At 44.0% G+C, this 288,358-nt stretch overlaps 3 protein-coding genes and 3 long non-coding RNA genes across 10 annotated transcripts; 4 read left to right on the top strand and 2 right to left on the bottom strand.

The window, feature by feature from the left end:
• The first annotated feature begins 25,639 nt into the window (after positions 1-25,639).
• LOC132250055 (uncharacterized) lies at positions 25,640-35,409 on the top strand. Its single transcript, XR_009461653.1, has 3 exons — positions 25,640-25,700; positions 26,577-26,667; positions 32,193-35,409. It is a non-coding gene; the product is annotated as an uncharacterized LOC132250055 (long non-coding RNA).
• A 40,602-nt stretch (positions 35,410-76,011) lies between these two features.
• Positions 76,012-132,640, top strand: PNPT1 (polyribonucleotide nucleotidyltransferase 1). The gene is made up of 28 exons (XM_006272488.4): positions 76,012-76,207; positions 78,491-78,551; positions 78,858-78,932; positions 79,187-79,292; positions 90,772-90,821; positions 92,719-92,782; positions 92,879-92,926; positions 94,788-94,901; positions 95,607-95,793; positions 97,646-97,697; positions 98,021-98,078; positions 99,530-99,626; positions 99,727-99,829; positions 103,566-103,636; positions 105,766-105,802; positions 108,229-108,295; positions 108,395-108,484; positions 109,684-109,737; positions 109,845-109,954; positions 111,117-111,188; positions 111,276-111,339; positions 117,143-117,226; positions 119,307-119,390; positions 121,556-121,662; positions 121,741-121,796; positions 123,578-123,656; positions 127,805-127,852; positions 130,033-132,640. The coding sequence occupies exons 1-28, from the start codon at positions 76,035-76,037 to the stop codon at positions 130,186-130,188; spliced, it is 2,367 nt and encodes a 788-aa protein (XP_006272550.2). The 5' UTR covers positions 76,012-76,034; the 3' UTR covers positions 130,189-132,640.
• On the bottom strand, positions 112,400-151,867 carry LOC109286462 (uncharacterized). Its single transcript, XR_002094500.2, has 3 exons — positions 151,778-151,867; positions 117,533-117,670; positions 112,400-115,088 (listed from the first exon to the last, which is right to left on the bottom strand). It is a non-coding gene; the product is annotated as an uncharacterized LOC109286462 (long non-coding RNA).
• On the top strand, positions 151,151-194,503 carry PPP4R3B (protein phosphatase 4 regulatory subunit 3B). Of its 3 annotated transcripts, none has more exons than XM_019500714.2 (16): positions 151,151-151,554; positions 152,833-152,888; positions 159,469-159,567; positions 166,216-166,839; positions 170,367-170,444; positions 171,882-171,998; positions 174,773-174,889; positions 175,603-175,752; positions 176,663-176,765; positions 179,381-179,422; positions 180,992-181,150; positions 183,234-183,403; positions 186,409-186,548; positions 187,217-187,401; positions 188,161-188,363; positions 191,764-194,503. In XM_019500714.2, exons 1-16 carry the CDS (start codon positions 151,413-151,415, stop codon positions 191,857-191,859), a joined length of 2,481 nt encoding a protein of 826 aa, XP_019356259.1. In that variant the 5' UTR covers positions 151,151-151,412; the 3' UTR covers positions 191,860-194,503. The 3 variants fall into 3 exon arrangements, with proteins under 3 accessions (XP_019356259.1, XP_006272547.1, XP_019356260.1); XM_006272485.4 differs by having other exon boundaries at positions 151,152-151,554; positions 175,603-175,734; XM_019500715.2 differs by lacking the exons at positions 151,151-151,554; positions 152,833-152,888 and adding an exon at positions 159,182-159,278.
• Positions 194,504-195,359: 856 nt separating this feature from the next.
• CFAP36 (cilia and flagella associated protein 36) lies at positions 195,360-248,892 on the bottom strand. Of its 3 annotated transcripts, XM_019500717.2 has the most exons (11): positions 246,289-246,365; positions 245,222-245,286; positions 245,002-245,106; positions 241,696-241,797; positions 233,371-233,485; positions 229,630-229,717; positions 226,410-226,461; positions 210,983-211,124; positions 204,345-204,514; positions 203,693-203,845; positions 195,360-195,515 (listed from the first exon to the last, which is right to left on the bottom strand). In XM_019500717.2, the coding sequence occupies exons 3-11, from the start codon at positions 245,053-245,055 to the stop codon at positions 195,426-195,428; spliced, it is 966 nt and encodes a 321-aa protein (XP_019356262.2). In that variant the 5' UTR covers positions 245,056-245,106; positions 245,222-245,286; positions 246,289-246,365; the 3' UTR covers positions 195,360-195,425. The 3 variants fall into 3 exon arrangements, with proteins under 3 accessions (XP_019356262.2, XP_006272548.2, XP_014450560.2); XM_006272486.4 differs by lacking the exons at positions 245,002-245,106; positions 246,289-246,365 and adding an exon at positions 248,724-248,889; XM_014595074.3 differs by lacking the exons at positions 203,693-203,845; positions 245,002-245,106; positions 246,289-246,365 and adding an exon at positions 248,724-248,892.
• A 309-nt stretch (positions 248,893-249,201) lies between these two features.
• Positions 249,202-277,553, top strand: LOC109286463 (uncharacterized). Its single transcript, XR_009457652.1, has 2 exons — positions 249,202-249,482; positions 277,150-277,553. It is a non-coding gene; the product is annotated as an uncharacterized LOC109286463 (long non-coding RNA).
• Positions 277,554-288,358: the final 10,805 nt, after the last annotated feature.

Below are 288,358 nucleotides of genomic sequence, written 5' to 3'. Positions count from 1 at the left end.
AAATTACCTCTAGGAAGGGTTCTTAAGTTCTTAGATGAGGAATAAGAAAATACTTTGTGGCAAATAAATTATTAGAAAACAAAGAAAGAGTGAGAGAAGACAAATATCATAACACAAACATTTAACTCTGCCAAATGCTGCTACAGCAAAAACCAATATGAATACAAAATGAAGCAAACACTGCTCCTGTTATCTTTCTACTGGTACCAGAATATTCTAACGTAGAACTAGTATTTATGCTTCAAAAGAAATCTGTTTATTTAGTATTAGTTGGCTCTGAGGTCGCTGAATGAATGTTATTAGAGAAGTTTGGAGTACAGGTTCTTAGCTTTACTTTGTCAAAGCAGAGTTTGAAGTAGTATTTTGGAAAAAAATATCTTTGACAACTGATTTATACAAATTTGTATTTCATTGCAACCTCCAGACTCCCAGATATTAGACTCAATGATCCAAATACAATAGTCCAAATATTTAGTCAGCCACAAGCTAGTTTCCATTTCTCTGTATTATTCCTAGATGCACATAAAAAAGTGTGTCAAAATGACGGGTGGGATAGAAATTGTAGCCATTATTAAGACAGACATAGTTCAAATCTGGATATGGAATGCAATTCCTTATTTTGTGTCCAATTGGTTGTGTCCAGTCAACTGGGGAGCCATCTGATGCTGCCACTGATGCCACTGTCCTAGGCTGAGTTCAGGCCATGCACAACCTGGCTGAAATGGCTCCAAGAGCTGCTCTAATTAAAGCACTACCACGTCTCATATATCAGTGTCCCTGTGCTTAAAAATGGTGGCAAGGGTGCTCGTTCAATGAGCTTTAGATCAAGTGCCCCCATACCATTTTAAGTGCAGGGACACTGATAAACAAGACACAGGAAACTGCTGGAGTGTGGCATCCACATGATGTTCTTAACCTACACCACAACTGCTGCTCCAGGGTCTTGCAGGGATTCTCACTCCCTCCCTGGAGCAGCAGGTCATTGTACTTAACCTCTCGATCTTTCTTTCAACCCACTCTCAGCCTCCTTGCAGCAGAGGACTTACTGGGGTCAGGACTCACCCCTAACTCTCTGGCTGACCCCTCTACTCCACCTCTGACCCAAACTACAGCCTCAGACATCCATGACCGTGCCTTGGCCTCTTCCCTACACATGGGGTTCCTACTACCCCTCCTCTAGGGCCTCTGTACCATGCCCCACACTGGAGTCTTCTCATCTTCATGATCAACTACTCACGGGGCTGGCCCTTGTGCTGCCCTTCAGGCCTACTCCCAGTCAGCCCTACTTTGTATGGGTCCACTCCCCATGCTACCCCCTCTGGGGTCTCTGGGAACTTGCATCCCTGCTGGGCTCAGGTGGCATCCTGCTTGCCTCCAAAGCACATCTGAAGATGGGGGCTGGGGTTAAGGTGCCCTTACCCGCCTTTCATTGGGGAGGTAACTGGTCTGGCATTTCCTGGGGGCTCCCATGCCACTAGGAGCCCCACCAGGCCACCCTTCCCCAGCGGGATAGTTTTAGGTCATAGCCTCCTGCTTCTACCTGCTAGATGTTCTGCTGCAGTTCAGCCAGGCCCATGTTTCTACCTGGGCTGGCAGCAGCAAACTGCAACTTTTATATCTCTTGTTCTCAAAATGGCTGCCACCATCAGGCACCTGGTAGCTGCCCGACTCTTCCCCCTTAAGATAAAACCATAGAGGACTACAGTGCTCAGCCATTGGGCTGATATGTGCTTCCCAGCCAATGCACCACTTTGACAGGGGCACACTCAGGGCCAGGTCTCATGCCGGCTCACCCACCTGTCTCTATGGGGCAGTCCACCCAGTCTCACCTGCCACGACTTTGCTGTTCCCATAAACTGGTGGTATAAGGGCAGCTTCCCCCATTAAAGTGGCAGGCACCCAAAGGTGCACTGCCACAATGGGTGGGCTCCTTTTCCTCATTACTCTCATCAGCATTGCCATCTTTGAACACCCAAAAAAAAATCTTGATTTCAAAGTTCAGATCATCTTGATCAATACTGTAAGTGTGGCACCTACACTTTCATCTGATGGGCTCTCAGAAGAGAGAACATCTGCAAGGGACTTGAAAATGAGTAGGTCACTCTCAGAAAAGCAGTTTTCTATTTCCTTAATAAATGTATCCAGATTCTGTACAATATTTCACTCCTATCATAGTCCTTGAGTTTCTCAAAACAGGACTTTTCCCCTCCTCCCAGTTTTGTGGGAATAACCAGTTCACAAGGCACACAAGGACTAGGATATCTCTTTTAATAGCACAGTCCATTAACGTGATTAAAGTTATGGCATGCAAAATCATCACCTCTAATTTCCTTTGCTATAGACACTGTGAATTTAGCCATTGCCATTACTATATGATATGTACAGTCTTTTGATTGAAGAAGTTTGGACGGGTGGTTTTTTGAATTAGCACTCTGCATGAAAAACGTGCCATACAGAAAGTTGAAGTCTGGCACATTTTAGAAGTGCGTAAGCTTCAGCTCCAACTTTTGAAACCCCATGTGCAATTTCATTCAAAGCTTGAACCATTTCATCAAAATTTTCCAAAATAGCTCTGATAGGTCTGACTTGACAGTAATAAAAGTGTCACTGAGTGATTTAGGACTAGTTGGCCTAAAAGTTTTCTGACATCATTTTTTCAAAGAAAGCATATCTCTAAACTTACTTCAATTAAAGTTTGTAGAACCTGGAGAATTCCAAAAGCATTTTGGACAATTGGAATGGAGGAAACTGTGTCCTCTATGCACAGATTTAATATATGAGCATAGCAGTGAACATGATAAGCTAAAGGATTTTCTCTAAGTATCCATGTGGCCGCACCTTTATAGGGTCCTATCATGCTGGTGGTTTCATCATAGCATTGACCTCTTAGAGTTGAAATATCAAGTCCCAAGGGTCATAATGTACTCTTGATCGTGTGGCAAGTGAAGCACTGTCCCTCTGCAGCATCTTGCAGAAGCCAATAAACCACTCTGATATTTCAAATAACTGGTTTATGTAACGCACTATGAGAACAACTTGTTTGTATTTTGACAGAGCCATTGTTTCATCTGCAATGATGGCAAACACTTGTGCTTCTTTGACTTCAGTTATGATTGAATCTAGCACTTGAAGCCATAATCTCAATTATTTCATTCTGATATGAGGTATGTAGGTAAGTGAAGTACTTAACTTGGTTAACTATAAATCATTGAATCAGTTTGTTGTCTGTACTATGCAGTTTCATCAATTCCCACAAAGTGCCTTGATTTGTAGAATCCATTTCTCATCATGTCCCCTCAAAGGTATACCCTGATGAGCACAAAATAAAGTACTATTACAAATTTCTAAATACGTTTGATTATCCTCCACTGTTTTTTTTTTCTATTTTGACTATGAAGTTGGGATGAAGCACTCCATTTTGTAGGGCTGAAAGCTTTCCTTCCATTTAGCACCAGCATCTAGATGGGATTTACACTTTGAATGTTTGTGAAATCTTTCATTTGCATTCTTCCACATTTTAATACCAATCATTCCAAATGTTGTTTCTCTATTTGGCCCATTGCCAAATGCTCAACAATAAAAGCAGAAAGCTTTGTCATCATGAACATTGTATTCAAGCCATGTATACTCATTATACCGCACTTGCCTGAATTTTCTGTTTTTGTTTCCCCAGGCCTGGGCTGGAAAATCAATTACTACTTCTTCAATAAGGGAACGATTACTACTTCTTCTAGGGAAACGATTGTTCACCAGAGTGCCCCAAGGGATGACAAGGTTGAATGGTTATAAACTCCAGCAAGACTGTTTCAGGCTGGACATAAGGAAAAATTTCTTTACTATCCGAGCCCCCAAAGTCTGGAATAGCCTGCCATCAGAGGTGGTTCAAGCACCCACATTGAACACCTTCAAGAGACATTTGGATGCTTATCTTGCTGGGATCCTAAGACCCCGGCTGACTTCCTTCCCCTTGAGCAGGGGGCTGGACTCGATGATCTTCCGAGGTCCCTTCCAGCCCTAATGTCTATGAAATCTATGAAATAAGGGCCTTCTTCAATATTTTCTAAAACTGCATCCAATCCAAAGCAAGGGTCTCTTTTATCGAAAGCTGCACTAACCTCTGTATGAGCATTTGAATTGAAATCCAAAGTATTGCTGTCACTCTTGTTGCTGTTGTTAACATAATTCTGAACTCCAGAACTGTCAGGTTGAGTTCCTGATGTACTTGGCATTGGCGATTTAGCTTTCTTCGTGTAGAAAAAGTCCAAATTTAAGAGACTTTTCACCTTTGTACAAAACTAATTATATGTATATCATTAAATTAATTCAATTTAAGTGTAGGCTATTCTTGATCCACTTTTCAGAAAAATAAGTAAAAACATTCACAAATAATGCACTGAAAAAGTGAAAGTCACACGAGAACAATTATTAAGGTGAAGGGTCAGAGACACCCATTAGTCATGTTATTAAGGTTTGAAAGTTTTTAAATAAACCAGTGGTTGTCACGGTTTTTTTAGTCAGGGACCCCTAAAAAAATGAGGAACGGAAACGAAGACTCCCTTTGGATCTCCCTCTTACAGTGGTGCTGGATCCCACCTAAGGCAGTGGTAGGGACAGGAGAAGATGCTGCTAGCCGGCTGCACTCTGCTGTTGGCACTCGGGTGGCCTCTGGCTGTGGAAGGAGCTGCAACAGGCTGCCTGCTGCTGCTTTCCTGCCTCTGCCCATGGGAGCAGCTGGAGCAGCAGCCCCACAGATGTATTTCACAGACCCCAAGAAATCTGGGAGGTATGTGACCCTGCACACCCCCTGATGCATTGCACATGCTAGGGGTGGGAGGGAGAAGGTTGGGAGCAGAGGGTGCAGCCACCCTTTAACCCGCACCGCCTATGCAAAATCTTGGATCCACTTCTGCCTGTCCCTAAGCTGTGATGAACTGAACAGCACAATCTAAATAAAGTCAATATCTAAAGAAAAGTATTTAGGAACATTTTAGGGGCAGGCAAGCATGTCTACTGAATCATCACATTGTATGTATGCATCTGCAGGAAAGATTAATTAGCACTTCTCTGATTTTCAGCTGCTCAAACTTGTTAGAGAAAATCAAACAAAACCATAAACTTCATCTGGGAACAAGAATCCAAATCAAAATTCCTTAAATTGTTCTTCTCCTCAACTTTACAATAGCTGAATTAGCGGCGGGGGGGGGGAGGGAGGGGGGGGGGTTTGCAAGTGCTTAGCTTTGCTTTTCCAATCCTCACACATTCTGATTTATTGAAAGAGATCAAAAAGAGAAACATAACTTGGATATCAATTCTGCCTTCTAGTAAATACAGAGGTATGGCCAAACATTAAAGTAGGAATGTAGGAATTAAAGAGGCAGAATTGTTTCCACTTACCCAGATGGGGTATTAGCATCCTATAATGAGTATCTCAGTGCAGTTAGGCTACTTCCTATAGACAACATTAATGTTCATTTGCTCAGTGCTTCACATTGTATTCCTATGTCTCCTTGTAAGCAGCATTTAAAACTGTCCTTGACTAGGATGGGTGTCGGGTGCTCTTACAGATCTTTTCAGCCCTGACAAATATGATTACATTGAAACTTATTTGGCCCTTGAAATCTGTTTTCTGGAGGAAAGCATAGGAAAATGTGTAGCAAAGCATGTGGGGAAAATGACCAATTTGAGAGTTAAGATTGCACTTCTGTGGAGATCAGATCCACTCAAGTTTTGCCTCAAATCTCATTAGAACATACTACTGCTCACCCAAAGTTTGTTCTCACCCACGATGTCATTTTCAATTATGCTAGATAATGGAGGAAATTTATCAAGATTTTGGGATGTGGCTAGATACATAATACTTGGTTTCTTTTTAGGGCACTGAGGAGTGTGGAATTTTTTGGTCAAGACAGGTAAGGAGAACAGTACTACCAAAACTTCTTTGATTGCCATCTTTTGAGATTAGTATGGAACTCCAGTCTAAGTTTCTCTGAAATGGACAAAAATAATCAAAAGTCTCTGACAGAGCTGATTGATTTTTTTTTTATTTATTTTTTTTTTTTTTGCAAAAGCTGTTTTTCAACTGACAACAGGATTTCTGACCAACTTACTACTTCCCATAAAAAAGTGTTTCCCTATCAACAGAAAATCTAGACTTCTCCTGAAAGTACAATTAAGACCCCAAACTAGAAATGGCTTTGTCTTTTGGCTGACAACCAGAATATTTCAATTCAGAAATGCTCCCTTAGTGCTTCTTGTAAGTTCTAGTTCAATTTCTCCATGAAACCCTTCTCTCCTATAGACTTGAGACACCAACCAATCCCATATCTCTCTTAATGCACTACTTCCCCTTACCGAAATGGAAGACTACAGTGTTAATGGGAGATTTGGTCTCCTCATCTAACATCTAGTGAGAGATAAAAACTTAACGTTCCAGCTATAAACACTCCTGAATGCTGATGAAGATGGGGTGACGTGAATTTCACAGCTGAACACATTTCTACAAAAAGGAAAATCAATAACCCGGGATTTAAAAAACCTTCTACCATTGTTCAAAATGCTCAAAATCCACACCTGTATTTTATAATTCAGACCCATCTCTGCCCCTGATAGTTAATGAGGCTATTTTTCTTTGTTAGGCTTAAGGGGGGAAAAAACTAGCAAAGGTAGATAGTGTAAACATGAAGCAACATGCTGAGCACTCATCAGGAGACAGACTACTTTATACTTAAGTATGAGGATCAAAATAGTAACCTGAAACCTTAATGGCATAGGAAGAATTGTGTCTTTGCTCTGGTATGCTAAAAGGGGAAGACTAAATTATACAATGAACATCATCAAGCAAGCAATAAATTTAATTGAATTCATTCTAGGCTATCAAATAGTAGCCTTTTTTTTTGCTATATTATACAAATGCCAGCATAAAAAGGTCCCATTTCTTCTTTCTTCATAAATGTACAAAAAATAAATGAGGTGCACAAGAATTATTCAGAAACAAATATTGAAAAAAGAGACAGCACAAATATTTAATAAAGATCAAAGAAAACAAAGCACGTCATGTTTTGAGGTACATATAGTATACTGGAGTCAGAGAAGATTAACTTGGTTACTGTTTAAGGCAATATGGATTTTTGTATTTTTATTATTTACCATATTTATTAAAATATAAGATGAGTCCCGTCCCCCCGTCCCTCCCCCCTCCCCAATCAGCATGGAGGGAAAAGCTCCTTGTCTTCCAATCTTACATAAGAAAAGCATTTTAAATACAATGTCTATTGTTAAACTGTTGCCTACACAGCATGTGCTCAGCAATGGATATCAACTATAAAGTTCATTAAAAGGCGGCCATTGCTGTTTGACTATAGAACACGAGGGCCGTAATGGGCAAAAATAATTATAAAGTTTTTTGGTTTTTTCTTGTTGTTGTTTTTTTTTACAAATTGTTAAAACCACACTTATCACCCTACACTTACAAAATCTCACATATTAAGCATCCTTGTTTTACCAAAGTTTCATATCGTAAAAATTACATATCCAAAAATTCACAACTACATGTATTAGCCCCTAAACAACATTCATCAACTTCCCACAGAACCCCTTACAAAACTCTTTTTCTTCATATAGAACCCCATGAAAAACTTACCTCAGTAACCACCTGAAACTCTCTGCCCCTCCCATCAGTCATCTCTGTTAGCTTAATGAAACAAGTTTGTCTAGTCCTTTTTTCTACACTTCTTCTCTGCCTCTTCTCTAATCTCTTCTTTATCCCAATCAATATAGTATTTAAGTTCAGACACTCTTTTAGTGAAAGCCAAACCCTTAAAAATGGAGGATTCTTATTTTCCATAAACTAGTTTTGAAAAATACTAATAAGGTCTTTAATAATGTTTCTTCCAATCCCTTTGGTATGAGTCCATATAGTACTAATCTCCCATGCTAACAACAGGTTTATTTTTGGTGACACTCAGAAAGTGATGGATCCTTTCCCACACTCTCTTAGCTTATGTACACTCCCAAAACATGTCTCCACTGTTTCTATTTCCCCACACCTCTTCCTTGGGCACCCAGATGAGCTCAGCAAACCGCATCTGTGTTGCATCTGCTTCACTGGCAAGCTATTTCTTATAACCATCCATGCTAAATCAGCATATTCCATTTTTATTTATCTGCTACCACTTCCCATACCTGCTGAACCTGTCCTTTTGTGAAGTTACCCACTGGCGTCATTCTGTTTCTCTCCCTTTCATCAAATTCTTATGATCCTTCAAGACCTTACCAACCAACTGACCGGAGGCGGCGGCGGCAGCAGCAACAGAGGAATCGTCAGCGGGGGCAGCAGCAGCTGATCCCCCGAAGGTAAGTGGGGCGGAGAGACCCGGCACAGCTGAGCCAGATCCGGAGGGGAAGCCCCCCGGGTCCCATATAGCTGAGCCGGTAGGGAGCCGCGCTCCTGAGCCGCGCGGCGCGAACAGAGCACGCAAACAGGGAGGGCTAGGAAGGGGACTGTCCCCCCAGGCCAGGGGGCACCCCCGGGGCTAACCCTTGGGGGAGCAGGCTCCTGCGGTCCCGAGTCCCGGGTCCCGAGCCGCGCGGCGCGAACAGAGCGCGCAAACAGGCGCGCTCTGTGGGAGCATGCCGGCGTTTGCACGGGCGTTCGCGCCGGAGGGCGGGCCAGGTGGGCCCGGAGTGGGACTCCTGTAGGGGTAGGGCGTAGACACCGCACAGGTCTACAAACAGCAGCTTGTAGAATGGTGTCTACGAGGCGTGCTGCTAGGGCCTCTGCCCAGGGGGACAAGGCTACCCGCGGCAGGTCTGAGGCCTCCACCCAGACCAAGCCCATGGGGGAGCCGGTGTCCCCCTACCCCCTGGCCTGTGGGGTATCCCCAGCAGGGCCGGGGGGGCAGAGATTGGGGGCCCCCACACCTGTCCGGCAGGTGCCCATCTTAGGGCTCTGGAGGCGCAGGTGAGGGAGCTCCGGGAGGAGGTTAGCAGGCTGAGGGGGATCAGGGAGGCGGAGGATGAAATTGATAGTTATTTCCTTTCTCTGCAGGCCCAGGCACCCAAGGAAGAAGCACCCCGGGGAATACCCTCCACAGCAGAGTGGCAGACAGTCACAGCCAGGACCGGAGCAGCATGCAGCGAACCGGTACCAGCTTCTCCAGTCCGACTGGTGAACAGGTACGAGGCCCTGGCGACCCTGCAGGAGATGGAAGGGGAGGAGGAAACCCTTGAGCAAGAAGAAACACCACGTTCTTCACACTCCAAACAGATCCAGAGATCCACGAGGACCCAGAGGAGGAGGCGACGAGTGCTCGTCATAGGAGACTCCATCCTGAGAGGTACGGAAGGACCCATCTGTCGCCAGGACCCCTCGGCACGAGAGGTATGCTGCCTCCCTGGAGCAAAGATTCGGGATGTGACAGAGGTAATCCAGGCCAGGATCAAGCCCACCGATTATTACCCCATGGTCCTAGTTCATGTGGGTACTAATGATGCGGCCAGGAGAACCACCGATCACCTGATGGCGGACTACTGTGCTCTGGGTGGCGTGCTGAAGGAGTTCGGTGCCCAGGTGGTTTTCTCTTCCATCCTACCAGTGACCGGACGAGGAAGACGGCAGGAGAACTGCATCAGAGAGACCAACTGGCGGCTTCGGCAGTGGTGTCTCGAGGCAGGCTTCAGCTTCCTGGACAATGACCCGCACATCATGACGAGGGACATGCTCAGCTGGGATGGGCTTCGCCTGTCCCCCAAAGGTAAGCGTGTGTTTTCTACTAGGTTGGCGGATCTCCTCCGGCGGGCGTTAAACTAGGCTCGTCGGGGGGAGGGGAGTACGAGGGCAGGGGAAGCTGTGGACCACCAAACCATGTGGCACCCACAAGGACAGCCCAGCCTGAAGAAGGAGAACATTGGGAACCTGAAAGCCATGGGGAGGCCAGCACTACAGAACAGGTAAGAAACAAGAAGGTAAGGAACAATGGGCCCCTTGGGACTCGGAGCGGGGGGGGCAGCAAAGGCACCAGTCGCAGGGCTTAAGTGCCTATATACTAATGCTAGGAGCATGGGGAACAAGCAGAATGAACTAGCGCTCCTGCTTGCACTAAACACCTATGACTTAGTGGGGCTAACAGAGACCTGGTGGGATTCATCCCATGACTGGGCGGTACATATTGAGGGCTATAGATTGTATAGAAAGGACAGGTCGGGGAAGAAAGGGGGGGGGTTGCACTTTATGTCAGTGAGCAGTATACATCAACCCTCATCAAGACAGAATCCGAGGTTGAGGAAGTAGAAGGATTGTGGGTTAGGCTACATGGGGGGCAAGGAGAAAGGGATTTGGTGGTAGGGGTCTGTTACAGACCCCCACACCAAGGGGAAGAAATAGATGCGGGGCTCCTGAGGCAACTCTCGGAGACCATAAAAGCTAAAGAGGCGGTAGTCATGGGGGACCTAAACTACCTGGACATCTGCTGGGAGACGCAGACAGCAAGGTCCCATCGCTCACGCAGGTTTCTAACCTGTGTACAGGACCTCCACCTGACACAGGAGGTGCATGGTCCCACTAGGGGGAATGCCATACTGGATCTGGTATTGGCAACGGGAGATGACATGATAGGGGACCTCCGGATCGGTAGCCATTTGGGAGACAGTGATCACCTTATAATAGAATTCAACATAAGACGGCAAGTGGGTAAGGTAACTAGTAGGGTGAAAGTGCTAGACTTTAGGAAAGCTGATCTCAATGCACTCTGGCGATTAGTCAAGGAAGCACTGCAGAGTAGGAGTTTTGATGGGATGGGAGCCCAAGAAGGGTGGCTGTGCCTAAAGGAAATGATCCTTCGGGCACAAAGCAAGACGATCCCCGAGCGAGGCAAAAGAGGGAAAGGGGCCAGGAGGCTTCCATGGCTGACCAGAGAAATCCAGGGCAGCCTAAGGGCCAAAAGGGGAGCACATAAAAAGTGGAAACAGGGAGAGATCACTAAAGATGAATATACCTCCTCTGCTCGTGCTTGTAGGGAGGCAGTTAGGCGGGCCAAAGCTACTATGGAGCTGAGGATGGCAACCCAAGTAAAGGACAACAAGAAATTGTTTTTTAGCTATATTGGGTGTAAAAGGAAGGCCCAGGGAGGAATAGGACCCCTGCTAAATGGGCAGAAACAATTGGTGACAGATAGGGGGGACAAGGCTGAACTCCTTAACGAGTTCCTTGCCTCAGTGTTCCTAAGTGAGGGGCACGACAAGTCTCTCACTGGGGTTGTAGAGAGGCAGTAGCAAGGCACCAGACTTCCATACGTAGACCCTGAGGTGGTGCAGAGTCACTTGGAAGAACTGGATGCCTTTAAGTCGGCAGGCCCGGATGGGCTCCATCCGAGGGTGCTGAAGGCACTGGCCGACATCATTGCAGAGCCACTGGCGGGAATATTCGAACGCTCGTGGTGCACGGGCCAAGTCCCGGAGGACTGGAAAAGGGCTAACGTGGTCCCCATTTTCAAAAAGGGGAGGAAGGAGGACCCGGGCAACTATAGACCGGTCAGTCTCACCTCCATCCTTGGTAAAGTCTTTGAAAAAATTATCAAGGCTCACATTTGTGAGAGCCCAGCAGGGCAAATTATGCTGAGGGGAAACCAGCATGGGTTTGTGGCGGGCAGATCGTGCCTGACCAACCTAGTCTCTTTCTATGACCAGGTTACGAAACGCCTGGACACAGGAGGAGGGGTGGATGTCGTATACTTAGACTTCAGGAAGGCCTTCGATACGGTATCCCACCCCATACTGGTGAACAAGCTAAGAGGCTGTGATGTGGATGACTGCACAGTCCGGTGGGTGGCGAATTGGCTAGAGGGTCGCACCCAAAGAGTCATGGTGGATGGGTCGGTCTCGACCTGGAAGGGTGTGGGCAGTGGGGTCCCGCAGGGTTCGGTCCTTGGACCAATACTCTTTAATGTCTTCATCAGCGACTTGGACGAGGGAGTGAAATGTACTCTGTCCAAGTTTGCAGATGACACAAAGCTATGGGGAGAAGTTGACACGCCGGAGGGCAGGGAACAGCTGCAAGCAGACCTGGATAGGTTGCACAAGTGGGCAGAAAACAACAGGATGCAGTTCAACAAGGAGAAATGCAAAGTGCTGCACCTAGGGAGGAAAAATGTCCAGCACACCTACAGCCTAGGGAATGACCTGCTGGGTGGCACAGAGGTGGAAAGGGATCTTGGAGTCCTAGTGGACTCCAAGATGAACATGAGCCGGCAGTGTGACGAAGCCATCAGAAAAGCCAATGGCACTTTATCGTGCATCAGCAGATGCATGACAAATAGGTCCAGGGAGGTGATACTTCCCCTCTATAGGGCGTTGGTCAGACCGCAGTTGGAGTACTGCGTGCAATTCTGGGCGCCACACTTCAAGAAGGATGTGGATAACCTGGAGAGGGTACAGAGAAGGGCAACTCGTATGGTCAAGGGCCTGCAGACCAAGCCCTACGAGGAGAGACTAGAGAAACTGGACCTTTTCAGCCTCCGCACGAGAAGGTTGAGAGGCGACCTTGTGGCTGCCTATAAGTTCATCACGGGGGCACAGAAGGGAATAGGTGAGGATTTATTCACCAAGGCGCCCCCGGGGGTTACAAGAAACAATGGCCACAAGCTAGCAGAGAGCAGATTTAGACTAGACATTAGGAAGAACTTCTTCACAGTTTGAGTGGCCAAGGTCTGGAACGGGCTCCCAAGGGAGGTGGTGCTCTCCCCGACCCTGGGGGTCTTCAAGAGGAGGTTAGACGAGTATCTAGCTGGGGTCATCTAGACCCAGCACTCTTTCCTGCTTATGCAGGGGGTCGGACTTGATGATCTATTGAGGTCCCTTCCGACCCTAACATCTATGAATCTATGAACCTCCAGCTCTACAGTCCCTATTTTATACCTCTGCAAGAAGCCTTCCATCCTGATGTAATGGATTAGTGGGTGCCACACCCATGGACACTTCAAAGAGGTCTGATATACTCCCCATTTCCTCAAAATTGCAGAGGCATGATATCAGGTGATGCGCACCACTCCCTGCCTAAGTCCGTTACCACGTTGCATACCACACTTACATATTTCTCACAGATGAACAATCCCAAGTCTGACAGCCTCCATCAGCCAATCTCTCTTGCTTCGTACAGTTCAGCTCTTGCCAACCTTATTCATTTGGCATTCCAGAAGAACACACATATTTTCCTCTGTACTTTTCCATTCTGTCACCATGTTGGGCAGAATACAATTCCCATATATAGAATAATCAGCAGTAGCACAGGCTTTGATGCTGCCACTTTCTTGGAAACAAACAATGCCCTTCTAGACCATAACCTAAGTATTTGCCATGGCCTTGCCATCACCTTTCCCCATGCTGTAATTACATTTCCCCTTGGTGTCCTTTGGGATCCTAGCCCTACAATTTCTCTCTCTCTTATAGATAGATAGATAGATAGATAGATAGATAGATAGATAGATAGATAGATAGATATCTTATATCTCCAAGGCTGGGTGTGGGCCCAGAGCCCCACCTGAACAGGAGTGTGCACGAAAATATTGTTTTTCAACACAATGCATGGAAGCTGCCATGGGCCACAGAACCAATCGGACAAGCGGCAAGGCTCCTGGGTGGAAAGGTGCCTGCCTTGGCATAGCATGCCAAGCCCCTTTGGGGTTCAGTATGGCATGCCAAAGCCCAGATTTAGGCTTGTGCTTCAGTCGGAGCACTTGGCGTGTCTCTGAGGAAGGGGAAGATGGTAGGGCTTTTTTAATTCTTTTTTAATTTTGGGGCAGTCGAGACAGTTGAGGCCTGAGCACAAAGAAGCCAGCAGGCGTGGAGGCTTTTGTTGTATCTCTGGCGCTATTCATTATACAGGCAGGGAAAAGGGGGACATTTGTGGCTGCCTCTGACGACTTCTTGCAGGGCACAGAGCCATCCATCAAGGGTTTGAATTTTTTTTTTTTTAAGTGTGCAGTGGTGTTAGGCAAACATCTGCAGGTGAGAGTGGTCCTGGTGTAGGCAGGGACTGTGAAAAGCTTGTACAGCTGTCCTAACTCTCTGGCTTAGGGATTTGCCTGCTAGGTACTAGAGCAGGAAGTTTATAAGTTTAGTCCTGAAAAAAAATACTTTTTTTCACTATGACACACGGAAGATACATTGGGCCCCGGAACCAATCGGGCTAGTGGCAAGGAGAGACCTGACGCAGCAGTATGGCAAATGGTCACCTCCAGACCCCGGGCTACTCGTGCTACCAGTGTCAGCTCCCCAGGTACAGCTGGGGAACAGGTACGAGGCCCTGGCAACTGTGAAGGAGGTGGTAGGCGAGGATGCCTCCAGAGGAACCGATGCCACTCCATGCACAGCCCAGACTGAGCAATGCTGGAACACCAAGAGGAAGAGATGCCGGGTCCTTGTCATCGGCGACTCCTTCCTGAGAGGAACGGAGGGGCCCATCTGTCATCTTGATCCCATGGCTTGTGAGGTTTGTTGCCTGCCTGGAGCTTGGATTTGGGACATCACAGAGATGATCCGACCCTCTGATCAATACATCATGGTCCTCATCCACGTAGGAACGAATGACGCAGCCGGGAGCAGCCCAGACTGCATCATAAGAGACTACAAGGCTCTGGGGGCCAAGCTCAAGCAGATGAGGGTGCAGGTGGTTTTCTCTTTTATTCTTCCAGTGGGCAGATGTGGACAGCACCATGAGACATGCATTGGTGAGGTCAACTAGTGGCTTCGGAGCTGGTGTTACGGGGCGGGCTGGGGGTTCTTGGACCATGACCCACATTTCCACACAGAGAACATGCTCGGGCGGGACGGGCTTCATCTCTCCCCGAAAGGTAAACGTGTTTTTTCTTCCAGGCTGGCTGATCTCATACAGTGAACTTTAAACTAGGTTCACCAGGGGATGAGGATGCAGAGGAACACAAGGACATTTCGCTGTCAAGCCAGGTGATGCACACAGGGAGTACCCAGGTAAGTGACAGGGGCCAGGGCAGGCTTAGGGAACAAGGGGACAGCATGTGCACCCACAGGAGGCCTCCAATGCCTCTACACAAATGCTTGGAGCATGGGGAATCAGCAGGAGGAACTTGCCCTCCTGCTAGCTAGCAAAAACCCAGATCTAGTGGAGCTCACGGAGACCTGGTGGGATTCTACCCACAACTGGGCAGTGGACAGTGAGGGCTACAGGCTGTACAGGCAAGACAGAACAGGGGAAAAAAAAAGGGGCAGGGGGAGTGTTGCACTCTATGTCAAAGAGCAATACACGTCCTCGACGACTAGGATGTGGTCAGAGGAGGGGCAAACCAAGGCGCTCTGGGTAAGAATGCAAGGGGGTTGTGGGGAAAGGGACTTGATAGTGAGCATCTACTACAGACCACCTCACCAGGGGGATGAGCTGGACCTGGATTCTCAGGTCAGCTCATGGAGGCTGTAAAGTCAAGGGATATGGTTGTCATGGGTGACCTAAACTACCCAGACATCTGCTGGGAGGAGCAGTCAGCCAGGCCAGACCACTCACACAGGTTCCTAGCCAGGATACAGGACCTCCACCTAACCCAGGAGGTGCATAGTCCCACCAGGGTAAATGCCTTGCTGGACTTGGTCCTTGCCACAGGTGATGACCTGGTGGGGGGTCTGCAGGTACTCAACCACCTCAGTGACAGTGATCATCAACTGGAATTTACTGTCTTGTGCAGGGTGATAAAAGCAAGCAGTAAGGCAAAAGTCCTTGACTTCAGGAGAGCCAACTTCAATGAGCTAAGAACATTAGTAAGAGAGGCATTGGGGTCTCGGAGCTTCAATGAGATGGAAGTCCAAGGCGGGTGGTTGTTCCTCAAGGAGACGATCCTCCCAGCTCAAAGAGAGTCGGTCCTGATGCGTACCAAGTGGGGCAGGTGTGCTAAAAAGCCCCCATGGCTCGGCAAAGGCATCCAGGAATGCCTGAGGGCAAAAAAGGAGGTGTACAAGCAGTGGAAGCAAGGGACTATCTACAAGGAGGATTACACCTCTGTTGCTCATGACTTCAGGGAGGCTGTTAGGAAGGCCAAGGCTGAGATGGAGTTAGGGCTAGCGACCAGAATTAGGGATAACAAAAAGTCCTTTTTCAAATACACAGGGAGTAAGAAGAAGGCACCGGGGAATGTAGGGCCAACAGGACAGGCTTGGCAATCTGGTGACTGCAGCAAATGAAAAAGCTGACCTCTTTAATTAATTCTTTGCCTCCGTATTTCTGAACAGGGACTGGGACATCTCCTCCACTAGGATTACAGACGGACCCAGGGGAGGCTCCACCATGCCTAGGGTCAGGGACGACCTAGTCAGGGAACTTTTGGAGGGGCTGGACGTGTTTAAATCACCAGGTCCAGATGCTCTTCACCCAAGGGTGCTGAGGAAATTGGCGGGGGTCATAGCGGGGCCCCTGGCATGGCTGTATGAGCACTCGTGGGACTCTGGCCAGGTACCAGAGGATTGGAAAAGGGCCAATGTGGTCCCCATTTACAAGAAAGGGAGGAAGGAGGACCCTGGCAATTATAGGCCAGTCAGTCTTACCTCGGTCCTTGGGAAGACCTTTGAGAAAATTATCAAGGAACACATCTGCAAGGTCCCAGCAGGGGAGGTATTGCTCAGGGGCAACCAACATGGGTTCATTGAGGGCAGATCCTGCCTGACTAACCTGGTTTCCTTCTATGATCAGGTCACAAAGTCCCTGGATAAGGGTGTTGAGGTGGATGTTATCTACCTGGACTTTAAGAGAGGGCCTTTGACACGGTTTCTCACCACATTTTCTCAAAAAAACTAGGTGACTACGGCATTGATGCCTACACAGTCAGATGGGTGGCAAATTGGCTAGATGGTAGCACCCAGATAGTGGTGGTGGAAGGGTCATTTTCGACCTGGAGGGATATGAGCAGTGGAGTCCCCCAGGGCTCTGTCCTCGGCCCTGTACTGTTCAACATTTTTATCAGTAATCTGGACATGGGTGTGGAAAGCACACTGTCCAAATTCGCTGAAGACACCAAGACGTGGGGCAAGGTGGGCATGCTGAAGGGGAGGGACAGAATCCAGCTAGATCTAGACAGGTTACAGAGGTGGGCAGATGAGAATAGGATGGAATTCAACACAGACAAATGCAGGGTGCTGCATCTAGGGAGAAGGAACCAGCAACACACCTATAAGCTGGGGAACACCCTTCTTGTCAACACAGAGGTAGAAAGGGATCTTGGAGTCATTGTTGACTACAGGCTGAACATGAGCCACCAATGTGAGGAAGCGGTCAGTAAGGCTAACCGCACCTTGTCATGCATTTACAGATGCATTACAAGCAGGTCCAGGGAGGTGATCCTTCCCCTCTATGTGGCATTGGTCAGGCTGCAGTTGGAGTACATCATCCAGTTCTGGGCACCACACTTCAAGAGGGATGTTGCTAGCATTGAGAGGGTCCAGAGGAGGGCCACTCACATGGTCAAGGGACAGCGGATCAGGCCCTATGAAGAGAGGCTAAAGGGCCTGAACCTATTCAGTCTTCACAAGAGAAGGCTGAGAGGGGATATGGTGGCCATTTACAAACTCACCCGGGGGTGGGCAGTGGAAATTGTGCGAGACTTTGTTCCCCCGGGCACTGCCAGGGGTTAGTAGGAATAACAGCCACAAATTGTTAGAAAGAAGGTTCAGGCTGGCCATCAGGAGGCATTACTTCATGATTAGGGCTGCCAGGCTCTGGAATGGGCTCCCAAGGGAGGTGGTGCTCTCTCCTCCCTTGGCGGTCTTCAAGAGGAGTCTGGATAGGTATTTGGCTGGGGTGTTATGACCCCGGCACTCGTTCCTGCATGGGGCAGGGGGTCAGACCTGATGATCTGTTCAGGTCCCTTCTGACCCTAAGCACTACGGTACTAAGGCTCCGGAGTGGAAAGGTGCAGGCTTCCATGTGGCAAGGCCCAGCTTCTCTGAGTCCCTCCAGTTTCCCTCTTCCATTAGGGTGCTTTTTAATCTATTTACTCTAATTCCCATCACTTCTCTATACTGTAATATATGCTTTAGCACCCTTTCCATCGAAAGTCTCTCTCTAAGAACTACATTTCTATCACCCATGTACAACATGTATTTTACCTCTTCCACTCCTGGTATCTTTACTCCACACATGACCTTGTATTTCTTATTCTTTGTGCTAGCAATTCTATGCCACACAAATTGTAGTTCTGAAAAGGGGCACCTTTTCTTCACTCCTGTATGGATTTTGAAAGCTCCACTTAGAAGCCCATTAATTTAGACTTCTCTCTCCACTTGTGTATACAATAGCCTTATCTAACATTCACATTTCTCTGGGAACCCCATTTTTCCTAGCACTTCAAATACATAATCATGATCTGATCTGCCATACACTTTTTCTAAAACTATGTTTGCTATAACTGTGTTTGTTTTGGATGCAAGACGATGTCTCTCTGATCACTCTGAACACTTCAGAGATCCTTCCAACTGCTACTGCATATACTTGATCTTCACGTATTATCTTCTGGAGGTTTTTCCTCATCCTCAAAGTGTCTTAGCCATTAACTTATAGTTCATATTAAGGAATGTAATCAATCTCCAGTTTTTCAGGAGTTCCTGCTTCCCATTATTGAAGAGTAAGATCACATCATGTCTTGTAAAATCTTTCCCCACCTCCCCTGTTTCCTTGAAAATGTTCACTATATCCCTCCCTACCAATGCCCAAGCCTTCTCATAACATTCCATAGGTAGTCCATCAGGTCCTGGTGATTGCCCTCTTTTACAAGTTTTTAAACACTCCTCCACTTCCTTTACACTCATCTTTTCTTCCATGTTTTTGCTTCCTCCTCTACTTTCTCTTCAATCTCTTCCGGCAAATCCATCTTCTTTCTGTCTATTGCCTTCTTGTGATACAGGTCTTCGTAAAATCTTCTTGTTGCCTCTACCCTCTCCTCCTGCTTTTCCACCTGTGTACCACCTCTTCTCACACTGCTTTTAATTCTCCTTTTGCCATCTTCACTCTACCTGAAAAGTATTGGGACCAATTCTTCATTTTTCTCCCACCCAGGGTGCTTGTGCTAAAAACTCTCTCTCTTGTCTTTCTTTTAAACCAGATTTCTATCTATTACCTTGTTTATTCTAGTTCCTCTCATACTTGTCTTCCCTCTGCAGCTTCCTTCAGCAGTTCCTGTATCTTTCTTTGCAGCTCTCTCATTTTTTTCCCCAGTTTTTCAGTCTTCCTTCCTGAAGAATCCTCCCATCCTCTTCGTTGCCATCATCCACCATTCTCTGGTTCTCTTAAAATATTTCTTCAGTGTTCTCCACCCCTCATACTGTCTCATGTATGCTTGACATATGTCCTCATCTTGCAACTGTTGCACATTTAACTTCCACAGTCCCCTTCCCCTTACTGGGCTCTTACAAAGACTCAGTTCTGCCTTCAGCATCCGGCGTCACTAAATGCTATAAGGAAGAAAGAAACCATATGTATCTCTATTTCCTTTGATACAAAGACAAAGTCAGTTCTTGATTGTTTCTTTCCACTGGGGTCAGTTCTAGTGAAAACTTCTCCCCTGCTGACACATCTCTTAGGGTACAGACAGAAGTGCAGCTCCCTGCTGTAACTGAGAACACTGCAGGAAGTGTTCTGAGTTACAATGATCCCTGGATCAAACAGAAGTTCACTGTTGGTTCCAGGGGGAGGGGAATCTAGCTGCTGGCTGCAAGCCTGCAGCAGGTTCCCCCTAGCAACAGCCCTGCCTCTCTCCCAGCCTCTCCCCATTTCAGAATAGGGGGAGGGGAGGGAAAGAGAGCAGAGGGAGCTCGTTTTAGGGGTTCTCCAGCCAGCTCTGGAGGGTGGGGTGGGTGAATTGGAGCCCTCCCCCAGCCACCCCCCGGGGAGGGGAGGGCTCCAATACAATGGCCCTGCCCTCCAGCAGGGGCTGAAAAAAAACCCAGACTGAACTTCCTCCACTCCCTCCCCCCCCCCCCCCCCGCCCTCACTATTCTGAAATCAGCTCAAAGCTGGCAGGCAGGCAGGCAGAAGTTACAGAAGACACTGTATTTTGAAGCACCTTCACCTGGCCCCTCATGTAATAAGAGGTTAGATTTCCACCCAATCAGCCGTTTTTTAAAGCTGTCTGCAGCTGTGCACTTGTGTTTGGTCACAGCTTTAAACCACTTTCTGTGGCCAGATTGGGATAAAATTGTCACTTCTGTCTGCATCATTCATGACTCTTTGTAAATTCTATTTGTTAATAATCTGGATGAACTGTTTAATGTTCCAAATCCTCCTTTCCCTGTTCTGTCACCTGCTTCTATTATGCAATTGAAGTCCCCAACTATTATCTGCAACCAACCAACCAACCATGTAAACTGCTAGCTTTCTAAGAAGAGTCTTCCTCCCCTCCTGGTCTGATGGTACATATACATTGACAACTTCTAGTTCTGCTCCTCCAACTGATAGCAACGTTCTCTGCAGCCTGCCACTAATGATGTCTTTCACCTGATATGCTGTCACCTCTGAATTCTTGAATAGTGCTGCCACTCCACCACTTTGTTCTCATTTATCCCTGACCACCAAGATGGTCCTCATCTCCACTTCTCAAAACATTTATAATCCCTCTGTGACTGGTTATGCCAGGTGGTGCCTTGAGGCTCTGGAGGCCTTCTCCCTGGTTGAACTCCACTCCAGCCCACATAATGGGGTCTGTAGAGCAGCCTGCTCATGGGGTACTTCCCTCAACTCTCCCACTATGCTTTGATCTTAAGTAAGAAGGAAGGTCCTAGGATGTTACAGGTAACCCTCATGGGCATGCTCATGTTGTGGATGTTCCTGAGGCTCCTCTTCTCCTTCACCCTATTCTTATGCCAACTGAGATCTGGATGGTATTTGTATTCTCTTGCCCTCAGGCCACAAAGGGCCAGTGCCTTAAATCCACTCCTGAGTTTTGGAGGTGCCAGGTTCTTAATTAATTCAGGATCTCTGAATTTGCCACTGCCCTTGCTTAATTTGTCTGTTCTCGAATCAGGTCTCAGTAATCAATTAATGTTCAGGTTCTTTTAAATTAAGGAAGTCCATAATTAATTCATGGTCATCACAAATCAAGTCCCAGTCCCAATCAATTCGTGGTCTTTCAAAATCAATACTTCAACTAATTCACTCCCACTCAAATCAAATTATTCGCTGTTAATCAATTCATGGTGTTAAGTTCATATCCTCCTTAAGGAGGCTGCAGCTCCCAACTCAATATTGACTACATTTTTAGAAAAAAATTAAAATAAAATGACAGTGTCTTTTGTCATGCCCAGGGCTCAGGCCACAGTGCCTGCCTCACTCACATGCTCCTCTCTCAGTGCCTGGGTGCTGGGGTCCACCAGAAGTCTCTCTCCACATGGCCCTGGGTCACCAGATGGCAGGAGACACCTCCAGGTTTCCAGGCTGGGGATCCAGCTTGGATACTTACCAGTTCCAGCATAGCAGGATCCGCTGCATCCACAGCATGCTGCCATCCTGTGCTGCATGGCCCCTCTCCCTTTCCTATCTGGCTCCAGGTACAGGTCTGTGACATCACTCCCTAAGTGCCGCATCAGCTGCAGGGAACAGGTGCTTTTAAATTGCAGCTGTGGAACCACTCCACATCTGTCGGCTCTGCACCTGCAAGTAAGGATTTTCCATTTCCTTTCCATCCATTTAGCTGAATTCCACCGGTGGCATGTTATACCTTCCACGGCCCTTCCATGCTAGGACCAATACATTTGGCTTGTCCTGCTGTCATACCCTCTCCAGTGGTATACCACATTCTTGTAGACAGATTGAACCAATGTTAAAACAAGTAAAAGCAGAAATCTGTTCCCATCTTTTCCTTGTTAAAACACTCCTGACATTAATTGAAGCTATAATCAGTGCAATTGTGCCCATATTAACTGAGTGCACCTGTCCCTTTAAGGATAGACGGTGCTGCTGTTCATTGTGGTTGACTCTGCCCTCCCCCTTCACGTGCCTGTTGCTCTTGCAAGCTGCCTGATCATTTTTACAGCTAGGAAGGCTTCCATTTTCCCACCTCCCCCCCACTTCCCACCCCCTGCTCTCCACTCTGAGCTGGAGCTGAGGGATGTTAATGTCAGGAAGGTGCTCTCTAGCTTTGACTCTATCTTGCCTCCCTCTTTATCAGGTTTCTTTTTCCTGTACTTTCTTTCTTTTCTGTGCCAGTCTCTGTTTCTTCCCCATATGGAGTCTCATCTACCATTTCTTTCTCAGTCTCTCCCTCCTCCTCTTCCTCACTGTCCCTTTCTAATTTTTGTGGTTCCTTGTGGGGGGGTCTGACTTTGGTGGGATCTGTTGCACTGCTTTGGTTCCCAACACTATATTACAAACCCCCAAACTGGCCCTATCTGGACCACTGACGGGAAGTGATACACCCCACCTGGGCTCCACTTGTTTGGTATTAACACTGCTCAAACCCTCCTCTACCCATAGAGCTCTTTGCACATATTTTTCCTGACACCTTTCTAGGTCTTCTGCCTTTAACATATCTGTATACATTGGGACAATAATCTATCTTTCTCTTGACTGCTGTCCTGCTACAAACTTTGACCCTTTTCATTCTTCCCTCCCCACCTCTTTCTCTGCATATTTCTCCCAAAAATTTTCATACTCTTCTTCATTTTAATAAGTCAGTTGCTATGTCTTTCAGTTGGAGGAAGCAGTCATGCTGGTGAGGTGTTATGTCTGCACCCCCAATATCTTGAACAGTACCTTCTCCACAAAATCATCTCTGTTCATCATTGATCACTTCTGAACCCCATCACCAGCCCTTGTCCATAGTCTCCACGTCAGACTGGCATCCATGGGGTCTCCTTTGCCACTCCCAGTGGGCCAACCTTTCATCGTGCTCTCGACGATCCTTTTCTAGCTGCTTCAGCTCTGTTTACCACTCTCCTCTGTTCCTGCCACTCCTCTGGCCTCATCTGTCTCACTGTCACCTTCTTTGCTGCTGCTTCTGCTGTTGTTCCTGACTTCACCTTTGCTGTTTTCTTTTTTTTCTGCTTTTCCACCTATATCCACTTCTCCTCTGTCTCCAGACATTCATTTCCAGTCTTCATTGCTCTTTCCATCTTCTAGTTATCAACCACCACTACCGTTGTTTTGGGCTTTGGGTTTCTCTCTTCCAATCCTGCCATTTCACTCTCCATCAATCTCTTTTTCTGTCCTTAAAACATTGATCACAATCTGTGTGGATTACTTAAATCTTTACAAAAGCCTGAGGTGCTACCCATTGCACTCAGTGCCAACTCTTTTTCACATCATGGTGAACTACTATATCAGATACATTTTTACTTCCTCAACTGAGCTGTTCCTTTTTTTCTCCATTGCCATTCATTTCTGTTTCTTTATCAGCCTTAAATGTCAGGCAAACATCACCAAACAGGCCCCCAAACAGTCCACCCAGAATCCCTCTATCACCCCCTCATTCAGTCTCTTACATATAATTAGTGTGGCCCCTCCCTCCATGAGGTGGAATAGGACCTGAGCTATGGGGTCACCATGGCTTGAAACATTGTTGACTCTTCTGGGGCCCAGGCTAATGAGCTACATGGTAAATCATGAGCTCTTGGCTTTGGACTAATAATATTTATAGTTTGTACCCTATGTAAGTAAGTACAAAAGTGCTGCTTAAAAGTGTGTTTATGGAGTACCTTTGCTAAAGCTTACATCAATTTAAAAAAAAGAAGAGAAAAGTGTCAATTCATCTGTCAATGTTTTCAAATTTGCCCCTCATTTCCATACGCTTATGGAGAGCAGGGTCTGATCACAGGTGACTTCCTGCGTATGGCGGGGGGGCTGGACTCGATCTCACAAGGTCCCTTCCAGCCCCTAATGTCCATGAAATCTATGAAATTAAGTAGTGGGGAGAGGGAAAAGAAGTTTTAGGGACAGAGGGTAAGGGAGCCATCTGACTTTCCCAGGTTTATTTTCCCTGCTGCAGCACGAAGTGGGGCAAAAATCAAGGCAAAACTCCAATAATTAGATGATATACCTGGAAAATTATAACAAATTTATACATTTTCCAAATATAGAATCTAATTATTGGGTGGTCATCTTATAGTCAGGGTCCTCTTATATTTAAGCAAATATAGTAAATCAGCAAGTTTCTCTGTCAAAGGGTTCCTGGCAGCCATTAACTGGTTAATTGCATCTTAAGTGTAATCACAATTTAAAGTATAACCTGGCCTCACATTCATGCAATAAATGGCACAATAAAAAGCAAAAACAGCCACAAAATTCTTACATACAAAAAGTATGTAATAATTTTGTGTCTGGTTTCCATCACACCTTAAAATGAATGTGTGGCTGGATGGACCACACTGGGGCTCTAATGGGCCCTAGTGTAGTCCCTGCTGGCCCATAACCAACTAATTGGCAGCAGGCAGAGACTGCACCAGGGCACAAATGGACAGTGCTGGTGCAGTCCTGATGCTGATGCTAGTCAATTGATTGCCAGCTAGCAGAGACCATACCATGACCCGTAGGCCTTGGCATAACTGACAGCATTATGAGGCCTTGATATAACCAATGGCACTAGCTGAGAACAGGGCAGCTTTGGGTTGACCTACTTAAATGACCTACCTAACAATGAGAAAACTGAAAGACAGAATGTGTGAAACAAAGTAACAGGGGGATAGCCACTGGGGGGATGTGGCATAACTATAGGTGGGAACCTGTGGCATAACCATACACAGCAGCTTGTCAAGAAGCTCAACACTTGGGAAGCTGGAAAAGCAAACAACACCCTGCTACTGTAATTGTGACCCCTGATGCCATAACAATACCTGGTCAGCTGAGTCATTGTGCATCACGTGGAAGACCTGCATAAGAATAGCTTTATAGACGATTTAGAGTTTTGGTGTTGCTTAAGTGTTCAATAAATTGGGATTTGAGACCAAAATAGTCTCACTGATCAGTTTATTCGATCCATGCTGCTCCTTAATCAAAATCAAGTACAACATAGCCCATTTGAGCCCTGGTACATTCCCAATTCAGCTGACAATCAGCTGATCATCAGCCAGCTCTGAAGCATTGAACTGGCCCAGTGGGTCCCCAGAACCAGACAACAATCAGTTAATTGTGGGCACCTTTGCTAATATAAAGGGAGTCTGGGATCTCTGGCTACCCCTGCACTGGCAAGTAGGGCACAATTGGGGTCAGATCCACAATCTCAAAAATGTGCATCCTGTCATGTATGTGACATGCATAATTGTTGGGCTTGTGAATCGGATCCCATCGTGCCATTAACTGAATATCTGTCAAAAACCAAAGCCATTCCATGTTTTATTGACCTGGATGCTCCTAGAAGTATAAGGTAATGGGGAAAAAACAAACAAAGGAAGGAATCCATTTTCTTAGTAGGAATGCCATTGACCACCTTAAATAAATGCCTAACCTTTATAATATTTATTTTTAACTGATTACACTTAATTTTTTGCCTCTGCATTAACTTGTAGACTTCAATTGTAAAACTACTTCAACAGTTTAGTTGGCAGTTACTGAAAGGGAAATCACCTGTTCCTTATCCCATTGACTAGCTGATTTTAATGAAATGCATTTGGGGGCCCAAATCAGCATTTCTTAAATATCCAAGTTTACAATTGCTTTTTGCTTGGAGCTGAGAGACTAAGGAACCTAAGAACAAATTGTTACAGAGAAGGTATCCTTTAAAGCTAAGTAAATATTCACCTTGGTCCCCTCGTTAAACAATTGAAAAAGTTAGGATTTTATTCTTATCAGAAAATGAAGTTGAAAACACTGAATAAAAATTTAGTTTGGGTGGAGGGATAACTTAGCATAAGGAGAAACTGCTAATTTGCATCCTTGAAAGAACTGTAAAAAGTCTATATGTAATACTGAAGAGATCAATTTTGCCTTTTCTAAGTTACACAAAAGGCTTCTTTTGCTAATTTGGCCTTCAGCTTACTTCACTGCCTTTACTTGACAAATGAAGTGATTCTAAAAAGTTCTATGTAATGTTGGTCAGCAAAGAAATGAAGAATCAAAACTACTATTATTGAATGTCAAATACAATTGATAATAATATCCCACCTGAATGCATCCACCTGCAAGGCACCAAGGCAATTAAAACATAATTTCTAAATTGGAAACTTGTTGGCATGCCTCCTGCGGTCATAACATTAGCAGTTAAGTAACTATCCAACTTGTAATAATCTGATGCTTGTAATATGTCCAAAAATTACAAGAACAGGATATTTTTTTTAATGCAAGTCTAGTAACTGTATATGCTTTGCCTTTCCTTTGTTACTTATGCTATAGTGCTATGACATGGTAGGAGCTTTAACAACTATAATAAAACAATCTTTGTAAAATTTCCAGCGTTTAGTTTTAACTGTCAACTTCTTAATGAAGTAAGCAATTCTACATCATAATCTTGACATCCATTAGCAATGCACTAAACAGCACAGCCACAATTTGGATCATTGCTTGTAAGAGATTTTGTAGTTCTTCTCGGTGAAATGGACTAAAGTATGTGTGCACAAAATATTTTCTTTCCATGCTCTTTTTGTAACAGAGCACCTCAGGTTCTCTGTTAATTTAAGGGAGAAGAGAGACCCAAGTGAGGGAAGACTGCAAGGGAGAAACTGCAGGAGAGCTGGCCCCAGGTAAGTAGGGACTTATGGGCATGTGTAGATGAAACAAGGGCCCTAAATTGAAGCAGTGGGTTTTTAAAAACACTGCTTCAATTTAGGGCCAATTAAACACCCCCCCCCCCCCCGTGTCATGCACACACCCAACTTACCTGCCTCTCTGGCAGTGGAGAGTAGAGAGTGAGCAGGCAGAGCAGTCCCTGGGATGTGGTGGGGGCTGGTGCTTCCCTCCACAGCAGCAGCAGGCCCCCCAGGTGGCACCTGCCGTCAGGCACCCAGCTCAAGTGGTCCCAGGGGGCACTGCAGTCACCGATGGAAGCACCGGGTGGGCAAGCTCCAGAAAGGGGCAGGACCTGGGAGAGAGAAGTCAAGAGCCAGGCAGTCAGTCTGGCCCTTGAGGCTGAAGAGGAAAGAGCTCTGCAGTGGGATGCCTGTTGCTGAGAGTGAGAGAGACTGTGAGCATGCTATGCCTGGAAACAGCAAGTGAAGGGGCTGAGGGCTAGCAGTGGGCTAAGACCCAAGGCCGGGTAGGAGTTTTTGGTACACAGCCAGAGACCTAAAGGTTTAGTTATATCCTAGAGCCTGTTCTGGGGTTGCATAGCCACCAGACTGTGTCATAGCCACCCCTGGAGCCCATCTTGCTACATGTTGTACTGAAGTGATGTTTTAAACAAAAAGGCCCACAAAACTAATTATGGGCCTAACTATGGTTAAGGGTCTACTCAATTCAGAATTTAGTGGAAAATGTGAAATCTCTGATTGTCTGCAAAAATCAATGTAAAATAAAAACTGAATTAAAAATATAATGCTGGCTCCCCTGTGGGAGCTAGTAGTCTTCACTGCCACTGTGGCCCAGCCTCGCAGCCCATTGAGGGGGGCCAGTGAGGCACTGCCAGGCAGCATGGCATGAAAGCAGCAGTCACCTCACCAAGGGCCACTCAATCTGGCTCCAGCTACACACGAGATGGTGGCCGCCCCCTTGTCCCTCCTTCCCCAACTGGAGCATAGGCCTTAATGGACTGTTTTTAAAGGTAAGCATAAGTTAGTATTTCTAAACTTTTTGTACAACTCTATATATAATTTACTTTGTGTATGAGCACATCCAGGAAATATTCACTAAATATTGCTATTTATACTAGGACCAAGTCATGAAAATTGTTTAGTTTCCCCACAATTTAAGTAGATCCCCAACTATGGCCCCAACCCAACAAAGTATTTTAAACACAAGCAAGAGCTTCAGTGGGATTACTCATCTGTTTAAAGTTACGCATTGGCTTAAGTGCTTTGCCAGATCAAAGCCTGTGTTTTAGGACCTTGAGCATAAGGCTTAGCCACACAATTAGGCTGCATTTGACAGCATCCCAGAAACTTAAATAGGACTGAGAAAAAGACCTCTTCCACAGCTGCTGCTGACAGTGTAAGTCTGCCTCAAATCTCAGATTCAGGCAGCTTCCTTACTCTGCAATAACTCATGTCTTATGCTGCTCGGAGCTCAGGAACAGAGAACTGTGATTTATTTCCACTGAATTAGAATAGCAAATAGTGTTTCAAAGTCATAGTCAATAATTATAAATCTCTTGTCAAACTCAACTGCAGTCACCAGGCCCTGCATATTGGGAATGTCATTACTGAATCTTCAGTTAATTTAGTCATGACAATTAAGCTACTCTAAAGGGCATATATGATGATAAGAGAGTTGTCTCATTCCAACATTTTAGCAGCTCTAACTTGTCTTTTTATTAAGGTAAAGGTGGTCTCCTACTATTATTTGCTGCTGCCTTTTCTTGCCTTTGAATTACAAGCCTCCATCTCTTCTCTCTGGCTATTATTAAACTATCCCTTTCAGTGACAGGGTCATTTTTATCCCAAGATCATAAACAGCTTTCTAAAGAACAATATGTTTTCCTGTGGAATGCATCAGATTTCCATGAATTTTCAAAAAATCCCCAGGTGAGAATCAACACCAAAGGGATTTTCAATCAATCACCAATGTTCCGGCAGATTATAAATTGGGGAGATTCTCAGGAAACATTGTCCAGGAAGCTCAGACCTATCAACCTGTCCCAAAAATAAATTATTTGTGCGCCGGGTGGGTATTTTGTATTATGAGAGGCCCTCTCTAACACTGAAGACTCTACAGGTTGTCCTAAACTAGCCTATCATCTCGAGGAGCTCCATAGCCCAAAAAGGCAGGAGACATGAAGTGATGCCTGAGGTGGTCTACAATACCAGAAGAATTTAAAATGTCTTCAGTGAGTAATTCCCTGAACCAGCTCAAGAGACTTCCTTGAAGTAGGAACATTGGCTCTCTGATATAATAAACTCCACTGATACTAGCTCATCTTGATGTTATAAATTGGCCACTGTAGACATGGTTAAAATTCTGCCCTAAAGCAGTGGAGCTGGAGCCAGCAACCAAATAGTCATTAGTTGGTACAAGCATTAAAAGGTTTTAAGAAATGAATCTAATTGAGTAGGGACACTGGGGAGGAGATTAAAATTGTAAAATGAGTAGGGTATTGTCACGATATAGATACAGCTGAGTATGTCTATCTTTGTAATTGAGAGTTGGGGGCAGAAGCACATGGTATTATACCCACTCTAGCTTGTGACTTTCAGGTTGCCAATTTGCTAGAGAAATTTTATGATGCAGATTCAAAATCAATCTGGGTTGATCATAGATTTCCTCAGAAAATGAGTTAAAAAGAGTGCAACTGGCCTGGGAGTGCTCTTACAGTATTTGAAAGGCTACATATAGCATATATCAGGGGTGTCAAACGCACAGCCCACAGGCTGGATGTGATCCATGGAGCTGCTCTATCCAGCCTGTTGAGCTACCAGCAGGTTACTAGAAGTTGGGAGTTGTAGCTAGGGGGAATTGCCTGCTGCAGATACGGTCCCACTCATCTTCCAGCCACTTCCCAGACACTGAAGTGGCCCTACCTCCTCAGGCAGCAGCCCCACCATCATTGTCTACTGTACACCCCAGGCCAGAGCTGGAACTGTTGTGGTGTACCCCATGCGCTGCCACTGTGAAACAAGACACAAGGTGACTGCAGCAGCTCTGGCTCCTGCATGGGGCACAAAGCAAGCAACTGGAGCTTGAGCTGCTGTCACTACTACCACTTCTGTGTGCACTAGGCAGGAGCTGGAGTTGCCACTGTGCCACATGCTCCAGGTATGAGCCAGAGCTCCCACTGCTGCCATTAGAGCTACCCAGGCTGGATCCAGCCCATGAGGAGCCCTGTAGTCATATCCAGCCCAGAGCAGGGGGCAAGTTTAACAGCTTTGGTATAAAGGATTAAAGATTTCTACAACAGCCTCTAGCAGCTCCCCACAAAAACTAACATGAAAAAAAAAATCACTGTTCTGGTTTTCTGTATCTAGGGAGAGCAGAAAGAACTGGGGAAAACAAATAAAGGGAATCCAAACATTGGGGAGAGGTGTGCGTGAGTCTGAAACTTTGTAATTATTACAACATTTGCATCTGTCATGGGCTTGCTGATATCTCAGAGAGTATATCTGGAGCCAAGGAATGTGAGATTTGTTCCTTTGATGGTGTTTTATTTCCTGGATGATGAAAACTCTGCAGGATCCCTGGGTCTTCCCAAGGCCAAAGAAATCCACAAAAAGTAAACAAAAATGAAAACAGGCTCCAACTCTCTTCTAACTAGCACTACTGCAAATCAACAGAGTACAAGAAAATGGAGAGAAAAAACAGACCTGCAAATGGCAAAATATTCATATTTATAGGAATGTCAAGGTGCTCACGGTATGTGCACAAGGCCTTTTAGGAAAAAATGAAATGAACAAATGAGGCTTCTTTTGGGTGCATGACATCAATTACTTTTTGTTATCAACAATATTTTTTCTTCATTACCTTAAGTTCTAACAGTTAACATATTTTATAAATTATTAACTGAACTAACACTGTCCTCCATCCTTGTACAATACTTTGAAATCAGATGGTTCCTATGTATTGCACAGTATAGCTTACCTGACCACACCTGTTCTTGGGGGTGATGCCTTCTATGAAGTGCTGAAAGAACTGCTGCATCCCTATGTACACCAGCTTTTCTAGTGATGAAGGAAGAAAAAGAAAACTCAGACTTGAATAAAAAAATTGCACTACCTCATGGTGTTCAGCATCAATAGGAGAAACAACATGAAGAAATGCTTTCCAGAGTAAAAGGAAACTATTTGTTTAACACAAATGATAAAACTGCTCAAAACAACTTGTCCTAGTAAACTTATTACTCCTGTCATTGTGCCAATGTTTTTCTGTTTGATTTGTATTCTGTGTACATTTCCCCCATATAAGATTCAGCTGCCTATCAAAAACTTTCTGTATTTTGGATTTAGGAGTTACAAGCACTAGTGACTAGTTCCTTTCTCCTATGTGTCACTTAAGACTGAATGCTAATGTATTGCTTACCTGGATTTCTTAGGACTTTGAAATATTCAGTAGCTTATATAGATGCATATATAATTTCACTGACAAGTGAAAGCAAGCAACCTCTGGGTAACTCACATTTGCAAGGGCATAAGTTGTTTAAGAAGCTTGTACAGTCCTAATTACTTAAACATTTTTATCATTTAACATGAAAATATTTCCTCATCTTGAAACTTGCATACCATTATGTATGTGCCTATAAAGTCCTATAGGTTTATTAGACATATAGCATAATAGTAACAACCTAGCAACAAATGAGCATACTCAGACTCTGACTTAAGAAGTGATACAATGTTTTTGCAAGCTTAGAAACTCCATAAATTCTTCATTTACTTACTTATCTAATTGCATATGAACAATTTTGGTCTAGCACAGGCCTGTTGAGATACCAGATCTTGTTTACAAGCATGTTCTGTCAAAGGCAAAGGTATAGTTGAACTATGTGCAATGCAAATACAGACTAGCTGATATAGTTATTTAACTATTCTGCCAAAAGCTAAGGTTGTGTACAGAAGTGCATGTTTTACAGCGCTGTAATTTACAGCACTTTTTATAGCACTATAAAATTACAGCACTCTTAAACATGACAGAAGTGAACAGTTTTGTGGGGTGTAGAGAGAGGAGCCTCCCTGAACTTTCTAGGCTAGGAGGCAGGGGGTGTTGCACAGCCTCCTGGGGCTTCACCACTGGTCAGAAATTTGACCAATATACAGAAGTTATTTAAAGCACTGTAGGCCACTAAAGTGCTGTAAAATACAGTGCTTCAAACTTAATACCTCATTTAACAAAGGTTAATTTAAAGCTCTGGACTAATTTTTTAAGTGCTATAAAGCCATGCACTTCTGTTAAGTCACGGCAATAAAGCATTTTAAATGGCAATAAAACAACTTCTGTACACACCCTAGATAACATAAAGAATAAAAGAGTTTTTGCCATAAATCTTCAGCAGTGACCCTCAAAAAGCCCAACTGTTTTGCATATGTATTATTGGTTACATTCATTTTTTTTTTTTTAAATAATGAATGAATATAGCCAACAAGAAAAATTATATATAGTTCATTAAAATATTTTAATTTTTCTCCTCCAGAGGTAAAACCCTTATTCCACTGTAGACAATAAGACCCACAGCACCACAACACATGGGTGCTCTGGGCTCCTGGCTCACCCAGCACTACAGACTGTGCCATGCCGCCCCACCGTGCACCACCCCCTGGAGCTGGGTCAGGCAGTGGAAGTCAGAGGATGGAAGAACCCCAAGATCCTGGCTACTGCTGCAGCAGGAGCAAGGGGTAGCAGTGGCTGAGTGGAAATCCAGGGAGGTACCAGTTGGACAGCCCCGATCTATATCATACATTTATGTACACTTCTGTTTACAATGATGTGATATGTACGCACAAAAAAGGGACCAGTGTGCACAAAGCAACAACAAAAATTCAGCATACATAATACTTCAAAATATAATATAATGTAAAATAAAAATATAAAAATAAAGAGCAGAGACGGAGAGCCAATGATTATGGGGGAAAAAAAGGAGATTATGTGTAGACTATCTCCATCTCCATGTCCCCTCCTTGTGTCAACCCAGATTGTAGAGTGCTGGGAAAGAATGTTCAATACCTCTAATATAGCACAAATTTCCCTTGAGCTACAGAAAGTATTTTAATTGCATCAGCCTTTGGGGGAAGATATTTAAAAGGGAAAAGTTCATCTGTCAAAATACTTGCAAGGTATTTATGTAGTAATTTGTATGCACTGTCATTTTACTTCCTTACTTACCTACCCAGCACCCTCATCAATAGGGTGAAAAAAAATCAACTGCTATTCAAGTTCTCATCCAAAATTTTCAGTAATCCATACACACTTATCTCAGGTTATAATTGAATTTTTTAAAGTCCACTAGTATAGTATAAACTACAACTTATTTAATGTATGAAAATTAATTACAACTCCTAGAAGTATGTCCTTGAAGCAAAAGTTAATTTCATTAAGACCCAGCAATCAGTAGCTCTGCTTTCTTTAACTAACTAAATGAAGTACCTAAGGAACTAGATAAAATGTACAGTGGAATCTCAATAAGGTTCATGGCAATAATCTTGGCACGTGACTGATTTCATGACCTATCACGTGATTTAAGAAAAATATTTCCTTTTACAAACCTTTCATTAACATGATAGGAATGAAATATTCATTTTCACTTGCTCTCAGAATATTTCAAGTAACCCCTACTTTTAAATAAAGACTAAATACATAAATAAAATAAATATAAAATAAATAAAAATGTAGAAGCTCATGTTATAGAGTCCAGCTCTAACAAACCAAACGATCGGTCATTATTTTCTAGCTGTATGTGTATAATCCTGACTGCAAAAGGCTTAAGCAAACCACCCAGCATCTGACACACCTTAGTGGCCAGACCTACCTGCCCACACTCCCCAGTATCCCTTTCTCTCCTAATTCTCACCTGCCACAACTTGATCTTTGGGTCTTTCTGGAGGTTGCCTCCAGAGGCCAGGGTAACCACATCTTAGATGCCACTCCATGTTGCACAACCCTCTGAACTTCTCTATCCCAAACCCTAGAGGGTGGATTTCCTCTTTAAGACAGCCACAGTTGTGCCTTAGGGGCAATAATCATGACTCCAGCTGCCCCCATAGAAATACCCTCACAGATGTCACAGATGTCAGTCAGTGTTTAGAGAGGGAGTGGGGATCCTTGGCCCTGGCTCTACCCTCAGCCCCTCAAGCCTCAAACCTTTGTTGAGGTTTCCACCCGACTTCAGCCCCTTTCCTCAAGCTAGGCCTCCCCCAGCCCAAGGTCTACTGCTCTAGCTCCTGTCTCCTGCTTTCAGCCCCGTCTCCTGCTCCTGCTTATTCAGGGTTCCTGTGTCATGCACTCTGGTCCAGCCCTCAGGGTCCCTGACCCCAAGCCAGGCTGTCCTCACTGTTTCCATCCTCAGCCCTCTGGTGCTTGGCCCCGAGCTGGGCTGCTTGCTCTTTCAGCCCTCTGGTCCCTGACCCAAGCTAGGCTGCTTGATACCAAGTTCTCTACCAGGCACCCCTCCATAGGGTCCACGCCTCCCCCATAGCCAAAATCCAGTCCTCCAGTACTAAACAAACATAAACATCAACAGAAAAGAAATATCCATACACTGCTTCCACAAAGCCCTTCCCTGCTCTGGGTCAATACCCTACCCCCAAATTATACTTCCCCATACTGGGCTCACTCCCTCTCCTGGGTAGCTTGACTGTCCATGGACTTGCACCCTAAAGTCAGCTTCCCTAAGGAAACTCCTCTCCCTGTAACATGCAGACTCTAACTGCATACTCCAGCTCAGGCCTGAGGCTTATATGCCTTGGAGCCCTGCTCCCTTTCTGTCATGTGGCTCATACAGCCATGCTCAGGAGTTTCCCCTGTTTAATGAAGGGCCAGCCTGTGCTCCTGCTACTACAGCTTGGCCTGCTGCCTTCCCTTAAGTAACAGGAGCCTTCTGGCTTCCTATTACAATGACCAAATAGATGTACAATAATCTAGGCCAGGAGGAAGCCCATTGAAAATGGCCCAATTTTTTTCCAGGAAAAAAAAAAGCTAAATTTCTCTTTCTTTGGTCTTTGGTGAAAGTTTCAGAGCAGCTTCCCCTTTCAACCTGAAATCAGTGAGGTAGAGCCAGGGTTTTTTCTTAGCATAAGGTATCCAGGTTGTAGTCATATTGGTCTAGAGGAAAAGGCAATCCTACTACGAGTCCTGATTGCCTTTTCTTAACATAATGCATTTGTGTATTATACCTACACACACCATGCCATGATCTCTTAAATAGTGTGACAAATTAGTGTCACAAACTGCACACAGAGAAGTCCTTCTTGCCCAAGCAGCAGCCAAAGCACTGAGCAACAGCTGTGTTGGGCCTCTGCCTGTCTCTTGAACACTCACTCATCTAAATGACTATCCCACAGGTCCCCCCTTCCTGCTCCTGCCTGGGAGATTTTCATCTGAGAAACCTAGCTCACAGACCTTCATGTGAAACAACCTGGGCCCCAAAGCTTAGCCTTAGCATCAACACTTCTTTTTCCAGTTATTTTGAAATATTAGAAAAAAATGAGAAAATAAACTCCCACGCAAAGGGAGCATCTACATGTGCCATTAGGGGGCATCAATAAACTTCAGAGTTTATTGCTTCACTGTTTATTGCTCCCAGGAAGCTTCCGGGAATGCATCTGTGCATGCACCTGGACCGCAGCACATTGAGCCGAGTTGCAGCAACCCGAGCTGGCAGGAGATCCAGGGACTACCCCCCCACCGCCAGCCTGAGGCTGCTCCAACCAGGCTCAATGTGCTATGAAGGGGCTGGCTGTGGCACGAGGGTGCTTCAGTGTGGGGCTAGCTGACAGTCAGCCCCAGCACTGAAGCACCCTTGAGCCCCAGCCAACCAGATCAGCGTCTACATATATGCTGCTGCACACGAAAAAAAAAAACTCAGTAAATAAAAGTACTACACTGCTGCGGAGTTTATTAGTTTCATGTGCCCTAACAGGGACACACCTGTCAACAATGAGCTGTTTACTGCACAGTTAAATAGTCAACTGAGCAGTAAACATCTCATGTAGATGCGCCCAAAGTGAAGTGCTTTAATATATAACATCTCCTTAAAGACAATCTGGGTGCTTGCATAGTGACTCCAAAGCACAAACCATTAACACCTTTAGCCATAATTCTGTATTACACTTAAACAGTATTATGTTGTACAAATACAGTTATTGAAAATATTCATATCATCAGTTTGGTATACACAAAGAAATGTACATATATCTCTAAGGTTTTAGAAAATAATATGATTATGGGGTATTTTAGAGGTAGTATGTTTACTATTAAAGTTCATCTCAGAATGCTGCTCAAAAACAGGCAAAAAGAAGACTATATATGTAATCTTAATTTATGGGTTTTTTTAATTCCTATCATTTGAGTTCTCTTGATGTAATTTTTGTGCAGTCATGTGTGCATGTGTCTATGTATATATAAATATCCTATACTATACAGTGTTGGAGTGATATTATAACCATGGTGGTCCAGGAAATATGCAAGAGGCAAGGATGTTTGTGGGTGATATGTTATATTGGACCAACTTCATGGCTGGTACAGGTTTAGACAAGTGTTTAAATGCAATGCATTACTCTTCAGGATTCTCTTTTCTTCTTCAGACCTGAAGAAAAATGCATTGCATTGAAAAGTTTGTCTAAGTCTATCTCAACCATGAAATTAGTCCAATAAAAGATATCCCCCCAAAAATCCTATGTTGTATATATATTTACCGTATGTTGAAATGACAGCTATGTGATAGTTTTTTGCAGCATGCATATTTGATATGGGTTTTGATAACTCGACTCTCCTACTTGAGAGTCCTAACCATTGCTAGGCTATTATATAAAGCAAGAGACCAGTTCCTCATTTTCTGGCCTTCTTATAAAGGAGTAACCATTACTTGTATTTCAGAAGAAATGGCTGAGACTACTTGAGCACCCTCTTATTTGGTGAGTGGTCTGTCACTAGAGGTATCTACCACTAGTAATGTTGACCAGTTGAGCAGTAAGAGGGGCCCACTATTTATTTATTTATTTGACCTCTGTTGTCTTTTGAAATAAAAAGACATCAATAACATTAAACATAAAGCATTCAATCAAGTCAATTACTGGTAGTTACTTTAAATTGTGTGAAATTATTCGTTTGAAACATTTCTATTGATGGATTAATTTTGAAATAACAATTCAACAAATTTATTTCAATCATAATTTTTACTTTGAAATGCCTTTCTTCATAATCACACCTTGAGCATGATGTAATGTAGATTAATTATATTTCTCTGGTACATTAGAATCACTTGTCATGACCTCATGCCTCACTACCCACCTGAGTCATGTCATTAATCATCATTACTGTATATGTCTGTCCTATCATATTGTTTAATTGCCATCTTTGTTGTTAATTCATCTCATGCACTGATTCCAAAACAAAGCCCTTCAAGAAGGGAACAAGTGACAGCACCCCTGAAAGCACTGGTAGTAAGGCTGCCACAACAGAGGGTATGTCTCCCATTACTGTATCCTTGAGTAAAGGAACAATTGCTCTGACTCTAAGTTTCCTTTTCTTAAAACAAAACATGTTCCAAATGGCTTCTAAATCAGGCAACTAACATTTTTGAACATGGGTAAAAACTGGTGTTTATCTAGAAGAGGGTTTCAGACTGGATATAAGGAAAAACTTCTTCACAGTTCATGTGACCAGACTCTGAAATAGACTCCCAGCTAGGGTGGTGCAGGCACCTGGGTTATTTGACCCCAGCAGTCTTCCCTGCCCAGAGCAGGGGGGCTGGACCTGATGATCTCATGAGGTCCCTTACAGTCCTAAATGTCTGTGAATATTTTTTCTCCCTTATATAAGAGAAATGAAGAAAATACGCAAACCATTTAACTTTATTCTTGTAATTAACTCCAGTGTTCATCAGAAATCTAAGGGAACCCTGAGAATAAAATCGTACTATCCTATTGATTACCACACCAGCTTAGATATATTAGGAAGGTATGCAGAGCACCACATCTAAGGCAATATCTGTACCAGCTTTTAACTTTTAAATGTATACAAACCTATTTCTCCCACTTCAGATTTTTATTTTTGCGCAAGATGTTTTGACTCTAATGAGTAGTGGGTTACATAGTTACTGGCCAACTACATTAAAGACCTCTGTCTTCACTTTAGGCCCTTCCATCATCTAGCTGGTTATTATGGGTGGCATTCTACTTCTGCTTGGTTACCTAATACCAGTGACAGATTTTTGGTGTTGACACACACAGGTAGCAATTTCATTTTCCATTAGCATGGACAAATGAATGGGCATGTGCACTACATACAAAGTCAGCTATACACTGGTTGGGCATGTGTACCTTGTGGATGCATACTGGCGTATAAAGCTTGAAAAGGTAGGCAGCCCAAAACCATTACTTGTGGATGTTAGATTGAGGAGGATGGGGCAACGTTCATCCTGTTGTAGGCCCAAAAGCAGAGTGGTTGAAATACTTAGCTAGATAAGCCAAAGTTATGGGTCCCCCTCACCCAGAGGCAGTTTGAAACTCTGACTTCCCAGCACTGTGCTCTAATTACAATCTCACAGGCAGGTCAGACATTATTCAGACTCTTTTCCAATTCTCCTTTGGAAGCCAGGCAGCTAAGAGAGGGAGATATGTGGGGCCAGGAGAAAGTGAACCATTTGGAGTGTGTTGCTCAGTAAAATGGATGCTGCACTGGAAAGGAACGGGGCTTGGCTTCTAACTTGGAGCCCTACTACCAGTGAAGCAGAAACTTTCCCACTGCCCTCCATCTTTTTCCAATGACTATTACATGTAAAAGGCAGTGGCTTAGCTTCAGAAGAAATGCTAGAGAAGAGATTAACCTGTGATGCAGGTTCAAAATCCCTCTGGGTTAGTTGGGGCTTAAAACCAGAGTATTCAGCTTCCCAGGTGAGTGCCCTTAACCACTCGGCTACTAAGGCTAAAACATAGGAGTATGGTTCTCCTTCACTTTGTTTCTGGGAGCTGTAGTCAGGTAGCTGAGTATATACATATCAACTTTTTGAGGGTTATACATCCAAAAAATAAAATTCCTATGTGGGGTAAGTGCCAAAAATGCCATTTAGACTACTAAAATAACCTGTCACTTACATGACCAAAGGGAAATTGAGTACTTTCCCAGGGAAGTCATTTGAACTCCCATCATTTTCACTTATTAGAGAAATGATGCATTGGATATGTATGTAACATCTGCAAGCCATGTGATCAAACTTCAATACCTAGTTTGGTCTCAAACTCATTTTTGGACTTTGGATAAATTAGTCCAAAGTTTGGTCTAGTTAGGCCAAACCTTCCAAATATTCACAAATTGTATAGCTGTAACAGGGCCCCTTCCCCATTACTAGAGGGGGGGGCGGTTAGGAGTGCCTGTGCTCCCCACCCCCCTTGTTCCCATGCTCCCTTGTGGGCTGCCAGTTCTTCCCTTCCCTTTGCAGTGTTCTTTTGCCGGTTTCTTTTGTTATCCATGACCCTTTCCCTCACCTTCTACTTTCCCCATAGTACTTGTTTTCCTTTCCTTACACTTTTTTTGTGCTGCTGGAGTTAACTAACAGGTGGAGGAGCCTGAAATAAGATGACCGCCAAGTTCAGGTTCAGGCAGACCCTGATGGCCTAAAGATGGAAGTAGAAGAGTCAGGTAACCCAAAGAACCCTATATAAGCCCAAGCCTCAGGCCTGACAGAGAGTTGGGCTATAAGGATGGGGCAGGGCACTGTTGGTGCCTGCCATTTTATGGCTGGGTCAGGCATCCAACAGGTGCCTGATGGCAGCAGTCATTTTGAGAACTTAGTGTATAAAGGCTGCAGTCTGCTGCTATGAGCCCAGGCAGAAACATTGCCAAGCTGAGCTGCAGCAGGAGCAACCAGGAGGTAAGGGCAAGAGCTTATGGGTATGGTAAGGAGGTTCTTGGTCCTGGGCATGATCTAAAACTGTACCCTGCCAGAGATGGTTGGCCTGGTGGGACTCCTGGTGGCATGGGAGACCCCAGGAAATGCCAAGCCAGTTATCACCCCAGTGAAAGGTGGGTTGGGGCACCTTAAGAACCCTAGCTCCCACAACCAGGTGGGTAACCCCATAGTAGGGCTGAGAACGCGGACCCATGTGAGAGAGTGGGCTAGATGCTCAGAAGCCTGACTTGAGGAATCCTTAACTGGGGTCAGTACCAGAAGGGTCAAAAGGGCCAGGGGCCCACCGCAAGGGATGCCCAGAGCCAAAGGCCTGACTGGCCTTGGAGGCGAGGCCAGGGCCTGTGTGGCCAAAGGTCCTGGGGGGTGGGGAGGCACACCTGAGAGGGGGAAGAGCACAGGGAGCTAGGCAGCCCAGAATGAGGGCAGAGTAGGCTGCCTGTTTGGAAGGATCTGGTTGGGGTCCAGGATGGAGGATTATAGGGCCCACTGTGGGGCTGGAGATGCTAAGAACTGTGATGCCATCTGTGAGGCATGGGCTGCGGTGTAGGGAAGGTTTCGAAGCCACAGATAACACCCCCTGGCATCAGGGCAGGGAATGGGCAGGTTCCCACATTATACCATCAGTTTATGGAAACAACAAAGTTGTGAGAGGTGAGACTGGGTGGACTGCCTCATAGAGACAGGTGGGCAGGCTGGCATGAGACCCGGCCCCAAGAGTTGCCCCCTGTCACAAAGGGCCACAGGAAGAAGATGCTTCTTATGGATGCGTTGGGAACTCAATATGTTCCAGAACCTTTTCTATTTTTGTTCATGGCTTGGAGAACACTGTCCCAAGGGAGGCAAACTGTGGGTGGGCCATTTCTATTTTGAGTTAAGTAGGCATCTGTAGTTTTGATGATTTTTTTGTTACCAATGGTCTGAGTTGTGGCTGTAGGGGAGGCAGAGACCACTGAGAGGGGTAGTTGGGAGGCACCCTGAATTTCAAACATGATTGAGAAGACAGAGGCTGGAGGATAGGTTCTGTGCCTGGAAGAGCAAAACCTGTCAGGGACTGATAGGTGGTGGCAGGACTCAGGATGGATGGGCCTTCGAGCCCGAGGGCATACCCTGCCAAGCCAAAAGCTTGTAGCCCTGAATAGTGGGTTCTGAGCTAGAGGATGCAGCTAAAATAAAAGTTGGATGAGGCCAGGAGGGCCCTGGCTCAGACAAGCTTCCAGCTCCCAAAGGTCTCCTCACCCACGGGCAGCCTTTCCTGTCAGTTTGTTCCATCAAACTGTGGCAGGAAAGAGTAAAAAGGGGAAAAGCCATAGGGGACTAAGGGAGCTAACAGGAAGGGCCCTGTAAAATTGGGTACTCTGTATCAACCCCTGTGGGCAGCATACAATGGATACATCCACTTTTGGGTGCCCCGCTTTATGAAACTTTAGTTAGCATCCATGGAAGTTTACAAGCCTTCTTCCCTTCTGAAAATCAGACCCTATTATCTCTTTATTACAATCTTCTATTGTGATTTCTTTTTAAAACTAAATTATAAGTTCTTACAGGCAAGGTCTGTTTCCTTCAAACTGTATATTTGTATGGTGCCCAGCACAAAGGAATTCTGACCATGATGGAGTACTTTAGGTGCTACAATATTATAAATTATCAGCAGCAGCAAATCAGGCTCTTCAAAATTGGTGCTATATCAAATGAGTAGATACATTTGAAAATACTGGCTATCCCTACCTGTACAACCTGTGAAGTGTGGTGATTTTTACACATAATCTCAAAATGCCAAGTCTGTCATTGTTTGAATCCGTTGCTATTGGTATTATGTATTTTTTAAAAATGTTACAATTCAGAATTTGTGATTATGGTCAAAATTAACTGAAAGAATACCTTCTCTAAGAGGGGACTTGAGTGGCTGTGGAAATAGCTGATTCTTAAGATATGGGCCTGTGCGGGCCGGGGGCGAGCCAGGCCCGTCTTTGCGCACGCGGGCTGTGGCCAGCAGCCCGGGCACGCGGGGTCAGAGGAGACCGTGTGGCGGCAAGGCACGCATGGGCTAGAATTAGTCACAGAGGCGTAATGGTTGATTGAAAGATTATTTACTTACACCCAAGATGGTTGCGGTGTAGGCTGGACAGTTTCCAGGTGCAGCTCCGCTTAAATCCTCGTTGGAGGACTACGACAAATTCGGTTCTTTGGCCCCGGAGTTGTTAAGGCTCCGCGGGTTCAGCAATTTCTTTCCCACAGAGTTGTCGAAGCTCCGTGGGTTTGGTTTGGCTCTCTGGCCCCGGAGTTGTTAAAGCTCTGTGGGTTCGAATCTTGAGTATATAGGAAAGGGATAGGTCTAGGATTGCACTCGGCGACAGGGAGAGGCCAGAGGCTATTTAGACCTCTGTTGCCTGCTTAAGAAATGCGTTGGGTCCGTGAGGATCCGCAGCGCTTAGAGATCTTCATGCTCTCTAAGTGATTTCTCTCCAACTTGGGCGGAAGCCACCCAAGCTCTTTATACAGTATATCAAGCCTTTCAAAATAGGACTAAAATTAATGTCTTATACCCATATTTAGGAATCTAAGTGGCTTCATTTTTGAGAATTCCAAGCACTCGGCAGCTCACAGTGAGATCAGTTAAGTACCTAAATATGGACTTAAGAACTTAACTTTAGGTTCCTATTTTTAAAACTTATGGCCTTTGTGATCCTTTTTTTTAATTCTAGCTGTATGCAAAAGAAAAAGGAGATAGTGATGTTGTTTTAATGGATATTTTATAAGTGATATAACTTTTTACTTGAAAAGACGAGCCTGTTAAGCACTCTTTTTGACTCCCACTAATTTTGGTACTTTCATTTAAATCAGGGCTGTCTAACTTCTGAGTGGCTAGGAGCCACAGGTGCCCCAGGTATACACCACATAGGCTGCATATTCCCAGGTTGTGTGCCAAACAGACTGCATGCTGCGCCCCTACCAAACTGTGTCTTGCTGTGGGCTCTCTCCTGTTATACCACATCAGAAGCAGCCCCCTAATGTACCGTGCCACTGTACCCATTCTACAGCCTCTCCCCGCTGCCATGCTGTGTGGGATACAATCTTTGCTCCACTGCACTTGTGCCTTTGTGCCATATGGGGTCAGCTAAGCCCTCTAGCTGTGGGCTCCTTCAGCCCTGCAGGCTACTTGGCCCTGCCCTGCCTCACCTCTATGAGCAGTAGTCAAAGCTGGACAGCAGCAAGAAATTGATAGGTGAGGGGATGTTTACCACCTGGACCAGGAGCCTGGGAGCCTTCGGTTAATCCCTAAGAGGTATCATGAAGCCTGTGGGACCCCAGTTGGACAGCCCTGATTTTAAGTCATGCATGAATATTTTGCTTGATGGTATCACATAGAAAACTGTTTCCTTACTAAAGGATTTAAATATTACCTCAAAATTTCTCTCAATAAATAAAATTATTTTTACTCACAATTAGTCCACTAGTATTCATAATTTTTACAGAAACTTCCAAAGAACTGTGTGGCAGAGATCTGTAAGCAGAAACTAGTGTTTTGTAGGCATTCCAGTGTGAAATAAAAATAAGCATGTAACTACACTAGATTAAATACTGCATTTAGTTAGCTAGCCAGTGCCATCTCATGGCAGAAAGTAGAATATTATATGTAAGGATAGAAGGTATATGCAATAAATCTGAATCAGGGGTTCCCAAATTTTGGTTCAAGTGCTGTCCTTCCTAACATATGGCAAAGGGTAAAATTTAGACAAAAACATATTATTTTTACAATGGGGACATGCATGAATTATTGTGGTATTGTACACTAAGAAGTGCTGCTAACAACTTGGCTTAGATTAGCATAGGAAGAAACTTTGAGCAATGAATCCTCAGGTAGTAAAAGAGTATTACACTAATACATGTGTAATTCTGCATCAATATTTTCTTCATATGAATCATTACAAGCCATATAACACGCTGTTATAGGTTTAATGACAATATATATATATATATAAAGCATGCACAAAACTAACACAGCACGCTACTGACCTGGAACACCATATAGGCTATTTCCATTAAGGTCCAAAGGTATAGCTGAGCCTCACATCATCATGCTGCATACATCATTCAGTTCATGCTATAGCTCAATTCTGTCCCACAGCAATTAAGATGATATACCAAAGCATGAAGAAGAGTGGCAAACTCTTCCATCAGTGACTTGGAAAGGACAAAGAAACTGTTGGAGCAAGAAGAAAAGTCAAATACAGCCTTCCACTAATCAAGGAAGTAGATCTTCCTCCAGCTCATTTCACTGGCCAATTCACACTAACATGGATCTGGCCCCCATGACTGTACAACATGTTCCCACATTTTGCTGCTGAGAGCACAAAGCCTTCAAGCCTGCTGCAACATTTTGAAACCAAATATCCCTACACGACAAATAAACATGAGGGCTTTTCCACCCTCAGAGAAAATTTGAAATCTTGATGGAAGACTGGAGGGGGCCCAAGACAGGATACTCTAAAACTGGCAATGTTAAAATGAATGGTTGTGAAGCATCTTTTCGGTATTTCTCTGAATTGCCCAGTAGTGAAAGTACAAACCATGGGAGGAAAATCTTATTCTGCCATGTCAAGCAGATGTGGTTGCAAAGTGCCTACCTAATGAAAATACTGCTTCATGCTACATTTATGGCATGGTACAAATATGCTGCTGTCAAGACCCCACAAAAGCAACTACATACCAATACAGCTTGATTCCTCCAATGTGCCTGGGGCTGTAGCAGTTTTAGGACATGTGAGGTCTCTTTTCTAAAGGCTTTATTTATGAAAACACTGCAAAGAATCTGTTTCTCGATATGTCCTTTGCACCATAATGGAAAAGAGCCAAAGAGCTGTTAGACCTCCCCAGCCAGGGATTCTGATGCATTCAGGGAACCAGACAGCACTATGGTACAAGGGAATATCTCAGGGATGAGTATCTGATTCTCTGTTTTTATTGTCGGTGCTGCCTCCAAGGAAATGCATGTTGCTATTTGGTTAATTATTTGAATCAGCAACACCACCATCACAGCACAGCCATAAACTCCCCCGGGCTTGTGATGGAGCCTGTCTGCCCAATTTCAGTCGTACCTAAATTGTGAACTCCTTGGGAATGGGTGTTCCCTATTGTGCCCTTTTCGGCATTTGGAATATTATTTGTATATACCAAATAATAAGCATGAGTTGTGAGGAGGCAACAATTTGTCCTTCTTAATAGATGTTTACTTTTGAATCAGTGTTTCCTTTGTTGTGTTTCAGAGCAGCGAAGTTGTGTAATGTGCGGTAAAAGGAGTCAAAGGGTACGTCATTTAGTTTCATGGGTAACACATTCTTGAAAAAAATTGTGCTAATGATGGTAAGAATACTTTCAGATAGCAGAACAGTATTTTTCCTCTAACCTCATTTTCAGAAGGGCTGAACTGCTGTAGCTGAAAAACTCAGCCTGACACAGACATCCTGCCACATGGAGTTTCAATATGGCAAAGTTCTTAGCAAATGAAAACAAACTCTTACAATGGAAACTCTTAAGCAAAACCCTTTTCAAGGGTGACACTGCCAGATCTATGTATAAAATCTGAGGGAGTGTTCAGCTATTGCAGAAAATGGAAGGTTGATTTATGTTTTCAATGGTCTTTAATTATCAGGACCTGCTTTATTCAAACAAATCTGAGAGATGAGAAAATAGAATTTGTGTAGAGGTCAGTGAAGTTAAGAGTACAAGCAAATATGTCACCTGTACTGTAATGTGTTTGCCTCACCTCTTTCATACATTTACATGGGCCTTTATACACTACACATACACATGCACACACTTCAGTGATTATAATTATCTAGTACTCGGTACATCTGGAAGTGCTGTTTTATCCTCAAAGCTCTGTACAAATGTTAATTAATGAATCCTCTTGGTGTCAACTAAAAGCTTCTTGGGGCTGATTTTTAAAGTACTGATCACCTAACAACTCCAGCAAGTATTAAGGGGAACTGCAGATTCAGAAAATCAAGCCCAAGATGTCTCAAGTTAAGTACCCAAATGCTGAGACACCCAAAATCAGTAATTTTGAAAATATTGGCTAAATTGACTTGGCTCAGAGTCCTGGCAAGGGTAAGATTCAGACTAAAGAGTTTCTGACTCCTGCTTCCATGATTAACCTACTAAACACAGCTATTGTTCTTCTTGTTAAAGTTTAATACAAACCAAGGAAGTAAAGTAAATAAAATGTTATATCTATCTGTATCATACATAGATACAGGCTAAATACGTAACCCTACCTTTTTCACAGGCACTGGGGAGAATGCGAACTGAGGCACTGGGTACACCTAACATTTGAAACATGCCAAACAGCAAGCATGTTAATATATTAAATATACACATATTATTTATGGACAAAATTTAGTCACATGTGGACAGTTAAGCAAACACAATTTTTTGCAGGATGGCCATATATATCTGCTCCATATGTATAGCCTTTGCTATATAAATGCATAGGTCATGATTAAATTTCATTATATTTTCCTTTATGTAACTTTATGGTGACATTTTCAGCATTCCCTATATTGATGATTGCAGTTTCCAAACTTTGCATGCCTAAAGATGTGCTTGTTTGCATTCCCATTAGAACATGTGCGAGCAGACTCGATTAATTGAGATTTATGTTCCACGTGCTAATTAGAACTCTCCAGCATCACCTCACCATCACATGTATTAAGTACTCACTTGTTTCAAAATGACCAAGGGAGTGCTTTATCTAAATCTCGTCAAAGAGCTTTAGATAAAGCATCTCACAGCCGTTTTGAAACACGTAGGGGGCTTAGTACATGTGATGGTGAGCCATTTTAATTGGAGCGCATGTCTGTAAACTGCTATGATTAAAATGACCCCACCCCTACTCCCAAGCACATATATGGGCAGCCAAAGATCATCCACGCTACAAAATCAATTGATTATCCCTATGAGAGTGGAAAAATAGCATTTGGGTTCAGATTTCTAACAAAATCCTTTTGATCAAATTCAGACCTGGTGTAATTCGTTGACTTGAGTTACTTGCTTACACAAGCCCAGAATTTGTTCCAATCTGATGAACAAGTATGCAACCTATGACATGGGTTATATAGGTGCTTTTAAAAGCCTGGAAAAAAAAGAAACTGAGTTTTTAAACAGTGTTATGATCTGAAATTCTCTGTGTAGGGAGAATGCCTATTTACTAGGCTGGATCTAATTAAACAGAAATGTAACAGATGAGATTGACCTGAACTCACTGATCCACTGTAAACCTCTGAGCAATTAAAGCAGTTCTCTGCTCAAGTAAATGTGAATTATTGACAATCAAACATTGCTTACTCAGAGGCAGATGCACATCTGTGCAGATTCAAAGTTTTTTCCCCTCTTGGGGCTCTCAGAACAGAGTTCACTGATCCTGTTTTACCCTCAGGCTGTGCATTCAGGCATTGTGGTATCACTAATCTAAGGGCAAAAACAGATTTGCAAGTCTCAAAGTGGAGGTGCGAGAAATATTGTTCTGTAGCTGAGCCAGCTGACTTTCTATCCTATTTTGACAGGCCATTGGAAAAATTTAGTATCAGCATTGTTACCATGTCCTCATTATGTCATTTTAGTCTGCTGTATTCTAGGGATGGGTGTTTCAATAGGGAAGCAAAGCAAATTGGATTAGCAGCTTAAACTAATTTTATCCATTCTAAACCCATACTGCCTTTCCAGACACTTATTCAAATTACCATATCCATCAGTCTTCTACAATGAGATTTCTCCCATGTTTTTCCACCTGTTTATAAAGCCCCCTTTAATTTTTTTATGTATGGAAAGAGCTTGGTGTCAAGAGATCCTGAGCATGGTCTTTGGCTGCACTGGAGCATTTAGGCATCACCCTGCCAGCGCGAAATGGTCTTAATCTAAAGATATCAAGCTTTGAGGATGGATCAGTTAAAGGGGTCTTCTGGTATCAGAACATAAAGCAGCTTTTTCATTGCTCCTTCTCCTGTGGTGAGTGGAGGACATGTAGCAGTCTTCCCAGCAATCCCAGTTACTGTATGGTATCATGAATCATTTCCTTAACATCTATCAATGTAAATTAGAAAGACCCTTAACTTTGAAGAATTAGATAAGATGTGAGCTTATAATTGCCCTGAGCTAAAAGTAAATCCTATCATTACCCTCAGAACAGGGAGTCATTGAGCTCCCAAACTTTAAGCAATATAATTTGGCAGCTAACTTAAGAATGACTGGAGCATATAACAATAGACCTGATTCTCTTTATATTTAGAGGCAGAAAGATTGCCCAGTTTTAGTGTTTCCATGTCTTCCCATAGGCTAAAGCTTAAAAAAAAAACAAACCCCAAAAAGATAAAGCACATTAGTATCCCTTGAACTGGATAACTTCAAGGATTATCAGACTTTACTAAAAAAAAAAATAAGAACTCCAAATAAGGTAACTTAAGTTATTGCAACAACTGATCTTAAATATTTTTGTTCCAGAGAATTTAAATGATTGGGAAAGCAACTTAATAAATATTTGCATATACCATTACAACAACCTCCTTGAGAAGACAGACTTTATCACAATGAATAATGAACAGGAAGAGACTCCATATTTTCCCATTATACTCTGATATGAAATCCCATGCAATCCAAAATTGTACAACATGTGCAAGATTATTATTTTAACTGAAAGCTATGTTTAAAATATATCAGATCATAAATGGAGCTAGGCAGCTTGAAAGTTTTAAAACTGCCCAGAGACCCAAGTGCTCACTATACTAAATCTTACAATAAAAGAAACCAACTGAACCAAGGATGTTAACATTTATTTGAAAGGGACCTATAAATGACATGGTTCCACCAAAATTTGATATAGAAAATGTACAGATTTTGATGTAATCTCAATGGCAGTAGGACACTGCTACCTATGATGAAGTTAATTGTATTGACTGTATGTCACTGAAGATGTGAGCAGTTTGGAGTGAGTCTAGCACAGAGCAGTGAACCTGGGAAGCAAGATTTATGAGGAAAGACTGAAAGAATTTACGTTATTTAATCTGAAAAGAAGACTGATCAAGAGGATATGATAAGTCTTCAAATACCTGAAGAGTGATTTGATGATAGAGATGGGCTTTTCTCTGTGACCATAGGGGACAGGATTAGGAGCAATGGCCTCAAATTGCAGCAACGAGAATTTAGGTTGGAGATTAGGAGGAACTTTCTGACTAAAAGGGTGGTCAAGCATTGGAATAGACTGTGACAGGATGCCTTCCAGGGGTGGTCATGAAGCCCCTGGAGTTCCTTCAGCCCTCGCTGTTTGTGGATATTCATCCCTTCAGTTGTCTGCCATGCCTTATTGCAATTATTTTTCTATAAAGGAGGCTGCCCTAGGGCTTCCCAATCTGCTCGCAATCTCTCATGATCACCGGATGTTTGTGGTTACTGCCGTAAGTGCTAATTGTGTGGCTCCACTCCATCCTTCCACTACACCCCATGCCTCTCAGGTGTAATCACTCACAGATGTTCCTTCCACTTAATCCCTCCTCTGGGCTCCTGGACCCTCTCTGGTCCTAAACACTCAGCCCATCAATAGGCTCTGGTACCACACTCTAAGTGGCATGAGTGTGGAACCAGAGGCCACACAGGCTACCTAGAGAAATTGTGGAATCTCCATCCTTGGAAGTTTTCAAGACCAGGTTAGATCAATACTTGGCTAGGATGGTTTGGTCAAGGATGATCCTGACTTGAGCAGGAGGCTGGACTATATGACCTTGTGAGGTCCTCAGCCCTACTTTCCTATGATCCTAAGAGGGTAAGGGATATAATTTCAAGGTAAGCAGAAGATATTTTATTTAAGATAATTCTTTACTTGGCCATGCATCTATATATGCACACATGAACGATGTGTGCCCCCGAAAGCTGGGGGGGCACAACGACCGCCCACAGGAGGTGACGGTGGCAGGGGCATGGCAGCGGGGAGTGGGGAGCTCCCACAGGTGGCTGCGGTGGTGCTGGCCGGGGGGCGAGTGCCGACCAGCAGTCAGTGACCACCTGCAGACACCGCTGGCAGCGTTGGCAGCAAGGAGCTGGCGGGGGGGGAGTGCCGAGCAGCAACTGCCCACAGGCGCTGCCAACAATGTCGCTGGCAGCCAATGTCAGGGGGTGCGCTGCCAATCTTAGGGGGTGTGCATGCACCCCCTGTACCCCTATGTGTTGCCAATGTATGCACAAAGATATACAAATGCAGACTGCTTACATGCCAGAAGCAGTGTCATGGATGGTTATCAACTATTCAGGAAGAACAGGCAGGGGAGAAGAGGAGGAGGAGTTACACTTTATGTAAAAGAGCTATATGATTGCTCAGAGCTCTAGTATGAAACTGGAGATAGGCTTGTTGAAAGTATTTGGCTTCAGGTCAGAAGGGAGAGTAACAACAGTGCTGTTGTGGTGGGGGTCTACTATAGACTACCAGACCAGGAGGAAGTGGTGAGTGAGGCTTTCTTCAAACAGCTAGTGAAGTTTCCTGATCATAGAATCATACTAAATTAGGGTAGGAAGAGACCTCAGAAGGTCATCTAGTCCAACCTCCTGCTCAAAGCAGGACCATCCCCAACTAGATCATTCCAGCCAGGGCTTTGTCAAGCCAGGCCTTAAAAACCTTTAAGGATGGAAATTCTACCACCTCTATAGGTAACTTGTTCCAGTGCTTCACCATCCTCCTAGTGAGAAAGTTTTCCTAATATCCAACTTAAACCTGCCTTGCTGCAACTTCGAAACATTGCTCCATGTTCTGTCACCACTGAGAATAGTCTAGCTCCATCCTCTTCAGAACGCCCTTCAGGTAGTTGAAGGCTGCTATCAAATCCCCCCTCATTGTTCTCTTCTGCAGACTAAATAAACCCAGTTCCTGCAGCCTTTCCTCAGAAGTCACATGCCCCCCCCAGACCATTTTCATTGCTATCCACAGGACTCTCTCCAATTTATCCACATCCTTTCTATAGTGGGGGACCCAAAACTGGACACAGTATTCCAGATGTGGCCTCACGAGTGCAAAATAGAGTGGAATAATTAATTCCCTCCATCTGCTGACAGTGCTCCTACTAATGCAGTCCAGTATACTGTTCACTTTCTTGGCAACAAGGGCACAGTGCTAACTCATATCCATCCCAGATGATTGGAAAAGGACAAATATAGTGCCCATCTTCAAGAAAGGGAAGAAGAAGGATCCAGGGAACTACAGACCAGCCAACCTCACATCAGTCCCTGGAAAAATCATGGAGCAGGTCCTCAAGGAATCCATATGTAAGCAGTTGGAGGAGAAGTGATTAGGAACACTCAGCATGGATTCACCAAGGGCATGCCATGCCTGTCCAACCTGATTGCCATCTGTGATGAGGTGACTGGCTCTGTGGATGCGGTGAGACCACTGGATGTGGTGTACCTTAATTTTAGGAAGGCTTTGATACAGTCTCCCACAACATGCTCACAGGCAAGCTAAGGAAGTATGGGTTGGATGAATGAACTGTAAAGTGGATAGAAAACTGGCTGGGTCATTGGGCTCAGAGGGTAGTAGACAATGGCATGATGTCTAGCTGGCAGCTAATATCAAGTGGAGTGCCCCAGGTGTAACCCGGGTGGTACTCAGATGAGGTACCCCCTCTCCAATTGAAGGGATTTAACAGGTGTTAGTGCTCTGTGGGATGTGTAGTCACTTATGGTGCACAGCTCTCCTCCTCATTCTAATAGAGTAGAGCCAAGGCACCAGTTGGGACTTAACCATATACCATTTAATAAGGCGGGGACAGGGTTGGGATATAACATATATGCTGGAGGCTATGGTAACTCTGGGTAGTAAAGGTACACTCCTCTGGGTACCCACAGGGAACCCAGGGAGCAAAGGGGACTCAGTAAGGGTTAGGCATACATATACATTTAACAAAGGAAATCCAATAACAAAGCTTGAGGCGCAGGGTTCACAAAATGTAAGGAGCAGAATGGCACAAAACTTTAGGCACACAGCCCAGGCAGTTAGGGGAGAAATGAGGCCAGGGGAACTCTCTCCCCAGTGGGGATACCCTCTTCCCTACAATGCACCCCTCTGGTGCCTGGGCCAGGGATCAAATGCCAGTCTCCTGTGTAGCAGGTGAGAGTTCTACCACTGAGCAACTAATGCCTGGACTGTTTCTTGCAGCCCCAGGGCTTCAGTCCCTCTGGGACTTTCCACATGCCACCTGTACACTGAGCTGCCTGGCCTCCTGAGCTGATTGGACCCCTGAGCCGCATGCCACTTGCACGCCAAGCCCAGCCTTCTACTGGGGTATCGGATCATCTGATCTGCATGCCAAAACTGGCCTCCCAATGGGGACTGGAACGTCCAATCCGTGTGCCACCTGCATGCCAAGCCTGGCCTCCCACCAGGTGATCAGAATGCCTGAGCTGCTGCCTGCAGCTCCTGGGGCTTCAGTCTGCCCTGGGACCCGCTGTGCACTGCCGAGTGATTATTCCCCTCTATTCAGCACTGGTGAAGCCACATCTGGAGTACTGTGTCCAGTTTTGGGCCACACACTACAGAAAGGATGTAGACAAATTGGAGAGTGCCTAGTGGGGGGCAACAAAAATGGTTCAGGGGCTGGGGCACATGACTGCTAAGGAGAGGCTGAGGAAACTGAGCTACAGAAAAGAAGACTGAGGGGAGATTTAATAGCATCCTTCAACTGTCTGAAGGTGGTTCCAAAGAGGATGGAGCTGGACTGTTCTCGGTGGTGGCAGAAGGCAGAACAAAGAGCAATGGTTTCAAGTTGCAGCAAGGGAAGTTTAGGTTAGAAATCAGGAAAAAACTTTCTCAATAGAAGGGAAATAAAACACTGGAACAGGTTACCTAGAGAGGTTGTGGAATCTCCATCCTTGGAGGTTTTTAAGACCTGGCTAGACAAAGTCTCAGCTGAGATGATATATTTGAGGATGGACCTGCTCTGAGCAGGGGATTGGACCTCCTGAGGTCCCTTCCAGTCCTAATTTTCTAAGAATATATATCTATGAGCATACACCCCTCAGGTTGCTCTGAAAAAGCACAGAAGGAAGAGCATGATGGAGTTCTGCCTTGAGACCTCATAAACATCTGGCAAAGCCTGTGTTGGCCAGACTGCTCCAGCAGATGGAATTAGGGTACACAATACACAGGGATCAACAGCCTGTGGCCAGTGTGCCATATCCAGCCCATGATCATGGGGACAAATGCCAGCTGTGGGAGCTCTCCCCATGCTGCTGTGGGGGGAAGGGCTGGTTGCTGGTGCTTTCCCTGTGCATCCAGGGAGACAAGTAGTGATGGCTGTTGGGTCCTAGTGCCCACCTATTTCCATTCCTGGTGGGTAATTTTGGCCTGCAGCCAGAAAGGTTGTTTACCCCTGCACTAATATAACATGGGTCCCCACAGTTTCTTAGACATAGATTTCATAGACATTAGGGCTGGAAGGGACCTCGGAAGATCATCGAGTCCAGCCCCCCGCCCAAAGGGCAGGACGTCAGCTGGGGTCATAGGATCCCAGCAAGATAAGCATCCAGTTTCATCTTGAAGATGTTCAATGAAAGCGCTTGAACAACCTCCGGTGGCAGGCTGTTCCAGACCTTGGGGGCTCGGACAGTAAAGAAATTCTTCCTTATGTCCAGCCTGAAACGATCTTGTAGTAGTTTGTGACCATTCGTCCTCGTCATCCCTTGGGGCGCTCTGGTGAACAAACGTTCGCCTAGATACTGGTGATCACCCCTGATAAACTTGTAGGTGGCCATCAGATCACCCCTGAGCCTGCGCTTTTCCAGGCTAAAGAGCCCCAGGGCTCTCAGCCTGTCATCGTAGGGTCTGCTTCCCTGACCCCAGATCATGCGCGTGGCTCTTCTCTGGACTCTCTCAAGCTTCTCCACATCCTTTTTGAATTGTGGAGCCCAAAACTGGACGCAGTACTCCAGCTGCGGCCTCACTAAGGCCGAGTACAGGGGGAGAATGACGTCCCGGGATTTGCTTGAGAAGCATCTATGGATGCAAGCCAGCGTTTTGGTCGCTTTACTAGCCGCAGCATTGCATTGCAGGCTCATGTTCATCTTGTGGTCAATGATGACCCCCAAGTCTCTTCCATAGTGCTAACCAACATAGCACTGCCGAGCCTATAAGGATGCTGCGGGTTTTTCTTCCCAAGGTGGAGAACCTTGCATTTATCGGCGTTGAACACCATCAGATTCTCATCCGCCCACTTGCTGAGCCTGTCCAGGTCAGCCTGGATCACCCGCCTGTCTTCTGGCGTGGATGCTTTGCCCCAAAGTTTGGTGTCATCGGCGAACTTGGCCAGTCCGCTTCTGACTCCAGTGTCCACATCGTTAATGAAGATGTTGAACAGTATGGGTCCAAGGACAGAGCCCTGGGGGACCCCACTGGTCACAGGACACCACGATGAGTGACTTCCATCAATTACTACCCTCTGGGTCCGACCCCGGAGCCAATTTTCCAGCCAGTGGATCGTGGGGGACCCAAGGCGACAATTGGCCAGTTTCTCCAAGAGACGATCATGGGACACCAGATCGAAGGCTTTTTTGAAGTCAAGATATATGACATCAATCTCATCTCCCTTGTCCAGGTGATAGGTCACCTGGTCGTAGAAGGAAATGAGATTGGTCAAGCAAGACCTACCCGCAACAAACCCGTGCTGGCTATCCCTTAAGATGTTGGCGTCGGCCAGTCCATTAAGGATGGCCTCCTTAATAAACTTTTCTAAGATCTTCCCCGAGATAGAAGTCAGGCTGATGGGCCTATAGTTAGCCGGATCCACTTTCCTCCCTTTCTTGAAGATAGGCACCACGTTGGCCTTCTTCCAGTCTTCGGGCACTATACCAGAGCACCAAGAGTTTTCAAAGATCCGCGCTAGAGGCTGGGCTATGATGCTCGCCAGCTCCTTGAGTACCCTGGGGTGAAGATTGTCAGGGCCGGCTGACTTGAAGGTATCTAGCTTCTCAAGATGTTCCTTCACAAAGTCAGCATTAATGGAGGGCAGGGGATCACCCTCACCCGGACTTCCCAGCCCAGTAGCGGGCATGGGTGTCCCATGGGGCTGATGAAAGACCGACGCAAAGTACCTATTTAATAGGTTGGCTTTTTCCTGGGCGTCAGTTGTCAGTTGCCCCATCTGGTTCAGCAGGGGTCCAACGTTGCCCCTGCTTTTCCTCCGGCTCCCCACGTATCTGAAAAAGGACTTTTTATTGTCCTTGATGCTCAAAGCTAGCTGGAGTTCAGTTGCAGCCTTGGCTTTCCTGGTCTGCTCCCTACAGGACCGGACCAGTGCAGAATAATCCTCCTTGGAGGTGACTCCCATCCTCCATCCTTTGTAGGCCTTTCTTTTTAGCCTCAGGAGGTCTGCTAGGTCCCTGGAGAGCCAGGGGGGCTGCTGTGCCCTCTTGCTGCCTTTCCTCCGAGATGGAATAGACTTAGTTTGTGCATTGAGGATCGCTCCCTTGAGGAGCAACCACTCTTCTTGAACTCCCCTCTCCCTGCGGTCACAGTCCCTTAGGGCCTCACTGACAAGCCTCCTGAGCTTGTCAAAGTCGGCTTTCCTGAAGTCAAGGACTTGCGTGTTGCTGACCGACTTGCCAGCTTTTCGGCAGATGGTGAAGGTGATCAGCTCGTGGTCGCTGTCACCCAGCTTCCCATCAATCATTAGGTCGCCGACTAGGTCCTCCCCAGTAGCCAGCACCAGGTCGAGCAGCGCTTTGCCTCTCGTTGGCCCATAGACTTCTTGAGTCAGGTAGAGGTCATCCACGCACAAGAGGAAGCTCTGCGACCGCTCAGATTTTGCTGAGCGATCCTCCCATGAGATGTCTGGGTAATTGAAGTCACCCATGACAACCATGGTCCTGGAGCAAGCTGCCTCAGCCAGTTCCTGGGCAAACTCCTGGTCTAGCTCAGGACTTTGGGTGGGAGGTCTGTAATAGACTCCCACCATTGTGTCCCCTGTGCCGTGTTCTCCATGGATTTTAACCCAGAGGGTCTCCAGCCGTCCACCCTGGTCGCCAATATCGGCTTGCAGGGACGCGTAGCTTTCCTTAACATAGAGAGCTACACCCCCGCCCCTTTTCTCTACACGATCCCTCCTGTACAGGGTATAGCCATCTATCCCCGTGGTCCAGTCATGGGTGGAGTCCCACCAGGTCTCCATGATCCCTATGACATCGTAATTGTTTGCACTGAGCAGGAGGATGAGCTCCTCCTGCTTATTCCCCAAGCTCCTGGCATTTGTGTACAGGCAGGCAAGCGCCCTCTGGGGGGCTCCTTCCTTGCCCACAGATTTTACCAGGGCTGGGGCTGGGGTGGGCTCCCTTGAGTGCCATGATCCGCTGGCTTTGCAAGATTTGCTCAGCGGGCCAGCAGTGGCGGTCATGCCCCCGTCCCCCAGTGGGCTTAGTTTAAAGCCCGGTGGAGCAGGTCAGCCAGTCTGGCTGAGAAGAGCCTCCTCCCTAGGGGAGAGAGGTGGAGACCATCTCTTCCCAGCAGCTCACTGCCTCTCTCGCCAAAGAGCGGGCTGTGGTCATGAAAGCCAAAGCCTTCCTGACGACACCAGCGCCGCAGTCTTTGGTTGACCACATAGATCCTCCTGTCCCTTCTCAGCCCATAGCCTGAGACTGGGAGGATCGACGAGAACACCACCTGTGCCCCCAGACCCTTAAGCCCCGCTCCCAAATCCCTGTAGCGCCTCATGACCTGGCTGGGAGTGCTCCGAGCCGTGTCATTGGTGCCCACATGAATAAGGAGCATGGGATAGCGGTCTGTGGGTTTGAGGAGCTTGGGGATCCTCTCCGCAATGTCCCGGATGCGGGCCCCTGGGAAGCAGCAGACTTGCCGGGCTAAGGGGTCAGGGTGGCAGATTGGCCCCTCCGTCCCCCTCAGGAGGGAGTCTCCCACAACAAACACCTTACGTTTTGTCTTGGGGAGAGCAGGGGCGGGAGTTGCAGTTGGGCCCATGTTGCCTGTGGGGGCCGGCAACTCAGCAGGCTCTGCTGGGGCAGCAAGAGGTGCGTACCTGTTGCTCAGTTCTGGCGGGGGAGGGGCCTTGGTGCGGCAGGCCTTAGGGCCCTTGACCACCTTGGTCCATGCCCCTGGCTGGACACAGCAGGAGGTCCCAGAGTCCTCCTCTGGCCTGGAGGGAGACTGTGATCTACCCTCTGCCTCCCGGGGGAGAAGGGCCTGGCAGTAGGAGTCTATCTCCTGCTCGCAGTCCCTGATGGCACGCAGTCTCTGGACTGTGGCCTGGAGCTCCTCCAGCTGGCGTGCCAGAGACCCCAAAAGGGAACAGACCCTGCAAGGGGAGGTCGCCATGCTCCCAGGCCCCAGAGCCTGAAAAAGGGACAGGCAGCCCCCGCAGCCGAGAGCCAGGTATACTTACTTGTATATATTTCAGCTGATCAATAAAACGATGTACAATGTGGTTTTCAGTATATCAAAGATTGCCTCATTTCCCATATATCACCATAACAGTCCAAATGTTCTTGACAGTCTCTGTACTTGAATATCTGGTAGCTGCAAACTGGCTTCCTTAATACCAAAATGTATTGATACCCTGGCTGTCCATTAACACCATTTTAACCCTCCAGGAGGTTGTAAAAGGTTAATTTGTTCACACCTTTGTCTAGGGTCAATCATGTTTACATTTTCTTGTTGAAAAGCTGCCAAGTGAAACACACATAGATAGCCAAACTTTATTTCATTAAAAAATGGTCAGGTGAAATGACAAAAAAATATATATTTTCTACATAGAAAGCACTATTCAAAGGAATGCTATTTTAAACTAATATAGTGTGGTGTAGGGTCAGCTATATATGATTTGATCATGTAAGGGGTCTACCTTGTTACATTAATTTTTGCATTTGAAATTGAACATTCTCAGTTTCAGTGGTAGGTTTTGTAGACTTCTGGTTCTATAAAAATACCAAAAAATGCTACTCTAGAATAAAGTCAATTTTCTTAAGACCTATTACTAGTCTTAGATTGTACCAAAACAAAAATTCCCAATTTAGATGCCTTTCCCAATGTTTCTGGCGTTGCCACTCAAATTAAATGGGCATATACACAACCTATAACTAAAAGCTTGACTCCCATGTCTGCACATTAGAAACTGAATGTCTGCCTAAAAAGAGGGGCAGTGTTGTTTCCCTACTGAGGAGATGAGCCCTGTCAACCTGCTCCTGCACCTCATGTGTCAAACCCTGGTAATGATGCACTGAGGATGCCATGAGGGCACCCCAAGGTGCCACTCTTGAGCATGTTGAAAACCTTGACCTTGAGAATAGTGCCACACAGACCTCTCAGGGCATCCTCACTCATGTCATTTCCAGGGTTGATATATGCAAAGCAGGAACAGGTGGGCAAAGCTTATTTCCCCAGTGGCACCACACTGCAGGTCTGTCAGCACTCCTGTGAATTCAGAAGATCCCAAGCCTGTAGCCTTCCTATGTCTGCCCCAGCTTAACAAACCTCTCATGACTGGATCCGAAATGGGGCTTAGGTGTATGGGCCCTGTAATTGTATCTACAGTCCTGAGTTAGGTGCCCAGGCTCCCCACACAATGCATAAGGGAAGTTACAAACCTCAGAACAAGATTTGCAATAGCCAGGGTACTGAGTGGGAAGCCTCCTAACAATGCAAACAAGAAATCTTGTGGATCAGACCAGTCAAAATCCCACCCTCTCCAGTTCTTATGTGTCTGACCAAGACCGTGGCCTAATAAACAACTCTTTCCCTTGGAGTTAGATGTGTCAGCCCTGTCTTACAAAAACTGAGGATGTGTATCAATCCTTTTCTTCAAACACAGCCAGAAGAGAAAGTGATATTGCCCCCATTATATGACATCTCAGTGGTTAGAGCACTCACCCAGGATGCTGAAGACCTAACTTCAATTTCTTCTTCTGCTTTAGGGGGTTAAATCTGCATCCCCTACCACTCAGGAAAGTGCCCTAACTATTCAGCTATTTGATATCTATTCCAAAGCAGAGTTATGGAGCTCTTGAAATTATTCCCTCCTGAAATTATTCCACTTTGCATGGGCCAGAGAGAGTGAAAACAAATGTGAGCATGACTTTTGCCTAGTGATTTGAGAATTCACCTGTATGGGTGAATTCAGTTTCAGGCCTTGCTCCAATACTTGTTTATGGCCACTGAGCTATAGACTCATGTAAGTTTACTCTTTCTCTCGGATCTAATTGATTTTTATTGATTCCATGCAAAGGGGAACAACTTTAACAGAAGGGAAGCCCAGTGGAGCTAAGATGCAGTGTCCTGTCCAGACAAGTTTTTTCTAACTATGTAATATTTACCAGCTACTATCCAGCTGGAGATCTTTGATAGACAGAAAAGTATGTGTAGCATCTCTCATTTGCTCATAAAGTTCCAAGCACAATTCACAAATTAGTTTATTTTAATAAATTCAGTTATATTTCTGTTTCCACCCTAGAGGGTTGTTGGTTGTAGTCATGTTGGTCTAAGGACATGGGCAGAGTCTCCTTATGCCTGAAGAAGGGTGGTTGTGCCCAAAAGCTTGTAAAGAACATTTTATCCAACTATTTAGTTGATCTAATAAAAAATATCATGTCTACCCAAAGAATTTTGCCTGCTTGTTTCCACCCTGAACTTTGAACCTTTCTGATTCCTGAATAGCAAGACTCCAAAAATACATAGCAGGGAAACATTTTCTTCATCTGAGAAACAACTGAGGAGAGTGAGTAGTTGAGTAGGTGTGGCAACCCTGAATATTTGTGTCAGAGAAACAGTAATGGAGTGGAAGAACTTGTTTAAAATTCATTCTGTTGCTGAACATTTTTGCCATGGTGCCGGATTATATTTATAAAATAGAACTGAAGGCTACAAATACAGTGGGCACTAATTTATTTACAAGTTCAAAGCACTACTCACAGTGGGTATGACACACAGGTGCACTGCTAAGAGTTTCATCTTTATTCCCTGGACCCAGTCACATAACAGAAATCACTCCAAGCACAGTGATTTACTTCTTCATGGTCCTTCTTCTCCTGTAATAATAGGGAAGTCAATATATTTAATTTCTAGGCTGTTTATGGGACAAGAGTGTAATAGGATAAGCAAAGAACAAGAAGCTTCAAGAGAAGAAGCAAGGGACAAAACTTTACTAGAAAAACAACTGTAATAACAGCAGAAGGATAATAAGAAAATACTATCAGAGTAAAATTCATCTTTATATAAATGGGTTTTTTCAGTTTATAAAAGAAAAGTATCCCTTTAAAAAAGTCATTTGGTAAGTGATACAATTTTACATTCAGGAAGTTTTAAAGAACTGAAGATTATTTAATTTTATATTATAAAATGTCATCTATTTTTCAGTGGTAAGTATGATTGGATATAAACCAAATTAACCCTGTGATAAGAAAGCTCCACAGAAATGTATGTACCAACCATCTAGGCAGGCTCCATCTTCTGCTTATGGTTTAAAACAGAGCTTAAAAAAAGAGCTACTACTGTACTTGAACAGCCGACTATTGTGTAATGGTACATATCATGGGGGAAGAGAAAGACCAGCAGGAGAAAGTGAGAGGGTTTAAACAAAAGATTAAGCCTATATAGCAAGCATGATAAACTTTTGCACAGAAGTCAACTATGAATTCCCAAGGGAAAGACAGAAGAGGAGGAGTGTGTAGGAGATTAACTGCAGTTCTGTAAAAATGCAGAGGAGAAGGGGTATTTAATTCACAGGAAAAAGTCCCCTGGTATTCTTGACTCGGTCTGAATCCTAAACCACAGGGGAAGCCAGCAGTGTAAGAGAACAAACCTCAGAATACTGCTTCTTCGTACCTTTGTGCAGCACCACCAGGTGGCAAAAACGCAGTATTGCAATCTCCATTTGGGATGCATGGGAAACCTGCAAATGGGTTGTTCCATTTATTTTTCTTGCATTTCTTGCAAGAGATAAGAGAGAAAACTGTTTTACTTCACAAAAAAATATAGTTATAAAACAGGATGGAAAAACAAGGTCAATTAGCTGAAACTAAAGGAAAGAGACGCCAGAGATGATCCACAGATATGAAAAACTGATTTTCAAAAGGGCTGAGCATCCACAACCCTATTAAAGATAATGGGAGCTGAAGGTCTCAGGGCCTCAGTTCATCCTCATACAAGTGCTGTACTTGGTAGAGGCTCTGTGAGAAAGCAGTATGTACATCTCCTATTCTAGTTTCTGGAAACAAGGTAAGCCCCCAAAAAAAGCTCTAAGGAATGCTCTAATGTGCATCCTGGCTACAGCTGCACTTACTGGCATTGCATTATATGAAAACAGACAGGACATATAGAAGAAACTGAATTAAATAAGTGCCTTTTTGGTAATAGAATATATGGGAGTGCCCTTAACTACTGAATTCCTGTGAAGCCTGGAGAAGAGGGATTCACCATACCATTATACCTTATAATCAATTCTGGGTCTGATTTTCAGAAGTGCTGAGCATTCAAAACTGCACTTACAATGACTGAAGGCTGCATGTGCTCAGTACTTCTGAAATGTTGACCCTGTATTTGGGTAAGGAAGAGGAGGATGACTAGAGCACTAATTTCTTCCTGGACTGTTGTTTCAACATGACAGCAATGGAACAGCTGCATTATATGCTGAACAAAGAAAATACATATGTATTTAAATCACTTAATGGCTCTTTTATGATGTCATTTCAAATATATTCTTTCCGTATTTATAATTAGAAGGCAGAACAGATGGTGAAGACAGCCTTAAGTAATGTGCCCATTAAAATAATCTATGTTGCCCAAAGATTGAGCAGTATACCAAGGGACTTGTCTGATTACAGGGTTTTATTGAAAAGAACTGTGACGTAAGGAAGTACTTACTTTATCAGGGGATTTCCTCGGAGTTCATTGTAACAGGACTCCCTTCTGTAGTACTTTCAGTTAAATCATGTTGGATCTCTACATCACTATTTGCTGGTGACTGCTGATTTTTACTTTGCTGTCTGAATTCACTGGGGCTTTTGGGAGAAAAAAATTGGAGGGCCCACAGGTTTTGCCAATAAGGCCTATACTAGCACTGGATAGGTACCAAAAGACTGGGCGTGGTTTGCAAACAAGTTAAAATTATACATTTAGCACCAACATTAAAATTAAAGTGTGTTTTCAAAACCTGCATTTGAGCAGCACTGCCCTTGCCCTATAAAAAGTGCATTTCAAGTATCTTTTTTTCAAACTACATAAACCCATTGGAGGGCCCTTCCCCCAGCCTTTCTACCTGAAAATAACATCCCTGTGATCATCTTCTACAGAAGTCCAGGTGACACTCACATTATCCAAGGTCAGCATTTCAAATGGTTACTTACTGAACCAGGTCACTACATTGAGCTAAGTATACAAGTCATATAATAGCTATATGTCAGAATGAAATAGAATCAGGATTTTGTTTTATAGTATATGGAACTATCCTTCCAGTAACGTGCAATTACACATCCTGTGAAATTTTATAATAGGCAATAGATTTTAATTGTAGTGAACATAACAAATAAAACTGAGTGTCAATCAGTAAAAGTGACAAAGCAGGGGAACCATGTATCATTAAGATATAGCTAGCATATTCATGTGATGCAAATCTGTTAAAAATACTCAACATATTTATTATTTAAATGAAAGTTAGCAAGGACCTAATAGAGAATGAGTGAAAAAGTATTGCAACTCACTAGTGACTGTGGATTATTAGCTGGTACAATACATATTAAAATTACTGAAGTCAAATAGGTGAATTTGCTGAGCAGTTGTCTACAGATATTTCTATATCTATACATACTATGTGTATTCAAGCTATCAGGCTAGCTTTTAGAGGAAAAGGAATTTAACTGAATTTGGTGGAGGTAAAGACTATTTATCTTTCCAAGTCAGAAAGATGTTTCTAAAGAACGTGCATGATGAGAAAGTTTGGTGTAACACTGGGAAGCTTTAAATCAATTGTAACAGTGTTTGGTAAAGGGACAATTGAGGAAATTTAATCAGACTGGCGACTGAGGATAGAGGTGTGGGAATTATAAAGCTCCATTTTACACTTGCCATTTAATATCCCTGTTTAGGACTATATATCTTTTAAAATAAATTAGGTTAGGATACAGAACTTTGTATCCGTGTAAAATCTTTTCTCTTGCAATAAACAGAAAAAGCACTATCAGAGTCAACTTCAGCCCTGCAGAAAACAGGTATAAGTCCTGTTGATTTTCAGTCCTAAAAATATTTTGGGAGTTGTATCTGCTTATTACAGGGCTGATTTTTGACCCCTAGAAATAAATTCTCATCATCATTCCACATGTGGCAAAGTAGATATTGTAAGTGTTGGATGAAGACCTTTCCAGGGAAAGATGGATGAGTATGTGTGTATCCTATTGTGAATATAGTTGCAATGTGAACAAAATTCAAGCGGGTTAGGAAGAAATGAGATGGCTTAGATATTAAGAAGCATCTCACAAGGAATCTAGAGATGATCTGTTGGTGGAAATCAAATCCAATTAGTTATGAATATAAGTTCTTATTTAGTAATTTACATGCAACAGGCCTCTACAGAATCTATAGGGTACATGTGAGTGAAGGGATCCCCCATATGAATCTCATTATGTATAAGACTGAGGCCATGATGAATTAGAGCAGTGGTGGCCACCCTGCAGTATGATCCCTACAAGTGGCACAGGCACCCTCTGTGTGTGGCACAGGACAGATCAGAAAGGAGACAGGCAGCAAAAGACAGAAGGAGATTAGGCAGGAATTACAGTACCAGAAGCAGAAAGCAAAGGAGGAGATTGGGCAGGGAGTACAGAGCAAGAAGCAAAAAGACAAGCAGCAGATTGAGCAGAGGAAAGAGATAAGAGTGGCACTTGAGTGCAGAGGAAAGAGTGCAGAGCTAATTTGTGGCACTCCTGCTAAAAAGACTGGCCCCCACTGAATTAGAGAAATAAATTATAGGGCTCATTTGAACTCTCCCATAAGAATATAGCTGTAAAAGAGCAAAATCATTTGCAGTAAATGCTTTGGTTTTAAGGAACTTTAAGCAGTTAGGTAGCGTCCCTTAGTAAAGCAGTAGAATATATGAAGATCTCACAAGATGGGGTAAGCACATGCTATGCATCTATTATCACTTGTAGCAGGTATCCAGGAAAATCAGTGTGCTGCAAGATAGTGATAAACCCTATCTTTTAGCAACATTCTACAAGTGGGCAGCTTGTTCTGACAAGAACGTGTCTTATCACAAAATCAAAAAGAAAAAATAGAATTGATCAAATGGTCAGATTTTATTGGTGTTTACCGGGGTTTGGGTTGTAGCCGCTTACCAGCATTCTGCTTCAGAGGGAGGATGTTACTTTTTACTCACATTGAAACAAGAATAAAGTTAAAATCAGTTAGCAGGAAATAAAATCAATTTAAAAAACAAAACCTGTATTGTTTTTTAGGATCATAGGAAAGTAGGATCATAGGAAGGGACCTCACAAGACCATCTGATTCAGCCCTCTGCTCATCCCTGACTAACCCACCCCAGTCAAGTATATGTCTAACCTGCTCTTGAAAACTTCCAGTGATGGAGATTCCACAGTTTCTCAAGGTAACCTGTTTCAGTGTTTGATACAAAGTGCCTTAAAGTCTCCAACCCATATTACCCTTATCACAGGCTTCAGTCTGTTGCTCCTAGTCCTGTCCCCCGCAGTTGTGGAAAACAGCCCATCTCCATCCTGTCTGCAATTGCCCTTCAGGTATTTGAAAAGTGTTATCAAATCCTCGCTCAGTCTTCTTTTCTCTAGACTAAATAACCCTGGTTCTTTCAGTCTTTCCTCATAAGTCTTGCCTCCCAAGCCTGTAGTCACTTTTGCTGCTCTGCACTGGACTCTTTCCCAACTGTCCACATCTTTCTTCATGTGTGGAGCCAAAACTGAACATAGTACTCCAGGTGAGGCCTCACCAGTGCTGAATACTGTAGAAGAATCACTTTCCTTAATTTGCAAGTGATGCTCCTGTTAATGCTGGATTTTTTGGTAACAAAAGCACACTGTTAGCTCATATTCTGATTATAGTCTACTGTTACCCCCACATCCTTCTCTGCAGTTCTACAGCCTAACCACTCATTCCCCAGTCTACATTTGGGCATGCAGATCTTGCACTTGTCCTTGCTGCATCTCATGTGATTGACTGCAGACCATTTCTCCGTCTATCTAACTCATTCTGTAGTCTTAGCCCTACCCTTCAGATTGTTTGCAACTCCACCCAACTTTGTGCCTGCAAATCTGTTCAAGGTCCACTCAATCCCATTATCCAAATTGTTAATGAAAATATTAACCGATCCTGGACCCAAGGCAGACCCCTGGGGAACCACACTTGATATCTTCTCCCAACTAGACAGTGAACCATTGATAATTACTCATTGGGCATGTCTACATGTCTCCATACAGCGACATTATTACTGTGCCGTGTTTCAGTACTTGAATTGAGGAAATACTAAAACACGGTGCAGTAACCACCTGTACTGCAGCATATGGGTGGTGCATGCAAAGATTCCCTGGCTACGTCACCATAGCAGTATGCTATAGCCAGGGAGAGTGCCGCTATGGCACCGTCACTAGCTATCATATGTAGACACAGGTGATCACTACATCGCCGTAGTACATGTAGCGCCCATTGAGTATGATCCAAACCCTTCATTTATCCATTTTACAGTACTTTTATCTAGTCTCTATTTCCTTAGCTTATTAATGAGAATGTCATGAGAGACAGTGTCAAAAGCCTTGCTAAAGTCAAGGTTCATCATATCCACTGCTGTCCCCCCCATTTAGGTTGTTTGTCTCCTTCTCTACCTTTGTTTCCACCTGCACTCACCATCTGGTAGCTACCCCTATTTGTGAAGACTCAAGTAAAAAAGGTATTAAATACTTCAGCCTTTTCCACATCATCCCTTACTAGATTACCTCCTCTTACTTTTAACATACTTGTAGAATCCCTTTTTATTGCTCTTTATGTCCCATTCCAGCTGCATCTTGAACTGTGCCTTGGCTTCCCTAATTTTCTCCCCGCATGCCTGTACCATGCTTTCATAGTCTTCCTTGGACTATGACCAAGTTTTGACTTTGTATAGGATTCCTCTTTGGGTTTCAGCTCAGAGATTGCTGTCTAGCCAGGTTAGTTTCTTGTTACATGTCCCATACTTCCATCATATCGGGATAGCTTGCTCCTACACCTTTTGGAGCCATGTTTCTCAACCCATGGGTCGTGACCCAAAAGTGGGTGGCAAGAATATATGAAAGGGTCATGAACAAACTTTAAAAATGGATTCCCCTTTAAAGGAGAAAAATATGGGAAACTGTGGCTTTTCCCTTGAAGGCTGGCTGCTTGCAGACACACACACAACCCCTGCCCAGCACATCCACCCACTTCCCCACACACTGGGGGCTGGGGCCCGGGGGAAGGAACTTGCAGATCGTGAGTAAGGGGCACTGGGACAGGTCATTGATGTTTACAAATGGGTCCTGGTACAAAAGAAATTGAGAACCACTGCTTTAAAGGGCATTCTTAAAGTATAACCAGCAATCCTGAACTCCTTTTCCCCTTAGACTTGTCTCCCAGGGGATCCTGACTACCAGTTCCTTGAATTCGTTGAAGACTGCTTTTCTGAAATTCAGTGTCCTTATTCTGCTGCTCTCTTCCTTTCCTCTCCTTAAGATTTTGAATTCCATCATTTCATGGTCATTGGGCATGTCTATACATGCAATTAATTTGAATCAATTAATTTGAAGCAATAAACACCAGAATTTATTGCTTCTGGGTGCACTGTTTGAATGTGTGCTCAGGACCGCAACATGTTAAGCCAGGCTGGAGCAGCCCCAGCTGGCAGAGGGTCCAAGTCAACTTGACAGCCCAGGGCTGCTCTGACCTGGCTCAACATGCTGCACAGGGGCTGGTTGGGCCATGAGACTGCTCCAGTGTAGCAAAACCCCCAGTTTTCCTTATATATATATATATATATATATATATATATATATATATATATATATATATGATAAATATGCATTCCCTTCCCCAATTATTTCTGGCTTTTCTTTCTCTCCCTCTCTATTACCTATAGACAAGCATAAGCAAGCTTAGACTTAGGATAAGCTTTAACATTTTTATTTTGGTAGCAAGTTTTTGGTTTTGGATATCCACTGTTTTATATTGTATTATTATTGGGTTTGTATTGATTCTTACTGTTGTATATTGTATTATTATAATTTTTGTATTGACTTTTATTGTTTCATATGGATATTGTATGGTTTAGGCCTGTGTTTGTAAGTGAACCAAAGTAATGTCAAGTTTCCATTTTGTATGTCAAGCCTTCATCTTGTGTCCTCTGCCCGGGCATCCCCTGAGTTGCAACTGATGAGTCACGTACCCCTCCCATGTAAATTGGTTCCCAGATGAATGAGAGTGATTGAGAATGATTGAAATATAATGGTAGCAGGCCTCTACTGAATGGCCTGTAACGACTGGGCCATCACCTAGCATTGATTCAGACCTCACCCAGCAACAGAGACAAGAACCAGGATTTGAAAGACAAAAGACCCTGCAGAACCAGCAACTCAATCATTGTACCCCACCATTACAGACACCCGAAACTGCACATCCCTGCATGGAACACACATGCTCAGTATGCCAGGGGCTGACCCTTGCCTGGGTATGCCTCCTGTCACTAGGGTCACACAAGGTATGCCTCTATAAAAAGGGGCAGTGAAAACACACCCAGTGGGACTCTCTCTCCATCTGGACCAGCACCATGCCACACCACCTATCCACCCAGAGGCCCTGTCAGCAACCCCCCTCTGGACAACACCTACTGGACAAGGACCCCTTTCCAGCCTGGATAGGTAGCTATCACCCCCCACCCTCTCTTCAAGCAAGGACTTGGACTCTGCTTCTCTTCCCTACCTGGACTCCAACCCTTCCACTGAGTCTCTTTCTCCTGCTGCCAGTGTGTGTGTGTGTGTGTGTGTGTGTGTGCATGAACCAATAACTTCATGGGGCTGTGGAGTGTGTTGTCTGTTTAATAAAACTGTTATTTGGACCCCTAAGTTGGGTTTTGCTTTACTATGGTTTGGCCCTGCTCCAGTCTCTGCTCCTTGCCCCTCTAACTTCTGTCTCATTTCTCCCTCTCCTGCTTCTGGCTCACTGCCACCTCCAACACCTGTCCTGAGCTCCTCTCTGTCTCCAAACCCCCTGTTTCTTTGCCACTGTCTTAGCCCCACTGCCCTTTCCTTTTCCCCTGAGCAACCAGGTTTCTGCCTCAGTTTCTTTCCTGGCTGTCTCCTCCTTGCCACCACTTATCTGCACCCCTCCCTCCAATATCTCAGCTGTCTGCTTCAGTTTCCAGCCCCAGTCTACCTTAAGTAACCCCAAGCCTCAGTTCCTCAGCCAGCTTCTCTGTAGTCCACTGGTTCTAATCCTGGTTCTGGCAACTTTCACTCCCTACACTTTAACTCTCTCTTTCTTGCCTGAACCTTTCCCCAAGTATCCCAGGTACACTAAGGACACATGTACACACTGTACCATCCAAGTTAGGAACTTACCTGTGTGTATGTGTAGATGGGTTATATGTGTGTGAACTGGTGTGTGTGTGTGTATCTATATATATATATATATATATATATATATGGCACTGTGTGCATGATATACGAATTAGTGATCTGGATCTAACTTTTGGGGTGTATGTACTTGAATTAGTGATAGGTATGCATGTGCCTAGGCTGGTTTGGATGTGTATGCACCTAATTGATTTGTGTGTTTGTATATGTGCAATTGTGTCACACACCCCTGTCTAACAGCACAATATTGAGATCCTGAGAGTTGGCCTGACCCCACAAGGCAACACCAGGATGGGGCTAGCCAGCAGGTGGCCCCTGTACTAAAGCACCCTCATGCCCCAGCCAGCTGGAGCAGTGTCTACACATGTGCTGCTATGGAGTAAAAACCTCTGCAGCAGGATAGTACTTGCTGTACTACAAGTATTTACAAGTACTAGCCTGCTGCGGAGTTTATTCGTTTACTCCAACCTAATAGTCCTGCATGTATAGATGCTGAGATGTTTACTGTGGAGCTAATTAATCTAATCTGCAGTAAATGTCTCATGTAGATGAGCCCACTGTCACCCAAGTAACCTTTCACCTTCACATCCTCAACCAATTCCTCACTGTTTGTGGGCAGAAAGTCAAGAAGGGTGCCCCCTGCTAATTGGCCTCTCAACCATCTGAATCAAAAAGTTATCCCCAACACAGTCCAGAAATTTGCTGGACTGCTCATGCACTGTTGTGTTTCCCTCCCAGCAGCTGTTACCTGCTGTTGTGGTTCAGTGGTCTAATTCTTGTCTTCCATGCAGGAAATCCAGGTTGAATTCCCAAACATGCACATAACTAGAGGCACTGAATGACTAGACTTAGTCTGGTCTTTGGATTCTGTCTACAGGGGGGATAGAAGGTCTGGGCAGCCTCCACTCCTCCATATATGTATGTGTCTAAGGTCCGGGTGGCCTAACATGCATACATCATGATCCAGAAGATGTCCCAATAATTAATGTCTTCTGTGAAAGCCAGGTCCTGTGATTTGGAAACAAGCATGAACAACTGTCCACAGACCTTCCTAGTCTGACAAAAATCTGCAGTGTTGCTCATGAACCTTTGGTATGTCCAGAGATGGTAAAGGCTTCCTCTGCAACAGCTTGAAAATGCACATCTAAATTAAATGTACTTTTTACACTTGCAAAAAGAATATCAGTACCCTGGTCTCAGGTATAAAATATTTGTAAATGTTTTTATATTAAATACAAAACAAGCAAGCTTTCTTATGAGTAAAATTACAGGATTTGGGCCAATTTATAAGGACCCAAATTTTGTTTACTTTAGTCATATAAATCAGTAAGGCTAATTTCATGAGTTAGGGTTACATATTTTTAAAAATCAATTTAGAAGCATGTCTGCTGCCTTAAATACATGGTCTTTCCCCATCTCAGAGACCATTCCCATCTGGATTAGCCCCTCTGTGGCTTGGAATCACTTGCACTGCATCAATTTGTGCTAAAGCCTCCATCCCATGTAGGCTGTAGGGACTCCTGAATAATATAATACATCTGCATATGTTAATAGTGTGGCTTCTTGCTGGGGCATTACTGGTAAGACTAATGCCCACAAATCCCACAGGACTCTGCAGTTACTCCTGCAGGGATCAATTCTTAACCACAATGAAGAAGAATCCAAGATAGATATCCATATAAGGTTCCAGCCTGAATTTTACCGCTGGTGTTGTAGTATACTCTGTGAGTAAGTGTTCTCTACAAGGATCGGATTAGGTATAGTAAGGAGGAGTTGGCAAGTTGGCAAGGTAACTTGTGTTACCTGCAGTATGACACTTGAATAGATGATTAGTAATTGATCCCATCACCATCACTGGACAAATATCTACAAACATGCTATATTCTTTCTGTACTTTTTATCTTTTTTGTCTGCTTAGGGCTTTCCCCAAAGTGTTTACAAGCTTGCCTGTCTGAAAAGTGTCTAAAAGACGTGCAAAAAACTAGAACGCTTGGTTTATTAGACCAACTGGAAAATGGCAAGAAAATTGTCCTTTTCTGCAAGCTTTCGGGATCAAAGTCCCTTCGTCAAGCTCTGGGAAAAGTGTAGATGGTACAAGATAGTAAAAAGTCCCCATAGGTAGGAAATAAACTTCATTTTTGCACAGAGGGAGCTAAAGATGGAAGTCTGTCCCTCTGGGTCCATGAGTGTCTTTGTGAGCTGTGTTGAGTAGCTCTCTGATGTGTTGGGTTTTTTTGCCTCTGCCATCTGATACCTCCAGGGAAGAAGAAATTCTACCTGATCAACACATGGCTCTGCTGCCACCTCCGCTGATGGTGCCAACCCGGGCTGGTCTGTCCCATCTAGAGCAGCATCCAGCTGAAGCTGGCTTCCCATGTGCTGCTGGGGACAGGAGGAGGCCAGCCAGGTCAGCACCAGCCAGCAGAAGTGGTGGTGGAGCTATGTGCCGCTCAGGACTGACTGGTGCAGGCAGGGGGAAAATGCAGCCGAGCCCCTGCTGCTCCTGCCGGGCTCGTCCCTTCCCGAGCGGCACATGGCTCCACCACCGCTTCTGCTGGCCAGTGCAGACCCGGCCAGGCTCCTCCCATCCCCAGCAGCACGTGGGAAGCCGACTTCAACTACATGCCCCCCCGTGCCCATCATGTGGCTCCTTTAAGCCCTGTACCGGGTGCAGTCCTCACTGCATTGGTGGGGAAGGGGTGGCACAGGGCAGGGCAGTTGGTTTCTCTCCGCTGCTTGCAGGAAGGCACCTGTTGCTTTTCTGTGAGGCCCAGTGCATTCATCACCCAAAAAGTCTCTCCATTAGATGAGGTGCTCCCCTCATTTAATGTGGATTATTTGTGCTGTGGTGTAGGCACTCAAAAAAAAGCCTATGGGACTTTTGGGCCTTTTTAAAATGTGGAAAGATGTAGAACATGGAGGATGAGGAGGAAGTAGTTTGGGTTGATAGGGTAAGTTCTGCTATGATCTTCTGATTCTCTATATCTGTACAGGTTTTTCTGGAGTAGGAAAACTAGAACAAAGTGGTGTAACCACAGCATCTTGCAGACCTGGGATGACAATCAGTGGCTCTAGAACTTATGAATGAAGAAGCAGAGCTTCTGTTCTATGTACAGACTGAACTATTAGAGGGTTGTCTTAAAATCATCCTGGCCACCACTGGATCAGGCCAAACAGTGGCAGAGGAGCAGGCTGTGGGAAGGACAGGCAGTGGCAGAGCCAAGCAGTCTTCTTCCTGCCACCTGTCCCACATGCCTGCACCCCCGGCACCTGCCCTCCTGCTTGGCCCCCCCTTCCTGTCTGAGTAACGCCCCCCCTTGCCTCCTACCCCTCTGCCACTGCTTGCCTGATGCAGTGGTGGGGGGATGAATTTAAGATGACCCTCTAAGAATTAGATTCTGTACACAGAAAATTATAACAAATTTATAGATTTCTCATGTATGGAATCTAATTATTGGAGGGGGTGTCTTAAATTCAGAGTCATCTTGGATTCAGGTAAGTATGGGAGGTGACCTGGCCCCTTATTTTAATGTAATTGTTTTAAAATATTGTTATAATACAGGTATTTGGACACTCTCTTTATATGAAAGCTGCTTGCAGTGACCTCAAGGATAGTGATTTTAATGAGGGGAAAATAATGAGGATTTTTTTTAAAATTCGCTTATTTCAGACAACAGGTCTTCAACAGCAATAGAGGATGCATAAATACAGAAAAAACATGGTATAGCTTATGCTTCATCACCTAAATATATTTTTGTACTGGAGCACAACTCTACCAACGGATTCTGAATTTTGATAGAGGTAACAATCATTTGCCTGTGCCAAGTCTCAAGTTTATGGGTCACTTGCCTTCTGATCTGCCTCCTTCATAACTTGCCAAAGGATAAAAAGCATGCTGGCACTGATGAAAAACCATTAGATGGGCCAGTTTTCCCAGCCAGTAAATCTGACTTTTGTAAACACGGGTCAAAACCAGAAATACTCTGTCAAAAAAATACAGAAAAGAATTTGTAAACAAGTAATAGAAAAATTGAATAACAACAAATCTCAGCACAATCTGTATTAAATTAATTATAAAATCTCTTCCAGGTTTTAATTCGTTTCAACTCCAAATGACAAATGGAGTTAGGATAATTCACAATAGTTTGTATTAACTGAATCACGCATGAATCCCAGTGCTGGCATGATCATGCCTTTGCACTCACATCACTGTTCATTTGTGGTCACATTGAGAAATACCCCATTTTCATGAATCCAAGACATCTTCGAATTTAAGACAACCCCCAATTATTGGATTCCATGCATGGAAAATGTATAATGGTTACAATTTTCCATGTACAGCATCTAAGTATTGTCCTAACTCATCCTTTCCACCACTGCAACAAGGAAAGCAGCAGCAGGGAAACGGGTGGCCTGATCTCTACCCCTTGCCTCCCTGGACCTTGGCCCCTGCCACTTGTCCCCCATGATGCCTGTGCCCCCTGCTGCCTCTTCCCCAGCCACTTGTCCCTCTGCCACCTGTCCCTCACATTTGGTCAACCCTGCTGCCTAACCCCATCCCACCACTGCTTACACTCAGCTGGGGCTCAGGCCCCACTCTGACTGCACCAGATCAGGAAGCAACAGCTGCTGTCACAGCAGCAGCAGCCCTGGTCCCAGCCTCAGTGCTGCTGCCACCACTGCCGCTGTGAGAGGAAGACTGGAGCCACAACTCAGGGTAAGTGGCAGTAGAGGGAGGTGGTAGGGGGAGGCAGCACAGGATGGGCACAGGCAGCAGGGAGGAGGTGGTGGTGCAGATGGCTGCAGCTCTGACTCAGACCCCGAGCCTAGAGCCAGAACTACAGCAGCCACCCTTCCTGAGAATCACTGCTCTGGCTGCTCTAAATTTGATATATCAACTGAATTCACCCCACCACTGAATTGGGCAACTGGTGCCTCCCAAACCTGGGGAGATCGCCGAGGGGGGTCCCCTGGCCACCAATTGCCTACCGAGGGGGGTCCTCCAGCAGCTTCCAGTTTTGTGGCTGGTGCTTCCAGGGGGTACACGGCTGATTTCAGGAGGTGCACTACGCATCGCCAATGGCTTAGAGTGAAACTCACGTCAGTGGATGGAATAAAGCACTTCAAAGAGCAGAAGGGAATTAGGTTATGAAATGACCAGCATGCAGTTCAAGAGCTACAGGCCAGTCTGTCTTGAATTGGGAGACTGGAATTACTGGGGAGGTACTTAGCCCAAAGCCAGACAGAAGGCAGGGTAGAGATTCACATTACAGAGAGACTAACTGCTCCTTATAGATAGGCTAGCTGTATGTCACCTGGCCTGCAGGGCTCCCTCTGGGTCTGGCACTTTGGCAGCAGGGGAGTGGCAATTAGCAGGCTCCTATACACGTGCAGGGAGCCAGCTCCAACACGCTGTAATTCCAGCATGTTGGAGCAGACTCTATTAATCAAGTTTTCTGGAGTGTGGAAATGAATGTGCTCCAGCAGACTCTAGCATCACGTGTATCAGTGTCCCCACGCTGAAAAATGACAGCAGAGCACTTTCAAGTAAAGCTCACTCAATGAGCTTTAGTTCAAAGTGCCCCACTGCCATTTTTCAGTGTGTGGGACGTTGATACACGTGACACTCGGGTGCTTTTAATTAGCACAGCTCGCTAATTAAAGCACCCTCCCCACACTTCCCAGAGCATGTGTAAAAATGCCCAACATGACCAGCGCTTCCCCACTGCCAAATTTCTGGACCTGTGCGGAGCCCTGCAGGCCGGACCTGGCCTTTGGGCTGGTCTGTTTATTATGTAAGGGGAAACAGTGGGCCTCGGTCCACTAAGAGAACTATAAACCTAGGGTTACCATACATCCAGATTTTCCAGGACATGTCCTCTTTTGTGGTCCTCTGATCTCTGTCTGGGCGGTTTTTTGAAATCTGAACACAAGTCCAGGATTTTGCTCTGCTTCACTGGCGGGAGCAAGGGAGGGCGATTGGAGGCAGGGAACATCATGTATGAGTGCTCACACACACACACATGGCCAGCGTGTAGCCAGGCAGGGTGGTGGGAGCAGCCTCAGCAGCTGGATGCAGGTAAGTCTGTGGGGAGTGCGGGTTGGAGGGCCAGGGTTTGGGGACTGTCCTGGAGCAGGGGATGGAGGAGATAGGTGCATGAGGGGAGAGGGTGCCTGCTGCACTGGGGAATGGTGTCTAGGCATGAGGGCTGCAGCAGGACACAGGGGAAGGGGGCAGATGAGAGCAGTGACAAGAGCAGTGGAGAGGGGGGTCTTCAGGGGGCAGTGGGGAGCTGCACAGCCGAGCTAGTGGCACCAGAGGCCAGAATGGGAGCAGCTCCAGCAGGGGGACTTCGGGTTGGGAATGAGGGGTACTGGCAGGGCTCAGGGGGCTGTGGCTGGGGAGTGAGGGGCACTGGGGGGGGGCAGGACTCTCTGGGCCAGGAGTGCAGGACACTGGCAGCACCAGGGGGCTGTGGGTCAGGAGTGAGGGGCACCAGCTTGGCCCAGGTGGGCAGGGGGCTGCAGGCAGGGAGTGAGTGAGGGGCAGCAGCAGGGATGCGAGGCTGAGGGTTGGGACTAAGGGGCACCAGCATAGCCCGGGGGTGGGGGGAGGGCAAGGGACTGTGGGTCAGGAGTGAGGGGCACCAGCAGGGCTGGGGCTTTGGGTAGGGAATGAGGTGTCCCCCTGACAGGTGTCCTCTTTTTTGGAACTGGAAATAGGGTAACCCTGTTAACGCTCCTTTAATCACGGAGGTCACTAGATACAGAGGAGTACTGTGGACAACAGAGGGAAAAACAGGGGTGGAAGTGGGGGTTGCAGGCTCATAACAGGCACTCCAAGGGCAAGCAGGGCCCTGAGCAGAGCACCCCGGGCAGCACCCACAGGCACTCCCATGGGTCCAAGGAGCCAGTGGGCGCCGCCCAGTGAAAGTCTGCCCCAAGACGTGCATGGACGAGACAGGAAACCAGCCCCAGATCACAGGTTGAGTCTCGTCCCCTCCCACTGTGACAGCCGGCCAGCTTGGCCAGAGCCAGGAGGAAGCGACCTCTAGATCTTGGGGCTGGGCACAGGGTGGAGGGGGAGGTGCACTGGAGCAAAGGGGTGCTGGGACCTTGGGGACAGGCCCCTGAAGGCAGCCAAGGGGCGCGGGGGGACAACCCCGGAAGCCTTGGGAGATCTTGGGGAGAAGGGGCGGGGCACTGACACCTCTGGTTCCTTTGCGGGCGTGGTCCAGGCTGGGGGCGGAGCCTGTGGAGCGGCGGGGGCGACAAAGCGGGGCGTCCGCCTGAGTGGGGGGTTGTTTTGTTTAGGGGGATGAGTTGTAACCAGAGTTCTGGTTTCTTTTGAGTAATGGGAGCTTATCTATAGTGATCATCTTGTTTTTAATGCTATTACGAGGATATCTTTAATAAATACAAATCAAATACAAAAAAAAAAAAAGTTGGCGGCCCCAAGGTCGGCGGAGGGGAGGTCACTGACGGTCGTTGGAGGGTGAGGCAGAGGCTGCGCCCAGGAAGCCAACGGGCAGGGGAGACTTCCAGAAGCAAAGGCCTCGCCCTGAGGGGTTTGTCCCTCGCCGGCCGCCGTAGCGAAGCCTAAGGTAGCAGCTAGAGGATGGCCGTGCACGGTACGCTCACAGGGCTGAATCGAAACTCGGCCTCGCCCCGCCCCCGCCGCTCCCCAGGAGCCAATGGGGTCGGCTTAGGGGCGAACGTCACTTTCCCGGCAGACCGCCGGGGCCAATCAGGCGGCGCTTTGCTGGAAGCGGTTTTCTGGGTGTCATGGCCGCTTGCATAGGCTGCTGCCGCGGGGGGCTGCGGCCTCGGCCCACGTGGCATCACCCGTTTCTAGGCGCCGTGCGGCGCTGTCTAGGCCCGGGCTCTCGCCTGGCGCCGCTCCTCCAGGCCCGGGGCTTCGGCGGCGACCAGGCGGTGACCGTGGACTTGGAGGGCAGGTAGGGAGGGGGCCCGGTGGCCCCTCCCCCCCGCGTGCTGGGGCCCGTGGAAGCGGTGGTTGGTGCCGGTGGTGGCGACTGGGGGGGCGTGTGTGTGTAGGTTGTAGCCGTGTTGGGTCTAAGGACATAGGCAGACAAGGTACTTTGGGTGAATCTAATATCTTGTATTAGACAAACTTAAATAGTTGGAAAAATGTTGAAAAAATAATAAGGAAAAATAGTTGAAAAATATATGTATATATGTCTTTTGGTTCGAGTTGATATCTTTTATTAGACCAATTTGGAGGTGGGTTGATGTATACAAAGGGGGACATTCTGCCTAGCTTGAAAAAGGATACTGTGCTATTCAAAAGCTTGCTAGAAGCATCAACCCACCTCCAAGTTGGTCTAATAAAACATATCAACTCAAACCAAAGGAGTCTATCATATAGCCCCTGACCAATGTTGACCCCAAAAGAAAACTCATATTTCTATATCTACATCTCTGTATAGATGAACACACACATGCAAGCAGGGGCCAGTGGCATTAGTGCTGGCTTGGCATCTGGACCTGTACAGCAGCATTTCTCAACCTGTTTCAGGTTGAGGGTGGGTGTTGTATAGCTGTGTTGGTATAAGGACCCGGGCAGACAAGGTTCTTTGGGTAGATGGGCTATCTTTTATTAGACCAACTAAATAGTTGGAGAAATTGTTCTTTGCAAGCTTTTGGGCACAAATGCCCTATGTAGAATAGATTCTCCTTATCCCTGAAGAAGGGTGTTTTGCATCTGAAAGCTTGCAAAGAATAGTTTTTCCAACCGTTTAGTTGGTTTAATAAAAGAGATCCCATATACCCAAAGAATCTCGTCTTTCTCAATCTGTGGGTCAGGACTGCCCACTGATGTTTAAAAATGGGTCCTGGTACAAAAAAGGTAGAGAACCACTGGACTAGAAACCTTCCCTGACTGTCCCACACCCACCCAACTGTAACTTGCCACTAGAAGGCTGGTGAGCCAGGACAAACTTCTGTCCTTGCTGTAGGGGCTGGGGAGTGAGAGATCACCTGGAACACGGGGACTTCTGCTGTAGGCAGTGGCCACACACCTTGATGGAATGGGAGCTGGGTAGTGCAAATCTCAGAGAATCCTGCCCTGGGTGACTGGTGCTGCCTTAGTGCCACCCCCTGCAGCAACCAAACAGCAACCGGAGGAGTCCCCTGCGGCCAGTCTCACCGATGGGGGGCCCTGTGGCAAAACTTACCAACCCCCCTCTGCAGGAGCAGGAGGGGGAGGGAGAAGGAGAAAAGCGCACTGTCTGCCTGTATAGAATGTTCCATCTCCTGAGAGAGATTCTCTGTGAAGCTACTTCACTTGGGTTGTTACTGAGTTATTTTTCTTCCCTAGTGGCCACTTTTACTCCGGGAAAACAATTACGGACTTCTGTATGTTCCTGGTTTCTCCTGAGCAAGCAGGGATTCTCCCTAGAGAATCTGAACATCTGCCCAAGTCCTTTGTAAGTGTACAGATACTCAGTCTCCTGGGAGAAACTCCCAAGAGTAATTTAAGCCTGGCTGATCCTGGGTTTTCTCCTGGAGCAGCCATTTTTTGCTCTGGGAGGGAAAAGCCTGTGTAGCTGTACATATGTGGTTTCTGCTGGGAGAGAAGTGACTCTCCCATGGAAACTGAATGTCTGTACATGGCCTAAATGTTCTTTTCCATCCTTAACGCAGCCTTTTCAGGGACTGAGGCAGAACTGCATTACAGGAGGCATATGTGTTGCCTATTCTATTGGCAAAAAGAGTGCTTGGTTTCCTGACGTGGCAAGGTAGTTCCTCCTGCGAATACTAAATGCAATTGGTATTTTTTTAACGTAAAACAAAGATATAAACATAAATGATTAGAGAGTTCTTTATTAAATTGATCCTCGCATGACAGGGACTCAACAATATGCAATTAACTTATGGAACTCATTGACACAAGTTATTATGGAGACCTGGTATTTTAACCTTGTTCAAAAGGAAATTGGGCAAGTTTGTGGAGGAAAGGTCCATCAGTCAGTATTGCATTCAGTGGATAGGCATGTAGGTAGGGATATTGCCTCTGAATCGAAACTTTGAATTCTGAAAGTTCCAGATGAAGAGAACAAGGAAGTAGAAAATTCTGGACGTGTCCTGTTCACTCCCCCTCACCTTCACCTCCTCCCCCAGCATTTGCTGTCTACCACCATGCAAGGAAAGATAATGGGCTAGATGGGCAAGATCTTTTGTTCCTGTGTCCCTAATAGAAAACATTCTCTTCTTAACAGAAACCTGAAATTTTCCTCTGGAAAACTAGCTAGATTTGCTGATGGATGTGCTGTAGTGCAGGTAAAAATCTATGGAACTTCAACATTGATAAATCGACATGGATAAATGTACAGTCTTTTACTGGACTATCAGAACCTATGACATGGGATGGGAATTGGAATTCCTAATGGCTAGGCTTTATAACTACCTGTTTCATAGAGAGAGATACTTTGAGAAATCCTTAAAAAGTAATTATTACAGATAGTTCATTCATTTGGTACTTCACTGGGGGGAATTCTGTACTGGAGAAATGAAATTGTACTAAACGATATATTTATTAAAATGTTGTGGCTATAAGTAATTTCACCTTTTTTTTTTTTAATCAAGTTAGGTGACACATCAGTGATGGTTACAGCAGTCAGTAAAACAACATCTTCTGTATCCCAGTTCATGCCCCTGGTGGTGAGTACAAATTATTCACTGTCCAAATTGATGCTATAAATACCCACAGAAAGTAGAACTTGAGAAGTAGATGTTATATACTGTAAATATTGTAAAATTTATGCAAGATTAATTTTTCACTGTGGTAACAGTAAATAACATTAAACAATTTTATTCAGATGTGTTATTGTAAAACTAACTCTTAACTGTGATTTTGTTGATTTAATTAGGAAAGAGCAGATAATGTTCTTTATTAATCTCTGTAATTTTATAAGGTTGATTATCGTCAAAAAGCTGCTGCAGCAGGAAGGATTCCCACAAACTACCTTAGGAGAGAGCTTGGTACTACTGATAAAGAAATTCTTACAAGCAGAGTGATAGGTATGGGAAAACATTGTAAAAACTTCTTCTAGTACTTTATTTTCATCATTTGTGGTATCTTCCTCAATGTTGGAAAAAGGAGGGTTATCTGTGATCATAATTTTCAGAGTTTATTGCCTCTGCAGCAATATTAGGAAAAGCGCATTTCTGAAAGTGCTGCAAAGCTCAAATCTGTTTTAAAAACAAATCAGCTGGGGCTGCTTGCACATTTCTTTATATGAGATTCCAAAATAGCAAATAGCTTGTTAGATCTCTTCACTCTTGAGACTAGGACTTCTGATACCTCTGACCAAGGGGACTGTTATTTTTTGAAGCTCCTACTGCTTCCACAAGGGAGGAAGAGGAAGAGGAACTTAAACTGCAATCTTTGGTAGACAGAGGCAGTCTTATTGGCTTCATCTTCCTCCCAGCCTTCCTTGTTACCTGAAAAGTCATCTCCAGGAAAGTTAAAACTTGTTTCTAGAATGAGGTGAGAAGAGCTTCATGTTCAGTTTACTGTATTTATTCAACTATAAGAAGTCTCTGATTATAAGATGATCCCCCAATAATTAGATTCTATGTATAGAAAATGTGTAAATTTTGTTATAATTTTCCAGATATAAAATCTAATTGTTGGGAGGTTTGTCCTGAATTTGTCAACCTCCAGCTCCTACAGCAGGGGAAAGAAATCTGGGGTGTCAAGTAACCCCTGTCTCATCTTCTGTCTCTGTGACCCTGCTCTCCATAAGCACATGGAAGTGAAGAACAAATTTGAAAAAACTAACCTTGAAATAACCATAGCTATAGTAATTTACATATAGTATCCATAGATTTAGTTCACCTAGAATTGATGATGCATTTTACATTTTTTGAAACTGTTGCAGGAAAGATACTCCATAAACACATTTTTAAGCAACATTTTAGCAGCACTTACTTAGAGAGATAACACAGAATGCATTATAGTAGTCCAAAGCCAAAAAACATATATTTTACCATATAGTTCACTGGGGTGAGCCCCAGCAGAGTCAACACCATTTCAAAATACGGTTACCCCACAGCTTAGCATTGCTCAGTATGTATGTGTACTGTAGATACCCTGCCTCTGCTACAAAGGATCCATTAGTGCTAATTAGCCCCCACTCATGACTAGAACCAGGTGTTCTTTTCACAAGTCCTGGGATCCTCTAAACATTTATATTCAGATGATACAGGGCAGTCTGGTCCAGCTTCATCTCATGAAGGGCAGGGCCACGTTAATCATATGCAATAGGTTGAGAGAGGGGGTGACAAAGGGATTCTGGGTGAACGGTTTGGAGCCCTGTTTGGTGATGTTTGCCAGACATTTAAGGCTGAAGAAACAGGAATCACTAGAAGTGAGAAAGAAAGAAACAGCTCCCCTGTGGGAGTGAAGAGGAAGTCAAAATGTATGCAGTGTTACGGCTCCCCATGAACGGTAAAAGAGCCATTGCTGAGGGGGACTGCACTCAATGAACATTAGTATATATGTTTTATTTGGATGGCCTGTATTACCTCTTCATAGTCTTGCTCAGTGTTGGCTCTATTTAATCAATTTCATAGTTGGTTTCTGTTATTGAGCGCAGCAGTTCAAAGAAGGCAGTGTATTTAATGCAGTTTCCTTGTATGTACATGTAAGACAAGAAACATTTCATATAATATTCAAGTAAATACACTAGTTAAAACTAGCAGGACTTACTAGATAAAGATAATCTAAAGGGTGGCACCTTTGAGACTGAGTGGTCACTGAGGCATGGGGTTTGATAGACATATTTCAGCTGATGCTGTGAAGGGACTTGCAGAAAGAAAAGGTTTTAAATAGAGAGGAAAAGGTCAATAAGGATGAGCAAAGCAGTTAACTTATGGAGGGACATGAGAATAAACAGAGAGGGTTAAAAGATAATCCAGGTAATAGTATAAGAACATGTGGTTTTGGTTGAGACCATATTTAACACAATCCACAAGTTGTTTTTTTTGTTTAAGGACAGCTGCTCAGGAAGTTAGTAAAGTTCAGTGATGGAATGTTCTAGGGACATTAAAGTGTTCTGCCATGGGCTTTTGTGTGCCTCTGGGTTTGATGTCAAATGGATGTCTGTTTATTTTTTTTGTTTAGGGTTAGCTCTGTCTAGCCCGGGGCGGGCAATTATTTTGGGTGGAGGGCCACTTACAGAGTTTTGGCAAGCCATCGAGGGCTGCATGACAGGCAGCCAGGGACAGATAAATATTAATATTCTATATTTTTTAGGGGCCCCACGGGCCAGATAGAAAGACCTGGTGAGCCACATCCGGCCAGCAGGCCACATTTTGCCCACCCCTGGTCTAGCCAATGCAGACAGCTGAAGGGCACTGTAAACAGGTGATGCTGTATATGATGTTGGTAGAAGAGCAGGTGAATGAATCCTGGATGTTATATTTTGTGTGGTTAAGGAACTGATGGGCAGAATCCTCTGGGATTCAAGTCCGATGTGGGGAAAAAGTCCAGGAGGGCTGGCTGTGCTTTAAGGACAGCCTTTTAAGGGCATAGGAGCAAGCTATCCCGATGCAATGCAAGAACAGGAAGTGCAACAGGAAACCAACTTGGCTGGACAGCAACTTCTTCAATGAATTGAAACTCAGAAAAATCCTATACAAAGTGGAAACTTGGTCATAGTACTAGGAAAGAGTATGAGACCATCATGTGGTTATGCAGGGAGAATTAGGGAGACCAAGGCATAGTTTGAGATGCAGCTAGCAAGGGACATAACAGGTAATAAAAAAGGATTTTACAAGTTTGTGAAAATAACAGGAAGACCAAAGATACCATAGGTCCCTTATAAAATGCAGAAGATGGTTTAGTTATGGATGATGCAGACAAAGCTGAAGTATTTACTGCCTCTTTTACTTCATTCTTCACAAATAGGGTCAGCTACCAGATGCTGAGTGCCATTGGCAGCAAAGATTCATAGATGTTAGGGTCGGAAGGGACCTCAATAGATCATCAAGTCCAACCCCCTGCATAGGCAGGAAAAAGTGCTGGCTTTAGATGACCCCAGCTAGATGCCTATCTAACCTCCTCTTGAAGACCCCCAGGCTAGGGGAGAGCACCACCTCCAAACTTTGGCCACTCTAACTGTGAAGAAGTTCTTCCTAATGTCTAGTCTAAATCTGCTCTCTGCTAGCTTATGGCCGTTATTTCTTGTAACCCCCAGGGGCGCCTTGGTGAGTAGAGCCTCACCAATTCCCTTCTGTGCCCCCATGATGAACTTACAGGCAGCCACAAGGTCGCCTCTCAACCTACTCTTGCAGAGGCTGAAGAGGTCCAGGTGCCCTAGTCTCTCCTCATAGGGCTTGGCCTGCAAGCCCTTAACCATACGAGTGACCCTTCTCTGGACCCTCTCCAGGTTATCCACATCCCTCTTGACGTGCGGCGCCCAAAACTGCACGCAGTATTCCAACTGTGGTCTGACCAGCGCCCGATAGAGGGGAATTATCACCTCCTTGGTTCTGTTCGTCATGCATCTGCTGATGCACAATAAAGTGCCATTAGCTTTCCTGATGACTTTTTGTCACACTGACGACTCATGTTCATCTTGGAGTCCACTAGAACTCCAAGATCCCTTTCCGCTTCCGTTCTACCAAGCAGGTCATTTCCTAGGCAGTAGGTATGCTGGACATTTTTCCTCCCTAGGTGCAGCACTTTGCATTTCTCCTTGTTGAATTGCATTCTGTTGTTTTCCGCCCATATGTCCAACCTGTCCAGGTCTGCTTGTAGTTGTTCCCTGCCCTCCGGTGTGTCCACTTCTCCCCACAGTTTTGTGTCATCCGCAAACTTGGACAGAGTACACTTCTCTCCCTCGTCCAAGTCGCTGATGAAGACATCGAAGAGTATCAGTCCAAGGACCGAGCCCTGCGGGACCCCACTTCCCACACCCTTCCAGATGTGGGGAAGACGACAAACAGGCTAGAGTAGTAGAAGAGCAGGTTAGGGATTACAGAAATGCTAGATGCTTTCAAGTCAGCTTGGCTGGATGGGATGAACCTTGGGTACTGAAAGAACTAGCTGAGGTAATTTTCAGAGCCATTGGCTGTCCTCTTGGAGAACTTGTGGAGGTTGTGTGAGGTCCTGGAAGCCTGGAATAGGTTAAACATAGTACCCATTTTCAAGAAAGGAAGAAGCAGCTGGGGCCCTACAGACCAGTCAGCATGACCCCTAAACCTGAAAGATCATGGAGCATGTCCTCAAGGAACCCATTATGAAGCATCTAGAAGAGACCAAGGTGATCAGGAATAGCCAGCATGGATTTACCAAGAAGAAGTCGTGCTTGACCAATGTGATTTCCTTCTGTGATAAGCTGGCAGGCTCTATGGATGGCGGAAGGGCAGTGGATGCGATATACCTTGATTTTAGCAAGACTTTTGACATTATCTTTCTCAACATTATCATTAACAAGCTAAGGAAATACAGACAAGATTAAAGTAGTCTAAGGTGGATATATAACTGTTTAGATCATGGTGTTTAACCATCAATGGTTCACTATCTAATTGGGAGGAGGTATCAAGTTGGGTTCCCAAGGGGTTGGTCCTGGGTCCAGTATTGTTTAATATATTAATTAATGATTTGAACAATGAGATTCAGTGTACCTTAGCAAATTTGTGAGCTATACCAAGTTGGATGGAGTTGCAGACACTCTGGAGCAGGGTTGGGCAAAATATGGCCCGTGGGCTAGATCCGGCCTGTGAGGCCATTCTATCTGGCCTGCAGGGCCCCTAAAAATTTTTTGAAAATTAAGATTTATCTGTCCTTGGTTCCTGTCAAAAAATGACAGGAACTAGGGGCAGTAGGACCCAGGGGAATCCTCAGCAGGCTCCTGCAGCAGCAGGGCCCACCCAGCCCACCCCACCAGCCACGTGGCTGCCCCAGCATGGGAAGCTCAGGTGAGGCGGGGAGGGCACTGCAGCTTACTGTGGCATGAGCTCCGGGTGGACTGCAGCTGCTGCTGCTGCGACACAGCCCCGATGGGTGAGCCTAGGCTGGTGGTGGGGGCAGGTTACAAACTGGTGCTGGGTGTGAGGGAAAAGCAGCCCCTTCCCCACCCTGTGCCTGACGCCCTGCATTGCAACTGCTCGTAGCCCGCGTGGGGCTGTCTGTGCCTGCTCAGGACAGCGCTGCATGGGCTGCGAGCAGCTGCAGCAGGGAGCACTAGCCACGGGGCAGGCGAGAGACTGCTTTTCCCCACGCTTTGCACCAGCTCCTTCCCTGCCAGCAAGCAGGGGGTTGGGCCTGTGCGCTGCCCCCCGCCTGTACCGTGGGGCTCGGGGGCACTGGGAGTGAGCAGGCACAGGACCCGCACCGGTGTCCCAAGGCCAGCGCCAGCAGGGCCCAGAGCAGGGCGGCAGTGGTACAGGGTCATAGATTCATAGATGTTAGGGTCGGAAGGGACCTCAATAGATCATCAAGTCCGACCCCCTGCATAAGCAGGAAAGAGTGCTGGGTCTAGATGACCCCAGCTAGATACTCGTCTAACCTCCTCTTGAAGACCCCCAGGGTAGGGGAGAGCACCACCTCCCTTGGGAGCCCGTTCCAGACCTTGGCCACTCGAACTGTGAAGAAGTTCTTCCTTATGTCCAGTCTAAATCTGCTCTCTACTAGCTTGTGGCCATTGTTTCTTGTAACCCCCGGGGGCGCCTTGGTGAATAAATCCTCACCAATTCCCTTCTGTGCCCCCGTGGTGAACTTATAGGCAGCTACAAGGTCGCCTCTCAACCTTCTCTTGCGGAGGCTGAAAAGGTCCAGTTTCTCTAGTCTCTCCTCGTAGGGCTTGGTCTGCAGGCCCTTGACCATACGAGTTGCCCTTCGCTGTACCCTCTCCAGGTTATCCGCATCCTTCTTGAAGTGTGGCGCCCAGAATTGCACGCAGTACTCCAACTGCGGTCTGACCAACGCCCTATAGAGGGGAAGTATCACCTCCCTGGACCTATTTGTCATGCATCTGCTGATGCACGATAAAGTGCCATTGGCTTTTCTGATGGCTTCGTCACACTGCCGGCTCATGTTCAACTTGGAGTCCACTAGGACTCCAAGATCCCTTTCCACCTCTGTGCCACCCAGCAGGTCATTCCCTAGGCTGTAGGTGTGCTGGACATTTTTCCTCCCTAGGTGCAGCACTTTGCATTTCTCCTTGTTGAACTGCATCCTGTTGTTTTCTGCCCTCTTGTCCAGCCTATCCAGGTCTGCCTGCAGCTGTTCCCTGCCCTCCGGCGTGTCCACTTCTCCCCATAGCTTTGTGTCATCTGCAAACTTGGACAGAGTACATTTCACTCCCTTGTCCAAGTCGCTGATGAAGACATTAAAGAGCATCGGTCCAAGGACCGAACCCTGCGGGACCCCACTGCCCACACCCTTCCAGGTCGAGACCGACCCATCTACCACGACTCTTTGGGTGCGACCCTCTAGCCAAATCGCCACCCACCGGACTGTGCAGTCATCCACATCACAGCCTCGTAACTTGTTCACCAGTATGGGGTGGGATACCGTATCGAAGGCCTTCCTGAAGTCCAAGTATACGACATCCACCCCTCCTCCTGTGTCCAGGCGTTTCGTAACCTGGTCATAGAAAGAGACTAGGTTGGTCAGGCACGATCTGCCCGCCACAAACCCATGCTGGTTTCCCCTCAGCATAATTTGTCCTGCCGGGCTCTCACAAATGTGAGCCTTGATAATTTTTTCAAATACTTTACCAAGGATGGAGGTGAGACTGACCGGCCTATAGTTGCCTGGGTCCTCCTTCCTCCCCTTTTTGAAAATGGGGACCATGTTAGCCCTTTTCCAGTCCTCCGGGACTTGGCCTGTGCGCCACGAGCATTCGAATATTCCCGCCAGTGGCTCTGCAATGACGTCGGCCAGTGCCTTCAGCACCCTCGGATGGAGCCCATCCGGGCCTGCCGACTTAAAGGCATCCAGTTCTTCCAAGTGACTCTGCACCACCTCAGGATCTACGCATGGAAGTCTGGCGCCTTGCTGCTGCCTCTCTACAACCCCAGTGAGAGACTTGTCGTGCCCCTCGCTTAGGAACACTGAGGCAAAGAACTCATTGAGGAGTTCAGCTTTGTCCCCCCTGTCCGTCACCAATTGCTTCTGCCCATTTAGCAGGGGTCCTATTCCTCCCTGGACCTTCCTTTTACTCCCTATATATCTAAAAAACAATTTCTTGTTGTCCTTTACTTGGGTTGCCATCCTCAGTTCCATGGTAGCTTTGGCCCGCCTAACTGCCTCCCTACAAGCACGAGCAGAGGAGGTATATTCATCTTTAGTGATCTCACCCTGTTTCCACTTTTTATGTGCTCCCCTTTTGGCCCTTAGGCTGCCCTGGATTTCTCTGGTCAGCCATGGAAGCCTCCTGGCCCCTTTCCCTCTTTTGCCTCGCTCGGGGATCGTCTTGCTTTGTGCCCGAAGGATCGTTTCCTTAAGGCACAGCCACCCTTCTTGGGCACCCATCCCATCAAAACTCCTACTCTGCAGTGCTTCCTTGACTAATCGCCTGAGTGCTATGAGATCAGCTTTCCTAAAGTCTAGCACTTTCACCCTACTAGTTACCTTACCCACTCGCCGTCTTATGTTGAATTCTATTATAAGGTGATCACTGTCTCCCAGATAGCTACCAATCTGGAGGTCCCCTATCATGTCATCTCCCGTTGCCAATACCAGATCCAGTATGGCATTCCCCCTAGTGGGACCATGCACCTCCTGTGTCAGGTGGAGGTCCTGTACACAAGTTAGAAACCTGCGTGAGCGATGGGACCTTGCTGTCTGCATCTCCCAGCAGATGTCCGGGTAGTTTAGGTCCCCCATGACTACCGCCTCTTTAGCTTTTATGGTCTCCGAGAGTTGCCTCAGGAGCCCCGCATCTATTTCTTCCCCTTGGTGTGGGGGTCTGTAGCAGACCCCTACCACCAAATCCCTTTCTCCTTGCCCCCCATGTAGCCTAACCCACAATCCTTCTACTTCTTCAACCTCGGATTCTGTCTTGATGAGGGTTGATGTGTATTGCTCACTGACATAAAGTGCAACCCCCCCCCCCCCCCCCTTTCTTCCCCGACCTGTCCTTTCTATACAATCTATAGCCCTCAATATGTACCGCCCAGTCATGGGATGAATCCCACCAGGTCTCTGTTAGCCCCACTAAGTCATAGGTGTTTAGTGCAAGCAGGAGCGCTAGTTCATCCTGCTTGTTCCCCATGCTCCTAGCATTAGTATATAGGCACTTAAGCCCTGCGACTGGTGCCTTTGCTGCCCCCCCCGCTCCGAGTCCCAAGGGGCCCATTGTTTCTTACCTTCTTGTTCCTTACTTGTTCTGTTGTGCTGGCCTCCCCATGGCTTTCAGGTTCCCAATGTTCTCCTTCTTCAGGCTGGGCTGTCCTTGTGCGTGCCACATGGCTTGGTGGTCCACAGCTTCCCCTGCCCTAGTACTCCCCTCCCCCTGACGAGCCTAGTTTAAAGCCCGCCGGAGGACATCCGCCAACCTAGAAGAAAACACACGCTTACCTTTGGGTGACAGGTGAAGCCCATCCCAGCTGAGCATGTCCCTCATCGTGATGTGCGGGTCATTGTCCAGGAAGCCGAAGCCTGCCTCGAGACACCACTGCTGAAGCCGCCAGTTGGTCTCTCTGATGCAGTTCTCCTGCCGTCTTCCTCGTCCGGTCACTGGTAGGATGGAAGAGAAAACCACCTGGGCACCGAACTCCTACAGCACGCCGCCCAGAGCACAGTAGTCCGCCATCAAGTGATCGGGGGTTCTCCTGGCCGCATCATTAGTACCCACATGGACTAGGACCATGGGGTAATAATCGGTGGGCTTGATCCTGGCCTGGATTACCTCTGTCACATCCCGAATCTTTGCTCCAGGGAGGCAGCATACCTCTCGTGCCGAGGGGTCCTGGCGACAGATGGGTCCTTCCGTACCTCTCAGGATGGAGTCTCCTATGACGAGCACTCGTCGCCTCCTCCTCTGGGTCATCGTGGATCTCTTGATCTGTTTGGAGTGTGAAGAACGTGGTGTTTCTTCTTGCCCAAGGGTGTCCTCCTCCCCTTCCATCTCCTGCAGGGTCACCAGGGCCTCGTACCTGTTCACCAGTCGGACTGGAGAAGCTGGTACCGGTTCGCTGCGTGCCTCTCCGGTCCTGGTTGTGACCGTCTGCCACTCTGCTGTGGAGGGTATTCCCCGGGGTGCTTCTTCCTTGGGTGCCTGGGCCTGCAGGGAAAGGAAATAACTGTCAGTTTCATCCTCCGCCTTCCTGATCCCCCTCAGCCTGCTAACCTCCTCCCGGAGCTCCCTCACCTGCGCCTCCAGAGCCCTAAGACGGGCACCTGCTGGACAGGTGTGGGGGCCCCCAATCTCTGCTCCCCCTGGCCCTGCTGGGGATACCCCACAGGCCAGGAGGTAGGGGGACACCGGCTCCCCCATGGGCTCGGTCTGGGTGGAGGCCTCAGACCTGCCCCTGGTAGCCTTGTCCCTCTGGGCAGAGGCCCTAGCAGCACTCCTCGTAGACACCATTCTACAAGCTGCTGTTTGTAGACTTGCGCGGTGTCTACGCCCTACCCCTACAGGAGTCCCACTCCTGGCCCTCCTGGCCTGCCCTCCGGCGCGAACACCCGCGCAAACGCCGGCGTGCTCTTACAGAGCGCGCCTGTTTGCGCGCTCTGTTCGCGCCGCGCGGCTCGGGAGCGTGGCTCCCTACTGGCTCAGCTATATGGGACCCGGGGGGCTTCCCCTCCGGATCCGGCTCAGCTGCGCCGGGTCCCTCCGCCCCACTTACCTTCGGGGGATCAGCTGCTGCTGCCCCTGCTGCCGATTCCTCTGTTGTTGCTGCTGCCGCCGCCGCCTCCGGTCAGTTGGTTGGTAAGAAGGGCACACGTGCGTGCGGGACACACGTGTGCTGCCTCCTCTCCTTCCCGCTGCTGGTTCCCGAGAACCAGCAGCGGGGTCCTGGGTGGCTGGGGCTCTATGGAGTCGGGCCAGCTCCCCGCTCTTCCTGCTTGCGCAGCCTAGCCTGGCTCCACAGACCCCTGCCAGTCTGCACTCTTCTCTGGGCCCCAACGGTACTGGCCCTGGGACATTGGTCCCAAGACATTGGGACATTGGTCCCAAGATGGTGACCAGGGGGCGGGGCTAGCCATGAAGCCCTTGACAGCTTGCCAAAACTGGGTAAGTGGCCCTCCGGCCAAAACAATTGCCCGCCCACCTCTGCTCTGGCGGGTAGGGCTAGGATCTTGAATGACCTGGATTGACTTGAGATATGGTCCAGAATCAGTTGAATGAGATTGAGCAATGAAAAATGCAAGGTCCTGCACTTGGGATGGAATAAGTTCATGCACAAAGGCAGATTGGGGAATGAGTGGTTAGGTTGCAGAACTGCAGAGAAGGACCTGGGGGGTTACAGTAGACAATAAAATGAATATGTTGCTGAAAAAATACAATTCAGTATGCTGTTGGCTAACGAGTGTCACTTGCAAATCAAGGGAAGTGATTCTTTCACTCTGTTCAGCAGTAGTGAGACCTCACCTGGTGTACTGTGTTTGTTTTTGGGCCCCACACTTGAAGGCTGTGGACAGCTTGGAAAGAGTCCAGTGCAAAGTATCAAAAATTATTAGAAGCCTGGGAGGCAAGACTTACAAGGGAAGGTTGAAAAAACTAGGTTGATTTAGTCTGGAAAGGAGGGTAGGGTGCAATTTGATAATAGTCTTCAAATACCTGAAGGGCAATTAGAGGATAGAGGTGGGCTCTTCTCTTTGACCATAGGGGACAGGATTAGGAGCAATGACCTCAAGCCTGCTGCAGGGGTAATTTAGGTTGCGAATTAAAAGAAACTTTCTGGCTGTGAGGGTGGTCAAACATTGGAACAGGTTACCTAGAGAAATTGTGTAATTTCCATCCTTGGAAGTTTTCTGGAGCAGGTTAGACATACTTGGCTGGATGGTTTAGTCGGAGATGCTTCTGCCTTCAGCAGGGGGCTGGGCTAAGTGACCTTCTCTGGCCCCTACCGTCCTATAACCCTTGTTGACAAGGAGCCAGAGCTGACATCTGGATCTCTTGCAAGGCCTGGTGGTTTGGTGAGAAATGGATTTAAATAATCTGTTGTTGGAGAGATGTTTGTAGTTGTGGGGCTGCCAGTATCTTATGGACAGCAGATACCTGTATCTATGAACATGCCCAGTCTTTTTTGGATCCAGTCTTTTTTGGATCCTGCTCAAGTTTTAGACTCTCTTGTGGCAAAGAGTTTTGCATGTTAATTAGGCTCTGTGATTTTTATTTTTTTATTTTTTTTTTTGGTTACGTTTTGAAAACGGGTTTCCCTTTGGAGTAATTCTTTGTTTTAATCATGAAATATGATATGCTTTGTTGAATTTCTTTATCAGTTTTTATTGTACACGTACTTATCTTTCATCTATTGTCGACAGTCATCATCTTAGTCTTCTCTGTATGTAAGTTTTGAAATGTTTCTTTTACAGATCGGTCAATTAGGCCACTCTTCCCAGCAGGCTACTACTATGATACACAGGTAGGTTGTGCTCATTATATTTAATGATAATCACATTTGCAGATTTAATTTGGAGATTGTTTCAATGGAAGCCCTAGGAAACAATTTTGGACTAGCATTCATGATGAATCCACATTTTGCAAAATAGTATTTATTGCTGATGTGATAGAAAAATTAACAGCAGCATCCTTTAATCATTCAGTAAATTGCTTTGTTTTAACATGTGCCAAGTGTCCTATGTTATTAGAAATAGTTACTCTATTGAACTGGTTTAAATTCAGACTAGCTATCATAAGGAAATAATGCAATTTATATTTAGGGAGCAAGTCATTTTTACTCAGTAACAGTTTAATTGAAATTGTGTAGCAATAATAATTCTTACATTGCACAGCCAGTAGAATAGGATATTCAGCAAACTTAATTCAGGATTCCAATAGGTTTTTTGTTGCAAGCTTGTTCTTGATTTTCCATGTCTGACAGAGATGCTCCACTACTTCCCCGTGGTGGGAGAATAATCCTTAGTATTTGAGATCCTTTTAGTTGTTTTTTTGTGAACATTTAAAGGCTGCTCACCATGAAATGTTGTTGATCACACACTTTACCCCTCGTGTCTATTTCATTATTTTGGTTGTTAAGGTAAGCACATACGAAGTATAGATCCATGGTTTTCAGCAGGGGTTCCATGGTTTCAGGGGGTACCACAGCATGGGTTCCTTTTGCCACAGCCCTTCCAGGGTTCTGCTCTACACGCATCTCCTGGAAACAGGTACATGGGACAGTTCCACCTGCCCCAGGCATCTGTTCCTGGGGGACACCAGGCAGGGTCAAACCAAGAAGGGCTGTGACAAGAGAGCACACCCCTGCTACAGCTACTTCCTGATCTGGCTCTGCAGAAGGGACATGGCGTGGTTGTACTTGGCTGCAGTGATAGCATTTCTGGTGAAAACCATTGACCTGTGAGGATGATACGTCTTGCTTTTGGCCCATTCCCTCCAAGTCTCTGAGATGATCTCCTTGCTTGCCACTGATTGCTAATTACATGCTGCTTGCTTGTTGTATTAAACCTGTTTGCTTAATATAATTTTAAAGGGCAGCCTTCATTTGACATAAACTGTTTTGAGCTCTAGTAAACTCCTTTAATATAAGATCATCGAAAACAGCTCCTGCAGACTTTCTGCAGCAAGCAGGTGGGAAAGATATGCAAATTAATGAACTGTGTTTTAACCACTGATGCTGGTCAAAGCTTTAATCCATCTGGCTTAGGGGCTATATGAATGGGGTAGGAAGAATGAAGGATGCTTTTGCACACTCCCCAGTAACATCCCGACTGTTAATCAGCCTGGTCTTTAGTCCACTGTACAGTTTGCTTTTAATAAAGCTCCCTGGTGCCTGTACATGGTTACTGGCACAGACTGAGACAAGTAAGCACTCATTAAAGTGCAGCCTCTGCAGAGTACTTTTTGCTGCATTGCAGCATTTGCTGGCCTGGAATGATGGGGGTGGGTAATCGGAGGTGGAAGTTGGTCCTTTAGTCTTTCAAATGAACTCTTAAATGTCTGTATACCTGGCATTGCGTGCATTAGTGACTGAAGCACTACCATGGTGGTTCTCAGTTATGGTACCAGCAAATTCAAAGAAGTCAGATGGGTGTCTCTGATAAGGTTGAGAACTACTGGTACAGATAAAGATAACCATATTTTAAGGACCAATTCTTGTTCTGGCTTTGCAGTTCTTGGTGTCACATATTAACATTTTTCTTTACCAGTTAATTGATATATGTATTTGAATACTTTTCATTTACTTACATGAGCTTGTGCAAGTATTAGGCAATTGCATTTTATAACCCTTGCAAATATATCGTAAGTAGAAAATAATGCAAGAACTTAGAGCTTGTTTTTGTCTTTCTGTCTTATACCAGATCCTTTGTAATCTTTTAGCAGTAGATGGTATCAATGACCCTGATGTCCTGGCAATTAATGGAGGTAAAAAGGATTCTCTCTTTAGAAAAGGCTGCAAAATATTTTTTGTTTATGTCTGTGTGAACAGTTTATAATCTATTTCATATCTTACAATTTTAGCATCTGCAGCACTTGCATTATCAGATATTCCTTGGAATGGTCCAGTTGGTAAGTAGATATTTTAGTATCAAGGAAATAATGGAACAGTTTAGGCCACAAGGACCTTGCAAGCCTAAAACAGTGTCTCTGATTCCAGTGGTAACTTGTAATTTTATAATCTTGTTTTTCTCTCTTTTCTGTGTGAAAGGTTTGCACAAGGAAAAGTGATTAATGGACAACTTTAAAAAGAGATACTGCTACTTAGATTTTCTTTGTAGAACCCAAGTAACTTTGATTAGGAAATTATCTTCTTGTTTTTATTTCCCGTGGAAAATAACATTTTTAAAATACATGGCTTATTGTATTTTATTTAGGTTAATACATGCCTATGAAAGCTTCTTCATAGGGTATTGCTACTGCAGATGAACTCTTTGTTTATTTTGTTTACACTTTATAGACACCTCTTTTGTTTCCTCAATAAATATCAAAACCATTCTCTTGGAGGTCTTTCTTCCCCTTTAAAACGTTCCTAACCATCTTTTCTTTGTTATTCCAAGAAATAGTTTCTAGTGTACCAGCCCTGTTGGAACATCTATAATTTTCAGTATGTTTTCTGTTAGCCAATCAGTTGGGAAACAGTAAAACTTTATTGTTATCTTATCCCTTCAAGAACATTTTTTTTAAATGCTCAGAAAATTAAATTTGATTAAACTGGAGTTAAGGCTGAAAGATTGTGTGTGCAAATACGTTAGAATCCAAGGCAGTGTGGATAGAGCTCTGTACTGGGTGTCGGAGAACCTGGCTTCTATTTCCAGCTGTGCCATAGGCCTGACTTTTGGCAAATCATTTTACTGCTTTGTGCAGGTTTTTTTTTCCTTTCTTTATAATGAGAGTAGTGATACTGACCTCCTGAGTAAAGCATTTGGGGCATTTTATATGTGCTTTTACATGTGCTCTGGGACATGGTGCGGAACATTTTAATTAGCAAGCTGTGATAATTAAAAGCGCCTACGCGTTTATGTACCAGCATCCGCATGATAAAGAAATGGCGGTGGGATGCTTTGAACTAAAGCTCATCGAACATGTTTTATTTCAAAGTGTCATGATGCCATTTTTTCAGTATGGGGACACTGATGCACATGACTCGGAAGGCTGCTGGAGTGTGTCAGTTTCCGTGCTCCGGCAGACTTGATTAAGCAAATCTGCTCTGATATGCTGGATTTCCAGCATGTCGGAGCAGGCTCCCTGCACATCTGTAGGAGCCTCTAGACTCAGAAGTGAAAATGAATGAAAGCTAAACGGTACTATTTTGGCATTTGAAAATATTTTACTTCCTGAGTAATGTATTATGGCTTTAATATGTGAATGGGGTTTTACTGCTCAAATTTTGCTTCGTATTTTTTACTTCCTTTGTTTTTTCAGGTTTTGGAAAAACTTGTGTGCAGGGCCTAGTGTCAAAGGAAGCAGGATAGGGTCTCTTTTTACCTTCAGGCACCCTCCTGTCCCTTTCCCCAAGAATTCTAATTGGAGGTTTTCAGCAATTGAAAACAGCTTTCATGAAGGAAACTTTTCCCGACAGATGTTTTACTTCATGTGTTTTTCTTAAATGATTTATGTTCTAGAAAACCCACATCCAAATTATGAAGAAAAACAGGCTGTTAAACTGGGTATAACACTACTACCAGGGATATTATGAGACTGGTAGTGACCCAGTAAATGAGAATATTCAAGGTTATTTCATTTTTATTTAATTTTTTTAACTGTGTTATTAGAATTTGCATTCTTTTGCAAGAATACCTGGAATAAGTATATTAAACCACTATATCTCTAAAGAAAATGATCAATTAATAATATGAGTTGCTGTCAGAAAAAAATGAAGTTAAAGAACAGGTATTAAGCTTCAAAGATAACTCCTGTATTTTCTCTGTAGGTGCAGTACGGGTAGGAATTGTTGATGGGAAACTTGTTATTAACCCAACTAGAAAAGAAATGTCATCTAGTATGTTGAACTTAGTGGTCACTGGAGGCCCTCAAAGTCAGATTGGTAAGTGGTTAAATTATTCAAATAGGGGAGGGGAGTACTTAAAGGAAGTTAATGCGTTCTCATCTTTTAATTGTAACTCTAGAAACATTTCCTTTCTATAGAATAAATAAGAATAGTTACAACATGTTTTTCTTTTTTTTTTATTTGTCTGAAATGTTTTTACTGAATAACTGAGACCTGAATCTATTTAGACAAATCTTAACTTGAGCCAACTGCTTGCTTATTTGGATTGCATCTTGGACTTAGTCTACTTTATAACTACAATTAATGTTTAGATTGTATTTATATTTCAGATTTTTTTTTATCACAACTTTATGTAATCATGCTGTTCCACATAATCAGATTGTGTGACAGTTAAATGCATATTCTGCCCATTAGCTTATATTGGGGCATTTTTTTCCTGTAAATTGCATTGTATGGAATTTTGTTTGCACTGAGTCGCATGTAAATTAAAATTATTCTGTAATCTTCCTATTAATGTTTGCATAAATCCAATGTCTTGGTTTCCATAAAACGCTATTTCTACTATAACGTTTGGAAATAATAGAATCAACCTGATGGTGAACAAAGCAACCAAGCCATTGTTATAAATTTTAACAAATCACCTTACCCTTCGCATTCTCTTTGTGTTAGGTACACTTTAATTGCTTGTTCTATAAGGGTTGAAAAGCATAATGATTAATTGGCTTAAACTTTGATTTGTAGTCATGTTGGAAGCAGCAGCTGACAATGTACTGCAGCAGGACTTGTCCCATGCCATCAAAACCGGGTTAAAGTATACCCAGCAAATAATTCAAGGTATCCAACAGCTGGTGAAAAAACAGGGTACTGCCAAGAGAGTTGTTGAGAATTTATTTGTTGCTCCAGCAGAAATTGTGAAATACACAAAGGAGTAAGTACAACAAAGCAGTTCTGCTTTAAAATGTGTCCTTTAACTAACCTGAGCTGTTACAAAAGAAGGTGCCACGTATCACCTAAAGAGCCAGAGTGGGAAGCAGCTGTGGCAGGACACATGTTCTTGCTGTAGCCCTTCCCAGTCCAACCCTGCCCAGTGTCTCCCAAAACAGAAGCACACAGGACATGTGGAACTGTCTTGCATGCTTCTGTTTTCACTATGCAAGTCAGAACTGAAGTAAAAAGCAGCTGCAGCAGAAAGGTATACCTGCCTGCATTATGTTCATAGATTCTAGGGTTGGAAGGACCTCAACAGATCATCGAGTCCAACTCCCTGCCTAGGCAGGAAAGAGTGCTGGGGTCAGATGATCCCAGCCAGATGCCTACCCAGCCTTCTCTTAAAGACCCCAAAGGTAGGGAAAAGCACTACCTCCCTTGGAAGCCCATTCCAAATTTTGGCCACCCTTACAGTGAAGAAGTTTTTCCTGATATCTAGCCTAAATCTGCTCTCTGTCAGTTTGTGACCATTGCTCCTGGTTACCCCAAGAGGCGTCCTGGTGAACAGAGCATCTCTGATCCCTTGCTGTACCCCCCTAATGAATTTGTAGACAACCACAAGATCACCTCTCAACCTTCTCTTGCAGAGGCTGAAGAGGTCCAGGTCCCTCAGTCTCTCCTCATAGAGCTTGTCCTGTAAGCCCCTAACCATACAAGTGGCTCTCCTTTGGATCCTTTTGAGTCTATCAACATCCTTCTTGTTATGCAGGCAGGCATGCCATTCCTGCTGCAGCACTTCCTGGCTTGGCTCTAATATGCCCCCTGAAAAAGGGAGGCATGTGACAAAGTTTTAGCTGGTGTCAGCAGCATTTATTTTCAGGCTGCCAGCACCATGGGGTGAAACTGCTCTGGGCGCTTCCAGTTTTCAAGAGGCATGTTGGAGCCAAACTGGGAAGAGCCACAGCAGAAACAGCACACATGCTGGCATCTATAATGCAGGTAAGCCCACCTTTCTGCTGAAGTTGTTTTGTCAGGTCAGGTCCAGCATGCTTCCTGAAAGTAGGGGTACGAGGCAATTTCACTGTGCAACAGTGGTAGCATTGTAGCACCCCTGACAGGTTCTTGCACTATCCCGGTTGAGAAGCGTTGGAAATGAGCTTCTCTTTGAAAACAGAAAAATATAGGAACTGGTCATTCCAGGGCTTCTGAACCATATAAAACCATATAAATCATATAAAAGATGGGGGGTTTTTTGTTGTTATAAAGATCCAGATGAGCCCCACTTACTTTCACTGCCTTTTAGTCAGGGACTCATTCTTTTTATTATGTTACTTAAATATTTTTGACAGACAATGACAACTACAAAGAACTTTTCCAGTTTGAATGTGCACCAATCTTATAGATAAATCCCTCTAAAATTTAAGTTTAAAAACTATTAACCAAAGCATACAATGTTAATGTGAACAGTTTTTTCTAAATTTTATTGTGACAAAATGTTAGTGAAACAGTGTTTTAAATAGACCAAGTTTCAGCATGGAACAGGTGTGCATGTGAATCCTAGATATAGTGTTGTATTGGGGGAAATGTTACACTTTTATATAAAACTTTTATTTAAACTTGTATATATATATATGCACGTGTGTAAAATAAAGTTTAACATGTTTAGATATATTACATGTTTATTATATATTATAATAAAATATATGTATATAATATCAAAGATGCAGTGCTAAAATCTCTGATCATTTAGTAATCTTTAATCATAGTTCGCCTCAGGGTATTAGATACATTCATGTTCCTATTTTACTGAACCTTTGTGTAATTTGAAAATTATTTTTTTTGTTTTCTAAAAGACTCGCAACTGATGAGCTATGTAAAGTATTTAAAGATTTTAACCATGACAAAGTAAGTAGTGACACCAAAATCTGTTTATTTAAACAAATCACATTTGTGTTGGCTTTCTGAATTTTTCTCAACTAATTTGTTTAAATTAAGTTTACTTACCCTCTTAATGACAGCTCCTTAAGAAACCATTGTCATTAGACTAACTTTAGTTCTGCTGTGCATTGCTTATGCAGTAATACATGTGACTTGGTTTTTCTTAATTTAGTTGCTTTTATAGAGGCTGAGATTTGTACACTGCAGGATGCTATATGGTTCTTTGTGCTTGAAATTCTTTGTTCTTTGTTGCACTGCTATAATAATGGATTGCAAATTTTGTGTTTTAGATTTCTCGAGATGAAGAAATTAACAAGATAAGACTTAAAACAGAAGAACAGCTGAGAGGTATTGTACTAATGTTTAGGGAGTTAAAAGAACCCTACTTAGATTCTGAGCTATTCAGGGTTTGCCTAGGCATAAGTGGGCTCTAGTATTGATTGAGGTCTGTAAGTGTGACAGTGCTATAAAGTTAGATTTTTTTTTGTTTAATTTACATTTCATACAAAAAAAATGCCTGCTTTTGTTTGTCTTCACGTTCCTAGAAGACGTATATGGAGTCTTGGGAATATTTATTGTAAATTTTATACTGTCATTAAAGGGGTATCAGGGAACTGAATCTCTTAAGTGAGACTTCCTTGATCTTAAATATTACTCGTAAGTAGGGATTTCCAGAATTTGCGTCGGAAGTGCACAGCATGGCAGCTTCTTTAATCTTGGAGTTTACTGCACGCACCTCCCTGCCGCTGATGGTAGAGACACCCAATTGTTTGCCACCTGTGCCTGATGGCTGGCAGACAAAAACCACAGCTCCAGTTTCAGGTGTGGGCAGCAAGTGACAAGGCCCCTCTGCCAGTCGGCGGCAGGGGAGTGCATGAAGGGAACTCCAGATTAAAGAAGCTGCAGCGCCATGCACAAATTCCAGAGGTCCTTACTCATAAGTTAAATATATTTTAATACATTTTTTAAATATCTGACTAAAATTCCCTACCCTACAACTTACACTTCTTGGCTCTTAAACCATTATTCACTAACTCCCTTGTTCTCCCACGGGCCGAATAGAATGACCTGGCCACATTTTGCCCGCCCCTGGCCTAGGATCAGAGTGCTGAACAGTTAGCAGTTAATGGTCAGGTAATCAGAATGTGGATAACTGCTGGAAAAAATTTTCCCCTACTTTCCCTGTTGATAAGGAGGGAAAGGAAATGTGATAGAAGAAATGTATCCTTCTCCCTCTGCTCTAGCCTCCCGTTCTGAAGGCGAACACAAGAAAAACTACTAAGCAGAAAGGGAGTGGATTGTACAGCTCAAGTTTTCTCCATTCCAATGTTAAAAATGAAAGCTCTGCATTTGTTCATAACCATAGCAAGATATGAAATCTTCCCCAAGTCTCCAGATTGTAGAAGTGTAAGGTAGGGTCTCTGTCATCTTACTGACATGGGACCTGTTCAGCCCTGGACTGGCCCTGCTACAATTCATTAATTGTTAACTTACTAAAAATTGTTGTCTTTCCGTAACAGTAGAAAGAATCTACTTATCCTTCCTTTAGCAGCTTAAGAGATCAGTGGACCTAACTGTGGGGCTGCCAGTGTTAGTCTTGCAAGGGGACTGATGACTCTGCATCTGGTAATAAATGTGGAAGCCACTTCTGTGACTTTAAATAATTTTGCTATTTAGAAGCGTGCTCTAAATCATGTACAATATACAATATAAAGTCAATGTGCATGTTTAGTTATTGAAAGTTAAGAGTTATGCCACTTACCTTCCAACTTTAGTTCTAATTTTTTTGTTATGTCTAGAAAAATTTCCAGAGGCTGAGCCTTATGCAATTATGGAATCCTTCAGTGTTGTTTCAAAGGATGTTTTTAGGAACCTTGTTCTGAGTAACTGTGTAAGGTAAATGTTTTTGAGTCCTTTCTGAATGAATTGTTCTCAAGGAGATTTTTTTTCTATGACTATAGTTTTTTACTTTACAATTTGTATTTTATTGCTGTAGGTGTGATGGTAGAGACCTGACTTCTCTCAGAAATATCCACTGTGAAGTGGACGTGTTTAATATGCTCCATGGGTCTGCATTATTTCAGAGAGGTCAAACACAGGTAACATTTTGTAATAATAGAAATTGGAGAGAGTTGTCAAACTGGAAGTTTCCACTAAGTAATCACATAATTATGTGAAAACTCCTGTCATACTCATCAATCTGCATTAACTATCCTGCATACTGTCCTACACACTTTACTTGCAACCAACCTGCATTAACTATAATGTACATTATTTACTTTCAATTTAAAAATTGTTGGGTACTTTTAGAATAGGCTATGCAGAACTAAACTGTTCACCAAACAGTAGAGACTTAAAAAATTGCTACCAAATATACTTAATTAGAAAAAGATTCCATTAAACAGAATCCTGTAACATCTAAATCTCTGAAGAAGACTCAGTAACCAACCTCATGGGCATATCCACGCATGCAAGCATGGATGCTTGCAGCAGCTCAAATAGAAGTGGTGCAGATTTGAGCCATGGCTTTTTGCCTCAGTGCCCATGCTTGGACATGCACTTTGTTGTGGAGCAAATTGTGCTACTTGGGGCGAAATAACCCTGCCAAGCTCCTCTCAGATCTGCAGCCAGGGGGAGCCAGCACCTGTGCTGTCCCCAGCAGTATAAAAAGCTTCCGTGTCCTGGCCCCATCAGTACAAAAACCTGCCCTGGCAAGTAGTTCAAGGCTACTCGCTCTCAGGAGCTTCTGGGACCCAGCCAGTTGGTACCTGGGGACACTACCCCTTGTGCCAGCTGAACTGCTGAAGCAGCCCTGAGAGTTCCCTGCACCCTTTACCCACTGCAGCAGTCTGGCAGTGGGGGCTGCTGCCTGTCTGTGACCTGCTGCGCACCTGCCAGACTCAAATGAGGCGTCTGCCCCTCTGAGCCAGCTGCCAGTGGACTGGCTGCAGGGTTGGCCTTTGTGCGGCACTATTGCCATGCGTGCCCCTTCCTGGCCATCTGGGCAGCAGTCGCCCGGAAGGTGTTCCAGGTGCAGTGGCCTGCTTTGAACTGTCAAAGCATGTCCTCCTGGCTCCATTTTTGGTCAGGAGATCAGCCACAGCCAGCTGGGTCCAAGATGCCAGCTCTGAGCAGGCAGGGTCCTGCCACTGGCCTCCCTAGCAGGAATTCTAGTGTTCCGTATTGGAAAACTGAAAAATCCCTGATAAAAAATTCCCCAAGTCACTCTGTAAAATACCCCAAAATCCATGTTCCTCCAAGATTAAAACAAAAGACCACTAGAGAGAGACAGAGACAGAGAGACAGCGATCAGTTGGACATGTTTTATTGATATATCTACAATGTTAAAGCAATTTGAATGCCTAGCAGTGTCTCTGTCATCATAATAAAATGAATTCTAAATACCTATATGTTTTGCTGCCCCCCTGCCAGGGGTAACAGCCCCCCCTGCAGGGCCCACATGCCCCACCCCATCCCCCCAATTGCTGCTCTGCTTGGCCCCATCCCCTGCAGACCCCCCCCCAATGGCTGTTCGCCTGGCCCCAGCCCCCTGATGGCTGCCCCTCCAACCCCAGGTACCAGCACTTAAAAAAAAAAAAGACTCTACTCACCGTAGCAGGAGCTGTGGGGGCTCCGGAGCCTCCTGGCAGAGCCCCCACTGCTCAGCACAGGGCACTGGGGGGGGGCGGGCAGCAGGGCCCAGGCTGGGGCTGTCACCCTGCCCCACACTGTACAGGCGGGGCAACAGTGACCCAGATGGCAGCTAGATCTGCCAGTAAGTGCTGGGGTGGGAAGTTGTTTCATTTTGTTTTTTAATGGTGGGGTGGGGGGGCTGGGGGAGCAGGCAGGGAATGGATCGGGGGGGCTTGGGGGGCAACTGGGGGGGGGCAGGCAGGGAAGGGATGGGGGGGGCTTGGGGCCAGGCAGAGAAGGGATCAGGGAGACTGGGGGAGCAGGCAGGGCCAGCAGGGGTCCCCCCTATAGTCCCCTCCAGCCCCCCCCTCCCCCCCCCCCCCCGACCACTTACTTACCAGCACTGGAGCCCTGCTGCTGGCATGCTGCTGGCATGCTGCCTGCCCTGCATGGGCAGGCAGCATGCTTCAGCACCAGGGCGAAGGGCCAACTATAAAGACACTCTGGCAGCCACAGCACCTCTGTGGAGGACCCAGCCTCCGGTTTCCTCACTTTTTTTTAGCTCGTTTTTTTGTTTGGTTTTTTTTGACCCCAGGATATAGGGGTCTAATTTTGCCCTTGCGCTGCAAACTTGCAGTGGTGGGAACCTTTTCCCATTCCTGCACGTGCCTCTTGCAGCATCTCAAAGGGTTTTGAGCTACTGCAAGGGGCACATGCGGGCCCCATGGTTGCAAAAAGGGGTTTTAGTAGTTCTTTTTTTTTAAGAAATAACTTTAGGAAGTACGTTACATTGTACAATTGAACGATTTGTAATCAAGTTGTCAAGTTGCTTGTAACTTGTATAATAATAAATAATCTCACTTATGTATCTTTTATAAAATAGAACTATATAGATTTTTTTTCATTAAAATGATTTTTTTGCTGAGAAATTGCTGCCCATGTGGAATATGCAGTTCAGTGAATGATTTTTGATTAGGTGACACACTTAAAATAGCAGCATCAGTAAATCAGTTGTTGCTATCTATGTAGGAGATTGCCAAATTGAGTTAACAGTAAATCTTTAAAATGTATCTGAACGTATACATTTTATTTTAGAATTGAGGTGACAATAGATTTAAAATTATATCAGTGACTTTGATTCCCAGGGTTGTGGGAGATGTTGAGATTCCTTTCTAAAGCAGGTTGGAGATGTTGCTTGTTAATTTTCTGCTCAAAGATTTACCATGATACTCCCTGTTTCACAGCCCACCTTTCTCTTTGAGAATTCTTACTTCCCATTAGTTAATTTTTTTAGCTGGTCAACAGGGGACAGTGAAAGAGATTCCCGTCTGTTGGATATGAACATTTTGTCTCTGCAGTACAGGCAGTCCTTGGATTTACGACACAATTGCTTCCTAAAAACGGCATCTTAAGTCGAAACATTGCAACTCGGAACCAATTTTCTCATGAGGGACAATGTTATAAATGGGGGTTTGGTTCCTGAACCAAGGCCCGATACCCTATTTTCACTAAAAATCCCCAGGTTTTTGTACTCAATCAATTATAGATGAGTAATATAGCTACATTAATGTATTTATATTGTAAATAGCAATCATAATGATTTGGAAGGACTTATTTGAGATGACTTTGCTGGACTTTTTGAAAGGTTCTTGGTTGGGTTTTTTGAAGGGTTCTTGGCTGGAGTCTTCTCAGGAGTGTTGACTGCAGGTTTTTCCGGAGTCTTGTCTGCTTTCTTAAAGAAAGTGTCCGTTCTCCAGGGAGATGAGCAGCGCAGCGAACTTGTTTGCTGGCATGGCGTTGCATTAGATCAAGTGTTGTAAAGTCAAAACTGATGTCATAAAGTTGAAACAGGGTGTCAATTTATAAATGTTACGAGTTCGAAACGTTGTAACTCGAAACATTGTAAGTGGAGGACTGCTTGTACAATGCTGCTGCCAGACAAGGGAGCCAGAACCAGGAAGCTAACATTTATATTTACCGGACTATGATTTTTTTTATCAACATAGTTACTGTAAAAAAAAAAAAAAAATTTTTTTTTTTTTCATTTAAAAAAAAACAAACTGATTTGGAGACTTGAGAATTCGTGAGCAGCATATGTCTGTTTCTGAAATGACTCAAAAATAATTTGTACCCAGTATAAATTACTTAAAATGCTGGAAAACATTTTTGTATTCTATATTTTTATTATGCTTTTTATTCTAGGTTCTCTGTACAGTTACATTTGATTCATTAGAATCTAGTGTGAAATCCGATCTTATCACAACAGCTGTGAGGTAAGTCATCTTGCTTCTGTTGTTGTGTAGCATTTGTAATTAAAGAACCTGGGTGTTTAAACATGTTTGATTAAAAGTTCCTTGAACCTGGATAAATATAGATTGAGTAATGGAACAAGCTGCTTTATGTGAGTTGTGGAATATTCTTCACTGGAGATTTTCAGTGACCACTAGATAGCCATCTGTCTGGGGGGTTACAGGGACAGCAAAGCTTGCATGTGTGCAGTAGAGTTGAATTGGATAGCTACTGATGTTTCTTTTGAAACCTCTGATTCTATGGTGATCACTATTTTTAAAAGGGAAGTCTAACAGTGGGCTCCTAAATAAATGGCCCACTTCCAGAAGTCTGTACAGTCACTTTTTCTTTACTGGTTTTGGTTATATTGGCTCATAGGTTACAAACAATAAAATGAAGAATATTATAAGTAACTACCTACTCTTTTTTTTTTTTTTTTAAAAAAGAGACCACCTGCTATAAGCAGAAGACTCCTGATTGAGTAAGACATAATATGCCAGACTCCTGCATCTTTTAAAATCTAGGGCAAAAGTTTTCATTTTTTCCAAATATTTATTGATAAAATAATGACATCTTCATTGTTTTTAATGAGACAATGATAGTGCTGCACAATTTTCTCATGGGATGTGTGTTAACTGTAAGTCTGTACAGTAAGGTGCTATTCTTTAGATTCAGTAAAATGCAACACATGGAGCAACTTTTTGTCTCATGTTAGTAGCTACCTTTCCAAGACCTTACCTGGCACTAACCAAGCATAATGCTGGTTTGACTCATTCAGAAACTTATAAAATTGTCGGATGACTGATTATTTTCCTTAGTTGAAGCAGTCTTTCCAAATATACTAATTTGTTGGAAGAAAAATCTTCAATGAATGAAAAAGCTCCTCGTTACTTCAGAGATTAACTAAATTTTTCTGGAACCAGTACATGGCCTAGCAAGATACATCTTGTTGATGATGCCACTAATCTATACTGGTGACAACCAGTGTATTAAAGGAAAAATCTTAAATTTAAGCTTTGGTGCAGTCATCTGATCCTGCGCTATCTAGCACCACCCGTGTTTTGTCCTTGCAGCAGCCGACCGTGTTTCCTGGATGCTTTACCTCATTTTGCTCACCTTATAAATTAATTTATCAGCTCACAATTTTCACAGTACTAGGCAGTAGCAAGAACTTGAGTGTAGAAACACCTATGATAGGATAGATTACTGTAGTGCTCTTTTTCTAAAGCAATTGTGGCCAGGCCCTGTGGGCTACATGAGGAGTGCCAGGTCAGTCTGTGGGCCAGATCCCCATGCATGGGGCTGGCCCGTTCTTGGCACACAGGGCCTGGAAATTTGGCAGCAGGGGTGTAGTGCCAAAGTTAATTGTCATAGCTCACCCACTACCAAATTTCTATACCTGTGGGGAGCCTTATGGGTAGGGTGGCCTGGCTCCCTGGGCCTGGGGCTGAGCATCCACTTCTTTAAAGCATCCACTCCTGCTGCTGTCAAAGGCAGGAAGCTCAGCTAAATGGACCATTGGTCTGACCCAGTGTGGCACTCCGTTTGTTCTTAACTTTGATTTGAAGGTAATTCAGTTATGGATTAGTTTTCCTACTAGCCTCAAATATAACACAGAAGCTAAATCCAAGCTTCTAAATAGCAATACTGTTTCAGTTTAAATACTGTATTTTAGTTCAGATATGATAGAAGAAATATCAGTGCAATTAAATCAGTATGTCCCTTCATGTGCATGCAGGTTTAGCTGCATAAGGATGCTTTATACATGGTACAGCTTTTTCTATGGTACAGTAAAGCCAGTATGAGACACCTTTGATAAAAATATGTTTTTACTAGGTAGGTTGTACTGCTTTACCTGTAGTTGAAAGGGCATGGGGGAGGGGAGTCCAGACACCTTAAATTCATGTAGTACAGGGAAATAATATGTAGAAAGCATTAAAGAAAATGAATATGTATTTTAGCTGATTTGCTTGACATGCTACTTTGCTTCACTTTCACATTTGTAAACATTGATAGGAAGTAATAAAAAAGTTAGGCTGCTCCTTTACCATACACTGTAAGTGGAAGGTGTTCAATTGCTCTTGTTTGACACTTTTTTTTTTTTTATTTCTAGTGGAATAAAAGATAAAAACTTTATGCTGCATTATGAGGTAAGAGTTTTATTTTGTTTCACACTTTGTTGCATGTTCTGCAGTTTCGCTTTAAATACTGAAATTGATTGCTCTCAAATGATGCACTGTTTTGTTTGAAGACTTAAAATTTTTCAGTGAATAAATTTTAATACGTGAATATGAATTCCACCCTGTGGTAAAACCTAGGTCTTTCTTTTAAAAATTAATTTTATTCTAAAAAAATAATAATACTTTTTTTTTAAATAAACTGTAACCAGTAAAGTGCTTTATATGCATTACAAGATTACTTGAGAAACCTTCTCTAGGTAATCAAATTAGACAGTGTGCTAATCATAATTATTTTTAATTAACTTCATGAATATGTTCAACTAATTTACTAACCAAATAGTAAATAAGAATTGCTTCTGTAAACACTTCTCATTCTTTGGGCCATGGTCAAAATGTGTCACAAAGCCAATATATTTTCTAAATCTGTAGCAATATGAGTATGATTATGGGCATGGAAAAATATATGCTGGGAGTAGTCTCAAAAGGGGAAGTGCAGCTGGGGAGATCCTTCAGCAGCTGTTACATTGTGATAGGTGCGGGTTAGATGCTCCAAATTGAACTGTTTCAACCAGACTGAACCATGACCATTTATCTGGATTGCATACAGGCTTGTGTACAACTAACAAAGCATCACAGTTGCTATGCTATAGAATAGCAGCTTCCTTTCCCTTCTGGAGCCACTCCAAATGTACGTTTATCCATGCCCTGAGAAGGAAAGAGGCCTTGTACAATATTTTACAGATTTAATTGGAGTAAGCACTGTATGACATAAACATCTGATATTAAAACCGAAAGAAAGGGACCATGCAGAAAAGGAAGAGAAGTGGCAGTTTATGTTAAGCAAAAGCAAACTGGAAAGAGGGATAACTAAAGGCACCACTGATTGTCCTAATTTTCTGCTGTGAGAATTTTGTGTCACCAAGGTTACTTCCATGCCAGAGATGGGAAGGGTTGTTACTGATTCACAAAAAAACAAAGACTGTCTGCTGAATTTTGTATGGTGATTTTGGTTACTGCAATTTGTAATACACAATTGTTTAATGTGCCTCATTAGCAACTCCTGCGTAACAACAACAACAACAACAGAGTTGCATCAGAAAATCTTTGGCACTAGTGCAAGGGCGGGCAAAATATGGCCCGCTGGCTGATTAGACATGGCACACAGCTGCCCCTGCTGCTCTTGGCATGGGACCTATGTTGCACTCCCCACCTCCCCCAGCCAGCAGGCGCAGCTTCTGGGCAAGGCTGCTGCTGCAGCCACCCAGGGAACTCCTGGACTCCCTGGCCTCCAGTGACTCCTCCTGTCCCTGCTGCAGTGCTCCAGGCAGCAGGTAGGGAGGGGAAGCTGCAGCATTGAGGAGAGCAGGCTCTGCCTGTAGCTAGCTCACTTTGGTCTTGCTTGTGTATGGCTTGGCAGGGGAGCACATGAATGGGGGTGGGGATGTGAAGGAGCTTGGCTGCTCATAAAGCCCCACTAGGCAGGCAAAGGACAGGCAGGTTGGGTAGGAGCAACAGCAGGAGACGGCGTGAGCTTAGCTGTAGCCCCACCGGGCAGGCATAGGACAGAGACCGAAAGAGCCAGTGATGCCATGCTCAACCCCTTCCCCTCCAAATCTCCTAGGGGCTTCACTTGCTGGGTGCCAGCATTGGCTGTTTTCCCACCCCTTTGAAGCATGCTGCGAGCCAGGCAGACAGCGCTCTTTCCCCTCCCCTTCCACCCCCGCATACAGAGGGGCTGGGTCAACCACATCACAAAGAGCAGGTGGGGGGGAAGCCCCCCTACATGAACACACTACCCTACACACACGTGCGCAAACCACCCAACCACATACTCCCCCGTACACCCCCACAATTTACAAGCAAACCCTTCCCCTCCGAAAAGGAGTACTTCCTGGGCAAGTGGAGAGACTTCCGATGGCAAAGGTAAGAGGTTAAGGGGATGGGACTTCTGGTCCCAAGGTAGCGACCATGGGGAGGGGCACTTGTCAAGGAGCAGGGCTACCCTTGCGGCCCTCAACACCTCACCAAAACTTGTTAAGCAGCCCTCCAGTCAAAATAATTGCCTACTAGTGGTTGCACTAGTGAAGTAAATCCATCGCCACTGTTCACTGAAATCACGGAGCATACATTAGATGGGTGGTCTGTCCATCCATCCAGTACTGTCTCCCCAAGAATGACAAATTATAAAATGAAATTTCTTTAGGTGGATCCAGGATTTGTTGATGATTTAGGAGAAATTTTTTATTAAATAACCAATTCAAAGTTTTTTTTTCTTGAGGTACAGTTGTGAATGTTCTTAGAGACTTTTGGTGCTTGTTTTGGGGCCAATAAGCAGTCAAAGGTGAGGGGGGCACCACATGTTTCCTAACTTCCGTTATGAAAATTTCACTTTCTAGTTCCCTCCTTATGCAACTAATGAAATTGGCAGAGTTACTGGTATGAACAGAAGAGAACTTGGACACGGTGAGTAAAACTTAGAGAAGTCTGACATAAAAAAAACAAAAGACTTCATTTTTTTTCTGTTTTTTTTAATGAAGTATTTTGTACCTTTTGTGTATACAGGTGCTCTTGCAGAGAAAGCTTTGAAGCCGATTGTTCCCCAAGATTTCCCATTCACAATAAGAGTTACTTCAGAAGTCTTGGAATCAAATGGTATTAATATTTCACTTTTTAACTTAATGGCAAAGATTGGTATCTTTCCTGAACTATGTTGAGTTTGAGAAACTGCTTTGCATTTTAGCTAAATGGCTTGCTTATCCTATCTAGTTCTTAAATTAAGTTCTGAAAATTAGGAACACTTGGATGTTTTTGAACCTCAGTCCTGGCTCCTAAAGCACTGCTTTAATTGATTGTAGTATGCTATTGGATGTACACGTATGGGTAATAAAATGGTATTACAGTAAAAGCTGTATTAACCGGCACTTTATTAGCCAGAAAACTCTATTAACCTACATCTGAACAACGTGGCAAAAGCGAACCCGGAAGTACCACTTTGGGGGGGACTTCCTGTTTCACTGCTGCGAGCTGAGTTTTTCTTTGCCACATTTTCAGCCCCCTGCCCAGGGCAAAGCAACCTGCATGGGGAAAAAGCAGCCTACACGGGGGCCTCCTCCCTGTCCCCCAGCACACTGATACCGGGAAGTGTACCAGACAGTGCACGTTTGATTAACTGGAATACTTGATTAACCGGCATCCCCCATTCCCAGGGGATGCCAGATAACAGAGCTTTTACTGTATATGATATTTTGTACTATTGAGAAACAAGGTGAATTAGTCTGTGCTGAGGTCTGTGCTCACTGTGGCTAAGTTATTGCTGCAATTGACATTCTGCAGTTTGCAGCATAAGCAGACTTGCCTGCAGGTGTTTTTTGTCAGAATGTATCATTTTAAACCCTATGGCCACGTCTAGGTATGCAGGCACATGTGGTTTATGGTACCACAAACCTTGTGTTTCACATTTAGCAGTGTCGTGCATGGTTTATTTACAGTGTGGGTGCAAAATTGCTACGGTTGGAATAGAACAGTGGGAGCTGGGAGAAGCTGGGCATGGGAAGTTTGTCCACAGCCGGACAATGTGTCCCACAACAAAGCACGTGTATAGGGGCATGAGCTGCAGCACACAGCAGCACAGATTTGTGCCACTGCTGTTTGTGCCGCTCTAAGCATACAACCCAGCTCATCTGGACGTGGCCTATGGGTTGGTAAATGTAAACTCTTGCATAACTGGGAAACCCCATCTCCTAGCTGCCCAGGGGGTGCTAATTCTAGAACTGTTACTGAAGAATTTCAGTAGGGTAGTTTTGCTTTACTTATATTCAATGACTATTTTATAATCTCTTCTCTGACTGTAGGATCCTCTTCAATGGCTTCTGTATGTGGTGGAAGTTTGGCCTTAATGGATGCAGGTATAACATATTACATTCATGGAGAGGGCAAATGTGGTTGTACATTAAAGAGCTGTTAGATGTGAAGGTGACAAGATTGTTTACATGTTTTCATTTACCACTGTTAGGAGTTCCAGTATCCAGTGCTGTGGCAGGTGTTGCAATAGGTCTCATTACCAAAACTAATCCTATGAATAATAAAGAAATTGAGGATTATCGTTTGCTGACAGACATCCTGGTGAGTGCTTGTAGCAGATTTACTTTGTGTCAGATAAAGTTTCTAAAAGCTTTGACTGTGTTGTTTTATCCAGAATAATTTTGACAACGTGAAATACTTGCATGCAGCAACAGTGCATGCACCTTTTTGTTCTTTTTTGATCTCCTCATCCACATCTAATGACTCAGCTTTCAGTTATGTCTCTCCTTTCCTTTAAGATCAGTTAATTTCTCCATTTCTCATTTGTTCTAACCTTTATGTACAACTTGAACTTCTTGTCTTTGCCATCATCTGACTGATGAGTAATGATCTTAAAATGAGTTGCTTGCTTTTTCTTCTTCCTAGATAGTTAAATATTCAGGATCAGTTTTGTATGGGAGTGCTACTTGTTGCTGAAGTGGTATAAAATTCATCCATGGCTGTTTGAAAACCATACTATAGAAAAGGATTTAGAATGTAAGGTGGAAGGACCTTGACTTCATAGTTTCTAGGGTCGGAAAGGTCCTGAACAGATCATCAAGTCCGACCCCCTGCCCTGGGCAGGAACGAGTGCTGGGATCATAATACCCCATAGTGTGGTTAAACTGTGCTGAAGAAAGCAAGTGGTGCCCTGAGAAGTAACTTTGATATTGGGAAACAAAGCTGCATGGCATATTGGTGTCTTATGTTTAACTAGCCAATTGCTCGTCATGAATGACAGATCTAAAATAACGAAGGGGTGTTTACATGGCTGTTGCCGCCGCACACATGTGCCGCCTCCCAACTCACCCTTCAGGGCCAGCCATGTAAACACTTCCTGTGCTGCTGCCTCCTCCAGCCGCCGGTGTGGGGGCTCCTTCTCCCCCCACCTGCCTCAGCCTCCTCCCCTGAGCAGCAGGGCTTCCCCCTGCTTCCCCACCTCCCTCTCCACTCCCCTTCATCCCTGCCGCCTCCCCCTCCCTGCCAACTGTTGGGTGCATGTACACCCACTTCTGCCTCCTCTCCACCCAGGCCCACATAGCCTGTTGCTGCCCGCCTTTTTGGCAACACGTGCACAGTTGAACAAAAGCGTTATGGACAGACACACAAATAGACAGACTTAGCCCTTTATTATATTAGAATGATGCCTTTTACTGGAATATTAAAGGTGGCTTTGATTTGGTGGGGTTTTTTTTGAACCATTTGTTTCCATATACTTTTATAGGGAATTGAAGATTACTATGGCGATATGGATTTCAAAATGGCTGGTACTAATAAAGGAATAACTGCTCTGCAGGTATTGTAATTTATTAAATCCTCTTAAAATGTACAAAACATCACTTGCCTGTTACATTGTTCTCACTTTTAACTTTTTTCATGTTAGGCTGATATAAAACTACCTGGGATACCACTAAGAATTGTAATGGAAGCCATCCAACAGGCTACAGGTAAATCCATATTTGTATTCAGTGTTTGTGTTCAAAGGGTAATTCTTCATTTTTTCCTATCTAAAACTAATCTTCCTAGATTTAAAGTAATTGTAAGGCTGGACAAATGTTTGATGAAACATTTTCAAGGTGCATTTAAGATTGCGAGGACAAAAAAGTACAGTTCTTTTCCTAATCTAAAATGATTTGTAATATGAACACAATTTTTCCTCTTCTCTCAAAACTGAAAAATGACTTTGGACTGGAAAAGCAATCTGTCTATGACCATATGAGCAATGGTAAACAAACGGAAAAAAAAAGAAAAGAAAAATGTAATTTTAAACAAAAATTACTAAATCTATCTAGGACAGTGAGTGCCAGAGTGCAAACAAAGAAAAATCTTCTGTGGAGCAACTCTGATGTTACAAATTTATGAAAATGTTATTTGGGTGGCTCAGTTATGTTTTCAAGCTTACCCCAAAAAGCAATATATGGCAAAGAAGGCAAAACCTTTTAAATGTAGAACTTAATACACTGATATTTGTAGTCTAATTAATATATTTAGACCAGCCAAGAAATGAAACAAAAAAAAATTAATGCATTGTGATGATTCATTTTATATGGAATCTGATTTGGGCAGCAGGCAGCACCTTTTTTCTCTGCTTGCAGTTATGCTTACATCTTACATGCATAGATCATGGTTTAAGATTTTGAGTCTATAAAAACATGCTTGCAAGTTGTAGAAAAAGCAAGTAGTACAGCACTTTTGGCATTTGGTTTTAGAATTTGATTCTAATATATGGTTAATTCTATTAAGTGAGATTCTAATAACTGGCAGATATGGTATTCCAATTTCGGCTTATTTGTGACTAAATCTTTATATCAAATCAAGTGTAAGAAGCTATAGGATACATCAACAAGGATAGAGACACTAATTGCAGGAAAAAAACACCCAGAAAGCCCTGGTCTCCACATAACACCAAAGTACTTGCTAAAGCATCTAGAAGAAAATACTAATTTTTAAGGAGAAAATAGGAACAGAATGAAAACTGACACTATTCTGGAAAAATGGAAATCAGCCTAAAGAAATATCAAAATTTAATTGATTATTGTGTAAACATTAAAGAAAAAAATTACAAAATATGCATAGGTGTTGTACAAGTGAACGGAAAATATATTAAAAATGGAGCAATAAATGCTGCAGAATACAAAAAGGAACCTTTCTTCATTAGTAATAGGAATGCCTTATTTTGGAAGAAAACAAATAATTTTCAAGGAAACTTTAAGTTACATACAGGAATTCTATAGTGCTTCTCTAAAGTTAGTCAAAAGGAGAAGTTGTTGATTGTTAATAACAAAATTGCTTTAAACAGCCAGGAGTATAATGACTTCTTTTTGGAGAAGAAAAGGTTTCTCAGTGTCTATTGTATGGAAAAATAATGCTTTCAGTGGAGAAAAAAAATATCAAATAAGATTTTTTTATTTTGTGGTTAGTTCTTGAATTTGAACAAAATGAGGTAACCAAAGTCAAGGTTAATGTTTATTAGTATTTGTATGGAAAAGTCCTCTGGAACAATTGTTGGGGTTTTTTTTAAAGAAGCTTTCTGAAAGAATCGTTTTGTAAAGGTTTAAAAACTTTCTCTTGCTTGCCAGTTACAAATAGAATCATAGAAAATTAGGGTTGGAAGGGACCTTAGGGGAGGTCATCTAGTCCAATCGCCTGCTCAAAGCAGGACCATCCCCAACTAGATCATCCCAGCCAAGTCTTTGTCTAACCAGGTCTTAAAAACCTCCAAGGATGGGGACTCTACAGCCTCTTGGGGTAACCTGTTCCAGTGTTTTACTACCCTCCTAATGAGAGGGTTATTTTCCTAATATCTAACCTAAATTTCCCTTACTGCAACTTGAGACCATTGCTGCTTGTTCTGTTATCTGCCACCAGTGAGAACAGCTGAGCTCCATCTGCTTTGAAACTACCCTTCAGGTAGTTGAAGGCTGCTATTAAATCCCCCTTCCACTCCCTTAGTCTTCTCTTTTCCAGACTAAATAAACCCAGTTCCCTCAGCCTCTCCTGAGAAGTCATGTGCCTCAACCCTGTAACCATTTTCGTTGCCCTCTGCTGATCTCACTCCAGTTTGTCCACATCCTTTCTATAGTGGGGCACGCAAAACTGAACACAGTACTCCAGATGTGGCCTCATCAGTGTTGAATAGAGGGGAATAATCTTTCCTCAATCTGCTGACAACCCTTCTACTAATGCAGCCCAGTATGCTGTTAGCTTTCTTTGCAACAAGGAAACACTGTTGCCTTATATTCAGCTTACTGTCCACTGTAACCCCCAGGTCCTTTTCTGCAGATCTGCTGGTTAGCCAGTCAGTAGTTCCCTGGATTCACCTCCTTCCTTTTCTTAGTATGGGCGGTATATTTGCCCTTTTCCAATAGTCCAGTACCCCTCCCAATCACCACGAGTTTTAAAGGTGATGGCAAATGGCTCTGCAATCACATTGGCCAACTCCCTCAGCACCCTCGGGTGCATCCTGTCCAGCCCCATGAACTTGTACACATCCAGCTTTTCTAAATAGTCCCTAGCCTGTTCTTTTGCCACTACTGGCTGCTTAGCTCCTCACTAAACTTTGCTGCAGGCGCAGTAGTCTGGGAGCTGACCTTGTCTGTGGAGACTGAGGTGAAAAAGGCATGGAGTATTTCAGCTCTTTTTCTGCATCCTGTCAATAGGTTGCCTCCCCCATTCAGTAAGAGACCCACACTTTCTCTGATCCTCCTGTTGTAGCTGACATACTTGTAGAAACCCTTCTTGTTACTGTTCACGCCCCTTGCTAGCAGCAACTCTGGTTGGGCTTTGGCCTTCCTGATTTCATCCCTGCCTGCCCCAGGGATACTCTTATACTCCTCCCTAGTTGTTTGTCCAAGTTTCTACTTCTTTACGCTTCCTTTTTGTAATTTAGCGTACTAAAGAGTTCTTGCTAAGCCAAGCTGATCTTCTGCCATACTTGCTAGTCTTCCTGTGCATTGGGATGGTTTGTTCCTGCACCGTCAGTAAAATTTCTTTTAAGTACAGTCAGCTCTCCTGAACTCCTCTCCCCATCACACTGGCTTCCCAGGGGATCCTGCCCATGAGTTTCCTGAGTGAGTTGAAGTCTGCTTTTCTGAAGTCCAGGGTCTGTACTCTGCTGCTGTTCTTCCTTCCTTTCCTTGGGATATTGAACTCAATCATTTTGTGGTCGTTGCTGCTCAAGTTCCCATCCACTACTACATTCCCCACCAATTCTTAACTTGTTTGTGAGCAGCAGATTAAGAAGAAAGTGGCCCCTAGTTGGTCTCTCGAACACTTACACCAGGTAGTTGTCCCCAGCATTCTCCAAAAAGTTCCCAAATTGCCTGTGCACTGCTGTATTGCTCTCCCAGCAGATGTCACGGTGATCGAAGTCCCCCATGAGCACCAGAACCTCATATCAGGAAATAAGCTCTGTATAAATTATTTCAGCTACTGAATTAATATTGCAGCACCCAAAACAAAGAATTATTTCTGAATGAAATAAGACAGTGCTTTTTTTTCCCCGCCATGTCCTCATTCAGTTGAAATTGTACTGAGAGCTAAGCATTTTTATTATAGTTTCTCTGATTAGAGTAGCTTTGGCTACTCCAGAGATGTAGTAGACAACAATATTCAGCCAGTTGGGATGAGATCCAAGAATGGGTATTTGGCTATCATCTGAGTAATGCCATGCTTCATGCTTGCATCCAATGGAATCCTGGGAAAGGAAAAGGAAAGAGTGACTACTGCTACTGTTGCCTCTACCCATCACATAGCCCAGAAGAGACCAACCCACAGTATGCAGCCACACATGGCACAGGCAGTTTCAGTGTATGGCATGCAGCAGATTGGAGAGGGACCAGGTAACATAGCAATAGATAGGACAAGGAACAAAGCAGCAAATAAGGGAGGGAGCACAGGGCAAGGAACAGAAAGCAGAGCAACAGGTTAGGCAGAGGAAGGGGATCCAAGTGGCTTTGGAGAGAGTGTGGGCTATACATTGTGGTGTGCCTACTGGAAAGTTTGCACCCCTGTGACATAGCATATCCTTCAGTCCCCTTGCCCACCGTAAAGCCAGCATCACTACTTTTGTTTTGGACTTGAGTGGTGGGTTGGACTAAAACGAAGTGATGCATCAGCAGGGCTAAAATGGGATTCTACAATTCCATGTATCCCTCTGCCTCCTCTCCTCCTCCTTCCCCAATATATTTATCACTTATTCGGTCCTAAAGCACAGTGGCAGAGTGGATAAAGTGTCTTGTTCTACAGATCCAAAGGTTTGAAATTCACTCTGGACTTATGTGGAAGGCTGTTCCAAGCTGTAAATAGCACTGTGTTCACTTAGGGGGGTGGGAGTCAGATGGCTAGAAATGATAGTATGTTTATATTTATTTATATTTACATATAAAATAGTGTTTAGGTTGGTTAAATCTGAGTTGCACTGGAAGATTAAGATGCTTTTTATATGAGGAAGTTGTATAGAAATGCAAAAATCTATATAGATATAGAAAAAAACTTGTCATACAAACTTGTGAAGGTATGGGGGCTGTGGGGCTGTATGTGGGGTTTGGAGCCCAGGGAGGGGGGTCCCTGCATGCCCTGGCAGGATGTGGGGTACTGTGGGTCAGGAGTTAGGTGGGGGGGAGGGGCTGTGGCTTGGGAGTGAGGGGCAGGGCATGGGCATATCACCGCCATGCCCCCCCACAATGATATAACTCCCCAACACACACACACACATGCGTCTTCCTTTTTGAAACTGGAAATATGGTAACCCTACAGGAATGCAACCCAGTGGCGTCTAGAGCAGCACCCAGTAGGTGAGTCTGTGCAGAGGAAGGGGCATGGGGTGGAGGGAGGGAGTAAGGCAGGGACTGGGGTGAATGGGGTTCCTGGGCTGGGTTGGGGATGGAGCCACAGGATGCTTTTCCAGGGGCACTGGGGAGGTGTGGCTCCCCGTTGCTGTGCACATCCCAAGGGGAGGCATAGGGGGCATATGTCCCCCCAGATGTGTGCATGGGGCAGAGGTGGTCTGCGGGCTGGGGCTCTGTGCCCTGCTGCCTTTGCCCTGGGTGCCATGGGCTGACCATGCTGCAGGTCCCTTACCCACCCAGCAGTGGAAGGCACAATATGGCGTTGAGCAGGTCCCTGGGCTAAGGCAGCAGGGTGCAGAGCCCCAGCCTGTAGCGGGCAGTCCACCTCTTCCCCGTGCATAAATCTGTGGGGCAAACATGCCCCCATGCCTCCCCCAAGTGTGCGCAATGGCAGGGAGCCGCAACCCCCATGCTGCTGGATGGGCCTCCCATGGTTCCATCCCATGACCTGCCCTGGCCCTGGGGCCCCATTCACCCCAGCCCCTGCCGCAATTACTCCCTCACTATGGGGGCCTTGATCTGTCCCCCTGCCCCTTCCGCTCCACAGACTTCCCTGCTGAGTGCTGCTCTACAAGCCACTGGGCAGCATTCCTAGCTTTGTGGGTGCCTGTACCTGTGCCCTCCTCACCAGATGCAGCAGCCCATAGCCCGTACCCAAGCTGCCCTGTGGCCCTCTGCACTGTCACTGCTGCCCCACTGGGCAACCCAGAAGCATCAGAGATGACAGCAGAGGGGAGCCTGGCCATGGGCTCCAAAGCCACATGCGCAATTAACACATTACAAAAATTACTGCAAGAACCAGTTAACACATTAACCATTCATGTTTACAGTGATTCATTGACAGCCCTATAGTAAACAAGTTTATATCCAGTTTAAATCTAGGACTGTTTCTCCCCCACAGTTGCAAAGAGAGAAATCTTGAAAATTATGAACCAAACAATTGCAAAACCCAGACCAACAAGAAAAGAAAATGGACCAGTTGTAGGTAATGCTGCATGTAACCAGACATATTTGCTATCTTTTAAAATGATATTTTGAAATCTGCTCTGTTTCATCATTTCTTCTAATGATTTTCAGGTATGTACATGTTTTTGCTGGGTGTGTCTTTCTTCCAGAGGCTCTGAAACTTTTAAATGTTAAGTATTATAGATATGCCCTTAGGGTTGGAATATGCTGTCTCATTCAACTCATTCTTTTTAAAGCTCCCACCAAATCAGTATATGTTACAGCATTTGGCAGTGAATATAGGGAAGGAGACAAACAGGCTAGAGTAGCAGAAGAAGAGAGATACCTGGAGAAGTTAGCTGCTTTCAAGTTGTCAGGGCCAGATGGGATGTTCTCTAGGTTGTTGAAGGTAATTTTGGAGCCATTGGCTTCAATGAAGATACTGTTCTGAGTACTTGTGGAGGTCAGGTGAGGTCCCAGATGTCTGTAAAAGGGCAAATATATAGTGCTCATCTTTAAGAAAAAGGAGGAGGAGGATCTGGGAAGTTACAGACCAGTCAACATGACCTTGATACATAGAAAGATCATGGAAAAGGTCCTCAGGGAACTAACTGTAAAGTATCTAGAGGAGAACAAGGCGACCAAGAACAGTCCGGATGGATTCACCAAAAGCAAATTATGTCTGTCCAACCTGTTTTCTTTCTATGATAAGGTGGGAGGCTGAGGGATGGAGGAAGGGGGCAGAGGATTGGATGCGGTATACTTGACTTTACCAAGGCTTTTGACATCGTCTTTCTCAGCATTATTAAAAGCTAAGGAAATACAGACTAGTTTGAAGGTCCTGTAAGGTGGGTATATAACCGTTTAAATCATGGTAGTCAACGAGTAGTCATCCGTGGTTCACTGTCTAATTGGGAGGAGGTATCAAATGGGGTTGCCCTGGTGTTGGTCCCAGGTCCAGTATTGTTTCATGTTTTCATTAATGATTTGGACATTAGGATTGAGTGTGCGCTTAGGAAATTTGTGGACAATACCATGTTGGGCAGCAAGACTTATGAGGAAAGGCTGAAAGAACTAGGGTTGTTTAATCTGGAGAAGAGAAAGCTATGGGGGGGATTTGGTAAGAGTCTCTATAATCACCCTTCGGGTATTTGAAGAGGATGGAGATGGGTTTTTCTCTGTGGCTGTAGGGACCAAGACTAGGAGCAATGACCTCAAGCCTGCAGCAGCTGTAATTTAGGTGGGAGATTAGGACAAATCTTCTGGATATGAGGGTGGTCAAGCATTGTAACCAGCAGCCTAGACACATTTTGAAATCTCCATCCTTGGAGCAGGTTAAACAGACATGTGGCCAGGGTGGTTTAATTGGAGATGTTCCTGCCTTGAGCAGGGGGCTGAACTATGGGTGTTTATGTACATGATCAGAGGGGGTAGGGGGACACTGCTCTAATTAAAGCACCCGGACCGTCTCGTGTAGCAGCGTCCCCGCATTTAAAAATGGCAAGGGAGGCGCTTTATCTAAAATTCGTCAAACAAGCTTTGAGTAAAGCACCCCCGCTGCCATTTTAAGCACAGGGCCACTGATACTCGAGACTCTGGAGGCTGCTGAAGCACAGAAATGAGTAATTAACATGCTCCAGCAGCTGTAATTAATCAAGTCTGCCCAACACGCTGTAATTCCAGTTGGAGCAGCCTTGTATAGGCACCCTTGTGATCTTATGAGGTCCCTTCCAGCCCTGTTTTCCTATGTTCCTATGAGCTTAGTGCAAATTGTGTACGTGTATGTGTGTGGTATGTTGTTTATTCTTATTTTAACATTTCATTCTGTTTTTATAATTATTTTTTTCTTTTATTGTAAGCCACTCCAAGCCATTTTGGGAAAGACAGCATATACATCCCATCCCATAAATAAATAAAGAGAACTGTACTGACCAAGATACTGTTCATCTTTGTTATTTAAACTGACATTCTTGAGAAATGTGTTTATATCAACGTGTTTAGGAGATACTTACACAGCATCCCACAAAAATTAAAAGAGAAATTAGTGTGACCTGATCTTAAAAATACCACACAAATATGTATGCTTTGTACTTCAGCTTGCCTCAAATGCTCTTTTTCAGAAACTGTTCACGTCCCAGTGTCAAAAAGAACAAGATTTGTTGGCCCAGGTGGTTATAATTTAAAAAAGCTGCAGGCTCAAACTGGTAAGATGCTCATTTTCTGTAGCCATTGCATAAATATGTAATTAGTTTCCTTTCACTTAGAAACCTTTTACTTTATGGTGTGTTACTCCATTTATCACTATAGCACGCAGGACTGCTAACTGCATAAAATTCTTATTGGTGCCTTCACTCCTTCTAAAACCTTTATCCTGGAGTTGGCAATTGCTGCTGGATAAAGGTTTGTTAGGGCAGAGGTACAGTAACAGGTAGACATAAGGAACTTTGATGAGAACATGCTGTTTTTTGTGTAGTGCTTTAGATCTAATTTCCAGCACTTCTTGGCAATTGCCTCAACTGTGATAGACATACATGCACAGAATAGCAGAGGGAGAAACTGGAGTAGTTTGTTAGACTAGCTCCTGGGATGAGAGGTGCAAGTGTACTGTGAAGGATTAGGTGTGCCTCATTTCAGCACAGAGTTTCCAAGTCTGTGCCTGCAGAGCGGCCTAAGTCCATTTTCTTTCAATGCAGATTGTTATGTGTGCCTTTTACATTAATAACAGTGGCCCCAAGGTTGACAGTACTGAGGGATAAGGGAAGGTGATGTCTCAGAGGAAATCCTTATGGCAAGGTTGAAAGTAATGTTTAGCTAGTTTGGGGTGGTTTAGATGTGTTTGAGCATAGACATATGTAGTTCCTGGTTGCTAGATATTACTTAGATCTGAGAAAATGGCTTTGAACTTTTTCCTACAGTGCTCACATGCTCTTATACCCAGAATGTTCTTGTGTCATCTGTAACATCAGAGTAGTGGTAGAGAATGTGGTTTGCTAAAGTGACTTCTAAAGGAGTCAGATTTATATTTGTGTTGTAAAAGTAGTTTGTCCCCAAAGTTTGAATTCGGTGCGTGGATGCAGCTCAGGCTCATTGGCCACAACAGGTGTCCTTGAGCCCCTTAGTTATTATGATAGCATCCTGCCTGGAAAATATCTTGTTTCATTGCTGCCTTAGGCTTGCTGCATGAGTGCTCCTCATGTGATTGTTCTAGCTCGCTCTGACCTGGAATTCCAAACCTTTACAGTTAATTATTTTTTCAGTATTACTTTTCCAAAGGGGCCTGTAGTGTTCCAGCTGAGTTAAATGCTCAGTGACTAAAATTATTTGGAGAACTTTTGGAGCCATAGTTTACAAGTACCTAGTGAGTTTAAATTGTAAAATGTTTTTAGCAGGGACTGTATTTCAAGGAACTCCTTGCTCAAATGACCCCAAATTTGAACTACCAAGTGCACTCCTGAGACCTAGCAATTTTTAAGATGATTCAAAATATCATGTGCATCTTATGGAGCTTAAAATAGTCCACCTTTAAAGAAAAAAAGTGTTTAATATTAACAACAAATCCAGTGCTTTGCTATAAGATCAAATACTTTTTTAAACATCATTTCCTATAATCTTCACAAGTACATACACTCTTTTTTATTGCTAAATACTGGAAAGCTTCTGTACTCATTCACTATTTGTTAGCAAACAGCAGTTAAAAATTACTTGTTTTGACTCTAGCCTGATTTAATGTTTATGGCATATCAAGTAAGTACCCTGTTTCAGCTGCTTTAGCCTTTGCACAGTTTAATGTTCTTAGCTACCTTGTTTTCTGTTCTGAGAGAGCCAGCTGCTTTTTTGGTTGCTGACTTTTTAGACACCATTAGTCTGAACACTGTTACAGAAGTAGCCATCATTTGGACCAGTTGCTCAGGGAAGTGTACAAACATAAGAATTGTTGATTCAAAAGACTTAATTTTCATGGGGTCCAAAATAAACTTTTCACGAACCTTCAATCTTCCTGAATGTGTCTTTGAAGTTACTTCTATAAAGACTTAAATTTTTGCAAAATAAATCATCATTTGAAATTAGAATTATCTCAAGCTTGAGCAAATGCAAAATGCTTGAAAAGCCCCACTAAGGCTCCACGGCAGGACGCTTGTTTGGCAAGCATAGACTGCAACACTGTTGCCATGCACACTTCTATATAATGTCCAGGCCAAAATCCAAAAAGAAGTATTTGGTATAATGAATATAAGTAACACACCTATAGGTCAACTTAAATGTAGTTTTGCACTGGAATGAACTTCTTCCTTGCTCAGTTAGCTGTAGAGTACTTATTAATTTTGTGTTTGTCATCAATGTTTAATTCCATGTGCATTCTATTTCAAAGGTATAACTTTAAGTCAGTTGGATGAAGAGACCTATTCTGTGTTTGCTCCAACACCTAGTGCTATGAATGAAGCACGAGAGTTTATCAGTGCAATCTGCCAAGATGATGTAAGGACAGACTTTCCTTATTTACTTTTGGCCCTATATCTTAAGAGCCTGTGTCTCACAACATTTTTTTTTCTACAGCAGGAGGTTCTGTTGGAGTTTGGAGCTGTCTATGCAGCCACAATAGTTGAAATTAGGTAAGACAGTTATCTTCTGAAGTCAGTTTTCAGATTCATTTCATTCCTCAAGACAGAACAGTCCAACTGGTGTTGGGTGCATGTGGTTCAGAAGAGGCCCCTGGGTTCCCATCCAGTTGCTGCTCCTTCCATCACACTGGTTGCAGCAGCAGCCAAGGTCTCCAGGCTCCCCCTCTCTTCTCTGGCTTCCATTTCCTGTCCCTGCACCAGGTGACAGGACAGTACTGCATGATGTAGCCTGCAAGCTTGGGGAAACCAGCAGCCCAGAGAAACTGCAGCTATGGAGCTGAGGATGAGGTGTGTGGTGCGGTAGAAGATGGTGCCTACAGCTTGTGCTGTTGTGTTGCAGCCCCCATCCGCTGGAAGTCAGAATTAGAACAGTTGGGCTGGTTGCAGAAATTTAAGAAAACAAAACAAAAAAACCCACACACTTTCCTGGAAGTAGCAGTGCATTACATAAAGAAAATTCCAGAGTCATGGCTGAATCCTGAGTATCATTGCCCATCCAAAAGCTACAATTTAAATTCGCTCACTGCCACAGACAAGAGCTGCACAACATCTGTATAAATCGTGTGCTTCAGCGGGTCAATCAGCTGCTAGATAAAAGCGCCAAAAAAGTCCCACTAAAGCACCTGATCTATACAGACATTGGGTGAGCCAGGTTCAACTAATGCACTGCCTCTTCTAGACGTGCTGTGCTCGATGTGGGAGCACACCAAGTTTAAGGTAAAGCACCAGTTTGGTTTTTCTTTGTCCTGTTTGTTGTTGTTTTTTTAATGTCTGCAGGCAGCCTTGATGTCTAAATTTGCATAAAACTCCTTGATACTACTAGAAGAGAACTGTTTACCAGTGATCAGGCCTGCCAAATATTCCTGCTTGAAGAGAGTAACTTATTACCAGTTGACATATGTAGATTGGTGGGATACAGTAGGGAGAGGAGCAGACCCTGTTATAAGGGTGGGCACTTACAAAACTAGACACTTCTTCCTTTCCGAGCAAATGCCAAAATGCTAGAACGTCACAGCAGGACAGGAATATTACCTCCGAGGCCTCTGGCAGATGATACGTGTATTGCATGTTATATACAAGTATCAACTTGACAAGTTGTAACATGCCAGTTTGTCCACATGTTAAAATGATGGCAAATACTTTCTTTCAACAAAGAAGCTGTTAAGCACAGAAATCCTTTGGAAATTATTTTTTTTCTTAATGTTTTGTCATTTCATCTGTTTTTATGATTGTTTATTATAAACTGTCCTGAGCCTTTTCGAGGAGGGCAATATAGAAATCAAGTAAATAAATACTTCCATATAATGCATAATAAATGTAATGTCTGCCAGGGGCCTGAGACTTTTGTAAAAATTAATTATAGAGATTGGCATTTGCCCCATTGCTGATATTCTTCTCTTGAAAATATTAATCCTCCTCTTTTCTTTATGCTTTGTTGTATCTGTTTTATGTATTTTTAATTGATGTTAGTGTCTCACATATGGTGAAATTAGCTTTCTGTTACTTCTGCACATTGATGCATACTAATTTAAAAAATCTTGGAATGATGCATACTTTTAATTTTTTTACTGAGAATGATGCTTGCATTTCCAGATAATGTATGCATGCTTTTTTAAAATACCTTTCTCATCTGATGGTAAACCATAAAGGAAAGGGATCAATAAGATTGTTATATGGGTTGGTTTATGTTTTCATTGGAATCATGATACAGAGTAAACCACGTAGAGTATCCTAGGTCAATTATTCTGAAATAACCACTTTTTATTATGCAGGGATGCTGGAGTGATGGTAAAACTGTATCCAAACATGACTCCAGTACTACTACATAATTCACAACTTGATCAGAGAAAGGTAATAAATATTGTCCGGCTACATGAAAAATATGGAGACAATGGGTTTCTTTGTTTTGTTTTGTTTCTAAGCAACAACATTTTGAATTGTCACTGGATATAACCTGTATACTCAGGTATGTCCATAGTTTCAAACTGAAATACTGTGTGTGTTCACTTTTACAGCTGTCAGTGATTGGCAGTACCTTTTCCTTCCCTCTATCTTCTTTTATTTAGTGTCCAGAACTACCATAAAAACCACAGGGTGAAGGAACTAAGTTTGTAAGAGGATACTGATTTTTGTTAATCTGGATCCCAGTTGTGGTGCTTCTTCACACAAGATCAAATCCTTTTGGTCAAGAGCAATTTTCACGACTCTGCACGCCCTTCTGCCCCCAACACAAATGTAGAAGTAGAACAGGCCCAGCCACCTCTTGTTACTTTTTTACCACATATGGCTAGGAACCTACCAAATTTGCAGTTTTGCGATTTTTGCAGAAAATATGAAGAACAGTGGGCTCCATGATTTTTGCAAACTCACTGCAAACCACCCCCCTGCCGCAACCCCCCCCCCCATAATAATAATAATGTACCAGCAGGTAGAGAAAAGAGAAGAAAGCCCTGCAGTCTTGGAGCATGGAACTGTTTGCAGCAGGAGGCATAGAGGCTGCAGGCAGCTGCACCATGGTTCTGGGCTGGCTGTCAGGCAGCTGGGAGGCTGCCCTGGGGTCCACAGAGCTCTGGCTCAGCTAATTGTGCACATGCAACCAGGCTGGGGCTCTGTGGACCTTGATGCAGCCTCCTGGCTGCCTGCCACAGCTGGCCTAGGACCCACCGTATAACAGCCTGCAGCCTCTGCACCTCCTGCTGCGAGCAGCTCCATCCTCCCTCTCCACCCTTCTCTTCTCCCATGCTTCAATGCTTGCAGGGCTTCCCATCCTTTTCTCTGCTTACCAGTAAGTGGTTTGGTTTGGGTTTTTTTTGCAGTGAGCCTGCCAAAATGGTGGAGCCCACTGCCTGAGGATGGCCCAAAACCACAGGTTAATTACCCTGATTAAGCATAGGGAAGACATTAATCCACACTTAATAACACATGGATTAATGATTTCCTTGGGCTTAATCAGGGGTAATCAAGCTGCAGTTCTAGACCACATGGCAATCTGCAAGGAGGGGTGGAACTGCCAGGACCCCTCAGCCAACCAGAGGCATGGGAGGGGCCCTGTCTCAGCCCACAAAAATGGCAGCCAGCCCCAGGATTTACCTGAAAAGTCGGCCGGCTGCCGCCTCAGTTTTGGTAGACCCCTACACATGGCATCTCCTTATTCAGTTAGTGCGGCCAAATGACCCTGTCCTGCTCTTCATCCTTCAGTGCAAGATCATGCAATGTTTTTGCACTTGCATTCCGAAGGGCCTGGGCAATACATTTCCACTGGTGATAGAATTATTCATACCGTTCTCTAGCTACAATATTTAGACTATTGCTGTGGTTAATTAAAAAACAAAAATTCTGCAACTTGGCCAAAAACACTGAACATTCATATCTCAGAATATTATCACTGATCTAAACTCAAACTCCTACTTGGTTCCTCTGGCACATAATTTTACTATGAGACATTAGAGGCATTTATACACATGCTCTGGGAGTGGGGGGTGGGGAGGGAGGTGCTTTAATTAGAGTGGCTCTAATTAAAGCACCTGGAGTGTTTCATGTATTAGTGTCCTCATGCTTAAAAATGGCAGCAGAGGTGCGTTATCTAAAGCTTGCTGAACGAGCTTTAGATAAAGCGCTACCATCGTTTTTAAGTACTGGGGTGCTTATACACAAGACGCTGGAGGCTTCTGGAGCATGGTAATTACAGTGCATTGGAGCAACCTCCCTGCTCATGTATAGGTGCCGTTTGGGTTTTTTAAATAAAATTAACAAAGAGGAAAATGGTTCATCTGTAAAGAAACTTCTGTAGATTAACATTTGAAGTACTTGCCATGTAGAAAACCTTCTTTGAACAAGATTTGTTGACCGAGTAAAATTATTGCAGTACTGTGTTGGTAGACTAATAATGTATTTTCCTACATACCACATACCCCCAAAAAGCCCATGTACCTTGTTTCTGGACAGAATGAAAAAGAAAATTCCAGACTTATGGCTGAATCCTGACTCTTGTTGCCCATCCAAAAGCTGCAATTTAAATTCTCTCATTGCCACAGCCAAGAGCTGCTGCAAATTCATCAGAAGCTGTGAAAGGGTTGAAAGTAACCCATACTGCCTCTCCCTGCAGCTGGGAAAGGAGGACAGCTCCATCAACTATTTCAGCATTGCTGTGCTTCAATTCCATTGCAGAAATCAGCCTCCCCACCCAAGACATGTACCCCACTTTTGGAAGACTGATTTAGGGTGGGGAGGGGGTGTTCATATGGTGTGTGATCCAAGTCTCTTCAAAGAAGATTTTTCACCCTTGATGAAAAAAGAGTACTTATCCAGAAAATTACTAGCTTATTTGGAATGTAATTGTTCAATTGAAAAAAGTTTTGTTTCTTCTGGAATCTGAGATCTTTCCAGATATGAAGTTGGTGGAAATTAATTTACTATCATGTTTACATTACCAGGCAGCCAATTCCAGTACTTCCATAGCTAGCTTGAAGATCTTGCTAGGTACATCATAGTAAAAGTTAAACAAAGCTTGTCACTTTTTGCAGCAGCTGCTGCTGCTGCTGCTGAAAGCATTGTATGCAAATATAACAGGATCAGGGATCAGATCAGTTTCACTCTACTGTTGGCTGACAGCTCAGATTAGGGACAGAGGCAAGCACTGGAAAGAGGATTTGAGAAGGGCTTGAATATGGAAGTAGTACAGTCAAATCACCCTTAGTGCAGCAGCCAGAAATCTGGTTGAGGAGCACTTATAGTGCTCTTTCTTCTAGCAAGCTAAAAAGTAGAGAGCACTTGTATGTGAAGAAGGAATGGTTTGAGAAGTTAGCTAGCAGCTAATCAGAAGAAAACAAGGCACTCGCTACAGTCTTTGGAAAGCATGCGAGAGCATCACAACACACTCACCTTTGAGTACAGGCATGCAATAGGCAAGAAGACAATCTCTCCACATATTTTCCGTAGCTAGTAAATCACCTTCCCCATCTTTCAAACTGGCCTTTGGCCTGCTGGTTTTAGCACTCCTTCAGTGGCCCTGGTAACCTTTCCAAGCCCAGATGTGACTGGAAAGAGTGGGCAAGTGAAGCAGTGATTACTGAGAAGTTAGAAGCAAGTGATTGGAGACTGGGGGTGGAAGAAAAAAGACTTGGAATGAGTAGCTAGAGGATGTGATATAAGGGAAATGAAAAACAAGGTAATGGGAAAAAAAGAACAAATGAGACGTGGGTCAGTCATTCAGGAAAAGATGCATATCAGTATTATAGAAGTGAAGCTAGATTGGCAAAGGAGTTTTAACAAAAACAATGTCATAAATTAAATTTAAAGAATTTTACATTATATAAAGGTGAATATATTACAATTAAATATAGGAAAACATAGCTGTGTAACGTTTAAATTAGGTAAATTACAGGTACTGTATATGACAGAGAAGTAGTTTTCTTCCCAATTAATAAGCTTGGGGTCAGTGGATAGTAGGTCAGTATCAGTCACCAGTCCCACCTGGCAGAGAAACATACTTCCTGTATTTGTTGTCATGGAAAAAAAAATTTGCTTACATTTTGACCCTGCTCTGAACTGTCTAGATGCTTATTTATTGAACATTGCTGTATTCCATCATCAAAAACCAGCCAGAAGGGAGGCAATGTTTTGAGAAAGAAGATAGTTTTGTGCCATGTTGAATATCCCTAATATACTAGCAGGGTATTTCCATATTTAGGGCAAAATTCTCACATCTTATTCTGATCTAGAGCTCCACTGGGACTGGCTGAAAAAATATTGCCTCCAAAGCTTCTGGTTTTGTGGTAGTTAACTTCTGCTGTTTACCCATTAGCTTGTTGTAAGACACACTGGCTGAATCCAGTTTATTTTGAACATTGTAAATACTTCATCCTAATTGAACAGTATGTGCCTTACTAATTTTATATTAGGTAGGAATTGTTTTTTAAGCATGAGCTGTTAGTCTTACTAATTTGTATTCTTTTCTGAGTTTGAGAGAGAATTTTAATTTTTAAAATATTGTATCCTAGATTAACCATCCCAGTGCTCTAGGATTACAGGTTGGACAGGAAATTAAGGTATTTATTTATTTATTTACATACGTATTACCTCGAAAGTGTTCACAAACTACTGGTGTATATTTTTTCTCAGTAGCTGAAAGTATAACACTTGTTATAAAGTATAACACTTTTCTTGTATGATGTAATTTGCATGTCATCCTTGTTTTGTTTGGAGAAAGAATATACCATATTTCCTCAAATATAAGATGGCCCTGATTTATGAGAACACCCCCTCCCCATAAATAGATTCCATATATTGAAAATGTATATATTTGTTATAATTTTCAAGGTATAGAATCTAATTCTTGGCAGTTTACCTTGGATTTGCCCCCTTTCCACTGCTACAGCAGGGAAAATAAACCTGGGGGGATTAGGTTGCCCCCTTGCCCTCTGCCCCTCCAACAGCTTCCCCCTGTAGACCCTTCCTCCTCCCCCTTTTGTCAGACAGTGCTCCCCCTGAGCACATAAACATGAGGAGCAAATTTTAAAACACTAAAGGATGAATTAACTGATGCAAGTTGTAGCACAGGTACATCACAAACATACTTTTAAGCAAAGCTTTTGTACCTCTTTGTATAGAATACAAACTGTGCATAATATTAGTCCAAAGCCAAAAGGCGTATATTTACCATATAGTTCCTTGGGCTGGGCCCCAGCAGAGTCAACAGCATTTCAGGCCATGTAGACCCCATAGCTCAGCACAGTTCAGGTTCCCCTCGCTTTATGCAGGCTATGTACATGTGAATTTGCTCTTATGCGATGACCCTTTTTATACCAAAAATTGGTTATATGCGAGGTAAATTCACTCTTGTGCGATTGGTGTGATGGAAGCCTGCAGTCAGCTGCTTCATGCAGTGCATTGTGGGAGTGATGCGCACCAAAATATAGTCTCCTGTGCAGATCTGTGCTCCTCGCTCGTTGTCTGTGACACGTGTTTCTGTAGTTGCCATCCCCATTGTGATAGTGCCCTGTGCTTGTGTGTACTGTCTTAACCAAAATTGTCTTGTAAAAGTGGTTAGAAATGGGCCTGGGGGTCAGTACAGTTGGGGTCTTGGAACGTATCCCTATTGGTTACATTGTAAACTGTGGGTTCCCTTTATGTGAATTTGAGTTGTGTGCTATTTTCCAGGAACACATGTACAGCATAAAGTGAGGGAAACCTGTACTTCCAGTACATGCCCTACACAAAGGATTCATGTGTTAATTAGCCCCATTCATGACTGAAACTGAACGTTCTTGTTGTGAGTCCTGGGATCCTCCAAAAAGTTATATGCAGACAAGGTGCAAGGCAGCTTTGTCTGGCTTCACCTCATGGAGGATGGGGCCACACTAATAATCTGCACCAGGCAGAGAGAGAGGAAAGCAGGGATTATGGGTGAACTGTTTGGGACCCTGTTTGATGTTTGACAGATATATAATATGGGTGAAGAAATAGGAATAATTGGAAATGGGAAAGAAAGGCACAACTCAGCTGTGGGAGTGAACAGAAAGTTGAATGTATTGGATGTAGTGGCTCACCATGACTTGGAAAAGCTCAGCACTGAGGGGGACTGAGTGTAATGCGCACTATTATATATCGTATTCAGGTGGGCTGCACTAACCTAGCCCTCTTGTAGGTTCCCATTACACAGACTTGAACAGTGGAGCTCTACTCAGTCAATAGAATTTGGAACTGAGTTGGCAAAAAAAAAGGATCAGTATGTGTTTCCAAGATGGACCCTGTGTTTTTTATAGTCAAGCTCGGTATTGGCTACATTTTAATCACCTTTGTAGTTGATTTCCATTACTAAATATGTGCTGCTTTTGGCAGCAGTTTAAGGATAGACAGTGCAGCTAAAGAAGCTTTCTTATATGCAGTTGTAAGATAAGGAGCTTTTTTCCCCATGCAGACTGGGGGAGAGGAGGGAACTCATCTTATATCTGAGTAAATGTGGTAGTTATCTAATAGGAAAGACTGTAATTTACCCTATTTGAAAGCTGTCTATCCTTGTGAAAGTCCTGATGCAGCATCCTTGAAGTACGTGGTTTTCAGTGGGAGAAGAAACAAGCACCAAATCAATGTGTTTAAACAAAATATACATAATTGTGCTTGTCTTTTCATATTCAACCATATATTTCTTTAATGTCAATTAATTCTTACACTGAAATTTAATATAATCTTGCCACAGTCTAAAATCTGTTTCAATTCTTCTTAACAGGTGAAATATTTTGGACGTGATCCAAGTGATGGCAGAATGAGACTTTCCCACAAAGTACTTCAGTCCCCAGCGGCACCTGTGGTGAAAACCCTAACTGACAGAAACAGTATTGTAATGAGTGGTACAAGTCCACAGTCCTCTAGCTCATCATCCTAATGACTAGTAAAGTGTTGAAACAGTTATGGATATTTCAATATACTGTTCTTCTCTGAAAAATATTCACCTGTTATGTGAATGAAAACCTTGTCTCCCCCACAGGTTTGTACATTGTACAGTAATATTTTAGTTTTGTAAAAATGCCATTTGATGCCATTTGATATTTAACCATTCAGAGTAGTTGTCTATTTCTTTTTCCCATGTTATGGTTCCAACAAAAAAGTTACGTTCACTGTGGTACAGTTATAAACTATGTAAAATCGAAAAGTAAAAATAACAGTTCTGGGTATTCTAAATAGTTCAATATATCTGAACTTTCAAAAAAAGACTTATTGTTTTTTAAAGTTTACTTGAACTGCCACAGAGGAATTATAAAGCCTATTCTTAAAGCATTGTTGTAAAGATTGCTGCTTTTTTAAAAGTTAATTCTAAAACTTTTAAACAATACTTTTAGCGTTTTAACATGTATTTGGCTGTACGCTAGGTTTAATTTTAACCATTTGCAGAAAAAACATCATGTGTATATTTTCACAAGTCAACAGAATAGTAAAATGAGTGGCTATAAAATGTGGAGAAATCATGCAGACATTGGCAAATAAGAAAATTAAGTAGCAGTAAAAACTTGCAATATTGTCATTGGCTTAGAATCTAACTCTAGATCAGAGGACCTACATGCTTATCTTTAAAAAATGCAAAAATAAATTCCATTCAAATGCATTTTTAGGAAATTGGAGGTTGACTTTTTTTTTTTTTTTACAGTTGATTCTGTAAAAAACATGGTGTTTTAAAGACACCTTTTCTTTTTTTCCAGGAAAACATCACAGTAATTAATTAAAAGAATTCTGCTTCACATAAAGTAGTGCGTTAGACCAGGGTGGGCAGAATGCGGCCCGGGGGCCGGATGCGGCCCACCAGGCCATTCTATCCAGCCTGCAGGGTCCCTAAAAAATTTAGAAAAGTGATATTTATCTGCCCTGGGATGCCTGTCATGTGGCCCTCAATGGCTTGCCAAAACTCAGTAAGCAGCCCTGTGCCCAAAATAATTGCCCACCCCTACGTTAGACTCTATAGATGATAGTAAATCAGCTAATGTTTACAAAGAGGAGGCATCCAATTTCAGAAGTAATGTAAAGCTTCACAATATTGTCTAAGTTCCAGAACAGCAGTAATGAGAATCAAAGAACCATCTGTTGCATTGGCTGGAGAGCAGGTCTATGTAGGTCTTTAAAATAGGCAATTTAATTCTTAAAAAGTATTCCAGTGTAATTTGGAAAGTTAAAAGTAAGAAGCCCTCCATTTTGACAGTCCTGTACAAAGGGAAAAATGAACTCCTAAACCTTTGGTTTTTGAAACGTGACACTTAGTTTTACACCATGGCTACCGAAATATAATTCTGAGTCAAAATGCAGCTATAGTACACAACACCAAGATGAAAGACATTAGGAAAAAATCTGCAGGAAATGTGAAAGTATCTTATTCAGCATGAGTAACACTAATCTCTGTTTCATGAATCACTATTTCAACTATAAATACCGTCATTTGTGGTATTTAAAATGAGAATACCATAAATGCTCATAAACCCAGAATAAATAAGAAGTTAGGAATGTTAGGACATTGCAATAGAATCTTTTTAATTGACTAAACTAGTGATGCTCAACCCTTTTCCCTGGAGGGCCAGATGATCAGTGCCTGGTCCAACCACAGGCCAAAGGCGGGGTCCAGTCTAGCACCCAGGGCCAGCACAGTGCGGCAGCCACCATATGGCCACATGAAGGGGGTGGGGGCAACTTGGCCCTGTGGGGTGGGGGGTAGCTTAATTTAGCCCTGTGATGGGAATGGGGGGTATGGCCTGGCATCGTGGGAGAAAGGGGGCATGGCCCAGCTCCTACTGGGTGTGCAAGGCTTGGGGTTTGAGAATTTGGCTGTGGGGAGGGTGGCTGTATGAATGGCTACTGCTCCCCCACCACCAAATTTCCCAGCCCATGCAGAACCCCATGGTCCAGATGTGATGACTCCATTGGCCCATTTGGCTTGTGGGCCAAAGGTTGAGCACACCTGGAGTATTTTCAAAAATCATGTTTCTAAAAATGTTGTTAGATTATGTACACAGTGATCTCATCACATCTCTTAGAGTCAAAAGGATGTTTTAAAAACACTTAGAAGATGAAGCGTTTTTCTAAATTCATGTGTGGAGACTTTCACAATTAAGATACTTCTCATGACCAATCTGAAGTTGGAAAATCTTATTTAAGAAGAGAAAACCAAGTTCTTTATTAAAAAGCAAATGGGTTCTAAAGCTGCCAAAGAAAAGAAGTGAAACAGTATATAGGGAAGTATTTACCTCTTCATGTAAAATAAACACTGGTGTTTGGAAAAGGTGAAATGTGAATGTACAGCAACAATTATTTTGCTACTTCACTCTGAGTAAATATTAAGAAAGCATTGACTGGCACTACTGCATTTTGAGTCGTTTTTCTTTTGATTTCACAGTGTAAAACTGAATTGTAAATCTTACCCTGATAGTCTGCTTTCTACCCTATTCTGGTATTTCTAATGAAAATCTTTTTTAAACTTCCTGCATTACACTTGTGTTATTGCAGGTGAATACATTTTAGGTCACAGAAAACAAGTAATGTTATTTGGGTATCACAGGCTCATTTCACATTTTCTCTCAATCAAAAGCTGAACAGAAGATGTTTTACCTTCTTATGGGACTACCTTTGGGAACTCTCTCCTCTGCACCACCTTCTTCTCAGAATACAGGTTATTTTTCATAAGCACAGAAAATATTTCTCTTTTTCCTTTAATAGTGGACGAGAAGGCCAGGAGACAGGCCTGTTTTTAAATAATGCATCTCTCTTTTGGTTTTTGAGGCACATCATTGCCTCGTAACTTCAGTTTTGGTGTTGCTTGCTATCTGACGTAAATCAAATCCTGGTTTTATGTACAGGCATCCTGCATCTTACACACATTTAACTTGCACGAATTCAACTATACGCAGGTGGGGAGGGGGGGCGGGGCTTGAGTCTGCACGCGGCGCTGCCGCTTACCTGGAGGCCCAGCCGCCACCACGCTGCCAGCGGTGACTGCCTCTGCCTCCAAAACCTCTCACCGCTGCCATGGAGCCGTGCCTGGAGCTGTGTGGCCAGCCGCCAGGTGTGGTGGTGGCCAGGCGGTACGCAGCCATCCCCACCACCACCCTGCACTGCCGCCAGCTGCACAGCTCTATGCACGGCTTCGCGCCGGCAGCGGGAGGTTTTGGAGGCAGAGGCAGTCACCACTGGCATGGTAATATGCGATTTCACTATACACAATTTTCACCTTTATGTGCTGCCTTTAGAACATAACCCCTGTGTAAGATGCGGGATGCCTGTATTCACTTTTGAAGCGGGATGATCAGATAATTTGAGTAGATAGAACTTTTTAAATGAAATTTTAGTCTAAGGTTAGTCACTTAATTCTGCCTGAATATGCGGGCATGGTCCAAGAAAAGATGCTGGCATTGTAATATTTCATAGCTGGTTCAATTACTTCTATATCAAGTTTGGTCACATTTAAAAGTGAAACTTGTGTATCTGTATATATATGTGTGTGTGTTTTTTTTTTCTACTTGCCAGACATGCAAACTCAAATTATGACATGAAAGTCAGATTCTTTCTGCTAGCACAGTACCACCAGTGTGAGAGAATTTACTTTTGGAGCTTAGGTAACAACTGATGATTCTCGAGCCAAAATGAACCAACCTTTTTCAAATAACTGAATTTGGTCTTCTAAAGTAATAGGAGTAAAAACAGGTTTCTATGAAAGTATGGAGGCATAATTCAGAAGACCCGCCTCATGTTGATATTTAGAATATAGAGTTGTTGAGACTTTGGGGGGGGGTTATTTCCATAAGAGCTTCCATTTACTGGATCAGACCACAGCTCCATCTGGCCTGGGATCCTTCCTCTTTCAGTGGTAGAGTGTAGATTCTGAGGTGAAAAGGACATGTCCTGAATTTTCTACCACCTGCTTCTATCCCACAGCAGCTTGTAACAGAGGTTTAGGAAGTTCTGATTTGGAGGTTGCATCTCTGTCTTCCATGTTCAGTATTTACTGATGGGCCTTTCCTTTTTTAATTTTTACAATTCCCTTTTGAACTGAGCTAAAGTATCAGGCCTCCACAATATATTGTAGCAATGAGCTCCACAAGTTAATTGCATGTTATGTGAAATAAAATTTCCCTTTGATCGTTTTAAAGCAACTACCTAATAGTTTCATGTCCTCCTGTCTCTGTTCAGAACATATTCTCTGACTTTTCCCTCCAAATGGCTAAGGAGAGTCAGGTAAATGCTAAACCCCTGTTTACTTTCTCTGCTCTATTTAATATGGTGTAGACCTCTGTCATGTCCTCCCTCAAGCATCTCTCCTAAGATGAAAAGTCCTACCCTATTTTGTCCCCTGTCTAGAAGCCCCTTCGTGCCATGATCATCCTTATTGCCATTCTCTGTACCTTTTCTAGATCTATATCATCTCTTATGATGGTGGGCCCAAAACACCACAAGGTGTGGACACAGCATAGATTTTATAAAGGGGTATAATGATGCTTTCTGTTTTGTTTACTTTTCCTTTATTAATAATTCCTAATATTTTGTTTGTGTGTTCAGCTGTTGCTAAACACTGAGCTGATGGTTTTTGTAAAATGTCCACAATGACTTTCTGGGTGGTAACAGCTAAAATGTATATGTGCATTGTGAAGAGTTCTATTTTGGGTTATTTTTTTCTTAGTAGTAATAGGCTTGATACTTTTGTGACCATCAAAAAGTCATTTTCTACCCCAAAATGCATAAATTTAACTAGTTTTCGTGGTTTCAGATGGAAGGAACTTTACAGATCATCGAGTCAACCCCCTTGTACTTGGGCAGGAAAGACTGCTGGGGTCAGATGACCCCAGCAAGGTGAGTGTCCAGATGCTTTTTGAATATCACCAGGGTGGGTGACTGTACCACCTCTGGAGGGAGCCTGTTCCAAAACCTCAGAACTCAACCTGTAAAGAAGTTTTTCCTTATGTCTAGTCTGAAGTGATCTTCAATCGGTTTGTGCTCATCATTTCTAGTCCTCCACTGGGGAGCCTTGGTGAATAGATGCTCCCCTAGGCCCTGACGTACATCCCTAATATACTTGTAGGCTGCCACCAAGTCCCCTCTGAGTCTTCTTTTCTCCAAACTGAACAGGCCCAAGTTTTTCAGTCTCTCCCCGTATGACCTGGCGTCTAGGCCTCTAATCATGCATGTGTCCCTCCTTTGGACTCTCTTGAGCTTCTCCACATCCTTCCTGAAGTGCGGCGCCTAGAACTGGATACAGTACTCCAGCCGCAGTCTCATCAAGGCTGAGCAGAGTGGGAGGCTGACATCCTTAGCCTTGCTTAAGCTGCTTCAGTAGATACATGCCAGGCTTGATTAGCTTTGCCAGCTACAGCATTGCATTGGTGGGTCATGTTCATTTGGTGGTGTATCACAACTATGAAATAATTAACAACTAACTATGAAACGATTAACAACAGATGGATACAGATGAGGTGGAGGAGGATCGGGGAGAGTAATATTGATCAACGTGATAAACAGTCTTAGTACATCAGCATTTATATTTATGAAATAAGGAAAATAACATATTTGTGTGATTTGTTCAGTATAAGAAATAATCATACAAAAAATGTTGAAGTTGTCTTGGATAACAAGCTGATTTCTTCCATAAGTATAACCAACTGAAGTTTTGAAGTCAGATACCTTTCAGGTGACAGACTGAGGGTTTTTTTTTTCATGAGTCATGCCCATCATTTGGTGTGATAAAATTCTTTAATGAGAATAGGAACCCTCGGAAGCTGCAGTTGCTCCTTCAATTCCTTGGTAGTATCTAAAAACTACTTCCTGTTCTTTACCATTTCTCTTGTCTATCTGTGGTTTAAGTACAGCAATTTCAACTGTCACTGTCTCAATCTAATCCAAGCATTTCAGTCAAAACATGCAACTTCGATTTTGAGAAATATAAAGAACTGCTGGACTGTGTTGCTGATAGGCTTTTCCATAACCTGAAGTTCTTCTCAGAACAGCTGCTTCACAATTTGCCACTGGTGAGTGCATTATAAATCTAGGGCCACTGATGTTCTTTGCACTTTGGATTCCTGGCAAGTGCTCAGGAGCTATCGAGTATTTACCTTTTTGGCAATGCTTGGTTCTCTTAGTTACAGGGGTGTAGGTTGTATGTATACCAGACCAGCCTCTGGCTTCTTTACTTTTCATTCCATCTAGGAAGAGCACACACCAACTGCTGAAACTTCCTTAGCCTGACGAAGGGTTTTTGAACCCGAAAGCTTGCTTAATAATTGTTTTCCAACTGTTTAAGTTGCTCTAATAAAAGATATCAGATTCACCCAAAGAGCCTTGTCTGCCTGGTTCTCTTAGTGGCACTTGTTAAAGTGGATGCATCTTTCAGAGCAAGGTGCGTGCAAGGCTGATCTATCTAAGGGGGGGAATTCTTGAAATTTCCCTCTTTTTGTTGACGTTCTACATAGACAAAAGTAATCAATTCAGTTCCTTTAGCAAGGTGCGTTAGTTCACTGACATTCAAAGTCCATTTTCATAACCTCAGTTAAGAACAAGAATTTTGATAATATCGATTTTTTTTCTGAATGTTATTAGTTGTATACTTTCCATCTTTTTTAATTGTTTTCAGATCACCTTTATATTTTGGAACTTGTCCTTCAGTAAAACCAAGTTGATCTTACTCTGAATAATCCAGTAGGAATTTTCATTTATCTAGATCCTTTGAAGTTTGATATCTTGATCTCTGAGCCAGCTCATTTATCACCAGAAACTGTCAAGACTCCTTAGTAGGATGATACCATAGCTGCAAATGTGGCTTCTGAAAGCTATATAAATATATAAACATAACCAATAAATAAATTGCAGTCAGAAAATTAATGTTGTTTCATATGCTAAAACAGTCACATTAGGTTTCAGAGATTTCCTCAAGGTATAAAGGGTCATAGGTGCTAAAGAGCTGGATAGGTCAAGAATGTAAGATCTTAAGATTTTTGCTGGACTAGGGTCTTCATTCCCTGGTTTTATATTATAAAGTGATTTAAATGGAACTATCTGTGCAAAATATAAAACTACAAAAAATACCTGTAGTTTTTCTAACCAACCCTTGAATTCAAGTAGACTCAGTAGGTTTAATATTTGATTACACCTTTTGCTTTGAGAAGTTCCATGTTTCCAATTGCCAAAACCACATTTCATTAAAAGCAGTATTCAGTCCTATTGCATTAGCATTGCCAATGTGTGTGTGTCTACTTGACAAGGAAAATTAAAGGTCTTACCAGCTTCACCAGTGCTGTAAGCATGATTCGTTCATACACCACTTTTCATTGAAACTGCACAGCACCAGTCTAATACTTGTTTTCAGAATATTGATTTTTTTGGTTAGCTGGCTTGAGTTCCAGGAAATTAAGATAGCATTGAGTCATTCTTGTATGTAACCTCGTTATGTTACGTATTATCTTCTTAAGTAGATGGTGGTCTTGATCACCATTCTTCACAAGGTGACAAATCACTAATTTGTTCATTTTGAAAACTGTTTGTAACCGTTTCCTGTTGATGTAGACAAGCAGCCTGAGTCACCATAGTGTTGACCTCATGTAGGTTATCATTGTAGCATTAGCAAAGGAAATAAGCTGTGGACTTTATACAGTGATTGAGTGGCTAAGTTTCATGTCTTGAGGAGGGTTTAGGAAAGAGGAAATCTGTCTTCCTGTGTGCTCAGCCAATGAGAAGTGTGGAAGTGAGCAGATTTGAATTTCCCTTCCAGACTTTTCACTGAGTGGTGTTCCTGCACCTTGCAGCTACATATTTCCCCTACCCTCTGGCCTACCCTGGGCTAAGCAAAGGGTCACTTTCTCTCCCACTCCTCTGGGGACTTCGATAACTCTTGATCTCTGGTGGTGACCTCAGATGGTTTTTAGCAAGGCCCTGATACTGAGTATGAGTCTTGCTCCTCCAATCAGCAGAAGACAATACCATTAGAGTGAAAGAAAAGCAAAGGAAAAAAGAAATGGCTCTTAACAATCCTGTTTCCAGGCAACATGAGAGGCATAGCTGTCGATCAGTCTAGGAGTTCCTCTCAATTCTTCAGGTGTGTGCCAGTCCCTAGATCGGCATGGGCAATTATCTGGGCTGAAGGCCACTTAATGAGTTGTGATGAGCTGTTGAGGGCTGTTTTCACACACACACACACACACGAGCTCCCCGTAGCTAAGCTAAGGCTAGCACCAAGGCAGCTGTGGAAGCATGAGCCCCCTGGGGCTGTAGCATCTTATTTCCGCTCTCCCCTGCCCCCCACCCCCATCCTCCACACTGCCGGGCTTGGCTGACACCAGCAGTCGGGAACAAGCTGCACTGTGCCGGGGCATGCCTTTGGCACATGCAGCCCTGCAAAGCCAGGCTGCAGGGAATGCCTCCACCCGCTGTACAGACACTGACTGGGGGGATAAGGGGCCAGGGGGCTCAGTTCCCCCCCTCCACCCACCTCGCCTGCCGTATGGTACTGGGCAGGAAGGCAGAGCTTCAGCCTCTGCTGACGCCATGGGATGCTGGACAGAAGAAGCCCTGCTTGCCCAGCACTGCAGGGTTGGACTCCATCTCCCAGGCTGCTGCATGGTGCCAGTTTGGGTGGGTAGGGCAGCCACGCCAGCAGAGACCAGAGCTGCCACCCACAGGCCCAGCTTGCAGGTGGGGCCTTGCTTGGACCTGCTAGTGCCACGAGCCATATTTTGCCCACCCCTGCCCTAAACAGCTCTCCTGGCTTCTGGAGCAGCACTCCAGCCCTCATTGGGGCTTCTGTGCTCTCTCAAACACTCCTAAAGGAACTTTCTGCTTTCTCTGTTTAAAACAAATTCTCTTCTTCCCCCTGCAAACACCTAAACAAGTCAGGTGTCAAACACAGGAGAACCCTGTGCCCCACTTTGCTATTTTAGGTACTGTAAGCCTCCCTGCAACCACCCTCTCTTGTAGACACTTTCCTACTGGGATTAGACTTTATTATAGCAACAAATACCATTATTGTATTCCACTTGCCAAAATACAGACAGCAACACTGCCATACAAGAGTTGTAGCCAGGCAGGCCCAGTTTTGAATTATTTAGCCCATGATAATGTCTAAGCCATGTTATAATAGGTGGTACATAATCTTAAGAAAAGGGTAGGGTTTGAAAGCTGAGCCCAGACTCGAGGTGAATAGCTGACCAGGGCAGGGAGCTTGAAAACAGCCTAGTTGGGATAGTTTCCTTTCATGTCATGTTTGTTTGGGGTCTGTGACTTGGGTCTCTGCCACCCTAGTAGGTGGGTTGAATTTTCATAGTCATCTGGTTGTAGGACTGCGTTTATAAACCATGGACACAGACTGGGGGAAGCTTCTGAAGAAACGGAGGCAAAGCCAGCTGCCAGCATTATTCCCTGCCTCAAGGAGGTTGAGAGAGGCTGGCAACATAGTGACAGTTCCTAACCATTATTTTACAGATTTCAGTATGTAAGTATGATGTTAACAGAGATCTTGGGGGAGGGACAGTCTCAAGTTCCTAATGTTTAAATCTTGGAAGAAGAAATGTCTTCGTGAATTTTTTATTCTTATGCTAAATAGTGGTAAGCAACATAGCCTCCTTTATTTCTTTTACCATTACTTGGTAAGAATTGAGGCAAGTCACTAACTGCCCATGCATCACCTTATCCAATTGTAAAATATTTCTCACCTCACAAATATTTTGTTAATAAAAAGCAGTACATTTGTAAAGTGACTTAAAATCCTTAAATGCATATGGAAATGCAAACAATTATAATTTCAGTATGGTCAGCTAGGTAGACAAGGACCTTAAAAAAGTTGCTGCAATGGTGTATGTGCACGTGCACATATACATGCATACACAAAAGATAAGATACAAGCTGATGTAAAAAATGAATTAAATTGCGGTATTAATTCCAAAGTTAGTACTAAAGATTGGAATTAAATCTTGGGTATGGGAATGGTCTGAAAAAGAGTATAACATTTCTTATACAATACAGAAGATTAACTGGTGTGAATTTTGACTAGACAATAAACAGGTTGTTGGTGTCCACTGAAGTCCCATGGCTGGGGACATGTCAAAAAGTAAAAGCTACAGCTCTATCCCTATGTTTATAAGCTACTTGATAAGGAGCTGGGTTGGTTTTGTAACCAACTCTTTCCTGTAAAACAACATGGATGGTTCCACGCATCAGATGGGAAGTGCCAAGATGTGAATTCCAATCTAACCTCAGGATATAAAATTCAGGTGAAATGCAAGAAATTTGTTTTGTGGAAAACCCTGCCCTCTAACAAAACCAGTAAGAATCAGAAAATAGAAAAGGAAGGCTCATGATCCTCACTTTATTACACAAGTTCCTCTGGAGAAGGGCTTTTAGGGCATTAACTTAAGCTGTTTTACCGCTCACACCAAAAAGTGTCTGAAATCATAGGGAGGAACTAGATTTCTGGCGAGAGAGGATGAGCAAACTAGACTCGAGGACAGTTCTCTCCATTCCACATTAGAAACCATTGCTATCTACTTGCACTCCATTTGGAAAACAGTTGAGAAATGGGAAACATGGCTGACAAACTGAAATTCTTTGAAGTCTTAGAACTAAAGTATTTATCTCTTCTAGAGGTGCACAGATACATCAGCCGGTCCCATATCAGATCGGCACTGATATAAGGAAAAATGACTTTTATCGGCAATTGGCTTTTTTTTGGCTGATGTGGCTGATAAATGCTGTGTGCATACGTGCACCTGCAGCGTAGCATGCAAGCAGCCAGGAACGCAGCCTGGCAGCATGGAGAGCAGCCAGGTCCAGTGGTAAGTCTGTTGGGGAAGAGAGGAGAAAAGGGGGGAGGGGAGGGGAGGGGAGGAGCAGACAGAGGCCTCTGTGGTGAAGGAGGGAGTGGGAGTAGGGCTGGGGCTGGGGCTGCCTGGGCAGGGCAGGATGCGGGAGGGTGGCTCTCTGCTACATGCACCCCTGGGGGAGCGAAGGGAGGCATGTGCCCTTGGCTTTGTGCACAGGGCAAGAGCAGGCTGCCATTGGCTGGGGCAGCACCTGGCTGTTTCCAGTGGGGGTGTTGGAGCGGGCAGCGGCGGCGGCACTGGGAAGGGGGGTTAGGAGGCTACGGCAAATTTGAGTGGCTGCAGCCCCTCCTGTAATACCCCCTTCCAGTGCTGCTGCCCCTCACCCTGAGTGCAGCCCAACCCAGCCCCCTACCAGGAAGAGCCCAATGCATGCCCCATGCACAGATCTGGGTGCACACACCCCCCATGCCTCCCCTGGTGGGTATGCGTAGTGGCAGGAGCTGCTACCTCTGCGCCCCCAGGATGGGCCACTCACAGCTCCATCTTGTGGCTCGCCCCAGCTGGGCAGCGCCTGCCTCTGCCCCAGCCCCACTCCCTCCCTCACTGTGAGGGCCTCAATCTGCCCCCACCATGCCCCCCCCCCAACAGATTTACCAGCTGGATGCTGCTTTCCAAGCTGCCAGGCTGCATATCGGTAATCCAATCGGTATCAGCCAGTATGGCTCATTAAAAATCAGCCATTGGTATCAGCCCAAAAAAATGTCTTATCGGTTCACCCCTAATCTCTTCACAATTTCAAATGCTGATGCAACAATGGCATCTGTTGCAAAAATAGCATGGGTAATTCCTTGTTGAAGAAAATTGACCCTTCACATGGGAAGATAGAAGCTACAATGAAAAGGAATTTCATAATGTCTTGCATTTTTATTGGCTTCTGGTGCTGTTACGAAATAGAAAACTGTCTTGATGCAACACCTGAAGAAAGGAAATTCAGGACAGTTTGTTGGGAGTATGGAAGAATTCTCCTAAGCTCTGGAGTCTATTGCTTTGCATTAATTGCACGTATAGACGCGCCCCTTCACTGTGAGATTGCTGAACACCAGTAAGTATGGTGGGGAGAAGATGTTTCTAGGGACTAGCAGCAAGAGAAGAAAAATCAATGCGATAGCTGTAGATATTGCAACTCCAAGTCCACTGCCAGTTCTTTCTCTGACTGCAGGCTCTGTCACGAGGAGACTGGGGGAGGTACTGACATCCTAGGTTTCTACCCAGGTCCTGGTCTGGCTTCATAGGGGATTCAGCCTGCATGACCCTGCCAAAACATCAAGGTGGAGGGAGTGCTTGCAATATGAGAAGTGCCTTCGGTACCTGTAGGATTCTAGGAAGAGAACTGCAGGAGGAGGTAGCTAGGCTGAGAAACATGCATGAATGCAAGTAATTCATTGACACAATGCACAGACACCTCCAACCAAAAAAGGCATTAGAGAACAAAGAAGATCTGGATGCTCAGGAGAGTAGAATCAGGCAGCACATCACCCCTGGCAATAGAGGCCCCAATTCTGAACACCAGTCTGTCCAAGTGAAGAACAGGTATTAAGCCCTGGCATCAGAAGAGAAGGAACCTACACCATTGGTAGACATAAGGCCAAAGCATGTATCCAAAGGTTGAGAGGATCAAGATCACTGGCACCATGAGGAAGCAAAGGGTGGTAGTGATGGGCAAGTCCTTTCTGAGGGGAACAGGAGCGTTCATCTGGCTAGACGTCATCTCTGGAGGTCTGCTACCTGCCAGGAATCTGAATCCAAGGTGTTACAGAAGAGTTGATGACGTGTTTATGTTTCTGACTACTACCCAATACTGCTTTTCCACATAGGCTCCAACAGTTCTGCCAGGGAGACTGAGCAGTCCAAAGTGATTACAGGGCATTGGGCAGAAGGGTGAAAGGAATATATATGCTTCCAATCAAAGATAAAGGACCAAGCAGGATCAGATGCATTCTGGAGAGCTGTATATGCCTGCTGTAGATTATGGTGCCAGCAGGGCTTTGCTTTCTTTGACCATGGAAAGGTGTTTTAGGAAGATGACCTGCTGAGCTGAGCTGAGGTCCACCTGACAAAATGGGGGAAGACTCATCACATACAGGCTTACTAGCTGAATGAGGATGGCTTTAAACCAGGGGTGGCCAATCTGTGGCCCAGGCAGCCAGTGTGGCACACAACAGACTGGGGAGGGGACAGGCAACCCAGTGGCAGATAGGACAGGTTGCAAAAAACAGAGGAGTAGATTGGGCAGGAAATAGAAAGCAGATCAAAAGATCAGGCAAGGAGCACAGGTCAGAAAGCAAAGCAGCTGATCGGACAGGGAAGGGGGAGTGGCACACAGGATGTGTTTGTGCCTAATTTGTGACATGCCTGCCAAAAAGGCTGCCCCCTATTGTTTTAAATTATGCTCACAGGAATGGAGACAAAAGCTCAAAGGTAAGTAGAGAGCAGAGTGATTTTTGGTAAAGGCCAAGAAAGAAGCAGCACTAAAGGGAGCTTTAACAGTGTTCTCAAAGGAAAATTAGCAGAACAGGCTAGACATCTAAGCCATTCATAGGCTATTGCAAGAAGTGTGGGGAAAAAGAGGCATGATCAGAAAGCCTTGTACAATCATAACTGTCATTTAACTGAGACAACTAATATTTGGTGGAACAGTTCACATGACTGGAGTATTACCATGGATGAATATAACTTGTTTAGTAATGTGTTAAACAGTGGGATCACCAATCATCTAATTGCACTAATTACTGCAACCACCAGTTAATGAAGGTGGCGGGCAGCTTATCTCCCACCAGGTGTAAGTCTGTAGCCCGACTACCTGGTGCTTTAAATTAATCAAGTGGACAGAATCAAATCTTTAACAAATTTTTCACCTCTGTTTTCTTGGGCAGGGACCGGGACTCCCCCACTGTGATTCAAGATGGACTCGAGGGGAACGCCCCAAGACCTAAGGTTGAGGAGGACCGGGTTAGAGCGCTTCTGGAGGGGCTGGACGTGTTCAAGTCAGTAGGTCCAGATGCTCTCCGCCCCAGGGTGTTGAGGGAGCTAGCAGGGGTTATTGCAGGGCCCTTGGCACGGCTTTACGAGTGCTTGTGGTGCTCGGGCCAGGTGCCAGATGATTGAAAGATAGCCAATGTGGTCCCCATCTTTAAGAAAGGGAGGAGGGAGGACCCGGGCAACTATAGGCCCATCAGTCTTACCTCAATCCTGGGGAAACTCTTTAAGAAGATCATCAAGGAGCACATCTGTGATGGGCTGGTATCAGGGGTGATGCTGAGGGGCAACCAGCACGATTTCATTAAGGGCAGGTCATGTCAGACCAACCTGATTGCCTTTTAGGATCAGGTCACAAAAGCATTGGATGCAGGTGTCGCCGTGGATGTAGTCTTTCTGGACTTCAGAAAGGCCTTTGACACTGTCTCTCACCCCATCCTCGTTAAAAAGCTAGGCAACTGTGGCATCAATGCCTACACGGTCAGATGGATTGGGAATTGGTTGAAGGGTCATACTCAGAGGGTGGTGGTGGATGGGTCATATTCGACCTGGGGGGAAGTGGGCAGCGGAGTCCCCCAGGGCTCGGTCCTTGGGCCCGCACTGTTCAATTTCTTTATCAGCGATTTGGATGATGGGGTGAAAAGCAACCTGTTCAAATTTGCTGATGATACCAAAATCTGGGGTGAGGTGGGCACGCGAGTAGGGAAGGAAAGACTGCAGAAAGACCTGGATAGGTTGCAAGGGTGGGCTGACAAAAACAGGATGCGTTTCAATACGGACAAGTGCAGGGTGCTGCACTTGGGCAGTAGTAACCGATAACACACTTATAAGATGAGAAACTCCCTTCTTGAGAGCACAGAGGCAAAAAGGGATCTTGGAGTCATCAACTCCAAGATGAACATGGGCCGACAATGCAAGGTCACGGTCGGCAGGGCTAACCGGACCCTATCATGTATCTCAAGTAGGGCCAAGGAGGTGGTCCTTCCCCTCTACGTGATACTGGTCAGGCCACAGCTGGAATACTGTGTCCAGTTCTGGGTGCCCCACTTCAAGAGGGATGTGGACAACATTGAGAGGGTCCAGAGGAGGGCCACCCGCACGATCCGGGGACAGCAGGGCAGACCCTACAATGAGAGGCTACAGGACCTGAACCTGTTCAGCCTTCACAAGAGAAGGCTGAGGGGGGACCTTGTGACCGTCTATAAACTCATTAGGGGGGACCAGAAGGGTTTGGGGGAGACCTTGTTTCCCCTAGCGCCCCCCGGGATAACAAGAAATAATGGCCACAAGTTGTTGGAGAGTAGGTTCAGATTAGACATCTGTAGGAACTACTTCACAGTTAGGGCGGCTAGGATCTGGAACCAACTTCCAAGGGAAATGGTGCTGGCTCCTACTCTGGGGGTCTTTAAGAAGCGGCTCGATGCCTACATGGCTGGGGTCACTTGAGCCCAGTTTCTCTCCTGCCCAGGCAGGGGGTCGGACTTGAAGGTCTACAAGGTCCCTTCCGACCCTACTTCTATGATTCTATGAAATGATGGCACAGGGAGGAGGGGTAAGGATTAGTTGTATTCAACAATACCAGCAATCAATAATCAGTGTACAACAACAATCAATATCAATGAGGCTATAACAATAACTACAGTAGAGCAATACAGCAGCACTATATATGTACATACATATATATCAGAGAGGGCACAAGAGCAATTACACTCTGACCACCACACTCACCTGCTGACACAAGCCACCCACAGAGATTAGCCACTCCAAGCTCTCTCTCTCCACACAAACCCAAACACTTGCTCTGAACCATGCAGCATACAGATGAAATTGGTCCCCCACACTCGCACTCCAGGCTCTCACCACAGAGAGCAAAGGTGAGATCTTGGTTGCCCTGGCCCTCACCCACTCTGCATTCACTCACTCTCTCCTCTGCTGTAACAGCCGCCAATCACATGTCCACTGCAGTCATGCACCAAGCTGCAATGGCCTTTGGCTTCCAAGGCCCTCCAGCCACACTCAACTGTAAACACCTGCAAACCACACCCACCCACCCTGATCCTCCAGATCGGCCCATTTTATACCCAGTATGATTGGCACCTGCCAATCATTCAGACATCTAGTCATTTGCCCATGCACACATCATTCATTCCCCTTTCTCTCAGCGCTCAATCATGCACATGGCCCTTGGATGTCACTCAAAAAGTAGGTGCTTGCTTTACCTCATGGCCTTCCTGCCCAAACAGAGGCTCAATCATGCATGCTCACAACTTTAGAACTAAGTCACCTTCCACCAAAGGTGAAAAGTTAATTTATCTTGCATTAGCAACTTAACTGTGCTAGGCAGGCCCAGGACACTATGGCTTACTGCCCAACCAGTGTAGGGTGGGAAAAAGAGTAGTGTGTTATATATGCAAGAGATGCATACATTTATTGTGCAGAAGGGTACAAGTCTCTGGGTCAAGGTTAAAAGGGAGAACCAAACTTGTGAGGTCACAGTAGGTGTCAGCTCTAAAATACCAAATCAAAAGAAGGCTTTTTTCAAACAGCTATCCAAAATATTCGGATCATAGGACCTGGTACCTATAGAGGATGACCATGACATCTGCTGGGCAGGTAACACAACAGTGCACAGGCAGTTGAATGTATCTAGGGTAACTATTGGCACAGATGGTAGGAAAGTAAACTAAGGGGAAAGCTCCTCTTAATGTGCTGTTCATGAACAGTGAGGGTTTCATTGAGAATGCAAAGGTGGAAAATAACCTGGAGAGACTGTGACTATGAAAGATCTGAAGGAAAAGAAGAAAACGGCAGCAGAATACTGGACAGGACACTAGAATTTAACTTCCTTTTGTGAGTTTAGTACATATATCACCTTGAAAATATCCTTTTGGTAAGCTGTATAAAAAAAATATTATACATGTGTATTTTCTGACTTTTGAGACTATTTCATGTTCAAAATCCATTAAAAACATTATTTAATTAATCTTTACCATGCTTCTTATCTAAGTTGTAATGGGTTCCCCATTTTTACAAATGGAACCATCTGCCTGCTTCCAAGGGTGTTGAGGTTTAATTTAATTGAAATGAGTAAAACACTTCCAAGTTCTCAAAAATAAAAGTGTTCTAAAAATGATGTGTCCAATAATAGAGACAATAACGTAACAGGGACTACCATAAACTGTTTTCCATATCCAGTGAAGAAAGGGCTTAAATTACAAGAAGTAATGGGATTAACTGACAGAAACAGAGATTTAGATTTGATATTAAGACAATCTTTCTAGCTATATGGAAAGTTAAGTACGAGAATAGATTATATAGATTCTAAAACCTCCCTATTATTGAGGTTTTTTATGAATAATTTAAAAATACCAGGCACGGTTTAGGAGCTGGACTAGATTACCTTTTAAGGTCCCTTCCTGCCCTGTTTTCTGAGAGTTTATGAAAGCTGAGAAACCTAAAAATGGTCTCTGTTTGTATCATATTTTTCACTTAATAAATAGAGTATTGAATGTGAACTGGATAGTTTTCTTGCATCATGCATTAATATACAGTTTATAGTATTCAGACTTGGCTTGACCTTTTAAGGCTCAGTTTTCTAATAAGCAACATGTGGGCAAGACAGCTGTGCAGTCTCTGCTAGCAGTTTGATAGGACTCAGTTCATTACAAGATGGAGGCTTAAAATAAACCAGTCTTTTGAAGAGTCTGGCTTGATGGGGTGAGGTTTCACAAACTAGTACTAGATGTGAAATTATTTATCCAAATAGGTATAGAAAATGCTTTCCATGTCAAACTACGGATGCAGTTTTGTTCTAACCTTTCATAGAAATGAAAAATTATATCTAGGTTAAGGCTGCTCTTGAAAATTTCAGCCTTGGAAGTATTTGCCAAAGTTTTATAAGCACCTGGCAAAGTGGAAAAGGATTGCAATATAAATTGACTTTCAACCTCAATTATGGCAATAGCTAACGTTCCTATTATGACACAGTAATATTTAAAAATAGTTTAAAGGGAAAAAGTCCATTTTGCTCATTTCAGAAGCCTGAAATTTCCAGACAAGACTAAGCAAAATTTCAGTTTATTCAATATGAAACTGTAGTTTGTTTGTTTCAGTAGGATGAACTGAGGGAAATGGAGAATTCTCTTTAAAATGCTATTAAACAACTATGGGGTTGGGGCGAGAGAGAAGAATAGCACGAATATGTGCGTTTCAAGCTGCAAACATTTTTTTGGAAATAAAATTCTTTGGTATTTCAAGGACACGCAATCTCGATTGTTAATTTTTGTAGTGAGATATTTGTATTTAGCAGACTGTTTTGGATGCCAACCCAGGATTTGTCCGGCCCTCTAATATCACTCTTTTTGACAAGGAACCTGTGCATCTATTATTCTATCTCAAGGTAGGACTAATTTTAACTTAGTTTTAACTGGTCTACTTTATAACGTAGTCTTGGCTCTCTTAATCTACATTAGCAGTGCGATTTTTACCTCAAGTCATATCATACTTCCTCATTAGAAATCATTTTGCACAGCTTTGGTATAGATAGTACTTTTCAGTTGCTCTATTGAAAACAGTAGCCTGATGCTTACTCTTTAACAGTTTGCAATCAAGAAAGTTCATTTAAACTGCTTACCTGAGAGGTATATAGTGAAAGATTTTTAATGTATTGAGGAAAAATAAATGGTACCTAAAGGATTGAAGCCCTAATTGTACTAGCGCTACATGAACATAAAATTAAGGTAAAAATAGTCTTTTCTCCTACAAACTAATAATCAGAACAATGCAGTATCTGGGTGTACAGAACAAATGGAAGGAAAAAGGAAGGTTAACAACAATAACAAGTTTTCTGTAGTCCAAGTAAGTTCAGTGTAATAAATCCTTATGAGCCCTGTCAGTCTGTCTCACTGTTTTGAATCCACTATACCAAAATCTTTATACTAGTGTAGAAGCATTGTAGGTGACTAAAATTTGGGGCAGTCTGGCAGCTGAAGAACTTACTTGAGGTGTGGAGGCACCATGGATTAGAAAGGGGCATAATGATACTTTCCATTTTGTTTACAATTTCCTTCTTAATAATCCTTAATGTTCTGTTTGCCTTGAAAAAGTTGTCTACTGACAGCAGGGGCAATAATAGGGAATGATTCACCCCCCCCCCCTTTTTTTTTTCTTCAGAGGCTTGTTCTCATTTCAGTAAACCTTGTTTTTGCATCATGTTTTACATTTAGCTATCTCCACCCCATTAAAGTTCTGGCTCTATAAAAGCCTGTGGGGGGAAATCCTGCAAACCTTACTTCAACAAAATTCTCATTGAATTTGAGATTTTTGATAGAATAAAGATCACAGGATATGGCACATTTTTAAGAAACATCCTTCCAATTTATTTTCTTTGCTGTGGAGCACCATCTAGAACCTTTAAAGAGGGAGGACAGTTTTTTTGGGAGGAACTTAATAGGAACTTAACATTAGTGTGGAATTCCCTTTAAAAGTCCATTCTTTTATGGCCTTGAACACCCTCAGGCCTGCCTTAGCAGCAATGAGTTCATTCCTCAGCCTGGGAGAAGATGGCAATTTCTCTGTACTTTCACACATTTTCTGTCCTTAGGTACATGCCCAGTACCCACCACAGCTCTTTAAGCTAGCACAGAAATGAGAATTTGCCCTGAAACGTGCTAACTTACCAGCTAAACTCCTCCATACAGCATGGTCTGTATACTTGGTCTTTAGGGAGCCTGGTCATATCTGCAATGTCATTAAAAACCTCCTGTTTTATGTACTAAGGTAGTACTTTCATGTGGAAGTTTATCAATATATTTGCTAGGTTATGCCTACGCTATGAAATGTATTAACAAAGTTCCCTGTTAATTTCTTTCTGAAAGTACCAAATGTTAGCAGTACGTCTGCACTTCTCCACAGGGGAAGGCGTTATAAAGGAGGGAAAGGGAATCATTGCTACCTCTCTCTTTGCAGAGTCTATGTTCAGATGGACTAAAAAGGGGGCTGATTTTCACAGTACTTTAGCTCAGTCCAGTTAGCTTAATGCAACTGTGAAGCACTTCTGGCTCCTATGAAGGTGCTAATAAATTTGAAACATCAAATAGCCAGTTACCTTTCCTCTCAACTTCTAAATGCCTTAAGACTGTCTCTTGCCATTTATACCCAGGCCTTTTCAATTGGGCTCCTCTCAAAAGCAGTTAAATTCAAGTGATTAAAAACTGAACTCTGTGACCTGGCAGGAAATGGCTGGTGGATTAGGCAGGAACCACTTCTTGGGAGATGAATTAGAGCTGGTAGACATGGGATGCAGCTTTGGCACCAAACTAAAACACAGCTGGGGTAGGTGAGCATAGCTAGAGGTCAGAGCAAAGGTCAGGATGAACGGAGCAGCTCCTTGCTAGCAGCCTGGTGTAGGTGGTAGCCACCAGAAGGTTGGAATTTGGAGCTGCTGATGCAAGCTTGGAGGCTGCCCCAGGTGGGGTACCTGCTCCAGTACAGGATGAGTGGGGGGGACAAGCCACTGGTAGGTGCCTGACCCCTAGGCAAAGCCACTATCCCAAGCACATACCAGCTGGTTTCTGCAGCAGGGGCTGAAAGCACTTTCTCTGGGAAGCATTTCTTTATTTGGAGGCAAGTCTAGTAAGAAGGAAATGCTGGGGGCAAGCCCAAAAGTGAGTGAGACTACCAAAGAGGAGCTTGGGTCTCACATAGGCAGCATCAATTCGCGACCTCAGAAATGATGGTGCATTTTGCACACTTGTATTAACTGTCTACGGGACGAGGGTGGAAAGCGTGGTACAAAAGCAATAATGACGGAGTGAGGGTAGACCTCTGTCTGACGAGCCCCTTCCCGTCATGCCGCGCGGGGGTTGGGGGAGGTGTCGCCGTGTAGGGGTGGGGAGGGGGTGTTACGTCACCGCTCCCCGCCGTGCCGCCCCGCCCCCTCCCTCCCTCCCTCCCTTCGCCCCGCCTCCCATTCGCGCCCGTCCCCGGCGAAGCCGGGCGGCGCCTCGCGGCCGCCGTAGCCCCTGCTAGTGCAGCCCGTGGCTGGCGCTGAGAGGAAGAGAAAGGCTGGCGGAGTCAGGTTACAAGATGGCGGCCGCGCGGGGGTAGCTGCGGAGGCGGCCGCGCTGAGCCGAGCCGGGAGAGCCAGGGGCCGGGCCGGGCCGGGTGCCGTGCGTTCCCCTTTCAGCGACAGGGAGCCATGGGAAGTGGCGCGCTGCGGGCCCCGCGCCGCCCCTGAGCCGCCCGCTCCCGTCCGCGCGCCCCGGGCCGGAGCGGAGCGGGGCCCGGGCCGCGCCGCGCCATGTCGGACACCCGGCGGCGGGTGAAGGTGTACACGCTCAACGAGGACCGGCAATGGGACGACCGCGGCACCGGGCACGTCTCCACTACCTACGTGGAGCGGCTCAAGGGGATGTCGCTGCTGGTGCGGGCCGAGGCGGACGGTGAGCGCGGCTGGGCCAAGGGGGGGCCTGGGTCCGCCCGCTCGCACTCTCCTCCCGGCTGGGCTGAGCCCGGCCTGCGGCTGCGGGTGTCTGAGACCGCCCCCCGCACACCGACCTTGTCCGGGGTACCCTTTGCGCCCCCTCTCCCTGCGGCTGGGGGGGCAGGAAGGGGGGCGCACACACACACATACACCCCAAGCATGAAGAGACTTGAGAACGGCACCTTTTCCTGCCGCCTCTAGACCAGAAGTCCTCAGTCTGACCCCTAACTCTTGCCTTGAAGTGGTCCGCAGGGGCCGGGTCTCTGCCCTCACCACGAGGGACAGAGCCCGCCTCTGAGCGAGTGGGTCATGTTCCCACCCCCTGCTTTCGTCCCCAGGTGCTTCTGCTGTGGTTGGTGTTGGGGCACGAGAAGCTCCACTTTGGGACTTCTTGGGTTGTGTTGGGAACAGGCAGGTGTGCGCATTTGTGCGTGCATGTGCATGTTTGTGCAGGGGGGGTACAGTGGCGGTGGTGTCCTGTTGAGATACGTTCACCTTTGGTTTTTTGGGTGAAAAACATAACTGGCAACTCGGTCAGCCAACAGGTGCTAATGTGCTAAATAAACCTTCTGAGCCTGGGATAGATTACTCCTGAGCTGTTGCCAGGCTACAAACACTTCCAGTGTACACACACTGTCAAGCCTGTAGATTTGTAGGTGACTGGTTTGGGAAAGAGTTGGAGCAAAAGGACCATGTTCTTGGGTAGGCAAGCAGGGGGTTGAGAGGGGGTTGCTGCAGTGTCTAATCTTCAGTGCTGGTATGTGGGCTTATAGAAGCGCCCTTCACAAATGTCAGTTTGCCCCACAGAATTGAAGAAAATATGACAGTAAAATCCAAAGTAAATGGCTTACATATTAACAGAGTGTTTTATTTCCGCTTGTCACCTAGCTTATTGGTGAGGTTGCAGGGAATTATGCTAAAGTGCAAAATGTCCTCCCAGGCTGGCTGGAGTATGTGAATGATTTAGAAGAGCAGCATCCAACTTTTCAGGCAGGCATGCCACAAATTTAGGTGCTTGCCTTTCCTGAGTGCCAGTCGGAACCCCTTCACTAGCCCAGTTGGCTACTCTGTTTTCTGTACCCTGACCTTTCTCCCAGTCTCTCGTGTGCCATGCAGAGGCCACTGCAAGTTGGTCATCCCTGATATAGAGCATATGTTGATGGCCTGTTGTTGGAAGAGCCATGGAGACGTATGTTTTGCTAAACTGATTTTGGTATAATTCTTGTCACCTTGTCAGGTTCGCTACTTTTGGAATCAAAGATAATTCCAAACACCGCATATCAGAAACAGCAGGCAAGTATTTGTTTCTTCTGATTTCATATTACTAACTTGTCAACCTAATCAGTGTTGGTTTTCAGAACAAGGGAAAACATTTCCATCAAAAACTCCTGATGTATCTATTTTCTTTACAGGATAACAATTTGTTTTCAAGCTTGAAAAACATAGTTAATCTTGTAAATTCATCTTCTGGTACAAGACCTTGTTGGCTCTTAAGAATTATAGAGACTGTGTAATTTAGGGAATAACTTGAACTCATAAAAATAGAAATAGGTAGAGGCATATACCTGACTCGCTAACTCAGTAGTGTATGAAATAATTGTCTTGTTCAGGAAGACGGCGCCTCTACTGGGAGTGTTTCTCGCACTCCTTTCTTTAGTATTTCTCTGAAAACAGCATCAAGGAACCTGCTTGGGGGTGGGGGGAGGAGAATTTTGTGCAAACCTTGAAAAACCTAAAAGCCTAAGAATAGTGACTGTTAAAGTCTTTCTCACCCTGTCTAATTATACTTTGGGAGGCCAGCCTTCTGTAATTCCAAGGAATGAAACAGGTACCATACTAATGTCATGTTAATAGTGTTTAATCCCTTTAAATATATAACTACATCTACTTTGCTTTTATTACTCATTTCCCTGTTTTTATCCTCCTCTTAACCCCCACCCCCAGTTCTCATGGGTTATTGTAGTGCTCTTTCCATACTCCTTGTTTTTCCCCCCTAAATAAATTCCTTCCCTTTTTATGACTTCCAAAAGTGACTTAATTCTTAGGTTTCTACATTTATGAGTACAGAAATATGCATATGAAGGAATATTATTAAGGTATATTGTATTTAGTGTTGAACACAGCAAAATTATTGTTTTGGTTTCATTTAATCTTACAGTGACCTCCAGTCTTGGATCTAGATCCTCTGAAGATTGTGTTACCTACTTTCAGAAGTTTCTTTTTTTGGATGAAAGTGGTATTGTGTGAGTGGAGTATAGAGAGGACCTAGGAAGGTTGTGATTGGGAAGAAAGAAGGATGGTCTTTAAAGTAGCTGGGATTTTTCAGTGCCCTGCACAGAAATATCAGGATAGATTTGAACTGGATTTTGCACTTACTCTCTTTATGAAATTGAATCCAGACAAAACAGAGGTGATAGTGGTGGGCAGACCACTTGACTTGGCAGGGATTGGGACACCTATTCTGTTGACAGGGTACAATCTCCCCTTGTATCTCAGAGTCTCAGGCTTGGGTTACTTCTGGCTCTTCTGCTGCTCCTGGGTCTTTGGTCAGCAGTGTGGATGTGAGCACCTTTCACCAGCTTATGGGAAGGCTATGACCTTTTTTTCAGATTCAGTTCTGGCCACCATCATCCATGTCTTCAAGGCTAGACTACTGTGCTTTGCTCTGTGGGGCTTCCCTTGAAGACCGCCTGGAAACTAGAACACCGTGCCATACCTTGTGATGGGAGTGAGCTGCCAGGAACATATAACCCTGCTGCTCCAGACTCTGTACTGGTTCCCAGTAGTTTTCTGGGTGTAATTCAGGGTGCTGGTTGTAGCTTAGAATGTTCTAAATTATCTGGATCTTACATGCCTAATAAACTGCCTTCTCCCTTATACTTCATTGTGATCCCAGAGTTTGACTGAGAGCAACTTCTGACAAGTACTACTAATACACCAAAAATGCACAAGACAATCGCCTTCCTAGCTGGGCAAACAAAGCTAGGCTGACATTGTTCGGAGGGGCTCTGTTTTATGTTGATACTCTACTTGCTTTTTAAGTTGTTTTATAAGTTATTGTAAGCTCCTCTGAGCCTCTGTTGGAAAGTGATATATAGGGTATGTCTACACACGTGATTAATATGGCTGAATAAACTCCGGCACGGTTCATGCTGGCGTTTGTTTCCGGGCACCATGTTTACACATACACCCAGGACCATAGCACATTGAGCCAGGTCCAAGCAGCCCTGGCCAGCAGGGGTCCCCAGGATCAGTTCCAGCCTAGGTCTGCTCCAGCCTGACTCAGTGTGCTGTGGAGAGGCTGGCTGGGGCAGGAGGGTGCTCCAGTACGGGACTGCATGGCAGGCGGCCCCCTCACTGAAGCACCTTTGTTCCGCAGCCAGCCCCGTGAGTGTCTACACATGCATTGCAGTGTTCTAAATAAGAGTGCTGTAGGATAATACTTGTTGAGTACTAATCTATGGCAGCATTTATTTACTGTGGCCTAATAGGGCTGCACGTGTAGATGCTGAGACTACTGTAGAGCTAATCAAGCAATTCTGCAGTAAGCATCTCGTGTGGACACGCCCATATAATGTTGCTGAACAGGCAAGGTGGTTTCTTTGGCCTTTTTTGTCCTAGGACTCTATGTATCTGCCTCTTTCCTAAGAGCCCTCTGCATAAAGATGGTAGTAAAGTTCTAGAAGACACCACAGTGTCTCTGGCTCTCCTTTTGAGGGGGAGAGAAATTTTAAAACTCTTTGTATGCCTTGATTTGTTTTGGATCCTGTTTTTGTTAAATTCAGTATTTTTAAGGAAAGAGAAGTTAGGATATTTGAATATGTCTATGTGGAAGGTCATTCTCCACACATTGGAAAGATTTTTCTGATGAGAAATATTTTGTGGTATTTCCAGAAAGATGATTAGACTGTCATCTTGTCTAGTTGCTTCTGGAAGTTCATTCAGTTTCGCATGCAGTGTCCTCAACTATTCTGTGCTGCTTTAGGACAGTGCAAATCAAAACCCATGATAAAGCACAACTGCCTTAGCTGTTAAACTGCTGCCTTTGTTCCTAGGTATGGAGGATTGCAACAGTTAAACCTATGTACTAGAAAGCCATGGCTTACCTTAACATTTTGCCTGATCATATCAGATCTAGATAAGGCCAACCATAAAGGAGATCAGGTAACTTTCCATTATTGTTGTCTGAGTATTGAAGTATAGTACATAACCTAAGGTCTTCAGACTACTGAGCAATTTAACAGTTATGGAGAGATTCCTTCCATGGGTAGTATAGAAGAAAGTTCCTGCTCCTGCCTAGTATGATATGCATCTTGTCAGAGTTCAGCTGATATAATTAATTCAGGAGGTAATACTGGGCACAGGTTGTGTTGCTGAACAGGTGAGATTTATTTCTTTTGCATTCTCTGTTCTAGGATTTTATTTCTGTCTCTTACCTGAGAAGGTACTCTGCTTTGTAATTTAGTGTGATGTACTTAAGGGTGGCTAGCACAACCTTTCTCCAACCAAAGAACACCCACAAGGTAGTGGGTGTTCGGATTTTGAGGCATCCTAAACTCGCCTTACCTCTGGAGGTTGCAACATTATGGTATTTTGTAGGAGCTACCCTGCCATAAGTAGCCCTACCATGTTGCCACCAGGCCCTCCAGTTAGATGCAGTTTACAGTCATACCCAGGACCAGAACAAGGGTGGCTACACTGCAAAACAGTGTTTAAGTTGCTTTGTCCTCAGTAATACTGCATTTATTCACATGTGTTGCTAAGACTTTTGGAAATGTATCCTATGGATCTGTGTTGTGGTAAGATTACCATTCAGTTAATTCTTTAATGGGAAAATGTTTGTTCTTTCTGAGCACACTGACAGAATTTGTGTTTAATACTGCATTAGAATTGCCCTGAGTCAAATGTTAGTGTTTAATGCCATACATGTGACTTGTTCTGGAAGGAGGCGGTTGATTATAGAGCATGAAGCACAGAATTGGTATTTTAGCAGCAACTTGCATTCATGAGAGAGCTGCAGTGTGGGTTTTTGGTTGTTGTTTTTTTTTTTTAAAGGACAGATGAGCAGAATTGGAGGAGTGAATTCTGAGTAATTGTGGAAAGGTGGTATATGTTTGAGTGGTGCTAAATCTTCATTCGTGCTATGTAGTGCTGTTTTAGTGACTGACAAGTTGTGCTCACTCGGGTAGTAGCCCATACCAACTTTTGTGCCAGTCAGTTCAGAGTACAGATCAGGGGCAGGATTTTTGTGTGCAGATTGGGGTTGAAATAAGGATAAAAACAACTTTGCAGTGACTACATCTTACTCTTCTTGTTAGGAATAAAGGGGTAAGTGTCTGTACTTCTTCTGTCTTTGATACTTGTCTGATGTTTCCCATATGAAAACACTTATCTGGGGAGCTGGATTAACTGGTCATCAACAGAATTAATCGTTTATTAATATTTGGAATGAGATCCATCACTTAACCTTCCATACACAGAGGGGAGTCCAAAACATGTTTCTGGCATGAGTAAGAAGGGAAGGTTGGTGAGCTCCATGGCACTGTATATCACTTTATTTCCCATTGAAGACTCTCCATAATTACACTGGCTAGGTTTATACTCAGCAGGTTTTATTTTTGACCTTAAGTCTGATTGCTACGCTGGTCTTTACGGAACATTCCACACACTTCTTTCAGGCTATAAAGTGATTCCTAGGATTCCATACTAGCCTCTTCAAATGCGTGAAGTACCTCATTTAATTGGCAATTAACTAATCACTTACCTACATGGTAGTTATAGTAGCATAAGATAAAGAGTGGATTTAAAATGATATGTTGTGCAGATGTTTAATTTATTCTTTTTCTACATCAGGGCTGTCAAACTTGCCTTGGGCCTGCTCTGGACCACAGGGGCTGCTCCCAGGCCAGAACCAGAGGGCAGCGTGGGTCCAGGTGGCTGCATGGAGCTGTGTTGGGACAGTGTAGAGCTTGAGTAGCATGGATCCTTGGGTACATGGGTGCACCGAGTTGTATTTTGGGCAGTGACGTGGAGCTGGAGCCAGCGGCATGCCGTGGCACAGAAATGGTAGCTCCCCAGATCTGTACTATTGTCCGGTCAGAGCTCTGACACCACACGTTCCTGGCTCCTTGTTAATGCACACTCCCAGTTTTGCAGTGCCCCAACACAGCTCCATGCCACCATACACCCTAGGCCTCAGCTCCTGCACACCCCTGGCACTGCCAGCCAGCCAGCGCTCTACACTGCTGCCCAGATGCAGCTCCATATTGCTATCTGGCAGCCTGAAGCTCTGGCTAGTCTGCAGGACCAGGGGAATGTGGTAGCATGGAGCCAATGGCGTACATTTCTGGTATTCCACCAGGCCACTGGTGGGCTGAATGCAGTGGTTCAACAGGCCAGATATTTACCTGGTCTACACTCACCTGTCTCTGCTGACAGAAGTTTTGGTGACAGCCAAGCCCCCAGAGCATATGCGCATGCACACACTTATAACCTCACGTGGCTCCACTCTGCTGTGACACCAGAGCATCAAGGGCACTTTGGGAAGATTTAAGGGAACTTGGAAGTTGGCAGGATGCAGAAGAGTACATATGTGGTTTCTGCTGGTAGCTTGATGGCAGCAGAAGTCTTACTGTGCCCAATGGGTGCAATAATTTTGCCAGTAGAAAGAAAGGTTCTGATACTGCAAAGAATCCTGGACTATGAACATGCCCAAAGTTCTGGCAGTGAAACTTGAGTTCTTCTGGGAAAATTCTAGTGTAGGCTCCCCTTAAGAATTCCTTTTTGGTTTAGCTTATGTTGCTTTGGAAGCAGCCTAAACAAGATTAGCCCCCGAAAGAGGGGGCTTTTATTCCGAATTAAAAACCTTCAGAAAATAAATTATGCTAGTATAATTCATAAAAGTTTCCTGTTTAGGCAAATCTTAACTCTAGCAGGGATATCAAACTCGCCAGGCTCCATAGGCTAATGGAGTGGTACGGAGCTGGTACATGGGCCAGATTGGGCCCGCACACTGACTGCGCATCACATGCAGCGCACATCCCAGACTGGTCCGGCATGCTTTGTGTGATAGAAAGGGAGATCTTATCCCTTCACAATAACTGCAAATGAGAAACTCCACGAGTTTCCTGTACCCTCTATAACTATTTTTCTTTCTGTAGCATTATGGTAACTAGAGAACCAGAGATAAGGTATTGTTTATTCTCTTCTGTGGAGCAAAGAAATTCCCAAAATTTGTGTGTTCCATTTTAGAACTGCTTTAATAAGTTTTGTGTGGTTTGCTACCCTCAGAAGTCTTATTCCTTCTTTTTCCAGTTCTTAAAAGTTGCAAAATTTACAGCCAAAAGAAACATATTTACTATTGCCATAGTAAAAACCAACCATCCATGGCATTGACTCATAAACTAGATAACATTTTTATGTAGATAGATGTGAATTGAGTAGCACTGTAGTCAAGCCAGGGCTGGACTTGGATGAGTCTTGGAAAGTAAGACTTCTCAGATCCACTTTATAAATGTTCCTAGGATTTATTTTCCTTGAATTTATCCAAAAATTCTAAGGATCCTACCATCCTTTAGGATTCACTGTTGGCAAATACAGAAGAGGAATGGAATGGACTGGGGAAAGAATTTCGAAGAAAAAATGAAGTTTTGTAGTGATGCTTGAATGAAAATGTGGTAAAAGGTTTGTTAACTTGTTAGCAGAACTGTAATTTAATCTTTTAGATGCTATGTGCTATTTTATCTGATAAATTTAATATTGTTATAGTAATTACTTCCTTAATTTTTTTTAAACTTATTTTACACCTTCAGTCAGTTTTGCATTATATGCTGGAAATATGTTTGGAAAATAATAAATATTTATTTTTAAATAGGACACCTTGATTGTTTGGTCAGAAGCAGAGAATTATGATTTAGCTCTGAGCTTTCAAGAAAAAGCTGGCTGTGATGAAATTTGGGAAAAAATCTGCCAGGTACAGTAAACTTTAATTTCTTTAGTATTTTGCAGTTTTGATTTGTCCTGTTTGCATATTTTTTGTGCTATAATTATAAAGTTAAGGTAAGTGGTGGTTGACACTGATGTGTGCAGCTGCTCAGTTCTTATTATATACGTGTTTTGCTAAACACATTATTTTCCACTACATACACTATACATACTTTTTTTTAATCTATCTGATAATTTCATCATCTTCAGCCCATGAATGGGCTGTTGTCTTTCTTTGTCGCAGTTACTATTTAGTAATACATTCCAGACAGGTAGAATTTTAAAGATTCATGACTTAGAAACGCTGGTTTTCACTGGTCTCTGGTGTGAAAGCAAGGCCATCTTAATTTGATGATGCAAACTGGGACTGAAAAACACATATTTTTTTGATTATCTGCTATTGTTCTTGACAGTTATTTTTTTAGTGATTTACTCTTCTTTGTAATTAGTTTCATTAAAAATAAAACAAAATCTAATAAGCCACTTACAGTAATGAGAACATACCTCTGAATAAGGTATGTACTATGTGCCTAACTCCCTTCCAGGATGAAGCACATAAGGTAAAGCTGGATCCTGTAACGTACGGAGCTTTTAATTGTAAATATCACACTAGCATAAAATCAATACAAGAAGAAAAAAGGTTTTTTTGAGATTAGGAATTAACTTTGGCTCCTTCAGGTTGCCATGCACATTACATTTTAAAATGGCCCAAAATTCTAATATAATAAAAACCTTTGTCTGTCTTCCTGTCAGCATCTCTCTGGGCCAGCTGTGCATGTGCCGCTGAGAGGGCGCATTCTGATTGGCTGCAAGGGCCTCTCAGAGCATTATGGACAGAGGGAGCCACTGTACTTCCTCCGCTTCCCCCTCAATAGCTGGCAGGGATGGGGAGAGGGGTTCTGGTTGCAGTGCCCCCCTGCCACCACTATGCGCTGCTGCCACCCCCCCCTCCCCCTGCTGCCCCCACCATTCTGGGGACCCTTCCCCCCCCCCCCCCCCCAATGATTCATGACAGGCAATTTGCTAGTATGGTTATGATTTCTGATTAAACTACTAAAATTATCTCTTTGCTGTCTGAGCTTACATAGTCTTTATGCCCCTTTTAATGTCACTGCTGTGGTTGCAGTGTAGTTTACATAGTCTGTTCTTCTAGTTCTAGGTGTCAGTGGGCAAAAAACTATTGACTTTTCACCAATTGGTGAAAATTGGAAGAACCAAAACTGGAAAATGGGGAGTGCACAGTGCCATGGGCATTTAGCAAAGAGCTAGAGCAGGGGTGGGCAAAATACGGTCTGCAGGCAGGATACGGCCCATGAGGCCATTCTTTCCAGCCCGCGGGGCCCCTAAAAAAATTTGGAAAATTAATATTTCTCTGCCTTTGGTTCCGGAACCAAGGGCAATAGGACCCAGGGGAAGCCCAGCAAGCTCCAACAACAGTGGGGCCTGCCCGGCCCCTCCCCTGCTCCCCAGCTGGGGTTTCTGGGCCGGGAGCACCATGGCTGCCCCAGTGGGGGAAGCTCGGGTAAGGTGGGTGTGTCCTTCACAGGGAAGGAGTGCGGAGGGGGGGGAAGTGGCCCCTCTCCACCCATGCCCGGTGACCTGTGCTGCAGCTGCTCACAGCCCACATGGGGCTTCCTGTGCCTGCTCCAGACAACCCCATGCGGCCTGCTAGTGCCTGCAGCACAGGGCACCAGGCATGGGAGGGGCCGCTTCCCCCCCAGCTTTTCCCTGGGCTCCTTCCCTGCATGGAGAAAAGCAGCCCCTCACACGCCCTGTGGCCGGCACCCTGCACTGCAGGCGCTTACAGCCTGCACAGGGCTGTCCAGAGCAGGCGCAGGCAGCCCCAGGCAGGCTGCGAGCAGCTGCAGCGTGGGGCACTGGGCATGGGGTGGGGAGGGGCTGCCCCCCCCCCCCCCCCACTCAGCACCACCTTGTAACCCAGCCCCACTGCCAGGCTGGCAGCAGGGGTGGGTTACAGGCTGGTGCTGAGTCTGGAAAAAGGTGGCCCCTTGCCCACCCCATGGCCAGCAACCTGCGCCACGGCTGCTTGCAGCCAGCCTGGGGCTGCCTGTGCCTCCTCTGGACAGCCCTGCACGGGCTGCAAGCACCTGTAACGTGGGGCGCCAGCCATGGATGCAGGTGAGGGACCACTTTTCCCCACGCTGAGCACCAGCTTCTTCCCTGCCGGTGAGCAGGGGGTCAGGGCTGTGCACTGCCCCCCGCCTGTGCACTGGGTGCAAGCAGGCGGGGAGCCAATGGGAGCACAGGGCCCTCACCGGTGTCCCGGGGCCAGTGCAGGTGGGGCCCAGAGCAGGTTGGCAGGAGCGCAGGGTCCCAGCCGGCAGGGGCTCTGTGGAGCCGGGCCAGCTCCCCCCTCCCTGCTTGTGCAGCCCAGCTCCACGGACCCCTGCCAACCTGTGCCCCACTCTGGGCCCCACCGGTGCTTGCCCTGGGACATTGGTCCCAAGATGGTGACCAGGGAGCGGGGCACCTGTCAAGGGGCGGGGCTACCCATGCAGCCCTCAACAGCCTGCCAAAACTGGGTAAGCGGCCCTCCACTCAAAATAATTGCCCACCCCTGAGCTAGAGCTTCATCTACCTCTCTAATTATAGATCAGTGAATGGAAGAAATTTATACGTTTCATCATACCTTTTTGGTGCGAAGGAGGGATAGTGAAATTTAACAAGTCCTTGATACAAAGGGCCCTTGTGGCTGTAGTAAGATTTGTATACTGAAACTGAGTGTACACACTTGCACATGCAGTTACATGCATCTATAAAGTGAGACTGTAGTGCAGCTAATTAAAAGTATCTTGTCACAGTACAGGATTGAAACAAGATGATATAAGGGAAGGTATGCTACTTTGGAATAATGCTTATCTAAGTTTTGGGCATAGATAAGCAAGTTTCTTGTCTGGGGATTGAGGATGACTGCAGACCTTTTGAGCCTGTTGTTCTTCCAAGCTGAAACCTACCACCACCTATTCAGATTTATTAAAGCGGTAGTAAAGTGTCAGAAGTTGGCTAGCATACTGACTTTGTGTACTCAGAATAATGGAATATAAATCTTAGCATTTGTTGCGAAGGAAATGAGTTAAGTGAAAAGCATTAGAAATGGAAGGTCAGGCTTGTTACTTCTTGGTGTCCAGTTGAAATGCATCTCAGATGGTGGCAATTAAAAGTTTTCTTTTAGCAAATCAGTGGTGTTTGAAATTAATTGGTCTTGGTTAACATCCTTATAAATAGGTGTCTAAAAGGGAGGAGGGAGGGACACCATTGCAAGTCTTGTTTCTGGTGAGACTGAGACATCAACCAAGGATTTATGTTGGTTTGAAAATGGACTATTTTTTCTCCCCTGAGAGGTGTTCTCATAATAAAGTTGAAATACATTATGAAAGCAGTGAGAGGCAGCTGGTATTCAAGACCCTCAATTTGAACAGTAGGCTAATTAGTAAAAAAGCAGGTAGCTTCTTAATATCAAGAATTGAAGAACCACAACATTTGACATAGTGAAAGAGTCTTAAGACCAATATTGAGGTGAATGGATAGATCTTTGTAAGGAAGCTTAGTTAAAAAATTAATGAACTGCTTGTACCAAGTTCAGCACAAAACATTTAGCAGAGAACTTAAGTTTCTTATTGTGAGACTTTTGTTAATAATTAGGCACATAAGTTTGCCTGATCATTGATGTATGTTACTTTTTCTTTCCTACATAGTGAACACATCTACACATGCATTAATGCACCGTAATTACAGCGCATTGTTTTCTACTTGTAATAACAGGTACTAACTTAATGCATTGTAATTGGTGCTGCTGTGCTGTAGTGTTGGCACATTTGTTTACATGACACTAATGTGCAGTAGACTAATTTTACTGTACATTAGCACAGCTTTTGCCATGACATGCTAATACTCAGTAGAACTCGTCTACTGTGCTTCTAGCATTTACTCCTAGTTTATATACTTTGGAAAATAACTTCTGAATTTAGAGAGGTATATTATTGTCTTCCTAACCAATAGGCACAAAAATTGTCTGAAGACATACATCCTGGCTCTAGTGTACAATTTAAGCACCTGGACAGCAAGTTAGCTAGTTTCTGTGGAGTAGGATCACAGAGAAGTTTTCATCTGCTCTCAGATGCTTTGCCCAACCTTTAGCTGAGCAGCTTCTGAACGACCTGAGTTTCCTCTATGAGAGTAGGGGGATGGATAGTGTACAGATTTCCCTTGCTTTATGTAGGTTCTATATGTGCAAATTCGCTCTTATGCGATGACCCTTTTTATAAAAAAAATGTGTTTATATGCAAAGTAAATTCACTCTTATGCGATTGGTGTGGTGGAAGCCCTCAATCAGCTGCCATTATAGTAACGTTCACTGTTGGCAAGTACCAAAATTGTCTTGTAGAAGTGGTAGAAATGGTTCTACAGGTCAGTACAGTTGAGGTCTCGGAACATTTGTTACATTGTAGAATGGGTTCCCTTTATGCGAATTTAAGTTATGCACTGTTTTCCAGGAATGCATGTACAGCATACAGCGAGGGAAACCTGTATTTGTACAGAAGTAGATTTACTGGCCTCTCTCAAATCTCTGCCTAAGCAAGCTACATGTAAGCTCCAGGAAAGCCAATAGCCAAAATATCTGTGCTTCTGTTCATTATGTAATTTGGGATTGATAGTACTTCTCAAATTCATAGCGATGTTGGGAGGATTAATTTAAAGGCTGTGAAACATTCTAATGAGAAGGTATTGGGTGCCATATAAGAGCCTCGGATGTGAACGCATTCTGTTCCACTGCAGTAAATCCATATGCTATAGGTGGCAGAGAATTACGCTGTATCAAGCTGCTTCTGCAGAGCAGTACTAGTATCAGTCAGGTAAGTAGTCTCCCTTTGTGTGGGAGAAGGAAGGAAATTCTTTGCTGTTCTCTCTTCAGGCGACCTCTCCAGCTTGGATGTTCTTGATTACTACCTTCATCTTCTTTGGGTCCTGGCAAAGCTGCAAAATATCCACTTGGATCTCTCACCACCTTACAGTTCTGACAGAGCTAACTCTCACTCTTCCTGGTTTTCCTTCTGTCTTGCTTGATGATAGCATAGATAATGGAATTGATTCATTTGCTGATGGTTGATCAGTGTGTCTACAGAATGATGATAGTCTTGACCCTAGTATTGATTTGTGATGTAATGTCTTTGTGTCTGGCTTTCATCATTTTACAGGAGAGTTGATTTATACGTAACATTTCAGTAAGCTTAGGTGGATATGCAAATTTAACTTCCTAAAACTTGGGAGCCTTCAGAATGAACTTTCTGGATAGTTCAGCTGTGACTTACTAAGAGATATGGCTACACAGTGAGATCCTCAAGCAAAATTCTTTAAGCAAAAATAATTAACCTATGGGTTTACCCATCTTTATAAACTTCCTTCTGACAGGGCAATTGCCAGAAGCGTAAACTGGCAGATTTGCTGTTGCTCAGGAATGGCTACAGACTTATTGTAGCCTACATTTACCATGTCAGAGTACTTTCCTTGGGTGTTTGATATTTTATATGGACGGCAATGCCACCTACTGCTGTAGTGCACCTTTGTAGTAGTACAGTATAACCTCATCAAACCTCATCAATCCGAATATCAAAAATCCAGAATTTTCAAAAATCCGGTACTTTTTTTTAAGCTTTCCCGGATGTGAAGGAGGAAGCTTGCACACGGCGGCTGCCACCGCCATCCACCACCCCGCTCCACGTGTGGCCACTGCTCTAGGACCAGCTACCGCTCCAGTTTCAAAAACCCGAAATTTTCCAATTTCTGGCAGGTGCTCAGTCCTGAGCATTCCAGATTTATGAGGTTATACTGTACTGCCAAATTGCAGTTTACAACCCAGTTAGAACCTCATTCAACAAATATATGAATTGTGCGTATTTAGCTAGTTACTAAGTCGAAATTATCTCAGCTTGTGCTTGTACTTCAGTTTTACTTCCATTTTTATATTCCTTTCAAAGCCATGTATTAAATAGAGCTTGTGCTTCCCCAGTCCACAAAAGGCATTATTCTTTAAATACATGTGCACAATATATGCCTACGGTATATGTATGCTACCTCTGCCTCCTTGCAGATTTTAACAGCTTCTAAAATATTGTTCAGTCAAGTTAAAAGTGAGCAAAGACCATTGGAAAGACTGATGTTGGAAAGTCAGTTTGATCTGAGATAAACTAGACACAATCTGTTTAATAGTAGTGGTGATAGTAGTAGTGTTACTGATTAATTTATCTGAATTATTATGCGTGTGTTGATATTTTTCAGTCTGCCCTGCTTGGTTGTTGAGATATTTTGTTCAAATAACATAACCTTGGAACAACATAAAAACTTCTGAGCATATATGTATAATGAACCTTCTCAGCTTAAACTGTTTATGCGTTGGATAGAACTGTTCCACCAGTCTAACAGGGATGTCTTTCCACGATTAGATAAGACAGATGAATGGTTCTAAACCTCTTTTTCACCAGGATTCAAAAATCCATATGTGCCATTTTGCTGAAACTTTGGGGCAATTTTAAATTACTAGTTTGACTAGTATTTTGTGTGTGTGTACATATGAAATTTTTTTGGATGAGATAACCAATTGTTCACACTCTGGTTTTAGGTTCAAGGTAAGGATCCTTCAGTGGAAGTCACACAAGACCTTATTGATGAGTCAGAAGAAGAACGTTGTGAGGAAATGCCTGAAACCAGTCCTTTGATTGACCTTCCTGCTTGTGAACTCAACAAACTGGAAGAGATTGCTGACTTAGTTACCTCTGTTCTCTCCTCGCCCATTCGTCGAGAAAAGTTAGCACTGGCCTTGGAAAACGAAGGCTACATTAAAAAACTATTGCAGCTTTTTCAAGTTTGCGAGAATCTAGAGAACACAGAAGGCTTGCATCATTTGTATGAAATTATTAGAGGAATTTTATTCCTCAATAAAGCAACTCTATTTGAGGTGATGTTTTCTGACGAGTGTATTATGGATGTTGTTGGATGCCTCGAGTATGATCCTTCTTTGGCTCAGCCAAAACGGCACAGGGAGTTCTTGACCAAAACAGCAAAATTTAAGGAGGTTATACCTATAACAGACTCTGAACTACGGCAAAAGATCCACCAGACTTACAGGGTACAGTACATACAGGACATCATCTTGCCAACGCCATCAGTTTTTGAAGAGAATTTTCTTTCTACTCTCACTTCCTTTATTTTCTTCAACAAAGTTGAGATAGTCAGTATGTTGCAGGTAAGGAGACTTCCAGTTATAACAGATTCAACAAGTTAATCATGTACATTTATAATTCTGTTTACATAGTGTTTGTGGTGATGCCTCAGATTTCCAGCATATGTTACTTTTCTGTAATGTATTATAAATGAAGTTTTAAGTGCATGTTATTTCAAATGGTTTTATCATTTGGCACTTTTAAAAACTGACTGCAAAGCAGTAGAGAGAGGGTGAAAATGGTGAATTTATTTGAAGAACCATAACTTCCACACATGTACAGGAGGATCGTTTGCTTGTGCCTGATGTGTACCAAAATACTTGTCACAGCAAATCGGTAAGCCTACAGTTCCAATAAGTATAGCAAGTATTATTCTGAACATATTGGCTACATTACTACTATTCTTTTGTAGTATCAGGTTAGTTCAGTTAGTTCCTATTTAAAAACTAGTATGTTAGTATTTTTTTTCTTAGTGGTATACTAGGGTAGTTCTTACTAAATAGCAAAACTCTTATTGGGTCAAAAGAATGGAATATTACCAGATGACTATTAGCCAGGAATATATATGTGAAAGATGAATGGTTAGACCACCCAGAAAGGACATAAGGTAATGCCTGTGTAAAAAGCTGTTTATGCTCTGCACAAAATTGTGGGCATTTATTTTCCAACTTATATTCCGCTGTGCAAACTAAAGGGTGCCTGAGTGGTTTTACTCTGTTTTTGTCCTAGGCCTTTGGGGAAAAAAAAAAATGTGCACCTAAATTATTCCTGACTAAACTGTCAGTTCTGTTTTGAATGTGGATAGTCTCTGGGAAATGGGAAGAATGAAGGAATCAAGATAACATGGTAGAAGACTGGAAAGAGATTGTTTAAAAAGATTTTCTTTACTTCTAGGTGGTTGGCAGTATGAGGTTTTTAAGATTATGGCAATAGTTAATAGGTTTGATAAAATAAGAATAGGAAAAATAAAAGCTCACACTTACGAAGTTAATTTAAATAACCTGGGGTTTTGGAACCCTTTTAATATACGTGTGTATGTAAATTTTCTGCAGAAAAAAATGAAGTTTTAAGTTTGTTATTTTTAATTAAATTTAAAGCATTTCTGTTTTCAGAGGCACTGTCCGAGATATTACACTGCTTCAGTTTGGGTTCTTTTTTCAAATACAACCTTTGTTCCAGGGTGCTATTTCTTCTGCAAGGCTTCATTAACTTGTTAGCATATGTTTGTTTGCAACTAAACATTTGTACTGTGATACCTGTACAAAAATGAACTTCTCCATTTACTAGCTATTGAAGAGACTTTTAGTCCTTGAGATGTTCTGTCAACTTGGCTTTATACCCAGGCACTGTCACCCTGAATCCTAAAAAGAATGAAATCAACCCAAACTGTCAGTATTAAGTATCATCAAGGTGATAGCTGTTGGTCAGGCATGCTGATTGTACAAGTAGTGCATACTGATTTGTTCCTGTGCATAAAACTACTTCCCATAGACCACCTATTGCAGATTAGGGTAGCTGCTGTTGTGGCTAATGTACATGTAAATGAAAAGAAAATCTCTTCAGATAGTCTCCCGTTACAAAATGTGTTTTGTAGAGTAACTAGTAGAATGAAATCCTGATCCCTTTCTTTATCACGGTAGGAGTGAGTTCACCCTGATAAAACTATGCCACCAAAAACTTAAATGGACAAGCTGCAGCAGCCAAGGGACTCATGGTGATATATACCTTAAGTTACTTGGTGATGCAATTTAACAATTGCAACAAAAGCAATCTTGCTGCTGAAGCACAGCTTGCAGGAGCTTTGCTGGTATAACTAGCTATACTTGTCTTTTCCTTAACCTCCCTCACTCCCAAAGTAGCTTTCAGCAAACTTTTGTACAGACCTATACTAAATTACACTTTGCCACTGACCTTGGTCCAAAGGTGCTTTTTTTTTTTTTTTTTAAATGAATTGACCACAGGATGAAGTTCCTCAACTTATAGTTTAATTGCTTGCTTGCAGTAAGTCTAGCATTTTTATATTCAAGAGTAAAGAAAAATAAAAGGTGGTAGTGTGCTTCATTTGAATGTCAGGTATTTTTGTTTTGTAATGGAGTAACCTGTAAATTACATTTCTTCAAATAGATGATGGTTAAACTCTAACCTTTTTGAGAATTCTGTTCATGTATGGCACTTGGTAATTACTCTGCAAATAAGTAAACTTTTGTAATGTTAAAGCAAGAATAAGAATAATAGCACAGTCACAAATTAATGTTGTATCAGGTAGGTGTTTCATGGTATGGTGCTGTTACTTCCCTGTGTACTTGGTACACAGGTAAAGGGTTTTAACATAGTTCAGTCAATATGGTGGATTACATGTTTTGTTTTTAAAACCCTAATATAATGTTGTTTTTACATTTTTAAGAGTGTATGTGGTATTTTTATAAGAAGAACGCCAAAATAGCATCTTGATTCAAGAGTACATTGAGACTTGCTCCCCATACCAGGAGATACAAAGAACAAACAGTATATGGAGAGAGGATCAAGAATGCTTGGACAATTAAAGGGATAGTGTTCTTCACACTTTATCTGTACTTTTTAGCTAGGAATCTTTTGCCAGTATAAATATACAAGTGTACCTACCTGAACTGATTATTAAATAAAAACAAAAAACCTTCCAAATACGGGCACTCACGTGATGTAAATTTAACTGTCAGTGCTAGGTTTCATGCCAGCGTAGTTGGTATAAAATCTCATACCTGACCAAATACCTGTAACAGCACAGCTTCAGAAGCGTGGACCGGTAGGTTAATAGTCAGCTTTATCGGAAAGTTGCATATCTTGGTGGCAGGATCGGCAGAAGGGAGTTGCACACATGACATGTTTCATTCTGATCCTGTATGTGGAGGCCGTTGGAAGGTCATGTATGCAAATATGCAGTTGAGAAGAGAGGTGTAAACTGTTGAAATAAATGTGCAGGATATAGGTTGGGTAATAAGGGAGATCGTATCTGTATTTATGTAAGATTGATGATGGTTCAGAAAGGTAACCAATAACCCCGTGTTCTTAGTACTAATATATGAGAAGTTTTGATTTTTCTAGCACTGCTTCTGATCTACAAAATGGGATAAACATAGTACTAAGAGTTGAGGCTTGTTTTCTCTCTAATGCAGAAATGTATTCTATCTCTGGGCTAAAATATTTAAAGAGAGATTCTGCCTTCATCTACAGCTTCATACCTCCAACTAATTTAGATGGGAGTTGTCTGGAAGCAACTTGGCTGTCCCACTTTAAGTTCTGAGAGCTTAAATTTCCAAACAGTGCTTTTAAAGTACATTTCAGAAATGCATGCTTAAATTTCCTTTATGTGGGATGAAAATGACCAATCTTACAAAGTTAAGCTAAGGGTATCACTGAAGTTTATTTACTTGGTTCTAAGGCTTAAGTAAATAACTAAGCAGAAAGTTCATTTTTTTTTGTAATTAAATCCTTGGACATTATACAGGAAAAAGCCTTGTTATTTTTTTAATAGTGTTGTATAATAGTAATTGTTATATAATGTGTTATGCAGGAAGATGAAAAGTTTTTGTCTGAAGTTTTTGCACAGTTAACAGATGAAGCTACAGATGATGACAAGCGGTGTGAATTGGTAAGTCTTTTCTTGAGTTTGTTTCTTTTCTGGAACTTCTAACATTTAGAGACTCAGAGCCTGGACACTTGACACATCTATACCTGTATAATAAGCCTGGACAGATAATGTACAGCCCTGTAAGTGTTAATTACTTGAGCCTGGTTAGAATTAATTCAGGAAAAACAAAGGGATAAAGTTATACTGGTGTAGGTGTCTGTCTGTTTTTGTCCAGGTAGACTGTTTGTCTGAAGCAAACAGCTGCACATTAGAGGTATTTTACAAGGTTAGGTTCCCTAACCCCCTTGTTAAGGTAAAAGATTTGGAAGTAACTGGAGGCATATAGAGCCTCAGCAAACCACTGCATAGGACTGCTGAGGTGCTCCAGCTGTCTGCTCTGGCTTTTATTTCAAAGCTTGTCACTTCACTAAACTGACTTACCTCTTAGTAGAACAAAATGTCTTAGTTAAGAGAAGAACTGTCTCGCTCTCGTTATGCACGTGCACACGTGCACACACTCTCCTCATCTGATATATATGCAACTTGCTAGGAAGCAGAGAAAAATGTAGAAGAACAAAAAGTCAAGTGTCAAGCAAACAATGTCAAGCAAGCTAATGCAAGCAAGGAAATGAGGGGGGAAAAAAGCAAGCTCCTCATCTTACACACGCAAACAGTCTGCTTTTTTTTTCTCTCATTTCTTTGCTTGTATTATTATCTTGCTTGACATTTTATTCTTGTACATTTTTCTCTGCTACCAAGTTTCCCTTATCTAGTTGTATAGTTCCAACTGTCCAGTTGTAGCTGATCCACAAACTGCCAGAATCTTTAATTGAAACGTGATATTTCTGCTTCTGTTAACGAGACATGATGTATAACTTTCTGCTAGTTACTTAAGTAAGAGTAGACCATAAGAGACCATGTCTCCATGTATTATACTAATACACAAACTGTCCATTAAAACCTTTTCCCTCCACATGGAGGAGTTTACAAAAACTGAACAGTAATGGAAATTTTGCTCTTCTGGTCTTGCATTTTTCTGTGTTACCACTACATTTTTGTTAAAATAAATAAATAATAATAATAAATAATATGCATCTTCCTGATTCTGTAAATATTCTTCCATAAGTGAAATATTGAGCCCATGTGCTTGCAGTTCTTATTTTCATTCTTGTGAATTTTGTATTAATCAGTGAGTATACTGAGTAGTACACAAGTTTTTTGCTTTTAGCAAGGACACATAGAACATGCACATGACATTGTTTTGCAAAATTTATCATTTTGATTACTGTGCAGTGGTGCACAATTTCTTGTTGGGTAACTAAATTTAAGGTTCAGCTTTGCTCTGTCCTGCCTTTTATTGTTACTACCAATAAATAGCAGATTACTCTGTTCAGTCTCGTGTACTATTTTTATTTGCTATAATGTAATTTTTTAATTTATTTCTTTGATTTATTTTAGGTTAACTTTTTCAAGGAATTTTGTGCATTTTCTCAGACATTACAACCCCAGAACAGAGACGCATTTTTCAAAACTTTGGCAAAGTTGGGAATTCTTCCCGCTCTTGAAATTGTAATGGTAAGTGAAATCTTCTAGCAATCTTAAAAATGGGATGCAGAGAGCATTGATTTTGAGTAAGCAAATCTGACACTTCGGTACAGATTTTTGGATGTACTGAGCAAATTCAGCATACTAGGTTTATTTCTGAAACCCAAGTCATCTCAAGCTCAGCACTCAAAAATGATGACCTTTGAAAATGTTGGATATAATTTTAAAAAATTAACCTGTCTGGTGGTATGGTCAACAGTTAAAGTTTTGGTTTTGATGATGGAGCAAGGATTTAAAATCCCAGTGGTTCACAGTATTTAGTGTTTTGGGTGTTCTGTCTTGAGTGCCAAAATTGCCTTGCTAGATCATGGGAACTGCTAGTCTTGAGCTCAGCTAGAGCTTGGAAACGTGATATGTATAGGTCTGGAAAGATGAGGGTGCCAGCTTTACATGTTTAATCTGTGGGAAGTCAGAGATGTTGGAGCATAAATATCCTACCAAGTTCTTTTCTTCTGCATCAGTCGTAGCTGTCGGTGTCATAAAAACGCACCAGAGCATTCTAAATCTCAGTGCTGTAAAGCAGGGGTAGCCAACCTGCGACATGTACTGCAAGTGGCACAGGCAGCCTCTGTGTTGCATGCAGTAGATTAGGGAGGAGATAAGCAGCACAGTGACAGAGAGCAGAAAGCAGAGCAGCAGATTGGGCAGGGAAGGGGAATCGGAGTGGTCTCAAAGGTGGGGATGGGTGTGCAGGGGCTAATTTGTGGCAACCCTGCCAAAAAGTTGTCCCCGCCCCATTGTAAAATACCAGTTTTCATCATTTCATTAGATCATATCAACTGATGTCTTTTGAACACATCACAATTAATATAGTAGGAATCTTAATCTCATGGCCTTTCAAAGCTATAATGCACTTTAATAGAGCAGTGCAAATATTTCCAGGCCTAAGCTTGCTTGATTTCTTTTTTTTTTTTTTTCAAAACCTTGAGTTGTGGACCAGTTACAAGAACAAGGAGGTATAATATTTTCTTCAGCTCTCGCAGTTAGATGTGCACCGATATATTGGTGCCATATCAAATCAGCACCAGTAACGGGGAAATTAACATTATCTGCCATCAGCTTTTTTTGCCTGGTGTAGCTGATAATGTAGTGATAAGTATGATATGCCTTCCACCTTCTGGCTGGAGCCCCCAAATGCCACATCTGTGCATACTGCCAAGCAGTGTGAAAACCAGCACCCTGAAGGTAAGTCTATGGAGGGGAAGGGGCATGACTGAGACCGCCATGTTGAGGGAGGGTGTGGGGCAGGGGCTTAGGCTGGGGCAGAGTGACGACTGAGACCCTGGGGGAGTGGGAGGAGAGCTGAGCGGGGCAAAAACGGAGGCATGCTGCTCGCTCTGGGCTCGGAGCTCTTCGCCCTTCTGCCTTTGCCCCAGGAACCATGCACTCACTGCACACCCCCTATCCATCCAGCAGCAGTGGCAAGCTGTGCATCCTGCTTCTGGATAGGTAGGGGCACGTGGCCAGCATGTGGTTCCCAGGGCAAAAGCAGCAGGCAAAGAGCCTCGAGCCCAGAGTGGGCAATCCACCTCTGCTCTTTGCCCTGCTTGGCTCCGCTCTGGTTAAGTGTCCCAGTGCTTGAAAATGATGGCAGTGTCATTTGAACTATCTCATTCGATGAGCTTTTAGTTCAAGCACCCCGTCAATATTTTTAAGTGCTGGGACTCTGATCCCCTGGATGAGCTACCTGTGGCACTGTCCTGTTCCCCTGGGGTCCCATTCATGCCCCTGCCCCACTCCCTTCCTCACCATGGGGGACTCAGTTTTTCCCCTCTTTCCTCCTTCCCCCAGCCCCTTTCCCCTCCATAGACTTATCTGCAGAGAGCTGCTTTCCACACTGCCTGGCTGCATTCCTGAAAATCGGCTTTCAGATCGGTATTAGGCAGTATGCCTGGTGAATAACCGACTAGTGGTATCGGCCAAGAAAATCTTTATTGGTGCAGCTCTACTCGCAGCCAATCAGCGGCAAGGGCAGCAGCCAGGCAGCCCCCCACCCTCCCCTTTCCATTCCCGGCAAGCTGCCTCAGTGCTCAATGAGGTGTTTGGGGGGGGGGAGTTTTGGGGTGGGGAAGATGCAGGCACGGGGCAGGGATTTTCCACAGATTTCATGGGCATTGCCTGGAATTTGTGGAATCCATGAAATGGCAAATTTGGTAGGTCCCTAAATATTAGTAACCAGATATTATGGTTACTAGAACTACATTGATTTTTGTCTACTACTTTCCTATTTTGTGGCCACAAAATGTACCAGTGGTGCTTAACTTTCCAACCCCATGAGCTGGATGAATGGTTTAGGGCCAGTCTGTGGGCCAGGGCCAGTCTGCAGTTGGCATTCTGTGTCTGATCATGGAGCAACCCACCCTGTAGGCTGGTGCGATCTGGCCTGCAGGGGGCGTTCTGAGTTTGTGAATTTGCCAGTGAGGGATTGGTGGCAGTGTAAATTGCTACAACTCCAAGAGCCAAAGTCACAGCAGTTAACACTGCCATCGCTCCCCCCACCACCAAATTTCCAGACCTTTTATATATGTAAATTTATGTATATCCAGAGGATATACATAAATCTTAACTCTCACCATTTTTGAGAAAGATAATGTTCTTGGAAAAAAAATCAAAACAAAACCAAACAAAAACCTGACTATATTATATGGGCACAGTTATATTTCATTGGGAATTTTGATGCTGTCGTAGCATGCTATCCTACTTCACATAGTTCACCTGTAATAAAGTGACCTTATTTTTATTAGGGTATGGACGATTTGCAAGTTAGATCTGCTGCTACGGATATATTTTCTTATCTAGTAGAATTTAGTCCATCAATGGTCAGAGAATTTGTAATGCAAGAAGCTCAACAGAGTGATGACGTAAGTAAGAATCTTCCAAACTTCAGAAACATGTATATATGTAGATTATATTTGTGAAAATACTATTTCATCATTCCTAACTTTGAGAACTCAGTTTTTTAAGTCGGATATAATTTTTTTTAAGTGATAAACAGTTCTTAGCAGGAAGAAAGCTGACAGCTGTGTGCTAATTACTGCTAACAGGGTGAGGGTGATGGGAACGCGCACACTCTGCATTCTGCCATAGGTGTTTGAGTTGCTAGGTGAAATTCAGGGTCAGTGCTAGCTTTCATGATAAAACTGCCTTGGGATAGATTTAAGGGTCAGTGTACTTATATGTAAATAAGGAAACGGAGGAAAACTTGGACTTCAAGTTGCATTTAATGGAAAAATACAAATACAAATCTAACATAGAAATGCATAGTTAAGTCACCCAAGCAACATTAACTCTGCCTTCTAGAGACAGATGGGGGACGTTGGGAGGGAGAGATGAAAATTAAATGACTTTAAATTTGTTTGCACCTCTGAGAATTGAGCTGTTTCTTTCCTTCCACATTTCAAATTCAGTGTTTGAAACAATGTGATTTGTTGACTTTTAAAGCTTGCATTTAAAAAATTAAGGGCAGCAGCAAGAGAGCAAAAAAACCCTCTTAGTCTGTATAGTAAAAAAGAATCTATCTGTATCTCACTAGATTACTGAAAGCTTGTGTATAATTGGCATACTTTGTTTGCAGGATATCCTTCTCATCAATGTAGTCATTGAACAAATGATCTGTGATACTGATCCTGAACTTGGAGGTGCTGTTCAGTTAATGGGGCTCTTACGTACTCTGATTGATCCAGAGAATATGTTGGCCACAGCTAATGTAAGAAAATGCAAAGGGGTAAAGACACTTTACTGTCTAAACAACTTTACAAGGTCTCTAAATAATTATTTAGCAGAAAGATAAAAAGGGAAAGTTTTTTTTGGTGTGTTTTTTTTTTCCCCCCCATTATCTTGCCTGTCACTTATTTTAGTCAAGACAATGAAAAAAATATTTGCTAACCAAGTATATCCAATATGACATCTGAATTGTTAGATATACAGATAGATAGTTTGAATGACACCAGTTATAGTGACATTAAAATAGTCCTGGCTCCTGCTGGCTCTGAGGCACATTAAATTATGGAAAATGAGTTCTATAATGTGACACCTCTGCAAAAGAGTGTTTTTAATAACTGCAGTTGCAACCTTGTATAATCATTTTTTGTGATAAATTTTATCATTTGGGAATATTTTGTCAGATATGTGCTTTGTTTTTGTTGTCACCAGTGAGTAAGTACTCAGTATGTGCACGTACACCTGCAATTAGCATGTAGCAATAAACTCCAGTACCATTCATGCGACCTAATACAGACACACGTGTAGATGGTGACACTTTACTGCAAAGCTATTTAGTCATCTCTGCAGTGTAGGTGCACCCAGTATTTCTTAATTTGCTTTAGAATTTTGCCCAGAATGTTGATGATTCCTTTCAGCCTAAATATTAAGTCCAAATATTCTGTGGAATAATAACATACAAACTGTAGGTCTCCAGTATTTTAAAATTATACTAGACTTCACTGGTTTATGGTGGGCAGCTATTATTTCTTAAAAGAAGGAATCTTAATAAAAAAGTTCAGTGATAGATATATGCAAAGATGAGCACAGAATTGTACAAAGGGTACTTGCAGGGTATTGTGAGACAGTATATTGCTGTTTTTAGAAGGGCACAAAATTAATACCAGTATTTAATAAATAAATACTTGTTTCAGAAAACAGAGAAAAGTGAATTTCTCAATTTCTTCTACAACCATTGTATGCATGTTCTTACTGCACCACTTCTGGCTAATACTTCAGAAGACAAATGTGAAAAAGGTAAGATTAAATAATGGTTTTGCTTTTTATTCTGTTTTAATATCAGTTGAAAATATGAGATGCAAAGTAACTGATTTCTGTTGCGACATGGGAGTATTGTTGATAAACACCTGCCATCTCTAAGGCAAAAATGCATCTTAGGTGATGGGCAAAAATATCTGTAGCTTAAGGATTTTCCAAAATTATTTTGATAATTTACTGCTTTGAATAGTAGTAAAAAAACCAGCAGATCCAGCTTTGATGTAGTTTTGCCCCTGTGAGTGTACAGCAGCAAAGATGTATTCTTATCAATTAGTAGTATTAAGTATTTTTTCTTAGTAGCTTTCAAAACCACATAAGTGTTTTTGATATGCAGCAGTATTTGTCTGCCTTCACAGGAGCTTTCACCACTTTCTAACCTCTTGTCACTTGCCAAAAGCCACTTGATCCCAATGTGCCATTCTAATAAATGGTACAAACTCCAGAGACTCATTTTCACACACTAATTTCTGCTGGGGTAGAAATGCTGTAAATCAAAGTTTATTTGCTTTTTTGTATGAATCACAACTTAAAGCTCTTTTTTACATTTTTTTTTTTAAGTCCTGGATTAAAACAAAAAATGATGAAATGCCACATAAAATAATAGCTTTGTAACAGGGCTTTCCAGACTTCTGGGTGGCAGTGGGGGCTGCAAGCCCTGTGGGCCACAGACCCAGACGGCACATAGTGTGGGCTACACACTGTGGAGAACCCTAGCATAGATGCCCCCCGTGCTGTGTATACAGTACATGCAGCCCTGTTCCCCCTGGTCCTCTTCCCCTGCCTGCTCTCAGGGTCGGGCCAGGAAGCAGTGGCTGGAAGGGAGGGGGACCCTAAAGACCCTCACTGCTGTAGCAACAGGAGGAATGGTGGCTGAGCTAGTCTGGGCTACACGTTAACTCTTCATGGGTTACAGGCAGCCAGGAAGATGCCTGTTGAACAGCTCTGTTTTGGTAATACTTCATGCTTTTTGCCTATGGACAGCTGCATAGTTGAAATGGTTAAAATTGGTCTCCGGTTCAGAGTGTTTCAAATTGGAGTACTTCGTTGCTTACAGACATGCAGACTCCCACCGGCATTTCCTCACCACCACCAGCGTACTTAAATTGCTGCGACTGCATGCAATGGTGGTGCTCACCAGCCAGCGGGTATGTCAGGGTTGCTTAGTTCTCTGGCATAGCAGAACTTTACTTCTCCCTCCTGCTTCCCCATCAGAAAGGGGGAGAGCAGGGTAGACAGCTAATGAGTGCTCTTGTGTACCCCCAACTGTCCTTCAGAATTGGAGGACTGCATAGGGTCTGGAGATAACCTTGCATGCTACTTGGTCTTTAGAGGTTTTCCACAGACAGCTGAGAACATGGGAGAGGGCTGGCTGGTGTTTTTCCCTGTTCTCCCCCCATCCCCTTCTCAGAGGCTGGGGAGCACTGTCACACTGCTTCAGGAAGCGCTTCAGAGATGTTCCTCATTTCTTGAAGGTCATTTTTTTTTTAAGCGCTGCTTTAGCTGTGCATGTCAGTATACTCGCTCTTTGGAGCACTTCAAACAAAATGTCTGTCTAGGGGCGGGACAGGCAAAGTCTGGCCCATGGACCAAATCGGGCCCACAGCAGACTCCATTTCCCAGCATCCTCTGCCTGCATCGCTGTGGCCAGTTTCCATGGAGACCCCAAGAGCGGCAGGGCTGTAGCAATGTGGGGCCAGGGTTTTCATGGAGACTAGCCCAAGCAGTACTGGCAGGGTGGGTGGCTGGGTGGGGAGCTGTTCCAGGGCCGCGATCTTGTGGCAGTGACCATCCGGGCCAGAGCCAGGGCAGAGTTGCAATCTGCTGCTCGCACACCACAGGGCATGCAGGCACTGGATCACGGCTCTGCCATCTCTGGACCATGCTGTCACTGCTACAAAGCCCCAGCTGTGGAGCATTTCCCCACTCAGCTGTGTGCCCTGCCAACTCTGCTTGAGGCAGTCTCCATGGAAACCCTGGTCCCACTGTTCCTGGGGTCTCCATGGAAACTGGCCACAGCAGCGTGGGGAGGGGCCACCATTTTGCTCACCCCTAGTGTAGGGCCTTTGTCTCTGAGACGCTTTACAAACTGAAATGCATCTTTGGGACAACTTGGAGTTGTGTGATTATAATCCCTCCTTTAATGGCTGGAAAGGTTGTGCAACTTCTATGTCAGATAAGTTTTACAGCTGGCTAAAATAATGGTGTTACATTTTATTGAGAATTTCTCACTGAATTGGTTAGCAGATATTCTTTAACTACTTAATGCATGTTCTATTCTATTCTATTGTATGTAGCATTCATTGTAGAAGTGTCAGTTGAGAAATTTAGATGGGTACTATTTTGATGGGAATTAATTGTATTCCTGAATGTTCAATCTTGTAAGCATTCAGTTAAAATGTAAGATTTGTAATTTTAAAAGACCATACAGAAATTGTGTCTAATATGTTACTATTAGAATGTTTTCTGTATAAGTTGGTAAACTTTTTTTTTATTATTATTATTATTATACTGTCAGTTGATTAAAGCTAGTAAAATTTTGTCTATGGTATAAAATAAACCGTTTTTGAAAATGTCTGTTAACTTTTGTTTATCAGATGCTGTAGTCGGGTCCAACAAAAGTAACGCAATTTGTCCTGGTAAGTGCGGGTCTTTATATTTTGTAGACTGATCCCAAAAATGTTACCTGTTTAAAGAATTGTTACCTTATTCAACATAGGGTACTTCTAGTATGAATCAGAAAAGTGATGTCAGGTAGGTCCACCATTATGTCATTAAATGAGCCTTAACAGCTTAGATTTAAAAGTTCTGTTTCCTCTCAGCCATCAGAGAAAGAAGAAAGCTTTACTTGCTTCTTACTTTGCTTCATACCTCTTTTCAATATTGTTTTCTTTATGTATCAAGATGAAGTGCTCCATTGCAATATCAAATCATTTGTATTTTGAAATTTAAGGAAGAAACGTCTGTGAGATATTATAGATTAGTCTTTTCCCAAAGCTTAATCCAGTGCTGATGTTCAGTACTGGGAAAAAAAAAATGACCCCTGAAACCCATGTTAATGGCTCGGCTTTGGATGCACATAATGCTTAGACTAGTTTAAATGCGGTTTAAACCTGAAGCAGACAGACATATAAGCCTGTCTAAACTGGTTTGAAGTGACTCGTGTACCTGGAAAAATCAAACACTTGAATTGGTTCACTCTGAACAAGGTCACTCTTACGGTTCATAAGCTGGAAGGGACGTCAAGATCATCTAGTCCAACTGAGGATTGAACCTGTAACCTTGATGTTATTTGGCTCCATGTTGTGACCAACTGAGCTACATGGCCTATGTATGGACTCTAAACATACTGTTACATGTCTACCACACCCTCAGATAATGTTTGTTATAGACTTGAAGCTGCTAATAAGGCCCTCAGGATAAAAGGAGGATGAGTATGTAATCTTCGAGGAGTGTAGAGTCACAAGGGGTTTACCAGAATTTCAAACATATAGCTCCAGCTTCTTGGAAAAAACTTGTTAAATTGTCTCTAAAAACACCCCTCCTTATCTATCCATTTAGGCCCCTGTCTTGACCTGTCTTTCTCACCTCTTTAGGAGGTAATTCAACTTACAATTAAAGTTCAGTTGGCCAAAATTGAGCTTTTGTTCACGCTGAATTTCCTCTTCAACTCTCACAGTAAGAATTGGATGTGGCATGATATTAATTGAATGTGGCCTTGGTTCCTGACACAGCACACTAGAAAACTTCTTAGCCAACTTTTTGAGGAACTTCACCTAAGTTGCTGCTTAGAAGACACTAGTCTGGACTTGTTTTTTCTCTGATTTAGTCTGCATTCTCTTGTGCAAGTTAAATCGTTCTTTGATTGCCTCCAATAGGAATATTGAGTTTTTTAATGTCTTCATAAAGGCTTCATTTTCAAGTTTAGGTCACTTGTCTTTTCAGTTGTGCTCAAGAGGTGGATCCCCACCACTATCTTTTATTCCAAGGCAAAGATATTAGACAGATTTTTCACTCTCCAGTACTGAAGGGAGGCATAAATTAGACAGCTAGAATGATGTAAAAATCTATTGAAAAATCAAATTAATAGGTAAATAAATCCATAGTCATTTGAGCTCTTAATAGTGAAACTACTTTGTCATGCATTGTGAGTGTACTGAAAAGTTTTCAAAATTTAGATTCCTGATTCAGTTAGTTTTTTCTTATAGATAATTATCAAACAGCACAGCTACTCGCCTTAATTTTGGAACTGCTCACCTTTTGTGTGGAACACCATACGTATCACATCAAGAACTATATTATGAACAAAGATTTGTTAAGAAGAGTGTTGGTCTTGATGAATTCAAAACACACGTTTTTGGCCTTATGTAAGTAACAGAGTGACAATTTACTTTGATTTCGAGATTATCTATATCTCTGCTACTGAAATATTTTCTCTTCATGTTGCTCAAAGTGTGCTGAATTTGTATACAATTTTATAACTGGTATCTTGTAATGATACTATCTTAATCTTTGTTAAAGCAGTCTTGTCAAGAAATATGAATTTGAAATGAGACATGATTTTACAGTTCATAGAAGTGTATCAGTAAAAATCTTAAAGGACCAAAGTCTCTTAGTCCAACAGAAAAGGCAAAAAAGCAGTTGTGTTGGATAAGTGTACCCAATGTTGCTTAATTATCGAAAAAAAGGCAAAAATGGCACAGGTCCCTGGTTATATTCCTGAAATGACGTGTGGTTGGAACACAGGTTGGTCATTTGTTCCCAACTATGAAATTATTGTGTCAGCTCTGTATGTGAGATTAAGAGTTATCTATCCTCTGATATTTAATGTCATTTAAATGGAAATATTTTTGCATCAGCATTGCAACACTAGAGGAATGTCTCTTTCTGCTGATGTGAAATTAAATGAAAATACCAGATATTTGTATAACAATCTACATAGGGAACGATATACCAAGTTCACATCGTAAAGCCAGCCAGCAACAAGAGAACAAAAATGAATTGGAGGCCTTATCCTCAGAGGCTGGACAGACAAAACTTTTCATAGTCATGTATTTAAATAAAAAAAAAAAAAGTACTTGCACAGAGAACGCAAACCTGTGGTGGGGTAGATTTGCCTAATCTGGCAGGGGGAATTATCTCTGGAAAAAAAAAATCAGGTAAAATTCTAGGAGTGAAAGCTACATCTGTTGGGTTTAATCTGTGTCCATCCTATTTTGTCAAAGACAAACAACACATAATAGCTGCATATTATGTTGAGGTACTTTGGGGATAGATAGCTGCACCATCTCTGTTGTTGTTCATCGTGTAATTTACTTTCTTACAGACATGTCTCAGAATATAAAATTTTCATAGATGAGGGACAGAACTTAAGCTTCAGGTGACTTGCCTTCCCTTTTCTTTTTATCTTTATCTAAACCTGAAACCCTAGCTGAAGATTGTTCTCCATGGGTGGATCAGTGATTTTGAAAAGAACTTCCAGGGCTGTGAAACAGGAAGGGAGAGATCAGAGCAGCTAGCTAGCAGACGGCAACATTGCAAAATTAGTGGAACATCAAGACCATTAAAAATGAGACAGTTGTTAACACCCATGGAAAGAAGAACAATAAAGCATTAAGTAAATCGAATCCTTCAGCGTCTCTGGTATAAATATTCAGGCAGCTACACTCTAGAGCAGTGGTTCTCAACCTTCTTTTCTACCAGGTCCCTTTTTGTAAACATCCATGCCCAGTCCCAACCCAGTGCCCCTCACTCCTGACCTGCTGCCCCCAGTGTGGAGGGCAGGGGGTGGGTATGTGGGGTAGGGGAGCTCCAACCAGTCATAAGCAGGCTGGAACCCTGCCAATGTGCAGTGGAAAAGCCACAGTTTCCCACGTTTTTCACCTTTAAAAGAGAATCTGTTTTTAAAGGTTTTGATCTTTTTTTTTAAAGTTCATGTCCCTTTCATATATTTTTACAACCCACTTTTGAGTCATGACCCACAGGTTGAGAAACGCTGCTCTAGAGCAGAAATCAAAACAGGGTGGTGCTTCTATTCCAGACAGAAAATCAGCTTCCCCTAGCTTTCAGGATCTGCTTTTGGAGAAAAAGGTTTATGTTGTATGTGAAAAAAGACAGTACATTTATGTCACTGGGTATGTTCATCCGTCCAGGGCCAGATGTACTAAAGATTATTGCTGCTGTATGGAAGTAACAGGATGAGTTGTGTGGGTTTGTGTGCACAGGGAATGCAAACCAAAGTGTTTGCCTAGTAGGAAAAAGACAGTTAGTAGATGCTTATTTTGAACCTTTTAGAAAATGTTCAGTCCCCTTTTGTTGTTGATCTATCTGCCCACTGCTTTGGCTTGTTATGAAGTCTGTGGAATTTTTGTTAATATGAGAATATGGACCCCAAATTATTGTACTGCCACGAAACATTTTTCTAATAACTTTTTTTTTTTTTAACTTTAGGTGCTCTTCGTTTCATGAGGAGGATAATTGGCCTAAAGGATGAATTTTATAACCGCTATATCACCAAGGGAAACTTGTTTGAGCCAGTCATAAATGCTCTTTTGGATAATGGAACTAGGTACAATCTGCTGAACTCCGCTGTAATTGAGCTGTTTGAATTCATTAGAGTGGTAAGTTAAATCAGGTCTTTAAAGCACTGTTTTAGGTACAGCCCAATGTTACATGTTAACACAAAATGTGGATAATGCACATCAGGTAGGTTATAGCTATGACAAATTTAGAAGGTAATGATTGGACACAAAATAGCATTGTTTGTACGTGTGTTTGAGTATTATTTTCTCATAATATTTGTTGGTCATCCGTATTTGGATTGAAGTTAGTATATAAACAAAACAGTAATGTCTTAAAAGGCTGAAACATAATAGTCTGTTCATCTGAACTAGAAAAAGTACTTTGTAGAAGCATTGACAAGGATCTCTGGTCTAGCAAGAAAAGAGGGTTGATTAGTTTTTAGTTTTCGTAACCCATTCCTATTAAATGGGCATCCAAGTTTATATATTTATATATTTATGCACCCATCAGTCAGCTGCCTGGTGTAATATTTGCTATTTTTTGGGGTAAATGTATTAGTACCAAATTACATCTAGAGGGTTTTTTTGAGTTTTTAAATGTCTTTTGTTAGATGGAAATATAAGTATCTATTATCTGTGCTTTTTGACCAGATAGGATTGCCAGGAACTGCCTATGGGCAAGTGGAAGGCCTTTCATTTATGCCGTGTGTGTGAGGAGGAGAGAGAAGGCTGTTACTTGCCTCATTTGGGGCTGTTGTTTTACTCATGGCCAGTACCTGGCATTGAATAATTGAAAATTCTTGATTGGAAGCCAAAATGGGCAAGTTCCAGCCTCTGAAACTAGTTTGTCTTGCAAATAGTGCCCCAAAATGTTAGAGACCACAGCTGTTGGACCCAGTTCCAAAGAGCTGAGCTAGGATGGTATAAGTTACCTGTGAGCAAGTGGACGTAAATAGGACTAAAGGTATCTAACATGGTATCGTTTGTATGCTCAAAAAATTAAAATTGGGTTGTCCACTTTAGTTTCCTCCCCAAAGCCTAATTAAATGGATGGTCCTTGCTATTTGCCCTGAAGATCAACAAAGTAAAGCAAACTGTTTCTGACCTGGGAAGTCGTGCATGAAAATAGATCTCGGTGTTGTGGGTGAAAGGAGGCAGCTAACAGCAGTAGTCCTGAGCAGCTAGCAGTACCCGTCGGAAACTGGTTGTATTTAGAATTTTTCACTAATTCAGGGAGCATGTTTAGCCCCAGTCCTGAAAACCTGGAACTGGCGAACAGCCTCCCTTAAAATCACCACAGACTAGAGGAGTGTTAATTTTAGACCAGCTGCTCATGCTCAGCGCGCCTTTGGAGGAGTAATAGAATGGAGACAGTATTAACGGAAGCAGGACCAGCAAACTAGCTGTGCTGCTTGGGGAGGGAAGAGGCATCGTAGGAACACCTGGGATAGCTTATTTGGTATGAATGTCTTAAGGATATACACATTTCCTAGTAAGTCTAGGAGCTTTTTGTGAGTAGAAGACTGGCTTCTGCATCCTTGCTGTAGCTACTGCTCTTAACAAGAAAGAGAAATACGTGGGGTTTTCAAATAATTCAAACTTAAATGTTTTGGCTGCATCCAAACAAATATGGACTTGCAGTATGTGGTACTGCACACACCTCTCTGCAGCGCCACACATTGCACATGCAGGCTCCCCCCCTGCTGCTGCCTTGCAGTGCAGGGGGCTTTAAAACCCACGCAAAAAAAAAGCGGGGTAGTGCACATGGCAGCAATGTGCACAACCCAGAATGAGCCTGGCCAGTCGGAGCAATGCTCCATCTGCCAACCAGGCTCCCAGCTCTAGGAGCGCTGCAGCTCCCCGGGGCCCCTAAGAGCCAGGGTAAGGCTGCTGGGGCCAGCACGGTTGCTGGGCAGTAGCAGCGGCACAAGCTGTCCCCAGGAAACAAACATCCATGCTCATCTGGACACAGCCTTTGAGTGCGGAGAGACGCAACAGCTGAACCGCTTCAGCATGTCACTTACTGCTTGGGAACTACTGGTTCTTGCCCCTTACTACGAACCAAAAAGATTACTGTATTTATTTGCATGTAAGGGTGTGTTCCAGCCCCACTCCCTGAATTCAACTTTGGGGAGGAGGCCAGCAGCTACGGCTCCAACTCCAAGCCTAGAGTTGGCATCACAGCTGCTGCTCCCCATCACCACGCCTTCACTGCCACCTTAGCCCCCTGCCTTAGCCCCCTGCCACTTACGTTTCTGTCACTGCTCTGACTACAGCTGAGCCCTGCTCTGGCATGGAGCACATGTGGCTTCCTAGCACCTGCCTGGCCGTGCATCGGCAGTGGCAGCAGCTCTGTCCCTGGCTCCGAGGAGGGAAGATGGGAAGGGAGGACCAGATTCGAAGGAATAAGGGCCCCAGGCTGGGAGGGAGGGGGAGGCGGGGGAGGCAGCGGGGGAGAGTTAATTGCTGGGTAGGATGGATGGCGAGGAGGAGGGGGCAGCCTACTTGACTACCTCTGTCCCCTTGCTGCTGCTTGCCCTACTACAGTGGTGGGAGGAGACAAATTTAAAACAACCCTTCCAGACATGGAAAATTTATTTTAAAATTTACATGTCTAGAATCTAGTTATTGGGGGAGCATGGATGTCTTAAATTCAGGGTCATCTTGGATTTGGGTAAATACAGTATATAAAAAATTAAGTTTTTATCCCCAGTTTATTTGTTTTTGCTTTTTATTTTTCACATGAAGGGACTAGCTCATGAAAAGCATTAGATGCATCCCTGTAGAAATTTATATTGATACCACAAATGGGAATGGGGCAGGAAGTTAGAAATAAGCACTATATTAATCCAAGGGTTATTTTTCTGTTTAGAAACATTTCTGCTGATTTAAACATAAAGATTGATTTCTTCTCCCCCCCCCCCAATGAAGAGGAACTTCAAATAGCCTCCTTAGCTGCCTCTTACATTAATTTTCCCTCCTTCCCCTCCCCTCCCCATTTTGGGAAAGGAGTTGGTAATTGTAGTAAAATGCTCTTAGCTTTCATGAAAACCTTTCATCTTTTACATCTTAACAATTTTAAATATTGTTTTGTGCTTATGCAGGAAGATATCAAGTCACTTATTGCACATATAGTTGAAAACTTTTATAATGCACTTGAATCCATTGAATACGTTCAAACGTTCAAGGGACTGAAGACTAAATATGAACAAGAAAAAGACAGACAGAATCAGAAATTGAACAGGTATTGTATTGTTCATATATCTTGAGGCTGAAATTATTCTGATATCCCTCGCTGCTCTTCCTAGAGGATTTCCCAAACTAGTTGTGTTGTATGTTCAGTGACTTAATATTTCATGTTCTTATTTCCACACAACATGACTATACAATTTTATGATTTGTGGAGCTTGTCATGTTAAATAATGAATTATTGGATGAGGGTTGGAAGAATCCTTTTTCTTGTTGAAAATTCGCAGAAATACAAAAGAAATTGGACTAAGCTACATTTTGGCTGTTCTTAGGACACAGCAGTATGTACCTGTATAACATAATTAGGAATAGATTTTTTTTTTAAACGATTATAAGAATTTGGAAAGGTGAGTAGAATTCTCTGAAACTTTTGTCATGCAGATTCAAATTTACTTTTTGGTGCTTTGTTTGGATTTTTATTTATTAATTTATATTAGTGCCTAGAGAAAACTGGGACTTAATTAAGTGACTTATGCTGGATTCTCTTCATTATTTGTTTTAAGGCACCAGAAACTTTCCATGTTAAGCTAATTTAGTCTGCTGTTGTTTGGATGGGGGGGGGGTTAATTTATATTATGTTAATGAGACATGGTATCTTGTTTGGGGGTTTTTTGTTTGTGAACCACCGACAGAACTTGAATCATTTTGTGGTATTTCTTACAGTGTTCCATCTATATTGCGGAGCAACAGATTTCGCAGAGATGCAAGAGCTTTAGAGGAGGATGAAGAAATGTGGTTCAATGAAGATGAAGAGGAAGAAGGTGAAGCTGTTGTACCTCCAGTTGAGAAATCAAAACCAGAGGATGATTTTCCAGATAGTTATGAAAAATTTATGGAAACGAAAAAAGGTATTTCTAATTTCAAATATACACAAATGAAAATTCTAATCATTGTATATTGTGTGTTTGGTTCCTATGTGGACTGTCTTGTGTTAATGCATTAGCAGTTTCCTTCTTTGAATCCTAAGGAGTAATTTGTATTCTCATCAGTAAATTAACTGTAAGTTTGTAGTGTGGATTGAAGTTGCTATTACCTTCTTAACAAACCCTCTTGATTGTACACGTTTTTTTTGGCTTGACCTACCATATTTATTTGCATATGCGCACTCCTGAATAAGACACGTCCCTTGTTATGGAAAGATAGCATGAAGGAAGAAAGATACTTCCAGAGCCTTTCCTGCCATGCCACCAGTTCAAAGCCCCTTCTTCACTGTCACTCCCTCTCCCTGCTGCTCTGCCAACAGCTACAGGTTTAGCCATTTTGCAGCCACTGCCGAATTAAGGCTGAGAGAGAGAGTTAAATCCCTAGCTCCTCAGTCTGCAGCAGGAGAAGAGACAGATGCTGACCAAGGGGATTCTGTCCCTGCTGCATGCAGCTGGAGCCTTCACCTCTGTGAGCACAGCCCAGTGCTGCCATTCCAACGTGGAAATCAGTTCCTTGCTTGAGACATGCACCCCAGTTTTGGAGGGAGAGGGGAGGTGCCATGTGGCTTGTGAATTTAATTCAGCTCCACGTTCCCTTCTTTACAGTCTTTATATTTAGGGTGTGCATTAGTAAAAATACTGTACAACTGTTGTATGCTCAGTATGAACATTTTTGTCTTTCAGCTAAGGAGAGTGAAGACAAAGAGAACCTCCCAAAAAGGACTTCTGCTGGTGGATTCAAATTTACTTTTTCCCACTCTGCCAGTGCAGCTAATGGAGCAAATAGTACAAACAGTAAATCTGTAGCAGCTCAGACGTCACCAACAAACTCTAATGGCTCTTCATCAAAGAATGCAAACTTGACTACAGCAGTAACAGCCACTAAGGTGAGAGTAAAAGCAAAGCTTCTGTACCCCAGAAAAAGAAGGGATATGAGCTGTTCGTAATATCCAAAACCTCTTAATGAAACCATTGATTGGACTATATTAAGTCTTATTCTATCAGACCCTGCTACAAACCATATTTTACAGCTGCATAGTGCTTGTAAATTGTGGCAGCTGTAATCACCAAACCTGCATTTTCTGCATATGAAGTGACTCATTTCCAAATAATTGACTGTTGCAGTCATAACATAGTTAATTCTGTGCCCCAACATTTCTCATACTAGTTAATGATGTGGCATATGTAATACAGCCTTTTTTTTCTTAATTGTCTGAGTTGGTGGAACCACTATCATGGAATCCATGATCATGTTAAGCAGACACACAAGGGAGGGGAGCTAGTTGAAACTTGAGTTCCTGGTGATATAAAGCTCTGTTAAATGTACAGTTTCTGTTTCTGAACCATAAGCTCTTCAGATCATGCAAGTAGAAGGGAGTCATTTGTAGCGATTTCACGTAGTCATCCTAAAAATGGTAGTTTTATTTTTAAATTGGCAACTCAGACCCACAGCCTAGAAGAATGTTCATTGTGTGACTTTTAAAAAGGGAAGTGTAAATAGTGTTGGGAGCAAGATGGGGATTCTTGGGACTAAATTAAGGAAGTATTAAGCACCTCACAAAACCAATACTGAATAACATGATGAACTATTTTAAATAACAAAAGACTATTTAAAATGATGTTAATGCTTTTCAGCTTCGCAAGACTTGGCCTTCAGTTATGCCTTTTTCTCTTTCAGACAGTTCACCTTAGTTTGTTGCCTTTTGTTTCTCCTCCCATTTATTTCTAAGGGAACAGTGAGGTTTGGTTGGGCTAGTGGCCTAGTACCTATATCCCTCTAACCCTAGGCCCCATTTTTTTTTTCTGTGCCATCCAGCACCATCACATTGATCCCTGAACTTCTTCCCTGGAACATTAGTCCTTTTTTATTTTTCTTCCTGGTCCTTTTACCATCTGGGATGGTTCACCATGACAGACAGACATGAGAGCATGTTTTTCTGTAGTTGACCGTGTGGCTACCTGAACCTCTGTAGCACTACAGGCCAGATGTTACCCCGGGACATGGGCAGCTTTCATTTTGGACACATTCTCTAAGCATGATCGTAGTGGTCCTGAGTATTGTGTTGGCCCCATGTGATGGGGGGGACCAGAATAATCTATGCAAAACTATGCTCTTTCTTCTGATGGTGTCTGTTGTAATGGATGCTTCTTCTGGGATGCAGAGCTCATACTGATGCTCATCATCATGTGCAGGGTTTCCGGACAAGGAAGAAGTGAAACTCCACATCGGTGTCCCGTAATTCAAGGTGGAAATCTTGGCCTTCATTGCATTCAGAGCTATCATGTGCAACTCATCTGTCTGCTACGCTTTTGTATTTCATATAAATAGCGTGGCAGAAGTGTTTCCCCTTTCGAATGAGGGAAGAGGTCACCTCTGGCTTTGGTGTATCCATCGCCAAATAAAACTTTCAGTTGAACACATCCTAGGCCTTCAGGACATCATGGCAGAAAGTCTCAGCAGAATCATCTCCCTGTGCCACAAGACTGGGTGGATTGTGGATGCATTTTTTTGAAATCTTGGTCAATAGGAAGTGCTGGTCCTTTTGTTCCAGAAGAAGGCCTTACAAGTCTGTGTTCCCTGTCCATTATGCTCCTGATTCCTTGGCTAGGAGGTTTATACACCTCAGCCCCACCCACACCTCTGATCCCTCTGGTAGTCTTCAAAGTGTGGCAGTATTCCTGATAGCTCCTGCATGGTTGGCACAGTTCTAGGACTAGGACGAAGTTTTGCATTCTCTTCATCTCACAGCCTGGATGCTGGATGGCTCTTCACATGTTCTGTCCCAGTTGGGCCATCCTCATCCACAATAGGAAGGACTCTGCTAGCTGCATAGAATGGCTTTGATTTCCATCTGGTGCCACGTAGAAAATTCACTTTGACTGATTTTATCCCAAACTTTGTCCTGTCTCTTGGTGCTTAAGAACATGAACCTGTCTCTGTGTTTGGCATGCAGCTGCCAGCCATCCTGCCTCAGCTCTCTGCCAGTTGACAGCTGTTTCTTCTCATCTAGCCTACAGGTTTCTAAAGTGTTAGCTAAGGGTTTACCCAGTCCCCATGTGGGACCTAAATTTGGTTCTTGGCTCCCATTGAGCCCACAGTTTGAGTGTATGGCAAGGTGCTGTCTGCTTCACCTGTCCAGGAAAAAAAAATCCTAGCACTGATTTACCTCAGCAGGAAGTGGGTGAGATACAAGTCTTTTATAGTGAATGATCCACCCCTTTCTGTAGGGACAAAATCTTGAGGACCTACACACCATTCTTGTAGCAGGTGGTTTCTGACTTCTGCCCGAGTCATCGGATTACAATACCCTTCTTCCAGAAACTCACTCTGCCCAAACCTTCTCCTCTGCACTCACTCAATATCAAGAGGGCTTTGGCTTATCACCTTCCTAGGACCAAGTCCTTCCTTAACTCTGCAGTTCTTTGCAGCTGCAGTGAAAGGTCCTAAGAGCTCAGGATATCAATCCAGAGCTTGCCCACATGGATATCAGGCCGTGCAAAACTGGAGGTGCCATTATTTGCACCGCTCTGCCAGAGCCCAGGTGTTTACCATACTTCCTTTCACAGTATCTCAGTATACAGTATCTGCAAGTCAGTTAGAGAGAGCTAAGTATGTGCCCACTAAGTGTTACACTGTTATGGCCTCCAGGGCAGATGCTGTTTTTGAGAGGATGGTTCTCCAGTTGCTGTTCACCAAAAAGGGACTCGGGAGCCCAACCCCAGAGCACGTGTGCGCTGCTTTGGAATTTATCGAGTGAAAGTAACTGGAGTTCAAAACATTCACCATATTCACATTGCTCCCCCTGCCTGTTTCTCTGAGGCACAGACTGTTAAGTATCACCCTCTTGGGATCTGGGGTTTGGGGGCGAGACAAGTGCTGCCGATGGAAAAAGTATCTGGTCAAAGGTTCGTGGGTGAGAGTACACGTGTGGACAGGCTCAAAGTATTCCAGTTATTGGTAACTACCGTTTTGCTTGCTTTTTATGTAGAAAGCATAATCTCTCTCTGTTAGATATTTGTACTATAAAATATTACAGGTCAGCCTGACCCAATTAATTTTGCTGGTGAAAACTTTTCTCAACAGATAACTTGTCACCTTTATTTCATATGCCTAGTCACTGTGAAAACTATCTTTTTGTGGGTGGAAGTCAGTCCTAATAGACTTATCTTCTGAAGCTTGTGCATCCGCAAGTTGACAAAGGGACATCTGCTGGTTTCATATAGTTGCACATTTCTGGGGAGAGTTAGTTTTTGCAGTTTAAATTTTTTTTTATTTACAATTGGCAGGGAAGTCTAGTTGGCCTGGTGGATTATCCTGATGATGAAGAGGAAGATGAAGAGGAGGAGACATCTCCAAGGAAAAGACCTCGTCTTGGTTCATAAAAACCTTGGAATAAACTTTTATTGTGGGGTCTCAAATGCTGCAACTGTTCAAAGAGCTAAAAAGAGTCTGAATCAGAAAGCTTTCTCCCTTGAATATATAAGATAATACAAGGAGTAGCAAAAGAAACTCAGTATATCAGCTAGAAAGGTTTAGTTCTATAAACTCAAGGCTTCCAAGGAACTTAATATCTTTCTAGTAAATAAGGAGTCTGCCATTCAGGCTGTCAAGAAAAAAAAAAAAAAGGTGGGTTAGTATTCAGAACCTGGATGATGGCTTCTCAACAAGGAAAGTCTCAGGTTTTGGGAGGGTCTGGGGAGGGGAAATAAGTATGGTAAACAATTTTTAATATTGCAGGGTTTTCCCCAGTGTGTAACAGCTAGGAAAAAATGTAAAGCTTCAACTTCAAACCCAGTAATCTTAATTTTGTAATGGTGCTGTCCGTTGTGTTTTAGCAATTGCCTCTTTTTAAAATATGAAGGGAAAATGAATTCTATTTGCAGAAAAATAAGTCCAGACTTTGGGACCAGTAGTTGCAAATTCAACCATGCTTCTGCCCGTGCAAGTAGGACCCTGTATTATAGTGCATGTTGAGTTGTTGGGTTTTTCAGTTCATGATTTGAAGCAGAGAAAAAGGAAGCCGGATTCAAAGTGGACAGTTGTGTTAATCTGCTTGTTTTTTAAACTAGATATCCAGTGATATCTATGCCAAGGATCAGTAGCTCTCGAGCAAATACTGAGAAACGGCTAGCACTAATAAAGTAGTGCTGTAAACTACACGAGTACAGCCAGCACCTCACGTTACGAAAGATACTGAGTCACGTTCTGCTTTGTTGTAGTGAAGCTGTCTCTCTTCCTTGAGCAGCAAGTGTATTTTCACATTTGCGAGTTTAAATTGTATAACTGAGGTGGTAATAAGAAACACTAACCAGTTTTGAGTAGTGTTGAATTTAGTGGCATTTAACACCTGAGTCATTTTGGACCAAGATGGAATTATTACTAATAGTGCACCAGGCGATTTGAGGCAGAATCAACATGCAGCACCTGAATCTGGGTGTAATATGAAAGCTGTTGTTTTTTTTTTTTAAAGTAAGAAGCACATTCCATGTATGTAAAGCAAATTGCAACAGAATAGGTCAATTGATGGAGGCAAACAATTTGAGGTTTTATTTTCAGAGCAGCAGTGAACTGTAAATATTTTAATGTTAGTGTGCCCATATATGATCTGAGATCATGAAGTGAGAAGAAATTTCCCAAATTACAATTAATGTATCAGAGATGTTAAAATATGAAAACAGCTGGAAACCACCACATAGTTCACTCTTGTAATACGTGTTATGGGTCCATTTCTCCTGGAATAGTTTAAACTGAAGCAGTTCCCCTGTTTTGGAGATTTTTGTAGTTAATTTTAATTTTAGCTATTGTTTGGAAAAGATGGGCTGTCTGTGTAGATATGAAGTATAGTTTTTTCCATAAAACAGAAGTTTATTTTGTATTAAAAATACCACTGTACTTGTTTTACACCATTTGTATACATGTGGTGATATTAATGCTGAACTGTAAAATTCAGGAATTAAAATGTGACCCTGTAATTCCATAATTATTGCTTTTGTTTGGTTTGTTGTACATGGTAAGTCAAATCCTAATTTTGAAAGGTGACCATTTTAGAGTATACTGTAATGAGACATGCAGTTTTTAAACAGTCAGTATATACCACTAGTTCAACTACCAGACAGAATGTGTGAGTTCTGAGCACCCACACGCTGGACACAAAGCATTCTGATGGGCGACAGTTAATGTGCGTGGACCTGGGGGAAATACATTGTTGCCCCTTGTGGGCTCCAGGCAACCAAGAATGGGGCTCCCCCTCCTATCTATCTGAAATAAGAGACCTTAAAAGCTAAGGCAGCGAGGAAGTCAATCCTTGGCTGGTTCAACCAAAATTGCAGTGTTGTAACTAGTTGCTCCCTTCCCTGATCTCCACTTCAGGGTTGTGGCTTTTTGTGACGAGTCTCCCTTTCTCCCCCCCTTAAAGATAACAGATTCCTATAAATCTATACTTACCTTTAATGAAGAAGCTCAAAAGTCATGCAGTATGTGCCTTTCCCCTTCAGAGGCTCAAAACATCAATCATCACCTGATCTGTAACATTAGTTTATCAGGTTTTTGGTTTTGTTTTTTTTAAAAAGAAAGAAAGATGGATTACCCCAAAATGTGCTTTCATTGTTTTTCCTCTAATTTTCTTTCTGAAAACTTGTCGGGAGCTTTAAGGATACATTCAGACCAGCTTTTGAGCTTTTTTTTACAGTATGTGAATGTCATGGATCTAGTTGCTCTAGAATAAAACTATAGGAAAAGACATTTGATGTTATCTTCAGGCTTTGGATATTTTTATCAAACTTTTTAAAACCCTTTTTATGGGTGACACATTGTGTTCCCTCTGACTAGCTAATCTCCAGGATCACCTGCCTCAGGCAAACCAAGATTCTTCTCCCTACGATATACCATATCCTGTATGGATTCTGCTATGGTACAGCCCACATTCTAATGCCTGGGGCCCCTCCACTGCAGATTTTTTTTAATATTACATCTGCCAACATGTATCAGTTATAAATGCTATTTTAATAAAAAGTTACATGAAATTTGGATTGGCTGGGTTGGTTTTTATTCACTTACTGCTCTAGATGAAAGCTTGCAGATACAGGTCTTGTGGAGGAGAGATGGGGGGCAGTTCTTTTCCTCTGAGATGACTAGTCTAAGCAGCATTTATGGTAAATGAAATGGTAACACTGATTTCAAGATCTTGAATTCTGGGATGAGACCAAACAAAGCAACGTGTCAAACTGAAAAGGTGATGTCTTCTGCACAAAACATGCGTACGGGTTACTGAAAAAAGGCCAGGGAAGTTTATAAATAAAGGAGCCTACAATTAACATGGAAATTGCCTGTGTCTCCTGACTTCAAAGGTTTCAGTTGCATTTTCTGTGTCTTAAACATAAGATTATCAAGCAGTATTTCCTTGTTAGCTAATTAAACTTTGACAACTGAACATAATTATTTGCTACAATGACAGATTCTAATAAAAGGAAAAAGTTCTGGTTTTAAGAAGTTTTCAGATAATATTCTCCATGTTGTAAACATTTCTAATACATTTTGAGACGGAAGTGTTTTATCTCTAGCTTTAACAAGTGTTTGAATGATTTAAAATCCATTGTTGTTCTACATATTATTAAGTGGCTATGGCCACGGCTTTAAAAAACGGGTGCCTAAATTTTGGATCCTGAGTCCTTACTGAGGTCCTCACCTTGTTAGGGTTCAGCATCTAGCAGATTCAGCTGATCTTTGTGAAACTGAGTTTTCAGAAATCTTAGCCTGCATGGTAAATGAGTTTTAAATCCAGTTTCAGCTCCATCATTGTTTTTATGTATATGAAGAATTGAGTTGCTCATATTCTGTAAAATGCATATATAAAAATAATATGTTTGAAAGCAAGCACATCAAGTTGTTGGTTAAATAATTTATTCTAGATGAAATTCTGTTCTTTTCCTATGGCCTGAAATTCCTTGAACTACCGCTTATTAATAACTTCTTCTTTAAGTTTTGCTGCGAGCATTCTCCTCTTTAGCAGCAGTCTTTGCTTCTCCTCGTCTGACATTTCCTGAAAACAAAATTAAAATTCTGTTACAGTAAGTAACCTCAATGGCCTTGTGGAAAATGGTGAAAAAATACCCTTTAATAAGAGGAATCTTCCTTTGACAGGTCCAATGTTAAGCATATACCACAAAACCACAAGTCAGTTCAGACAGTAAATAAGAGATTTTTTCCCTACAGTTCAGAATTCAGCAACAAAAAATTAAAATAAAAAAATGCAATATGGGTGACCTCCCAAGGCTTGAAAATTGTAACAATCTTGTAGGTATGTTACTAGCAGCTTTATTTCATAGTCAGACTTAGGCCAGGTACAGACATTACGTTTTTACCAGTATAAGTGATCAGAAACCAGTCAATACCAGTTTCAGAACAGAAGTTTGGCACATATCAACTGGTTTAAAAATGTCAGAACCTGGTCTGAGACTTGCCCCTTCACCTCCCCCTCCCCATGTGCCCCTAAAGGGTGAATGTGTGCCGTTTGCTACCAATCTAAACTGTGGCACTTCCAGAAATCCATGTAACTTAGATTAATTCTGATTCGGGCTTTTTGAATGTCTGTACCTAGCTTTAGGCTGTTAGCACGAAGAGGGAGCATCATACATCCTTTGCATCCCCAAAGTGCACTTTGTGCTCCCCAGCCAGAGGCCCCCAATTTGTTTCATATCCAACATTTGTACAGCAGCGAGGTGCATAAAGGTGAGTTAAAAACAAAATGGAAATCTTTATCTGCATCGAGCGCCACAGATAGGAACTGATTTTATTAATGCAAAAGATCCTGCCCTTCCCTACCTCTAAGTCAGGGGTTCCCAAACTGTGGTACACATACCCCTGGGGTATGCAAGAGATCTCTGGGGGGTACATGGGAGAAACTGTAATGGCAGATTTAATATTCATTACAGTAGTTGGCATTTAAGGGGTTAAAATATAAAATGCCTGCCAGTAGGGGTAGGAGGACAGCTGGTAAAGCTGGAAAGGGGTATGCAATAAGGAAAAGTTTGGGCACTTCTGATCTAAGTAATTCCAATTGTTGAAGGTATCCTAATAGCCACAGTATACTTGCCAAGTCACTACAGTTAGAGGTATTTGGTGGTGGAATGATGCATTCTGGCATGGCCTGTCTAGCTGGTGGCCTGTGTGCTGTACAGCTCAGCCCCTGGACTCCCAGTCTGGGTACTGCTCACCCCACTGCCTCCTGCTGCTACCAGGATCTCAGGGCCAATCCACCCTTCCCTCCTCCAGCTTTTGTTTCCTGTCTCCTGCACTGGGTGCGGTGCAAGAGGCCCATGGTGTGCAGCCTGCACAGTGTATGGCTCCCAGCCCTGTTATGGGATACAGGGTACATCTACACATGATGAACTACAGCACATTAAGGTTATGTGTCTACATGTGCATATCCTTAATGTGCCTTAAAAATGGCAATTTCAGGTGTGAATAGCTAAAGTGCATTACTGCATGTATAGACACATTAAGGAGCGTTAATGCTGTGTATGGACTGACCTGGGACTAACGTCAGTCCCGCATCAGCCCATGCACATGTTGTTAATGCGCTCTAACATACACAAGTGTAGACATGAGCCTAAATCACTTTAATGCGCATTAAATTTAGACCTAAATGCACGTGTAGATGCCCACAGAATCTTAAACCTGGAGCAGCTTCTAGGATTGAGTTCAATGCCCTGTACTTATAACCTACTAGAACCTAGATGAGCAAGCTCCATCTTAAAGTAGGAAGATTATACTTGGGGGGAGTGGGGTGGACACCTGAAGAGATTTAATTAACACTTGTGACAGAGTACTTCTGGCAAGTCATCTGGCACTCTGCTCTTCTGTTTCACAACAACATGCCTATCTTCCCTCAAAAAGAAGATTATACCCTGTCTTGCACAGAGTATAGTAAACACTGTCACTACACATGTTCAGAGTGTGTTCTTCCTCTGAAGCTAGGGTCAGCACCTTTAGGAACCATCCCCTGTTAGGGTTCATTCTTGTGCCCTGCCACAGTATCCACTTAACTTTGCCAAGTGCTGCAGGTTGCTGTGGCTAATGCTGAGCGGTAAATTCAGCAGCAAGGGTAAAAAGCAGGTAGGGCTGGAGCAGCAGTGGGGGGCAAGAGGTGGAATGCAGCATGCGTTGGGACAAACAGCATTTAGCAGGCAGAAGGACCCACAAAGCTAGGACATGGCTTGTTGATCTCTGTGTACTGATGTACTTGGTACCAAATAAACAAACTGCACCTGTAATTGGTGCTGCCCATGCCACGTTATGTTCCCTGATCCCTTGAGCTCGCTCTCCATATGAAGTATGACTTCTAGGTTTTCTGTGTTGCTTGGGAGAAGAGTCCTTTTTTCCTGGACACGTTGCTGCCTCCATCCTTCCACTGCCCTGATCCTTCTGGACAAGGACAACACTTCTATCTACACAACTACTGAAATTATTTAGTGTCAGAGTGCCAAATCTGGTATCCTCTCCAAAATTCCCCAAGTACTTTGTTATAAGATTTTTATATGAAAGCTTACTCATAATGTGTACTTTGCTCTGTATTGAGCTGTTAGTGATTTTTCTTCTCTGTTAATTAAGATGGCTTTTAAGCCCAACAACTTGTTGAATTAAAAATGTATTTTAACCTACTGCCTGATGAGTTATTGCTGTGTTTTCATACTACAGAACCTTTATTGCTTTGGTACAGTGAGGTGCTTTATCCCAAATCAATGCATTGTCTGAATTGTCACGGTAGTCTTCAATCTTGGCACAATATAACAGGATATCAGCTAAATCGTTCCTGATTTTCCAGTTAAAGTTTGCAGTACTTGATACTAGAAACATTATGTTATAAAAACAGCAAACTTCAAATGAAAACAACTGCATGAATGTCACAATGTTTTTATACAAACTTTTCTAACTATATTTGCATTTCAGTTGTGTTAGGAGAGGATTTATTAAAACCTTATTCCATGGAATTTAAAAAAAAAAAATACTGGGGGGAAGAGAGGATTTTTTTTTTTTTTAAAGAAACTCTTCACATTGGCTCTTATTCCAGTTATGTGCTACCTCAAGAAACAAACTAGAACCAGTTTTGCATTGGCACCTCTATCATCTTGGTCTTCCAGAATAACTGCTATTTCAGGTTAAGTCGGCATTGATTCACTTGCATCTCTGTTTTGCGCGCTCTTTTATTTCTTCCAGGTGCCTTGAAGGTTCTCTGAATTTTTCTAACAGTCCTTTAGTTAGCGCATTTTAAAGCCATCCCAGTGTAATTTAACTACTTTTACATCCAGTTCTTCCTCAAAGTCTTTCTTTAAATGAGCATTTTGCTCACTGCAGGTTAAGGTGACTCTGTCAGTGACATCATACTTGGCGTAGCTCCTACATGTTATTGTGAGAGGTTGTAATTAACAGCTTTCTTATTGCAACATCTTTTCTGGAGAAGTAGAAGAGAAGCTACTATTGTATGTATGCGTGCCAATAACTGATGTCAACTAGACATTTCTTGCTGGGGTTCTTGCCTGAGAAGGGACATTGCTCATTTCAATTTTAAAACAAGAAAGTCTCAAATGTACTCAAAGCAAAAATGGATCTTAACAGAACATAAGCCTCAAAATGAAAGAGAGAAGGGATTTTTATGTAAATCACCATTTAGGCAGCAACATGGAAATTTTCTGCATTTCTAGCAATGTCATATCAATTTAAAAAAAATACCCTTTGATTGAAAGAGGAGCGTCCTCAATATATTTCCACACATTTTTTTCTGCTTTTCACTTCAAAACTAATTGTACCAATTGTTTGTATGACAAACTGATATAAAGCAAACCGGAAAGGAGTAGGCTGGCAAGTTTATCTAACTTTTTTCTCTTCTGGATTTAGGGCCTGAACCTGGCACCTGATTCTTGTATCTCTTATCTCCAATTTTTTGTTCCAGTAGGAAAAGTTTCAGCACAAAGCTGGGAATCAAAACAATCATCTTTTGCTGGACTTACAGCTGCATGAAATATGTAGCACAGCAAACAGTGTTTCAATCCTATATTAAAAGCAGCTTGTGTATTCTTTGACTATTCGTGCAACAGTGCAAAGGAAGCATTTCTGAATTTCCCTGTCTTGCTCATTTGGACTTCACTTTTCTTTCCCTTGTTTTAGAGCGGAATCAGTAGTTGGATTTAATAAGAGACGGGCTGTTTGAGTTGTGATGTTGGGTAGCATAGATTTCATCAGGTGAGATTGTCCTGCTTTTTGGAGAGAGAAGGATTTTTAGGGTGATAATCTTTTCTTGGGCCACCTGCATAGTTGAGATAATTAGATAAGCTTTTGAATCTAAGACATTAAAGAGATCGCCCTGAGAAATCCTGCATAATTCCTGGGCCACCACAGTCACGACATCACTGGACCACTGCTTTTGGAGTAATGTAAACTGTCTCCTGCATCCTAAACTGGAATGATTTTCTGATTTCAGGCAGAAGGCAGGGCTGATTTGTACCTTACAGACTACCAGAATCAGAGATGCATAGCATAAGCTTTTGTAAGCAGCAGGCTGGTTTCATTGGATGTTGTGAAGAGACTGCAGGAAGCAGAGCTAACTACAAAGCGGTGATTAGAATAAAAACAGCAGGGAAGGGGGGGAGGAAAAAAAAGGCATTGCTGAGAGACTCAACTTTGCGCTACTAAATAACTGAAGCTGCGTGTACGCATGTAAGGGGAGACAGCTTTTCTGGCAAGATCTTTTTATGACTCATGGTAGTCTTTTTTTAAAAATGCATTGATTGTACCACAAATAGAAGACTGTTGGGTTTTCTAGGCCAGTGTTTTGGCTATGACCAACAAAGTGAAGCTACAATAGTAAGTGGAGTGTGATATGGTCCTATGCACACTCCACTGTGAGTGCACATGCACCCTGTGAACTCAAGCCTGAAGACTTGCCTCAGTCATGGTATCTTAACAGTACTCCTCTGGCACGCATTCACCTTGCTCTTCCTCATGCTCTGCACCGTAAGACACATTGCACAATCCTGTTGGTCAGGTTTCCTCTCAACATCAGAATCTCAGGATGTGAAGGTCACCCAGGAAGAAAAGAGAGAAGATACCAAATATGCCTATGGACTACACTTCTCCAATCACTATGGGAAATAAATTTCTCCTTCTGAGTGCTTAGCCACATGCACATCCTGCTGTGGATAACTCATTAATGAATAGCAACTGCAGGACCATTTTCCCCAGTGTGGCATGGTATTTGGAAGCTTCAGTGACTGCACTGTTTGTTCAAGGCATGAATATTGCTTGTGGTGGCTGCCTTCAAGTGTCTGGAGGGACATTTTGAAAGGATGTCATGTATGTGTTGGTTCTGGTGGAGTATGCCTCTGACTGCTACTGGAGGCTCTGTTTTCATAACCCATGAAGGCAAAGGAACAGTATCTAGACCTTTCCTTGAATTCGCCTACTGGGAATTGCCTACCACCATTCTTGAGTCAGGAGTTGCATGCACCAATACCTCTCCCCAGTGGGAGCCTGTACTTGCAGTGGGATGGAGAAAGACTGTGGAAGATACAGCCTTGATAAGCACTGGTGCATGTTGCAAATCCTGGTCCTTACTGAAGTCAAACAAGGAGACAGAAGATAAAAGGCCAAGAGGTTGCGATGACAGTGGAAACAATTGTGCAGGTAAAGTGTCAGTGGCAGGCCACAGATGATAGCAGTGAGAAATTTGGCTCCTGCAGAACAATGAGGTCTCCCACTGAAGAAAGGAAGTACAACTGAAGGACAGAGTGGTCACTGAGTTGCACAGCTGGGTAGGCTGAAAACACCAGTGCCTGTATTCTCAGTGAATAAGGAAGCCCACCATCATGCTGCAGACTCAGTGCTGGTGTTGAAAAAGCTGATGTTGAGAGTTCCCTCTACTGGTCCTTGTGATCCTATAACACTAACAGGGAGCACTACGCCCTGGCATTAAGGCATATCCAAGTTCGTTGGTGTTGCATTGCTGCCAAAGGGTCTCAGAAGTGAAACAGCAAGGAAGAGATGAGGAACACTTTTTCAGGAACCTCAACTGTAAATATTTTCCTCAACTCCTTCCATTGCCCTCCTCCCAACTTTAGACTTCAATAACAACAAAAATGTGGAGGAGTGCAGGCTCCCTCCCTAGTATTTATGCCTTCTTGGATCTTTCACCTCCTGTTCTAAGGCTGGGCCCAGATATTACCCAAACAAGGTTATACTTAAGAACCCAGACTCACAAACTTTTCTGGCTTGGGAAATGACGGGCTTGCAAATGGCACACTTCCCTGGAACATGGGACTCTTTCAGAAAGCCAAGACACGAGTGCAGTCCACTGCTGGCCAACATAGTCCCGTCACAAATAGGTGTAGATTTTTAAGCCTGGAGACCTGGAAGAAAAAATGCTTAAACGTAGGGAGTGAGGTTCTAGCTGATCTCAGATGAAGGCCTTGCTAGGCTAGGCAGACAAGGTTCCTTGGGTGAATTTGATATCTTTTATTAGACCAACCCAAATGGTTGGAGAATAGTTATTAAGCAAGCTTTTGGGTTCAAAAACTATTCTCCAACCATTTGGGTTGGTCTAATAAAAGATATCAAATTCACCCAAGGAACCTTGTCTGCCTATATCCTTAGACCAACACGGCTACAACCTAAACCCTTGCTAGGCTAGGGGAAGCTATGTGATGGAAGCCAAACTCAAATTATCTCACTGATTGTTGACAAGAATAAAAAGTCTAGGAAACAAGGAAAACAAAGAAACTGCTAATTGTGAGCAAATTGTGAGCAGACAGTACATGGCTGTACAGAAGAACTAAACATTGAGAAAAGCTCATTCCCTTTTATGCCCTCCATACAAAAGCATGAGGAAGAACAAGGTGGACACGCTGTAGGGGTACTGCTACGGTAAAAAAAACCCTTATATATAGTACATATACAGCCACAGTAAAATGTACATGCAAACAACCACTTGATAGCAAACACCTATGTGTTTAGCACGGTTTTTTTCCTGCCATCAGCTAGTGAAAACAACTGATAACTTGTTAGAGAGTATACAATCTGTACTTTTTACTTTACACATTTAAGTCATTTTTAAAAACCTCATAGAAAACTCTGCTGAAGAATGCTTTATGGTTCAGGTGCCCAAGGCTGAAATTTTGCTCAATTTAAGATCTCTCATCCAGAAATAACAGATTCCATTCTTCCTCTGCTTGAACAGGCAGCAAAAAGCAGACCTACAAGCACTGGCATCTTCATTTCTCCTACCATACTTCCAGTACTCGCTAAGTATTGTCATCTGCATTTTCAATTAAAAAAAAAAGGAAACATTCCTTTCTTTGGCTGTGATGCTGCTACTCATAGGCAGTATAGTCTACTTGCATTATGCTAAACAGGTGCTTTAAATTTATTCTTGCCTCTACCACAGAATGACAGACAACAGCAATGGACTTTTAGGCCATCCCTCAAAGACAGCTAAAGGCAGGAAATGGAAGTGCCTTTAAGAACAGGCTATTGTGCTAGTTTTAAAGAGATGTTGTTAGCTTTCCTATGATTCCATTCCTCTGGCAGAAAAACTGCTCCCAATATGGCAAGATAGATAATGGTAGTATCCATCCTTCAGACTGCCTGACCTTTCTACAGACTTAATATTGCAAACTCCACAACACTAACTGAGTCCATAGGCAATTTCTTCACTTATCATATACCCAACACATTTTACTAAGTTTCAAAGAAAAAGAACTAACCATACTTAAATTTTCCGTAAAATAAGATCTTACATTCTGGAAAAAAATCTAACTCACATCAATGACCACTAAAATTGTTCTGCATATGATAGCAAAAAAAGGGACTAATATTTGAGGGAACTAGTAAGAAAAGTCCCATTTCACTAGCAGGTTAGGCCAAGTTGTCAATTAGCCAATATTGTTCAATTATTTCACTACATGAACTCTGAACTTAAATTCATTATGAAAATGTACTATTGTGGGAAAACATATTTAATTCTCATTTAATCACTAAGTTTTCCTTTCCTTCTCATGATTAGATTGTTGTTAATTGTGCACAGATGTTTTGCTGCTACTTCTACAATTCCTTGCTTGCTCTTTTGTCCTGTTTCAGTACTGAGCTGCAATATCCATGTTTTCATTGAAGTGCTCTGTGGTTTAGACAAGGCTAGCCATGCTGATTTAAAACGTTTACACCCTTCACCTCTTTAGGAGATAATGCCTCTTCTTTCTGATCTGTATTTGATGGTGACTGTACATTACTTCTTGACTCCTTCATAGCCATCAGTACATCCCTCTTCTGCTTCAGGTAATCTTCTCGTTGTTTGAGCTCATGTACTCCAAGCTCTGATAAATTCTGGAATTATTTAAAAGGTGAATTTACTTGAAAACTGATGTCAGAGAGTGCACACACTCGTGTATTTGTTAATGAAAGGACATGGAATTTAGCTAATGCTTACCTCAATATTTGACCCTAGAAATACTGAATGAATGAATAAGAGTTGAAGAATGAATGAATGAATGAATGAATGAATGAGAATTAAAGTGTCATAGTCATCCAAATTACACCATACATGCAGATGTTAAAAACTCTCCGACAGGCAAACTTCAAAAACTGAATTCTGTTCCAAGGCTGAGATTTCTAGGTCCAGTTTCTACTGAATTGTAGCTGTCTGAAAATTAGACCACTGAACTTACTGAAAAATTAGTTATATACAGAAAATTTCCACAAAAAAACTTCTTGCTTCTGACAAAAGAAATTATACTGGTTATATAATACTGTTTACTATATAATAGCATTAGACTGCTGTTTGAAATCTTGCCCATGCTTTAAGTGGAGTAATCATTTTACTTACACATCCTTCAGTCCTAGCTTCTCCTGTTACATTTTCTGAACAACTTCCAGTTGCCTTTTTCTTAGTCTCTTCTTTCACTTTGGTTGTGGCAAGCTCTAGAGGGGGTTCTGGCTCTCTTATCGGATGCTGCACTGGCCTTAATTTTTCCCTAGTAGATTTCTGTGTTTCTTCTAGACAGCAATTTGGCATAAAAACAAATTAGAAACACTGTAGATATAGATATATCAAATTAAAAGATGTTGGATAAATTAATATTCCCCCAATATAGGAAAGTCTATTCAATTAGAAGTAAACTTCTAATTGAGACAGGAAATAGTAGAATAACCTCTTTGGAATAATCTCTTTTTGTGAGGGGAAGCACCAGAAAAAAATACTTCATATGCATATGTTGGTACTGAGAGATCAACTTGTTCTCCACAGAGTCAGGTTCCTGACTCTGGCAGCACCCTGACCTCCCAAAAAGATCCCAAACACAGAATTTGTTTGTTTTGGGGACAGTAGGAAAAGCATGGGAAGCATGCTTCAAACAAGGTAAGGCATATATTCAGCTTTCTAAATCTCCCACCGTCTCAGACACTTTCTTCAACAGAAAGCTAATGGCTATACTGAAAATAAAACATGCAGAGAAGTTAGGTCTACCTCAACAAACTTGCCTACTCCTATGCACTGATTACTTCAATAAATGGTGGCAGTTAGGTATCTGCATCCAGAAAGTCTTACAATCCTGATCAGACCTATCAGAGGATTAAAAAAAATACATGAGCAGCCATCCCTCCATGAACAGTAGAACCTATGGAGAGCACCAAAATATTCTAAACTGTGAACTTAATCACACTCACAATTCTCCTGGCAAAAGCTTGTCTGTTAAATTGTCCATAGACAGCCTAAGCAGCCAAAACTCCAGAGAGAAATGTCAACAGGTATGTTCCTGGTTCATGGCGTGGCTACTTGTTTAAATTACTGTGCATCCATTGAGACTTCTGAAGCTCCCCTGACGTTGTATCATAAAATATAATGTCATGAGTAACCTGACCTTATATATACTCCAAACGATTGTCTTTGAGGTATAAGGTGAGAACTGATTTTTTTTCCCCAGAACTCAAGGATCCATCTATGACTCTACTAAATCTAAAGTCATGCCCTTAATCAACTAAGTCTCTAGCAATGGAAAAACATGCATTCCCAACCTATATAAACATCCACTATAACAACCAAAAATTGTATAGATACACACTATACCTTCAACAGCCAAGATGGATCACTATGAATTAACAGTGCTGTTTCCCTTGTAAGAGCATACTTTCTTTTGTATTTGTGCTTCTCCTTTTCTTTAGTTCTGTCTAAATAAATTTTACACACAAAACAATATTAAGAGAACGTTAAGGTGGCAAAGTCAAGCACTCAGATTTTGGAAATGCCAAAACTAACATTGCCTGTGTAACCTTAATTAAGTCCTCTTGTGTGAAGACACTGTGATACAGCCTTCAGGTAAATGACTGTCTGCTTATTGTTTTACATTGCATATCTCCTAGGAGACAAAGAGAGGCTTTAGTGTTCCTGAGTTTTCGTTACATTGTGAGGCCTTTGAGCATCCTGTTGATGACAACATATTTACAACCATTTGTGTATGCAGTCATCTATCCCAATGGCAGCTACTCTTATTACAGTTGCAACATAGATATTAAAATCTCACCAATGGACTGATTTTCAAAAATACTGTTTCTTTTTGGAAGAGACTCCTCTCCCTCTTCCTCTACTAACTGGTACATACTAATAAATACTAGTTGTACTAGCTATATAGGACTAGCGGTGAAGATTGGTAAACTGTCAGCTTAATGTTAGAATAATAAGCAAGTTATGTCAAAAATATGCACCCTACCAATCCTCTCTTCATGAACCTGATATATGCATAAATGGTATGTTGAGAAAACAATTTCAACTAGCCCCATAAGTTGTACCAACCAAAATGTAAGGCCTGATCCACACTATGACTGACAGTTACAGAAATCCTATTAACTGAAGAATATGGACTAATCAAATATGAGAACAAATGTTTTGTAAGATTTCATTAATTGTTATCTCTGCATGGTGACCGATCAAATATGTCAAATTTCTTTCTATTGTTGCAAAATGAAAGACTACACTAAATCAGAGCCAATCCAGGTATCTGTGAAGAGACTAAAATCAAATTGCACAGTTCTGTCAACAGCTAAAAGTGCAGATGAAAAAGCACGAGGTGCAAGGTTGAACCAAAGATCACAGCACAAACGGGCCTGCAGAATATAACTTGCAGAAGTAGGTTGATGGCTGGAGCTAAGAGTAGGTGATTAACATATGGCTCAACACGTCTTCACAAACAAAAGATGTTTTCAATAATGGAATTGTCCATACAAAACTACAAGAAATCATCAGTGTACTGCCTCATTTTCTCACTAGATGATGAAATGCAGTACCGCCTGTATCATGGCTGGATATTTCAAATCACTATCAGAAGCATGGGTCTTTCTCCAATTGGCTGGCATCAATTTTGCCAAGAACCACCAGGTCATACCATCCAGCAGAAAATGTATTAAATGCCACATGTTGTTCAATGCATTGTTCCCTGAAACTGAAACATGTATAAGAGAGACCTGGCCAGCTGAAGACCCCTGAATGATAAGAACTAAAGTTCTATTACAGAAAAGAAATTTATTAAAATCCCACCTAGGGAGACCACTGAGAAATGGAGAAAGAGAATACAAACACAGCTGTCAAAATACTTTGAGTGAATCATCTGAATATCTGTCTAGAAAAACAAATCACTAACTGAAACTGGGCACCCACCTTCATTCCAGTTCCAATTAATACATAAAAAATTACTTCTGTATGTGTATTGTTAACCAAATGATGTTAGTTGCACTAAACTAAATGCTTCTCATAAAATAGGTACCTTAGTTAAAACCCTCTAAATAAAATGTATGATGACATTTCTATTTAACTAATAAGATTACTCTTATAGATTTAGTGTAACTTCTAGATAACTAATTAAGTGGGAGACACTCATTACACTAAGTTTAATACTATATATTACAGAAAATTGTATTTCCTTATTGTGAAAAATACTGAGAGGAAAAACCCTCAGCATTTCAAAGACTTCACAAAGTTACTGCAAGTAAGAAAACTAACCTAAAAAAGAAAAAGTTTTGAATTAGCTTGTAAGCAAAATGTTATCACTGTGTAAACCTTTAAAGTGGAATGAAAACCAACAACAGTAACATTTTTGAGAAGTTAAAATAGTTTCAAAATAATTACATATGAATTATGTTTTGGAATGAAATGTATAAACAACTTCAATAGGCACACATGCCAAAACTAGGCTAGGGGTGCATCTACACATACTATTAATGTGAATTAATTAAACCCCCGCGCAGTTCATATCTGACTATATTGCTGCTGGGCACTGCGTTTACACGTGTCTGGGACTACAGCATGTTGAGCTAGGGGTCAGCCTGCCAGGCTGGGGCTGCTTCCCCCCCCCATCTCAACGGGCTGTGGTGGAGCTGGCTGGGGCACAGGAGTGCTCCAATGTGGGGCTAGCTGGCAGGCAGCCCCTGCACTGAAGCACCCTTGTGCCCCAGCCAGCCCCGTCAGCATCTACAAGTGCATTGTGGCACACTAAATGCTGCTGGAGGATAGTACTTGTGTTTACAAGTACTAATCTACAGTGGAGTTAGTTTCCTGCAGCCTGACAGGGCCACATGCATAGACGCTGAGACTTTACTGTGGATTAATCAACTCCACAATAAACATCTCATACAGATGCACCCTAGAAATACCATCTGGGCAAGTTAATTTTGAAATTAATTCATGTTCCATGATAATTAAGTAGCCTGTATAAATTCCTAAATTCTATTATGGAATTGTTTGATTGAACTGAGCAGTCCCATATCTTCATGGGCATATAAACTTAATTAGAGATAAAACCTATATTTAAGGATCCATAGTTCCATACTAATAGCAAAATCACATGCTCAAGAGAAGTGCATAACTAGGATAAAAGTTTGTATTTATAAGTAGATTGTGGTAAATTAGCTGAACTAATTTCTCTCTTAAACTAACTGTGAAGATTAAAATATTGATCTATATTTTGATATCTTTAATTTCTTCTTTATTTCAAAAGGTATTTTTGTTAATACAGTATAACTTCATAAATTTAGCATACTTGGAATCTAGCACCTGCTGGAAATTTGAAAATTCCAGATTTTTGAAACCAGAAAAGTATATGGCCTGGCACTACCTGGCTAGCCAGGAGCGGGGTGGGGGGAAGGTTGCACGCAGCGGCTGCCACCACCAACCACCTGCCCATGCTGCCACTCTGCGTGTGGCTGCCACTACTCCCTTCCCCCACCCTTGCTCTGTGACTGGCCACCAGGGGTACACTGGTCAAAAAATGTTGGAAACCCCTGATATAGTATATTTTTAAATAGTTCTGAATTTTTGAGAAAATTTTGAAAACTGGATTTATGAGGTTATACTGTAGAATTCCTAGCAGTTAATTTCCAGCCTGTACTTTAAGAACACTGAACCAAAGAACAGTGAGAAATATAACAGTTAACTGGTTAATTATTAAACCAATGTTGTTACCTCTCAGCTCTGTGATCTTGGGAACCCAGGCATAGTATGCAGCCTGTCTGACTCACAAAGAACTCTTCCCCCGCCAGCCTGAACAAGAACTGATTTAGAGGAAGGACTTACAAAAGACAAGGAAGATGCTGTGGGAGACGCACCTAAACCCCTCCAGACAAAGTTGATAGGAGTGAAGCAAACTCCCCTGGTCTCATCTGCATCGGAGATGGAACTGGATGACAACTCATTTAAATGGGAAATGGGACAGGCATGCACCTTCACTAGCATTCAGGATGGGGAACAGAGATTCCAAGGCAAGGACCGCACTGAATTCTGGGATCAGAAAAGCAGGGGAGCACTGCATGATGGGGAATCCTTGCTCCAAATACTAATCAATCCACATCTACACAGCTCAGCATTTATCACACCAATTATAGTAATGACTCCTCTATTGGTATCCAAAACACTGAATTTGCCTGTCTGTATTGTGATCTCCCTCAGGATGATGCCACCCATAGCCAGGAGTGATTAGTTCCTATTATCCACCATATGAGCTATTGTTTACCCCTAAACAAACCTAGCATTCTCCCTTGAGCCATTGTTAGTTCTCTACAAAACCCCTACCCAAGCTCAAGTTTCTGTCCTGGTGCTTGGATCCAAAAGCTGCACCAGGTTCTACTCCTTTTCTGCCTGGAATCCCTCCATTGATCATGCTGAGGACTCTGCCTGTCTGCAAGCTCCAACATCACTTGGGAACCTTGACTGGTTCAAGCTTCGCTGAGTGGTGAAATCCCAACTCTCTCTCTCTCTCTCTGACTCCAGGAACCTGACTTTTATTCTCTTATTCCAGACAAAGCTTTCTAAACCTGACTTTTGCCTTCTCACTCCAGGAACAGCTTTCTAGACTGGACTTTTGCTGATCACTCTCTCTCCCTCTCTCTGCCTCTAGGAACCTGACTTTTATTCTCTTACTCCAGGCACAGCTTTCTAAACCTGACTTTTGCTAATCAAACTCGAGCTAGACTTCCCCAAAAACCTAACTGAAACTATGTAATATTGTAATTGTTTATTTGTCTCTCTCTTGTATTATTACTGGTATAATCATAAGTTCATATACTTGGCAATGAATAACTTTTATTGTCAAGGTGGTTGCTATACTTTCTCACTGAACCTCACCTACTTTTTCTTTGCCTTGACCTCCCCATTTGCTCTGCAGCAATGCTTCTTTTACCTAGGCCAAAGATCCCTGTAATGCCCAAAACCACAGTGGGGGCTGCTCATCAAGGGGGTTACTACTAGGACCACTGTGACAAGAGATTGTGATGTGCTGAGTTTTGAGGCACACAAGGGTATCAGCTGAAAGTGCTGATTGGACCCAGCCTGCTCAGACATACTCTGTTAGCGTGTGTCTAACTGCATTTATTATTGTTCTGCTGAAATAAGGGATGAACTGAGTTCAAGGCACATGAGGGTGTCACTCAGATATGTGCTCTGTTAACCTGTGTGCTTGTGTCTGACTGCATTTTATTGCTGCTCTGAGGAACTGAGTTCAAGACATATGAGGGTGTTAGCCTGTCAATCCTAAATAACCCAGCCTGGCTCAGGCGTGTCCTGTTAATCGGTGTATGTGCGTACATGTGTTTGATTCAGTGGTTGGAGGAACCCAGCCCCACTGAACTGAGTCCTGCAAGATAGCTTCAGTGAGGGTGAGGACTTGCAGAAAGGAGAGATACAGCTCCATATAGAAACACAAGTAACACAAGCAGCACATTGAGAGAATTACAGAGACCCCCAGCAACGTACCCCTAATAAATGAGCACACCCCAAAGTGACAGGCAAATCTGGTAACAATGTGTGTTTTATAACTATCTTTCTCACAATTTCACTCATTTCTTTTTTTACCCTCTTCATCCCCAGTAAACACAGGCAAAAGACTGTCAGACTTCCTTTTCCCTATAATAAATAGATATGAGCAGGCTATTTAGATTAAAGCGCATACTACATAGTCTGAAAATACTTTTCAGCAACATTACCTAATGATAATTTTGCAATTTCTTCAAAGTCATCGACTCTCTCAACATTTTCAAGGGATTTCTTAACTTTTGCAGCTTCACTTGAATATCCTGAACGGTTGTATGTAACATCTGCTGACTTCGGTTTATCATGTTCCTTGGACTTGGAGGAGGAAAAAAAAAGTCTGTTACACTTTCTAGTAATATACTTCAGGCAATATGAACCGTCAATTCATCAGGTATGATTATTAATGCTGCCAATCCCACCTGCTGTACTGTGCAGGTAAAAAAAAAAGAAAGAAAATGACCAATTCACTACTAACAGGAAGCATACTTTTGGCTCAGCTCCATCAACTAACATTTTTTATTTTGTCCATGACTTCCTTCTAGCCAAGAACCAATGAAGGTTACAATATTGGCTAGGTTCATGCATGCCTCCACCATAAACAACAATTTGCAACTATACTTTATGGGTGACCCTTCAAACACATTTCTGCTGTTCTCCAAACAGTCCACCAAAAAAAAGTAAGTTTCTTTTTTGAGGCAATGAGATTGAATATGGATCGTGTGTACGTAAGACTCATGGAGCCATCCCACAGCAACAGATAAGAGCCAAGGGAGTGGAAATTTTTTTACTGGATGAGTAACCAACCTCTCCCCAAACCTGAGATGCTGGGGCTGTGCTTTCCCTCTTCAAACACTAGAGGCAGTCCTAAAGTCCAGAACTGTCTCCTGCCCTGATGCCCTCATGCTAGAAATTAACTTTCAAAGCTATGCTGAAATGCTAAATTCTTAGACAAGTAACTCATAACAGAAATTTAAGGCATGTCTATAGGTGTGCTTTAATGCAATGTTTCTCAACCCATGAGTCATGACCCAAAAGTGGGTTGCAAGAATATATGAAAGGGTTGCAAACAAACTTTAAAAATGGATTCTCCTTTAATGTAGGGAAAGGTGGGAAACCGTGGCTTTTCCCTTGCAGGCTGGCAGAGTTCTAGCCTGCCATGGGCTGCTTGGGGCCCCCCATAATCCCCACCCCACACACACACCCCTTGCCACACACACTGGTGTAGCAGAAAGCCCCTTTTCCTCTTGCCTGCACTTGCTCTCCCCTCCTTGGATATGTTTTTCCTCTCCTACCTTTTCTTCCTTCCTCTTTCTTTCACTTTAAGATAAGGAATTGTGTTTTGAAATTTGTATGTGTGCATTTTGTATCTCCCCTTGTATTTTGGTATTTTTATCTATTTGTGTGCCATGGCATTACTTTTGTAGCTTATATTTTATACTCCTCACCTTTCAACTTTCAACTAAATGTGTTTAGTTTCATAAGTAAGTTATACATTGTAACAATGTTAACAAGGGCAGGAATCAAACTGCCCTTCTCTGTATCAGGCTGGCCCCTGAAAGAGCCAGTGAATCACTGATTGAATGTGTAACACGGTAGCAGGCAGAAATTAACACCTAAAGAAACTGAAGATCAACCAACAGAAGAACTCAACAGAAGACAATGTAACAACAGGGAAATCTCTAAACGTCACTGATCAAGGGCTAGAAGCCCTGGCCTGAATTAATCAACGCCGGGGACCAACTTCTGGGCTGAATATCTCCAGATCGACCACTCCCAGAGCCCTATTCAAAATTCATCAATGGACTCCCAAACCTGCACGTATATGCGGATGACCCCTGGGGCTGACAGATGCCATCCACGACAGACTCCAGCACCTGTTGGATAGGTATACCTGATTCTTGTAGCTTGCTACTGTGTGTGTGTGTGTGTATGTGTGTGTGTGTGTGTAGAAGGACCAGCCCCAAGGTTTATGATTTAACTCATTACAGTGTTTCAATCCGCCTAATAAACCAGAATTTTAAGGACCCCGAGTTGGACATTTGTAGCCAGCACTGGGGGGCTGGGGGAAGGGGGTTGGGAGTGAGAGGCACTAAGTGGAGACTGGCCATCAATGTTTACAAATGGGTCCTGGTACAAAAAAAGTTGAGAATCACTGCTTTAATGTGCAGTAGCCTATTCTACATGTCAAAAACAGTGCTAATATGCTAATACACAGTAAAATGAGTTTACTGCACAATAAGCACCATTAAAAAGGTATTCACTTCTGCTACTGCGCATTAGGGCAGCCTAATGCACCTTTATGTAGTGCCTCATATTAGAGGTACCAAACTTAATGTGTAGTAGCAAAAGTGCATTAATGAATACGTAGATGAGCTCTACAACTACTATAATTTCATGGAGACTGCATATAGATGTGTGTGTGTGTGTCTATATATAGTCTCTATACACACACAGAGATAATAAAAGATTGTTGTATATATTTTATATACATATATATACTCTCTATAAAAGTATATGTATACACACAGATCTAATAAAAGACTGTTGTATAGACAGCTGGAAAGTACATCTGAAGGGGGGCAGACCAAAGTAGTAGTCAAACACAAAAACAAAATTGTAAGGTAACAGATTTTCAGTTCTAGATCCTGACCTCGAACCCCCAGTTTCAGACATCTGAGATGTAACTAGGAAGATCAATTGGGAAGAAGAGACATGAAATACAAGGAGTTTCTTCCTTCCCAAAAAGTAGTAACTATTATGTTTTAGGAGTAATTTCCTGCCAAATGCTGCTGCTAGAGACTGAGGGTAAATTTCTTCAACGGATGATAGGAAGGTGTTGATGACCAAAAATCCCATTTTTAGATTTCTTTCATGGCTATTTGGGTTCCTTTCTGTTCAGGTAAAAGTGAAGGACTGCATTGAGGGGATCTATATTCTGTATGAAACCAGCTTATCCATAGATGCATATCTGATAATAAGGCAATGTGACTTTAGCTATTTAAGAGCAATTTAAATGCCTTTAGGTCAGGCATTTAGGCAGGGGAGGAAGGCATAGTAGGGGGTTCCCAACTCCTGTTACTTTAAAAGTGAGAAAGCACCATTATAGGGCTACAGTCTGTTACAGGCTGTTTAGCTAGTGCCAGCTGCAAGAAAGTAAGTAGCCTAGGGAAGACAAAGACAGGAGCTATAAAACTGCAAGTAGCTACTTAGGAGCAAGCTGCCCTGCACTAATTTACAAAGTGCAGAGCTCTAGACAAGTAGTAGACACTACCAAGCAGCTGGGTAGGCTACAGCAGATGGGAGCAGGCTTCTTAGTGGACAAAGGGGAAAATCCTGTACCTGGTTTTGGGAGTCAGTGATCAGATGACTGGAAGGGGTGGAGCCCAGGGAATATAAACCCAGCTCCTGAGCTACAGGGGTCAGTCTAGTTTAATGCTCTGCAGGGTAAAGAGGAAGACTGCTAGAGGGAGATCTAGAGACAACAAAAAGTACCCTGGAGGGCTAGAAGGATATGACTAGGAGTGGAGTAGGAGTTGCTAGAGTGGCAAGACCTAGAGTGAGGTTTAAGTTCAGAACATTTTTTGACTGTGTTAGCTGTGTTGAGAACATTTTGTTGACTGTGTTAGCTGTGGGGCATGGGTGTGGCTGAAGAGGAAGCAGGAGGCCATGGCAGTGTGCCAAGAAAGGCATTCTGTGCTTAGAGTAACCACACAGAGCCTAGTAGAAACCACTGGCTGGGGTGCCCTAAAAGGGCTGGTGAGGACAGGTCACAGTGGATGCCAGGGAGGCACCAAACATTTCTACATGTGGGCCTAAAGCCTAGTGGATCTATGTAGGCCCAAGGGTCTGGTGGATAGTACCCTCCACAAGGCTACTGTGTGGTTAAAGGGGGACGAGACTGGAGAGCATAGATGTGGGAGAACACAACTCCCACTGTCCTGAAAAGCATGGGATGGGGAATGAAGAGGGAAGCAGCACCAGACCCCGAGAGGAGGGCTCGGGAAGGGTCAAAAGAGCTGCTTGCCTTGGGATGAGAGTCCTGGCAGCCTTGGGGGAGTGGCATCTGGAGCCCAAGCAGCCACCCCAACAACATACTTTAAGAGTATGTGCTGGGTGCAGGTCAGCAGGCATCCAAAGCCAGCAGCCAGCTGACAGCCAGCACACTAGAGAAGACTGGCACCAGGAGGAAATCCAGCATGGTGAAGAGAGCAGGCACACTGGGGAAGACTGGCATCTGGAGGAAGCAGGCATACTAGGGAAAGCCTGCATGCCAGGAAAAGCCAGCAACAGAGTGAATGCTGGCACGCCGAGAAGGGCCAGCAAATTGAGAATAGTTGGCTTGGAGGAAAAGGTCAGGTAGACATAGGAAGCCAGCCCCAGAGAGCGGGCAGAAGAAAAGCATTGTAAGTCTGGACAATCGGAGGAGCGTTCAGTAATATGGGCACTGGAACAAGACCCTAGAAGAAGGAGCACAAGGAAGGGATTCCAGAATACAAGGAGAGTGTCCTGCATGAGAGATCAACTAACTGTGAGTTTGTCTATGTTACGGTTTCAGTTATAAATTTGTTATATTGTTAGAGACTGGACTGATCATTTATAATTTTGACCTTGAATCTCTAGAAAGGGACTTTTTGTTCATTTTGAAGGCTTCCATCTTGTTTGCCTCAGAAACAGCTGACTGGTAAATGGACGGGGCATTAGGGGAGGTAGGAGCTCCGGGAAGACAACCACTGGTCTTGCCTGAGCATCTTATACCCATGGGGGGCCTTCTGCTCAAAACAAGTTAAACCAAAGTCATGGCAGACAAGAACAGAAGGACAACACAGGCGCAAACACCAAAAATCTTTATCGGTTGTTAGTAAGGCCCCAAGCAGTTGGGAGGAATATTATGACACACACAGTTATATAACGTAGATTATGCGTCAAATACAATGGGGCTAGATAGACTCCCTGTATTTGGGGTTTTGAGTTTAATGCCTAGTGTAATTACCCAAAGTAGGACCAAAGGGGAGCTTGGTGGAATGTGGTAGGACCAGGGAGTCAAAGTTGTGCAGTTAAGGCCCAGTGGTGGGATAGGGCCAAGAGCCTGGTAGTGCAAGAGACAGAGTAAACTGGCTGAGGCCAGTAGGAAAAAAACACAATGACTTGCTCAAGAAAGACTGGGCCAGACCAAGGCAGCCCAATGATAAGCAGGGCAGAGTGAAGCACCCAAGGCTCATTCTGGTACTCTAAGGTCAGCTTCCCAAATTTATAATTATTATAATAAAGGTAGGGCAGGAAAAGACATGGCAATTGCTGGAGAGACAAGAGTGGGTTGCGGGCAAAATTTAATGTGGCTGCCAGGGGGTGCCACAGCCATTCCTGGGGGTGGGGTCTGGAACAAGAGGAGAGAAGGATTTCGTGAAACAGTTGTATCAAGGTAAACTTCTTGTGTACCATGTACCACACTTCCCTTGAACTTTGGGCAAAACAAAGGAGGAATGACTTCCTATGATAAGAGAGTCATTTGGTGCACACCTCTGCGGTACAAAAGGTACACTTAATAATCATAAAATACACAGTAGGACTCATGTCTTCATAAAAATAGACTTGGTAACTTTTCTTTCCAATGTAACTGACAGAGGCACATCTCTAAAGGGCCCATCTCTTTCCTACATTGTGAAGGAAAGGATACATGACACCATCAGCCTGACAATGACATACTGGAAGTGTGAAAGCTATAGCATGATGGGCAACTTCTAGATCAGAGAGAGAGAAAATACTTAAACTGGATTTGGGAAAATAATTATAGGAAAAACACAAATGGGAGTTGCATACTTCTCAGCCTTTGCTGCTTGCTTATCTGTGTGAATTACCTAAATTCTGTGACTTACAGAGTGCTTAACACAATGGACCCTTGATCATGGTAGGGATCTCTTGGCATTACTGGAATACAAATAACAACACTGACCTGTTAAGACAGATAAGCTGAAATGTCAATATTGATGAATGGTCTCATAAGGCTAAATGAGCCTGCAGTTGAGATTTGATTTTTTTGGAATTGCGATACAAATGTTGATAGTACATAAGAACTTAAATCAAAAATCCAGCAGAACTGGGATGATTCGTTTCTTGGTATTCTATTTTTCCTTAAAAAAAAAAAAAATCAAACTAATATTGATAATGGAAAGAGAATTTCATCACTACCTCTCATGTAGATCAAGATTAGAAAGCCTGGAAGACACTGGGAGAGTATTTCTGGAGGAATACTGCAGTTTGTTTAGGACTTTCTATCTAGTAGTCAAGCTTCCACATTCATTTTCTCTGGATTGGAATTCAGGATTAGAAAATGAGTTAGAAGATCTGTTCTGCTGTACAGACTGTCTGAGGACTTTGTTTGGTCTGAGAGTCCTATTTGGGGTGATTTTTTTTTTGTTTGTTTGTTTGTTTTAATCCTGATTCTGATCCTCCTAACATCAGAAGAGAAAAAGGATACAGAAATAAAATGGTCATGTGTAAGAGACAACCTCTCTTCACAGTTTCCTGTGATAACTTTCCTTGGTGAAGAACTTTTATAATCATCACACTTCTCCTGGCTGTGACTTGGTACCCACTGGGAGCAACCTAGCTCCCTGAATCTGTTTGGGTCTGGAACAATTCTTAGGGTATGTCCACACCACTTCTACAACACCCCTGAGAATGACAAGGAGAAGCACATCTCACCCACCTACTTCTGTTCCACATGTGTCAACTCCAGGCATGAGACAGCCAAGAAGCCCTGTGGGCACTTCTGACACTACTCCAAACAATGCCAGAGACAGATGCTTGAGAGCAGACACCAGAGATGCCCATGAGACGGCTTCAGTGTCCCATTGCCATGCTTGGCACGGAAGCAAGGGCACAGGCTATACTTCTTGGGTTTTCTTCTTAAGATCACAGAAGAAGCACTATACATATTTCCTTAGTCGCTGACATCTTAGCCAGCCCATTTGTGCTCAGTTCGTGTGTTGAGGAGGCGAGGGGTGGGGAGAGGTTGTGAGTGTGTGGTGTATTTGCTCTAAGGATTGAGTGACATTGTGCCTAGGAAAGAATCTGCAGTTCTCTGATGCTTAACTTCATGTGCTTGTCTTAAGGCATCAAGATATAATTTTTCTCAATTTATCCCAAATGTCCTAATAATTGTGATGGCTCTAATCTCTCTAGCCTGAAGCCTCTTTCACCTTAACCATATTCCTGTCTAGTCTTGGGCCTCGGATATATATTCCTTAACCTGAAAAATCCTGGCAGTGATTGCCAGCCTTATCACCTACATTTTGAAGGAAAGATCCTAAAATGGAAGGAAGATGTTGGAGGAGCCAAAGAGGAGCAAAATTCTTCAAGATTTGCTGATCATGAAGAATGAGGAATTTTTTAAGGTGAAAGGCAACTTGGGTGACAGTGACAATGAAATGACAAGCGTTCAAGATCCTAAGGGAAGGAAGGAAGGGGAGCTGCAAAATAAAGACACGGGACTTCCAAAAGCCAAAGTTTAAATAAACTCTGGTAACTGCTGTGCAGGATCTCAGGTCTAAGGGGAAAAATAGTCCAGGGGAGCTGGTTATACTTTAGACATCATATTAAGGGTGCAAAAGCAAACTATTTTAATGCAAAGAAAGGATAGGAAGTGCACCAAGAGACTGGCTGAGCAAAGCAGTAAACTCTTCAATGAGCTGAAACTCCAAAAACGTTTCCACTTTTAGCAAGATACCTTTCCATGTTGCTAGGGATGAGTAAAAGAGGTATACAGGAAGAGAATCGGGAAGGCTGAGGCACAAATAGAGATGCAGCTAGCAAGGGACATAAATGGCAACAGAAAACATTTTACAAGTGGAGAAGGGGAAGGCTAAGGAAAATGGGTCCCTTACGGAGTAGACAGAGCAATCTAATAATAGTTAATGCAGAGAAGGCTGAAATACTTGACTTTTTTTACTTCAGTCTCTACAAATTAAGTCAGCTACCAGATGATAAGCTTGGGTTGCAACAAGGGTGTGGGAAAAGAGAATCCGCCTAGAGTTGGGAAAGGGAAGGACAGGTTAGGGAAGCTGAATGTTTTCAAGATGAAATTCATTCCTCAAGACCATGTCTGAGGTACCTGCAGAAGCACTAGCTCTTCCCTCTGAGTACTCATGGAAGTCTGAGGTCCTGGTTGACTGGAAAAGAGCAAATATAATGTCCTTCCTTCAGAAAGGGAAGAAGGAAGGTCCAGAGAATTACAGGCCAATCAGCCTCTCATTGATACATGGAGATGATGGTCATGGAGTAGGTCACTACTGAATCCATTTTTAAACACCTCATGGACAACAAGACTATAAGAAACAGTCAAAATGCATTTATCAAAAGCATCTGAAAAGGTAACAAGTTTGTGGATTGGGAGAGAGCAATAGATATTATTTACTAGATATTAAGATGGCTTTGAATACTGTCTCCCATGACATTCTCATTAAAGAAGTACAGTCTAGGCCATATGCAGTAGTAATGGAGTGGGATGCCTGCACAGGTAGGGGAGGCAGTGCAAGTGTCAATGCTGGGTGCACCCCATGCAGTGTGCAGCCCCTGGGGGCTTAGAATTTGGATATCCCAGTATTTGCATTGGCTATTTCTAGGGAACTCTGTTCAGTGTGCTGATTTCAGACTCTGCGTTCAGTATGCTGACTACTTTTGGGTCTCATTTGAGGATCCCAATCCTATTCTAGTCTACCATCGATTATCATCTCTTGCACAGAAGCAAGATCAAATTAACTAAATATTTCCTCAACAAATATTTTAAATATCTACATATTTTATGAGGCAGTGTCCATGAAAAATTCCACAAAATGAGGAACTAGGTCAGAGCATAAGAGATTTTTTTGTTTGTTTGTGTTCTTTTTTTTCAAGAGTTCCATAACAAAGACCTTGTACAACCAGGACGGTCTTGCAGATTAAAGAATAAGAGCCTAATCCTACCCATAACTTCAGTGGCACTTTGCATGAGAGGAATAGTTGCACTGAACATGGATCACATCTTGTATACCTTTAATGAGTAATGAGGACAATATCTCAGTGCCTTCAGCAACAAAAGGGCATCACAATGTATTATGGCATACTAAGAGTCCAAAGTCTTTACTCCAATCTTGACAGAGAAAATTTAAACATTTTAAAATGTTTAATAAATATGAATACATCTTAGAAGAGAGTCACAAAATGTTAAAGTCTATTTTAATTACCATTTTTAATCAAATAAGACAACCTTGAATTTTAAGACAATCCTCCAATAATTAGTAAGTTTCCCATATATAGAATCTAATATTTTTTAAAAACTTTCCAGGTATAGAATCTAATTATTGAAGGGTTTTCTTAAATTTATCCTCCCCCTCTGCCCCCACTGCTTCAGCAGAGAAAGCAGTGGCTGGGGGGATCCAGTGGCCCCCCGCTTACCTTCTGATCCCTCACTTATTCCCCCTGCAGCCTTCTTGCTTGTCCCTGCACCCAGCTCCTTACAGTCTCTGTTCTTCTTCCACCCCTCCCCCTTTTACTATCAGAGGTTGCTTGACCTCTATTTTCTGCCAGATCATGGAGCATAGCACATGGAAGCACACCTCCACTGGGCCCTGCAACAATACTGTGCTGCTGCTTGGGTGGGCAGGAGAGGGAGTTTCCTTGTATTCCATGCCCAGGATGAAATCTAACCCAAGCTGGAGGCAACCTGCGTCTGATAGTAAGCAAGGGAGGAGAGGGGGAAAAGCTGCAGAAGGGGAAGCAGGTATCTGCCCCCCCGGGTCCCTTATAGCTGAGCCAGTAGGGAGCCGCGCTCCCGAGCTGTGCAGCGCGAACAGAGCACGCAAACAGGCGCGCTCTGTAAGAGCGCGCTGGCATTTCTGCAGGCGTTCGCGCCAGCGGGCAGGCAGGAAGGGCCAGGAGGGAGACTCCTGTACAGGTAGAGCGTAGACACCACACAGATCTAACAAACAGCAGCTTATACAATGGTGTCGATGAGGAGTGCTGCTAGGGCCTCTGCCCAGGGGGCCATGCCCTCCCGGGGCTGGTCTGGGGCCTTCACCCAGACTGAGCCCATGGGGGAGCTGGTGTCCCCCTGTCTCCTGGCCTGCGGGGGATCCCCAGCAGGGCTGGGGGGGGCAGAGTTTGGGGGCCCCCACACCTGTCTGGCAGGTGCCGTCTTAGGGCTCTGGAGGTGCAGGTGAGGGAGCTCCAGGAGGAGGTTAGCAGGCTGAGGGGTATCAGGGAGGCGGAGGAGGAAATTGACAGTTTTTTCCTTTCCCTGCAGGACCAGACACCTAAGGAAGAAGCACCCCGGGGAGTGCCCTCTACAGCAGGGTGGCAGACAGTCACATCCAGGACCAGAGCTGCTCGCAGTAAACCGGTACCAGTTCCTCCAGTCCGACTGGTGAACAGGTACAAGGCCCTGGCGACCCTGCAGGAGATGGAAGGAGAGGAGGAAACCTCTGGGCAGGAACCAACGCCACATTCTCCACGCTCTGAACAGGTCAAGAGATCCAAGCAGACCCAGAGGAGGAGGCGATCACGAGGAGTGATCGTCATAGGCGACTCCATCCTGAGATGTACGGAAGGACCCATCTGTTGCCAGGACCCCTCAACACGAGAAGTCTACTGCCTGCCTGGAGCAAAGATTCGGGATGTGACGGGAATAATCCAGGCCAGGATTAAGCCCACTGATTACTACCCCATGGTCCTTGTCAATGTGGGTACTAATGATGCGGCCAGGAGAAGCCCCGATCACTTGATGACGGACTACCATGCTCTGGGTGGCGTGCTGAGGGAGATTGGTGCACAGATGGTATTCTCTTCTGTCCTACCAGTGAGCGGACGTGGAAGACGGCACGAGAACTGCATTAGAGAGACCAACTGGCGGCTTTGGCAATGGTGTCTCGAAGCAGGCTTCAGCTTCCTGGACAACGACCCGCAAATCACGACGAGGGACATGCTCAGTTGGGATGGGCTTCACCTGTCCCCCAAAGGTAAGTGTGTGTTCTCTTCTAGGTTGGCGGATCTCCTCCGGCAGGCTTTAAACTAGGCTCGTCAGGGGAGGGGAAGATGAGGGCGGGGGAAACCGTGGACCACCAAACCATGTGGCACCCACAAGGACACCCCAGCCTGAAGAAGGAGAACATCGGGAACCTGCAATCCATGGGGCGGCCAGTGGTAAGCAATAAGGGGCCCTTTGGGAATCGGAGCTGGGGGGCAAAAAAGGCACCAGTCACAGGGCTCAAGTGCCTATATACTAATGCTAGGAGCATGGGGAGCAAGCAGGATGAACTAGCACTCCTGCTTGCAAAAAACACCTACAACTTAGTAGGACTATCTGAAACCTGGTGGGATTCTTCCCACGACTGGGCGGTACATATTGAGGGGTATAGGCTGTACAGAAAGGACAGGGTGGGGAAGAAAGGGGGAGGGGTTGCACTCTATGTCAATGAGCAATATACTTCGACCCTCATCAAGACAGAATCAAAGGAGGAGAAAGTAGAAGGATTGTGGGTTAAGTTACATGGGGGGCAAGGAGAAAGGGAGTTGGTGGTAGGGGTCTGCTACAGACCCCCCACACCAAGGGGAAGAACTAGATTCGGGGCTCCTGAGGCAGCTCTCAGAGACCATAAAAACTAAGGAGGTGGTAGTCATGGGAGACCTAAACTACCCAGACATCTGCTGAGAGACACAAACAGCAAAGTCCCACCATTCACGCACGTTCCTATCCTGCGTACAGGACCTCCACCTGACGCAGGAGGTACCCCACAAGGGGGAATGCCTTACTGGACCTGGTATTGGCAACGGGGGATGATATGGTAGGGGACCTACAGATTGGTAGTCACCTGGGGGACAGTGATCACCAAATAATAGAATTCACCATAAGACGTCGAGTGGGTAAGGTAACTAGTAGGGTGAAAGTGCTAGACTTTAGGAAAGCTGATTTCAATGAACTCAGGCGTTTAGTCAAGGACGCACTACAGAGTAGGAGTTTTGAAGAGATGGGAGCCCAGGAAGGGTGGCTGTGCCTTAAGGAAATGATCCTTCAAGAGGGAGATGATCCCGAAGAGAGGAAAAAGAGGGAAAGGGGCCAGGAGGCTTCCTTAGCTGACCAGAGAAATCCAGGGCAGCCTGCGGACTAAAAGGGGAGCATATAAAAAGTGGAAACGGGGAGAGATTACCAAAAGGAGTATACCTCCTCTGCTCACACTTGTAGGGAGGCAGTTAGGCGGGCCAAAGCTACCATGGAGCTGAGGATGGCATCCCAAGTAAAGGATAACAAAAAATTGTTTTTCAGATATATAGGGAGTAAAAGGAAGGCCCAGGGTGGAATAGGACCTCTACTAAATGGGCAGAAGCAATTGGTGACGGACAGGGGGGACAAGGCTGAACTCCTTAACGAGTTCTTTGCCTCAGTGTTCCTAAGTGAGGGCAGGACAAGGCTCTTACTGGGATTGTAGAGAGGCAGCAGCAAGGCGCCAGACTGCCATGCGTAGACCCTGAGATGGTGCAGAGGCACTTGGAGGAACTGGATGTCTTTAAGTCGGCAGGCCCGGATGAGCTCCATCCGAGGGTACTGAAGGCACTGGCTGACGTCATTGCACAGCCACTGGCGGTAATATTTGAACACTCATGATGCACGGGCCAGGTCCCAGAGGACTGGAAAAGGGCCAATGTGGTCCCCATTTTCAAGAAGGGGAGGAAGGAGGACCCAGGCAACTATAGGCCAGTTAGTCTCACCTCCATCCTAGGCAAAGTCTTTGAAAAAATTATCAAGGCTCACATTTGCGAGAGCCCGGCAGGGCAAATTATGCTGAGGGAAAACCAGCACGGGTTCGTAGCAGGTAGATCATGCCTGACTAATCTAGTCTCTTTTTATGACTAGGTTACAAAACGTCTGGACGCAGGAGTAGGGGTTGACGTCATATACTTAGACTTCAGGAAGGCCTTCGATACGGTATCCCACACCATACTGGTGAACAAGTTAAGAGGCTGTGACTTGGATGACTACACAGTCCAGTGGGTGGCGAATTGGCTAGAGGGTCGCACCCAGAGAGTCGTAGTGGATGGGTCGGTATCGACCAGGAAGGGTGTGGGCAGTGGGGTGCCGCAGGGCTTGGTCCTTGGACCGATGCTCTTCAATATCTTCACCAGCGACTTGGACGAGGGAGTGAAGTGTACTCTGTCCACGTTTGCGGATGACACAAAATTGTGGGGAGAAGTGGACACGCCGGGGGGGCAGGGAACAACTACAAGCAGACCTGGACAGGTTGGACATATGGGCGGAAAACAACAGAATGCAATTCAACAAGGAGAAATGCAAAATGCTGCACCTAGGGAGGAAAAATGTCCAGCGTACCTACTGCCTAGGGAATGACCTGCTTGGTGGAACGGAAGCAGAAAGGGATCTCGGAGTCCTAGTGGACTCCAAGATGAACATGAGTCTTCAGTGTGACAAAGCCATCAGAAAAGCTAATGGCACTTTATCGTGCATCAGCAGATGCATGACGAACAGATCCAAGGAGGTGATACTTCCCCTCTATCGGGTGCTGGTCAGACCGCAGTTGGAATACTGCGTGCAATTTTGGGCGCTGCACTTCAAGACGGATATGGATAACCTGGAGAGGGTCCAGAGAAGGGCCGCTCGTATGGTTAAGGGCTTGCAGGCCAAGCCCTATGAGGAGAGATTGGGGCACCTGGACCTCTTCAGCCTCCGCAACAGAAGGTTGAGAGGCGACCTTGTGGCTGCCTATAAGTTCATCATCGGGGCACAGAAGGGAATTGGTGAGGTTTTATTCACCCAGGCGCTCCCGGGGGTTACAAGAAATAACGGCCATAAGCTAGCAGAAAGCAGATTTAGACTAGACATTAGGAAGAACTTCTTCACAATTCGAGTGGCCAAGGTCTGGAATGGGCTCCCAAGGGAGGTGGTGCTCTCCCCTACCCTGGGGGTCTTCCAGGGGAGATTAGATAAGCAGATAGCTGGGGTCATCTGAACCCAGCACTCTTTCCTGCCTATGCAGGGGGTCGGACTCGATGATCTATTGAGGTCCCTTCCAACCCTAGCATCTATGAATCTGCTGTGGATCTGACTCTAGTCCCAACCTTGGCTCAGGGTCAGAGTCAGAGCCACAGCAGCCACCTGCACTTCACTCCATTTTGTATGCAAATCTAAAACAAGGACTTTTTCTACCCCCAAATCAGCTGGTGGGGAGGAAGCCCTTATCTTAAATTCAAGTATATATGGTAATAGAAAAAAATCCACTTTTTTAGGAATGTCATTGAATTAGTTATTTGATTAATTCACTACAGCAGCTCTAAGTATTTCATTTAATCGTGAAAGTGATTTAAAGCTGAACTCTAAATATGTCAATACAGACCTACTTGTAGAAGAAAACAGAATCTCAGACCAACAGCAACTTTCTGTTCTACAAAGATGCTTGCTCCTGTGTTCTCCACCCTCTCCTCTGGGGACTCAGCAAAAATCTCTAACTGTAGCAAACCAAGTGCAGTAATTCTGCATGAGCAATTATAAATTCATGAGTCAAAGGAGAACAAAACATCTGTTAAAACTTACTTTTATGGTAACAACATCTGAAAGTAACACAGCTACAGAAATTCTGATACCTTGCCTAGTCAGCACCTCAAAATGATAACCACAGTTTTTGTCTTATAATGGGGCTTTGATAATGATTAGTCAAATCCTCCTTTCAAACTGTATAAAAGAGGAGAGCCACACACATGATCAGAGGTCAGGAAAACAGACCTTATGAAGAGAGGCTGAGAGCCATGGGACTTCATCCTGGAAAAGTGCAGGTTCAGGGGTGATCTGGTGGCCACCTATAAGTTTATCAGGGCGATCACCAGGATCTGGGGGAACTTCTGTTCACCAGAGCACCCCACAAACTCCTCCATGACTGGTTCAGGCTGGACATAAGGAGGAACTTCTTTACTGTCCAAGCTCCCAAGGTTTGGAACAGACTACCGCTGGAGGTGGTTCAAGCACCTGCTTTGAATGCCTTCAAGACACATTTGGATGTTTATCTTGCTGGGATCCTATGACCCCTGCTGACTTCCTGCCCCTGGGGCAGGGGGCTGCACTTGATGATCTTCTGAGGTCCCTTCTAGCCCAAATGTCTATGAAATCTATGAATAGCTACCACAAAAATGACATCTCAAGTTCTTCACTCTTCTCTCAGTGGTGGGTTAGCAAGTTGAGCTTGTCTTTTCCCCCTCCAAACAACAAAGCTTGATCTCTCAGGTGGAGTTCAACAAAAATTAATACCTCATTTGCACTTTTTGTTTAACATTGGCAAGAGATGTGAACAGGCTGCTTTCTCTATAGTTAATGATGCTATTGAGGTCAATGATGCACGTACAACACTCTTAAAAGAGAAACTGAACCTTCAAAAGAAAAGGTCCTTTAATTTATAATGGCAACAAGGCTGTCTCTAGCAACCCTTTTGTTTCCTCTGCAAGGCATATGTGAGTGGACGAGATTTATCCTTAGTAAAAACTTTTCAGTCCAAGGCAAAGATATAAAAAATATATATATATATTAAAGACTTACTGCCATACCTGAATTAAAAATAACAAACTCACCTCTTTAGTCCTTTTCTTATCTTGCTCTATTTCATATTCTTCCTTAGACCTCCTGACAAAATAGACAAAATATAGTGTAGAATATTCAGGAATCTTCAAAATAACATGATTTATATTGATTTAGCACTGTCAAATCAGAGGACAAACTTGGCATGATAGCCATAGAATCATAGAGAAGCAGGGCTGGAAGTGACCTCCAGAGGTTATAAAGTTCAACCCTGCCCCTGAGGTAGGATCACCCCTATCTAAACCATCCTATACAATCTACCCTCTGAACTCTACACAAGACTACCTTCAACCCTGATACAACATAGACCTAACATCCTAACCTGCCACAGATAAAAATGAACCACAGCAGCCAATATCCTGGTTCTATGAAATATTGTCAATGTATGCGCTAGAGCAGGGGTTTTCAACCTTTTTCTATCATTGTACTCCCAGGCAGCTGGACGCAGAGCAGTGTACCCCCAGCTGTGGGGCGCGGGGGGCATGGTGTGTGACTGGACCCCGAGCGGGGGAGGGGGTGACACGCAGCTGGATGCGGAGCGGTGGCAGCAGCCTCATGTGAGCTTCCCCCGCCCTCCATGTCTGGCCAGTCACCCCCACAGGGCAGGGGAAGTTCGCGCACAGCAGCTACCCTCGCATACCCCCTAGAACCTGCTCAAGTACCCCCAGGAGTACATGTATCCCTGTTGACAACCCCTGCTCTAGAGATCCTGGATATATGGCTACACCCCCTGCTACAAAGGAAGGAAAAAAATCCCACAGTACATACCAATCTGACCACGGAGTTAAATTCCTTCCTGACTCCAAAATGATGACTGGTCAGATCTTGAGTGGAAAAGAAAGACCTTCTAGCCATTAGCCTCTGGTTTTAGTCCCAGCAGGAACACTGGCACACCCCAATCCAAGTTCCCAGTCTTGATGCAGCCAACACCCAATGTCTTTGTGGAAGACTTAAAAACACCCTGATATATGTAACAAGGGGAGTGGAGGGGGCAACTAGCAAAGCCCACAAGCACAGAAAATACCCATATTGGAACATGGACAGCCACTAGCTAGGGATAATCTGTGTCTATAAACCTATTTTTGAACACCTCCAGTGATGGGGAGTCCATAACTTCCACAGCTAGTCTATCTCACTGCCTTGCTATTCTAACAGTAAAGAAGCTTTTTTTCCAGGTATCCCATCTAAACTTACTTTGCTGCAATGCAACTTCAAGCCATTCTTGTAGCAACACAGAAAAGCTGCTTTCTCTGCCCTTCCTTCTGGTAGCCCATTAAGTATTTGAAGACTGCTATCATGTCCCTTTTTTGCAAGCTGAACATGCCTAGCTCCTTCAGCTTCTCCTCATATGACTTGCCTTTCAAGCCCTTGATCATCTTTGTTGCCCACCTCTGGACCTTTTCAAACTTTTCCACATCCTTTTTAAAATGTGGAGCCCAGAACTCCACACAGCACTCCAAATGAGGCCTAACCAGTGCCAAGCAGTGAAGCACTATCACCTCCCATGTCTTGCACCTAACACTTCTAGTGATCCAGCCCAAAAGCACATTCACCTTTTGTGTGGCTATATCATATTGCAGGTTCATATTGAGTCTGTAATCTATCAAAACTCCCAAGTCCTTTTCCACAGTGCTGCCATCCAGCCAGATGTCATCCATTTCATATTTGTACGTTTGAATGTTCTTCACAAGACGTAGTACCTTGCATTTGTCCACACTGAACTTCATCCTGTTAGCACTAGCCCAACTTTCCAATCCAATGAAATCTTTCTGAATTGCGCTCACATCCTCCAACATGTTCATAATTCTTCCCAGATTCATGTCATCTGCAAACTTGCTCAGGAAGCTTTCTATCCCAGCATCCAAATTGTTAATAAATGTACTGAACAGCACCAGGCCCAGTTGGACTTTGCTTGAAACTTCCTGCTACTCTGACATGGACCTATTAATAATTACTCTTTGTTTAAGCCAGTTATCTATCCACCTTGTAAGTAGTTTTATCTAGCCCACATTTCTTCAAATTGTTTATTAGAAAGTCACGTGGGACCTTCTCAAAAGCCTGGCTGAAGTTCAGAATCATTATATCCACAGCATTTCCTTTATAGATCCAAGTAGTTACTTTGCCAAAGAAGGAGATCAAGTTTGTTTGACATGATTTGTTTTTCATAAATCCATGCTGGCTGCTTATGATCTTCAATATGAAGTGATGTTTTTTATAATGATTTCACACTGCTAAATCAGGACAAACTTGGCATGATAACCCCAAATTTCCAAAGTCTCCAAACAGCTTTGATTATTTCAAATACAAAACAAAAACTGCAATATTGGTCCTGATAAACAATGGGCCTCATTTCCCCCTGTGCAACAAACTCTTGTTTTAAGTTTATTCCTGGAAATTTTTCACTCAGATGGTAGAGTGAGTGAGTAAAAGGAGATATTTCTTCTTTTATAAGTAAAAGGAGAAATATCCAGAAGGCAGAAAATATATAGTGCCCCTTCCCTTCATCTGCTTTTGAGTATTACCTGGTCTCTTCCATGATCATAATGCCATTAGCCAGCCCCTGAGGGTTAGGGGCAAGGGCTCCCTTAAACAGAGAGGGGAACTATCACACCTTAATGAAAACTGAGCCTATTAATGTCTGCTGGTTTTATTTATGCAACTGGGATTTTTTGGGAAGGAAGAATAATCTAGAATAACCACATTGGCTCCCAACTCCCAAAACTCCACTGTCCTACAACTCGGAATAAGTCCCTGCATGGGAATTACAATGAAGCTGTGGAAAAGAACAAAACCTTCTGCAAAAGCAAAATTCATTCTTTCTACATGCACAGGCTGTTCTATATGCTTGGACTGCAGGGTGCTCTGACAATGCAGAGGCCGAAAGCTGAACTAACAAGCTGATTGTCTGAGCCCTTGTAGCATATTGAAGGTGAGCTCAGAGGAACAGGGCCTAGGTAGTGCTTCAGTTGCCAGCAATCCCGGGCTGATGAAACAGCCCCTTGGAAACCTGTTTTTCACTGATGAAAGTTAGGGCTAACTTCAAGATGCTCTATGTTTTGATTCAGTAAATGTTGTACTTGGATTCTCTCATAATTAGAACTTTGAAAAGAACATTTATGCCACCTAGTAGACAAAGGAAATGCTCAAGTAAAATAAACATGAGAATTAGTTCTTATTTTATAAAAATTATTAGGTAGGATATCCATTTTTTACCTTAAAACTTCCCTCAGTATTTGCATTTCTTGCTGTTCAATTTCAGTAAATACATCAGAGCCATCTGTCAAACAGCCAGGTAGCACACCTATAAAAAACAAAAACTGCAGAATTCCTGCATTACTTGAGAGGGGAGGGGGGATTTCCACTTCATCTAGCACACTTTCCTCAGCCAGAAAAAGGAAAGCAAGGGAAAATTATTACCTGCAATGCTGCTTTTCAGAAGTGACACAAAAAAAATTGATTCCTTAGCATCAGCTTCCCAACAACACTCCAAGCACATCTATATATATATATTAATGCACATTAATAAACTCCAGTGCATATCCTGCTGGAGTTTATTGCTCCCTGGTACTGCATTTACACATGTGCCTGAGACAACAACACACTGAGCCAGGTCAGAGCTGCTCCAGCTGGCAGGGGATCCACGGGGTCAGCCTGCCACTCCAGGGCTGCTCCAACTTGGCTCAATGTGCTATGGAGCAGCTGGCTGGAGCACAAGGGTGCTTCAGTGCAGGGCTAGCCAGTAGGCAGCCCTCTCACTAAAGCAACCTCATGCCCCAGTCAGTTGGGTCAGTGTCTACACATGTGTTGCAGCTCATGAAAAAACTCCACAGGACAGTACTTGTATTTACAAGTACTAACCTACTGTGGGGTTTTAGTTTCCTGTGGCCTAACAGGGCTCCACATATAGACGCCAAGATCTGTACTGCGAAGCTAATTGGATAACTCAGCAATAAATGTCTTTTGTAGACATAGCCTCCGAGTACTAAAGTTTTGAGTTTCAAGGAAGAGGAAGAGCAGGCAAAGCAAGACGTACATGCTTCAGTGACCAATACAGGCCATCTCCCCAAGCTGTAAGAACCCATAGCTGGCTCAGAAACCAGTTTCTTAGCTCTTTGGTTGGTGACACTCATAAGTAACAACTCAACCACACTGAAAATTTGCAGTTTGTAAAACTAACTGCAAAAAGCAACATAAAAAGATAAAACCCTAAGTCTGAAAGGGGGGGTAAAAATCCTATCGGAAAGATATCAGCAGAGAAATAAATTGCAAGTAATCTTCTCTTATCTAAGGAATACAAAAATACAGGGGAGTAGATCTGATGGCCCATGAGTTTCTTTCCAATCCTATGTTCCTTAAATACTGGAATATCATGACAATGAAAGTTACAAAAGACCATAAAAAATTAATTACTCTGTAGTGCAGTTGGATCATGTGTAATAAATATGGCATGGGGTCACACACAGAATAATAAGAAAAAAAGGAAGACTGAATTGCTACCTATTCAGTGAATGTTATTCATTCTGTGCACTGAAAGAAGCAGGTAACTGTAGAAAAAATATGATGCGATCATGTGAAGACTACATCAGAATGCAAACACACAAGTGGACCAAATTAAGCCTGCACAAACAACCTTCATTCTAACATTTAACTTTGTAAGTATGACTTTGAAATGTGTATGTCCTTCTGCTGCAGTTCTATTTATGTCGCATAGGTATGTGTCTAAGTGGGTATGTCTACACATGCTCCTATCGCGCTGTTGTTACTGTTCCGTCATTTAGTACTTCCGAAAGAAAGTACTAAATGACGGCACAGTAACAGCTCATACTACTGTCAGCATGGCACATGGTTATTTTTAGCAGCTATGTCACCATAGCAACGCACTATACCAAAGGAGCGTGTCACTACAGTGACGTAGCAGTGGTGTCACAGTTTTTGGCCATAGCATGTTTCTACAGTGACGCAGTGTCATGTATATGTGCCTACTGTGTTGTAAATAAAGAATATTAAAAAACCTTATATTTTTGTTTCTCTTTTGTGTCCCAATCTATCTTCTAAACTAGTTCCTTTAATGATGGTTTAAAAAGACAAACAACTGAGAGCAAACAGAAAACAGCCCTAGCAACTCTCCCTCAGAATGTACAAGGCATTGCACTTGGAGAAATTGGACAACTACAACCTACACCACTTCTGCCTTGGGCAATTCTGTAGAGCCATGCTCAGCTCAGCTACAGCTGAGAACAGAGCCTCCACCTAATTTCCTGCTGCCTCTTCTTACTAATCTTCTCGGTGGATAAAAATGGATTAAAAAAATTGGGCTTATTTAAATCACAATGTTTTTGATTTTATCGTTTTTTAAAATTTAAGATGCTTTTAAAAAAATAAACATATAAAGATAGTTTTAATTTAATATATGTTAAAGCTCAGAGATATTATCATGGAATAGGGATTATTACTTCTAATTATATTCTATTTGAGACAATATATTCATGTAACCTTTTTAGAAGTTTTTTAAATAGGTCACAACAGGCTATGGACTATATTGGGGGCCCAATCTTAAGGAGTTCCCAGAGGCTTCTCTATAGATTAGTAAAGATTAAAGAAAACCACTCTACCCAATGGGACTCAGTGCTCAGTCTAGAAGATCCCATTAAGCATCTCTGTGTGATGCGTAGTTTCAGTTCTCAAGCTGTGGATTTGTCTCACCAGAGATCATAGACAGACGAGGTTCTTTGGGTAGATGTGATATCTTTTATTAGACCAAAAAAATAGTTGGAAAAAATATTCTTTGCAAGCTTTCAGGCACAAATGCCCTTCTTCAGGCATAGGGAGAGTTTGTTGTCTCCAGAGATAACACCCTTGTAAACAGCAGCATATGGAAATGAAAGATAACAGACCTGATTACCCACCCATCAGCCCTATTGTCTCTCTGCAAGTTTATGTACACACAGTCAAGCCCTTTACCTTTCTCTAAAAATGCAAAGTTTCAAGAAGTTAAATGAGTAAGGGATATCAAACAACAAGAATGCACTGTTTGTAGAAATCGATTATTAAATCTAGGCTTCCTGACCAGTGATTTAAATCATGATTTAAATCTATTTGACTTAAATCAAATCTACCCTGCTGCTTTTTTCCTTTTCACAGGTATTATTTTAATACTGGCTTAAAATTTGGAATTTTAAAATAATTTAAAAACGAATGCAATTAACATTTCTCCTATGTATCCTCATGTTTAAGAACAAAATCAGACATCTTTCTAAATGATTATATGCAATTTTTCTGAATAAAATCAGAGAACTTACACATTCAATCCTCTGCTATACACACAGCAAATAGGAAGAAGGAAATTAGTAAACTTTGAGATTCAGGAAAGCTTGAGCTTATTGAAATAAAAGACTAAGAGAAGTGCCTGGAAGATAATTGTGCCAAAATTACTGACTATACACAAGTATATTAAAGTAACAAGGTGACAAAATAATATTTGAATGTGCATCCCCTTGAACACAACTTGCTGTGCAGCTACATAGAGAGGTTTGAGAATATAGCAAGTGTAAGCACAAAGGGAACTTGCTGCTTTGCAAATCCATCAGTCTTTATTCTATATGGAGTGGGAGAGTGGCCAGCTTGACAATGGTTGTTGTACTCCAGAAAACAATCGTGTTGCCCCAAGTTATAGGTACTGTTGTAATACCCCACAATGATCTGCACAATTCTTAAACTAAATGTAATTTAGATTTCATATAACAGTCTAACAGACTTTGGCTAACTTTTATTTCCCTTTTAAAAGCTGTGATTGACTGAACCAGTTGTAGCCTAAGGGTGAAATCCTGGCCTGGAAGTTTTGCCATTGACTTCTGTTGAGCCAGGATTTTACCTTACTTGTTCAGATTACATAGCTCTCAGAACAGCTGAAAAGATGCACAAAAAAACTATAAATTCTCATTTATTGCTTCTTACCATTTCTCTCTTTAATGACTCGAATGGCTTGCAACTGCATTTCAATATTTTTTTGTACCATCATTTCTTTGAATAGTCTAAAATCTTCTGCTGCCAGTACAGGTTGCAAAATGACCTGTGGGGGAGAAAACTGAGAAATTAACAGAAACCCAACTGATCATTTCAAAATAGCCCAGATTTCAAAAGGTGTACTTCAAGATAGCAAGAAATAACATCTTTGTATTGTCTCTACTTAGAAACATTTTTGTGTTATCTATCACCTGGAATAAACACTTACTGTTGATACAACACCAACAACTTTGGGGAGGGGGAAGAAACAAGAAACTAAGGAGGATGAGGATTTACCAATATGGAAAACAAAAATCCTCTTCTGTCTGATTCAAAATTCACCATCACTACACTGATTTTCTGTTTTCTATATGCATTTTAACTGCCTGATGCAGTAACACATGTAAAAAGTACTATTTTATGGTCCCAGTCCTGCTACTTTGTGCTAGTGGACAGTCAACCCTAAATAGGTTCTGCTGTTGTAGGGAACTAATTAATTTATTTGTAAAATGGAATGTTGCTGTTTGATTTGAGAGCCTAATAAGACTGAAATTCTGCAGTACTGCCAACCCCACCATGCCAAAAATCATGAGACAAACTCTTAAAAAAAAATCAAGAGATTGGCATATATATCATGAGATGCTATTTTTGAAGTATGTGTGGGGGTGTGGGGTGGTATTTGCGAAGGTCTTGGGGACTGTGGGTGTGTGTGGGGTTTAAAGCCCAGAGAAGGGAGTTCTCACACACCCTGGCAGGATGCAGGGTACTGTGGGTCTGGAGTGAGAAGCAGCAGCAAGGTAGGATGGGCTGTGGCTTGGGAGTGAGGAGCAGACAGAAAGAGACACAGACACGGAGACAATGACAGACACACAGACAGCACCCAGCTGGTAAGTGAAGGGAAAGGGACTGGGGCAGGGGTGGTAAGGGTGGTGGGGAGGGGAGGGGAGGGAAGGGGCATGGCGGGGGCAAATCAAGGCCCCACAGGGAGGGAGGGAGTGGGGTGGAAGCAGGAGTGAATGGGGCCCCAGGACCAGGGCAGGTTGTCCAGAGGCATGGGGGACAGGCATGTCGTCGTCCCCCCCGCAGTAGCATACACCCATGGGGGAGGCATGGGGGCATGTGCCCCCCCCTCCCCCGCAAGGTAGAGGTGAGCTGGGGCTCTGCACCCTGCTGTTTTGCCCCAGCTCAGCTGAGCAATGCCATTGCCGCCTGCCCGGCTGGTAGGAGACATGGGGCACACTGGCCGCATGGCACATCCCCTACCTGCCCAGTGGCAGGAGGCACACTAGGGTCACGCGGCTGAGGTCCTGGGGCAAGGCAGCAGGGCGCAGAGCCCCAGCCCGCAATGGGCAGCCTGCCTCTGCCCTTCCACCTTTTGGAGGACCCGCCCCAGACCCAGGGCCCTATTCATCCCTGCCCCTGCCCCACTCCCTCCCTCACTGCAGAGGCCTCGATCTCGCCCCCCCCCCGCCCTCCCCCAGCCCTTTCTTTTTCCTCCACTTACTGGCTAGGAAAATATGGAAATCTAAGGGTTGGATTGGGAGATCGCGTGTTGCAGTTATTTTGACTTTGAAATCCTGAGTCTTGTGATGGTATTACAATAGTTGGCATTACTGATTCTGTCTACCATGTATACTTTTTAATAGTTTCAGCCACCTATTCTAGCTGTGATGAAAAGCATGTAAAAAAAGAACAAAGGAAAAATAAAAATAAAAAGATGATGGTCTCCTAGGGCAGTGCTCTGAATTTTAGAAGACTTGGATTCTATTTTAAGGTGAAATCCTGCACCCTGGGAATAAATAGCAAAATTCTCTCCCTCCCCCCCCCAGCATTTTCTTCCTCCAGTTTAACAGAAGCCAGGTACACAGGCAACATCCCCTGCCATTAGGGAAAGGAAATGCTCAGAAGTGGGATTGAGGAAAAGCCACTCATTTCTCCATGGCTAATGACAGAGCTAGTACTTTGAGTCATTACATCTTTTAGTAAAGGGGAACTAGGCATTTGTTTGCAGAATTATACTGGGAAGACAAATAACACTGGGGCAGGTGGTCTCCAATATAAAGCCAGGGTAGGATGCAGTAGTAGCAAGATGTACTTTGTAGCAATTTTTGTATGGGCTCAAAACATAGAGCGGGTTAAAGGTGACAGGAATTAAAATTGTCACTAAGGTACACAGAACTCTAAAGGGCAGGACACAAAAAACCCCCCCAGGAAGTACTTGGACTATATCTACTGTCCTCTTTCTAACAGTAACTAAGATATGACTATATGTTAGCTTAAGGACTAAAATGTCTGGCATTTCCTCTTCATGCTACAGCTGAATTTGGATGTTGCTATTTAATAAGCTTTCCCAAAATCCAATTGTATAGATCTGTATCAGGGATGATATCAAAGTCTCAAGAGAAGAGTATATGAAGACCACTTTGCCAAACGCTAAATCCAATTTGGGGAGACTTCAGAAACTTCATAGTGATTTGTGAATACGTGAAGATAGCTCCAAGCAGACTCTTTACAGATGCCTAGGAGACATGTTTCTCTATAATGCTGCAGATGCTTCTTGGTTCTTGTGGAGAATGTTTCAATAATCATATCAAAACACAGCTTGGCTATTTAGTAGCCTGGAAAGTCACTGAGCAGACATCACCAGACCCTGCATTCTCTCCACTATGGCTAGGCAGAGAAGATGATCTCAGTGGTTTCCTCATTTGCCAGCAAAAAGCCAAAGCACAGTCTTATGTCCAGGAAATGGAGCTTGCCCTCATGAATGTGCAAGGTTTTTGCAAGGGGAAAAAATGGAGAGTGGGTGTGCTGGTTTAGGATGGTGTTCCATGGTCACCTGCAGCAGAAATCTGGGGTGCGTCCTTAAGAATATTTTATCTGGATGGAAAACTGCATAGGGCCTGGATCTCACCTGCCCCTTCTTGCCAAGAAATCAAGGTCATCTTCATTGACAAATGTAGCAAATTATACAAATGACAGTAGATCAAATGGTGGCTTCATAAAAATGAGGACTACACTGGTCAGATCTTTCAAGATTTTAAACCAAGTGCTGTACGAAAACACCACCTGCCCAGTACTGGTGAGTGGTAACCCAAGATGGCTGCTAAATGCAATTTAGCTAAGTGTTAGGGATTGGTTGCTCTCTGTTTCAGCTCCAGAAGAGGCGAGGTAAGGTAATATCTCTTGTGGGATCAACTTGTATAGTTGGGAGAGAGGAAATAAGCCTTGAGGTTTCAAACATCACAAGCTGGAAAGCAATTATAATCCAGGCCTAGTACATTTCAGAACAATTGCTTTAGTTTAACCTAATTACCTTAATGAATGTTACCACTTGGAAAGTAAGCAATTGTAAAGAAAGAAAAGTTAGCAGAGGGAGTTTCAGGAGTCAGGATCACAGACAAGCCCTCAGCTAGCACTGGTCACCTGGATAGGACTGGCTGCAGCTGCTTGACAGCCCCCAGGTGGCCCTCAAACAAGTGCTTATGTGAAGCTGCTACATATAGGCAGCAGCCCTGGTAGTGCTCAGTGGGCTTTCAACCTGTCTAGCAGCTGATTCCTTGCTGTGAGTTCTCTCAAGTCTGGCTCCCTGAAATACTGTCTGGCTCCTAGTCTTAAGCTTTTTTGCTGCATCCCTGCCTACATGCTGGCCCTTAGACTTCAGGCTTGTGATCTCTGGTTCTTGATCCCAGGCTTCTGCCCTTACCACTAAATCCTGCTTCCCCACACACCCTGTCTGAGTCTTGCCTGTGACATGGAAAGGCAAGAGGTAGCTTAAAATAAGCTAAAAAACAATATCACTTAAGTCTATGGCTCTGGGTGTCCAGTAAAGTTATGAATTTATTTTCCCAGGTCAGTCCTATAACCTACCTATTGTGTAGGTATAAGTAGAATAGATGAAAGAGGGGCCCTAAATTGAAGTGGTGGGTTTTAAAAAACACAGCCTCAATTTAGGGCTGATTAAACCCCCACGTCATGCACACACCCCGCTGACTTACCTGCCTCTCCGGTGGGGAGGGGAAGACGAGCTGTCAGCAAGGGGAGCCGTCCCTGGGCTGTGGAGGAGGAACTGATGCTTCCCTCCCTGGCAGCTATGCCCCCTACACACAAAGGCAGCAGAGGGAAGCACCAGGCCACCGCACAGTTCTGGCAGGCAGGCAGGTAGGCTCCAGGGGGGGAAAAAAAGATCAGGCTTGCTGCTTTTCTTGGGTGGAGCAGCTTTCCTGGGCTACTGTCAGCCTGCCTGCAGGGCTTCCTGCAGAGCCATGGAGCTGCAGAGCCCAGTGCTTTGCTCCACAGCTGTAGAGGCAGCAAACTAAAACTCCTCAAAGGACTTCTGGTTTGCTGTGCCCCAAGTCATTTAAAGCGCATTACACTGCTGAATTTCCTACAGCGGCTGGAATTAATGCACAATATGCTGCTGAGGCGTGCAAATGCAGACACCATTAAATCGTGCAAAAGCATTTAGCCTGCTTTAAAGTGTCATGCACACATGCCTCTCGTTTCATCTACACACAGCCATGGATGATAGATATTGATCTCCTACTTAGCATTAGGGAATTCACCTTGCCCTAGTAAGATAATCATATCCACTTAAGTGATTTGCTTATCCACTAAGTGAGACAAGTCTACTTAGGGATTTTTCTTGGCTATAGGGAGGATGTTCCAGACGAGCAAAAAGTAAGACCATCTGACACCCAGGCTGTGATGTGAAAGGTATAATTCAGGTCTGCGTAGAGAATCTTCCATCTGTTGTAGTATAACAGATCTGGGAGGAAAGGGTTTTGAAATATAGTTAAAAGATGTAGACCTTCTAGAACATGAACTGCCTCATGCATACTGAAGCTATTAAGAGCTGGTTGTCAGTCTTGTCTGAACTCTGTAAAGAATTTGGGAATCAGAGAGATCAGATGGTAAGCATATATTCTATTTGCTTGCATACCACATACGTATTTCCCGCAAAAAATCAGCACACCAAAATTGGGGTACATATCTTAAGCAAGGGAATTTTTTTTCTTCACTGTAAAAGGGCAAGTAGCCACTATGATTGGCCACCAAGATGGCTGCTATTTTTCTCTGGGACTGGATGTTTTACTACTGCCCTAACAAGGATATGAGGCCCAGCTAGTTACTGTCCTGCAACACCAGAAAGTTTCTGCTGCCTCACCGAGACTGTCCTGGGATGCCGCACTTCCTAGCTCTGTTTCCCAGAGGACATGCTCTATGTCAGACAATTGGCCATGACTCTGGAAAAATCTTTTCTTCTACAGACTTCCACAAAAAAGGGTGCAACTAGCATGCAATAAAATATGGTAGCGGCATCATCATCAACATCAAGAAGGCTATGAATATGGTTCATGTGGCTCACACTCCCCTGGAAAAGTTTCAACACTTCTTGTTAATCTGGTCTAAATAGTTTCACCCTGGGTTAACCCCAATCCAAAAAGATCACTTGAAGAATGAAGGCCTCAATCTCCCACTCACTCAAAGGAAAGCATCCACCTAGGTAGTCTGTCTGGCTCAGGCTTGTCCAACATGCAGCCCACCAAGGCATTTTCTGTGGCCCGCGGTGCTGCGACGGGAAACAAAAGTAAACACGATTTACTTTCATTCCCATCCCTTGTCCCTCACCAGCCCCTCAGCAGCTTCCTAATGGCTGCTGAAGGGCTGGGGAAGGGACAAGGTTCCCACATGCACCGCGTCAGCTTGACATTGCTGACACAGTGCGTGTGGGAAGAGGAGTAGCCATGTGCCTCTCAGGACAGGATGAGCCCAGCTGGAGCAGCAGGGGGCTCAGCTGCACTTAGGCAGGGGGAAATTGCAGCTGAGCCCCTGCCGGGCTCATCCCTTCCCGAGCGGCACATGGCTCTGCCGCCACTTCTGCTGGCCGGTGCAGACGCGGCCCACCTCCTCCTGACCCCAGCACCACATGGGGAAGCCACCGCTTCCCGGCCCGAGCAACTCGCTGCTCCCCACCCACAGGCGAGAGGCAGCCCAGCTTGGCCACCCGGCCCCGGGTCACCGGCAGAGGCGGAGCAGCATGGGCGGGCAGGTGCTTCCTTCTGCCGGGCTGTCGGCATTGGCCGTGCCGCACTGCGCGGGGCGGCCCCGGGCTCAGGCGGAGCCTGTGCTTGCTGAGCCCCAAGGTGCTGCCCGGCCCCGGTTCCCTTCAGCCCAGCATGGCGCGGTGATGCGGACCCGCAGAGGCGGCACGGTGGCCGGGCTCGCCCTCGTCATCTGCCTCTGCCACCTCCTGCCCGGCCGGGGCGCCACAGGTAGGGCTGGCCAGGCAGGGAAGACGGCACCTCCCCTGGGGCTGAGCTGGTGACTGTGGGCTTCCGGCACCTGTGTGTGTGTGGGGGGGTCCCTGCCTTTCACAGTGGAGGGAGGCTCAGCTCTGACCCCCATCTCCTGGGGCCGAGACTTTAACCTTAAAGCCTGGTGTTCCCTCCTGGGAGCCGGCTGTGCCCACATCCCAGAAGCCGGGTGCTGGAGCATTACAAAGGAAGGCAAAAACCTCCACAGTCTGCTCTAATCTGACCATGGGGTAAAATTCCTTCCTGACCCCAAATTTGGCAACCAGTGGGACCCCGAGCAGAGGGTCAAGGCCAGGGCTTGGCAGCATTTTTTGGGCAGTGCCAAAAACACCCGCAGCCTTGACTTGTAAAATGTTGGCGTGCCAGTGGCAGACAGCAGGGGAGCCACAAGAGGCTCTATCCTTGTTGTGGCAGCACAGCCCTGGCCCTTCCCCTGAAGTCTGTCCCGAGGCACAAGTGCCAAGCAAAATGCCTTTGTATGCTATGCTCTGGCACCCATGGAAGGGGTTGTCTACCTCTGGACATAACTCTCTAGCCAAAAACTTCTGGATTTGGTCCCAGAAGGAGCATTGGCACACCCCAGTCAAAGTCCTTAGCCTCGGCTGTAGCCAACACCCAGTACCTCTGAGGAAGACTTAAAAACACCCTGGCACATATAGCAGAAAGGGGAAGGGTGGTGGTGGTGGCAACCAGCAAAGCCCAGAAGCATAAGTACCCATAGTAGAACGTAGGCATAGGTATGCCTAGATCAGGGGTAGGCAAAATATGGATATTAAACCACATTTCCAGACTCATTTCATTGTCCCTTCCTGCAACTTCATTGGTGTCAAAGGTCACGTGACATCACTTCCTGATGTGATGCCACTTCCTGTGAGGTGTTTGAATATGGCTCGCCGGCCCACTGGCTGATAAAAAGTTTGTGATCCGGCCCCACATTCAAAAAGGTTGGACACCCCTGGTATGGCTGTTCTGGAAGTCAGGTCAGTGTACCACACAAAACTACACCTTAAAAAGACTAGTTCCAGAGTTTTGACTGTTCCTTAGCATACGCGAATATATAGTGCTGTCCATCATGGCCTGTATCAACTGATATGATTTCTGAGTGTTCACTTCAGGCCCAAGAACAGATGAAGAACACACTGAAGATTTTCAGGCACCTGCAGAGAAGATCCCCTTTTAATACCCAGTTGCCCTAGTAAGAGTACACTGATGCATTGTTTCTCTTGTGCTGGAGAGCTACCATCTTAAGCACTCTGGTAAGTACCCTAAGGGATACTGAAAGTTAAGCATGTAATTAAGTGATTTGCTTGATTGGGACTTTAGTTAGTTTTACTCAGGAGCTTATTTTGTAAATAAGTTTTAAAAAGAAACTAATTAAAACCACACAATTATTGTTAGTTTCCCTTTGCACTATGGTTTTCAAACTCAGTATCCCATGCCATTTTAGTAAATTCGGTCTTCCCTTAGATATCCTTCAAATTACTCACAAATTTATACTCTGTCCCTCCTCACAGCCCTGTTTGTTGCTTTTCCACCTGATATTTACAGGTCTTAATAATTTTTATTCAATAGATAATCCTACCACTTTCTCTTAATCAGTTTTGTTATTCTTCTCTGAACTCCCTTTAAGTTGATATCAACCAACCATCAAAGAGAGAATGTGAAGTCGCTTACACTGTGCAATTAATACAATTTAAAACTTGCTTTTAAAAAAGCAAACTCCAGGAAACATTTTACATAAAATTTTTGATGCCACAAAGAAATGTGTATTCAAGTGTTATTGTTTATCCCAAATAAAATGTAAGAAATGCGCTAATCATAATTCATAACCTAAATATAGCTACATTACTTTTGCCTGAGAGAAGACTTCAAAATTTCATACCTGTTCTGGTATATTAGTGGAAATATAAAATTAACAGTACACTATTAAAATGTATCCATTCTTTAACAAAAGAAAACATACCTGTGAAGTATGTGATTTTGCAAGAGGAGATGAACATGCTTCTTGAAATTTTTCTTCATTAATTCCAACTTCTTTAAGATAACCAGCTAGCAGTTTCTCAACCTACAAAAAAAGTCTTACCTTTTACTAGCTGCTTCCCCAACAGTAATAGAAATCACCAGGCTTTAAACTTCTCTGCCAAACCCCACTTACTTCAATTGCTATGGAGGGTAGATCACAGCTTTTATTTATGGAATGGAGGGGGAGGGTGCACGCACGCAGATCCTAGCTTTTATTTCTATACTGATTCATATGAAAATCAGTACAATACTATTAAGAAGTAAGATATAGTGAAAATATTTTTGTTTATACAGTGAAACTTATCTAAGACAGAATTATATGAGACTGCCTCTGCTTCTCCCCCTCTACCTCTCTCACTCAGCCCAGCCTTTGTAATTCACACGCCCACAAAATGGGTAATTATTTTCTGTGATATACAAAGTGAGTCTACAACCAGGCCCCAAATTTCCTTTCTATTTCCCCAGTAAGCTGTTTCTGGCATATATATGCTATATATGCATATTTCCTCATAAGGCATGTTGGGACCATATACATTTTCCAGCTTTAGCAAGTTCCCAGATTTTGCATGTACTGTATTAGACAAGGTTCACCATATTGTCATGTGTATGTGAAGTGTCTTCCAAAAATCAACAGCAGCTTTCCAACACCATATTTGGGAGTCAAGGAAAAGACCACAGTAAAGTCATCAACGGACAAAACAGACGACTTAGATTTTATCAAAATCCTTTTATTTTCTTCACTTTGTTTCAACAGTAAATATCAAACTCTCAGGTCTGTATTTTAACTAAAGACTAGGGACCTGACTGTTGTAACTATTAGGTGTCTAACTGGGCTTAGGTGCCTAAGTATGATTCTATTTCACCCTGTTCAAGTCATGAAAATGTATTCATGTGCCTACTTTGGTAATGTACCATCTTATCCTTATGACTGAATCAAAAAAGGCAGTGAAGTGAAGGTAGCCTCACCCACGTTTCATTTTAACTGTTTTTCAAGGACTTGAGTAGAGTGGAATATAATTGAACTTAGCTGCCTAAGTCCACTTACAAGCATAATAAAACCAGCTTCTTTTTCACCTAAGTCAGTGTAATTCAATATATGATGAGAAGACTTAAACACTGTACATGCTTTTTTCAAAATTTCTTGATAAGAACAATTTTTTTAATCTAACTGAAATATCAAACACAAATATGAAATAGAATAAAAGATCAAGTTTTAAAGTGCTGGTTCTTGCCTATAAAATACTAATTCAGGGGTGAGCAATTATTTCAGCTATAGGACCACTTAACAAGTTTGGGTGAGCTGTTAAGGGCCGCAAGAGGCCCTGCCCGGTGACAAGCACCCTGCCCCCTGATCACCATTTTGGGACCAGAAATCCCACCCCTAATCTCTGACCTTTGCTGCCAGAAGTCCCTCCCCTTGCCCCTGGAAGTACACCTTTTGGGAAGGGGGTTTGCCATCTTGGAACCAGGAAAAAAAACAAAACAAATTATATACTAAAAATCAAACATCTGTAATAACGTATTTTAATTTTATTTAAATAAAAATATTTTTGTCCCTATTTGTGTGTGTTTGCACTGTATATATAGAAGTGGTTCCATAATAGCTCAAAATGAAGTCCTACTCTTGTATGTTGTGGGGGTGGGTGGGCATGGAGTTTGTGGGAGGCTGTGGATGTGTGTGTATGTGAGGTGTGGGGGAAGCTGTGAGGGTATATGTGGATGCGGGTGGGTATGACGTGGTTTGTGGGGATGTGTGGGTGGGCATGGAATTTGTGGAGAGCTGCAGAATGTGTGGGTGCGTGTGTGGTGGGGTGCGTGCATGTAGCAGTAAGCGGGGCTCCCCCCAGAGGCACCTGGCTGTGAGTGTGGGGGATGGTATGGGTGAGTGCACTGTTTGTAGGGTCTGTGATTGTGTGGCGGGTGGGGGTTGTGGGGTTTGTGGCTATGGTGGGGTGTGCATGGGAGCCCCCCAAGCGTACCCCCCCACCCCGCAACAGTTCATAGCCCACGCACCCTGCATCGCCTCCCTGCCACTGCCTACAGCAGAGAGCTCCACCCAACCCAGAAAGCATGCTGGGGGGATCTGGTTTAGCTTAAACCAGCAAAGGGTCTGGGACAGACATTGCATAAACCAGTTTGACCCATATCAGTTAAGTCTGATACTACATTCAACCAGGTTTATCTAAAATCTGTTTCAGCCATATTCAAACTGGTTTATGTGCACTGAATATCCATTCTGTTACAGGTTTACACCAATTTTTGATCACTTAAACCAGTTTATGTGTAATGTCTGTCTGTAGCCTAGGGGGCTCTTATATTCTCCTCTGAAATATCTGGTGCTGGCCACTAACAGTGACAGGACACTGGACTGAACAGAGTTCCTGGGTTATGACACATTTCCATGTTCCAAAGGCCTTCACACTAGCCAGCCCTTTGCCTCCTCTTAATTTGTCATAATGGATTTCCAACTGTTTTTTGTAAAACTCTACTTCCAGTCTTTAAAAGAGCTGCAATGTATATGATTGGTTGCTACAAGGGAAGGGGTCTTCTCTCTGGAGACTGGACGTTTTGACAGCTCAGTTAGGGAAGCATATTCATAGGTTTGGAATTCATGTATTTTAGACTCCTGAACAATTCAACAACAGACAAAACATGGGGCTGATTACTCCTCATTTCAGGGAAAACTCTTACTCAGGGATTTCAACCTACCTTTACATAAAGAACTCAAAGCAATCTTAACTAAAGCCACAGACAACACCTCCATAATGATCTGCTTACCATACACCAAAGTTAGCAATCATGTCACTCTAAAATACAGGCCTTGGTCATAAATACTTTTCAGAAACTAAAGTGGGAAAAACCTTTAAAATCCCTAGATAACTAAGCCTGTGGCCCTCAAGCTTTTAAGACTCGAAGAATCCCACAGAAAATGCCTCTGAAGTCTGATAATGGGACTACTTTCTACATAGTATATAATTATCCTGTGGAGATAATGGTCACAACATACTTTGGAAGCCAGGAACTCACTAGGAATTTAAAAAAAAATAGTAGTTATTTATATGAATAATGAAGAGTTCTACAGTCATGTTAAGTAGGATAAAATAATTTTCAGCTCTTAGTTTTCACTTATTTTTGGACTACAGAAAAATAAGAGAGCAATGGTTCCATTGAAAAGAACTCAGAAAGACCACAACAGATCAGAATCTTTTTGACACTAGGGATCCCTATTCAAAATCTCTGGGTTTACCTTATGAATTGTGTAGGTGTTTGCACACCTAACAGTGATAATGTCGTGTGGCATCCCATGGCACCATTAAAAGGATCTCAAGGCATTCCAGATTGCATTGGCACCCTGATTGAAAAAAACCAATGAACTAAATAATTATGAGTTTGCATAAAATGTTTCTTTTTAATATTACAATATACATTTCTTATAAGGCTAAGCATAATTAGTGAACAGTACTCACCAGAATTTTGTACTCCTGATGAATATCTGTATAAGACAGTTTGCTTTCTTCTTCATCATCGAAAACTGGGGAGAAAAAAAACAGACATTTTCTTCTTCAAAATGTACATGTCAGCAGTTAAAATACTACTGAAGACATTGGAATATTAAATAGGGACCTTCAAATTAATTCATTACTAAACCTTGCACAGTAAGATTACCTTTTTATATTCAAAAGTAATATTTAAACATAACTCTGTTGTCAAGAAAACATAGATTAGGAGCAGAAATAACATGACCTCATTTTGTTTCAGAGTGGATGTGATTAAATCAAATCGATTTAAATTGTGATTTAAACCACTGGTCAGGAAGCCTAGATTTAATCATTATTTTCTACAAAAAGTGCATTCTTGTTGTTTGATATCCTTTGCTCATTTAACTTCTTGAAACTTTGCACTTTTAGAGAAAGGTAAGTGCTTGACTGTATGTACACAAACTTGTAGAAAAATAATAGGGCTGACAGGTGGGTAATCAGGTCTGTTATCTCTCATCTCCATATACTACTGTTAACAAGGATGTTATCTCTGGAGACAACAAATTCTCCCTATACCTGAAGAGGGGCATTTGTGCCTGAAAACTTGCAAAGAACAATTATTCCAACTACTTATTTAGTCTAATAAAATATATCACATCTAACCAAAAACCCTGTCTGCCTATGATCTATGGACACAAATCCACAGTTTGAGAACTAAAACTAAGCAACACAGAGATGCTTAATGGGATCTTCTAGACTGAGCACTGAGTCCCATTGGGTAAAGTGGTTTTCTTTAATCTTTACTAATCTACAAAGGAGCCTCTGGGAACCCCTTAAGATTGGGCCCCTAATATAGTCCATGGCCTGTTGTCCATCTCCTGTTCCTTCCATTACTTCAGGCTGGTGTGGAAAGCAGATTTAGAAGCCTCTCCCCTTTCCTGCCCTGATTTTCAGTGGTTAAACTGAAAAAGGACGTAGCTTGCTGACTGTGGCCTCAGCTTTGGCCTGTACATCTTCTGATCACAACTAAGTGGCACAATGGAGACGTTTTCTACCTGTGCTGCCATCCCATTATCCAACAGCTGGTGGCCCCTAGGTACATCAGAGGAGATGGAGATGCTCTGTAGCCACAGCATTTTTCCCTGATCAGGATCCTTCAATTCAAGGAAAAAGAAAAATGTGTCGAGGGGCAGAGGAGGAGGAGTAGACTACTTCATTATCACCCAGCCAATGTTAAGAACACCTTATATTGTCAAATAACTTGCAAGATTTCACAGTTGCACCTTTATTCAATTATTCCTTCTCAGACACAACAGAAGTATGTGAAGAGCCTGTCCTGAACCAAGTGCACAAGAAACAGCACATGAGCACCTGGCAGATGTTAAAACAATGATGTGATGGTGATCAGAGGAATTTTATGTCCCCTCCCAAACACTGTGGCCCCTGCCATACCATATGTGCCTGGCAGGATGCACAATGTTTGGGAGGGGGCATAAAATTCCTCTGATCACCATCACAACACTATGGAGCCATCCCTGGCCCAACCCTGCAGATCCAGCAGAGGGATGGGTCTGTCTCAGACCTAGAGCTGTCCCCATTCCCAATCCAGTTCTAAACCCAACAATCGGCTGATTGCCAGTCCTGGCCATGGGACTGCCCAGATGCATGCATGGTTTCTAGAACTCCCAGGACATCAGGAACATCAGGACATCAGGAACCTAGATGCAAGAAAAACTTCTTATGCATTTATACACATACATCTGTCTGCTCCGACACACCGCAAAGAACTCAAGACATGACAGGACAGGCTGTTTGATGTGCCTAGTGGGTCATGGGCTTGAGCCCATCAAAGAAGAACTATAAGCCTCCCTTAGTAGGGAGGCCACCGGAAACACATCCACTGAGTTTGGGAGACAGCTAAAAAGAAAACAGGGACTAGAGTGAAATCACATGTTTAAAGGCAAGGGATACTGAGCAGAGCACACTGGCCAGCGCTCACTGGCCCTCGAACAAGTACCAAGGAGCCAGGACAAGAAAGTGACCCTGCAGCCCTCAGGAGTCCTTCTGGCCAGAGCCTCCTTCCTAGTCAAGTATATCGCTATGGCAAGGAGGTATATCACTAGAGCTGCCACGCACCATCCTGCACTGCTGTGCAGGTGCCGCCCACCCAGCCAGATGCCGGGGATGGAGGAAGCTCACATGCAGAAGGGACAGGTGGAGAGACCATGAAATGCACCAGATACACATGCCTGCGGCACTGGCTCTGTGAAGAAGCCAACAGTTGAGATCCCCAGTGGCTAGTGGGATCAGACTGGCACACAAGTTCATCCACTGGGGACTTAGCGTCTGGATGGGATAAGACGATTGAGGGTGCGGAGCAGGAGCACGTAGAGCTGGCCATGATGGGCTAGTACAGAAGCAGACCAGCTTGATACCCCCAGCCTACTGAGACAGTGTGGTGGGGGGGCCCCACAGGACACGATGCTCTTAGCACTGATTCCTATTTAACACAACATCATAGAAGATGAGGACTGGGAGGGACTGTGGGAGGTCTAGTCCAGCGTTTCTCAACCCATGGGTCATGATGACCCAAAAGTGGGTCGTAAGTATATATGAAAGGGTCACAAACAAACTTTAAAAATGGATTCTATTTTAAAGGAGAAAAATGTGGGAAACGCAGCTTTTCCCTCACAGGCTGGCAGAGTTCCAGCCTGCAAAGGACTGCTTGGGGGAAGGGGGTAGCAGGTCGGGAGTGAGGGGCACTGGATCAGGACTGACCATCGATGTTTACAAATAGGTCCTGGTACAAAAAACGCTGGGAACCACTGGTCTAGTCCAACCCCTGCTCAGAGCCTGACCAGCCCCAACTACCTCATCCCAGCCAGGGCTTTTGTCGATCTGCCCAACCTCCCTGGGTAGCAGGTCCCACAGCTTCCCCACCCTCCTGGTGCGAGAGTTTTCCCACCCAGCCCGGCCCTCAGGGTGCTGCTCAGCCCCACTGGATGCCCAGTGTTGCCAGGTGTATGATAATTATTGTATCTGTACAATAATTTCAATGCTTGTACAGCGTACAATCAATAATATTAATAGCATCCAAAATGCACGGTCCCTTCTGAGGCAGCTCATTGATGCAGCATAGGCAAAACCCAAGTCCCTCTCACAGAGTCTTAACTTACTTTTGGGCTTGCTGGCCGCACTTTCTGACGAGGGCTGGCCTCAAAATAAAGAAATGCTTTGACTTAGATGGCCCAGGTCTCACTCCCTCACCGGAACTTACAGCGAGCAATACAAAGTACATAAGAAGATTTATTTGCATACTGATTCGCCTTTTTTTTTCCAGTGCACGATAGTTTTTCAGCGAATATGATCATTTTGAGCTTCCAATACGATACTACCCCAGCTAAGCGCGGGCAGCCCGTCGGGCCCAGCCTGTAGGAGTTCGGGGAGTCGCGCCCGCCCCGCCGCGCCTACCCGCCCCGCGGCCCCTCACCCGCGCACTTCTGCTCCATGAACTCCAGGACGGGGCCAGACCAGACGGGCCCGCGCAGAAACCCGACGAGGCTGTCCACCACCCAGTCCGCCTCCGCCTCTCCCTCCGTCGCCATCACGCCACCGCCGCCCTCGGGCGGAGGGGGCTGGCAAAGCCCCGGATGCAGCTGCGACTGTTGGAGAGGGGGGTTCGGTCACTATGGCAACTGGCGTCACAGGCGGTGCGGACGCTCGATGGAACGTTCCGCGGCCGGAGGTTCGGGGCGGAGCTCTCTCCAGTCCCCTCCCCGTCGCCATGGAGACGGGGACGCCATCGCCCCCCGCCCTGCCCCGGTTCCTCTCTCCCTGCACGGAGCCACCGCGAGGCGGGGTGGGGCGGGGAGGAAGAATGTTGTGACCCCCGCCCCCCGCCAGCACTGCCGACAGTGTCCGACCTGCGCAAGCGCAGGAGGAGCCCCCCTCTCGTCTACGGGGTGCGGTGCCCGTTGGGGGCGCGCGCGGCGACGCGTTCCGAAGGCGGGGAGGGAGGAAGAGACGTTAGCAGCGGAGCGGGAGAAAGCTGCTGCTTTGGTCACGCAGAGGGCTTGGCTCTGGCCACTGCAGAGAGATCTTCTCTCCCTCGGCATCTTCATCTCTCCCTTTCTGTCTTGCCTCAGATTCTTGTAAAATGACCACCGAGAGACGCTTTCTTCCATAACTTCCAGCTTCTTACAGAATCCCTTGCTCAGCCTCAACGAGTTGACCAAGTGTTCCCTGGCAGGTGACTGCATGCTTATTTGCAATTTGGAGTCTAAGCTTGAAGTATTGGTTTGCATAGGAAGCCACCATCTCTTTGTCAGTGGTCGATTGGACAACCATTAAAGTTTAATGACCTTTAGGTAGTAATTTTGGGCCACTTACCTTTTGTATTTTAGCCCAGTTTATTTTAGATTATTTGGGGAGGTCTGCCAGCATAGATTTCCTGGCAGAAAATCTATTTCTGAGCGCCTACATGAGATGCTCATGGCACATTAGCCTAATAACTGCATAGTAGCATGTCATGGCAAAAGCTGCACTAATAGCCTCCTGCGCAGTGTTATTAGGCTAATATGTGTCACTAAATAACCATTCTCCTCACTACTGCACAGTAACTTGACGTACTGCGCATTTAGTTAGTACTTTATTCAGGAAGAACTCAATTAAATGTGCAGTATCAAAAGTGTGTTAATGAATGTGTAGATGCGTCCTGTATCTCTAATAAGGGGGTTTATAAACAGACCTGGGTTGGCATGGTGCACTCTGTAGTGTAGACAAGCTGATGTACACAGTTCATTTCATGAACTAGAATTCATCAGGTGTACGTAATCATAAACTCCCCCGATTTCTTGCCCCACACAGGTACTGAGTGAGAAGGAAAAATCAGTGTGCACTAAAACTGCAATACCACGCCATCAAAACCACAACAAAACTTAGTACACAGACTTGTTTAACAAAAAGCCTTTAACCAAAAGGCCTTCTGCCTTCCAGAATACATTGCTGTTAGGCAGCGGTCTGCAACCTTTTTGTGGCAGTGGGTCAGCATGACCTGGCTTGGGTCTGGTTGTCCAACACCAGAATCTGGCTGCTGCCACTTCTCCCTGCTGCCTGGCCACAGCGTGGGCAAAGCTCCCCCCTGCCCAGCTGTGCATGAGCAAATCTGCCCCACTGCCAAATACTACTAAAGTCCCCCCACCCACTCCAGCATAACACTTCTGAAGTACCCTGGGTCCATTAACTGCATCCAATGGCTACTAGAGCCAGATCCAAACTACAGGGGTTGCCAACCTACTGTTTAGAAAATACTCTCCTTGTTGTCCTCTATTGTTAGAACATAGAGGATCCATTAAAATAATTAAAAGTAACCACAGAATGCCCCTCTGTGTGGTAACACACACAGTCCAGGGTTTGAGGGAATCAGTCCAAGTGTCCATTTCCAGACCTAATCAGCATTCTTCAGAGCTAAGTACAGACAGTCAAAAAGCCCCAGGCTGGATCAATTCAATCTTTGCAGGTTTCTTTAACCTGCCTAGTTTGAACTGATAAGCAAATAAACAGACATTCATTTTTGAAACTGCAAAGCCAGCCAGACCCCTGCAGTGGCCCATACCAGTAGCCAGGGGGCAATAGAGCATGTTTCCAGCCACTGCCAAAGGCACTGAAATCCAGCCCAGCAGGGCTCATCCTTGACTGGCTGCCCACCAACCCTGCCCCCCTCCGAACCTTTGCAGGCCCCCCCCATGTGGTGGGACAGTCCCTACAGCCCAGGGCTGGCTGGGTCCCTGTGGAAGCAGGGGGTATTCCCTAAGACGGAAACTGAGAGCAGGGGTTATTAGAAATTCCCCACCTGGTACCTGGGCAAAGTATTTTGGTCCAGTAAGGGCTGGAGAGTTCCCCTGTGTCCTTACAGGGGCAGTGGCAGTGGCAGTGGCCAAATGGCAGGAAAAGCAAGAGCCTTTATTTATGAGCTCCTGCTCTTGCTGCATTGGAGGACGCCCAGGAGCCAGCCATATAACTAGACATCTGGCACGGGTGGAAGGAGGAGAAAGAGCGACACGAGGACAATGCATGGAACTGTGCAGTGGTGAGAGTGAAGTGGACTCGGACCAAGTTTACAAAGGAGAGCCTCCATAGTTTGGGAGTTTGAAGGAGCACCCAGTAACAGGTACCTGATCCTCTGGAGAAATGGTAGGTAGAGAAAGCCCCAGACACCCTGCCCAAGATGGGTGGAGAAAGTAAGGATTTATCCTCCCTGATCAGGGCATGACATAATTGACAGACAGGTAATCCACCAGGTTGGATGAGTGGGGAGTGGCTGATTCATTAGCAGGAATCATGTTCTGCAGTTAATATCTTCTGGAAGCTGGGCACTTTATTGCGTGAGCAGCCTTAGCCCTTAATGAACTAAAAATATTTTTATTATGCAATTAAATTAATTGAACTAATGCTCAATGAATTGCAGACATTTTCTTGATTTCATTAATTACTGCTCATCACTGATTGTTGAACAAAATTAATTGGACTGATTGATTCCCTTAATGCTTAATGAATTGTGGACCCATTGTTTTGATTTTATCGATTGACATTACTTTGGCTCCACTGATTATTACTGCTTCTTAACCAACCAGTTAAGCGGGCACTAAGGTAGACTAGCCACTGGTCTGAATTGCCACCATTCTTGCCAGAATCATATCAATAACCACAGCAAACCAGCATCGAGACTACAACACCTTGGGGGAAGTAAATTGGACAATGACATATACTCGGTTGGCATATGGAAGGGGTGTGAGGGAAGGTGGAGTCCCACGTAGCACCTTCACACGTGTCTAGCACCCAATTCAATCAATGACCAGGAATCCTTCCAGTAATATTTAAGACCAAGGCATGGCAGGTGAAAAGAGTGTCCATTTCAGGGAGTGGGGCACGCTGGGGGTCAAGCTGTACAATCCTCAGAGCAGGCACTTTGGGGGCCTGAGCTCTCATTTATTGCAGCACAGGTTGTACCTGCAAGATCACTCACAGTCCCTCAACCTTATGGAAAGTTCTCTACCCCTGGCAGGGTCCCCCCAGCCCTGCCCCTGATGCATAAAAGCGACTCCTCCCTTGTTACCAGACTTAATATTAGACTTGAGGGTGGGGGAAGAAAATGCACCCTGCCCTGCACCAGACCCCAGCCAGGTGCTGCCCCCACGCAGGGGGGGAGGGAGAAAGCCCGCAGTGGGGGCTTTATTCCCCACTCCTGCTTGAAGCCAGGAGTGATTTCCCCTAACCATGCCCTCTTCTCAGCCTTTGGGGCAGCTGAGGAAGGTGGTGGGGAAACCCACCCCCTGGTCCAGCATTGGACCCTCAGCCATGGTCTGCCTGGGAGGCGGGGAAGGAAGCCTGCAGAGGCTTTCCCCCTCACTCACCTGAGTCAGGAACCAAGAGCAAGCTGGGAGCTGAGGGCATGGCCAGGGAATTCACCCCTGGCTCCTGGGTGGGTCCCAGCTGAGGAGGATGTGGGGGTTGGCAAAACCCCCTGGCCTAGCACCAGACCCTAGCTAGGGTCTGCCGGGGTGGGGTTGGGGGTAGTTCATGGAAGCTTCCCTCCTCTCCACCTGACCCGGGACCCAGGACCTGGGAGCAATCCAGGAGTTAAGGGCATAGCCAGGGGAATCGCCCCTGGCTCCTGGCTGGGGCCCAGCTGAGAAGGAGAAGGGGAATCCCCTGGCCTGGCACCAGCCCCCCAACCAGGATCTGCCTGGCATGGGTGGGGAGAAGCCCATGGAGGTTTTTCCCCACCCCCACATCCAAGCCAGGACTGGGAGACATGGCCAAGGGTTCCCAGCTGGGGCCCACCTGGGTCAGCTGAGGAGGAAGGGGGTGCAGAAAGCCCCTGACCAGGCACTTGACCCTCAGATGGGGTCTGCAGATCCCAGCCGGGGATCCAATGCCAGGCCAGGGGCTTTCCCCACCCATCCTCCTCAGCCAGCCCAGCTGGGGCCTAGCCAGGAGTCAGGTCTGATTCCCCTGGCCACACCTCCAACTCCTGGCTAGTTCTAAGCTCCCAACTTAGGCTGAGGAGGAAGCCTCCACGGGCTTCCCCCCACCTCCTGTGCCAGGCAGAACCTGGGTAGGGGTCCAGTGCTGGACCAGGGGGTTTCCCCACCCCCTCCTCCATTCCTCTTCAGCCAGCCTGGCCAGGCCCCAGCTAGGAGCCCAGGGCGATTCCTCTAGCCATGTCCCGAGCTCCTTGCTCCCGCCCTACTCCCAGCTCAGGTGGGTGCGGGAAGCTTCCACAGTTCCTCCCCCCCACCATGCCTGGCATACCCCAGCAGGGGTTCCAGTGCTAGGCCAGGGGGGTTCCTCACCCCCCACTTCTAAGCCATCCAGGAGCCCAGGGTGATTCCCTTAGCCACTGCCACAGGTCCTGGCTCGGGCAGGGGGAAAGCTTCTGTGGGCTTCCTCACCCGTCTCCCCTGTCAAGCAGACCCCAGCTGGGGGTCAGGTGCCAGGGTTTCCCCACCACCACACCTTTCTCTGCCAGCCGGAGCAGTGATAGTGCTCCAGCTAGGCAGCAGAGGGGTGGGGGAGACCCTGGTCCACTGAAGCAGGCAGCACAGAATGCTGGGGGACTGTGAGTTAAATTGAACCATGAGGGGATCTGGGAGAGAAGTTCCATAAACTGGTTTGATCTAAGCCAGTTCAGTCTGATACTACATCCAATCAGGTTTATCTTAAACCACTTTCAGCCATTTTGAAAGTGGTTTAAGTGCACAGAACTTCTGTTCTGTTACAGGTTTAAACCTGTTTCTGACCACTTAAACCAGTTTATGTACAATTTCAGTCCCTAGTTTAGGCGAGTGAGGACAGACCATTGCCTATTATCAGATTCTTATGCCTTTTTCCTGAAGTACTTAGTTCTGGCTACTATGAGAGACAGGATAGTGGTTTAGATGGACTATTGACCAGAACTCCAGAAGCAAATGACATACGTAGAAGACTACAAAAGTGCTATTCAGTATGATCAGGTCTAGATTTAGAGCCAGAGGGAAATTATCCATAATATTATTAGGCATTAGAAAGTTTATGATAAGTAAAATAGAACTGATACTATATACAGATTTGACTCATGATCTCTGACTGGAGCCGTTAGGTTTTTTTTAATTTTATTAAAGTGAGAACAAAATGAAGCAAGGCCAGGATAGAATCCGCCACATTGCAAGAGTAAAAATAAAAATTCAAGTTCTAATAGACTAAGCAGAATGCTGAGTTATGCCTTTAAAGTACTGCAATAGGGCTTTTTCTTTTCAGGCAATCCTATTGTCTGAAACCAGTCCTGGCTGTCCGTAGACAAGTCATTACCTTCTTTTACCCCAGCTTGATAAGAGTATCAAAATAGTGCTACAAATCTAAGAGAATTCTAACAAATTACAGTATATGTTGTTTACCAACTTCTTCTGTCAATTGTTTGGCTTATATAACAATAAAGGAGCAGACGATGTTTTTCTGTGATAGAGAAATTACTACTCTTCAACTTAAGTATCCTACACCATGGAGAACACTCGTCAGCGCTTATCAAACAATAAATAATAATACCGTTTGAGTATTTACAACTAGTTGTTGTATCCTGTAGTATAAACCCAGAAACCTATAGCATCGTACATCTTATTAAAAATGCTTAATGGTTCTACAACCTTTCCCCATTTTGTCACCTAATAATTTTATAGAACATTAGAACTTTGTGAGATTTAGAAAAATAGCTTGCAAGCTGAAATTTATTTAAGTGTACAATAACACTTGGGTACAGATGGTTCAAGTAGATAGTTGTGAATTTATTCCTTTTCTACTGTAAAGCAAAGCAATTTATCATTTGCTTCCTTCACTTACCTCAGAGCCAGGAGAATATTTTTTCAAATGTTCATATTTGAATGTTGACTTGTCTGCCTATTTTATTTACTTTGACCATCCTCTTTATAACCACCCTTTGTGTACTTCAAGGTCATTATCAAATTCCTCTTAATCTTCTCTTCTCCTGACTAAATAATCCCACTTCCAAAGCTTTTCTTGTAAATCATGTTTTCTAGACCTCTAATAATTTTTGTTGCATTCTGCTGGTCTCTTACCAGTTTATCTACATCTGTCTTGAAGCGTAATGCCCCAAACTGGACACAGTACAAGAGGTGAGGTCTCATCGGTGTTAAACAGAATGAAAGAATCACCTCCCTTGAGTTGCAGGTACCACTCCTATTAATACAAATCAGTAAGCCAGTACTGTCCAGAGGGTGGGTTGGGCAACAGTGCCAGTGCTGTCTGGAGGCAGGGAGGGCCACATGCCAGGGGGTCACCCGTGCAGACTACTATCAGTGCAGTGTGGCCCAAGGGCCGCACACTGATATTATTTGTAGCACTGAGCTTCACAGAAGTTGCACAGCCCTGCAATACATTATTGGCTTCTTTTTTTTTTGCAACAAGAGCATTCTGTCGACTCATATTCAGCCTGCAGTCCACTTTAATCTCAGAGTCATTTTCTGCAGTACTGCAAGGTAACCAGGTATTCCTCCGTTTATGCTTGTGCATTAGATTGTTTTTATTAGAGGGAGTTTGCATTTGAAGGACAGAATTGACATGTGTGTCATTTTTAGATGTCCAAACCAGAATGAGACATTGTGATGGTTTGCATACTTCTCAACATTAAGATCTGTCATGGTTTGACATCAGCATCTGTGCATAAAAGCATAATTTCCTTTTATTTGGTAGCAATTTACTAACTTCTGATTTCAGTCCTGGAAAAAAAAAGAAACTGATACCCCATGCCTTTAGTAATATTGGCTAGGGACAGACATTACACATAAACCAGTTTAAGTGATCAGAAACTGGTTTAACCCTGTAACAAAACAGATGTTCAGTGCACATAAACCAATGTGAAAATGGCTGAAACTGGTTTGAGATAAACCTGGTTGAATATAGTATCAGACATAACTGATTTGGGTCAAATCGGTTTATGCGATGTCTGTCCCAGACCCCTTGCTGGTTTAAGATAAACCAGACTCCCCCAGCATCCCAGCATGCTGTCTGGGCTGGGTGGGGCTCTCTGCTCCACAGCAGAACTGGCCCCTTCCCTCTGCTTCCTGGCTATAGTTCTGGCAGAGACTTGCAGGCACAGAGCATCTGCCTGGCTTCTCCCGCTAAGCAGGGATTATTCCCCGCACCCCTCTACCTTAGACAGACACCTCAGCATTAGCTAGCAGACCACATGCTGGCTACGGTCTGTGCTGTGGGAGGTGATAAAGGCAAACAGGCTTTTTTGGAGCTAATCAACAGGTAACTTAATGTCCTTCCTGTTTAAGAAAGAGGCTTTGTTTTCTTAATGGGTTGATAAACACTGAGTTTGGGGTGATAAACATTTCCTGCTGGACTGCTCAGGAGTGGGGGGAATAATAAGAGCGTCCTGCTGGGGCCTGGCCATGCCCCCCCCCCCCCCCCCCAACTCAGCTCAGTGCTGTAGAAGGAAGAAAGGGCTTCTCTAGTGCCCTGTGGCTTCTAGCCTGAGCCACTGCAGGTATGTGCCTGCATTTTCTCAGTCCAGAGAAGATGTCTGTGCAGTTACAGAGCAGTTCAGCCTAGCCAGGTTAGACTAACCTGCAAAGATTGAATCAATTCAGGCTCAGGCTTTTTTAATGTCTGTCCCTAGCCACTGAGTACCTCAAAGTATACCTCCTTTCCATTTTTTTTAATACTTGGTTAGATAATCCTAGGTTTTGAAGTCCATAATCAGCTGGAAATTCTGCCATGCTGGTGATGGTCTTAGTTGTCTTGGGTAACTGTTAGATTCTGTTATGACCTTCTTGCAGTAAAACAACCCAAAATGGATGCTTTAACCAGATGAGGGTGCATAATTTGTTGACATACTTTCTAAATGCATTCTGTGGTTTTAAACTCTTTTTTTAAATGACTAAGAGACCTATTTAAAAAAAACAACTAAACTTCTGAGGCTTACTTGGAATGCCTCTTACATCATCTTCAAAAGATCTTTCGTTTTCAGAGACAATTGGCACATAGGAATCTGTTTGTCCAACATCATCAATGTCCACATCCAAGTTACATAGTTTCATAATTTCATAGTTGGTAGGGTTGGAAGGGACCTAAGTAGATCATCAAGTCCGACCCCCTGCCATGGGCAGGAAAAAATGCTGGGGTCAAACAACCCCGGCTAGGTGATTATCCAGCCTCCTTTTGAAGACCCCCAGGGTAGGAGTGAGCACCACTTCCCTTGGAAGTTGGTTCCAGATCCTAGCCACCCTGACTGTGAAGTAGTGCCTCTTAATATCTAGCCTGAATCTACTCTCAGTCAACGTATGGCCGTTATTCCTTATTATTCCCAGTAGGGCTTGGGGGAACAGGGACTCTCCCATAGCCTGCTGATCCCCCTTGGCCAGTTTGTAGATGGCCACCAGATCCCCTCTCAGCCTTCTCTTGCAGAGGCTGAACAGGTTCAGGTCCCGTAGCCTCCATTTGTAGGGCCTGCCTTGCTGCCCCCTGATCATGCGAGTGGCCCTCCTCTGGACCCTCTCGATACTGTCCACATCCCTCCTGAAGTGCGGTGCCCAGAACTGGATGCAGTACTCCAACTGCAGTCTGACCAGTGCCGCATAGAGGGGGAGGATCACCTCCTTGGACCTGCTCGTGATGCATCTGGATACACGACAAGGTGCGGTTGGCCTTCCTGACCATGTCCCCACATTGGCGGCCTATGTTCATTTTGGAATCAATAATGACACCAAGATCCTTTTCTGCCTCTGTGCTGACGAGAAGGGAGTTCCCCAGCCTGTAGGTATGCTGCTGGTTCTTTCTCCGTAGGTGCAGTACCCTGCACTTGTCAGTAATGAATCCCATCCTGTTCTCATCCGCCCACCCGCTTGGTTGGAGGGCAACAGGGCACGCCCTATGAGGAGAGGCTGAGGGACCTGAACCTGTTCAGCCTCAGCAAACGGAGGCTGAGGGGGGATTTGGTGGCTGCCTACAAACTCGTTAGGGGAGATCAGCAGCAAATAGGATGGGTCCTATTCCCTCCAGCAGCACCTGGGGTGACGAGGAACAATGGCCAGAAGCTGCTGGAGAATAGGTTCAGGTTAGAGATTAGGAGGCACTATTTCACTGATAGGGTGTATAGGATCTGGAACCAACTTCCTAGGAAGTGATCCTCACTCCTACCTTGGGTAAATTCAAAAAGAGGTTGGATGAACACCTGTCTGGGGTCATGTGATCCCAGCATATGCTCCAGCCAGTGGCAGGGGGTAAGATATTTGGTGAGATGGGAGCCCAGGAAGGATGGCTGTGCCTTAAGGAAGCAATCCTTCGGGCACAGAGGGAGACGATCCTGAGCAGGGAAAAAGGAGGAAAGGGGCCTAGAGGCTTCCTTGGCTAACCAGAGAAATCCAGACTAGCCTAAGGGCAAAAAGGGGGGCATATAAAAAGTGGAAACAGGGAGAGATTACTAAAGAGGAGTATACCTCCTCAGCTCGCAGTTGTACGGAGACAGTTAGAAAGGCCAAAGCTACCATGGAGCTGAGGATGGCATCCCAAGTTAAGGATAACAAAAAATTGTTTTTCAGATATATAGGGAGTAAAACGAAGGCCCAGGGCAGTATAGGACCACTACTGAATGGGCAAAAGCAATTGGTGATAGACTGGGGGGACAAGGCTGAACTCCTCAATGAGTTCTTTGCCTCAGTGTTCCTAAACGAGGGGCAAGACAAGTCTCGCAATGGGATCATAGAGAGACAACAGCAGGGCGCCAGACCACCAAACGTTGACCCTGAGAGTGCAGAGTCACTTAGAAGGACTGGATGCATTTAAATCGGCAGGCCTGGATGAGCTCCATCCGAGGGTACTGAAGGCACTGGCTAATGTCATTGCACAGCCACTGGCAAAAATATTTGAGCACTCGTGGTGCATGGGCCAGGTCCCGGAGGACTGGAAAAGGGCCAATGTGGTTCCCATTTTCAAGAAGGGGAGGAAGGAGGATCCAAGCAACTACAGGCCAGTCAGTCTCACCTCCATCCTTGGTAAAGTCTTTGAAAAGATTATTAAGACTCATATATGTGAGAGCCCAGCAGCAAAATTATGCTGAGGGGAAACCAGCATGGGTTCATAGCAGGTAGATCATGCCTGACTAATCTAGTCTCTTTTTATGACCAGGTTACAAAACACCTGGACGCAGGAGTAGGGGTAGATATCATTTACATAGACTTCAGGAAGGCCTTCAATACGGTATCCCACCCTGTACTGGTGAACAAATTAAGAGGCTGTGACTTGGATGATTACAGTCCTGTGGGTGGCAAATTAGCTAGAGGGTCGTATCCAGAGAGTGGTGGTGGACGGGTCGATATCGACCTGGAAGGATGTGGGCAGTGGGGTCCCTCAGAGCTCGGTCCTTGGACCGATACTCTTCAATGTCTTCATCAGTGACTTGGACAAGGAAATGAAGTGTACTCTGTCCAAGTTTGCAGATGATACAAAACTGTGGGAAGAAGTGGACACACCGGAGGGCAGGGAACAAATACAGGCAGACCTGGACAGGTTGGGCAAATGGGCAAAAAACAATAAAATGCAATTTAACAAGGAGAACTGCAAAGTGTTGCATCTAGGGAGGAAAAATGTCCAGCACACCTACTGCCTAGGAAATGACCTGCTCGGCAGCACGGAAGCAGAAAGGGATGTCGGAGTCCTAGTGGACTCCAAGATGAACATGAGTTGTCAGTGTGATGAAATCATCAGCAAAGCTAACTGCACTTTATCATGCATCAGCAGATGCATGACAAACAGAACCAAGGAGGTGATAATTCCCCTCTATCGGGCGCTGGTCAGACCGCAGTTGGAATACTGCATCCAGTTTTGGGTGCCACACTTCAAGAGGGATGTGGATAACCTGGAGAGGGTCCAGAGAAGGGCCACTCGTATGGTTAAGGGCTTGCAGGCCAAGCCCTACAAGGAGAGACTAGGGCACCTGGACCTCTTCAGCCTCTGCAAGAGAAGGTTGAGAGGGGACCTTGTGGCTGCCTATAAATTCATCATGGGGGCGCAGAAGGGAATTGATGAGGCTCTACTCGCTAAGGCGCCCCTGGGGGTTACAAGAAATAATGGCCATAAGTCAGCAGAAAGCAGATTTAGACTGGACATTAGGAAGAACTTCTTCACAGTTAGAGTGGCCAAAATCTGGAATGGGCTCCCAAGGGAGGTGGTGCTCTCCCCTACCCTGGGGGTCTTTAAGAGGAGGTTAGATAGGCATCTGGCTGTGGTCATCGGAACCCAGCATACTTTCCTGCCTATGCAGGGGGTCAGACTTGATGATCTATTGAGGTCCCTTCCGACCCTAACATCTATGAATCTATGTTGAACAGTGCAGGCCCAAGGACCAAGCCCTGGGGGACCCCACTGCCTACATCCCTACAAGTCGAAAAAGACCTGTCCACCATCACTCTCTGGGTGTGGCCCTCCAGCCAATTTGCGAACCATTTGACTTTGTAGGCATTGATACCACAGTCACCTAATTTCTTAATGAGAATAGGGTGGGAGACAGTGTCGAAGGCCTTCTAAAGTCCAGGACTATGTCCACCGTGACACCTGCATCCAAGGTTTTTGTGACCTAGTTGTAGAAGGCCACCAAGTTGTTCTGACAGGACCTGCCTCGAATGAACCCATGTTGGTTGCCCCTAAGCATGATCCCCCCTGCTGGTCCTTCGCAGATGTGCTCCTGGATAATTTTCTCAAAGAGCTTCCCTAGGACTGAGATAAGACTAACGAGCCTGTAGTTTCCTGGGCCCTCCTTCCTCCCTTTTTTGACAATGGGGACCACATTGGCCCTTTTCCAGTCCTCTCACACCTCACCTGAGCACCATGAGTGCCAGGGGTCCCCCAATGACCTCTGCTAATTCCCTCAGCACTCTGGGGTGGAGATCGTCAGGACCTGCTGATTTGAACACATCCAGTCCCACCAGAAGTTCCCTGACTAGGTCCTCACTGACCTTGGGCCTGGCTGTGCCTCTCCTGGGTCTGTCTGGAATCCTGGTAGGGAGGATGCTCCGGTCCCTGCTCAAAAAAATGAGGCAAAGAAATTGTTAAAGAGGTTAGCTTTGTCATCTGGTATAACCACCAGATTTCCTAGCTTGTCCTGCAGAGAACTTACGTTACCCGGTACCTTCTTTTTACCCCCTATGTATTTAAAAAAGGACTTCTTGTTATCCTTGATCCGGGTCGCTAGTCCCAGTTTCATCTCCGCCTTAGCCTTCCTAACAGCCCCCCTACAGTCTTAAGCAATGGAGGTATAGTCCTCCTTGGTGATGGCCCCTCCCTTCCATTGGGTGTATGCCTCCTTTTTAGCTTTGAGACATTCCTGGATGCTTTTGGTGAGCCATGGGGGCTTTTGAGCGCTCTTGCCCGCTTTGATCCGCATTGGGATTGTTGCCCTTTGGGCCTGGAGGATTGTCTCCTTAAGGAACAACCACTCTTCTTGGACTCCCAACTCCCCTCCCCTCTGGAACCTCAGTGCCTCCCTGACTAGTCTCCTTACCACACTGAAATCTGCCCTCCTGAAGTGTAGGGCTGTTGCCTTGCTGCTGGCCTTTGACACCCTGCACTGGATGGTGAATTCCAGTAGGCTATGATTGCTATCGCCCAGGTGGTCGAGAACCCTCAGTCCACTCACCAGGTTGTCTCCTGTGGCCAGGACCAGGTCCAACAAGGCATTTCCCCTGGTGGGACTGTGCACCTCCTGGGTTAGATGGAGGTCTTGTAACTCGGCTAGGAACCTACGTGAGCAGTCAGACCTGGCTTACTGCTGTTCCCAGCAGATGACCGGATAGTTTAGGTCACACATGATGACCACATCCCTTTACTTAACTGCCTCCACGAGCTGACCTGAGAATTCCTGGTCCAGCTCTTCCCCCTGGTTGGGTGGCCTGTAGTAAACCCCCACTGTTAAGTCCCTTTCCCCCCAATCCTGTTGTATTCAGACCCAGAGCACTTCAGTCTGCCCCTCCTCTGACCCAGTGCTGTTTGTTGAGGATGTGTATGCAGAGTGTCACACCCCCACCTTCCTCCCTGTCCTAGCTCTCCTGTACAGCCTATAGCCCTTGCTGTTTACCGCCCAGTCATGCGTAGGGTCCCACCAAGTTTCAGTGAGCCCCACTATGTCCGGGTTTATGTTAGCTAGCAGGAGGGCAAGTTCCTCCTGCTTGTTCCCCATACTACAAGCATTAATGTAGAGGCATTTAAGGCCTCCTGGACGTGTATGCACTGCCCCCCTAATCCCAGGACTATCTGGGCCCCTGTCACTTACTTGGGTACTTTGTGTGCTTGTTGCCCATCTTGGCTGGGCTGTTCTTGTGGATGGCTCTTGGTTCGGTGTTCCGTGGCTCCCTCTGTCCTCATCTTCCCCTTCCCCCAATGAGCCTAGTTTAAAGCCCAGTGGAGGAAATCGGCCAACCTGAAAGAGAACACACGCTTACATTTTAGTTTAAATTTAATCTTCCAATACTTTGCCCAATGCTCATTCTTCCCTCCAAAAGAAGCTTGTTTTGTATTCCTGTGTCTAATTCTCTCCAAACATTTACCTTCCTCTGAAAGCCCTACAATCCTCTATAAATCAGAGTCAACATTTAATGTTTACTTGAAAAGTTGGCTATTCACCAGGCAGTTTTGCTTTGTATTTTCTAGAACCTTCTCCAAATTAATTAATCATTCAGAATTAATATATGACATTTGGGATTTCTACTCAATGACAATTATACATTTTACAACTGACAAAAATATTTTATTGAGATAAATTTAATCAGTTCAGTTCAGGTATTATACATTAATATCTTATTTAAGTTTCTACCTTCAAATCATTTCAACTCCATTTTGACAATCAGTGGTTTGAGGCCAACAATGATATCAAATTTTGTGGTCACATATTTAGGAGAAGAGTTACTTTTGTTGTATTAATTTGATGTATTTATAATAGTACTGATTGGTTTATCTTATAAAATGAATCAATATTTACACAAATGTTGCTTGGTCCAAAAACTATAAACAAAGAATATTGGTCTAGGAATAAGATCCTATTATTTATGAGGGTCTAAGAAGAAAAAAATCACATTTCTTTTGGTCCTTGACCTAATTGTCATATTAATTCAAGCCCACAGTAGTACAGAACTAGCATGCTCATCCCAGACATCTTTAGTTCCTCTATTAATAATTATTATAAACAGTATAAGGTTTCCAATGTTAATAATAGAAGGATTTAAACATGCTCTATAGCTGACTAATATTGGGTATCCTATGTAAGGGTTGTTACGTGTTACCTATCCTAGCACAGTAAAGAAATTGTCAATACACTTCCATTGTTAAAAGCAACTAGAGAACTAGCTAATGTTGTACCAACAGCATGCTATTGTAACAGCCTTGATTTTGTTTAATTAAATGCTGCCATATACTTAGTCAATTCTTCCTTATTAAAATAATTGTTTTATCTACCTTAATATAAGCAACTTCCCCTCTCAGTTAATCATATCTCATTCCCTACTAGTTGTAGCTGTCCAAAGTGCCTTACAAATAAAAAGAGATTAGACCAAAAGAAAACAAATATTTTTGTTTTTCACATTTTCAAAGGCACTTTTGTGATTTCAAAAACGAAATTCCATTTTCAAATGTCTTAGCTTTCCAGTGTTAGCCAAACTCTGAATTTCTAAAATGGTGAATAAACAAAACCCCAACCATTCAGACTCCCTAGGAAAAAGAACAGAAGCGCAAACTTTAATAGATACATTTTAAACAGGTATTATAAATATTTCTCTGAGCTAGCTATATCCATTGTCTCTCAATCTTGTTAATTTAGTGTTAATCAGTGCTGCTAATTTAATTTACTTCCAGCTAGCCTCTCCAGTTAAACTATAGGGAAGAATGAGCTGAATTCTGATTTCAGTCATGCATCATCATCATCACTATCAGAATTTTAATTGCTGAGTATTATTATTACTCCTATCCAGAGTAGGAGATTTGAAGAGATGGAAGCCCAAGAAGGGTGGCTGTGCCTTAAGGAAACGATCCTTCGGGCACAAAGCAGGACGATCCCCGAGCGAGGCAAAAGAGGGAAAGGGGCCAGGAGGCTTCCCTGGCTGACCAGAGAAATCCAGGGCAGCCTAAGGGACAAAAGGGGAGCACATAAAAAGTGGAAACAGGGAGAGATCACCAAAGATGAATATACCTCCTCTGCTCGTGCTTGTAGGGAGGCAGTTAGACGGGCCAAAGCTGCCATGGAGCTGAGGATGGCAACCCAAGTAAAAGACAACAAGAAATTGTTTTTTAGATATATAGGGAGTAAAAGGAAGGCCCAGGGAGGAATAGGAGCCCTGCTAAATGGGCAGAAACAATTGGTGATGGACAGGGGGGACAAGGCTGAACTCCTCAGTGAGTTCTTTGCCTCAGTGTTCCTAAGTGAGGGGCACGACAAGTCTCTCACTGGGGTTGTAGAGAGGCAGCAGCAAGGCGCCAGACTGCCATGCGTAGACCCTGAAATGGTGCAGAGTCATTTGGAAGAACTGGATGCCTTTAAGTCAGCAGGCCCGGATGAGCTCCATCCGAGGGTGCTGAAGGCACTGGCTGACATCATTGCAGAGCCACTGGCAGGAATATTTGAAAGCTCGTGGCGCAAGGGCCAAGTCCCGGAGGACTGGAAAAGGGCCAGCGTGGTCCCCATTTTCAAAAAGGGGAGGAAGGAGGACCCGGGCAACTATAGACCAGTCAGTCTCACCTCCATCCTTGGCAAAGTCTTTGAAAAAATTATCAAGGCTCACATTTGTGAGAGCCCGGCAGGACAAATTATGCTGAGGGGAAATCAGCACGGGTTTGTGGCAGGCAGATCGTGCCTGACCGATCTAGTTTCTTTTTATGACCAGGTTACGAAACGCCTGGACATAGGAGGAGGGGTGGATGTCGTATACTTAGACTTCAGGAAGGCCTTCGATACGGTATCCCACCCCATACTGGTGAACAAGTTAAGAGGCTGTGACTTGGATGACTACACAGTCCGGTGGGTGGCAAATTGGCTAGAGGGTCGCACCCAGAGAGTCGTGGTGGATGGGTCGGTTTCGACCTGGAAGGGTGTGGGCAATGGGGTCCCGCAGGGCTCAGTCCTTGGACCGATACTCTTTAATGTCTTCATCAGTGACTTGGACGAGGGAGTGAAATGTACTCTGTCCAAGTTTGCAGATGACACAAAGCTATGGGGAGATGTGGACACGCTGGAGGGCAGGGAACAGCTGCAAGCAGATCTGGACAGGTTGGACAAGTGGGCAGAAAACAACAGGATGCAGTTCAACAAGGAGAAATGCAAAGTGCTGCGCCTAGGAAGGAAGAATGTCCAGCACACCTACAGCCTAGGGAATGACCTGCTGGGTAGCACAGAAGTGGAAAGGGATCTTGGAGTCCTAGTGGACTCCAAGATGAACATGAGTTGGCAGTGTGACGAAGCCATCAAAAAAGCCAATGGCACTTTATCATGCATCAGTAGATGCATGACGAATAGGTCCAAGGAGGTGATACTTCCCCTCTATCGGGCACTGGTCAGACCGCAGTTGGAGTACTGCGTGCAATTCTGGGCGCTGCAATTCAAGAAGGATGCGGATAACCTGGAGAGGGTCCAGAGAAGGGCCACTCGTATGGTTAAGGGCCTGCAGACCAAGCCCTACGAGGAGAGACTAGAGAAACTGGATCTTTTCAGCCTCCTCAAGAGAAGGTTGAGAGGCGACCTTGTGGCTGCCTATAAGTTCATCATGGGGGCACAGAAGGGAATTGGTGAGTATTTATTCACCAAGGCGCCCCCGGGGGTTACAAGAAACAATGGCCACAAGCTAGCAGAGAGCAGATTTAGATTGGACATTAGGAAGAACTTCTTCACAGTTAGAGTGGCCAGGGTCTGGAACGGGCTCCCAAGGGAGGTGGTGCTCTCCCCTACCCTGGGGGTCTTCAAGAGGAGGTTAGATAAGCATCTAGCTGCGGTCATCTAGACCCAGCACTCTTTCCTGCTTATGCAGGGGGTCGGACTTGATGATCTATTGAGGTCCCTTCCGACCCTAACATCTATGAATATCTATGAATATTTCTTAGCAGGGAACAAATAGTCTGACTTAGAGATCTTAGGCTGAGTTTGCAAAACCAGCAGTCAGAAGACCATAGCTTCCCTGATGCATATCTTTAGTTTACAGAGCAACAAGCATGACCTAGAAATGGTTGTGACAAACCTTGAAACTCAAGATGCTTTTTCTTTAAAAAAAAAAAAATTAATCTTCATCAGGGCTGTCCAACAGGCTCCTGCTGCTGCTTTTCTCACTGCCACATGATGGCAGAGGGTCCAGCTGGGCTGAAGGCTGCTTGCAGTGAAGGGCAGGGCAGGGGCAAACACGACCTGTGCAGTCTGCCTGGTGGTTGGGGCTCAGCACCCTACATCCAGCCTAGGGGTCAGAGGGTGGGGGTCACGTGCTGCCCAAGCCAAAGCAAGAGGATCCCATTCCCAAGGGACCACATATGGCTGGCACTTCCTGTATGGCAGGAGACAATCCAGAGAGCGTGTTCCTGAAACGTATGACCAATGCAGTGCGAGGTCTGGGGGAACCCTAGGCCCTAGGGAACCCTAACCCTGTTACTAAGAAACAGGGTGGTCCCTTTAAGTCCAGAACCTTCCAGTCACAGCTGGCCAGTCAAGTAGGGGTTAAGGCTCAAGCCCTGCCAGCTGGTCAGGTGACAGGAAGAGGAAGGCCAGGACCCTAGAAATGGCAAGTGGAGAAGGCCAGAGGGGCAGTAGGGAGGTGGACTCCCAATGATCATGGTGCTGCAGCTGCAGTCTCTGTCAGAAGACTATGCCATGCCATGCCCTGAACCATCCTCATGATCATCTAAAGTAAGCAGGCATGTTGCCTCTCTTGTTTCTGTATTATCATGTTTCCATTATATGGCCTTAGAAGCCTATGTTTTGTGTTGAATGTTAAGACTGGTGGTTTGGGTGAGGCTATTTGGGGAAGGAGGAGGCCTCATTGGGGGCCCACTGCAGTGTGGGGACCCCAGTGCCAGAGAGGGCGCAATATTTGGGGCTGAGCTGACCCTAGCGCCAGAGAGGGTGCAGTATTTGGGGGTGAGCTGACCTCAGCACCAGAGAGGGCACAGGAACCTGAGTGAGGTTTTTTTTTGAGAGCTAAAGCCTAGGAGTCAAATCCTGATTAGTGAGGGTTTTTTTGACTGACAGGCCTAGCTAGAGAGAAAAAGGGTAGGCCCACAGCGGCCGAGATCCCAACATCAAGAGGAATTTACAAATACCACCTGTGAGGCTTGGGCTGCAGTGTAGAGGAGGAACAGAGCCGCAGATAGTGCCCCCTGGCATCAGGGCATACAGTCGGCAGCCTCCCATGTAATTAACAACAATTAATTAACAACAAGGCACGGCAGACAACAAGGCAGGCAGTTGGCCCATAACAGGTGGGTGGAGCCACCAGTAGACGGACCCCGAGCAGGCCCCCCCATTACAGGGCCACATGCTGTTGTTGCGTGCGTCCCCCTGGCTGTGCTAAAGTTGGGCAGCCCTAATCTACAATCTCGCATCAAATTTCTGGTCATAGCTGCATTCATGTAGTAAAGAGAAGAAAGAGACATCAGATCTTGTTTAACAGCCTAACTCTGACAACTCATGCAGGGAGACATATGCTAAAATCATAGGAAGCTTGGAAAACAGAGGACCAGATCTGCTTGATTTATGGAAGTCCTGATACGTAGGTCACAAAAAGGGCAGGAGCACACAAGAACTGATGAGTTCTGCCATATCTTGAATCCCAAAACAATGTTATGCTAGGACCCAGCAGTAAGAATTTTGAAATTAAAAACTGAAAAAACTCCCAGTCCTCATTTCTGGATATGTCAGAGGTAGATCCTGATTGGAAAACGAGACAAGGCTTGATTTTTCCTGACATTTCTGAGAGAAAAAATTAAGCAGAATTTTTAAAAATCTCCATTTCTCCAATGCATACTAAGGAAGCCAAAAAAAAAGGACAAAAACATTTATTTTGCTTTTACATTTTTGTCTTTAAGATATTGTTTACCTGTTTATCAGTGATATTTTGAGAAATTATTTGGTTCCTTGTGAGGATTAAAGAGTTGCTTGGATGGTTAACTACATCATTTGGTCATAGCTGATGGGTAAAGATGGTTTAAGCAGCTTTGCCATGTTCAGCTTTGCTTCTGTAACCATTGACAGTTTTTTTCTGAAAGACAATAATTGGCAGAAGTAGTGGGGTAGACTGTATATATGTGGTCTGTATTAGTAGCGCAGTTCACAGTTGTTTGATGATTTTTGGCTAAGTACAAGTTTTAAGTAAATAGTCCAAACCTTCACAGAAAACACTCAAAGTTATTTCTTGGCTTTTGCAACAGAAAGCATGCATTAGTTTTCAACCTGACAAGTGACATTGGCAGGCCTTTAAAAGCATAGATTTCCCTCGCTTTATGTGAGTTCTGTATGTGCAAATTTACACTTATGTGATGACCCTTTTTATACCAAAACTTTGTTGTGTGAGGTAAATTCACTCTTATGCAATCGGTGTGGTGGAAGCCCGCAGTCAGCTGCTTTGTGCAGTGCATTGTGGGAGTGATGCGCACCAACATATAGTCTCCTCTTCTGTGTGGATCTGTGTTCCTCGCTCATTGTCTGCAACACGTGTTTCTGTAGTTGCCATCCCCATTATGATAGTGCCCTGTGCTTGTGTACACTGTCTGCTGTCGGTGAGTACCAAAACTGTCTTTTAAAAGTAGCAGAAATAGGTCTGGGTGGTCAGTACAGTCGAGGTCCTGGCAGTGAGGTCCCTATTTGTTACATTGTAAAGTGGGTTCCCTTTATGCAAATTCAAGTTATATGCCATTTTCCAGGAACGCCTGTACAGCATAAAGTGAGGGAAATCTGTATATCGCTTTCCTTCAGCTGACTACCTTTAAGAGGCCGGGAAGGTTTGTTAGCCATAAATGAGAATCTTTAGATCTTAACCATTTTCCATAGATGCTTCAGCAATAATATTGAAAAAAGGAGCCAAACAGGAGTAGGATGCTCCTACTGTTCACCTACATATGGCAAACTGTAAACATTCTGAGAAATTTAGGAAGACAGGATTACTTGGACTTGAATAGAAAATTGTGGAGTTTTATGTGGAGTTTTGCTTTTCTAAAGGAGGTAAATGAAAACACGGATACATTTCTGTTTGGAAACTAAACTGTTTCTAACATTCATTTAAATGTTAAGACTCAAAAAATAGATTGAAAATGTAAATATACAATTTTTTTGGATGTCATACTGCAGGAGTCACAAACAATTTCTTAAAAGGCAAGCAGAAAAAAATCAAAATTTCTCTAATCCTTTCAGATATACAAATGAATAATCATAAAAAGGTCATGGTACAAAACTGATTTTCTTCTTTGAAGAGCACACAATTTATTGGAGTATGAAGTAAAAATATGTAGCTGTATTTTTTTTAATATAGAGCTCTGAAAATGTAATCATTACACTGATGGTGATTGATACTTATCTACATCTCATCTTTGTGGATGATTCTTATCTACATCTCAGTTACAGATGGTTAACAGATTATTATGAGCACCAACTTTCTTTGTTATTTTTCACATTATTGTGTACAATTAAGTTTAGATACCTGTCTTAACTGCATCTTTCTAGTTACAAGAGACTTTGTTATAATAATTAATCTGTTATTTAACAAGTCAATTTTACTCACTGCAATCAAACCATTTTGTCACTTGATCCAATACTGCAACTCCATCCTGCTTTATAATGTCAGTGATATGCATGTAGGTTTAGTGTAAATTAATATTTAATTTTTTAAATTATATATTTAGCAATGATAGAGCAAGAAATGTTCTCTTTCCTTTGACTCAAACAGAAAAATTATCAATTAACTTCCTGTCTTTTCCATCACCAATTGCCCTATCAGACATTTTGACACACTTCCTATTCCATGTCTTTTGTGTAAACTGAAAAGCAAATTTGTCAGTGCACACCAAGGATGACTTCAAATCAATACACAGTTCATCCATCTCTCTTCACCTTCAATAAATTCAGCTCATATCCATAATAAAATTGGTGTACCCAAGGTCAAAGAAACAATGATCATAAGTTCTTCACTTCTCCACCCTGTATTATGTGGCAGGCCCCAAGTTAGCCACGCTCAGGCCTTAGTGATTCCAGCCACTGTGTAAAGCCAGATAGGCAGGCTACTACCTAGCAGCCACTGGAGCCCAAGCACAGTTCTTCCACGCTGTGCCCACTGGGGATAGTGTGGTCGTGGGTCTCTGTGCTATCCTATCCTATCCTATCCTGCCCCACTGTCAGGGCTCCTGGGAGCTGTGGGATGGGGAGCTGTGTATGCGCATGCAGGAACCATGATTGTGGGGTGGGACAGCACAGATGCCCACAGCCAGGCTCCATCCCATGCCCCACCCCCAGCTCTGGATGTGTCTGGCAGGTGCCAGCTCCAGGCTCCAGGGTGGGGGTGGACGTGGGGGTGCATGCCTTTGTGCACACAAATGTGCATGTGTGTGTGTGTGCAGCCCTCAACATCTTACCAGCACTTAATAAGTGGCCTTCCAGCCCAAATAATTGTCCGCACCTGGTTTAGCTTCATCCTCTTTGGAACCACCGTTCAGGTAATTGAAGGCTGCTATTAAGTCTCCCCTCAGTTTTCTCTTCTCCAGACTAAATACAACTAGTTCCCTCAGCTTCTCCTCGTAAGTCATGCGCCCCAGCCCCCTAACCATTTTCGTTGCCCTTCACTGGATTCTCTCCAATTTGTCCACATGCCTTCTGCAGTGGAGGGTCCAAAACTGGACATAGTACTCCATATGTGGCCTCACCAGTGCCAAATAGATGGGAATATTCACTTCTCTTGATCTGCTTGCAACACTTATACTAATGCAGCCCAGTGTGTTAGCCTTCTTCAGAACAAAGGCCTGCTGTTGGCTCATATTCAATTTACTGTCCACTGTGACCCCCACATCCTTTTCTGCATCCCCAACAAGTGTCTGTCCAACCTCTTCTTGAACACCTCCAGTGATGGAGGGTCCACAACTTCCCTAAGTAGTCTATTATACTGCCTTGCTATTCTAACAATGAAGAAGTTCTTCTGGATATCCAATCAAGACTTATTTTACTGCAACTTCAAGTCACTGGTCTGCATCCTTCTTTCGGCAACAAGAGAGAAAAGGTGTTTTCCCCCTTTTTTCTGGTTCCTCTTTAAGTATTTGAAAACTGTTATCATGTTCCCTCTTAAGTGCCTTTTTTGCAAGCTGAACATGCACTACCTCCTTCAGCCTCTCCTTCTATACCTTGCTTTCCAAGCCCTTTTAATTTTTGTTGCCTGCCTCTGGATCCTTTCTAATTTCTCCACATCCTTTTAAAAATGTGGAGCCCAGAATTGCATACAGTACTCCAGATGAGGCCTAACCATTGCTGAGCAGAGGCACTATCACCTCCCATGTCTTGCACCTAAAGCTTCTATCGATACAGCCTAAAACTGCGTTCGGCTGCTTCACACTGCAGACTTATCAGTCAGTCTATCAAAACTCCCAAGTCCTTTTCCACAGTGCTGCCATCCAGACAGGTGTCAGCCATTTTGTATTTTTATTTTTGATTATTCTTTCCTATGTGCGGCATCTTGCATTTGTCTTCATTGAACTTCATCCTGATAGCTCTAGCCCAACTTTCCTTCTGAATTGTGCTCACATCCTTCAATGTGTTCACAGTCCTTCCCAGTTTCATGTCATCGGCAACCTTGGTCAGCACTACCTGTGGATAAGATGCACTGGTTCCAGAAAAGATGATTCTGCATTATTAGCATTATTAGCCTTAAGAAATCTATGAAAGCAAAAGTAGACAGAAGTCAACTTCTTTTCAGAAGCCCTTCCATTAAGGAGATGCCATAGTCTAACGTAGCATTTTGATCCAATGTTGTTTCCACAGTGCCTACAGACTATTTGGCTACTAACTATGGAGAAAATGAATGGAGTTAGGTAGATGTGGTATGTATTTATTTAACAATTTTTTAAATTACTGTATAGCACATTTTAAAATTAAACATGTTGATGATATCACACTTTCCTACTTGTAATTGATAGTCCTTGTCCTAGAGAAGTTATAGTTTCCTTTTCTGTGAAGTTGTTACTGCACAGTCATTTAGTACTCGCTTTAGTACTTGCTTTAGCAAGTTACTGCACAGTCCTGGCGGTGCATGAGTCGTTTCCAACCCTACTGCATAATGGCAACGAGCTACTGCACAGTAGCTTGTTGCCGCTGCACAGTAGTGTCGGCATCACAGTTTGTGCCTACTGAGGCTATGTTGCTGTAGTGATGAGCTACATCACCATAGCTCATTGCTATAACAATTTAGCATCTTATGTAGATGCGCTCAGTGTGTCCATAATGTTTCATATAGACTGAGGACCCCTGAAATATAAATATAGTAATTAATTTGATGGGAACTTTCACACTCCTAAATAATCTTTGAGCTCCCTTCCCTTTTCAGGACCATGGTTGTATGCCTTATATAACTTTCCTGTACTTTAAAATTACCTCATTTCAACCAGACATAAACCTTTCCATCACAAAACAAAGTACCATATTTCATGGTGTATAGGTTGACACGGTGTTTAGGCTTTCCAAACTGAAAGGTAAGGATTTTCATAGGCACCATGTATAAGTTGGGGCTGGGCAGCACTGCTCACAGGGGATGGGACTGCACCAGCTGAACGCCGAGCCCAGCCCCAGCCGCAACCCCTGTGAGGAGCACCGAGCTTGGTGCTGCTCACAGGGGATGAGGTGGTGCCAGCCGAGCTCCAAGCCCAGCCCCAGCCCCTATGAACAGTGCTGGGCTTGGCATTCGGCAATGCCACTTGCAGGAGACAGGGCAGGCTCGGGTGGCTTAGCCCCATCCCCTGTGAGCCCAGTGCCACTCACAAGAAATGGAGACGTGGCTGGGCTCAGCGCTTGGCTGGCACAGCCTCATCCTCTGTGAGTGGTGCTGGCAGTACCACTCACAGGGGATGGGGTCACGCCAGCCAAGTGTTGAGCCCAGCCCCATCCCCAATTTTTTGATGTGCCACAGTGTATAAGCTGAGTTTGATTTTTAAGACACAAAAAATGGGCATCAAAACTCGACTTATACACCATGAAATATGGTAAGGTAGTTAGCCACATTACTTTCAAGTTTGGCAGAAGGCAGGGCAGGGTGACACCTCCAAGGCTCAGTTACTAAACAGAAAACCTTAGATTCTAATCCTTATACATGCAAGTGCTCCTACAAATGGGGCAATCCTACTGAAATAAATGTAATTACTCTTGTGAGCAACGTTTAAAAGTTGAAGCTCTCTGGTTGTATTTTTTTGAGGACAGTGCTTTTGTTGTTCTCTTCCCCATCCTCAAGGCTAAATGCAAAAGGGGTAGCAGATTGCTGCAGAGTATATATGAAAATCCCTTTTGTTTAAGAATCTAAATCAAGACTGAATTTATGATTACACAGGTTAAAAATATTTGCTGTGAATAGGGACCTACTTAAATCCTGGCAAGACAAAGGTGTTTTTGTAGCCCACTCATGGCGTGCAGAGCTGATTTCATGGGCATTTTGTGGTGGCCCTGCCCTTCAGCGCTAATTGGCAGAGAGGCCCCCAGGGAAGGAGGGCCAAGAGGGCAGCCACCATCTTGTCTGCTACCCTTTGTGCTGCCCTGCCAGTTGGCACCTTCCACTCCTGGCAGCAAGGACGACTGACTCCCACTGGGGAGCCAGCATTTTATTTTTATTAAGGGTTTTTTTGTGTCGATTTCACAGATTTTGTGGACAATCCCAGATTTCCAGTTTCTGTAAAATATGTGAAACCGCGAGTTAAGTAGGTACCTACCTATGAGTAAAAAGAGAGCATATGAGCCTTTCTTAGTGGCAGGAGAGGACAGCTATTCCAAAAGAATCAATATTTGGAAGCAACATAATGAAAGATTCTCCAACAGGCACTGTGATTCTCTATACACAAATTGTACAGACAGAAAAGATTTCTTTTCTATTTAGTTTCACTTTGACTGGAATTCCAATGTATTCTCCTGATGATACTTTGCACATACAGTATACTTTATTATCCTGTTACATAGAACTACTTTTTTGAATCTCATATGCAAATATATTAATATCCATTCAAAATGGACATATTTTTCCCTGTTCAGTAAAAAGGGACTTAACATATTACAGTAAATCAAGTGTGATTTTGTTTCTTTGTTTCTTGTAAATTTCAAGTTTGTTAGTGGGACTCAGTGGTCTGCATCTAGTATCTAGTTTAACAAACATTCAAATTTCTCCCTTTCTCCTCCCATGATTCTGTATAGCCTAATATGGGGGTGCTCAACTGCCGGCCTGCGGGCCAGATCTGCACCCAGCACCATGTCATCTGGCCTGCAGAGCTCCCCATGGACCTGTGGGGATCCCTCTGAGCTGTGGTCCTGCACACTAGACTGTACATGCAGGGTGGCATGGGGCCCAATCCTAGCCAGGCAGAGGTAGTGTGGGGCCCCAGGAACCAAATCTGGCATGCAGGGCCCCAGTGCCTAATCCAGACACACCTTAGGGGGTGCTCCAAGGCCTAATTCAGCCCACAGATTGCCCCCGCACCATTTCTCTGGCCTATAGGAACCAAACCCATGAGCACTACAAGGTTAATCCAGTGGGAGCCAACTTTTTTAACAGGTGAACTATAAATTGCCCCGCAGCCTCCCCAAGTACTACGCCAATCCCTTTCCCTTGCCCAATCTACTGCTCTGCTTCTGTTCCCAGCCATGTGCTCCCTGCGTGAGTTGATGTTTTGCTTTCTGTGTTCTTCCCTATCTGCTGCCTGTCCCCTCCCTAATCTGCCACAAACCACACACAGAGACTACCTGTGCTGCAGGTTGGCCATCCCAGGTCAATAGATTCTGTTAGTGTGATTTTGGTATAAAAGGTGAGAAGTTCAAATTTTAGGGGACTATTTTAAGTAACACACCACAGTATTATCAACTGGATTTTCTTCTAGTATGATGCACTTTAGTCACTTTTTAGTTTTCTGTTTGTTCCATCTTGATACAGTCCGCTTTCCTTTTATTATTTCAATGCCCTGTACGAATTAAAGGTTGGCTATGTTAATATAGTCTGAGTAAATTAATCCAGCTGTACCCCTCTAAGAACAGGGTAGGAACCAGATTTTCAAACCCAGAGGTGCATCTACACATGCAATTAGCATGGAGGAATAAATTCTGGCCCAATTCACGAAGGAATCAGCTGCTCCTGGGCACAGTGTTTACACGTACGCCTGGGACCGCAGTTGTTTGACCTGGAGTGGAGCAGACCTGGGCTGGCAGCAGGGTTGGGGGGGTCAGCCCCAGGTTCTGGGGTATGGTGTTGGCTGGTTGAGGGTGGGGGGGCATGAGAATGGAGTGGAGAGCCATGTGGCTAGGTGGCAGGCAGAGGCCTGGCCCCCTGCTGCCATGAGGGGCCGCTGTGTTCCAGCCTGTAGCTAGAAGGTGGCGCTGTGTGTTTTGTTTTTTTTTAACCCTCTTTCACTCCTCACCCCTGCTGCCTCCCTCACCCCTCCCTCCTCCGCAATCAGGTCATGTTGGAACATGTCTGCTTGTTTGTTTGTTTGTCCTTATTTTTTGTTTTGTTTATTTGTTTATTCCTTTACAATTTTATTACATTAAAAAATAATGGAGCAAAGAAATATAATTTTCTACCCCTTCATAATTGTCCCCCCCCTCCCACCTATTGTCTATGTCCTACCCCCACCACCCCTGTACCCTCCTGTCCTCCAGCCTCACTTCCCCTGGTACCTTCCACCTGCTGTGACCCCTTTGCACCCCATTGACTGCCAGGGCAATGGCCATGGCTCCCAATGGCTCCAACACTACCAGCGGAACGGTAATTTTTCTGCAACTATTTTGAAACTTTCGAGGCAGGGACTGGTTACATGACTTCCTTCAGTATTGCAACCTGAACTTGCATCACATTCCATTCCAGAGCTGTGAGTCCAAGACACTGCCTGCCAGACTCGGCAGCTGGGGTATGCAGTGTCCTGGGTTATATTTAGGTAGTGTGTCCCACTGACCCTGTGTGTTTGTGTGAATGTGTGTGTGTGAGTGAGTGTGTGTGTCGTGGAGGTTTGGCAAAGTCCGATTTTTCAACTGTGTGCCAAGCCCCACTCCTCTTCTTCTCTTTTCCTTCCTCCTCACAGAAAACGTTCATGAGCAGAACTCACTGGGGATGAGCCCACAGGCAAGTGAGGAGTGGGAGAGAAGTGAACTGACTGATGGTCTCCAAATCGCTGTTCATTTTTTTTACATTTTTATTTTTGTTACATTTTATATTTATTTTGTATTTATTTTATTTTTATATATAATATCAATTTGTACATAATTATTTTTGCTATTCATTTTCATTTCAGTAAAGTTTTTTGTTCTACTATAATGGATGTGTCATTTTTTCTTTGGGATAGTTGGGTTTGTTTTCAGAGACAACACTCGCGGCCGGGGTGGGGGTTAGTCATGGCATTACATTACTAGAAATACTTGCAAAGATTTGCAGGATGAAGAGCTGCTAGGACTTGAGAGTTGTTAGCACTTGTTAACTGCTAGCTAGGGTGAGGTTCAGTCTTATAAGAAAAAGACATTAACAACCACACTCAGGACTTTAGCCTTAACCTTTAGCCTTTAGCAAGTCTTTATAAAGTCTTTAAAATGCATTGTAATGCATATAATTTTCTTGCTATTTTCCAGTTGGTCTAATAAAAGGTATCATTTTGGAACCAAGAGTTCTAGTTTTTTGTATGTCTTTTTGTTTCAGACCAACACAGCTACCAAGTACACCCCTGAAACATGGAAGATGCCAAATTTTAGCCATTTTTGGATTTTAAACTTAATTGCAGAACAACAAGGAAGCTTTTTTTAACCTCTCTGCCTGCCATCTAACACCTCCAGGGAAGGAATTCTACCTGATCAACACATCAAAGAGGTACTCAACACAGCTGACAAAGACACTCTCATGGACCCAGAGGGACAGCCTTCCATCTTCAGCTCCCTCTATGCAAAAATGAAGTTTATTTCCTACCTATGAGGACTTTTTACCATCTTGTACCATCTACACTTTTCCCAGAGCCTGACAAAGGGACTTTTATCCCAAAAGCTTGCAGAAAAGGACAGTTTTCTTGCCGTTTTCCAGTTGGTCTAATAAAAGGTATCATTTTGGAACCAAGCGTTCTAGTTTTTTGTATGTCTTTATCATGCATATGGTCACTGAGGGGGTGGGGGTAGGGCTCAAAAACAGCTTCTTTGCAGGCAGGCTGTACTGTTATGGGAAGTGCAATGCAAAAAGTTTTTTTTTTCCCAATGCTTTCTTTGCAATGCACCATTTACTTTACAAATATCCTGCATACAGAACCTTTTGGAGGGTTTGCTGACTGTGCTCCCCTCCCCCGGGTCTGCTTCAACCTGCTCCCCACCACCGGGGAGAGAGCATGGTCATTTAAAGTGTGTGGGCAGATGTTTGCAGGGGAAATAGTCAGAGTCCTGTACTTCAAATTGGCAGTGTGGGAACTTTAAAGCTCATTCAATGAGCTTAAGTTAAAGCACCCTCACCGCAATTTTGTAGCACAGGGATGCTGAATACACAAGACGCTGAGGCTGGTGGAGCGTGCACACTTCCAATAAAAATGAGTAAAATGGGCCAAACATTTAGTCCCTACTCTCATATGTTCTGTATAGAAAGCAATGGTAAGCTGTAACATTATTGCAGTATTATTTAGTGATTGCAGTTATTTAGTTATTGCAGTAATTAAAATCATATTATCCCTCTGGTTTATACCTAATAATAAAATCTAGTTGTGGGTATATCTAGAGCACTATGTGCACCATAGATAAAATCTACTAAGCTGACATTAAAACTATTGAAAGATAGTTAGCTGTGTTAGTCTGAAGTCAGGCAGAAGGCACCTTGTACACTAACTAAATCACAGATGTATAGCATAAGCTTTTGTGAGCCCATGTTCATTTAATCTGATACTCTGATTAAGTGAGCTCAGCTTCATGAAAGCTGTACATCTGATTTAGTTAGCCTATAGCATTAAAAATATTGGCAATTATTGCTTTGCATTTATTTTGTATAATTAAAATAACATTGCTTATGTATTTGTGAAACTTGCTGAAACAAACTTTAAATTACTTTTAAAGCTACAAGTTATTAATGTTAACTATACCTGTGCAGCCTCTACCACAGAACCAAAATGCATTCAGGATTATATTACTGGGTGGGAACTGCACCCTTAGACATGACAGAAAAGATTGACTCTGCAGAGTTCACTACAGATAAAAGAAGCCTCTGCCATTTGTTGGCAGGCAAGCTAAGGAAGTATGGGCTGGGTGAATGGATTGTAAGGTAGATAGAAAACCGGCTGGATCAGTAATCAATGGCTCAATGTCTAGCTGGCAGCTGGTATCAAGTGGAGTGCCCCAGGGTCTGCCCTGGGGATGGTTTTGTTTAATGTCTTCATCAGTGACCAGTAAGATGGCACAGCGTGCAACCTCAGCAAGCTTGCAGATGACACCAAGCTGGGTGAAGTACTTGATATGCTGGAAGGTAGGGCTAGGATTCAGAGTGACCTAGACATATTGGAGGATTGGGCCAAAAGAAATATCAATGGGTTCAACAAGAACAAGTGCAAAGTCCTGCATATAGGACAAAACAATCCCATGCATCGGTACAGGCCAGGGGCTGACTGCCTGGGCAGCAGCTCTGCAGAAAAGGACTGGGGGGTTGCAGTGGACAATAAGCTGTATATGAGCCAGCAGTGTGCTCTTGTTGCCAAGAATGCTAATGGCATACTAGGCTGCATTGGTAGGAGCACTGCCAGCAGGTCAAGGGAAGTGATTCTTCCCCTCTATTCAGCACTGGCGAGGCCAAATCTGGAGTACCATGTTCCATTTTGGGTCCTCCACTACAGAAAGGATGTGGACAAATTGGAGAGTCCAGTGGAGGGCAACAAAAATGGTGAGGGGTCTGAAGCACATGACTTCTGAGGAAAGACTGAGGGAACTGGGCTTATTTAGTCTAGAGAAGAGGAGACTGAGAGGGGCTTTAATAGCAGCCTTCAACTACCTGAAGGGAGGTTTGAAAGAGGATGGAGCTAGACTGTTCTCAGTGTTGGCAGATTACAGAACAAGGAGCAATGTCTCAAGTTGCAGCAAGGGAAGTTTAGGTTAGATATTAGGAAGAATGTTCTCACTAGGAGGGCAGTAAAGCACTGGAACAGGTTACCTAGGGAGGTGGTGGAAGCTCCCTCCTTGGAGGTTTTCAAAACCTGACTAGACAAAACTTTACCTGGGATGATCTAGATGGGGATGGTCCTGCTTTGAGCAGGGTGTTGGACTAGATGGTCTCCTGAGGTCCCTTCCAATCCTAATTTTCTACAATTTTTCTACAATTATATGATTGTTGCTCATAGAGTTCTTCTTGAGCTCAGTAGCTACAGACTACTTTGTCTTCTAAGAGAGGTATATCCCCTTACTAATAGGTCAAGAATATGCAGACCCTTAATCATACATAATAATCACACAATTGGGAACAATGTTGACAATCAACCAGAGGCTGTAATTCTTTATAACTTTTAATTCTTCCTTGGCTGACTGAAAGATCGGTATACTAGAAAAATTGTTCTAAAAATCTGTAGTCCAGAGTTATCAGTCTTTCACGGCTGACAGAAATATTTTGGAGAGCAGTTAAGGAGAAGAGAATTTGGGTTATACAGATCAGAGATCAGCCTACTCAGCAACATCTGATGACTGGGGAGAAAGAAATGGTACATTTTAACATAAAAGTAACAGAAAAAGAGTTACTTTGGTATTCTTTATTGCTCTAGTAATAAGAGGAGCTTTCCATATTCCCCAGGTAATAATTTTATTTTGCTTAAATTGGCCAAAGCTTAAAGCTTGTTAACAGAAAGAAGCTAAGCTTGTACCATGCACTATGTGGAGCACAGCTATTCAAGTCAAGCATTACTGCATACCACTGCATTGCACTGTATTGAGGTACCCTCAGTCTTTCCAGTATCCATCCATCCAGACCTCTTCCAAAAGCTTTGGGCTTACTGTGTGTTGATGAGTCCACCAATCGCAAAGAATCTGACAAATAACATAGCAACATCAAACCTCTGTGAAACAGCCAAGAAACATGATCCTGTTTCTAGCTTACAGCCTTATCCAGAAAATTTGTGCTGATTGTTCACTGTGGCTTTATTTAGAGAGAAGGCACATAGACCTCTTTAGCTAAGAAAGGGAAAATCTGACGCAAACCCTGCTCTGTTTTTAATACTAAACTAAATAATTTAATTTCAACAAATGTGGAGTTCAGCTGTCAGATGCCAACAGAGAAAGTGGGAAGGGTCAGAGAGCATTATTTTCGTAAACATGACATGTCTTAACTTCTGATATAGTGTAAGTAGACTAAAAAGAAATACATCTAGACTACTAAAAGAGTAATATTGATTTTTTTCCTGAATGTGGGACTCTCTACACATCTTTCAGTCCCAATTATAGAAGTACTGTAGTATTAAAACTATCCTAAAGGCATCATATAATCCCAACATAGATTTTTATTGAGCACTAGCTATAGGGGTCATTATCAGATCGCAGATGGGTGAAAGGACTGCTTTAAAATCATACAGGAGATCACTTTGAGCATCGCTGGACACATGCATTCTAATGTATTACTATTAACTACTATTGCATTTGCAGTGAAATACTTGTCATGAATTACTGCTTTAGTTTCAGTTAAGGAAGAAAAAAGGTAGCTTTCCAGTAAAATTACAATTCCTATCTCACAACTCTTGGAGATTCATGAAGAATAAGCTGACTCATTCTCTCTTGCTTCAAGAAGCACAAATGCTTACTTTCTGCTTTTTAAGCCTATGACTAGAATGCAAAGAATAATGGAGAGTTACCCAAGAGGATGGGGCAGAGTAGGACTGAGGAACTTCTGAAAGCTGTCTAGCCTCGGAGTCTGTTATTCTTCACAGCACATATTTGTATCACAAGACCACTTACCAGACACTGCTGAGGGCTTGATTTTGCTGTGCATAATTTAGACCATAAACACTTAAAGCACTACAAAAATAGAGCCTTATGGGGATGTGCACACATGCAGAGCCCTCTACCTAGAGCACTACAAAGTTACTGTGAAGGCATGCTCCAGCCAGGCGGTGATAAAATGCTGCTGTCTTACTTTCCTGCCCCCCATGGGAAGCCTGTCAACGAGTGCAGCTACTGGCAGCCTGCCCTCTCCCCTCCTTATGGGGACCAAAAGTGGGGGGCCTCCCTGGCAGAGGAGAGTATAGGCTGTGTTTTGTATTTTCTGTTCCAGGACCAAGACTCCCAAACCAGACTGGAAGCATCTGCTGTCAATGACAGGTCCCCCACCCTCCCATACCTAGGGGTAACTGGGGTGAGAAGAGCTGCTTTTCTTGGCCCTAGGGCTGTGACTGAGAGCCACTGCTGCTCCCAGCTGCCCTCTGTGCTGTTCAGGCTATTGCCACATGTAGTACAGGTAGCTCTCTCTGCTGCTGCTGCTCCCTGCTGGTTGTCTGGCAGCCAGATGCCTTTCCCTCCTCTCCCCTGGGAGTGGGAAGGGAGAACAGAGCACTATGGGAGGCTGGAGGACTAAGAGATCCCCTGTAGTGCCATATGTAAATATCTGCAAGTTACAGGAGGCACTACAAAACAGCATTACAAAGAAGTTCCTGTTTTTTGTGGTGAATCAGTCATTTCTGTAGTGTTACAAACACTCTGATTGTACACACATAGTGCTGTATGGGCATATATACATATGTGAGGTGTGTCCACAGCTTTAATTTTGCTAATCAGATTGGCCTTCAAGACTATAGTCAAAGTGTTGTGGCTTTGAGCTGTGCAATCATGGTTGGAAGAGACAGAGCACATTTGGAACTACTTATTATGTTACCTGAGGATTCTGACTGCTCCCAATATGTTCGGATAATCACACTGTGCTGTACACCAGAAAATACAGGAAAAAAGGACTGAATGTAGCGATAAATAATAAAAAAATTAAGGCGCTCCAGGGAAGCTGTCTGTTTTTCCAGCTTCTGAAGCAGAAAAATTGATTAAACATACCAGAAAAAAATATTATGCCAGTGGATATAAGGATGGAAATGTTTTGCATTTTCAGCTAATAGAAGATAAACATGACTTTACATTCTGATTGTCAAATATGGAAAACAAGACAAACTTATACATTATTCTACATCAGTCTGATTTTAGAGGAATTTCATAAGATCCTGTTCAATTTCACATTATGTTACCATTTTCCAGCAAGTTTGCAGCTGCTCAGTTTATCCCAGGTATATAGATGTATACATGCTTCTCTAATAATGAATAATTAGTTGCATTTCATATCATACAAGGATCTAAGAAAGGCCCTTCATAAATAAAACAGTATACAAAACTTCTAAGTATTATTTAGCCTTATTTTACACATAGGGAGAAAGAGGAACAGAAAAGCTGCAGCTTGACCAAGGAAATCTGTATCTGAGACAAAAATAAGTCCAGAAGTAATGACTCAGAGTCACATGCTTTAACCACTAGCCAATGGTTTTCTTTATCATCATGAGAAATAAACTAAACTGCTGAACTTAGAATATTACCAGACATAGTTCGTTATCAAGAAGTTTTATAATAATGTTTTTAACTCCTACTTGACTCAAACTAAACTGTTACAGTAATATCAATGAGGGAGAATGAAATGGATGCCATTCCCCTTTACGGTCCTTTGCTTAAAGTCTCTTCACTTATACTACCATAAGAGGTTGTTTTCAGGGTAGTTGTTACCCAACACATACATTCCAAACTGGTTTAGGATTCTTGTAGAGATATTTGACTGAATAGCTACTGACCAGTTCCAGGTATGTTTTCTTCCCTTCTGTGGCATTTCATATTTTAACAATTTCCGGTAGATTATTTTGATTGCTTGTTGTTCATTCTGGTAGAGGAGAACTGTGCTGCAGATCTGAGATGAACAGCAGTGGCTACAGAATTTCTGGATGACAAAGATCAGGACTGTTCTTTCCTGAAGGTCTGCACAGAGCTTACCTGAAAGCTGCAGCATCAGCACAACAATATGAGAACTCCCTAAGGTTCTCATATGTGGCCATCACCATCTAGATAGAACCTTGCTATACCCAAAGGGAACATCTACATGAGACATTTACTGTGGAGTAGACTAATCAGCTATGCAGTAAATGTCTCAGCGTCTATATATGCAGGACTATTAGGCTGGAGTAAACTAATAAACTCTACAGCAGGGTAGTACTTGTAAATACTAGTGCTATCCTGCTATGGAGTTTTTTACTCTGCAGCAGTGCATGTGTAGACACTGGAGAGGCTGGCTGGGGCACAAGAGTACTTCAATGCAGAGGCTGCCTGCTGGCTAGCCCCATACTGAAGCACCCTTGTGCCCCAACCAGTCTCTCCTGAATGTGCTGAGCCTGGTCAGAGCAGCCCCAGGCTGGCAGACTGACCCCTTGGACATGCTGCCAGCCGAGGCTGCTCCAACCTGGCTCAATATGCTGCGGTCCGGGGCGCATGTGTAAATACAGTGCCCAGGAACAATAAACTCCGGCATGATAAGCACTAGATTTTATTGCATCATATTAATATGTACATGTAGACACATCTAAACACTATCAATCAATGGTAACAAATTTGGTATGAGCAGATTAACTGTTGGGGCAACTGTGTTGGAGGTATGTAGTACTAAAAAGAAGGTATTGTATCATGTATTACAAGGTTTGCTAATCCATGGGGAATTATTGACAGCATAGGGAAAACTGATGGCATGTCTATTCCTATTCTGTCCCAGAACTCTAAATTCATAAAGAGAAAGGGGTACTTCTCTGTTGTGCTCTGGGTGACTGTCAGGGAAGTTTTCTAACTTTATCATGGGGTGGTTGAGAAAGTAATGTGAGTCTCAGATCTTTAGGACCTCATGGATATTTTCTTAAATTTAAAAAATAGATTTGTTCTCACAGCTATCACTATGAATATCAATGGTATTGAAATCCCCCCTCTTATTCTGAGAGACCTTGCATATCTTCTACTACCCTGGCTGATGAAGCCTTTTACTGGACCTTTGTGCTGTAAAAAAAAATGACCTAACTATTGTCTCAACAGCTGCCGAATGACACTGGAGCATGTATCTGCGGGGATAGCACTTCCTTAAGGGGATGCTGAGTCATCTGACACTATTCCCATAACCTTATGGAGAGGAGCTGTATTGGGGTCTTTGGGGTAAACTCCTGTTTCCCCAATAAGAGTTCTCTACAGTCTGTTGAATGGGGTTTATAGCGACTTGGGAGGGGATGGGAAAAGGAGTAGGGTTACCATATGTCTGGGTTTTCCTGGACATGTCCTCTTTTTGGATCCTCTAGTCTCCATCTGGGTACTTTTTTGAAATCTGAACCAATGTCTGGGATTTTGCTCCATTCAGCTGGTGGGAGCAGGGGCAGGATGATTGGAGGTAGCAGGTGCACATGCGTTTGCACATGCATGCACACATGGACAGCATGCAGGCAGGTAGGGTCATGGGAGCAGTCCCAGCAGCTGGATGCAGGTAAGCTTGTGGTGGGGAGGTTTGTATGTGTGTATCAGGGAGGGGAGGGGATTGGTGTGTGAGAAGGGCGGGTGCCTCCCTGTGCTGGAGGAAGATGTCCAGGCACTGGGGCTGCAGCAGGGCAGGGTTGTGGGGGAAAGAGACAGAGGGAGCCCTGTGAGGGCAGCAGGGAGCTCTGTGGCTGGGCTGGCAGCACTGGGGCTGGTGCCTGTGCTTGAGTGGCCAGGCCAGCCTAGAGATGCTGCCTGCCACTACCTTGTCTGCCTATCTCCGTAGACCAACACGGCTACAACCTACACCCCTGTAACCCTAGAAAGGAGTTTTTACAGAAAAGCTGGTTGTGAAAAAATTCTGCTTGGCTAGATTTCTGGTCATGGGCCTTCTCTGCCAGCTCCTGGGTCTCTGCTTTGCTTCTTTCTCACCTGGAGAAACCCTCTCCATTCTTGAGCTGCGCAGCTTCACTTTAGAAAGGTGCTAAAAAGAGGTGCTAAGAGTTTGCCAAACATTTCCTCTTTTTTCTTTTCTCTCTCCAACTGGTCAGACTAGCTGACAAGGCTAGTATCCCTGAGGGTTTGATCTGCTCAGACTTCAGAACCTGGGTAAAGTGAGAAAAGTAACAAGCTGTTGCTGCTCTATGTTCACTTACCATGGCATCAAAGGAATTAGTTCCACGTTTATTATTCCCTCCTTTATTTTGGGATACTATCCTAATAGTGTCTTTCCAGTATTGGAAAACTCTGGCTATAAGTCATGTTTCACCTTACTTTCCATAGTTCTTGGAACCCAGATGCAGTGAACTCTACATAATTCTAGGACAGGGGAGGCAATTATTTTGGGCAGAGGGCCACTTAGTGAGTTTTGGCAAGCTGTCGAGGGCCGCATGGGTAACCCCAACTCTTGACAGGTGCCCCGCCCCCTGGTTGCCATCTTGGGACTGGAAGTCCCGCCCCTGACCTCTGACCCTTGCCAGCAGAAGTCCCTCCCCTTGCCCCTGGAAGTACTCCTTCGGAGAAGAGGATTTGCCATCTTAGAACAGGAAAAAAAAAATTATGTACTAAAAATCAAATACTCATAATGTTATATTTTAATTCAATTTAAAAATATATTTTTGTCCTGATACCTGTGTGTTCATGCTTTATATGTAGAAGTGATTCCATAATAGCTCAAAATGTAGTCTTACTCCTGTATAGTGTGTGGGGTGTGCAGTGGTGTTGGGCAGGTATGGGTGAGTGGATGGATGTGGGGTTTGTGGGGAGCTTTGGATGTGTGTATGTGTGTGTATATATGTGCATGTGGTATTTGTGGGATGTGTGATTGTGTCTGGAGGAGGGTGTGACTGTGGGGTTTGCAGGAAGGGTTACAAGGGGGAAGCCAGCTGGGCCTTTGCTGCCTGAAGCCTCATGGCCATGTTTGCACTCTGGTGGCTCCTGCTGCCACCAGGAGGCTGGGGGCTGCCGGGGAAGGGCCTGTCAGGCTCAGGGGGGGCAGTGTGGGGGACTCCTGGAGCCACTGGGGCGTGGCATGAGTTGGTGGAGATGTGGTCCAGGATGCAGGAAGCCCAAGGAGGTGGTACAGAACTTACATCGTGTGCCTGGGGCTTGGGGCAGCAAAGGTCTGGCTGCCCCTGGGGCTGGCCAGGAGCTTCCTGGGTCCCCTGGGCTCCTCGCAGCTGCAGGAATTTCTGGAGCAGAAAAGTGGCCGCAGCTCCGCTCCTGCTCTTGGCGCAGCCTCCCCACACTGGCCCCAGAATGGGCAGTGAGCTACTGCTGGACCCCTGTGGTGCGGAGAGGCCCGGGCCTTCCCCCCCTCCAGGGTGGCAGCACCGACTGGAGCCTCCTGTGGTGGGGGGCAGCTGGGCCATTGCTGCCCCAAGCCTCAAGCACAGGATGGAAGTTCCGCGCTGCCTCCCCATGCCCTAGGCCACGTCCCCACCAGGTCATGCCACCCCCAGCAGCACCAGGTACTCCCCGTGCTGCCCCCAGGGCCGGACATGGGGGTTGGGAGCCAGCGACAGCCAGGCAGTGCCCTGGGTCCAGTGCCGGCAGGGCCCAGAGCAGGGTGTCAGGAGCCCGGGGCACAGCTGGCTGGGCTCTATGGAGCCGGGCTGGGCTGCCCCAGCAGGGAGAGAGGGGAGCCACCCCACTCTGGGCCTCACCAGCGCTGGCTCCCACATGCCCCCTCACTCCCAGCCTTCCACCTCAGCCCCGTGGCCAGACGGGGACCAGCATGTCCCCTGACCCTGTCTTACCTGAGCTTCCCACTCCGGCACAGGCAGGAACAGCCTCATAGTCCTCCAGCTGGGGTGGGGCAGGGTAGGGAGGCCCTGCTCTCCTAGGGGCCTGCTGTGGCTTCCCGTGGGTCCTACTGTCTCTGGCTCCTGTCACTTTTGACAGGAGCCAGAGGCAAATAAATATTGATTTTAGAAACATTTCTAGGGGCCCCATGGGCCAGACAGAATGGCCTGGCCGGCCGGATCTGGCCCACAAGTTGTATTTTGCCCAGCCCTGTCCTAGGATGTTCCTAGTGAGGGATTGGCTGCAGTAGATTGGAGGTTTGGCTGGTTACATGGTGGTGTTGGTTTGCAAGCTACAACAGTGCAGTAGCAAGCAGGGCTCTCAACAACATGGGGACTAGTTTAGCAATTGCTTTTGCACCTTTGCAAGTGATCTTGTAGTGAGACATGGCCTTGGGAAGGCAGGGAAGACAGATTTCTTTTTCAAAAGCAGGTTAGTTATTGTATTAGCAACTCAGAAAAATCCTGGGATTGGAGGATGTGTTTTTCATCCTGGTGGCAAACAAAACAGAGAGTGTTTGCTTAGGAAGAAAATAAGATTCCAGCAAGATATGCCATGATGTTGTTTACTAGCCTATTTGACATTCTGTATATTTGGAAAGGTGCAGCTACCTATTTTAGAACCACCAACAGGCTAGCCCTGCCTTAGCCTATTAGGGCCTTTGCATATGTGGCAAAGGGCCCTTGTACATGTGCTGAAATTGCCCCTTTTAGTGGTTTAATTGCCCTTTTTAGCGATTTAATTGCGTCACAGTTTACATGTACAGCAGCATATTGTGATTAAATTTCATCACAGTGTACACAGGGGGCGGGATATTTCGATTTAACTGAATTTTTATGTAGCAAAGTAAAATACATCCAGTGTATTTTAATTTGCTATGTAACAAATTACAGTGATACATCCAGAGATGGCAGTGGGGATAGTGCACAGAGCACTGGAAACCCAGATGTGCTCAGGGAAACTCGGGCTTGGCGGGCTTCCAGCACCCCGTGCACCATCTCCGCTGCCTTTTCCTGCTGCCAGCACACCCAGCCACCCTCCTGCTGCTTTCCTGCACTGCCCCAGGGGCAAGCCAACCTGTTTCTGGG

The sequence above is a fragment of the Alligator mississippiensis genome, chromosome 1, assembly GCF_030867095.1.
Source record: "Alligator mississippiensis isolate rAllMis1 chromosome 1, rAllMis1, whole genome shotgun sequence".
NCBI classification, from domain to species: domain Eukaryota; kingdom Metazoa; phylum Chordata; order Crocodylia; family Alligatoridae; genus Alligator; species Alligator mississippiensis.
Note: the sequence above shows the minus strand (reverse complement) of the source record. Positions and strands in the feature narration are given on the sequence as shown.

What these genes read in the sequence shown, in the direction of transcription:
- PNPT1 (XM_006272488.4), top strand. Translation starts at nt 76,035, where the DNA reads ATGGCCGCTTGCATAGGCTGCTGCCGCGGGGGGCTGCGGCCTCGGCCC. An exon ending in TTCAGAGAGGTCAAACACAG is followed by an intron (nt 99,830 to 103,565) that starts GTAACATTTTGT and finishes TTTTTATTCTAG; the next exon opens with GTTCTCTGTACAGTTACATT. An exon ending in CAGAAGAGAACTTGGACACG is followed by an intron (nt 108,296 to 108,394) that starts GTGAGTAAAACT and finishes TTGTGTATACAG; the next exon opens with GTGCTCTTGCAGAGAAAGCT.
- PPP4R3B (XM_019500714.2), top strand. Translation starts at nt 151,413, where the DNA reads ATGTCGGACACCCGGCGGCGGGTGAAGGTGTACACGCTCAACGAGGAC. An exon ending in TTTGGGAAAAAATCTGCCAG is followed by an intron (nt 159,568 to 166,215) that starts GTACAGTAAACT and finishes CTCTGGTTTTAG; the next exon opens with GTTCAAGGTAAGGATCCTTC. An exon ending in AAGTAACGCAATTTGTCCTG is followed by an intron (nt 179,423 to 180,991) that starts GTAAGTGCGGGT and finishes TTTTTCTTATAG; the next exon opens with ATAATTATCAAACAGCACAG.
- CFAP36 (XM_006272486.4), bottom strand. Translation starts at nt 248,838, where the DNA reads ATGGCGACGGAGGGAGAGGCGGAGGCGGACTGGGTGGTGGACAGCCTC. An exon ending in CAAAATCACATACTTCACAG is followed by an intron (nt 233,486 to 241,695) that starts GTATGTTTTCTT and finishes TCTCCCCCACAG; the next exon opens with GTCATTTTGCAACCTGTACT. An exon ending in AGGCATTATCTCCTAAAGAG is followed by an intron (nt 195,516 to 203,692) that starts GTGAAGGGTGTA and finishes TTTTGTTTTCAG; the next exon opens with GAAATGTCAGACGAGGAGAA.